This window comes from Erpetoichthys calabaricus, chromosome 3, assembly GCF_900747795.2.
Source record: "Erpetoichthys calabaricus chromosome 3, fErpCal1.3, whole genome shotgun sequence".
NCBI classification, from domain to species: domain Eukaryota; kingdom Metazoa; phylum Chordata; class Cladistia; order Polypteriformes; family Polypteridae; genus Erpetoichthys; species Erpetoichthys calabaricus.
In genome coordinates this window covers 311,143,068-311,431,425 of record NC_041396.2, presented here as the reverse complement: position 1 = coordinate 311,431,425, position 288,358 = coordinate 311,143,068, and the positions used below count along the sequence as shown (strand labels likewise).

Here is a 288,358-nt window from a genome sequence, read left to right as displayed (position 1 = left end):
TGATTCCCTAAAAATTCTGGAGTCATGTACAGACCTTGTCCATCTAGCCTCCATGTTTGAAATGAGGTAAGATGACGCACAGATCACCTGAGAATGTATTCGTGGCATGTATGGTAGACAGATGTGTTCACTATCTCAACAGGCCTATCGGCTATTTCCAGCTGTAATGTTAAAGGTTACACTACCTGTACATTAATACTGTGAAGCCTTTTCTATTCATGTAATCTCCTTCATTTGCACCTGATAGGGCCTTGATTTGGATCTGAGTACAGTCCAATGCTCCAATCACATTAGGGAATCCTGGGAAATGAGGATATAAGTCTGATTTTAAAGTGTCCAGGAAGAACAATAAGAACTCTGAGGAAGTGTTTCAGGGCCAAGTGGACTTTGTGAATTACAGCTCTCTTTGACAGATTTTACACATCGCATACTGTATACAATAAAGTGCTGCTGGCAATAAATCTGAGAGCAATGCACACAATCTGTGTGGTCATGAGAGCACTGATATAAGGAGATAATAAATATATGATGTACAAAATTCCCTCTCGGCTGAAGCGATATTATTTAAAAAGATGATCATCCGGACAGGCTAAAGCATCTTGACGATTATGCAAAACTCACTTGACTTGAAAGTTTTTTATTATCTGCACACCGATTGCAACTAAACACTCATCTATGAATGGCGAGGCCATGGCTGAATGGATTTCCATGGATGGAAACTAGTTAAGTGTGCCAGCTAATCCTTGTCTACATAGAACAAACCTGCCTTCGAGTAGGTTTGAGGTTTATGATTTGTTGCTACGACGATACATCCAACAAGAGTTTTGAAGAACCGACAGATCTAGGATACTGCTAAGTCATCAACAGTTTAATCCTGCTAAACTGGTAATCCACATACAGAGAATAACCCCAGGAGTCAGCAAATGCACCACAGAAGATGGATGAATGTTTACCTGCTCTTGGCTGGAAGGCAAAGAACTGACCACACTGGGAAGATTTTGTTGTGCAGGCAACGATGCTGCTTTTGCCTCAGTATGATTTTAATATTTTTCTGGCCGAGAAGATTAAGAGGACCCAGTTGGTGAGTGAAGTCGATACTCAGCAACTGAATCCAGAAGTTGTCTAACTTGAAGAAGATAAGCAGAAGTTAACTTTATTATAGTTTTTATGGGCAAATAAAATAGCTTTATGCATGACTAATTCATCCACCCAAGGTAAATCTTTAAGTATGGTGTGCTCTTAGTATGGCAACAAGACTTTCAATCCATTGTTGTGTGTTATCTTTGATCCTGTTAAAAATTTGAGGATTCGGGGACAAAGGTTTAAGAAAAGATGTTAAGCATGTAATTTGATTCACTATACATTTTTCAGTGTCTTTCAGTTCCTGTGTCTCGTCTACTGCTCCTGTTAAATGTGATGTTCTTCAGGGATCCATTTTGGTTCCTATTTTATTTTCTATTTATCTTCATCCTATAAGAGCTATTTTCAGGAAATTTAATATTAATTTTCACTGTTATGCTGATGATACACAGATTTATATTCCTGTTTGTAACTCTACAATTAATCACCTGCACAACTGTCTTTTTAAATTAAGATTCTGGATTTCTGGCAATTTTCTTGATCTCAATCAGAATAAACTGGAAGTGCTGATCGCTGGTCCCCCCTGCCAAACCTCAAATTGGTTTTGATGTTCTCAGCTTTTTCACTGACTTTTGCAAACCTCAAGTCCGTAATCTTGGTGTCATTTTTGACAGTAGCCGCTCTTTAGAGAAACAGATTAACGCTGTAGTCAAGAGATGCTTTTTCCAGCTTTGTCTTTTAACTAAGGTCAAATGTTTATTTATCTCCTAGGGATCTTGAGAAAGCTACACCTGATTTTATCTTTTCTCAGCTTCATTACTGTTACTTGTTGTATTATGGGATGAGCAAATCCCCGATACGCAGGCTGCAGTTATTTCAGAATGCTGCTGCCCGTTTTTTTTGTTGGGGCAGGAAAGTTTGATTCTGTTTCTCCAACATTAGCTTCTTTACACTGGCTACCCGTTAGTTTTAGAATTGACTTTAAAATTTTGTTGCTACTTTTTAAATCATTACATTGGTCTGCTCCTGCCTATTTATCTGAATCGTGTGTTTTACACCAGCTGTCCAGAGAGCTGAGATCTGCCGGTCAGTCGTCTCTTATGGTCCCTCACCTCGTCTGTGGAACTCTTTACCTAATGACACTCAGGAGTCCCCTTCAGTTGAACTGTTTGACACGAGAGTGAAGACCCATTTCTATTCTCTTGCTTTCAGTGACCTTCAATGATATTGATGGTTGCCCTAATCTTAGTCATCTTTCTCTTATTTAACTCACCTCTGGATGTATTTCATTTTATTGTACTTTATTTCTATTTATTTATGTTCATTGAATGTTTTAATATAAAGCACTTTGACTACAGCATTGCTGATATTGTTTTAAATGTGCTCTATAAATAAAGTGACATTGACATTTGGACAGTTGTTCTTTTTGGACCACCTCAAGGTGTTGAAGTGTCTGTATGAGTTTGAAATAAGTGTTTTCCAAGCGCCCTGACGATAACATCCTAAATTTAAAAAAAAATTGTAAAATATCAATAAAAAAAGTAAAAAAGTAGTTCAATATCCACAGAAGAAGATTAATGTTTTAAATGGTTAAAGACAGACCAAGAAAATAGGACAAAGTAAAAGAAGAAAGGACTCAGTAGACGTCAAGGAACCACAATGAAAACGGGAAGTCCAGGACTGGTAAGTATGAAAATTGGGGGTGGATTCTTTTGAAAAAAATAAATGAAAAAGTGGAAATAATGTAAAAAAGTGAAAAAGTGATATAAATACTGTTAAAAAGTGCATTTTTGAAGAAAGTGGAAGAAATAAGGGAATTAAGGTGCCTAAAAAGTCTTTAAAAAGTCATTAAAAACAAGAACTTTACTTGAAAGTTTTAAAACCCAAGAGAAATTAACAGGTAAGCAAAAAAAGATTGCAAACTTATCTGTTCTCTTTTGCAAAAGAAGAAAAAAGAAACAAGAAGAAGCTAGAGGAGTCTCCTAACGTTTCGACTGTTAAATCCTTCATCTGAGGAGGGAATGCCCAGCTCTGAACTAAGGGTTTTGATGTGGTCTGTCTGCACACACAGGTGTAATTAGCCATAGGGCTGGGGGTAAGGCAACATTCAGTCATAGACAGAAAAAAATGCCCACCTAATAAAAATACTAAATAGCAAATAAAGAACCTCTTTTCATTAAAACTAAAACTATTTAAAAGTACCTTATATACTGTAAATCATTATAAACACTAAGTAAAACAAATTTCCATAAATAGTGCAAAATAAATATCCTATCCTTACCTAAAACCTGGCAGATGTTTTGATGTAAAAAGTCTAAGACTAAAGAGGTTATGATCCTAAAGAAGTCTAAACTAAGTCTACTAATAGCCCACAGGTAGATCAGGGTTAAAAGTAGAATTGTATAACAGAACTAGAAGAAAAAGAATCCATATTACTAACCGAAGGTTGTAAACCGGATGGGCACAGGGCGCAGGGCTCACCAGATGTACGGAATCCCCAAAGGTCCATGCTGTGATAACATGCGCGTGCCTACAACGCGCTTGCGAAAGGAGTCACGGCTCAAAAATGAAAGGACTCACGGCTCAAACCAACTGTGACAACACGCGCGCCTATAACGCGCTTGCGAAAGGAGTCACAGCTCAAACCAAAGGTCCATGCTGTGACAACGCGCGTGCCTACAACGCGCTTGCGAAAGGAGTCACAGGTCAAAAACGAAACAAAACCGAGCCCATAGCTAACGACACAGCTGTGACAACGCGCTTGCGAAAGGTCCACACTACACAGCATATGTACGCAGGCACCTACCAATGCATATGGACTTCACCCAGATATTATTCAAATCCCTCAAGCCTTTATGTGCGACAACTTAGTGACAGAGGTGTTTGGGGACGCAATCTCATTAGACCAGATACCGCTTTTAACGCACCGGGCTATATTATGTCCAAAGAATATTGACGTTGATCCTATAAAAAACCAAGTGATTGCACTGCTTCCTGGAGAAAGCCGCCTCTTCCTAAGTACTGACAGTGTTGATTCTGAAGACGAAACTGAGCATTTTCATTTCCCATTACAATATCTAAACACTATTAACCCAGCCGGATTACCACAACACAATCTTAACTTTATAGTGGGGACAATAATCATTCTATTAAGAAACCTTAATACTAAACAACGTTTATGCAACGGTACACGGTTAGTCGTCAACACCATGACAGACAATGTTATTCAAGCAACAATACTTACGGGATCGCATACTACCAATACTGTTTTGCTTTCCAGAATTGACCTTACCAGTTCTGACCTGGAATTACCTTTTAAGCTTAAACGCCGCCACTTTCCCATTAAGGCTGCATTTGCCATGACAATCAACAAATCCCAAGGACAGACCATGGACAAGGTGGGCATTTATCTCTCTGAACCTGTATTTAGACATGAACAAATGTATGTGGCCTTTTCAAGAGTTCGACGTTCATGTGACGTTAAAGTTAAGATTTTAAATACACCATTCCAAGGACAACTCATTCAAGGACAAGACACCATCTTCACTACAAATGTTGTATATAAAGAAATATTTGATTAACTATCTGTAATCTAACATTTCATTACTTCTTTAGTCCCTACGTACTTCATTTACACCTTTACACTTAAATATATTTCATTCATATATGTGCGGCAACTCAACAACATTAATAACAATTACAGTTCTATTGTAATTTAAATATATTAATTAATATACATACATATATATGTCTTACATTAAATCCATAACCTCCCAGAACACTCCCTCCCTCCATCGTGTGTCATCCCTCCAACGATTATATGACACACAGACTGATTGCCATGCGTACATTTGCGATTCGTTTCAGAATCGGGAGTTTACTGGCAGGGCTAAGATTGAAAGGTAGGATTTTTTGTCATTGGTATAGATTGTAAAGTTTGTTTTCTGTGTAGTGATTATGCATTTTCTTTGTTGGTGAGAAGACACTGAGGCTTGTGCTTCTTGTTAGAAGACGCAGCAGGAATCGGAGATGACGTCAGCAGAGGCTGTCAGGTGTTTCTGTGTTAATTCTAATCAACAAAGTGAGTGACAGTGGAATGTAAAGGTTATCTAACAGTTTACATAGATCGGAAAAATGAAGAGAAGTTTAACTGTAGCAGCCCTTGCGGAATTAGTATGTACGGAAGTTGGTTCGAACCAAATGGGGATTGTTTAAAATAAAAACTTCAAACACTTAGGTCTTAATGCGTAGCGCAGATGCACAAGTGAGAGACCGAGAGTCAATAAGAGGGGTCGAGAGGGCGTATGAAAGGTGAAAGATGAGGCTTTAGTTATAAAATGTTGCAAATGATCAGAACGTCTTGAAGGAATGCTCCATATGTTTGAGGATGCTGTTCTATGACTATGAATGGTGTGTGAATGGGACGTCTTTGTATGAAAATCCTTTGGTATTAAATTGAGTGTTCAGAGTGTCTGCTAAAAATATATTGTGCACACAAATTTTGAAAAATGTGAATTTCCAAAACTCTGTGTAAATTTGGGCTAAAATGTGAGTTTTGAAAATGTGTAATATTTGATAAAATGAAAATGTCTCCATTTTGCTTATAAAAATATTTATATGTTGTCACACACATGCGCATGGGGAACAGTTTACAGGCTCAAATAGTGGTATCTGTCAGCCAGACCGGGGGTTGGTTCTCTCACCTGACTCTCCTCTTATTTCCCTGCAGTCCAGCCGAGGACGCTGACTCAAAGTGACATCACCAGTGATCCACCTCCTGCTGACATCACTTTCACTACCCAGAATTCCTTTTTCTGCCACATCAGTTTCCAGTTGTCCTGACTCCACCTCTTCCTCCTACCCACCATATTTATACAGCAGTCTCAGTTTGTTAGCTAGTTCGATTGTGAACTCTGCTTTGTAAAACGTTTTTTTTTTTTCTTCCTCTTCTCTGCTGATTTTTCAGTATATGGGGTGGCCATCACCAAACCTTTTTCAGTCTGCTGCCTGACATTTTATCAGAATGTATGAAAAAATCTTTCCTTCAGACCCTGATCAAGTCTTAGGGAAAAATGTTTTTTGATAATTATAAAATACTAGCTGTGTATGCCCGTGCTGTGTAGCCACCGAAGTATAAGACGAGATCAAGCATGGGTAAAACGTGTGCTGAAAGAAATCTCTCAGTCCAAAAGTTTGTTTTAAAAATATTTAGAGAAAGTTAAAAGCAAATCATCCACACAAGAATAAAAGAAAAAAGTAGTTACACACGTAGAATAAAAGGCAAAAAAAAGGAAAAATGTATCTTCTCTAAACTTAGCTTTTCTTGAGAAACTAGTTATTTCTATACTTGAAAATTCTTAACTTCTTATATACTTAAAGATTCTTAACTTCGTCTTCTGTACGCATTAAATGTACAGCGCAGCACTTAAATAAATGCTGTCTTACGAGTTACTTCACACTCAAAAGGCTTGTGGGCACGGGCACAAGTACGGTTTAAAACCTTATGCCTCTACACCTTACACATGGCAAGGCTGGTCACTAACTGAAGAATAATATTTAGTCAGAGCTGTTAGAAATGGCAAGAATATACCAATACAATTCTAGTTATGGGGGTTTTAGGAACCTCCCATAGATTATGCATTGTCATCTTAGTAAAATATTTATGAATCTAGGAAATGGCTCTTACACACGGGGTTCCTGGAAACTACTGAAATCATCAGACAAAAAATTGAAATGTAGAGATGTCCGGTAATTGAAAGGAACTACTCTGGATGTCTCTCTCCTAGGAGGTTGCGTTTTGCTGACGTGCTCACATCACTTGTGTATCCTCGGAGGTGGAGCCCTCAGCCCGACAACACCTCTCACTGCCGGGCCAGACAGACACACCTAGACGTTCATGTATAAGATAAAGGAGACTCTCTCTTTAAAGAATTTGCAGATTTAATATAAAGGTGTGTGCCTTTCTCCATTAAGTATTGGCCATACTCAAATGGAACAAAGTTCTTTTAGTAATTTTAAATTAAATTTAAAGAAAAAAAGAAGGGTTATTCTCTAGGATAACAAGAAAGCAGGTGATGAGCACAGGCTTCCAGTGCAGGAAGTGTTCTCTACTAAGATATGCTGGGTTTACTAATACTAAGGGTAGACTGTGCCTTTACTGTAGACTCAACACTTTGGAAAAAGCTGTAAGAAACAACAAAAAAAAGACTCATTGATGAACAACTAGCTTTAACAAGAGTTTATGGGTAAAAGTAATCAATATTATTAAACATTGCAAAATTTTATATATTTATTAAAATATTTTCCTTAAAGCACCTTATGCCATAGTGTAATGCATGTAACTACCCTGAGAGCATTTTCAAATAAAAAATAGATTTTAAATGATAAGGCATTTGATACAGTATGAGATGTTTTCCCATCACTCCTTGTTCACAAATAATTTGCATATCTTAAGTGTTGTGACAGATAGAGGGTGCTGTCGTCCTCTTGAACCCTCTGACTTGACTCCAGACACCAGAAAAAAGTCCAATAATTATATTTATAATTGACAACATATTTATATATTTATAAATACAATTACAAATAATCAATCAATACAATCCTCCACACTCCCAGACACATTGCCACCCTTCCACCCAGCTCAGCTCGATGTCTGGGATTTCCCAGAGTCCTTTTATAGTCCTTGACCCAGAAGTGTTTCGCCTTCTCTGTCCACGTGACTAGGAACACTTCCAGGTTATATAAAAACTCTTCTTCTTCACCCCCGGAAGCACATCATTCTCCCTGTCGCTATGACTACGACGTACTTCCGGGTTATAGGGCACATAATAGTCTCTGGGCCTTCCTGCAGCGTCCCCTGGAGGTTCCCCTGGTATCCAGCAGGGCTGTGATGAAAAACTCCACTGTCCATGATGCCCTGCTGGAACTCGGGGCACCTCTGTGTTGCATGAAGCGCTCCACCTGGCGGCCTGAGGGTATTGGCCGGGATAAAAGGCCGGCCATATCCCATAGTGTGAAGTAGAATGTCGTTGTTTGAATGACTACATAGCTGATAATTGGGTTTAGCTTTATTTTCTATAATTTGACGCTGTAATGAAACATTCCGGATACTTGTTAAATTCTGAAGCCAGAGGAAGAAATGTGTGAGTCAATTTAATTAGTAAAATATTAGGTTAAAGAAAAATAGCTGGGATATGAATATAGAAACTGTTGAACTTTAAGATTATACATGCTGAGGTAATAACATATAATATATTATAATTCCAGGAGCTAAACTTAAAAGAAGTGGTGAGGCAGCCTTCTGCTGTTATGCACCTCAAATCTGGAATACGAGTTTACTGATAGAAATTCGCCAGGCTAATACGGTGGAGCACTTTAAAAAAACTGCTGAAAACACATTAATTTAACATGGCTTTCTCAGAGCTGCATTTTAGTGTAACTCTGATATTCTGTATATACATCTACAGTAATTATCATTATCATTCATGGTGGCTCCAAAATCCATACTAACCCCTACTTTCTCTGCTCTTCTTTTTCCAGTTTTCTGTTGTGGCGATCTGATCAAAGCACCGTGATGTCCCCACATTGATGGATTGAAGGCCAGAGGTCCACAAGACCATCATTGTCCAATTCTTCCACATGAACTCTGAAACCCATAACGACTGATTGAGGTCATTGATGTTAGGTAGAATGCCTAGAGGGGGCTGGCCAGGTGGTCTTGTGGCCTCGGAACCCCAGCAGATTTTCATTTTTCTCTCCAGCCGTCTGGAGTTGTGTTTTGTTTTTTTCTGTCCACCCTGGCCATCGGACCTTACTTTTATTAGTGTTGCCTAATTTAATTTTTTTATTATGTCCTTTTTCCATTTCTTCATCATGTAAAGCACTTTGAGCTACACCATTTGTATGAAAATGTGCTATAGAAATAAATGTTGTTGCTGTAATAGATGTATTTTTGGAAGATAATTGTAACTTTTAAAAATAGCCTGTTTGCCTGTTTCTTCTCTAAATAATTTAAATCCCAAGACTGCAGATATTTGAACAATATTCTGTAATTAGAGCAATTGGGAAAGGGAATGTGGAGCTGAACTGTTCAGTTTATTGTGATCTCATTTCTAACAATAATTAGGAATCTGCTTGCTATGTTGACTGAGCGATCTTCTCTGGAGGACACTGATGTTACGTTACCATCCATTGTTCTATGAAAACGGGGAAACAGAAAATGCCGACCCAGACTCCAGTTGAAGGGTGAGGATTGAAATCATTTCCAAAGTTTCCTAATTTCTACAGGAACCTCCACAGAACACAACTCTTTAACTAATAACCTGCACAGCACTCCACTTTCTCCTTTCCTTTATTTTGTTTGCCACTTCTGGACGTGTGTCTTCTCTGTAGAAGAATTATGACATTTGGCTCTTATGAACTTGTAATATTAATGGGATTGGTGTCAGGGTTCTTACTAACCGATACCATCCTGTTCCACATTCACTCTAAGGGGGGATAGGTTGATATTTAGTTTGCAAAGTTATTTGTATAACAGCAATGGTTATGTGCCAATAGTTTGAATATTTTGAGACAATTGAATGCTTTTCCTTAGGTGTATATATAAGATTGGCTTTATTTTATATGGTGATGATTTACTTGTTATGATGAATATGCTTTTAATTGAGTGGAGTCCACAAGAATGGCCAAACTAGATAGAACTATACAGGATTTTGTTTTTCTGTTGAGGTATCTGTTACAATGGCTGCAGTGGGTGGAAACCTCTGCGTTGTGCTTACCAGCTGCAGAATTCACTTTTGACCATTATAAACAAATTGGCTAACAGACGAGCAGAGATTGGATAAAATGACCATCTGTTTTACCACTAGAATTAGTTTTGATAAGGGGTACCCCCAACAATATGGGCCTAACACCTCATGAGACACTATTTTTGGGGATCCATAAGTAACTTTTAAAAATGACAGATGAAGTACTGCAATGCTGACTAATGTGAAACAAAACTTTTAAATCTTTACATCTGCTGTGTTGTTTCTGACAGCACATGAATTTGAACCTGGAGACTGAGTTGTGCTAAAGGTCTGCAGACAAACAAATCATCCGACTCCCAAGTGGAAACAAGCCATACCAGGGAGGGAATCAAGCCGTGGTCCAGGCCAACTGACTACTGGAGAAGGTCCCCATTCCACTTTAAGGGATCACAGTTTCCTGCTGCTAACAACTCAACCGCGCAGGTGACACCTGATGATGAAAGATCATTGTGGGTCAGGAATCATAGATGGTGGTGTGCATGGCATTCAGACCACAGTCTCATTCATCAGATCAGGAGTTCCAGATATTGATATCCTATCTTTGTTATGTTGAAAAGGAGGGAGGTAGAGGGAGAAAAAGCAAACTGCAGACAGCCAGCAGCAGGACCATGGTTCAAATCCAATTCTGTGGATCTGTGAGGAGTGACCACTGCAGCCCTGAATGGCTCCTGACATTCACAATAATATAAAGTCATTGGTGATTTGTTAAACTCATTAAGGAACAGCAACTGAAATCAATAAATAAACGTCCTGAGAGAATTTGTGAAACAAACACTGCAGAGAGACACCTCATGTGAATTACGTCAGCAGAGAGAATATGGCAGTCGCAGGGCCTCAGTGTATAAACATCTTAGTGTGCAGGCAGGACGGCTCTTCTCATGATGACATCACTGCAGTGACAGACATGGAGTTCAATCAAATGAAACTTGGGCGCTGCTTTCGTCACAGTAATGCATCTTGTCGTAAACTGATTTATGAAACTGAAGTCTACAGACTGTTTTATGTTTTTGCATTTATGTCGCTTTTATCCACAGTCTTTGGAAATCTTCTTGTCATCATTTCTATTTCTCATTTTGTTCAGCTGCACATGCCGACTAATCTTCTGATCCTTTCACTCACAGCGGCCGATTTCTTAAATGGTTTCTTTGTGTTGCCCATCAGTTTGATTGTTATGATAGAACATTTCTGGTTCTTTGGAGTTATTTATTGTTATTTGTATCAGGCACTTGCAAATATTCTTAGTTTAGCAGTTGAATGTAATGTGGTTTTAATATCCATTGATCGCTACATTGCTGTCTGCCATCCTTTCTTTTACAGCTCAAAAATAACTTTAACTGTGGTAAAGGTCAGCATTGCTGTAGTGTGGCTGTTTGCACTTTTAATTGTAGTCATACTTTTATATTTTAGTTATATTGAAACAGAGGTATGTTAAGCAGCTTGTGCAGTATACACTTACGATGAAATGGCCATTTTTATTTTACTCATGACTTTTTTTATACTTTATTTACTAATGATTGTTTTTTATATAAGAATATTTGTAGTTGCAAGAACCCATTCAAAAGCCATCAACTGTATGATAGAAAAGAGGCAAACTGAGGAGGTGAGTGACAGTAAAATATCAAAACCGTCTGAAAGAAAAGCCACAAAAACATTAGGAGTAGTCGTGGGGGCTTTTATTATCTGTTGGCTTCCTATCAATATATTCAATCTGAGTGCTGACAGGAGATATCTAATCACACGTATCATCAGGGATGTCTTTGTGTTACTAAGTGAAGTGACCTTTGGAGTTAATCCAATTCTTTATGCTTTTTTTCATTCCTGGTTCTGAAAAGCACTGAAAATCATCGTGATGTTTAAAATATTTTGACCAGTTTCTTCACTGCACAGTTTAATGTAAATGTTAAAACCTAAAATAAACAATGTAAAAGTAATTTTCTGTGTTTAGATATATTGAAACTTTTGTGCATTATACCTTTCCTCATTTTTTAAATTAGCAGTACAATTCCTGATCATATTTATTAACAATAACATCTATGTATTACTGTTGATGTTTGATTTTGTCGAAATTGTACTGTGTTCGGGTAAAGTATTAATATTGCTTATTTCACCACAGTTACTTTCATACAGTATTAAATAAAGAGCTCTGCAAATGTAGAAGACTTCTGGCAACTGATTTCAGTACTTCAGGGTTTCTTGGTGATGTTATTTCTTTTTATTGAGTAACATGATTATTGTATTTTTCATTACTTTGGGACGCAATCATTATCTGTTTATAAATTGTTAAGTAATGTCTTGAATTTTAACCAAAATCTAGAAATGTAAAAATCTGTTAATATCTGCAGTTACCGTTTGTGCACAGCAGAGCTCAGGTGATGACCGAAATTCTGTTCAGTGACAAAGCTTTGGTCAGGCAGGTGGGGAGTAGATAGATAGATAGATAGATAGATAGATAGATAGATAGATAGATAGATAGATAGATAGATAGATACTTTATCAATCCCCAAAGATTAATTAAGATTAACAAAGAATCAAATCACACAGCATACTGCTTCCTTTATTATTCTAATTGTATATCAAAATAAAGTTTTCATTTTAATCTTGATGCTGAAGTTTCCTATTTCTGCATCTGAATCTGCACTCCTATATAACGTAGCAGATAATGGACGAGTGCAGATGGAGCAGTCGGATTTCACTCCTCACACTGCTGGCTCACAAAATGACAGTGAGGTGACTGTGAGAAACTGAATCTGACGACTGAAAATGTAAAATGATGTTTGATGTCTACAATTAAACGTATGATTTACTCCATAAGACCGAAATTTGTTAATATTTGTGAAACCTCATTAACCGCAATTGCACACCTCATACTGAATACAATTAATACTTCAAAGAACAGCATTGTGCTCATCCACATTGGGTGCATAGATATTTATCAAAATTGCTTTACAATTAAATAAATTACACATAATCATCACATATCGCCCTTCAGGATCTGATACTATAAATGAAATTATTTTGTGAATTAAGATTCCCACACCTCTAGTTTTCCCTTGTATAGCTGGAGTGGAATATTTGGCCAGTCCAATCTCTTTGATTAAATGAGTCTCCTGTTAAAATACTATTTTGGGGTTTAGACCTGTTAGGTGAGAGAATACTTTCTTCCTCTTTAATTCATGATTGAGATCTTTTGACATTCCAGCTCACAAAGTTCACTGTTTGGTTATGGAGACATTGCTTCTGAACTTTTTTTGTCATTTTATAATCTTAAATTAAGGTTGTATATTATTGCATGTGATAGCTTTAACCTTAATTTCCAATGTTGCAAGGAGTTACGGCTATGAATCCTATTGTGTTGGCACTTACAATTTTGGTAATGAAAAGGATAGTTCAGAAATAGCTTGCTCTCTTCTCTCTCCCAAACTCCCCACCCCCCATTTAGCATCCGCAAGTGAGGCAAGACCACACTTCAAGAAGTCCCAGATCTCCGACATGCCTAGAGACAGAGCATGAGGGTATGATGTTAACACTAGAATTACCAGAGCCTACGAAAAAACTCGTAGATCGGTCCCACCTTAAATCGCTTCTCACCTCTCCATCAGTGTCTTTTGTCCTGTAAATATGTGGATAAGCAGCAAAGAGCAAGCAGCCTGCTATCACATCCCCCCACCCCCACAGTTTTCTCAGCTCAAGTCTGTTTACCTGCAGAGTTGTATAGAGTGAGAAGTCAAGCAAAATGACACCTTTTATAAATACTATATTGTTATTTGGAACACTTGCATTTCATGTGTGTTCCGTGTCTACAACGATCTATGTAAACACAGAAATGTTTTTCATGTTTTAGTAATAATTGACAAAATGTAGACATGAAGTGTATAATGTGTGAAGCCTGAATTCCAAATATCAAAGAAACACTTTCACAAAAGGTACAAATATAACAGAACAAGTGCGCTTCTATTCTGCGGTGGGTTAGCACCCTGCCCGGGATTGGTTCCTGCCTTGTGCCCAGTGTTGGCTGGGATTGGCTCCAGTGACCCTGTGTTCGGATTCAGCGGATTGGAAAATGGATGGATGGATGGATGGATGTGCTTCTATTCAAGAATATAACTGAAGAAAAAGAACCCACTTTAGGGTGCGACATTGACACCCGTTTACTACGACCGCTTCCGTGGTGCAACTGTTGACTGGTAATCAATGCTGTTTCTTTGAAGGACAGGTGATTAGCAAAATGATGCCGGACTTCGTCCTATATTCAAATGGTGCCATCTTTCACCTTTATGCCTGGTATAGCTGTGTTGTTCTTATATGTGAGTGGTCGTTTCTTGCGGGAAGGGCTTCTGTTCTCTTTCTCCAATCTGAGTTCACCTCTGTTATAGCGCATCTTTATTTGAATGCAGCAGTGTCAGATCGGGGTGAGCGTGAACGCGACTGAGAGAATAAAACTGAATAAAAAAAACCACTAACCTTTATAAGTACCATACATTTACACCGTCTGTTACAGACTCAAATCAAATGTATGCTTTTGAAAAAAAAGCACATTTGTTCTGTTATATTTGTATCTTTTGTGAAAGTGCTTATTTATTTGATATTTGGAATTCAGGCTTCACACATTATACACTTCATGTCTACATTTTGTCAATTATTACTAAAACATGAAAAAGTTTCTGTTTTAACGACATGTTTACATAGATCTTTTTAGACACGGAGCACACATGAAATGCAAGTGTTCCAAATAATGATATAGTATTTATAAAAGGTGTCATTTTGCTTGACTTCTCACTCTATACAACTCTAAGCAACTGACACGCAGGTAAACAGACTTGAGCTGAGAAAACTGTGCGGGGTGGGTGGATGTGATAGCAGGCTGCTTGCTGTTTGCTGCTTATCCACACATTTACAGGAAAAAGGACGCTGATGGAGAGGTGAGAAGCGATTTAAGGTGGGACGGATCTACGAGTTTTTTCGTAGGCTCTGGTAATTCTAGTGTTAAACAGCACCCATGGAGATGCAGATAACATATGATAGTGCACTCCTAATACAATAAACCAAAGGTGTTATGTTAAAGAGTCCCGTTTGGAAAAAAGAAAAATATATATATATAAAATGTATACACATACACACACACATACATATACATGTACAAGTATAATTATAATTGTAATTAAAATGTTTATGTAGCAGGGAAGGAAATAAAATGAATAATTACAGCTCACTGCAAATAGCCCAAATTGCAGGTAAAGTCTTTTTTGCCTTGACAGGACACGATGTGACTCATGATTGTATTTCAAAAAGTGTCGGGGTCAGTGTTTTAACTCTTTTTCAGCTTCATTTGGAGAACTAAAAATGTAAAATTTGCCTTAAATATCCACTCTCAGTTTAGCAGGGTACAAGAGGCTGTTTTTTTTATTTCGGCTTTGTGTAAACACTGCTTAATGCTGTTAAATGCATCACGTTTAGCAGCTGTTGAATGTGAAAAATCAGGGAAAATGCAAATATGGTTATTTTCAAATATAATCTCTTGTTTCAGTCTGAGAACGGACATCAGATTTATCTTAGATTGTAATTCATTGAAACGTACAATAAGGCCTCTAGGTTTTGAGACTTTCGATCCATGTATGTGGTAAGCTGCTGATATCCCGGTGTCTGATTTGAAGTCCTCTCCAATTATTTTAGAGAATAGTTCAGCGATGAACTTAACTGGGTTTGGGCTTTCACTGTTTTCAGGGAGATCTTCAGTTCTGTTATTATTTCTTCAATATCTGTCTTCCAGCACTGCTAATCTGTCTCCAATCACTTTGCCTTTGGATTTATTAGCTGCTACTTTTTCGTCAGCAGCAGAAGCCATTTTTTCAACTATTTCAATATGTGTTGTGAACATTTGCTTAATGTCTTCAAGCTGAGTTTCAAGGGCTCTAAATTTATTTTCAGACTTTCTCACATTTTCCTCTGTTTTTCCTTTATTTTTTCTAGCATAGCTTTAAAGGTTGCCTCAAAGTGATTACTTAAACAGTTCTCTGAGTTTTGAATATCCTGAAACAGCTTCTCATTTGTCATGTTTATGTACTTTACATCTTTCATTATCCTTTAATTATCTTTTCTAAATTCTTTTGTGTTCTTCTTTATATTTCTCATTATCTCATTTATGACCCCCCTGAGAGCGGTAGTTATTGTAGTAATCATTGCTGTGACCGTTACCTTCTGCTCGGACTGTTTGTTTCAGTCTTCTCTGAGCTCTGTGGGTGCGAAATAACAAGCCCAGTCGGAGTTGATGCCGGCTCATGGTGAATAATTGACAGTGCAGAAAGTAAGGCCATTTTCAGTTTCAATGAATCATCTGGAATTGACGAGGTCTCCTGGCCTGACTCAGTTGCACCTTTGTTCCCACTTTCGCTCTCGGCTGGAGGCAATGCTGTGGGTGACAGGCCCCAGGAGATCCATTCTTACGCCCATCTTTTCCAGGTGAGTCTCTGCCAGGCCATATCTTGAACTTGAGCTTGAGGCCTGTTTAGAATTAGATAAAGCTGTTATCTGTCTTTTCCGTTTCTTTCTGAGCCTTTTTTCTGTTGGTCATACTTATATATACAGTACTTGCATATGCTGTAGCCCCTCAGGTTCAGTAAATACAGGATACCTTGGGATGAAAGAAAAAAGGAAAACTAACACTGCTGCTAACGGAGTTCCGTCTCAGAAGTCCGTTAGGTTAGGCTTAGGTATTTTATGTGGAGTAACTTGGCAACTTCCCTGAACATGTTCATGGTGAAAGGTTTCCCTTGGTTGGTAAGGACTTCTTTAGGGATGCCTACACATTTAAATACCCCTACTAACTACCAGGTGGTAGTTTTTGAATTGGCTTGTTTCAAGGGGATAGCCTATAGGATATTGTGTAGCATAATCCATGAGGACCAGAATGTACTTATGTCCTCAGGCTGAGGTTTCGAGCGGACCTACAATGTTTATACCTATCTGCTCAAAAGTTTTGCCTATTAGAAGCACGAGAAGAGCTTGGTCCTTTTTTAGGAATTTATCGTAATTGGCACTTGGGACATGAAACTCAAAAATGACGAACCTCTTTATTTATCCTAAGCCAAAACAACAGAGTTTAATTTTCTCTAATGTTTTGTTGGCCCCAAGACGGGCAGCTTAGAGGTGGGTGTGAGCTGGCTCATAGATCTGCCGCTGGTAGGTCTTTGGAACTAGCAACAACAGCCTTACACCTCTCTCATGTTCTGATACACAACATAACAAATCATTTTTCAAAATGAAATGTAGGCCCTGGGGCAGGGGATGAGCATTATGTTGCCATCTACCATAACAACTCCATTATTTGCAAATTTCAGGGAAGCATCATTCCACTGTTCCCATTTAAATGAATTTGGAAAATGCCTAAACTAAAATTTAATTCTGGCAGAGGATCCGTAGTGACCTTCTAGGATGGGCATTGGGTTGCGGTGCTGTTGCCAATTCATCTGTATGCAAAATTATTGCATCCTCTGCAACCCTTTGGGTGGACACCTCTGTACCTGTTTGAGCTGGGATAATACATACTATGGAGACAACTTGGGGAAAGCCCATTCACGTCAAGGCCCATTTTCACCAGAAGTGGGTGTAGTGCATGTCCTCTTTTGCTGTGGGATCAAGTCCAACCTGAGTATGACAGGGAAGGGAGGATTCTGCATCACAGCAACCTTGAGGAAGCAGGTTTCCCACTGAAATGTAATCACACAATGGCAGATTTTTACCAAAGGGTTTCTCCATGTATACGCATCAGACCGATCCTTCCGGAGCTCCACTGTTGTGGAAGCACACACTGGTGAGCAACAATAGAAATGTTACTCCCTGAATCAATTAGAACAAACACCTTATAACCATTGATCACCACCACACCTGTACATGGAGAGGTGAGAGGGTTGACTAAAGCACAATACCTTCCACCCAGGGCCCAACTATAGTCCTTGGGCTTGTGCAACCTCTCCTTAGGCCAGGTGTCAGGTTCCGTGCTGCACTGGCTGGGCTTGTTCCTTTGGCCATGATCCCTTCTAGGTTTCCGGTGGTCATGTGGTGGTTCTGAACTCTCAGTAAGCAAGGGCATTTGGAGATGCTCGATGGACTCAATCAGAGAAACCATGGTCTTCCACGCTTGCCTGCAGACATGTTGTCTGAGACTCAAGGAGAGAATTTAAGTAATAACCACAGGCGACCAACTCTACGATTTGCTTGGATGAATTGGTACCTGGTTTCAGCTAGCGACCGAACTTACACCATAAAACATATGCCTGTGAGCACGTAGGTCGCTCCAGACCAAAACACCATTTGTGGCACTGTTTGGCCTGCAGGTCCATATGCAAGGATCTACAACTTCAACCAATTGTACTTCCCAGTGACCAGCTCATCAAGGTCATAGTCATCTTTCTGCACCTCACTCATGAGTCAGGTCAAGTCAAGTCAATTTAATTTACAGAGCGCTTTTAAAAACAAATGAAGTCGACCAAACTGCAATACAGCTTCCATAAATACACAATAAATACAACATACAGTATCTATCTATCTATCTATCTATCTATCTATCTATCTATCTATCTATCTATCTATCTATCTATCTATCTATCTATCTATCTATCTATCTATCTATCGTGAATATATATAGTAGCCTGCAGGGGGACCCTGCACTGTCTGCACCCTCTTGGATTTGCATGTAACTGCTGCCATCCTGTTGAGGGGCTGGGGAGCCCAGATGCTGGCACTAATCAGCTGCTACGTCTTTTCGAGCCCACACTCTTTCTCACCCAGCACCAGTGGTCGGACATCATTCCCATGTCCACTGAAGGGGTTACAGCTACTTGGCACCCAGTATTGTTGGCTTTTTACATTTTACCCTTTGCTCTGCACCCCTCTTTCCTGTATGGTACTGGTATCACTCACCTGTACCACCGCATTTACGTGGGTGGAGAGTCCTACGTCGAGCTTCCTTAAACAGTCCTGCACCATCTTCAGGGATTCCTCGGCCTTCCTGTCCAAGCCTTCCATTGTCTTATTCCGCACGGGTTAGAGTACCCTCTCCAGCTTACGTACAGCTGACACCAGGTTATTTATTTTGGTTGTTGTGGACTCAGGCTTTGCTTGTCCTTGTCCACTGGCTGAGAGCCCCCTGCCTTTGTCCTTTGGGCTCGTGGTGGACGTTCGCTGACCCCACCTTCACCAAATAACCGGTGGGATTCCAGCACATACCTTCCATCGCAATTCCTGCTATGGGGAGATTTTCACATGATTTTTTTCTTTATTAAACACTTTTATTGTTCTTATAGTATTATTGGCTAACAGACTAATGCAGCACGGAGCTTCTTGGTGGGTCAAAACCTGATGGAAGCAGTCATTTATTTATTTTTTTCTAACAAACCTGCAAATCAGTTCCAGAGTAAATGTCTTCTAAACTTAAAAGCATATTGGCTATCGCTACTGCATTTTAATTCAGAGTCTAACAGCCACTGCCATAACAAAGGACCTTTTATTAAGGTGGAGATATACATGAATGTGTTTCTTTTACTGGATTTTCTGTTTTGGCCTCTCATAAGCGCAGGGTGATCCAGCACACTCCATGCAGGTTCAGCTCACAGGCGTCAGAGGGGCTCTGAGCAGCACAGCACAGGATGGAGTGTCAGACCACCACTGGGCACAACCTCAGCTCATCTGAACCTGCTGATTTAATGTGCTGCTCGCTGTGATGAGGAAAGAAAGTCAAAGTGTCTGAGAACAAAAAAACAAAAACAGCAGACAGAGGAGAAGAAGGAAACTGCAGAGAGCCAGCAGCTGGACCACTGTGGAGCTGTGAGGAGAGACCACCGCAGCCCTGAGCGGCTCCTGACAAACAAATATAATGAAGACGTCTGAGATTTGATGAACTCATTAGTGAGTAAGAACTGAAATGAACAAACAAACATCCTGAGAGAATTTGTGAAGCAAACACAGCAGAGAGACGCCTCATGTGAATTACGTCAGCAGAGAGAATATGGCAGTCGCAGGGCCTCAGTGTATAAACATCTCAGTGTGCAGGCAGGACGGCTCAGTCAAATGACAGACAAGGGCTTGAATCAAATGAAAATCGGGTTTTGCTTTCCTCACAGTAATGCATCCTGTTACTTGTATAAACTGATTTATGAAACTGAAGTGTATGTACTTTTTTATATTTTTGGATTTCTTTTGCTTTTCTCGACAGTCTGTGGAAATCTTCTTGTCATCATTTCTATTTCTCATTTTGTTCAGCTGCACACGCCGACTAATCTTCTGATCCTTTCACTCGCAGCAACTGATTTCTTGGTGGGTTTCTTAGTGTTGCCCTTTTCTTTGAGTCTCCTGATTGACGCTTGCTGGTACTTTGGAGTTGTCTATTGTTATTTGTATGTCATACTAGCAAACGTTCTCAGTGTTGTTGTGATATATAATGTGGTTTTAATATCCATTGATCGCTACATTGCTGTCTGCCATCCTTTCTTTTACAGCTCAAAAGTAACTTTGACTGCTGCAAAGATCAGCATTGCTGTAGTGCGGCTGATTGCACTTTTATTTACGGGGATATTTTTATATTTTAGTTATTTTGTAACAGAGCTATGTGAAAAAACTTGTACACTCTTTACTTCAGATGCTATGTCCATTTATTTTTTACTCATAACTTTTTTTATTCCTTATTCACTAATGATTGGTTTTTATATCAGAATATTTGTAGTGGCAAGAAGCCATTCAAGAGCCATCAACTGTATGATGGAAAAGAGGAAAACTGTGGAGTTGAGTGACAATAAAATATCAAAACCGTCTGAAAGAAAAGCCGCAAAAACATTAGGAGTAGTCGTGGGGGCTTTTATTATGTGCTGGCTGCCTATTCAGATATTCAATCTGAGTGTTTATGGTAGTAATCCAATCACAACTACCATCAGGAATGTCTTTGTGTTGGTCAGTGAACTGAACTTTGGAGTTAATCCAATTCTTTATGCTTTTTTTTATTCCTGGTTCCGAAAAGCACTTAAAATCATCCTGATGTGTAAAATATTTAGCCCAGCTTCTTCTGTGGTCAATTTACTGTAAATCTGAAAACTTAAAAACAATAAAAAAATGTAATTTTCTATGTTTAGAGATTTAGAATCCTGCATGCATTATACCTTTGCTCATTTTTCATATTATCAGTACAATTCTATTCCACACTTATTAACAATACAGTCTTGTCATACTTGCTATTTTGCTATAGGTGGATGTTTTTGTCAAAATCTTACTGTTTTAGTGTAGTGAATAAGGTGTTAATGGGCATTAGAATTATTTTTATAAAATGAATCATTATTAGAATATTTAATAAACAGTGTGAGAGTCCTAGAATTTGACGTAAATACTTCAGGGTTTATTTCTTTTATGTTGTAAAATGATTACTGTAATGTGTATTATTTTGAGACAGAATTATCTGATTGTAAATTGTTAAGTAATAAGTTGAATTTGACCCGAAATCTGTAAAAATTAAATGTTTTAATATTTGCAGTTAAGTTTACACACACTTTCAGATTTCACAGCTAAAATAATCCACAGCAGAGCTCAGACGATGGCTGACATTCTGTTCAGCGACACAGCTTTGGTCAGGCCAGGGGGGGATTTGTTTAAAAATTAAATTCTAGAAAATGTTTGTTATTTTAGGTTTGTATCAAACTAATATTTTAATTTTAATTGTGAAGCTAATGTTTCCTATGTCTGCACTTTAATCTGCACTCCTCCTCACTAAGGCAGCAGATGACAGACGAGTGCAGACGGAGCAGTCGGCCTTCACTCCTCACATTGCTGAATCACTAAATGACACTGAGGTGACTGTGAGGAGCTGAAATGGACGACTGAGAAGGTCAAATGAGGTTTGATGTCCACAATTAAACTGATTTCAACAGCAAGCTACTGAAATGTTTGTGAAATAACACAATATGGTTTGTAAAATAAAACAATCATTTCATGAAATAATGAGTTTATTTCTTTATTTTTTATTCTGAGGTATTACTTCACCAGTAAACGTGACCCATAAATTGTGTTTTAAGGTATTATGATCTGCACTGTATAAGACGATTCCTGATGGATTTTCAGCTCCTTTATTTCTGCTCTGCTCAGCTGATGCTTTACTTGTTCCACTTTAAGAGTTGCCCCCTCATTTCAGACCCCCTTGTGTGTTTATTCAGGAGGTATTATGATGTGGTGGTCTGTACTTCTGCCCTTTTGATTTAGTGTTCTTGTTCCAGTCCTTCGCCCGGTCACTGCCGGTGTTGAATCTCCATGTTCTCTCTTTGCATGTGTGGCTTTTACTCTTCAGGACGGCAGAAGACTTTTATTATCCCAGAGGGAAATTTGATGGCAGCAGAAATGTGTGACACGTAGGACATTGTTAACATTAGAGCCTACGAAAAAGCTCAACAATCCGTCCCACCTTAAATTGCTTTTCACCTCTCCATCAGCGTCCTTTGTCCTGTAAACGTGTGGATAAGCATCAAACAGCAAGCAGCCTACTGTCACACCTGCACAGTTTTCTCAGCTCAAGTCTGTTTACCTGTGTGTCAGTTGCTTAGAGTTGTATAGAGTGAGAAGTCAAGCAAAACGACACCTTTTATAAATACTGTATCATTATTTGGAACACTTGCATTTCATGTGTGTTCCGTGTCTACAACGATCTATGTAAACACATCGTTAAAACAGAAACATTTTTCATGTTTTATTAATAATTGACAAAATGTAGACATGAAGTGTATAATGTGTGAAGCCTGAATTCCAAATATCAAAGAAACACTTTCACAAAAGGTACAAATATAACAGAACAAATGTGCTTTTATTCAAAAATATAACTGCGGAAAAACAACCGATGTTTACCTGCGACATTGACATGTATTTGTTATGATAGCTTCGGTGGCACAACGGTATCAGCTGTTGACCCTGTTGTCACAGGGTAGCTGGATTCAATTCTGTTAGCAATCACAGGGCAAACACACACACACACTCATCACACACACACATCCACAGGTGGTTCAGCGTGTAGTTTGTTTTGATGGTGCAGTTTGCTTCCCTTTTATTATAAACTTCTTCATGCCATATTCGCTCACCACTGCATTATATGTCATTTTTTCAACAATTAGACACCTGCCACTCCAACGTCTCATGTGAAGAGCTCACAGAAAATGAGTTTGAAGTTGGCTTCCTCTTCGGATTTTCCGTTCCACCATAAAATCTGCTATATTGTGCATATTTAGTCAGTAGCTGTTGTTAAAAAGCCTATTCTTTAATGTATATTATTTATAAAAATTACAAATTGCCATATCTGCATCAATTGCTCTCACCTCATCTCTTCTTTTCTTCTATTTCAAAACAACAACACTGGTGTTTGACAACACGTTTGCTCCACTACTTACAGGACATTTTACTGTGGAATGTTTCATGTGTGGCGTTTGTGAACAAACGGTCAGCTAACGCCTCACATTCTGCTATATTGCTATTGATTTCTTTTCATTTGAAAGCTGTCTCACAGTACTGACACTGGAATATGAAGTGACATGACTTCCATAACATTCAAGGTACAACCCTAAACGTTTTTAGACCAGTTGTTTTAAAAGAGTACTGTGCGTTATATCTAGCAGCCAACACCATAACTACGTAGTGCTACGCTTCATGTACCGTCGTACCACTTTCTAAATGATTGCTGATCATCTTAATGTTGGTAAGGAGACAGTTCGCCGGACTGTAACCGAAGACTTGAGAAAAAGAAAGATCTGTGTGAGATTTGTTTCTCACACCTTGACCACAGAGCAGAAACAAGAACGTGTTGTTTACTGCCAGGATCTTCTTCTATTGGGACAATATCATTAACAGTGACAAAACATGGTGTTTCTCCTATGATCTGGCTACCAGACGACAGGCATTATCAAACAGTGAAAGAAATTAAGTATGCAGTGACAAAGGAGCTTAATAACATTTCAAAAACTGCTTTCCTGGAGGGTGTGAAGAAGTTGAAGGAACGTGCAAACAAGTGTATTGTTCAAGGAGGAATGTATTTTGAAGAGTAAAAATAAATGATGTCCATATAAGAAGTTATATGTGTTTTATAACAGTTGTCTAAAAACTTTTGGGCCTCGCCTTGTATGTGTTGAATTACAAGACACTTCACTGTGGAGTTTGTAATCTGTGGGTCTCTGAATGCGATACTTGACAACACTTTCTGTGAACCATTCTTCCCATTTTGAACCTTAAAACATCTCACAATTTCTAAAGAATATCATTGTTTTGACTTGCAGGAGTTTTATTGAGGATTTCTTTCTTTTCTTTTTGTTTTTTGTTTTTTTATGCCTTTGATTATTAGAGAATAGCACTTTATCAGTTACCCCTTATGTTATTGCAAGCATTTTATTTTCTCGATGTCTCACAATAATGTAATGAAACACATTATACTATTCAATCTTTTATAATCTGTTATTTTCAGCCTCTTAACACAGCACACCCTATCAGTGTTGGGATCCTGCAGTGATGCAATCCATGCCATGGTGGACACAACAATAAGACATCAGTTAATATGTGATGAGAACTGCAGCCGAGCACGGCACGAAGGTAAGAAGTCCATAAAGCAGCAGTGTAGTGAGGTCTGTCATGCCAAGAAATTATGGCCGTACTAAGAAGTCTTCATTTTTGTTTCCAAGTTGACTCGTCCTTCTGTTTAAGTGTGTGCAGACCCAGACTTACACCAAGATGGTGGCCATCATTATAAGAATTCGACTGATGACTGTTAAGTTAATCACTTCCCCTTCCTTCCTTTTTCACAAAGTACCGGATGGATTTTCCAAGGGGAATTGTAGAATCTACACTATTATTTCCTTATTCAGCCCCCCATGGTCCTGCATTGTGAAATCACCTGAAAACAATCGCTTCCCTCACTTTTCATTGAAAATGGCATACAAAGAGTCCACTTTTAAAACCAACTTTGACGGAAGTGCTGTCTGTTGATGCCAGACATGCCAAACCTGAGGACCAAGCAGGAGGGGACCAAGCGCTTTTTTATGTGTTTTCTGCTTCATTAGTAATTTGTATTTTTCCCTGTGAATTGCTGTCTGTGTTCTGCAGAGATCAAGAAAATGATCAAAGGAAAAACATCACACAGATAATCACGGTATTACAATAAGAGTGATGAAGAAAAAGACAAATCAGAAAACTGTCGGCATTCCAGATAGTTCAGTGCAGTAGAAAATGAGTATAAACTCACATGAAATGGCATCACAATGTTTTTCACACATCTTGGAGTCTGAAGTACACAACCAGCATCGATCTGATGTGGGAAAAGGGATAACATTTAAAATTGTGAAGAGTGAAGTGCAGCGCAGCAGTGACTGGAGACACACTCACAAAGTTCTGATTGACATGGCAGATCTGACAATGACTGCAAACACAAGAAGAAATGGGGGACTTTCTTTGTGAAAATGGAAAGATCAGAGCAACGTGGCACCTTTTTACGAGTCAAAAAATGTGATTTGAATACAATTGCACACTTAAAATTAATCCAGAGTGGCTCTTCATTGCGATGTCATAGTTAAAACGTTTTTGGCTCCCTAAGGAAACATCCACATGAAGGATCCAGAAAGAACCTCATGTATTTAGACTGTTAATAGGCCCCATACATAATAAGGAAGAGATGATAACAGATTTGTGAAATACAGAGGGCTCCTGAATTGAAAAGGCTTCTTGCTGCACACAATCACTCAGGCTAAGCATCAGTGAGGGATGGGATAGCAGGCTGCCTTCTGCCAGTGCCAACTAACACATTTAAAAAACAACGACGCTGATGAGGAGGGGAGAAGGAATTTAAGGTGGCCCGATATTACGGCTTTTTTTGTAGGCCTTAGGGATTCTAGTGTTAAGTACAAAATCTGATCTGTCTTCTCACTGGAACCTGGTTTGGTAAATCTGACACTGTTCCCCTACCTGAGGCGGCACCAAACGGATACTCATTCCTTAATAAGTGTAGAGATTCTGGTTGAGGAGGAGGACTTATTGTGACAAAATGCAAATTGCCTTTAAACATTTCGGTGACTTCTCATCCTTTTAGGAATTCACCTTATATATTAAAACAGATTCCAAAACAGTTAAAGTGCTAGTCTACAGACCACCAGGACCATATTCATTGTTTATGACTGAATTTAGCAACCTTTTATCTGATTTGGCTATAAATTATGATCACATAGTATTGATGGGGGATTTTAATGTACACATTGATGTGGAAACTGACACTTTTAGCAAATGTTTTACTTATTTGTTAAGTTCAGTAGAATTTTGTCAGATTGTCAAAGGTCCAACTCATAATCATCACCACACATTAGATTTAACTATAACTTACAAAGTTGAAATTCAAATTAAAACATTACTCCATTAAATTAAGTTTTATCTGATCACTACTTAATTACATTTGATTGTGTTCTGCCCTTACCAAGACATTCACAGATTAAAACAAAGACGGTGAGACATTGAGACTGTAATTGTGCTTCAAAATGTGTAGATACTGTGAGTAAGTCAAATGTAATTGTGTAAAACCATTGTGAAGAAATAAGAGGACAAACAAACAGATTAAGGGTTGGGGATCTGTCCCTGTATAATGTCAGTGGTCCAGGTAATCAACTGCGACTGATAATGTGGTCAAAATATTTTTAAATCAAAACAGTTGACATCAAAACAATGTTCACATGAGCTTTTATGTAGCTGTGGCCGGAAGTATAACAAACGGAGGAAATGGGGTGACGTGAAGAGTAAGTGACGGGGGTGACGTCAACATCATCAGTAGCCAGAGATGAGGACTTTGGAAAGGGACCGCAAGTGAAGTCACAACATGGAGGACGGAGGAGACATCAGACAGACTGCATGCGGAAGTGGAGTCATCTCTGGGCGTCGGGACGGTGTTTACGGGCATGATGTGGGCTTTTGATCTGCTTGTTTTCTGGTGGGGAAGAGAGAAAGGAATTAATACTTCATCTTATATCCCCATCTTGGGTTCTTTCGCACTTCATCAGGCACATTGGCTGCCCTCTAATCGCGCTTGTGTGACACCATTTAGATCAGTTAACATCAAATGAAAACATGGACAATTTAGATCAGCTAACATCACATTATAATGTGACCTTGAGAGATGCTCTAGACGCAGTGGTGGCCCCTTAAAACAAAAGTGATCAAAGCACATAGAAACTCTCCCTGCTTTAATGAAAACACTCGAGCTCTTAAATTAGAGTGTCGAAAACTGGAGCGCAGATGGAGAACAACAAAGCTGCAGGTCTTTCAAACTGCATGGACAAAGAGTGTTAAAAACATATAAAAAGCTCTCTTTTTTGTCTTTCAGTTCTGCCAATCATCAGGTTAAGACTCTTTATACATTGACAAATGTTTAGGTGATCCATTGAGGAGACATCTCTGGGAGTCACTTTGTCTGGGTATGATCATTTTATCAGGCCCAGAGGTTTCATTCCAAAGACGACCTGTGAGGAGAACTGAACTGGCAGTTTGCTTTTTCATCTTTCATGTCAAAGTATAGCAAATCCTATGGGTGATGCCAGTCTACCCTACATTAACATACGTAGCTCAGCACTTTGAAGTAAAGAAGAAAAATATCTTAGAAAAGTAATTTTGGAAAGCAAACGTCAGACTGATGAGAAAACAAAAGTGCCAGCTCTGGTGTGGACATTGAATTTATGTTGTTAGAACTTACATGAGGAATGAATAGTGCAGTCAGATTTCTGCTGGGGAGGATGATACAGTGTATGGTATAATATGTCAGTCATTTTCTAACCTGTCCTGAACAGGGTCTTGGAAGTCTGCTGGAGCCTATCCCAGCAAGCATAGGGTGCAAGGCAGGAACAATTACTGGACAGGACGCCAGTACATCGCAGGGCAAACACACTCACATCCACCACGACCACACACTAGGGCCAATTTAGGATCACCAATTCAACTAACCTGCATGTCTTTGGACTATGGGAGGAAACCAGAGCACCCGGAGGAAACCCACACAGACCCGGGGAGAACATACACCCGGAACACAAACCCTGGTCTCCTTACTGAGAGGCAGCAGGTCTACCACTGCGCCACCTTGATATCCTGTTCTAATTATGTCACTCATTTATTAGAGTCTTATATTAATTTTGGAATTATTACATAAAATATGGGTGGAAGGGAAACTCCCTTTATTAGGGAACGAAGTGGTTGTCATCCCTTTATCAAAACCTAAGAAGAACCAATCAAACCCTTCCGGTTATAGACCTGTGTCATTGACGTCAAACATGTCTAAGATAATGGAGCTATGAGAGTTTCAAGATTATTTTATGTCTTGGAGGCTTATGGACAATTAGCTTTATGTCAAGCTCGATTTTGAAAAGGGAGAATGACAGTGGACTCTGTGTTAAATTTGGAATTAATACGGCTCAACTTATCAAAGAGTCCATTGTAACAGTTTTCTTTGATGTAGAGGAACCATATGACATGTTATGGACAAAAGGGTCATCAATTAATCTTGAAAAAACAGTGAACTGTTTCTAAATTAAAGGAAGAGAAAAACCAGGGTGGGATCAGTAATGTCCTAAGACTAGGTTATAGAGAATCAGACACCACAGACGAGTGTATGCAGCCCGCAAAGTTCAGTATCATGGTTAATGATAGCTTTGGTAAGGTTAGCTTAGATATTTCAAAATCTTTATATGCAGATGAAGATTGCAATGTATTTCTTTAAATGATCAGTTGAGCTCCAAAGTGCCTGACACAACCAAACTCAAAGAAGAAAGCAGGCGTTGTAACCAGCAAGTCCTAAATGTTCCTTCACGGAGACGCCTGTCAGTCTGCATATCGACGGTGATGGAGAAGCTTGCATAACTGAGGCTGGACAAGGCCTTTGAAAATCGTGTGTGTCTGAGCACATCCACAGGAGCTGCCAGTGGTCAATGGCTACTCTCAGCTCACAGGGAGACGTACACAGAAATGGAGTTCAGGTTGAGAGAGCTGGCTGAGTGTTAGACTTTGAAACGCTGCCTCATGTTTGAGTTCGGCTGGGCACAGACTGTAAAATGACTTCAGGTCACAGACACACAATGCACGCTTATCATCACACCTACTGAGTCCTGACACTTTTATTAAACATGAGCTATTGGCCATAAAGAAGAAATTAGTAAAATTGAGGCAGCATGCTGATGCCAATATGTACCAAATATATCTTCTTTCGGCTACTCCCGTTAGGGGTTGCCACAGCAGATCATCTTCTTTCATATCTTCCTGTCCTCTCCATCTTGCTCTGTCATACCCATCACCTGCATGTCCTCTCTCAACACATCCATAAACCTTCTCTTAGGCCTTCCTCTGTTCCTCTTCCCTGTCAGCTCTATTTTTAACATCCTTCTCCCTATGTATTCAGCATTTCTCCTCTGCACATGTCCAAACCAACGCAATCTCGCCTCTCTGACTTTGTCTCCCAAACATCCAACTTGGGCTGACCCTCTAATGTCCTCATTTCTAATCCTGTCCATCCTTGTCATACCCAATGCAAATCTTAAAATCTTTAATTCTGCCACCTCCAGCTCTGTCTCCTGTGCCACCATCTCCAGCCCATATAACATAGCTGGTCTCACTACCGTCCTGTAGACCTTCCCTTTCACTCTTGCTGATACCCGTCTGTCACAAATCACTCCTGACACTCTTCTCCACCCTCCATGCACTCTCTTCTTCACTTCTCCTCTACAATCCTCATTACTCTGTACTGTTGATCCCAAGTATTTAAACTCATCCACCTTCTCTACTCCACTCCCCTCATCCTCACCATTCCACTGACCTCCCTCTCATTTACACACATGTATTCTGTCTTGTTCCTACTGACCTTCATTCGTCTCCTCTCTTATCCTGCTCCCTACTATCGCTAATGATCACAATATCATCAGCAAACATCACAGTCCACGGGGACTCCTGTCTAATCTCGTCTGTCCGCCTGTCCATCACCATTGCAAATAAGAAAGGGCTCAGAGCCGATCCCTGATGTAATCCAGCTGCAGGAGATGCGCAAACCACTGTGTTTCTTCATGCCAGTCCTTAGCCCAGATAAATGGAGAGGGTTACATCAGGAAAAGCATCCGATATAAAATTTCACCAGATCAATATGCAGACAACAATACAAATGTACCAAATATACACTGAAATACAAAAATTACAGCAGTCCTTTCACTGGCCATTACAGGTCAGACTGTAAAACTAACAGCAGTGCTGAAGATCACAAATAACAGCAGCTTGGGCCTCACTGAGGACTTTCTGTGTGTGTCTGTGGTACTCGGTTCTTTGTTTAAAAATACACAACGATGATTAAAGAGTTCCCTGGGGTTCATTAGCACTGAAAAAGGACGTTTGATGATAACAAGATGTCAGAGAGGCTGCTGTAATCCCTTTAGAGACTGTATAAATATCACCTGCAGACGCCTGCTACGACAGTCTTCAGCATGTTTGTGGGCAAGCATGGAATTACTGAGGGAATTAAAATGGAATTTATGATTTGTTACTGCTGTCATAATAAATTAATTTATGAAACAGATGTCTGTGTATGTCTTTATATTTTCACTGTTGTTTTGATCTCGTCACTACCTGTGGAAATCATTTTGTCGTCATTTCTATCTCTCATTTCTTGCAGCTCCAAACGCCGACTGATTTTCTGCTCCTTTCACTTGCAGCAGCTGATTTCTTGGTGGGTTTGTTTGTGTTGCCCGTTACTTTGACTATACAGATTGAAACCTGCTAGTTTTTTGGGGTGATTTACTGTTACGTCTATCAGACACTTGCTAATTTCTTTGATGTGGCCATTGTTACTCATTTGGTGTTAATATCAATCGATCGCTACATTGCTGTTTGTAATCCATTTTTTATAGCTCAGAAATAACTCTGAATATCACAAAGGTCAGTATTGTAGTGTTGTGATAGTATTCATTTATATTTGCATTCCTTTTTGTATATTTTAGTTATATCTAAACAGGGGAATGTGAACAAATATGTTCATTTTATGGATATGACAATTCAACTTTTGTATTTTTAATATTTATTGTTATTATTCCATATTTACTAATGATATGCTCATATACAAGAATATTTATAGTTGCCAAAAGGCATTGTAAAGCCATTAAATGTTTGATTGAAAAGACGTAGTTGGTGGAGAGCAGCAATTGTTACTCATTTGGTGTTAATATCAATTGATTGTTAAATTGCTGTTGGCAATCCATCCTTTTATAGCTCAAAAATTACTGTGAATATCACAGAGATCAGCATTGTAGTGATGTGGCTGTATTCATTTAAATGTACATTTACTCTTTTATATTATAGTTATATTGACACAGGATTATGTGAGCAAAGCTGTATGCTATATGGATATGACTTTTCAAGTGCTATTGTTTCAATAAGATCTTTTATTGTGCCATATTGATCTATTTTTGTAAAGCACTTTGGTCACAGCATTACTATGTTGTTTTAAATGTGCTATATCAATAAATTGACATTGACATTGACATATTCAGTAATGATATATTCATATACAAGAATATTTATAGTTGCCCTAAGGCATTCTAAAGCCATTAAATGTTTGATTGAAAAGCAGCAATTCAAACACACCTAAAGCGTCTGAAACAAAAGCTGCAAAGACCCTCGGACTGGTGGTGGGGGGCATCTTCATCATCTGCTGGTTACCTGTCACTTTGTTTGATTTTTCTGTTAATGTTACTTCACTTACCTTGAATGATATAAGGAACTTCTTAATAGTGGTAAGTGAGATCAGCTTTAGAAGTAACCCATTTATTTATACTTTTTTTATCCCTGATTCAGAAAAGCACTTAAAAAAATACTGAGTTTTAAAATATTTAGCCCTGCTTCTTCAGTGATTAATTTATTGGAAGTTTTAAAATTGGATAGAAGTGCACGTCAATATTCAGTGCTGACTTATTCATATTAATTTGTTTTGTGAATTACACATTCTGGATATTAATACTCAGCACTGAGTTGCTTCTTCAAATTCTAGAAGTGTCATCCATTTTCTTAACGACTCCTGTATGCCAGTTTGTAGCAGTGCTACTTTATAAGAACTGCATCTCCCAGCAGTCCTTGTTGGGGCTGCTGGGGTCAAAGGTGGCCACAGGTAGTTAAAAGGAGGGCAGAGGGCAAAGAGGAGAAAAGTTTGTTTTGTTTGGTGCGGTGTGTGTTGCGGTTATCTGTCATCTGTGCCTGCTGTTATTGGAACTCTAATCTTTGTGTCCTGGACTGTATTCGTTTGTTGGAGTCTGGATCGTCTGTCTACCTGTGCACTGAGAACTGTGTTGGATTCTTTGGTTTTCCGGAAGAGTGGAGCGCTCCTGAATCAACCATCTGATTTCATCCTCATCATCAGTAACTACCGGTAGGACTGTGTTTTTCCTTCTCCCTTTCAACATACAGATCGCTGGACTTAACTTGGTCACTTTTCATCTTCATCCGGTTTGGTTTATATGGACTTTGCTGTGTGGTGTTTGTGTTTATATGTAATATCGCCGAAGGGGTCAGGGGTGGTATTACTGTTTTCATTAATTATTTTGGATCATTATATTTGTAATTGTTTGCCTTTCCCAGTGTGCTTTATTGTCTCAGTTGTGAGTGTGTGTGGGTCGATCCAAGGCTGGGGACGTTCCTGGGATCTCTTTTATTAAAATAAATAAATCACCGTCATCTTTGACGGTGTGAATCTTAGCGGCCCCTGACTGCTACAAGTTTCACGTTTGGTTGTTGCTGTGGCATCAGGACAGGAGCTCATCAAAGATGGGATGTCACCGTAGGCCAGTTCAAGAGTCACTTGTGTGCTTACCCGGCGTCAATCCCACTGTCCAATAAACCTAAAGATGTCAAATCCTCCCAGACGTGGTGATGACACCCTGAGTTCAGGTCCTGCTATGTGTGACGTTGTGGCAAAAGTCATTCCAGCCAAGTGTACAAAACAGTGCAGTGCATTAAGAAAGTATTCACAGCACTTCATCACTTTTTCCACATTTTGTTATGTTACAGCCTTATTCCAAAATGGATTAAATTCATTTTTTTCCTCAGAATTCTACACACAACACCCCATAATGACAACGTGAAAAAAGTTTACTTGAGGTTTTTGCAAATTTATTAAAAATAAAAAAACAGAAATCCCATGTCTATAAGTATTCACAGCCTTTGCTCAATACTTTGTCGATGCACCTTTGGCAGCAATTCCAGCCTCAAGTCTTTTTAAATATGATGCCACAAGCTTGGCACACCTATCCTTGGCAAGTTTGGCCCATTCCTCTTTGCAGCACCTCTCAAGCTCCATCAGGTTGGATGGGAAGCGTCGGTGCACAGCCATTTTAAGATCTCTCCAGAGATGTTCAATCAGATTCAAGTCTGGGCTCTGGCTGGGCCACTCAAGGACATTCACAGAGTTGTCCTGAAGCCACTCCTTTGATATCTTGGCTGTGTGCTTAGGGTTGTTGTCCTGCTGAAAGATGAACCGTCGCTCCAGTCTGAGGTCAAGAGCGCTCTGGAGCAGGTTTTCATCCAAGATGTCTCTGTACATTGCTGCAGTCATCTTTCCCTTTATCCTGACTAGTCTCCCAATTCCCCACAGCATGATGCTGCCACCACTATGCTTCACTGTAGGGATGGTGCCAGGTTTCCTCCAAACGTGACGCCTGGCATTCACACCAAAGAGTTCAATCTTTTTCTCATCAGACCAGAGAATTTTCTTTCTCATGGTCTGAGAGTCCTTCAGGTGCCTTTTGGCAAACTCCAGGCGGGCTGCCATGTGCCTTTTACTAAGGAGTGGCTTCCGTCTGGCCACTCTACCATGCAGGCCTGATTGGTGGATTGCTGCAGAGATGGTTGACCTTCTGGAAGGTTCTCCTCTCTCCACAGAGGACCTCTGGAGCTCTGACAGAGTGACCATTGGGTTCTTGGTCACCTCCCTGACTAACGCCTTTCTCCCCCGATCGCTCAGTTTAGATGGCCGGCCAGCTCTAGGAAGATTCCTGGTGGTTTTGAACTTCTTCCACTTACGGATGATGGAGGCCACTGTGCTCATGGGGACCTTCAAAGCAGCAGAAATTTTTCTGTAACCTTGCCCAGATTTGTGCCTCGAGACAATCCTGTCTCGGAGGTCTACAGACAATTCCTTTGACTTCACACTTGGTTTGTGCTCTGACATGAACTGTCAACTGTGGGACCTTCTATAGACAGGTGTGTGCCTTTCCAAATCATGTCCAGTCACCTGAATTTACCACAGGTGAACTCCAATGAAGCTGCAGAAACATCTCAAGGATGATCAGGGGAAAACAGGATGCACCTGAGTTCAATTTGAGCTTCATGGCCAAGGCTGTGAATACTTATGTACATGTGCTTTCTCAATTATTTTATTTTTAATAAATTTGCAAAAACCTCAAGTAAACCTTTTTCACGTTGTCATTATGGGGTGTTGTGTGTAGAATTCTGAGGAAAAAAATTAATTTAATCCATTTTGGAATAAGGCTGTAACATAACAAAATGTGGACAAAGTGATGTGCTGTGAATACTTTCCGGATGCACTGTATGTCGAAAAATGTGCAGCTCACTTTACCAAACACGCTTTTCAATGCTACAGTTTTCATTTTTTAGATTAAATTAAATTACAGGGAATTGAAAACACTTCTGGCTCAAAGTACCTTAAAAGTAATTTTAAATATCTCAAACAAATTCCAGGATCTTTTCAAATGACATGTTAGGAATTTTCAATTATCATAAATGTTTTTTAAGACACTTTTTGGTCCAAGCTGTTGTGCACTTTGAAATTCCTCAGATAAACTTTAAAATAGTGATGAAGTCTCATTCAAACAACAAGACATTTTACATTATGTGATCTTGAGAAGCCCTGAGATGTGCTGCAGATACCTTCAGGTGCCTTTGGGGTCCCATTGAGACATCTCAAAATGTATTGCAGACATTTAAACATGGAACAGAACTTCATGTGAAGTATCTTGAAATGAGTTTCAGGTACCTGAAAAAAGTGTTTTAAGATGAAGATATCACTAAATATGAATTCTGCTTGCCATAATTCACATGGATTTTCAGTTCCTTGGTCTCTGTAATTGGTTGTCCAGGTCAACTCATGCACATGGCAAGTACGTGATACATGAAATACGCTCGGTGAAACAACAATTTCTGTAACATTCTCATTAATCCTGAAAACCCAGCACACTTTCTAACCCCTTGTGTACAGGAAGAAGGTGGTCTGTTACGTCACTCCAGGCTAACTGATTTTTGTTAAATATGCTGTGTGTGTAACGCTGTACGTGAATTCATTGTGTTTATTCATATATTACTAAAGTCACTTGATTGTGTTCACTTATCAAAGGTCACTATATAAAATAAAGAATGTTGTCAATTTCAGAAACAATGTCATGGTTCTTATCTCTGTTACCAACTGAATAGAGGGATAAAGGGGGTCTACAACCATGTCGTTCTACGTAGATAAAGTCCTCCATGCCAGCGGAGTTCAGGGACTCACAGTAAACCCCATCATGCAGCACTGCTATGCTGTTCAAATTATTGTGATTTTCAGATCCGCATTTCCGAGACCACTATGACAGTCGGTCATGAATGAGACCCCTGTCAGTGTGCTAAAGGTCAAGTGAGAACACGATATGTCGTTGCTTCTTCATTCCTTTTCACTTTGCTGCACTTACTTGTTTGACTTTTCCTGTTTTTACCCCTCATTGTTGCCCACCCAGACTCAGTTGTACTCATCCTTTATATCTTACGATGCCACATTTGAACACAAGTTTATCTGAAGTGCCGTCTCTAATATTTACTCTTCACAGCCCGTCGTATAAACTGCAGACCTTCCGTCTACAGCCATGGCTCACCTGCACTGTTCTCTTCTCGAAGCTCACAGTTCCAGAAAATGAAGGACGTCTGCGTGTTATGATGTGCTGACAATTTCATTTTTATTCTGCTCTAATCTATTTTTGGAATGATTTTGATTTTCTTAACCATTTCCTTTAAATTTAATTAAATTTGTTTTTTGTACTTTTTTTAATGCCTTCTTTTTTTAATGTATGTGCCCAGTCTTGGAGTGCCATGCAGGTCCCTGTAGGGCACCAGATTTTCACCAGACAATAGGGCTGGACCATGGGCTCTGGCTTACTTCAATCACACTTCATTTCTAGCTCTACTTCTCAGGAAGTCGATAAGGACATTCCTGAAGGCTTCCTGGGATTGGAATCAGCTACCCTGTGACCAGTGCCAAAGCCAAAAAATTAAAAAGTGAGGGGCTTGGTAACAATTGGGTGGGCAACCCCAAAGCATTTTTTAAATTGCAAAATGTTTTGTTTTCTGGAGGCAAGTTACATGCTGCTTTCCTCTTGATGTTTAGGGAGGCTCAATTCATTGATGATCGATGTAAGCTTCAGGGTACATGGACCACTTGGAGGTGAGCAGCACAAATAATTAACAATTGATGATTAAAAGAAATTAATTGGAAGTGTCTGAGGGTCCCTGGCTTCTAAATGGGGTCCTCCTACATTGACCACTGCCTTTGACCCTGCTCTGGATAAACAAGTTAAAAAGATGGATGGATGGTTGTTGTTTTGTGAATCTCAGTATAAAGAACAAAAGCTGTGTGACTAACAACATTAAAATGAACAGTAAAAGTGGGGGTCCGCAGCAGCCTTCTCTCACTGACCGCCAACACAAACAAGTGCTAAAGAAGGTCAACTCGATTCTGTCACACAGCAGCCATCCACTGTCTCCAAAGTGGTCGCTGTGAGGCTAAGGATCTGCGATGGTGTCTGGAAGGTTAGAAGGGATTCTAGTCTACTGGGCTTTGAGAAAGACCCATAAGCTCCAGTTGCTCCAGGGGTGCTAAACAGTAGCTGACTGTGTGCTCTGACCACAAGGGGTACAAGACAACTATATTTCATGGTACCTGTACAGTAACAATAAAGTTGAATCATTCATAGTGACATTTGTGGCCATCAAGCTGCTGATATAGGGTCTCGAAGGTGAAGACCCCCAGACTGAAGTCCTCTTTTATCTCAGAGCTATCAGCCTTCTGAATTCTAGTAGCTGCAGGAGTCCTGTGGAGTTCTGAGTTATTGTTGTGTGCTCTTCGTTATTATTGTTCATGAATCGTTATTCTGATTTGTAGAAGTCTTTGATTACCACAATGGCTGTCACGTGTGGTCTCTTTTATTATTTTCTTGTCCCTATTTAACAATGTCCTACGTGTCACACATTCCTGCTGGTCACAAATTTCCCTCTGGGATAATAAAAGTCTTCTGCTGTCCTGAAGAGTAAAAGCCACAAATGCAAAGAGAGAACATGGAGACTCAACACCGGCAGTGACCGGGCGAAGGACTGGAACAAGAACACTAAATCAAAAGGGCAGAAGTGCGGACCACCACATCATAATACCTCTTGAATAAACACACAAGGGGGTCTGAAATGAGGGGGCAACTCTTAAAGTGGAACAAGTAAAGCATCGGCTGAGCAGAGCAGAAATAAAGGAGCTGAGAGTCCGTCAGGAATCGTCTTATACTGTGCAGACCATAATACTTTAAAACACAATTTATGTGTCAGGTTTACTTGTGTACTCATACCTTACATGCAAAAATAAAGAAATAAACTCATCTTTACATAAAATAGTTGTTTTTATTTTACAAATATTTCAGTTACTTGCTGTTCACATCACCACAGAGAACCATTTTGTCTCCTCAGGTCCACCATAAAGAGATGAAGGAGACATGGAGTGGACAATCCAGAGCCCCAAACCTCCACCAAAGCACTGGGTGCTTGTCCATCACAGGCCATGGGGAGAACACGAGAACTGCAGACATTTATCAGGCTGCTTTGGGACGGAGAGGCGGCCGTGAAGGCTCTGCATGGACACATTGAATGGGCAGTCGCTCAGCGCTGGCTTTATGTCTTCATGGATTATTGATGTGTTTTATTGTGTGCTGTGGATTGTTATATTGTAGGAGTTGAACTTGAACCCTGATTTGAGGTGCTATGTGGAAGAATAAATTTAGGGTAGAATAGCACTCATTTTAAAGAAATAGCATAAAGGGTTAATAAATGTCAGAAACCTTGGCTGGCATATCAGGAAACCAGATAAAGGAGAAGTGAACAACAAAAATGTACTGAAAGATGACAAAGAAGTGACAGCGAAATCAGCAGATGTCCTGTAAAACAATCAGAATGGACAGTTGTGATCTGCACTGACATTTTCAGGGTGGTGGCTCAACTCAAAGTTATAAGAAGAACCAGAATATAATATAATAGACATTTATTTTATATAAACCATTAGGGTGTAAACCAAAGAACCAATCAGAGTAAATATATGCATTGATTGACAGTGTATGTAAATTCAACAGTTTATAAAATGAACTTCTATTCTTTGTTTCTCTGACTATTCTGACCAGGCTGCTTTTGAAGAACACTCCGTCTAAGGCATTTGGCCGAGGAGTAAGTAAAAGATAACGTGAACAGCTTTTCTTCTGCTTGATAACTGATTGGTTCTGTTATGAGAGGTTTCTTTAATTTATTAAGATGTTACATTTCTACCACACTTAGCATGTAATGGAGGTTCACAGTTTAAAGGAACTCAGCTTCATGATTTGCTGGGTCTGTGCTGAGTCTCATATTCTTCTGAGCTTATGCTTAAAGGCTGAAGGTGTTATTTTGATTTTCTCTGTGATAAAGGTTTGAATTATTAAGAACGGGCATTTTAAGTGACTTTAGAGACTGAGATAATAAAGAAGACTGACTGACTAAACGGGACACCCAGTGTGGGGTGCTTGTAAATCTCTTAAACAATAAATCACAATAGTTTTTATTATTCACTGATAATAACAGACAATCTCACATCGACCCTTGTAGAAACACTAAAAACTGCTAAAGAGACAACATGAACCACATTATTGAAATAAAAAAAAATTCTGCATGAATATTTTATGCTAAATGTGTCGTAAACTTACAAATGTCAGTCTAAAGAAGCAAATCCTACGTTTAATTGTGGACATCAAACCTCATTTGACCTTCTCAGTCGTCCATTTCAGTCACCTCAGTGTCATTTAGTGAGCCAGCAGTGTGAGGAGTGAAGGCCGACTGCTCCATCTGCACTCGTCTCTCATCTGCTGCCTTATTGAGGAGGAGTGCGGATTAAAGTGCAGGAATAAGAAACATTAACTTCACAATAAAATGAAGAGTTTTGTTTGATACAAAAGTAAAACAATAAAGGAATATTTTGTAGAATTTGATTCAAAAACAAATCCCCACCATCTGACCAAAGCTGAACAGAAATTCAGCCGTCGTCTGAGCTCTGCTGTGGAAATTTTACAAATCTGAAAGTCGGTGGAAATTGTAACTCCAGATGATAAAAGTTATTTATGTTTCCAGATTTTAGGTAAAAGTCAGCACATTACTAAACAATTTATGATCAAATAAAGAATTCTGCCCCAAAATAATGGAAATAACAATAATCATTTTACACTGTATAAAAAAAAAATAAAGTCACCAAAAAACACTGAAGTGAAGTGAAGTGAAGTGAGTCATTTTCAGTTCTGTTTCTTACACATTCAAATAAGAAATTTTATGGTGAAATAAGTAATATTCATAAACAGTGTGCACTCCACATGAATCGAGTACAATTTTAAGAAAAACAAATAATGTACAAATAATTTAAAATATATAAGCACAGAAAATTACTTTTGCATTTTGTATTTTCTTAAACATTTACAATAAATTGAGCACTGAAGAAGCTGGACTAAATATTTTACACGTCAGGATTATTTTAAGTGCTTTTCTGAACCAGGAATAAAAAAAGCGTAAAGAATTGGATTAACACCAAAGTTCAGTTCACTGACCAACACAAAGACATTCGTGATGGCTTGTGTGATGATGTTATTATCACCAACAAAAAAACTGTATATACTAATAGGCAGCCAGCACATAATAAAAGCCCCCACGACTACTCCTAATGTTTTTGCGGCTTTTGTTTCAGACGGTTTTGATATTTTTCTGTCACTCACCTCCATAGTTTGTCTCTTTTCTATCATACAGTTGATGGCTCTTGAATGGCTTCTTGCAACTACAAATATTCTAATATAAAAAACAATCATCAGTGAATAAGGAATAAAAAAAGTTAAGAGTAAAAAGATAATGCTTATTTCATAAGAAGTGAATACTGCACAAGCTACTTCACATATATCTGTTGCAATATAACTAAAACCTAAAAGTATGAATGTAATGAAAAGTGCAAGCAGCCACACTCCAGCAATGCTGATATTTGCGACAGTCAAAGTTATTTTTGAGCTGTAAAAGAAAGGATGGCAGACAGCAATGTAGCGATCAATGGATATTAAAACCACATTATATATCACAAGTAAACTTAAATAATTTGCAAGTACAGAATACAAATAACAATAAATAACTCCAAAGTACCAGCAACCACCAACCAGGACAACCAAAGTAAAGGGCATCACAAAGAAACCCACTAAGAAATCGGCCGCTGCGAGTGAAAGGATCAGAAGATTAGTCGGCGTGTGCAGCTGAACAAAATGAGAAATAGAAATGATGACAAGAAGATTTCCAAAGACTGTCGATAAAACCAAAAGACACGAGAAAGTGTAATAAAGTCCATAAACTTCAGTTTCAAAAATCAGTTTATAACAAGATGCATTACTGTGAGGAAAGCAACGGCCAACTTTCACTTGTTTAAACTCCATGTGTGTCCCCTGACTGAGCCATCCTGCCTGCACACTGAGATGTTTATACACTGAGGCCCTGCGACTGCCATATTCTCTCTGCTGACGTAATTCACATGAGGCGTCTCTCTGCTGTGTGTGCTTCACAAATTCTCTCAGGATGTTTGTTTGTTCATTTCAGTTCTTACTCACTAATGAGTTCATCAAATCTCAGATGTCTTCATTATATTTGTTTGTCAGGAGCCGCTCAGGGCTGCGGTGGTCTCTCCTCACAGCTCCACAGTGGTCCAGCTGCTGGCTCTCTGCAGTTTCCTTCTTCTCCCTCTGTCTGCTGTTTTTGTTTTTTTGTGCACAGGCACTGTGATGACATTATTTCATCATTACGGCAAGCAGCACATTAAATCAGCAGGTTCAGATGAGCTGAGGTTGTGCCCAGTGGTGGTCTGACACTCCATGCTGTCCTGTGCTGCTCAGAGCCCCTCTGACATCTGTGAGCTGACCCTGCATGGAGTGTGCTGGAACAGAAACAGCAAACCGTACAATAAACAATACGAGAGGACCACCATCTCCTACATACAAGTTCAGTTTTGATTAAATTAGCAGCAGCTGCTCACTGATGGCAGACGTACGTCTTTACAGAAGTTTCTGTGTGTCGTGTTGTTGTCATTCCCTCCTCATTGACACAGACAGAGAAGTGGTCCTCACCACACAAGAGTTCATACGTGACACACTGGTGGTCTGTTACTACAAACTTCATGTGAGGCCCCCTCGTCTCTCCTTGTGTCAATGAAGCACATTGTAGGGTCACATGTCACATATTTATGTCAGTAGTCCGCATAGTGCAATGCATTTTGGTGGACAGCAGGTCAGCAGACTTTATGTTGTAAGCCGGCTCTGTTCAGGGAGCCCACCCATCGTCTGACACTTGCAGGTCTTCACAAGAAGTAAAATGTTTGATCTGAATACACAATGGCAGGTCTTAAACATGAAAGTACTGCTTATGAGAAAGACTTGGGTGTTATAATGGACTCATCACTATCAACTTCCAGACAGTGTTCAGAAGCTACTAAGACAGTAAAGAGAATGTCAGGTTATATAGCGCCCTGATGTGTAGAGAATATTTTCCCACTGTCTGTCCACAAATCAGCACCAGTCCATATTAAATTATGTCCACAAAATAGCAGGCCCGGCCAATGTATCCACCTTAATAAAAGTTGCTGCATGTTCTGTTCATCCAGTTGTTTTGTAAACATTTTTAGTGTTAAAATTCACTGTATTTGTCATTCCAATAGATGGCATATAATAAACATTAACACTGCTTGTACGAATCCTGTACTAAATGGCGTATCACAGAGACATAGCAACGGGACGGTCACACTGCACTACAAATGTTAACAATGAATACATCCAACAGAGTAACTGCCAGATGGACAGAAATCAGCTCATCCACCTTAATAAAATGACAACAGTCTTTGCCTGTTTATCTCTATGTCTATCCACTAGCCATGTCTCTGTCATTCCAACATATGGTGCTCCACAAGCACTTGTAGTAATACAATGCATTTATCTTTCCAAGAGATGGTTGTACCAAATGGCATATAACAAAGACATATGAAGTGCCTTTCTGTGTTTCTGTGTGTCTCTGTGTATGTCAGATTGCTGTATCTCTGTTATAAGATATTTGATATGTGATTTGTAAAAGTAGTGCTAATGTTTGTGATGCACCATTTGTTGAAATGACAAATGCAGTGCATTTTCTTGCTACTTGAATTAGAAAAACACAGCAAATGTTATCACCAGTTATTTCAAATAGAGAATAACTGCCAGACGGATAAAAACGTGCAGTTGTATCTGAATTGCAATAAGCTTCCATGGGGGAAAAAGATCAAATGCATAAACATATAATGAGACATATGAAGCTAAGGAAGTCTGGCATAAAAGAAATCAAGATGTGATGCACCAGACCAGAGATGATGAATTGCCTGAGGATATGGATGTGTAAATTATTAAAGATGTCCGTGCACACGCAATGCTCCGACAACAGAAACTCCAGAGGAACATGGAGAGTGAAATCATAAGAATACGACGGCCATTGCAGCAGGGTGGGTCCAGGAGACACCAAAACTAACCAGAGCCAGAGTAGAGTGTGATGTTCAGCATCAGAGAGTGAGGAGGGACAGGGGATCCCCAAATTGTACTACAACTCACGTGATTGATTGAAATTACAATGTAGGGATTGGAGGGGAGCATTATAGTGGTAGTCTGGGTGGTGAGTGCAGATATTATAGGTAAAGATTTACTGAGTGGGAGCAGATTAGCAAAGGGATATACATTAGGTGTTGTAATGAAGGGAGACTTGGCTTACCTCCATTTCCAGTTCCAGACAAGTTAAGGTGCAGATTCTGTGAATTTCATGGAAAACAGAAGGTATCCTAATTGTTCTTTCTGTGAATATTATCTCCTGGTAGCGGATCCTATTGTTTCCAGATAAATGATGACTGTTACCATTGGGCAGGTGTGTTACACCCAGAATTTGATGAGCAGAGGCAATACGCTCAACTGTATATCCTCAATGCGGACAAGATCATCAACAGGAGAATGTGTCGTGTGGAAAATTCAACGTGCCACCCTGCACTGATGAATTGGTTAAGATGACGAATGAGAGAAATTAATCTTTTCACTCGAGCGTGTAGAATGATGTTTGAAATCGAACAGGACACATGGAGGAGCAGGTGCTCGACCAGCCACTGTTACAATGGTGATTGCACTGGACAGGAATAGTCAACCACAGAGATATAATACTGCATGGACAAAAGAGGTAGCCATCATGTTTGAGCATCCAGATAGAGAACCACCTCTGGAGCGGGACGTCCTGATCTATTTTGGACCAGATTCAGGGAATGCAAAATGGGACACCCAGAAGGTTAGTTTCCTGATTCAAACTTGGATGTAAAGATATATTCATTACTATTTCCATACCGGTATCAGAGTTGGAGACCAAATATGAGGTTAGAACCTCCAAGGGCTCTATGTGGAGAACTAAGAAGAACAACTGTGGCAAACCCCAAGGTTCCAGTTAACACAAACACAGTATTACTGTTAATGGCTGGGAATAAGGGACAATACCTTCAACCAGGTTTTGAGTGTGGAGAGGCTGAGCCAACAATAATGAGCTGATTCTTTTGTGAGGACAGAAGGAAATCGAATGAACTGTGTTGCCAAATCCAAGCATGATTGAGTATTGAAATGTACAATGGGTGGATGGACCACCTAAACACAACTGCACATGTGCACACATTAGCTCTGGGGAGGGTTTATATACTTCCTTCAACATTCCAAGGAGGTCCATGGTTATATGATGCAAAACCATTAGGACACAATTTCATTAGTGTGTAGATACTGGCCAACTGAACTTTTTCCTACAATGATGTGTAATCTGCGGAGCCAGGAGATTACTAAAGTATAGGGCAGGCCAGAGTCAAGGCCTGATATCATTGCAGGAGTGTTTCATCTTAAGCTATAAGAGCTTATCAATGATATCAGGCAGAAGCAAATGTTAGGAGTGACTGTGACAAGAGTCCACGTTATTGCATTTCAGAAGAGAGGTCTGCCTCACTCACACATCCTTCTATTTCTCAGGAGCAAAGATATGGATGATGTCAACAGGCTGGTTAGTGTGGAGCTGCTAGACCCTGCACCAGACCCCACATCCATGAACTCATATTTAAAAATGTGAGCCACAGTCCATGTATTCATTTCAATCTGTAACATCCATGTCAATAAGGGTCAATGTTCAAAAAATTTCCCAAATGAATAATAGGAGGAGACATCAGCCCATGAGGATGGATAACTGAAAAAAAGTCAGTATTGAAAAATTGTGATTGGTGGGAGGACAGTAAAGAATGCATGAGTAGTAAATTATAAACTGCATCTGAGTCACAAGTTCAACTACAAATATCAAAGTAGAGATCTGTGCTACAGTGAAGCGTGTGAAGCACCTCTTTAAATACGTATATAAGGGACATGAGTGTGTGAACATTGTCATTAGAGATGGTAATACTCTTCAACATAATGAAATTAGACGATATGTGAACTCTCGGTATATCAGCACTCCCTGAGGCGGTGTGGCGGAGGTTTTGATTTGATGTTTGTGAACATTCACATACAATTATGTAGTTAGCAGATGACTTGTCCTGGGTGCACTGCATTGTATTTACAGAGGAAAACAAAGTATGTGTATTGATTTGGGGTAGGGATAGGGATACCACCCTAACAGCTTGGTTTAAGATGAAGAAGAACATACCAGGAGTGAGGGATTATTTTACTGGTATTGCCTGAGCATTGCTGGTTTGAAGGTACAAGGCAGAGATGGACAGTGAGAAGGTAGATAAAAAAGATACCGATATTACCTAAGACTGCTTTTACTACATTAAAGGGGTTTGAGACCCTTACATCAATGAAAGAGGTGGTCCATGGATCATTAATGGAGGTTTCAAGAGCGAGGGTCCTTGTCAATGATGATTGATTATGGAACAGGTCCTTGGAGGAGGCTGTAATATTTGGGATTCTGTAGCTGCTGCTTAGACTCTTTGCCTTCATTTGTTTCTTTGATACACCAATTAACTCAGAAGAATTGTTTGTGAAATATAAGAGAAGGTTGTGTGAGATGGTTGGACATCCATATTAAGAGCATGCAGACACTTGTGCTTTGTGTGTAAACTGAGTGTTGCTTGACGCAGACAGAACTCTAATGTACCATGGAAAATGATGCAGGAATTTCTACCTCCCTGTAACACGGGCTGTCATGGGATATACAAATCCTGAGGACTATTTTGAGGTGGTTCATGAACACCACTTAGCAATGGTATTGGTTATGACTCTGAATAACCTTCAGTGGGATACATATGACCTCTCCTTACTTCCTTAGAAGGCTGGCGTCCTTCAACATCTGCAATAAGATGCTGCAGATGTTCTATCAGATGGTTGTTGCGAGCACCCTCTTCTACGCAGTAGTGTGCTGGGAAGACAGCATAAAGAAGAAGGACGCCTCACGCCTGGACAAACTGGTGAGGAATGCAGGCTCTATTGTAGGCACGGAGCTGGACAGTCTGACATCTGTGGCAGAGCGACGGGCGCTGAGCAGACTCCTGTCAATCATGGAGAATCCACTGCATCCACTGAACAGGATCATCTCCAGACAGAGGAGCAGCTTCAGCGACAGACTGCTGTCACCGTCCTGCTCCACTGACAGACTGAGGAGATCGTTCCTCCCTCACACTATGCGACTCTTCAATTCCACCGGGGGGGTAAACGTTAACATTATATAAAGTTATTGTATGTCTGCATACGTGCATTGTTATCACTCTTTAATTTAATATTGTCTTTATCAGTATGCTGCTGCTGGAGTATGGGAATTTTCCCTTTGGGAATTAATAAAGTATCTATCTATCTATCTATCTATCTATCTATCTATCTATCTATCTATCTATCTATCTATCTATCTATCTATCTATCTATCTATCTATCTATCTATCTATCTATCTATCTATCTATCTATCTATCTATCTATCTATCTATCTATCTATCTATCTATCTATCTACTATCTATCTATCTATTCCAGCACGTGGGAGGATCATGTGCAGTATGTTCTGGTGGTGCTCTTGGCACTACGTGATGCTGGTCTGCATATCAATCCAAAGAAATGTTATTTTGGGTTAATGGAGGCCAAGTATTTAGGCTACATTGTGAGTAGGGCACTGGCCATCCACAGTATACCAAATTTCATACCATACTATGCTGGCCCATCCACAAACTAAGAAGTAATTACAGGTTTTTTTAGGTTTATTGGGGTACTACTTCCAGTGTATGCCTCGGTTCTCCGAATTAGTCATACCCTTAAAAACTTGCCAAAGAAGTGGGCTCCCAATTTGGTGGTTTGGGAAGACAAAGCAGAGGCTCATTTAGTGACCTAAACAATTCCCTTACTTTGTCAAAATTATTAATGGCTCCTGACTTTTCTTTGCCTTTCACGTTCCGGACCAACACTTTGCCTCAGCCTGACACAAAGACCCGTTGGTGTCGAACATCTAGTCTTGTTTATGAGCCGAAAACTGTTGGATCACAAGACAAGGTAAGTGGCAGCTGAGACACTATCTCTGGAGCTGCGTGTTCACTATACAGTCATCCCTCACCTATAGCGGGGGTTACGTTCCAGAGCCCCCCGCGATAGATGAAAATCCGCGAAGTAGCGACCTATATTTATTTTATTATTTATACATATTTTAAGGCTTTATAAACCCTTCCCACACTCTTATAAACCTTTCTCGCTCTCTTGTTAACCTTTCCCACACTCTTATAAACACTTCCTATGCTCTTAAACACTTTCTACATTCTTAAACACCGCGGACCAACACTGCACGCAGCGATCAGACGTTGATGTGTCTGCACTCGCTTTGTGAAGGGGGGCAGCTGAACTCACGCTGAGCAGAAATGGACTTTGTACTGCTTCTGCCAAAATGACTGCTTGTCGCTCTGCGCATTTGAAAGGAGGAGGAGGAGGAGTGTGTGTGTGTGTGTGTGTGTGTGTGTGTGTGTGTGTGTGTGAGAGCTGAACACACCTTCGCTCAAACCCTCCTTCCCAGAGGCGCAGTACGCTCCTGCCACTTCGCATTGCCAAGGGGGTGGGGAGCAGAATGAATGCTAAGGAGAAGTGGACTTTGTGATGGCTTTGTGCTGCTTGTCGCTCTGCCTGTCAATAATTTAAAAGCCTGTACATCACCTATTTTCCTGTCTCACTGTCTTGTCTTGCGTGAAGTTAAAATGTTTTATAATAGTGAGATGTTACTCATATCCTTAGCCCGACATCCACATATCATATGTGTTAACAAAGTGTGTTTTATAAGTTTACATGTGTTTAAAGCATGTGGGATGAGTATTTTAAGGCTTAAACTATAAAAATGTTTATTTATATGGTCTTTCTATATCGCAGATTTTCTCCTGTTGCTGATGGGTCTGGAACATAACTTCCGCGATAGGCGGGCAATCACTTGTATTTAAAAACCCGCGAAGTCGTGAATCCGCGAAAAGTGAAGCGCGAAGTAGCGAGGGATTACTGTAGTTAATGACAATGCACCCCACCCGTGGATGGCATTGCACAGAGTGGAATCTGTGAGTCAATAGGAGGTTCTTGGACCTTCAGAGACAAGAACAACAACACTGTTTTTGAAATTAACCCCATTGTTTATTTTATATAGTGATCTTTGATAATTGAAGAGAATCAAGTGACTTTAGTAATATATGAATAAACACAATGGCTTACATTTACAGCATTAAACACACAGCATATTTAACAAATGTCACTCATCTTGGAGTGACGTTAACAGACCACCTGCCTGTACCTCCGAGGGGTTGGCCAGTGCACTGCATTTTCAGGTTTAAATAAAAGCGACATAAATTATCATTTCACAGAAAAACAAGTTTCATATATTTGTGATGTGTCCTACAGCACTGCATCTAAATAATCCATTAAGAATATCTTTAGAAAATGAAACACAGTGTGAAACTCTCATTCAACATGCCAACATCTAATCAACATGGCGAGGTTTATCTAAACACACAACTATCAAGCATCAGGTCTTTGTTAATGATCACTTAAAAAGACACTTGTGTTGATATCCTCAGTAAAGCATACATTATAAAGAAATAACATATCAGAACACACGAATGAGTGGACACCTCTGTATTGTGTCGTTAGATTTTTAAATGTCTTACAAGATAACTGAACACTTCATGTGTATAAAGCATCATACAAAAGATAACGATAACAGCAGTCAAATAAAAAGAATATCATGAAATAAAGGATCAAGTTACTCAGATGCTTCATGACTTCATCAGTTTTAATTTTGTGTTTTTTCCCCTCATTGTTTCAAATAAACATTTGTTTTGAGTCTGACTCTGTCCTGGCAGCACCGGGCACCTCACAGTAACACACAATGAGCGGCTTGTGCCAGGAGCACATTGGCTGGGATTATGACATCATTTATAACAAATCAACCCACCGACATGTCGCATGTTTAAAAGACACAATCTGACAGAGCACAGCAAAAGTCACAGCAGTACATTAGCAGTCCTGCTAGTTTATTATGGGACTGATTATCAGACTTTTTAATAATCAAACTCAAATCATATAAAGTATATTGATGTGCAGTAAGAAACATAAGCAGAATACACAATATGAGAAACAAAATAAGAAACTTCTAGAATTTGAAGAAGCTGCTCATTACTTATTATTAACACACAGAATGCATAATAACATACAACACAAATAAATGCAAATTGTCAGTAGTGCACTGTCATCAAGATATAAAACTTACATTAAATTAATCACTGAAGACGCATGGCTAAATATTTTAAAACTTCATGTTATTTTAAAGGCTTTCCTGAACCAGGGATAAAAAAAGCATAAAGAATTGGATTAACTCCAAAGATCACCTCACTGACCAGAACTAAGAAGTTCCTTATATCAGGTAAGGAAAATGAAGTAACAGCAAAAATCAAAGAAAGTGACAGGCAACCAGCAGACCATAAAGACGCCCACCACCAGTCCGAGGGTCTTTGCTGCTTTTGTTTCTGACGTTTTAGGTGTGTTTGAATTGCTGCTCTCCACCGACTGCGTCTTTTCAATCAAACATTTAATGGCTTTACAATGTCTTTTGGCAACCATAAATATTCTTGCATATGAGCATATCATTAGTAAATATGGAATAATACAAATAAATATTAAAAAAACAAAAGTTGAATTGTCATATCCATAAAATGAACATATTTGTTCACATTCCCCTGTTTCTATATAACTAAAATATACAAAAAGGAATGTGAATATAAATGAATACAACCACAACACTACACTACTGACCTTAGTGATATTCAGAGTTATTTCTGAGCTGTAAAAGAATGGATTACAAACAGCAATGTAACGATCAATGGATATTAACATCAAATGAGTAACAATGGCCACACTGAACAAGTTAGCAAGTGACTGATAGACGTAACAGTAAATGACCCCAAAATACCAGCAGGTTTCAATCTGAATAATCAAAGAAAAGGGCAACACAAACAAACCCACCAAGAAATCAGCTGCTGCAAGTGAAAGGATCAGAAAATTAGTCTGTGTGTGGAGCTGCAAGAAATGAGAGATAGAAATAACGACAAAAAGGTTTCCACAGATAGTGACTGAGATCAAAAGAACAGAGAAAATATAAAAACATACATAGCCTTCTGTTTCATAAATTAATTTATAGCAAGATGCATTACTATTAGGAAAGCAGTAACCAACGTGTGGCTTCTTAAATTCCATTTTATTTCCCTCAGCAGTTCCACGTTTACCCACAGACATGCTAAGATTGCTGTACCTGACCGCAGGCGTCTGCAGGTGATATTTAAACAGTCTCTAGACGAATTATAGCAGCCTCTCTGCCATAACCGTCAAATATCTTAAACACTCCTAATGAACCCCAGGGGACTCTTTAATCCTCATTGTGCGTTTCTAAACAGATAATTGGCTACCACCGACACACAGACAGTCTGCAGTGCGGCCCAAGCTGCTGTTATTAGTGATCTTCAGCACTGCTGTTAGTTTTTACACTCATTCTCGTAATGCCCAGTGAAAGGCCTGATGTCATTCTTATATTCAGTTTAGATTTTTTACTTAGCTGATCATATTTAGAAATACATTGAAATCATTAAAGAAATGTCAAACTCACTTGAAATTATCTTTGAAACATTTTTAGAACTAATTATTTTAAGATGTCATTAATTGATTTAGACTTCATTCAGCTCACTAGGACGTGATACCTTTGGGACTGGGGTGATGCAAGATGTTTTCCAAAGCCTCGGGACTCTCCCCCGTTCCAGGCTCAGGTTGAAGATGCGCTGTAGAGGTGGCATCATATTCAAAAAGACTTGAGGCTGGAATTGCTGCCAAAGGTGCATCGACAAAGTATTGAGCCAAGGCTGTGAATACTTATGGACATGGGATTTCTCAGTTTTTTCAAGTAAACTTTTTCACGTTGTCATTATGGGGTGTTGTGTGTAGAATTCAGAGGAAAAAAATGAATTTAATCCATTTTGGAATAAGGTTGTAACATAACAAAATGTGGAAAAAGTGATGCGCTGTGAATACTTTCTGGATGCACTGTATATTGAAATCCCTCAGAAGTATTATGTTTGGTGAAACAGTATATAAGTGTGTAAGGAAAACAGCAAAGTCATTCAGAAAGTCATTATTTGGTTTAGGGGTCCGGTAAACAGTTGCAATAATAGTAGGAATAGGCCCATTTAATTGACACACAAGAGACTGACATGAACTGAAGGCAGGAACAGATAATGGCAGGACTTTTCATTTCTCACGATACATTAACGCGAGACCTCCTCCCAGGCCAGAGCCAAGGGGTTGAGAGATGTAAAAAAAGACCTCAGAGGAGTGGATTTGTTAAGTTGGGAGAATACTCACTTCCGATGATAATATATGAGTCAATAATCAGTTTCACTAATTGATAAATGAATCCATGTTAATTAAGAAATGAAATTTTCATATGAAGAATAGTTCAAGATTTCACCAATATATGGCGCTAGTAATGGATAGAAATATTAAATGAAGTGTTAAAATATTGATTACAAAAATATTCTAAAACAAACCCAATACTAAAAACTTGAAAATAATATATTTATAAAAAATACTTACGCTTATATTAAATTAAAAAGTGTACTAAAAAGTAGAAAATAAATCTCTCATACATCCCTCGTAAAATAAAAGTGTGGGCGCTTTTCATTAATCAACATTTTTTTTTACGAGTGATGTATGAGAGACTTATTTTTTACTTTTTAGTACACTTTTTAACTTAATATAAGCATGGTTTTTAAAAAGTCTTTTTTTATATATATATATTTAACTATGATCCCATGGAGGTGACGGTCCTGTGCCATCCTTACCAGCCCGTTGATGACATCCATATCTTGTGGCTTATCTTTGCTCCTGAGAAACAGAAGGATGTGTGTGTTAGGCAGACCTCTCTTGTGAAACAAAATGATATGGACTCTTGTTTCAATCACTCCTAATATCTACTTCTCCATGATATTCTCCATAAACTCTTAGCTTAAGCTGAAATACTCCTAAAACGATATTGGGTCTTGACTCTGGCCTCTGACATGGCCCTAAATGTTTTGTAATCTCCTGATCCGCAGATTACGCATGATTGCAAATAAAAGGTCAGGTGGCCTGTATCTGCACAACAATGAAATTGCATCCTGATAGTTTTGCATCATATATGTTAGACTTCATTGTAGTGTTGAGGGAATTGTATAAACGCTCCCCAGTAATAATGTGTGTTTAAAGTGCAGTTGTTTTTAGGTAATCCATCAACCCATTGTATATTTCAATCCTCAATTGTGCTTGGGTTTGGCAACACAGTTCATTTGATTTCCTTCTGTCTTTACATAAAAATCAACACATTATTGTTGGCTCAGCCTCCTCAAACTCATAAACAGATACTGTCCCTTATTCCCAGCCATCAAAGTAATAATGAATTTGTGTTACCTTGAAACCAAATATTTGCCACAGTTGTTCTTCTTTGTACTCCATGTAGAGCCCTTAATAATATTTTCTCTCCAGCTCTGATACCATTATGGAAATAGTATTGAATATACCTTTGCATTCAATTTTGGATCAAGGAAACTAACCTTCTAGGTGTCTCTATTTGCATCCCTTGCATCTACCCTAGAACAGATCAGGATGTCCCACTCCAGAGGTGGTTTTCTTTCTGGGAGCTCCAAAATGATGGAAACCTAATTTGTCCTTGCAGCATTACATCTCTGTGGTTCATAAGTAATATGTTAGTTATAATTTGTTGCTAACCCTCACCTATTCTGTTTCTCTTCTCGGTTCTCATATGTGGCACTGGGTGCCACGGCCCACCTGCCAAGTTGTCTTCCTACCTAAGGAAAAATCATCTCTGATGGTGGAGCACTGGAATTGTCGCGTAGATGGTTCCTTTCATCAGATTGGCTGGCCCACCACTGACTCCGCTGTGGAATGGCCAGTGGGGCTAGGCAGCGTGATGGCTAAGGTCTCCAAGACTCTGAACACATCTGAATTGTATTACTTCATATCAGCTATTCTTGTATTTTGCTCTGTACTTGTAATATTTCTATTGCATTATTATATCACATTGAGGATTACTTGTGCTCTGTTCTGTGTATTGTATTGTATTGACCTCCTTATTTTTGACACTTGTGAGTTGTGGTAAGATTTGGGGCTCCCTTGACCCTATGCTTCTGTGCCCTCTGACTCTGAACATCACACTGTCACTGATTTGGTTTTGGTGTCTCCTGGACCCGCACTGCTGCAATAGCCGTGGTATTCTTATGATTTCACTCCACATGTTCTTATGGGTTTTCTACTGCATTGCGTGTGCATGGACATCCTTAATAATTTACACATCCATATCCTTAGGAAATTCATCATCCTAGGTCTGATGCATCACATCTTGATTTGTTTTATGCCAGACTTCCTTAGGTGTGGGTGTTTTGCTCTGTCTCATCATACGTTTATGCATTTGATGTCTTTTCCTCATGGAAGCTCATTCCTCTTCAGATACAATTGCCTGATTTTATCCATCCGGCAGTTATTCTCTGTTTGACATATTTGATGTTAACATTTTCAGTGCACCATCTAATGGAATACATTTTTGTAATTCAGGAAGCAACAAAGTACACTGCATTTGTCATTTCAACAGATGGTGCATCACAACCATTAGCCCTACTTTTGTAAGTCCCATACCTGACAGACACGCAGATACACAGAAACACAGAAAGATTCTTCATACAGTATGTCTTTCTTATATGCCATATGGTGTTGGAATGACAAATGTGATGCATTGTATTTCTATAAATGCTTGTGAAGCACCATATGTTGGAATAACAGAGAAATAGCAACTGGGTAAATAGAACAGACAGAAAGTTTTATTAAGGTTGATTTAATGGTCTGTGCTGTTCTGAGCACAGAAACAATTTCATATGGACTGGTGCTGATCTGTGAACCAACAGTTTGGAAATCTGCTCTACACATCAAGGCGCTATATAACATCACATTCCCTTAACCATCTTAATGGCTTCTGAACACTGTCTGGAATTTGATAATGATGAGTCCATTATAACACCAAAGTCTTTCTCATATGCAGAACTTTCACGTTTCAGACCTGATGTTGTGTATTCAAACCTAACATGTTCAGTTCTTGTGAAGACGTGTGAGTGTTTGACAATGGGTGGGTTCCCTGGACAAAGATCGTTTATGATCTAAAGCCTGCTCACCGGCTTTCCCCCATAATACATTGTAATATGCATACAACATAAAAAAGTGACTAGTGACACTACAGGGTGCTTCATTGACACAAGGAGAGACAAGGGGACCTCATGTGAAGTTTGTATTAACAGACCACCACTGTGTCACGTATGAACTCTTGTTCTTTATTTCGCCTTATACAATTTCTTGTATTAGGAATTTGGTAGTTTTCGCATACCCCTTGGGGTCAGAGCGCAGGGTCAGCCATTGTACAGCGCCCCTGGAGCAATTACAGGTTAAGGGCCTTGCTCAAGGGCCCAGCAGAGCAGTGGCCTTTTTGGCAGTGATGGGGATTCGAACCGGCAACCTTCAGGATACCAGCGCAGCTCCTTAGCCGCAGAGCCACCACTCCACCCTTGTGTGGTGAGGACCACTTCACTGTCTGTGTCGATGAGGAGGGGAATGACAACAACACGACACGCAAACTCTTGCAAAGTTGTATGTTTGTCATCATCGAACAGCTGCTGCCAATTCAATCAAAATTGAACTTGTATGTTGGAGATGGTGGTCCTCTTGTGTTTTTTATTGTACGGCTTTTCTGTGCTGACACTACACCATGATACTACAAAAATACAAAGTGTCCCGTTTATACCTCAGTGTAAATAAATGTAAATTATGACATAATAAATTAAGGCTAATTTCTGTCATGTTAAATATTACAATTAAATAGCACATTAAGTATTTCAGAACTACAATTATGGGTGGTCTTCAGATTTTGCGAGAGATAGATAGATAGATAGATAGATAGATAGATAGATAGATAGATAGATAGATAGATAGATAGATAGATAGATAGATAGATAGATAGATAGATAGATAGATAGATAGATAGATAGATACTTTATTAATCCCAAGGGGAAATTCACATTCTCCAGCAGCAGCATACTGATACAATAAATAATATTAAATTAAAGATTGATAATAATGCAGGTAAAAACAGACAATAACTTTGTATAATGTTAAATGTTAACGTTTACCCCCCCGGGTGGAATTAAAGAATCGCATAGTTTGGGGGAGGAACGATCTCCTCAATCTATCAGTGGAGCAGGACAGTGACAGCAGTCTGTCGCTGAAGCTGCTCCTCTGTCTGGAGATGACACTGTTTAGTGGATGCAGTGGATTCGCCATAATTGATTGGAGCCTGCTGAGCGCCCATCGCTCTGCCACAGATGTCAAACTGTCCAGCTCCATGCCAACAATAGAGCCTTCCTCACCAGTTTGTCTTTCTTCTTAATGATGCCTCCCCAGCACAACACCGTGTAGAAGAGGGCACTCGCCACAACCGTCTGATAGAACATCTGCAGCATCTTATTGCAGATGTTGAAGGACGCCAGCCTTCTCAGGAAGTATAACCAGCTCTGTCCTCTCTTGCACAGAGCATCAGTATTGGCAGTCTAGTCTAATTTATCATCCAGCTGCACTCCCAGGTATTTATAGTTCTGCACCATCTTCACACAGTCACCTCTGATGATCACGGGATCCATGAGGGGTCTGCTCCTCCTAAAATCCACCACCAGCTCATTGGTTTTGCTGGTGTTCAGGTGTAGGTGGTTTGAGTCGCACCATTTAACAAAGTCCTTGATTAGGTCCCTGTACTCCTCCTCCTGCCCACTCCTGATGCAGCCCATGATAGCAGTGTCATCAGCGAACTTTTGCATGTGGCAGGACTCCGAGTTGTATTGGAAGTCCGATGTATATAGGCTGAACAGGACCGGAGAAAGTACAGTCCCCTGTGGCGCTCCTGTGTTGCTGACCACAATGTCAGACGTGCAGTTCCCAAGACGCACATACTGAGGTCTGTCTGTAAGATAGTCCACGATCCATGCCACTAGGTATGAATCTACTCCCATCTCTGTCAGCTTGTCCCTAAGGAGCAGAGGTTGGATTGTGTTGAAGGTGCTAGAGAAGTCTAGAAACATAATTCTTACAGCACCACTGCCTCTGTCCAAGTGGGAGAGGGATCTGTGTAGCATATAGATGATGGCATCTTCCACTCCCACCTTCTCCTGATATGCAAACTGCAGAGGGTCGAGGGCGTGTTGAACCTGTGGCCTAAGGTGGTGAAGGAGCAGCCTCTCCATGGTCTTCATCACATGTGATGTCAGAGCAACAGGCCGGAAGTCATTCAGCTCACCAGGACGTGATACCTTTGGGACTGGGGTGATGCAAGATGTTTTCCAAAGCCTTGGGACTCTCCCCTGTTCCAGGCTCAGGTTGAAGATGCGCTGTAGAGTGTTTCTCTTTGAAGCTCACAGTATGGTGGTGAAAAGATCAAAATCATGTCAATTAAACATATTCGAAGTAAGGAGTAATCTATCAATCAAAGGGGTTCTATAGCAACGAAGGACAAAGAATCATGGGAAATCGAGGTGCAAAGCCCCGCCCATGGATGCCCATTGAGAACTTGAAAACGAAAATTTAAGATGGAAATGCGTTTTACTTTTCATTTTTGCAGTTTCATTGCCGTCCAGGCTGAAAATTAAATTGCCAAAGGGGGGTATTTCATTTTCATTTTTATTTGGCAACATTTTTGGGTGCAGACTTTGAAAATGAAATTGCAAAACAGACACTGTATTTTCATTTTAGAATTTTCATTTTAATTTTTGCAGAAAATACCTCCCAATGTCTTCAAAATAAAAAAGCACATCGGGTATCACTGCTGCTCTTGAATTCAGAGAGTTTACCTGCCATTGCCACAGAGAAATGCATGTTGTGTGTTTGATGATTTAGGAAAAGAAAGACGTCCAGTAAATCAGACAAAGACAATCAGCACAACGTCAGACTGACAGAGAGCAACTGGGGGAATACCGTTTGGAATTTAATGTGAGGGTCCGGAAAAGAGAAAAACACACAGCTGTTACTGTACACTGTATGTGTGTGTGTGTGTGTGTGTGAGGGCCTCTCATGAGCACAGGGTGGTCCAGCACACTCCATGGAGGAGTCTGAGGGGCTCTGAGCAGCACAGGACAGCATGGAGTGTCAGACCACCACTGGGCACAACCTCAGCTCATCTGAACCTGCTGATTTAATGTGCTGCTCGCTGTGATGAGGAAAGAAAGTCAAAGTGACTGAGAACAAAAAAACAAAAACAGCAGACAGAGGAGAAGAAGGAAACTGCAGAGAGCCAGCAGCTGGACCACTGTGGAGCTGTGAGGAGAGACCACCGCAGCCCTGAGCGGCTCCTGACAAACAAATATAATGAAGATGAATGAGATTTGATGAACTCATTAGTGAGTAAGAACTGAAATGAACAAACAAACATCCTGAGAGAATTTGTGAAGCACACACAGCAGAGAGACGCCTCATGTGAATTACGTCAGTATAGAGAATATGGCAGTCGCAGGGCCTCAGTGTATAAACATCTCAGTGTGCAGGCAGGACGGCTCAGTCAGGAGACAGACATGGAGTGGAATGGAATGAAACTTGGCCGTTGCTTTCCTCAAAGTAATACATCTTGTCGTAAACTGATTTATGGAACTGAAGTTTATGGACTTTGTTACACTTTCTTATGTCTTTTATTTTTGTCGACAGTCTTTGGAAATCTTCTTGTCATCATTTCTATTTCTCATTTTGTTCAGCTGCGCACACCGACTAATCTTCTGATCCTTTCACTCGCAGCGGCCGATTTCTTAATGGGTTTGTTTGAGTTGCCAGTCAGTTTGAATCACATGATAGAAACTTGCTGGTACTTTGGAGTTCTTTATTGTTATTTACATCAGGCACTTGCGAATATTCTTAGCATATCTGTGATATATAATGTGGTTTTAATATCCATTGATCGCTACATTGCTGTCTGCCATCCTTTCTTTTACAGCTCAAAAATAACTTTGACTGTTGCAAATATCAGCATTGCTGTAGTGTGGCTGTTTGCTCTTTTCATTACACTCGTACTTTTATGTATTAGTTATATTGATGTGGAGCATTGTGAAGGAGCTTGTGCAGTATACATTTATGATGAAATGGGCATTTTTCTCTTACTCATAACTTTTTTTATTCCTTATTCACTGATGATTGGTTTTTATATCAGAATATTTGTAGTTGCAAGAAGCCATTCAAGAGCCATCAACTGTATGATAGAAAAGAGGCAAACTGTGGAGTTGAGTGACAGAAAAATATCAAAACCGTCTGAAAGAAAAGCCGTAAAAACATTAGGAGTAGTCGTGGGGGCTTTTATTATCTGCTGGCTGCCTATCAATGTATACAATCTATTTATTGATAGTAGTAAAATAATCACATATATCATCAGGAATGTCTTTGTGTTTGTAAGTGAAGTGAACTTTGGTGTTAATCCAATTCTTTACGCTTTTCTTTATTCCTGGTTCAGAAAAGCACTTAAAATAATCCTGACGTTTAAAATATTTAGCCCAGCTTCTTCAGTGCTCAATTTACTGTAAATGTTGAAGAAAAAAAATGCAAAAGTATCTCTGTTTATATATTTTAAACTATTTGTACAATATTCCTTTGCTCATTTTTCTTAATAGCAATGCAATACTCGGACATATTTCTTAACAATACAATCATTTCATATTCACTGTATTGTTTCTAAGGCTGTTTTTCTTAAAATTGTACTCTATTCATGTAGAGTGTGGACTGTTTTTGAATATTGCTTATTTCACCACAATCATTTCTATAAAACATCTTATTTGAATGTGTAATAAACAGAACTGAAAATTTAAGAGACTCCTGGAAATTCATATAAACACTTCAGGGTTTCTTGGTGACTTGTAAAATAATTATTGTATTTTCCATAATTTTGGGACAGAATTATTTATTTTACCATAAATTCTTAAGTAATGTGTTGAATTTTACCTAATATCTGGAAATATATAAAAATCTGTTAACATCTGGAGTTACAATTTTCAGAGACGTTCAGATTTCACAACTAAAAGCTCCACAGCAGAACTCAGACGATGGCCGACATTCTGTTCAGCGACACGGCTGTGATTTGTTTAATAATCAAATCCTACAAAATACTTGTTCCTTTATTATTTTAGTTAAACTTTTCATTTAAACTTTTTAAACTTTTCATTTAAATTGTGAAGTTAATGTTTCTATTTCTACACTTTAATCCACACTCCTCCTCACTAAGGCAGCAGATGACAGACGAGTGCAGACGGAGCAGTCGGCCTTCACTCCTCACACTGCTGGCTCACTAAATGACACTGAGGTGACTGTGAGGAACTGAAATGGACGACTGAGAAGGTCAAATGAGGTTTGATGTCCACAATTAAATGTATGATTTGCTCCTTTAGACTGACATTTGTTAATATTTGTGAAGTCTCATTAGCTACAGCTCCTCACCTCATAGAGAATACAATTAATACTTCAGAGAACAGCATTGTGCTCAATTCTAGAAAAACAGAGAAACTTAAACCTTTAATAAAAGAATTACAGTTGGATCGGAAGAATTCTGTGTCTCATCACTGTTTAATATTTTAAATAATTGTTAAAAAGTTCTTACTTCTTTTTAAAACCACCTTTATAATCCCCACTGCTCTTCTGTCTAGTAAGGTTGCTGCAGTAAAGTATTTGTGAACAAATTTAGCACAAAATATTAATGCAGATATTTTTTTCTTTATTTTATTAACGTTGTTTACGTTGTCTCTTTAGCAATTTTTAGTGATTCTAAAAGGGTGGATGTGAGATTCTCTGTTATTACATTGTCATTATCAGTAAATAATAAAAACTATTGTGATTTATTGTTTAAGATATTTACCAGCACCCCACTCTGAGTGTCCAGTTTAGTCAATAAAACGCAGGCAGGAGAAAAGCGTCAGTCAGTCTTGTTTATTATCTCCGTCTCTCAGTAGGAGCACAAGCACCTTATTAGCGAGTGTTACACAGGAGAGGCGCCTGTCTCACTCTATTTATACTCTTCATTGATTAGATCACAATGTCAAGGAGTTCATTACATAATCAGAAATCCTTTAACCTGATTGGATTATCCAGTTGCTAACAGGACGTCACCAAACATCGAGACCTTAGATGGTCACGCGGCCCACTCGGCTGATTGACCGTCCTGTTAACTCAGGAGTCTGTGACTGTTTAGGTGTTTTTAAAAGTTCACTCCGCACATGACAGGCACGTCCATGTCGTTCTCAGCCCTTTGGGTGACTTTATGTTTCCTTCTGTTCAGGCGGGTCTGTCAACAGGAAACTTAGTCTGAGCAGAACAACAGAGCAAGCAGCACACCTTAAAGATGACTTTTACTTCTTATACCAAGGTTTCCTTTTTGCTTTCCTTGCTATAATGTCACTTAAAATGCCTTTTCTTAATAATTCAAACCTTTATCATAGCGAATATCAAAATAACACCTTCAGCCTGTAAGCATAAGCTCAGCAGAATATGAGACTCAGCACAGACCCAGCAAATCATGAAGCTGAGTTCCTTTAAACAGTTCAACTGCATCACATGCTAGGAGCCCATTGAACCAGGGTTTAAATTCAACTCCTACAATGTAACAATCCACAGCACACAATAAAACATATCAATAATCCATGAAGTCGTAAAGCCAGCACTGAGAATCAAAAGGCTGCTGAGCGACTGCCCATTCAATGTGTCCATGCAGAGCCTTCACGGCGGCCTGTCCGTTCCAAAGTAGCCTGATAAATGTCTGCAGTTCTCGTGTTCTCCCCGTGGCCTGTGATGGACGAGCACCCAGTGCTTTGGTGGAGGTTTGGGGCTCTGGATTGTCCACTCCATGTCTGCTTCATCCCTTCATGCTGGACCTGAGGAGACAAAATGGTCCTCTGGGATGATGGAAGCAGCAAGTAACTGAAATGTAATACAGTATGTTTATGACATGGCGCCGCACTAGGGTGCAGCAGCTACTCCGGATCCAAAAAAGGTGCATTTTAGCTGTTTTCAACTATTTATTTTGTTCACACAGTCAATTAATCATGTGTGTGAAAGATATACAAAGACGTTCATACAACCGCGTCACTCTTCTGGAAATCAATACAAGATTTAACACCAACAACTTACTCGAAGACGCTCTAACAAAAGAGCTCCGCGAACTAGGCCTGCTCCGTGAACCCACCTCCGAATCATCTACAGGTACCATCCCAGCGAGGAGACGTCGCAAGCGGTGTGAGCGTACCAGGAAGCGCGGTAAACGAGGAGGTGTCTGAGCTAAGCTAAAGGCTAATCCAACCAGACTGGCTGTTCCGTCCATCATTTTGGCAAATGTTCCTTCATTGGGCAACAAACTCGACCATATCCAACTTCTAAGAGCAAAACGTCGCGAAGTAAGAGACTGCTGTGTTTTTATCTTCACGGAAACCTGGCTGAATGATAATATCTCCGATGCGGCTATACAGCTAACAGGGCTACATGCTATCCGTGCAGATAGAGACGCCAGCAGATCCAGAAAAACACGTGGCGGCTGCCTGTGTGTATATACATCAACACAGAATGGTGTGGAAACACAGGTATGATCACGAAGCACTGGTCATCGCTGGTGGAATTTGTGGCAGTTAAGTGCAGACCTTATTATTTGCCGCGAGAATTCAGTATTATTGTCATTGTGGCAGTGTATATTCCTCCCGATGCAAATGCTAAGCAGGCACTATGCGAGCTGTATGAGACCATCGGTGACCTGCAATCTCGCCACCCTGAGGGATTTTTTATTATCGCTGGTGACTTCAATCAAGCGAATTTAAAGACTGTTCTGCCTAAACTCCACCAGCATGTTAAATTTCCAACTAGAAGAGACAATATATTGGACTTGGTATACACTAACATCAGGTCTGCGTATAGAGCAACTCCCCACCCTCACATTGGACTGTCTGATCACATTACAGTAATGCTCACTCCAGCATATATGCCATTGCTGAAGAGAACAAAGCCGGTAATAAAGCAGGTCAGAACATGGCCAGATGGGGCTATTGAAGCCCTGCAGGACTGTTTTGAGTGCACAGAATGGAGTGTCTTCAGAGAAGCGGCGACCACTGATCAACACATTGACATTAATGAGTATGCCGAAGCAGTGACGGGATACATCGACAAATGCATTGGAGATGTCACCGTCATCAAATCTATCTCAACACGCACTAACCAGAAGCCATGGTTCACAGCAGATGTTCACGAGCTGCTGAAAACAAGGGATGCTGCCTACAAAGCCAACGACGAAGTGGCACTCAGAGCAGCCAGAACCAACCTGTCCCGAGGCATCAAGCTAGCAAAGCGGGAGTACTTCAAGAAAATCAGTGTTCACTTCGCCTGCTCAAGAGATTCTCGGCGAATGTGGCAGGGCATCCAAACCATCACGGATTATAAGGCCCCCCCACGTATGTGTGTTAACGACACCTCTCTTCCAGACGCTCTTAACACCTTCTATGCCAGATTTGAGACACAGAACAACAAACCAGCATGGAAAACCACCCCCTCGCCAGACAATCAAGTTCTGCCAATGTCTGAAGCTAGTGTGAGAAGGACTCTCACCAGGGTCAACCCACACAAAGCTGCTGGACCAGATAATATACCTGGACGAGTGCTCAGAGCTTGTGCTTACCAGCTGAACGATGTCCTAGTAGACATCTTCAACATCTCCCTGAGCCAAGCTGTTGTGCCACAATGTTTTAAAAATACCACCATCAGACCTGTCCCAAAGACAGCCACAGCCTCGGAACTCAATGACTACCGCCCAGTGGCACTTACTCCAATTATTATGAAGTGCTTTGAACGGTTAGTTTTGAGTCACATAAAGAACCAGCTGTCCCCCAAACTGGACCCTCTACAGTTTGCATATCAATCAAACCGATCAACTGACAATGCAATTTCAATGGCACTCCACCTGACCCTGTCACACCTGGATCACCGCACTGCACATGTAAGATTGTGTGGCACGCGGCTGGGGATGGTGCCCAGCCGGGACTCCCAGGAGGACAGGAGGAGGGCTCATTCCTCCTCCGGACCACGAGGGGGCGGCCGCCCTGGTTCCTTTAAGGGCCACGGGTGCAGGGCTTGGAAGCCCAACCCTGTAGGGGCCCGTGGTCTCCGCCAGGGGGCGCCCCCATGCCTGAAGGACCCGGAACCCCAACACTTCTGCCACACCAGGAAGTACTGGGGGGAAGAAGTTTGGGAACACCTGGAGGGCTTCCGGGAACACAGCCGGCACTTCCGCCACACAAGGGAGTGTCTAGGGAGTGTCGGGGATCACCTGGAGCCCATCCGGGCACTTATAAAAAGGGCAGCCTCCCTGCAAAGAAGGACTGGAGTCGGGTGAGGAGTGGACAAGGTTTTGGAGGCAGGAGAGAGGAGGCGGCCTGACGAGCAGGCAGAGAGAGTGTGAGAGCCTGAACTTTGGGGGAGATTGGTGCTGGAGGCACTGGGTTTGTGCACTTTATTGAACTGTATATACTGTAAATAAACGTGTGGTGGACTTGAATATGGTGTCCGTCTGTCTGTGTCCGGGCAGCTTATCACAAATGCTGTTCATTGACTTTAGCTCAGCATTCAATACTATCATCACCAGGCAGCTGATCAGTAAGCTGGATCTGCTCGGACTCAACACCTCCACCTGCAACTGGATTCTGGACTTTCTCACTGAAAGACCCCAAACAGTACAGATTGGTAATATAAGATCTAACACCATCACACTGAGCACAGGTGCCCCCCATGGTTGTGTGCTGAGCCCACTACTCTTCACGCTGCTGACCCATGATTGCATCTCCAACTCTGACACAAACCACATTATCAAGTTCACCGATGATACTACAGTAGTGGGACTCATCGAGAACGACGATGATGTGGCGTACAGAGAAGAGCTGGAACGGCTGGCACTTTGGTGCAAAGACAATAATCTGTCTCTTAATGTTGAAAAGACAAAAGAGTTGATTGTTGATTTCAGGAAGACAAAGGCTGTCCATCTCCCACTCAGCATTGATGGCGTCACAGTAGAGAGAGTGAAGAGCACCAAGTTCCTCGGTGTTCATATCACAGAGGACCTGTCCTGGACCAAAAGCACCAACTATCTTACAAAAAGAGCCCAGCAGCGTCTTTACTTCCTGCGACGACTGAAGAAAGTGCACCTCCCCAAATCCATACTTACCACCTTCTACAGAGGCACCATAGAGAGTGCCCTGACCAGCTGTATCACAGTCTGGTATGGAAACTGCCCTGCCTCCGACCACAAAGCTCTTCAGAGGATTGTGCGGACCGCTGAGTGCATCATTGGCAGCTCTCTACCTAGTCTGCAGGAGATCTACACCTCACGCTGCCTTCATAAAGCCACTAGCATCATGGCTGACCCCCACCACCCCTCCCACCAACTACTCCTCTTCCATCTGGAAGACGACTCTGCAGCATCAGGAGCAGGTCTGCGAGATTGTGCAATAGTTTTTTCCCCAAGCAGTCCGGCTCCTGAACACCATGCTGCCCTCCTCCACACTGGAATCTCTACTCCACACACTCTCTGGATTACATAACACTACATAATATTCTACTTTTTTATCATAGTTATATATATATATATATATCTTGTGTATTGCACCTTTTGACTCTGGAGGACGATATTTCGTCCCACTGTGTACTGTAAGTATATTGTTAGGATGACAATAAAGCTCTACTTGACTTGACTTGATTTGAAAAACAGCTATTTTATTTCTTTATTTTTTCATGTGAGGTATGAGTACATCAGTAAACATGACCCATAAATTGTGTTTTAAGATATTATGGTCTGCACTGTATAAGACGATTCCTGACAGACTCTCAGCTCCTTTATTTCTGCTCTGCTCAGCTGATGCTTTACTTGTTCCACTTTAAGAGTTGCCCCCTCATTTCAGACCCCCTTGTGTGTTTATTCAGGAGGTATTATGATGTGGTGGTCCGCACTTCTGCCCTTTTGATTTAGTGTTCTTGTTCCAGTCCTTCGCCCGGTCACTGCCGGTGTTGAATCTCCATGTTCTTTCTTTGCATGTGTGGCTTTTACTCTGCAGGACGGCAGAAGACTTTTATTATCCCAGAGGGAAATTTGTCATCAGCAGGAATGTGTGACACGTAAGACATTGTTAAATAGAGAGAAGAAAATAATAAAAGAGACCACACATGACAGGCATTGTAATCAGCACACACACCATAAGACTTCTACAAATCAGAATAACGATTCTTGAACAATAATAACGAAGAGCACACAATCAGAATTCAGAACTCCACAGGACTCCTGCAGCTACTAGATTAACTGGAGGCTGTAAAGAGAACAGTTTGAACATCCAGTGAACACCACATTGCAGTAGTCAATCCTACTAGAGATAAATGCATGAATTAATTTCTCAGAATCCTGTTTAATTAGAAAGCGCCTTAATTTCTTAACATTTTTAAGATGGAAGAAACACGTTTTGGACAACATTGTAATATGAGCTTTAAATGACATGCTAGAGTCAAAGATAACTCCCAGATTGTGGGCTGATTCAGTAAAATTAATGGTGATTCCAACTGAGTTAAATGATGACAAAATATTGTTGTGATCAGCGTCATTCCCTCCAACAATTATCATCTCTGTCTTGTCGGTGTATAAAGACAAGTAGTTCTCATTCATCCACTCCTTTAATTCGCTAACTCAACTAATTAAAGACAATATTGGAGAAACTTCATTTGATTTAAATGAAAGGTATAACTGGGTGTCATCTGCATACAAGTGAAAATTAACATTATGTTTCCTAATGAGAGAGCCCAGTGGAAGCATGTACAGTGAAAACAGTAAAGGTCTGAGTACTGAGTCCTGCGGGACACCATATTGAACTTCTGTGTATAATGATGGAGTACTGTCAGCACATTTCTGTACATGTTTGAATCGATTTGATAAATAAGAACTAAACCAAGTGAGTACGGTGCCTGTAAGCCCAACGTCATTTTCTAGTCTGTGCAGTAAAATAGAATGGTCAGTGGTGTCAAACGCTGCACTTAAGTCTAACAACATAATTACAGTGGAGTTTCCTTCATCAGAGGATATCAGAATGTCGTTTACTAGTCTTTGGACTGTGAGAGAAAACCGGAGCACCCTGTGGAAATCCCTGAGGACACGACGAGAACATGCAGACTCCATGTAGGGAGGACCTGTAATGAGCACCCTAACCTCTTTGTAGTGAGGCAGCAGCGTTACCACTACACCACCATGCTGCTTAATAACACAACCTATAAAATGAAATGTCACAGCTGATTCAATAATAGACTTATTAAAAGTAGCTTTATAGTTTTTTCTTTTTTAAAACAATCAGCTTCCTTAGAAAAAAGTACCCACTTTTTTTCCTTCTTAGTGACTTTTTTGTCATTCTAATTGAAGGTATGATTCTCCTAAGTATTTGTGGTGCTTGTTATGAGAGGTGGACCAAGAGAACATCTAAGGGGTCTCCTCCATGTCCTTCAGACATATATGACACGTTAATTGTCAGCTCTCTATTGGCCTACTGTGGGTGGTGATGAAGGTGCAGTCCATCCAGACTGGTTTCATGCCTCGTGCCAAATGCTGCCAGGAGAGGCCTAACTGGACTAAGCATTATAATAAGACACAGGAACTTGTCAGGAAGAGCTGGGGCAGATAAGTGAACCCCATATATTGTGATGGCCAAAAACAGATTTAAGAAATCAGAAAAACAGAAATAAACAAGATAATCACACACAAGCCTTCTTCAGACTGCACAGGATGGCAACAATGCCTGTTATCATGACTGCCAACTGGATGGGTCAGGTTCAGGAGGCTGGAAACCTAAAGTGATATCAGGGATGGAAGAGCCGTCAGTCACCTTTTCTACAGAAGAAGGAAGAGAGAAGGTGTTAGGCAACAGCGCCACCCCCTGGTTCAGAGTGTAACAGCCATTAAAGGAGCCTTGAGGTTGTCCCTTAGAAGCACATGTGTGACAGTGTACACTAACAGTTTCCATCCTTGTGACCAAATCTGCTGTGACTGTGAAAGGCTGCATATATTTAGTTTCTTATGTAAAGACCATCACAAAACATAATCACAAACAGGAGTTTGCACAATACGTTGGCAAGGTTTGTAAGCCGTGCTGTTTCGTTGAAGTACACACATGTTGTAGATTGACTGGCAGGATGATGGCCAATCTGTTGCTGCATTTAAACTGTGCCATCTTTCACCTTTACGCTTGGTGCAGCTGCGTTGTTCTTATGTGTGAGTGGACGTTTCTTGCAGGGAGGGCTTCTATTCTCTTTCTCCAATGTAGAACCCTCATCCTCATGTGAGTTCACCTCTGTTATAGCATGTCTTTATTTTAAAACAGCAGTGTCAGATCGAGCAGAGCGTGAATGCGACTGAAAGAATAAAACTAAATTAAAAAAATGCTAACCTTTCCAAGCACCATACAATTACACCGGCTGTTACAAACTGAAATCAAATGTAAGTTTTTATTGTATAATAGTAACAATAAGAGCAGCTCACTACTCAAAATGTTTATTCTGGGACACGTGAAGACTCAAACCAGCGACCTTTTGAATAGAAGTCAGCAGCTCTAACCGCTGTACTATCAAAGCAATCACTACAAGGATGTACACTAACGCGATTTCCTTTTCTTCGGTTATAGTCTTGAATAAATGCGCAGTTGTTCTGTTATATTTGTACCTTTTGTGAAAGTGTTTATTTGATATTTGGACTTCAGTCTTCACACATTATACTCTTCATGTCAAACTTTTGTCGTTAGTACTATAACATGAAAAAAGTTGGTCTTTTAGGTATGTGTTCAACATTTCTGTCATCCTCCACTTACATAAATCTTTGTAGACACGGAACACACCTGAAATGCATGTGTTCCAAATAACGATATATTTTCTAGCCTATACAGATCGAGGTACCTGACTCCCTGATAAACAAGGCTTGAGCTGGGAGAGGTTTTTGCAGTTTCTGCAGCAGTGGGAGGATGGGATAGCAGGCTGCTTGGGTTTATGAACACATTTACAAGACAAAAGCTGCTGAATGGAGAGGTGCGAACGGATTTAAGGTAGGCCGGGTTTACAAGTTTTTTCATAAGGTTTGGTAAATCTAGTGATAAACCTGCAGTGAACATTTGAAATGGCGTGTGGAGCGTTTGAGGTTCTACCAGGACAACGATGTGTTTGCATCTCCGTCAAGGATTGCCGATAAAATTTAAAATTTAATTTGGGCACTGTTTTGCCTTTTATTGATTTTGAACTGTTTCTATACAGCTGTTTGTAAATGCAATGTGTGCAAAGTGTGCTTTTTACAACATAACTCCAAAGTACATTATAGCAGTAAAAAATTAAAAAAACAATACTAATAAAATGTATTTAATTGATCTTTACGAGACACTCAGGAACACATTTCAAAACTAAACCATAAAGTACATCACTACAGATGGCAGCTATACTGCTGAATGTACACAGTGCTATTCAATTCTGTTTATTGGTATTTTATGTCACAAATTTTTCAAGGAGTAGTGTGCTCTTTCATATTGGCCCTTTATTGACCTAAAAAAAAATTCCCTTTTATCGAGGAATTCTTAAACTTGTGCGACTTTCTCATCCTGAATTTGGGAGTGTCTTTCCCACGTTGTGCCACTCCATCAATTTCCATTTGATGTTTAATACCAAGCCATCCAATCATACATTCCTCCTTGCCTTCACTTCACTGAGCAGGACCTCTATTTCACATTTGCTGAAACTCTTTTTTATATGTGCTTTTGCCATTTGTCCTAGGTATAATGTTAAACTGCATCCAGCCCTGCAAGTGGTCCTCCAACTTTTAGGAAAAACTTAGGAGTTGGTAGCAGGACTGGCACTCCAGCCACCATAAAAAAAAAATTCACACAGCTCCGAAATGGCAGATAGGACTCCTTTCTGCTCTCCGCGGGAGTAGCTTTACTGCAGCCACCCTAAGGAAGGCTGCTCGCCTTCCTATGAAGCCATTGGGAGCCCAATCCTTGGAAGAGTCAAAACTGCCGGAGAGCCAATGAGATCAGGCTTTTGTAGGTGATTGGAACTGGTGTGGTGCTCAGGCGTCATCTGCTGCTGCACTTGGGTCTCAATTTGAGACGGCCCGTCTGGGTAGGCACGTGGAATGTCTTCTCTCTGATGATCATCTTTCTCTGTTGTCAGAGGAGCTTCATAAATTCTGAATTCTGAACTCTGAGGTGTGAAGACCTAGGACTGGCCAGATCTCTGCAGGTGGGTACACCTTTTATTGTTGCACTGAAGGCTGTCATACTCAGGGAGTAGCTATTGCTGTGCTGGATCGGCTCCTTTCGATGGAGTCCGATGTCACTCCTTTCAATGAGCGTAATATGAGATTCAGATTAAGGCACGCTCTGGGTGCCTGGCCTGTTGTCTCAGTGTCTGCTCCGACTGCAGTGACTGATGTCTCGGTGAGGGAGACATTCTACTCGCAACTTCACTCAGTAGTTGATGGATGCCCGAGAGGTGACACTCATGGTCATTTGTGACTTCGGTGCCATCACTGGCACTGACAAGGGTGGTTATGAGGATTGTGTCTGTCAACATGGGTGAGGCAACTGTGAAGAAAGTGGCTCCATGTTCCTTGACTTTGCAAAAGGTCAGGGGTTGTGGATCACTGGATCCTGGTTCTTGCACCCTGAGCCACATCGTTGGACTTCGTACTTCAATACTGGTGGTGCGGTGAAGGAGGTCAATCACATCCTCGTGGGCAGACACTGGACAGTCCTAGAGAACTGCAGGGTCTACATAAGTGGTCAGTTTGTGAATCTGTGAACAAATGGCACACCATCTGTTGTCTAGTGACCCATGTCCTACTTACAAAGGAATTGAAGCATTAAGCACATCCAAATCTAATTCTTGGAGAGTCGCAGTCAGGGCAGGTGATGGATAATGTTGCAGTTGTGACCTGCTGGGCTGGACATTGGACATCTCTGGGTCCACTGTTCTTTACGTTTATCCTCCACTTAGCTGTGAACCACCCAGTCTCACTGAGATTGCACAAGTAGTGAACCAGCTGAGAGTAGGGAAGGCTGCAGGGTTCTGTGGTATCCAGGGTGAACTTCTTCAGGGAGGTGGTAAAGGCTGTCCACCTGGCATTGCAAGCAATCTTTGCTTCCATTTGGGAGACTGGCATCATCCCAGCTGAATGGAAAATGGGCTTTGTTCTCCCTATCTGGAAAATGGAAGGGTGATCACCTGGATTGTGGCATCTACAGGGTGATAACACTGCTCTCGGTGCCAGGTAAAGTCCTCTCTAGGCTCAGCCTTTATTGGATCCATGATCATTTTCTTACCTACTGGTGACCAGAGTAGTGTAGTTTCACACCTAAGAAGTCTAGCATTGATTGAATTCTAGTACTGAGGGTTCTCATCAAGTGTAAAACACGAATATCGGCAGAGTTTCTTTGCAGCAATTCACAATATTCTTAAAGCGTTCAGCTGAGTTGATTAAGTTGCCTTGTGGGAAATCCTGAGACTTTGTTGGGATCCCCCCAAAGGTGCTGGATGTCGTGGCCAGTCTGTTCACTGGTACTGTGAGTGCTGTGATGAGTGGAGGCAGAACCTCTGCTTTTTTCCCAGTTGATTCTGGAGTTTGTCAGAGATATGTTCTACTTTGTTCAATACTTGCATGGACTGGGTGTTAGGCAGGGTCATGGGGTCCAGTGGCTGTGGGGCATCTGTTGGTGAAGAAAGATTAACTGTCTTGCCTTTGCTGTGATCTTAGCAGAATAAATCAAGGCTCTGATCAGGACTCTGGATGACTGAACATCTGGGCTTGCGAGTGTCCTGGATAAAAACCAAAGATCCGTGCCTTTATTGACATCTTGGGCACAACCGTCAGCAGTGTGTCTGTCTCCGGAGTGTGTTGACCTCATCAAGTACCTCAGCAGCGATATTCATGTCTCTAATGACTTTTCCTATTTAGACAGTAGATGGATTGGGAGAGAATGGGGGGTCATGAGGTCTCTGGAAAAGGGTGTGTGGCGCTCCAGATATATCTGCAAAAGGATGAAGCTCCAAGTCTTTAGAGTCCTGGTGCTTTCTGTATTGCTATATAGTTGTGAGACATGAATGCTATCCAGTGACGTGACACAAAGACTGGACTCCTTTGGTACTGTGTCTCTTCAGAGAATCCTTGGGTAATGCTTTCTTGACTTTGTGTCAAACAACCAGTTGCTTACAGAGTCCAACATGAGACATATTACCTGCTTTGTGAGGGATCATCAGTTATAGCACTACGACCATGTGGTGTGATTCCCTAAGGGCTACCATTGTTGACAACCCAAGTGGCTGGACTAGGCCAAGGGGACACCCATGTAACACCTGGCTGGACCATGTGTCTGCCTTGGGGGTTGCCAACCGGGATCCCGAGCTGTTTCATTGTGTGGTGGGAGTGGCAATGCACTGTACCAGTGAATGCTCCCTAACCTGATCATTATCTTTTAACAAAGCACAAAGTGGAAAGAGTTATTTATATTAATTTGCATCTTCAAACGGGTGAAATTCTGGGGGGAGTCAGGGTGGGACTGTAGGCACATGCATGTGCGTTATAATTCATGTTGATTAGGATTTATAAATGAAAAGTGATAATATATGTATATATATATATATATATATATATATATATATATATATATATATATATATATATTATAAAAAAAAAAAACTTGCAACGAGACAAGACTTTCTCCCGGGGATGAGACATGATGTTTCGAAGAGACATAGAGACACTTGTACTTCCCACAAGATGGACAAGTCACATAATACATACAACCTTCACACGCAAGTCCCGTGATACACATGCAGAGCAGGTTAGAGATAATGGAAGTAAGAAAATTCGAAAGTCTCAAAAAATGAGAGTGAAGATCGCATTAGTGCAAACAATCTGACAATAGTACTCGGGGAAATAATGCAACAGTGAAAAGAGATTGAATACTCAGGTGCTGTACAGGCTTTTAAACGTTCGAAGCTCTGCACGAAATGCAGATTACGTGGCACACAGCAGCAGCAAGCCAACAGCTGCTCGAGCAAAGAGGAGTTAATAAAAAAATATATTTGTTTCCCATTGTATCACCATTTAAGAGGAGTTTTGGAGAAGCAGCCGCTGGCGGGGTGGAAAGGGGTTGGCGAGCAAAGCAAGCAGGGGGCAAAGCCCCCTAGTACAACCCCAATTCCAATGAGGTTGGGACGTTGTGTAAAACATAAATAAAAACAGAATACAATGATTTGCAAATCCTTTTCAACCTATATTCAATTGAATACACTACAAAGACAAGATATCGAATGTTCAAACTAATAAACTTTATTGTTGTTTTGCAAATCTTCACTCATTTTGAATTTGATGCCTGCAACATGTTCCAAAAAAGCTGGGACATGAACATGAAGTTGTGCATCAAGCAAGAATGGGAAAGAATTCCACCTACACAGCTTCAGCAATTTGTGTCCTCAGTTCCCAAACGCTTATTGAGTGTTGTTAAAAGGACAGGTGATATAACACAGTGGTAAACATGCCCCTGTCCCAGCTTTTTTGGAACATGTTGCAGGCATCAAATTCAAAATGAGTGAAGATTTGCAAAACAACAATAAAGTTTATTAGTTTGAACATTCGATATCTTGTCTTTGTAGTGTATTCAATTGAATATAGGTTGAAAAGGATTTGCAAATCATTGTATTCTGTTTTTAGTTATGTTTTACACAACGTCCCAACTTCATTGGAATTGGGGTTGTATATATATATATATATATATATATATATATATATATATATATATATATATATATATATAAATAAATATATATCCATCCATTATCCAACCCGCTATATCCCAACTACAGGGTCACGGGGCCAATCCCAGCCAACACAGGGTGCAAGGCAGGAAACAAACCCTGGGCAGGGCGCCAGCCAACCGCAGTGCACAATATTTATTTACTTATTTATTTATTTATCATATGATTGATTGGGTGTGCAAATCAAAGATACAAGCTGGCTATTTGAGGAGCTATCGCAGATGATGCAGGTCATGACACTTGAATGTCAGTGGCTTTTCAGTCTCTTAATGGCTGTGTGGTTGTGTTCATTGTGCTTCTTTTCTTTTCTGGTTCTTCTCTTTAATTCAGCCAATGATTGAATGAATATTTTCACATTAATCTGATGATTTTTTAAAGATTGTGAGGGCCAAGTTGAACACCCCTATCACCCTCTGTCTAATGTCATTTTCACAGACCGTATCAATACCCGTCCATGAGGTGAGCCTGAACAAACATAGCCAGTGGTTCAATAGCTTTGCTTTTATGCTTGTGGAAAATTCAAAAAATGGCGATTCAAACTTGACCCTTCTTAAAAATATAATTGTGCTGCTTAAATTTTTTTTTTTTTTTTTAATATTTTTATTTTATTAATTTTCATTGTAATCATTCCATACAAACAGATCAATTTATAACCAAACAAAATTGAAGACAAATCAAACCCCACCCCTGAAAAGGAGAGCTTAGCTAAAGGAAAATTGCTTAAGGCTTTTTAATAAGGCAACATTAAACAAAAGAAAGGGAGAAGTAAATATATATGTAGATAAGAGATGGAGAAGGGAGTTAAATGCGGTAATAGTTATTTGTCTTATTCTAAAATAATATTGATTAAATCCTGCCAGGTTTTGAAAAAATTTTGTACAGATCCTCTAACTGAGAATTTGATTTTTTCCAGTTTCAAATAATATAAAACATCGGTTTCCCACTGACTTATCAGAGGAGAGTTAGGATTCTTCCAATTTAACGAAATCAGTCTGCGTGCCAAAAGTGTAGTGAATGCAATCACCGTTTGCTTGTCCTTCTCCGCTTCAAGTCCATCTGGAAGAACACCGAACACAGCTGTTAATGGGTTAGGAGGGATTGTGACCCCAAGGCTGTCTGAAAGGCACTTAAAAATTTTGGTCCAAAATGATGTTAATTTGGTGCAGGCCCAGAACATGTGACCCAGTGAGGCAGGAGCTTGGTTGCAGTGTTCACAGGTTGGATCTTGCCCTGGAAACATTTTGGACAGTTTTAAGCGAGACAGATGAGCTCGATATATGATTTTTAGTTGAATAATTCTATGCTTTGTGCATATGGAGCTCGTGAATTCTCTGCAATGCTACCTTCCACTCCTTTTCTGATATATTGATTAAGAGATCTTCTTCCCAATGTCCTCTTGGATCTTTGAAAGGTAGGGACTCTAATAAGATTTTATATAATGCGGAAATGGTGTTTAATTCCTTGAAATTGAGCAGTATTTTTTTCCAGCATTGTGGAGGGTGCGAGGTGAGGAAAATCGGGCAGTTTCTGTTTGACAAAGTTTCTAATTTGAAGATATTGAAAGAAATGTGTAGCTGGGAGGTTGAATTTGGAATGTAATTGTTCAAAAGATGCAAAGATATTGTCTATATAAAGATCTCTGAGCATTTTAATCCCAAATTTTTTCCAGGTATTAAAAACTGGATATACTTGCGAAGGTTGAAAGAGGTGGTTCTCTTGCAGAGGTGCCACCGATAAAAGATTTTCCATCTTAAAATGCTTTCTAAATTGGTTCCATATTCTGAGTGAGTAAAGCACAATTGGGTTATTAGTATATTTGCGATAACTTGCATTTATTGGAGCACAGAGCAGGGAGTATAAAGAAGTACTACAGGATTTTACTTCTATTGCAGACCAGGCCTGTGTATGTTCATTTATTTGTGTCCAGGTTTTTATGGCTTGTATGTTTGCTGCCCAGTAATAAAACTGAAAATTAGGTAAAGCCATGCCACCTTCTGCCTGAGGTCTTTGTAGGGTCGCTCTTCGGATACGTGGGTGTTTTGAGTTCCAAATGAATGAGGTTATTGTTGAATCTAACTGTTTAAAAAACAATTTATTGATATATATTGGAATGTTTTGAAATAAAAAGAGAAGTTTAGGAAGGATATTCATCTTAACAATGTTAATTCTTCCAGCTAGAGTGAGATGAAGGGTTGACCATCTATGCAAGTCTTGCTTAATTTTTTCCATACAGACGGCAAAATTTTGCTGATAAAGAGCTTTATGTTTACTTGTGATATTTACCCCTAGGTATTTAAACTGATCTGCTATGGTAAAAGGTAGGGTGTCCAATCTGATATTATATGCTTGTGAATTCACTGGATAGAGTATACTTTTATTCAGATTAATTCTAAGTCCAGATATCTGCTGTTAAAACTGCAGGCACAGTGTTTTCTGGGTCTGATAAATATAAAACCATATCATTGTTGTAACAACACTACAAATACAAATTCCTCATCCACATTAGTGCACCCAGCAAATAAAAAGAATTCTGGGTAAGGAGACACTTTCAACAACTTCACCAGCAGAGCGGATTGTGTAACCTGCAACTCGTCAGCCTGTGGTTATGGGAAAAGAAGAGACGTCAAGGGAACAAATTAAATGAAGCTCAGTGCAAAAAGGAGAAACCTGAGACAAGAACTGACATCAGAGAGCAAAGTCAAGGAATTTAACACAAAATGACTTCAGCTTGTTTATATAATGGCACTTCACCTGAACAGATATCACAATCAGGAAATACGATGAGCTGAATCAAATTTAGGATCTGAGTGGACAGTCACAGCATTGTCTGGGATTAGTGACACGACTTCACACAAAGAACTTTCACGTGTTTGAAATCAACATGCTGAGGTTTATCTAAACACATGGATATCAAGCATCAGGTCTTTGTTAATGATCACTGAAAGAGAAATTTGTGTTGAAATCCTCACTAAAGCATTCATTACAAAGAAATAAAATATCAAAACACATGAATGAGCTCACACCTCTGTATTGTGTTGTTATAAACTGCTCAAGTAAATTAAAGGAACACTTTGAAAACACATCAGATCTCCATGGGAAAAACAATCCTGCTGGCTCTCTCTGCTGCTATGGACTGGTATGGTAATGTGTTAGGAAAGAAAGGATGGCAGCCACATCGTTTGATGGAAGTGAAAATGATCAACCTACGAAAATCAAAGTGAAAAAATGAGGCAGCGGCAGGCAGGCAAATCCATTTTGCTAAAATTTCATTGCAGCAACTCCAAATTGTACTCAGTAGTTTGTATGTACACCCCAAAGTGCTTGTATGTGTGTCTGACAACATCCTAATGAGACGATGGATGGTGTCCTGGGAGATCTTCTCACAGTTCTGGACTAAGGCATCACTGAGCTCCTGCACAGTTTGAGGTACAACCTGGTGGCAACCTGGTGGCATCGGATTGACCGAAACATAATTTCCCACCCAAAGGTGTTCTATTGGATTTAGGTTAGGCGAGCGTGGGGGCCAGTCAATGGTATCAATTCCTTCATCCTCTTGCCACATGAGGCTGGGCATTGTCGTGCACCAGGAGGAACCAGCATAGGGTCTGATAATGGGTCCAAGGATTTCATCTCAATACCTAATAGAGGTCAAGGTGCCGTTGTCTAGCCTGTAAAGGTCTGTGCGTCCCTCAATGGATATGCCTCCCCAGATAGACCATCACTGACACTCCACCAAACCGGTCATGCTGAATGATGTTACAAACAGCATAACGTTCTTCACTGCTTCTTCAGACACTTTCATGTCTGTCACATATACTCAGAATTAGCCTGCTCTCATCTGTGAAAAGCACAAGGTGCCAGTGGTGGTCCTGCCAATTCTGGTATTCTATGGAAAATGCCAATCGAGCTCCATGGTGTCGGGCGGGTAGTGAGCACAGGGCCCACTAGAAGTCTGTTTCTGATTGTTTGGTCTGAGACATTCACACCAGTGGCCTGCCTGCTGGAGGTCATTTTGTAGACTCTGCCAGTGCTCATCCTGTTCCTCTTTGCCCAAAGGAGCAGATAACGGTGGGTTCTGCTGATGGGTTAAGGACCTTCTACAAGGAGCCCTGTCCAGCTTTCCTAGGGTAACTGCCTGTCTCCTGGAATCTCCTCCATGCCCTTGAGACTGCACTGAGGGTGTTGATGGAGAAGTTTAGAGAAGGCCAGAAGGAGTTGCATTGTATCTTTGTGGACCTGGAAAAAGCATATGACAGGGTGACTGAGAGGAGCTGTGGTATTGTATGAGGAAGTCAGGAATGGCAGAGAAGTATGTAAGAGTTGTACAGGATATGTACGAGGGAAGTGTGACAGTGGTGAGGTCTGTGGTAGGAGTGACGGATGCATTCAACGTGGAGCTGGGATTACATCAGGGATCGGCTCTGAGTCCTTTCTTATTTTCACAGGTTGACAGATGAGACTAGACAGGAGTCCCTGTGGACTATGATGTTTGCTGATCACATTGTGATCTGTAGCAAGAGTAGGGAGCAGGTTGTGGAGACCCTGGAGAGGTGGAGATATGCTCTAGAGAGGAGAGGAATGAAGGTCAGTAGGAACAAGAAAGGATACATGTGTGTGAATGACAGGGAGGTCAGTGGAGTGTTGAGGATGCAAGGAGTAGAGTTGGCGAAGGTGGATGAGTTTAAATACTTGGGATCAACAATTCAGAGTAATGGGGATTGTGGAGGAGAGGTGAAGAAGAGAGTGCAGGCAGGGTGGAATGGGTGGTTTAAGAGTGTCAGGAGTGATTTGTGACAGACGGGTATCAGCAAGAGTGAAAGGGAAGGTCTACAGGATGGTAGTTAGACCAGCTATGTTATATGGGTTGGAGACAGTGGCACTGACCAGAAAGCAGGAGACAGAGCTGGAGGTGGCAGAGTTAAAGATGCTAAGATTTGCATTGGGTGTGACGAGGATGGACAGGATTAGAAATGAGGACATTAGAGGGTCAACTCAAGTTGGACGGTTTGGGAGACAAAGTCAGAGAGGCGAGATTGCATTGGTTTGGACATGTGCAGAGGAGAGATGCTGGGTATATTGGAAGAAGGATGCTAAGGATAGAGCTGCCAGGTAAGAGGAACAGATGAACGCCTAAGTGAAGGTTTATGGATGTGGTGAGAGAGGACATGCAGGTGATGAGTGTAGCAGAACAAGGTGATGAGGACAGGAAGATATGGAAAAAGATGAAGAAGAAGATGGATGAGAATTATTTGTCTTTAAACACAGATAAAACAGATGTTAATTATTGGAGGGAATGATGCTGATCACAATATTTTGTAATCATTTAACTCAGTTGGAATCACCATTAATTTTACTGAATCAGCCCTCAATCTAGGAGTTATCTTTGACTCTAGCATGTCATTTAAAGCACACATTATGAAGTTGTCCAAATCATGTTTCTTCTATCTTAAAAATGTTTGGAAATTAAAGTGTTTTATAAATATGTGGAATACTGAGAAATTAATTCATGTGCTGCAATGCGCTGTTCACTGGATGTTCAAATTATTCTTTATGCAGATTCCAGTTAATCCAAAATGCTCCTGCAATAATTATTAGAAGAAAAAGAAAATATGAACACATAACTCCAGTTCTTAAATCCTTTCACTAAGTTTAGGGCCGATTTCAAAATCTCCCTTTTAACATATAAAGCCTTAAATGGCCAAAGACCAGCTTACTTATCTGAACTTATCATGACTAACCAACCAGAATGCACATTATGATCTCAAGATGCTGGTCTGCTTATGACTCCAAGGATTAATAAAATAACAGTGGGAGGTCGAGCCTTTAGTTACAGGACCCTCCTAAACTGTGGATTGGTCTGCCTGCTACTATAAGAGATGCCCCTTCAGTTTCAGCTTTCAGATCCCGACTGAAGACTCACTACTTCAGTTTAGCACACCCCGACTAGAGCGGCTGATTAAATGTAAAGACTACATCTCTGTTGTTAGTTATTAGCACTGTGAAATAGACGCTTCACCAGAGCTAACCTGACACAGACTGACACCAGAGGCACGGGTAAAAATAAAAGAAACGGTTTATTTTTCTTCACCTGTGGTTGCACGTCTTCCCCGTGTCCCACAGGCAATACACAGTCCCAAGCACAGCACACACCAAAACACCAATAAACTAAAGTATTATCCTCCACTCCTCCTAGGCAGCTTCCTCATCCTCATCCTGACTCTGGCTCCTGAGTGATGGTCGCTGACTCCTTTTATTAGGCACCCAGGAGTGCTCCAGGTGCTTGATTGCCGACACCCGGCTGCACTTCCAGGTGTGGCGGCACTTGGGGAACCCAACAGGGCTGCACCAAACTCGAACTCCCATGAAGCCCTGTGGTGTCCGAGGCACCGCTGCAACCCAGGGAGCCTGCCATCTAGCGTCCAGGGGGAGATATTGGGTCTTCCTTGCTTTCTCCCCCGGAACATATGCTGCAGGGGCGTCCCGGCCGGGCATGGGCCCCGGCCGTCTGCCACAGCACTAAAACATAAGTAATATGTTAGTTATAATTTGTTGCTAACCCTCACCTATTCTGTTTCTCTTCTCTGTACTCATATGCGGCACCTGCCACCTGCCAAGCTTGTCTGCCTACCAAAGGAAAAATCAGCTCTGATGGTAGAGCACTGGAATTGTCACATAGATGGGTCCTTTCATTGGATTGGCCAGCCCACCACTGACTCCGCTGTGGAATGGCCAGTGGGGTTAGGCAGCTTGATGGCTGAGGTCTCCAAGACTCTGAACAAATCTGAATTGTATTACATCATATCAGCTATTCTTGCATTTTGCTCTGTACTTGTAATATTTCTATTGCAGTATTATATCACATTGAGGATTACTTGTGTTCTGTTCTGTGTGTTGTATTGTATTGACCTCCTTCTTTTTGACACTTGTGAGTTGTGGTAAGATTTGGGGCTCCCTTGACCCTATGCCTCTGTGCCCTCCGACCCTGAACATCATACTGTTGTGTGGCTCTGGTTTGGTTTTGGTGTCTCCTGGACCCGCACTGCTGTAATGGCTGCGGTATTCTTATGATTTTACTCCACATGTTCTTCTGGGTTTTCTACTGCATTGCGTGTGCACGGACATCCTTAATAAGTTGCACATCCATATCCTTAGGAAGATCATCATCTCAGGTCTGATGCATCACATCTTGATTTGTTTTATGCCAGACGTACTTAGCTGTGGGTGTTTTGCCCTGTCTCCTCATATGTTTATGCATTTAATCTCTTTCCCTCATGGAAGCTCATTCCTCTTCAGATACAGCTGCCTGTTTTTGTTCGTCCGGCAGTTACTCTCTGTTTGACATATTTAGTGTTTCAGTGCACCATCCATTGGAATGAGATTTTGTAACTCAGGAAGCAAGAAAGTACACTGCATTTGTCATTTTAACAGATGGTGCATCACAAACATTAGCACTACTTTTATGAGTCCCATACCAAATATCTTATAGCAGAGTTATAGCAACCTGACAGACACACAGATACACAGAAACACAGACAGACACTTCATATGTCTCTCTTATATGCCATATGGTACAATTATCTCTTGGAATGACAAATGTGATGCATTGTATTTCTTTAAATCCTTGTGAAGTACCATATGTTGGAATGACAGAGAAATAGCAACTGGATAAATAGAACAGACAGTAAGTTTTATTAAGGTGGATACAATGATTTGTGCTGTTCTGTTCACAGAAAAAATTTCGTATGGACTGATAGTGATCTGTGGAACGACAGTTTGGAAATTTGCTCTACACATCAGGGCACTATATAACCCCACATTCCCTTAGACTTCTTAATGGCTTCTGAACACTGTCTGGAATTTGATAATGATGAGTCCATTATAACACCAAAGTCTTTCTGATATGCAGTACTTTCAAGTTTCAGACCTGCCGTTGTGTATTTGAACCTAAAATGTTTAGTTCTTGTGAAGACGTACGAGTGTATGACGATGGGTGGGCTCCCTGTACAGAGCTGGTTTATGATCTAAAGCCTGCTCACCAGCTTTCCCCCAAAATGCATTGCACTATGCGGACAAATAACATAAATATGTGACTAGTGACACTACAAGGTGCTTCATTGACACAAGGAGAGACGAGGGGACCTCATGTGAAGTTTGCATTAACAGACCACCTGTGTGTCACGTATGAACTCGTGTGGTGAGGACCACTTCACTGTCTGTGTTGATGACGAGAAGAATGACAACAACACGACACAACGCAACACAAACTCCTGCAAAGCCGTACGTCTGTCATCATCGAACAGCTACTGCCAATTCAATCAAAATTGAACTTGTATGTTGGAGATGGCGGTGCTCTCGTATTTTTTATTGTATAGTTTCTGTAAAACACATCACTTGTTGTTACTGAATAAAAGAGCAGATTTAATACAACTGTAATATAAATGTAGAATAGTATATCTAAGCATTAAAATCTAATAGAAGATTGTTTCGGAGAGATCTTGACATCATTTCTATCTTTATTAAGAGCTTTAATTGTCCTAATAGTGATGATGGCTAACAGTCTCATGCAGTGTGGTGCTCCTCGGTGCTTCAAAACCGACAGAAGCTGTAAATTTCTTCTAAATAAAAAAGCATATTGTTTAGTGCTGCTGTATTTGAATTCCCAAAATTTACTTATGAGAGGAATTTTCTGGAAAAATGAAAATGAAAATTATAAAATGCAATCTCTCTTTTGCAATTTAATTTTCAGCCGGAACTGCAATGAAGCTGCAAAAATGAAAAGTAAAACCCAAATAAGCACTGGTGCCACCTAAGGCTCCTTGAGTTTTCTTCTCCCACATTGCATTTTTATTCTCAAGTTCTCAACATGCAAATAGCAAGGGTCAGTAGGTGGAGCTTTGCACCTCGATTTCCCACAATTCTTTGTTGTTCGATGCTGTAGAGCCACTTCGATCGAGAGAATATGTCTCACTGCAACTGCATTTAATTCACGTGATTTGGATCTTTTCACACCCGTACTGCAAGCTTCACAGCAATAGCACATTAATTATTCCAGAACTACAATTATGGGTGGTCTTCAGACTTTGTGAGAGGGTTTCACTTTGAAGCTTGCAGTACGGAGGTGAAAAGATCAAAATCACGTGAATTAAACACATTTGAAGTGAGGAGTCTTCTATCGATCAGAGGGGCTCTACAGCCACGAATGAACAAAGAATTGTAGGAAATCGAGGTGCAAAGCCCCGCTCACTGACCCCAACTAATTGCATGTTGAGAACTTGAAAATAAAAATGGAAAGTGTAAATGTGTTTTACTTGTCATTTTTGTAGCTTCATTGCTTCATTCCAGGCTGAAACTGAAATTGCAAATGGGGGTATTTCATTTTTATTTTAATTATGGCAACATTTTTGGGTGCAGACTTTGAAAATGAAGTTGCAAAACAGAGACTGCATTTCATTTTAGAATTTACCTCCCAATGTCTTCAAAATAAAAAAGCACATCAGTGAGCGCTGCTGCATTACAATTCTGGGAGTTTAGCTGCCACTGCCACAGAGAAATGCATGTTGTGTGTTTGATGATTGAAGAAAAGAAAGACGTCCAGAAAATCAGACAAAGACAATTGACACAACGTCAGACTGACAGAGAGCAACGGGGGGAATACTGTCTGGAATTTAATGTGAGGGTCCGGAAAAGACAAAAACACACAACTGTTACTGTACACTGTATGTGTGTGTGTGTGTGGGCCTCTCATGAGCACAGGGTGGTCCAGCACACTCCATACAGGGTCAGCTCACAGGTGTCAGAGGGGCTCTGAGCAGCACAGGACAGCATGGAGTGTCAGACCACCACTGGGCACAACCTCAGCTCATCTGAACCTCCTGATTTAATGTGCTGCTCGCTGTGATGAGGAAAGAAAGTCAAAGTGACTGAGAACAAAAAAACAAAAACAGCAGACAGAGGAGAAGAAGGAAACTGCAGAGAGCCAGCAGCTGGACCACTGTGGAGCTGTGAGGAGAGACCACCGCAGCCCTGAGCGGCTCCTGACAAACAAATATAATGAAGGCATCTGAGATATGATGAACTCATTAGTGAGTAAGAACTGAAATGAACAAACAAACATCCTGAGAGAATTTGTGAAGCACACACAGCAGAGAGACGCCTCATGTGAATTACGTCAGCAGAGAGAATATGGCAGTCGCAGGGCCTCAGTGTATAAACATCTCAGTGTGTAGGCAGGACGGCTCAGTCAGGGGACAGACATGGAGTTTAAACAACTGAGATTTGGCCGTTGTTATCCTCAAAGTAATACATCTTGTCTTAAACTGATTTTTGAAACTGAAGTTTATGGACTTTATTACACTTTCTCGTGTCTTTTGCTTTCATCAACAGTCTTTGGAAATCTTCTTGTCATCATTTCTATTTCTCATTTTCTGCAGCTGCACACGCCGACTAATCTTCTGATCCTTTCACTCGCAGCGGCCGATTTCTTAGTGGGTTTCTTTGTGTTGCCCATGACTTTGATTGGCATGATTGAAACTTGCTGGTACTTTGGAGTTATTTATTGTTATTTGTATCAGGCACTTGCAAATATTCTTAATACTGTAGTTGTATATAATGTTGCTTTAATATCCATTGATCGTTACGTTGCTGTCTGCCATCCTTTCTTTTACAGCTCAAAAGTAACTTTGACTGTCGCAAATATCAGCATTGCTGTAGTGTGGCTGTTTGCACTCTTAATTACACTTATACTATTATGTCTTAGTGATATTGTAACAGAGCGTTGTGAACAAGCTTGTGCAGTATACACGTATTATGATGAAATGGACATTTTTCTTTTACTCATAAATTTTTTTATCCCTTATTCACTAATGATTGGTTTTTATATCAGAATATTTGTAGTTGCAAGAAGCCATTCAAGAGCCATCAACTGTATGATAGAAAAGAGACAAACTGAGGAGTCGATTGACAGAAAAATATCAAAACCGTCTGAAAGAAAAGCCGCAAAAACATTAGGAGTAGTCGTGGGGGCTTTTATTATCTGCTGGCTGCCTATCAATGTATACAATTTTTATAATGATAGAAATAACCTAATCACAGGTATCATCAGGAATGTCTTTGTGTTGGTAAGTGAAGTGAACTTCGGTGTTAATCCAATTCTTTACGCTTTTCTTTATTCCTGGTTCCGAAAAGCACTTAAAATAATCCTGACATTTAAAATATTTAGCTCAGCTTCTTCAGTGCTCAATTTATTGTAAATGTTAAAGAAAAAAATGCAAAAGTATCTGTTTTAGATATTTTAAACTATTTTTACAATATTCCTTTTTCTCATTTTTCATAGTAGCAGTGTAATACTCAGACATATTTCTTAAGAATACAATCATTTTATATTCTCTGTATTTTTTTTAAGGCTGTTTTTGTTAAAATTGTACTCTATTCATGTAGAGTGTGGACTGTTTGTTAATGTTGCTTACTTCAACACAATAATTTTGATGAAAAATCTTATTTGAATGTGTAATAAACAGAACTGAAAATGTAGGAGACTCCTGGAAATTCATAGAAACACTTCAGGGTTTCTTGGTGACTTGTAAAATAATTATTGTATTTTCCATTATTTTGGGACAGAATTATTTATTTTATCATAACTTCCTAAGTATTTTATTGAATGTTACCTAAAATCTGTAAATATAAATATCTTTTAACATGTGGAGTTATAATTTTCAGAGTCTTTCAGATTTCACAGCTCAATATTCCACAGCAGAGCTCAGACGACGGCCGACATTCTGTTCAGTGACATGGCTGTGATTTGTTTAATAATCAAATCCTACACAATACTTGATCCTTTATTATTTTAGTTTTCATTTAAGCTTTCATTCATTTATTTAAGCTTTTCATTTAAATTATGAAGCTAAAGTTTCCTATTCCTGCACTTTAATCTGCACTCCTCCTCACTAAGGCAGCAGATGACAGACGAGTGCAGACGGAGCAGTCGGCCTTCACACCTCACACTGCTGGCTCACTAAATGACACTGAGGTGACTGTGAGGAACTGAAATGGGCGACTGAGAAGGTCAAATGAGGTTTGATGTCCACAATTAAACATGTAATTTGCTGCTTTAGACTGACGTTTGTTAATATTTGTGAAGTCTCATTAGCCGCAGCTGCTCACCTCATAGAGAACACAATTAATACTTTAAAGAACAGCATTGTGCTCAATTCTATAAAAACAGAGAAACTTAAACCTTTAATAAATTTAAATTTAATACCTTTAATAACTCTCTGCCTGCCATTACTATTTAGTAATATTTTAAATGATTTTGAATCATCTTAATAATCTTCACTGCTCTGCCATATAGTAGTAGGGTTGGTGCAGTAAAGTATTTGTGTACAAATTTGGCACAAATTATTCATACACAAATTTTTTTCTTTATTTCAAACATTGTTCAAGTTGTCTGTTTAGCAGTTTTTAGTGATTCTATAAGGGTGGATGTGAGATTCTCTGTTATCACATTGGCATTATCAGTAAATGATAAAAACTATTGTGATTTATTGTTTAAGATTTTTACCAGCACCCCACTCTGAGTGTCCAGTTTAGTCAATAAAATGCAGGCAGGAGCACAGCGTCAGTCAGTCTTGTTTATTATCTCCGTCTCTCAGTAGGAGCACAAGCACCTTATTAGCGAGTGTTACAAAGGAGAGGCGCCTGTCTCACTCTATTTATACTCTTCATTGATTAGATCACAATGCCAATGAGTTCATTACATAATCAGAAATCCTCTAACCTGATTGGTTTATCCAGCTGCTAACAGGACGTCACCAAAACATCGAGAACTTAGATGGTCACGCGGCCCACTCGGCTGATTGACCGTCCTGTTAACTCAGGAGTCTGTGACTGTTTAGGTGTTTTTAAAAGTTCACTCCACACATGACAGGCACGTCCATGTCGTTCTCAGCCCTTTGGGTGACTTTATGTTTTCTTCTGTTCAGGCGGGTCTGTCAACAGGAAACTTAGTCTGAGCAGAACAACAGAGCAAGCAGCGCACTTTAAAGATGACTTTTTCTTCTTCTACCAAGATTTCCTTTTTGCTTTCCTTGCTATAATGTCACCTAAAATGTCCTTTGTTTAAATAATTCAAACCTTTATCATAGCGAATATCAAAATAACACCTTCAGCCTTTAAGCATAAGCTCAGCAGAATATGAAACTCAGCACAGACCCATCAAATCATGAAGCTGAGTTCCTTTAAACAGTTCAACTGTATCACATGCTATGAGCCCATCAAACCAGGGTTTAAGTTCAACTCCTACAATATAACAATCAACATCACACCATAAAACACATCAATAATCCATGAAGACGTAAAGCCAGCACTGAGAATCAAAAGGCTGCTGAGCGACTGCCCATTCAATGTGTCCATGCAGAGCCTTCACGGCGGCCTCTCCGTTCCAAAGCAGCCTGATAAATGTCTGCAGTTCTCGTGTTCTCCCCGTGGCCTGTGATGGACGAGCACCCAGTGCTTTGGTGGAGGTTTGGGGCTCTGGATTGTCCACTCCATGTCTGCTTCATCCCTTTATGGCGGACCTGGGGAGACAGAATGGTCCTCTGGGATGATGGAAGCAGCAAGCAACTGAAATGTAATACAGTATGTTTTTTAAAATAAAAACAGCTATTTTATTTCTTTACTTTTTAATCTGAGGTATGAGTACACCAGTAAACGTGACACATAAATTGTGTTTGAAGGTATTATGATCTGCACTGTATAAGACGATTCCTGACGGACTCTCAGCTCCTTTATTTCTGCTCTGCTCAGCTGATGCTTTACTTGTTCCACTTTAAGAGTTGCCCCCTCATTTCAGACCCCCTTGTGTGTTTATTCAGGAGGTATTATGATGTGGTGGTCCGCACTTCTGCCCTTTTGATTTAGTGTTGTTGTTCCAGTCCTTCGCCCGGTCACTGCCGGTGTGGAATCTCCATGTTCTCTCTTTGCATGTGTGGCTTTTACTCTTCAGGACAGCAGAAGACTTTTATTATCTCAGAGGAAAATTTATGAGAAGCAGGAATGTGTGACACGTAGGACATTGTTAAATAGGGACAAGAAAATAATAAAAGAGACCTCACATGACAGCCATTGTTGTAATCAGTACACACACCATAAGACTTCTACAAATCAGAATAACGATTCTTGATCAATAATAATGAAGAGCACACAATAATAATTCAGAACTCCACAGGACTCCTGCAGCTACTAGAATTCAGAAGGCTGATATCTCTGAGATAAAAGAGGACTTCAGTCTGGGGGTCTTCACCCTCAAGACCCTAAATCAGCAGCTTGATGACCACAAGTGACACTTTGGTGACAGAGGACAGGTGCTGTGTGACACAGTTGAGTTGGCCTTCTTCACCACTTGTTTGTGATGGTGGTCAGTGAGAGAAGGCTGCTGCGGCCCCCCACTTTCACTGCTCATGTTAATGTTGTTAGTCACACAGTTTTTGTTTTTTATCTTAAGATTCACTAAACCACATTCATCATCCATTTTCTTATTCCACTTATCCAGAGCAGGTCACAGGGTAGCTGGAGCCAATCATAGTAAGCACTGGGCACAAAGCAGGAACAATCACTGGAGAGGACGTCACTCCATCACAGGGTGAACACACACACACAGACCAGTTTCCCATTGCCAATCTTCTGCTGTACTCCTCCATATTTTTCAGTGAAAGGTAAAAAGTGTGACATTCTGTTGGTTAAAGCTTTCAAATATTCACATGAATCCACTTTAGCATCCACAATCCGCCTAACCTGCATGTCTTTGGACTGTGGGAGGAAACCCACGCAGACATGGGGAGAACATGCAAACTCCACACAGGAAGGACCTGGGAAGTGAACCCGGGTCACCTAACTGCGAGGCAGCAGCGCTACCACTGCACCAAAAATGTATTTAATTGATGTTTTTGAGACACTCAGGAACACACTTCAAAACTAAACCATAAAGTACATCACTACACATGGCAGCCATACTGCTGAATGTGTGCAGTGCTATTCCATTCTATTTATTGGTATTTTATGTCACAAATATTTTAAGGAGTATAGTTTTCTTTCATATTGACCCTTTATTGAACTAAAAACATGGTCTTTTATTGAGGAATTCTCAAACTTGTGCAACTTTCTGATCCTGAATTTGGGAGTGTCTTTCCCATGTTGTGCCACTCCATCAATTTCCTTTTGCTGTTTAATACCAAGCCACCAAATAGTACATTCTCCCTTGCCTTCACTTCACTGAGCAGGACTTCCGTTTCACATTCACTTGCTTTTGCATTTGTCCTAGGTATGATGTTAAACTGCATCCAGCCCAGCAAGTGGTCCTCCAACTTGCAGGAAAAACTTAAGAGTTGGTGGCAGGATTGGCACTCCTGCTACCATTAAAAAAACCTTCACACAGATTTGAAACGGCAGACAGGACTCCTTTCTGCTCTCTGTGGGAGCAGCTCTACTGCAGCCACTCTAAGGAAGGAAGGCTGCTCGCATTATGAAGCCATTGGAAGTCTCATCCCCGCAATAGTCAAAACCGCCCGAGGCTTGTCGGGGATTGGAACTGGTGTGGTGCTGTCATACTCAGGGAGTAGCTATATCTGTGGCGATGTCACTCCTTTCAATGAGCGCATTATATGACTCAGATTAAGGGACACTCTGGATGTCTTGTCTGTTGTCTCAGTGTCTCGGTGAGAGAGACATTCTGCTCGCAACTTCACTCTGTGCTTGATGGGTACCCGCGAGGTGACACTCATGGTCATGGGTGACTTCGGTGCCATCACTGGCACTGACAGGGTGGCTATGAGGATTGTGTCGGTCCCCATTGGTGTGGCAACTGTGGTGAAAGTGGCTCCGTGTTCCTTGACTTTGCAAAAGGTCAGTGGCTGCAGACCACTGGTTCCTGGTTCCAGCATCCTGAGCCGCATCGTTGGACTTGGTACTTCAATACTGATGGTGCAGTGAAAGAGGTCAATCACTTCCTTGTGGGCAGACACTGGTTGGTCCTACAGAACTGCAGGTTCTACATAAGTGCTCAGTTTGTGAATCTGTGAACAAGTGGCACACCATCTGTGTTCTAGTGACCCATGTCCTGCTTACAGAGGAATTGAAGCATTAAGCACATCAAAATCTGATTCTCAGAGAGTCGTAGTCAGGGTAGGTAATGGATGACACTGCAGTTATGACCCACTGGGCTGGCTACTTTGAGCAATTGCTCAAAGCTGATCCTCCAGCTAGGACATTGTACATCTCTGGGTCCGTGGTTCTTGAGGATGATCCTCCAATTAGCTGTGAACCACCCAGTCCCACTGAGATTGCACAAGTAGTGAACCAGCTGAGAGTAGGGAAGGCTGCAGGGATCTGTGGTATCTGGGGTTAACTTCTCCAGGCTGGTGGTAAAGGCTGTCCACCTGGCATTGCAAGCAATCATTGCTTCCATTTGGGAGACTGGCATCATCCCAGCTGAATGGAAAATGGGCTTTGTTGTCCATATCTGGAAAGGGAAGGGTGATCACCTGGATTGTGGCAACTACAGGGGAATAACACTGCTCTCGGTGCCAGGTAAGGTCCTCCCTAGGGTCAGCCTTTATCGGATCCATGATCATTTGCTCACCTACCAGTGATCAGAGCAGTGTAGTTTTACACCTAAGAAGTCTAGCATCGAATTCTAGCACTGTGGGTTCTCATCTAGTGCAAAACATGAATATCGGCAGAGTTTATTTGCAGCTGTTGACAATATTCTTAAAGCGTTCAGTTGAGTTGATCGAGTTGATCGAGTTGCCTTGTGGGAATCCTGAGACTTTGCAGGATCCCCACAAAGTTACTGTATGTCATGGCCAGTCTGTTCACTGGTACTGTGAGTACTCTGCAGAGTGAGGGCAGAACCTCTGCATTTTAACCAGTTGATTCTGAAGTTTGTCAGGGGTATGTTCTACTTTGTTCAATACTTGCATGGACTGGGTGTTAGGCAGGGTCATGGGGTGCAGTGGCTGTGGGGCATCTGTTGGTGAAGAAAGATTAACTTATCTTGCCTTTGCTGTGATATTTGCGTAATGAATCAAGGCTCTGATCAGGACTCTACAAGACTGAGTGTCTGGGCTTGTGAGTGTCCTGGATAAAAACCAAAGATCCAGACCTTTATTGACCTCTTGGGCACAGCCGTCAGCAGTGTGTCTGTCTGTGGAGACAATGTCGACCACATCGAGTACCTCAGCAGTGACATTCATGTCTCTCATGACCTTTCCTATGAAGTCAGTAGACAAATTGGGAGAGCATGGGGGGTCATGAGCTCGCTGGAAAGGGGTGTGTAGCACTCCCGATATATGTGCAAAAGGACGAAGGTCCAAGTCTTTAGAGTCCTGGTGCTTCCTGTCTTGCTATATGGTTGTAAGACATGAATGCTATCCAGTGACCTGAGATGACGACTGAATTGCTTCGGTACTGTGTCTCTTCAGAGAATCCTTGGGTAACGCTGGCTTGACTTTCTGTCAAACAAGCAGCTTCTTACAGAGTCCAAAATGAGACACATTACCTGCTTTGTGAGGGATCATCAGTTACAGCACTACAGCCATGTGGTGTGATTCCCGAAGGGTTACCATTTTGATGACCCAAGTGGCTGGACCAGGCCAAGAGGACATCCATGTAACACCTGGCTGGACCACGTGTCTGCCTGGGAGGTTGCCAACTGGGATCCTGAGCTGTTTCATTGTGTGGTGAGAGTGGCAATGCACTGTAGCAGTGAATGCTCCCTAACCTGATCTGACCTTATGCCATTATCTTTTAACAAAACGTGAAATGGAAGGAGTTATTTATATTGATTTGCATCTTCAAAGAGGTGAAATTCTGGGGGGAGTCAGGGTGGGACTGTAGGTGCGTGCATGTGTGTATATATATATATATATGGCGGCACGGTGGCGCAGTGGATAGCGCTGCTGCTTCGCAGTTGGGAGACCTGGGGACCTGGGTTCACTTCCCGGGTCCTCCCTGCGTGGAGTTTGCATGTTCTCCCCGTGTCTGCGTGGGTTTCCTCCGGGTGCTCCGGTTTCCTCCCACAGTCCAAAGACATGCAGGTTAGGTGGACTGGCGATTCTAATTTGGCCCTAGTGTGTGCTTGTTGTGTGGGTGTGTTTGTGTGTGTCCTGCGGTGGGTTGGGACCCTGCCCAGGATTGGTTCCTGCCTTGTGCCCTGTGTTGGCTGTGATTGGCTCCAGCAGACCCCCGTGACCCTGTGTTTGGATTCAGCGGGTTGGATATATATATATTGTCACACACATGCAAGTAGGCGGCAGGTAAAGGGCTTAGAGAATAGTACTGACTCATCCGACCAGGGGCAGCGGGGTGTATTAACTTTCTTTCTGAGTTCTCTGCAGACCTTTCCCGGGAAATCCTGCCAAGTTCCGGTGCCTCAGCTCTGAACACGTCCCTTCCTGTCCCAGCCCTCAGGAAAACGTCACTAACTGTCCCGGCCCTGAGGACAACATCAGTTCCCCAAGACTCCCTATAAAACCTCACACCCATCCACAGGAGGGCAGTTCTGTTTTGGACGCTGATCTGTGCACACCAGTGCTATCCCTTGTTTTTTCTATTTTGCAGCCAGGTTACACCATATATGGGTGGCTGCCCCAAACCTTGCTATGGCTCTTGTTCGAGTTTGTGACAACATATATACATATACAGTGCATCCGGAAAGTATTCACAGCGCATCACTTTTTCCAGATTTTGTTATGTTACAGCCTTATTCCAAAATGGATTAAATTCATTTTTTTCATCAGAATTCTACACACAACACCCCATAATGACAACATGAAAAAAGTTTACTTGAGGTTTTTGCAAATTTATTAAAAATAAAAAAACTGAGAAATCCCATGTCCATAAGTATTCACAGCCTTTGCTCAATACTTTGTCGATGCACCTTTGGCAGCAATTCCAGCCTCAAGTCTTGTTGAATATGATGCCACAAGCTTGGCACACCTATCCTTGGCCAGTTTCGCCCATTCCTCTTTGCAGCACCTCTCAAGCTCCATCAGGTTGGATGGGAAGCGTCGGTGCACAGCCATTTTAAGATCTCTCCAGAGATGTTCAATCGGATTCAAGTCTGGGCTCTGGCTGGGCTACTCAAGGACATTCACAGAGTTGTCCTGAAGACACTCCTTTGATATGTTCGCTGTGTGCTTAGGGTCGTTGTCCTGCTGAAAGATGAACCGTCGCCCCAGTCTGAGGTCAAGAGCGCTCTGGAGCAGGTTTTCATCCAGGATGTCTCTGTACATTACTGCAGTCATCTTTCCCTTTATCCTGACTAGTCTCCCAGTCCCTGCCGCTGAAAAACATCCCCACAGCATGATGCTGCCACCACCATGCTTCACTGTAGGGATGGTATTGGCCTGGTGATGAGTGGTGCCTGGTTTCCTCCAAACGTGACGCCTGGCATTCACATCCAAGAGTACAATCTTTGTCTCATCAGACCAGAGAATTTTCTTTCTCATGGTCTGAGAGTCCTTCAGGTGCCTTTTGGCAAACTCCAGGTGGGCTGCCATGTACCTTACGCTAAGGAGTGGCTACTGTCTGGCCACTCTGCCATACAGGCCTGATTGGTGGATTGCTGCAGAGATGGTTGTCCTTCTGGAAGGTTCTCCTCTCTCCACAGAGGACCTCTGGAGCTCTGACAGAGTGACCATCGAGTTCTTGGTCACCTCCTTGACTAAGGCCCTTCTCCCCCGATCACTCAGTTTAGATGGCCGGCCAGCTCTAGGAAGAGTCCTGGTGGTTTCGAACTTCTTCCACTTACGGATGATGGAGGCCACTGTGCTCATTGGGACCTTCAAAGCAGCAGAAATTTTTCTGTAACCTTCCCCAGATTTGTGCCTCGAGACAATCCTGTCTCAGAGGTCTACAGACAATTCCTTTGACTTCATGCTTGGTGTGTGCTCTGACACAAACTGTCAACCATGGGACCTTATATACCTGTAGACAGGTGTGAGCCTTTCCAAATCATGTCCAATCAACTGAATTTACCACAGGTAGACTCCAATTAAGCTGCAGAAACATCTCAAGGATGATCAGGGGAAACAGGATGCACCTGAGCTCAATTTCGAGCTTCATGGCAAAGGCTGTGAATACTTATGTACATGTGCTTTCTCAATTTTTTTATTTTTAATAAATTTGCAAAAACCTCAAGTAAACTTTTTTCACGTTGTCATTATGGGGTGTTGTGTGTAGAATTCTGAGGAAAAAAATGAATTGAATCCATTTTGGAATAAGGCTGTAACATAACAAAATGTGGAAAAAGTGATGTGCTGTGAATACTTTCTGGATGCAATGTATATCTCTGTATTAGAGAAAAAACTTGCAACGAGACGAGACAAGACTTTTTCCCGGGGGTGAGACATGATGTTTTGAAGAGAGACAGAGAGGCAGAGACACTTTCACTTCCCATGAGACGGACAAGTCACATCATACTTACAACCTTCATACGCAAGTCCCGTGATACACATGCAGAGTAGGTTTGAGATAATGGAAGTAGGAAAATGTGAAAGTCTCAAAAAATGAGAGTAAAGATCGCATTAGTGCAAACAATCTGACAATGTAACTGGGGGAAATAACGGAACAGCGAATAGACATCGAATATTCAGGTGCTGTGCAGGCTTTTAAATGTTCGAAGCTCTGCATGAAATGCAGATCATGCAGCATGCAGCAGCAGCAAGCCAACAGCTTCTTGAGCAAAGAGGAGGTGAAAAAAACACAGTGATGCTAATACACTACAATACAGATAGATACTGGGGCAAGACTCTCAATAAGTTTTAGGTATGAACTGCAATGAGCAATATACCAGCGAGTTTACAATGGAAAAAAAGAAAAACATTTTTTACTTTAACGAGGTTTTTGGACTTACCCTCAGGTCGTTTGTTTCGTTTTTTTTTTTTTTTGGATGTTCCACTGTTTGTTTTGGGTGCAAACCACGTAACATACCACTTTTACTGACCGGTGTTTTAAAGGTGCTGTCGAAGCTAAACGCAGTCATGGGTGCCTGGGAAAGTCAAAAGACAGCTATAGGAGGAGTCCAAGTTGGATTAGTAATGTACGTGTGCCATAATGTTTCCATTTGTATCTTAGTAACATCAAGGTTAGGTATAACTGTTTTTGTTGTGCTGTTGTTTATTGTTTTATTATGTATATTTTGTTGTTGGAGATTTTGATCTATTCTTGAAGTGTAGGATTTCCCTGGCAGGCCTGAAATGGTATCTCCCTATGTTTAGACAAGCCGACCCTGGTAATGGTAAAGGCTTTATAATTACAGTTGACAGTTGTGGAGAGAATTAAGAAGGGTTAGGTTAGGTAGTGCCAGACTTAATAGGTGCCTGGTGGTTGAGCTGCTGGTTGACGTAAAGGAGTGGGTTAGGCTCCTGAGGACCAAAAACGGCACCTGAGTTTTTTTTTGAGGAGTTGTACTTTTGACCTTTACTGAAACAGAGTCCAGTTTGTTTTATTTTAAGGCTCCTGATGCCCTTACATGGACTGGAATTGACTGTTTATTGTGAGCTGGGGGGCTGATCGCACCCTCAGAGAATACAGACGTTCCTGGGAAAACCCCTGAAAAACGTTGACAGACCACCTTCACATTGCTTCTTACCTTATTTGCGCTCTGTCACGTGATGAACCTCTTGCACGGTACTCCGCATACTTAAAAGCCTGTACAGCACCTGTCAGTATTGGAATTGATTGTTTGCTTCTTTCTCTCTCTCTCTCTGTCACCTCTGTCTTGTCATGGAGAGTATGTTTAAACTTTTGAGAAAGAGACAAATGTTCATTTGCAGTGTTTGAATAAAGTTCCTGTCTCCAACCTCCTGTGTTTCTGTGCAAATCTGTCACCCAAGCGTGACAATATATATTAGGGTAAGAGCCTCTGTGTTTTCCAATTTCTATTTTATGTCTTTCCTTTTTTTTCTCCATAATTACATTTTGTCTTGTTTTAGGATTATTTATACTTTTTTTGTGCATCCTTTTACATCAGCAACTGTTTTTTTTTTTCTCCCACTCTATCATGGAATAATAAAATTACCTTTATTTTTAACATCTGCCTCTCTCGTGCCTCTCTTATTACCCCCTCAGTCCTGGTCAGTCCCAAATTACTAGCAGGCCATCTGCTTTAGTAGAAGGCTTGTGACATTTTTGGTGGCAGCAGTGGGATTGACTGGGGGACTTGGAAGATCTTAGAGAGAGCAGAGATGGCACCCAAAAAGTTTTCCGCATCCATTCCATCTTCATTGTCGGGTGAAGAACCAAAGACACAGTCCCCAGAGTCATCTGAAGCAATGTTTAAAGAGGCACAGACATTGGAAAGAATGTTCCAGCAGTTTCTACAAGCACAGGAACACAAGGAGAAACAACAAGAGCTGAGGTGGAAGTCATTACAGCATCAGTTTATGTTACTGCAGGCTGAGGTGCAGCGAGGATGTGAGGGAAGTCCTTCAAAGAACCCTGGAGTGGTTCGTTCAACACCTGTAAGTCCCAATCTAATATACACGGAGGATGCGGAGGCTGCAGGGTCTACCAGGTGGGTGGAAGGTCCAAAGCTCCTCCCCTGTAAGGAAGAGGAGGATGTAGAGATATTCCTTGCCACTTTTGAAAGAATGGCTGTTGTTTTCTCATGGCCTAAAAGTGAATGGGCAATAAGATTAGTGCCCCTATTAATGGTTCAAGCTCCAGCATATTTGTGGGCACAAAATAAAAATGAGAATCTGAGAACATAAGAAATGTGACAAACGTGAGGAGACCATTCAGTCCATTAGCGAATGGCTAAACTATCCCAGTGTCTCCTTTAGATCATGGCTCACCTTGCAGAGGAACTTCGGCGTCGCATCTTACTAGAAAAGGCGATGGAAAAAGAAAAGGAGGATGCAATATCGACAAGCTTCTGTTCCAAGACAGCCGCTTTCCCCAGGAAAGTAAACTGAGTCAGCGTCAGGTGTCCTTTCAATGTAATAGGAACCACAGCATAGAGAGAAGTGTGCTAATTGCAACAGGTATACACATTGTAAATGTAGAAAGGATGGTTCTTGCGTGTGTGTGAACTGTTAAGATTTTAATTAGATGATTGCATATAGCACTGAACTGACCTCTCTGTACTATTGGTGCCTCTGCATGTCCTGGAGTACAAAAGAAAGAGCAACATGTGGGGACTGGCAAGAACAGGGAAAAAAACAAGCGGTCACTGATTACAACCACAAGATGTTATGCGAATGAATATGACTAATATGAATAATGCTGCATTCGTGCCACAAAGTTTTCCGAAATGTACTATACAGGTCATAAAACGAATAATTCCAAATATCATATATGCCTATGTCTCCGGTTTTTTTTTGACATCATACACCATAAGGTGCATACTAACTGTGCATGAGCAGGAACACTCAATAAAACTGAATAAAAAAAATCAAGTGATGGTGAAATACGAAGAAGGCAGATTCACCAGCGTTTGTGTGTCAGCTTTTATCCCTACAGATCAGAGAATGTCCAGTTCCATTGCCTCAAAATACCACTCACATCTCCAGTTATTCCCAGTTTCAAATAAAAACTAACAGCGTCAGATCCCTGGGTGGGGGGGAGGTAGTATGTATCGTGATCGTGACTGAGAGAAGAAAAGTGAAAAAAAAAAAAAACGGTAACTTTTACAAGTCCTATAAATGTACACCGTGTGTTACAGACACAAACCAAATGTATGTGTGTACTGTATAATATTAACAATAAGAGCAGCTCACTACTAAAATTGGCAAATACAGGAGACAGTTGGAATCAAACCGGGGACTCTCGATTACAAGTCAGCAAATCTTACCGCTATGCACATTATATAGTTTATGCCAACATTTTGTCATTTACTACTAAAATATGAAAAGCGTTTCTGTTTTAACAATGTGTTTACACAGATTATTGTAGAAACAGAACACACAAGAAATGCATGTGTTCCAAATAATAATCTATTATTTCTACTCTAAAACTGCAGCACTTCACTCCAAGATAATCAATCAAGGCATGAGCTGGGAGAACTTTGTGCACGTTCTAAATCGGTGGGGCAATGCAATAGCAGGCTGCTTGCTGCTTGTCTTAATTGGCATTTTACAGGACAAAAGACGCTGACTTAGAGGTGCGAACGGATTTAAGGTGGGCCGGATCTACGAGTTTTTTCGTAGGCTCTGGTAATTCTAGTGTTAAAGGTTTTCCAGGATTCTGCTTCAACTCCATGACTCGGTAGTTTGTTTCAGAGTCCCACAACTCTTTGTGCACTTGGCTTTAATGATTTTGTGTGTCCTTGAGCACGTGATTCCCCTTAAACTGAACAAATTTAGCGATTTTGAAGACCTGGATTAGGTCTCCACATTCTCTTCCCTGCTCAGAATAAGTAACAGGTGTAAGTCTCTGAGTCTGTCACAATCTGTCACAGTATGACATGTCCTTCAGTCCCATGATGCTCCTGGTTCCTCTCCCCTGCAGAGCTTCAAGTGCTACTCTGTCTTTTTTGTAGCGTGCTGCCCAGAACTGCACACATTTCTCCAGATGCCGTCTCACTAGTAAGTTATAAAGTCCAACCATAACATCCCTCGATCGATACTCAAAAGTTTTATGATAAAACATAATATTTTATTTGCTTTTTTAATTGCTTCTGCACATTGCTTAAGCAAGGAAAATGTGTCAAAAGTGAGTTGCTGTCTGTGGACCCTGTCCATATTACAGCGTGGTCTTATAAAGCCCCTCCTCGTGTCCCCTAATATCCTCTGAAACCTGACCAAATAGAGGACATGAGTCCTGTGATAACGGCACTGATTAAGAAAGAATTATAATTTCATATACAAGTCGCTGCAACACTCCATTTTCCCTGTTCAGAAAGCACAGACAGGCACATGGAGGTTTATACAAGATTTGCAAGCAATTAATGCCTGTGTTATTCTGTGGTTCCCAGAAGCCTCCGATCCATCCACTATTTCTGGAGGGAATGCAAATTAATAATTAAGTCGAAGAACGCAGAGACAACCAGATATTCAAATGTTTATCATTTACTGTTATGTGTTTCATTTTGGTTCATTCATGTGAATATTGGAAGATTTCATCAACAGAATGTCACACTTTTTACCTTTCACTGAAAAATATGGAGGAGTACAGCAGAGGATTGACAATGTGAGTATGTGTGCGTGTGTCTGTGTTCACCCTGCGATGGAGTGGCATCCTGTACAGAATTCTACCCGTCTTGTGCCCAATGCTTGCTGTCCCTAACTACCCTGTGACCCTGTTCTGTATAAGCAGTTTAAGAAGATGGATGATGAATGTTGTTTAGTGAATCTCAGTATAAAGAACAAAAACTGTGTGACTAACAACATTAACATGAGCCGTGAAAGTGGGGGTCCGCAGCAGGCTTCTCTCACAAACAAGTGGTGAAGAAGGCCAACTCGATTCTGACACAGCAGCCATCCTGTATCCAAAGTGTCACTTGTGGCCATTAAGCTGCTGATTTAGGGTCTCAAAGGTGAATAGCCCCAGATTGAAGTCCTCTTTAATCTCAGAGGTATCAGCCTTCTGAATTCTTGTAGCTGCAGGAGTCCTGCGGAGTTCTGAATTGTTATTGTTTGCTCTTCGTTATTGGGGTGGAGTGGTGGCTGTGAGTCTAGTGATCTGCACTTCAAATCCCATAAACCCCAGAGGTGACTCAACTCCGCTGGGCCCCTGAGAAAGGCCCGTAACCTACAATTTCTCTGTCCTGGGTATGACGTTAATCTGCATCCTGCACTGTAAGCAGGTCCTCAGGGGTTGGTGGCAGGATTGGCATTCCAGCCACCGTAAAAACTGTTCAGTGTGGTGCTGAGGTGTCACCCGTTGCATGGCTGCATTCAGATCCCGATCCAGGTGGTTCATTGTGTGGTGGGTGCAGCAATACACTGTAATCAGCACAGGCTCCCAACCTCACTCTCTCTATTCATTATTATTGATCAAGAATCGTTATTCTGATTTGTAGAAGTCTTATGATGTGTGTGCTGATTACAACAATGGCTGTCATGTGTGGTCTCTTTTATTATTTTCTTGTCCCTATTTAACAATGTCCTACGTGTCACACATTCCTGCTGCTCACAAGTTTTCCTCTGAGATAATAAAAGTCTTCTGCCGTCCTGCCGAGTAAAAGCCACACATGCAAAGAGAGAACATGGAGATTCAACACCGGCAGTGACCGGGCGAACGACTGGAACAAGAACACTAAATCAAAAGGGCAGAAGTGCGGACCACCACATCATAATACCTTCTGAATAAACACACAAGGGGGTCTGAAATGAGGGGGCAACTCTTAAAGTGGAACAAGTAAAGCATCAGCTGAGCAGAGCAGAAATAAAGGAGCTGAGAGTCCGTCAGGAATCGTCTTATACAGTGCAGACCATAATACCTTAACACACAATTTATGGGTCACGTTTACTGGTGTACTCATACCTCAGATGAACAAATAAAGAAATAAACTCAGTTTTCCGCAAACATTTTTTTATTTGTACTTAATGACAATTACATAATAACAGAGAATCTCACATCCACCATTGTAGAGTCCTGAAAAGGAATTTTCTTAATAAAAAAAGACACTAAAACTACAACTTGAACTGCGTTAAAAAATTCACCAAAAAATTGTCTTGATGTTTATTTTGTGTTAAATTTGTACAAAAATACTTTACTGCTGCAACCCTACTAGATGGGATATCAAGGAGGATTATAAAATGATTCAAAATAATTCAAGAGTGCTTTGAAAAACAAGAAAAAAAGTTTATAAAAATTACAAAAGATATTTTTAAACAATAATGACAGACAGAGAGTTTGTCAGACCCAAATGTAATCCCTTTATTAAAGGTTTAAGTTTCACTCTTTTCTAGAATTGAGCACAATGCTGTTCTCTGAAGTATTAATGGTGTTCTGTATGAGGTGAGCAGCTGCGGCTAATGAGACTTCACAAATATTAACAAACGTCAGTCTAAAGAGCAAATCACACGTTTAATTGTGGACATCAAACCTCATTTGACCTTCTCAGTCGTCCATTTCAGTTCCTCACAGTCACCTCAGTGTCATTTAGTGAGCCAGCAGTGTAAGGAGTGAAGGCCGACTGCTCCGTCTGCACTCGTCTGTCATCTGCTGTCTTAGTGAGGAGGAGTGCGGATTAAAGTGCAGAAACAGAAACATTAGGTTCAAGATTAAAATTAAACATTTAGTTTGATACAAAATGAAAATAATAAAGCAATAAGTATTTTGTAGGATTTGATTATTAAACAAACACCCATCAGGCTGACCAAAGTCGTGCAATTTTAAGAAAAATGTATTCAAATACAGCATAATAAAGCATAAAGAATCAAACAGAGGATGTCTGGGGGAAGAGAGACAAGGTAGTGAGAGCAAAGGACAGCTGCGGTGCGGAGTTTTAAATGTTCAAATTCCCATGCGAGATGCAGAGCACATGGCATGGCAACAGCAGGCTCGGCAGCTGATGCAGCAAAGAGGAGATGAAAAACTGTTTCCCATTGAATCACTGTTAAATAGGGGGTTTCAGAGGAGTAGCCACGTTCAGTATGTTCACAATACGCGCTTTCTCTTCAATTGAATTGAAATCAATTCCTTTACTGTTATTGTATGATACAATGAGATTCAATATGCAAATCTTTCATAAACTTATTTTCCTATAAAATAATAAAATAACAGTAATAATATGATAGAAAACAATGAAAAATATACAATATGAAAGCATGAATATGAAAGTTCAATATACATGTACATATTGTGCAGATAGTGCAGATGGTTCCTAAAGTGGCTCAGGTTGTGTAATATTACAGCTTTACAGTGAGGTGATTGTAATTCTAAGTACCAACAGTTCTACCAGGAGCACTTGATGGACTGATTGAGTGCATTTGTAGCTCTTGGGATGAAATTGTTTCTGAACCTCGAGGTCCGTGCAGGGAAAGCTCTGAAGTGTTTGCTGGATGGGAGAAGTTCGAATAGACTGTGTGCATGACTGACTGAAATCCATGCAGATTCTGGTGTCTTTCCTGAGGCAGCGTGTCCTTTAAATGTTTTGCAGAGATGGAAGGTGTAACCCGACAAACCTCTGCACTCTCGACACAACCTGCCATAGAGCTTTCCAACAGCTGCTGTATAGATGTAATACCACACTCAGATATAATGGGTTAAAATACTCTGAGTGGTGCACTAAGAGTAACAGCGCTAAAGCAGCCATGGTATTTGGAATAGTTTGGCCATTCCGTGTATTGTTAGAGGTTCATTACAATCAGATGCCTTAAATTTGTAAACGATATGAGGTTTACTTCAGTGTATTTGATAAAGCGCACGTCATGGATGTGAATCTAAAACAAAGGGAAACCACACAAGAACAGCAGCACTGCTTTGGCGCTCGGTGCCTCCAGTTCATAAAACTGAGCAGAAAAGGGGGTTGCTGAAGTGAGAATGTGTGTGGCTTTACTCCAAGTTTAGTTTTTATACATCGCGATGTGAGCGTGGAAACGGCGTACGCAACATATATACATGAGGCCATAGATATTAAAAGATAATGATATTTCCAGATTTTATGTAAAATTCAGCAGATCACTTAACAATTTATGATCCAACAAATATTTCTGTCCCAAAATAATGTAATTAGCAAAAATCATTATACAATGTAAAAAAAAAAAGTCACCAAGAAGCCCTGAAGTGTTTATATGAATTTCCCAGAGTCTTCAAAATTTTGAGTACTGTTTATTACACATTCAAATAAGAAGGAGATTTACAAAAAATAATTGTTGTGAAATAAGCAATATTCATAAACAGTGTACAGTCTACACCGATAGAGTACAATTTTAACAAAACAGCCTTCAAAGCAATACAGCAAATATGAAATGATTGTATTTTTAAGAAATATGTCCAAGTACTGCACTGCTAATATAAAAAATAATTTAAAATATGTAAGCACAGAAAATTAATTTTGCATTTTTATTTTCTTTACCATTTACAATAAATTGAGCACTGAAGAAGCTGGGGTAAATATTTTACACATCAGGATGATTTTAAGTGCTTTTTGGAACCAGGAATAAAGAAAAGCGTAAAGAATTGGATTAACACCAAAGCTCACCTCACTTAGCAATACTACCAGTATCAAAATTGCTGATATTGATAGGCAGCCAGCAGATAATAAAAGCCCCCACGACTACTCCTAATGTTTTTGCGGCTTTTCTTTCAGACGGTTTTGATATTTTACTGTCGCTCACCTCCACAGTTTGTCTCTTTTCTATCATACAGTTGATGGCTCTTGAATGGCTTCTTGCAACTACAAATATTCTGATATAAAAACCAATCATCAGTGAATAAGGAAAAAAAAAGTTATGAGTAAAAAGAAAAAGATCATTTCATTATAAGTGAATATTGCACAAAAAATAATATTTACAAAAAATAATTGTTGTGAAATAAGCAATATTCATAAACAGTCTACACTGATAGAGTACAATATGAAACTAATATGAAACATAATTTAAAATATGTAAGCACAGAAAATTTATTTTGCATTTTTTATTTTCTTTACCATTTACATTAAATTGAGCACTGAAGAAGATGGACTAAATATTTTACCTGTCAGGATGATTTTAAGTGCTTTTCGGAACCAGGAATAAAGAAAAGCGTAAAGAATTGGATTAATACCAAAGCTCACTTCACTTAGCAACACAAAGACATTCTTGATAATATGTGTGATTAGTTTATTACTACCAGTAAAAAAATTGTATATATTACCAGGAAGGAAGCAGATCATAAAAGCCCCCACGACTACTCCTAATGATTTTGCAGCTTTTCTTTCAGACGGTTTTGATATTTTTCTGTCACTCAACTCCACAGTTTGTCTCTTTTCTATCATACAGTTGATGGCTCTTGAATGGCTTATTGCAACTACAAATATTCTGATATAAAAACCAATCATCAGTGAATAAGGAATAAAAAAAGTTATGAGTAAAAAAAAAAAGATCATTTCAGTATAAGTGAATACTCCACAAGTTAATTCACATGACTCTACATCAAAATAACTCACACTTAAACCTATGATTGTAATGAAAAGTGCAGACAGCCACACTCCAGCAATGCTGATCTTTGCGACAGTCAAAGTTATTTTTGAGCTGTAAAAGAAAGGATGGCAGACAGCAATGTAGCGATCAATGGATATTAAAACCACATTATATATCACAGATATACTAAGAATATTTGCAAGTGCCTGATACAAATAACAATAAATAACTCCAAAATACCAGCAGCTGTCAAACAGGAGAACCAAAGAGAAGGGCATGACAAAGAAACCTGTTAAGAAATCGGCCGCTGCAAGTGAAAGGATCAGAAGATTAGTCGGCGTGTGCAGCTGAACAAAATGAGAAATAGAAATGATGACAAGAAGATTTCCACAGAATGTCAATAAAAGCAAAAGACACGAGAAAGTGTAACAAAGTCCATAAACGTCAGTTTCATAAATCAGTTTATAACAAGATGCATTACTGTGAGGAAAGCAACGTCCAACGTTCAGTTGATTCAAGTCCATGTCTGTCACTGGAGTGCTGCCATCATAAGAAGAGCCGTCCTGCCTGCACACTGAGATGTTTATACACTGAGGCCCTGCGACTGCCATGTTCTCTCTGCTGACGTAATTCACATGAGGCAACTCTCTGCTGTGTGTGCTTCACAAATTCTCTCAGGATGTTTGTTTGTTCATTTCAGTTCTTACTCACTAATGAGTTCATCAAGTCACAGATGTCTTCATTATATTTGTTTGTCAGGAGCCGCTCAGGGCTGCGGTGGTCTCTCCTCACAGCTCCACAGTGGTCCAGCTGCTGGCTCTCTGCAGTTTCCTTCTTCTCCTTTGTCTGCTGTTTTTGTTTTTTTGTTCTCAGTCACTTTGACTTTCTTTCCTCATCACAGCGAGCAGCACATTAAATCAGGAGGTTCAGATGAGCTGAGGTTGTGCCCAGTGGTGGTCTGACACTCCATCCTGTCCTGTGCTGCTCAGAGCCCCTCTGACACCTGTGAGCTGAACCTGCATGGAGTGTGATGGACCACCCTGTGCTCATGAGAGGACCACACAGACACACACACACACACACACACACATACAGTGTACAGTAACAGCTGTGTATTTTTGTCTTTTCCAGACCCTCACATTAAATTCCAAACAGGATTCCATCCTGGGTATGACGTTAATCTGCATCCAGCCCTGCATGTCGGCCTTCCAACGTGCAGGTAAACACTTGAGGGTTGGTGGCAGAATTAGCACTCCAGCCACCATAAAAAAAACTCACACTGGTTCCATTCCATCTAGTGTGGTGCTGAGGTGTCACCCATTGTACGGCTGCACTCGGGTCCTAATCTGGGATCCTGAGTTGATTTGTCATGTGTTGGGTGCTGCAATGCGATGTATCAGTGTGTGCTCCTAAACTCTCCTCTCTTTTCTCCATGTTGCTCTTTGTGAGTCTGACGTTGTGCTGATTGTCTTTGCCTGATTTTCTGGATGTCTTCCTTTCATAAATCATCAAACACACAACATGCATTTCTCTGTGTCAGGTAAACTCTCAGAGTTCAAATACAGCAGCACTAACTGATGTGTGTTTATTTAGAAGACATTTGCTGTTTAACCGATTTGTAACTTTCTATCAAACTAAACGACTGTCTTCTGTCAGATTTTGGAGCACCGCACTGCATAAGTCTGTTAGCCGTTATCACTATAAGGACAATGAAAGTTCTTAATCAATATAGAAATGATGTCAAGATCTCTGCAGCACAATCTTCTGTGATATTTTAGTGCTTAGATTCAATATTCTCTATTTATATTAGAGTTGTATTAAATCCACACTTTTTAACAATAACAGCAAGTGATGTTTTTTACAGAAATGCTGAACCGTACAATAAAACATATGAGAGGACCGCCATCTCCAACCTATGAGTTCAGTTTTGATGAAACAATTAGCAGCAGCTGCTCACTGATGACAGACGTACTTATGTGTGTCGTGTTGTTGTCATTCCCCTCCTCATCGACACAGGCAGTGAAGTGGTCCTCACCTCACAAGTTCATACGTGACACACAGGTGGTCTGTTAATACAAACTTCATGTGAGGCCCCCTCGTCTGTCTTTGAGTCACTGAAGCACCTTGTAGTGTCACTTGTCACATATTTATGTCATTAGTCCACAAAGTGCAATGCATTTTGGGGGAGAGCAAGTCAGCATGCTTTAGGTTCTAAATCAGCTCTGTACAAGGAACCCACCCATCATACAAATGTTAGGTCTGAATACACAATGGCAGGTCTGAAAAGTGAAGTACTGCTTATGAGAAAGACGTCAGTGTTATAGTGGAGTCATCACTATCAACTTCCAGGCAGTGTTCAGAAGCCATTAAGAAGGGTAACAGTGTAGTGGTGCTATGTGATTAATGTTGTTGTAAAGGTATTTTGTGCTGAGTCCCGTCTTTCGTTTTGTTGTCCTCTCTACACGGTCTGTGTGTATGGAAATATGCTCTCCTGGAAACAATGGGAGGAAGGATAACACTGTGGAACTGTGGCCCATCACAATAATTGGTTCTGTCAATTCCATCACCTGCATCTGATCATTTGCTATTTAAACGGAAGGACAGCAAGGAAGAAAGAAACATCTTGTTCTACTAGACCGCCATTCCGCTACAGAGCCAGGAGAAAGCAGCGATCCAAATCATTCACACATTTGTCTACCTGCCGCTTTCAACGCCTGACAACAATAGGTTTGCACCGCAAAACCCCGGGGTTCTGGATCTTGTCACGTACTGAGGATAAACTCAGTGAGTCTGTTTCCTCTTGTTTGGGGAGAGGATCGAACCATCATTTTCATCTGTGTACTTTCTGTAGGACAATTTTTCCAGCTTTTCACAAACATTGTCCATTTTCTGTTAAATCTTCTGGACGTTTATATTGCGTTTCGTATTTTCTGTGTGTCTTATTGAGTTCTTGTTCAGTGTGTGGTCAATGGAGTGTTTGTATTGTACTTTTTCTTATTACTTTCCGACAGACACTTTTGGAGTTGTATGTTTTGTCAGGGTTGGCTGGGGTAAGATATATATACAGTATTGTTTAGAGTTTTTTCATTTCTTTCTTTATAAATATATAATCACTTTATTATTTTACATACTGTTTGTTTTCTGCCTTATTTTTGATCGTTGATTGAGGGAAGTTTATTTGGAAGAAGTACAGCTTGTCGGGTCTAATGTCTTAAGCTTGCCAGACCACTTGTCTTGGTGGTGTAGCTGCCGGTTTGGGAGAGTGAGTCGGCCGTTACAACAGGATGTCAGGTTATATAACATCCTTATACGTAGAGCAGATTTCCCAACTGTCGGACCACAGATCAGCACTGGTCCATATGAAATTTTTCCTGCCCACTAAACAGCAGACCAGGCCATCATATCCACCTTAATAAAATGATACGTTTCTGTGAGTTCTGTTCATCCAGTTGCTATGAATTACAAATCACATTCCAATAGATGAGACACTGCAAATGTTAACACCAAATATGTCAAACAGAGAGTTACTGCCAGATGGACAAAACTGGACAGCTGTAATTGAAGATGAATATGCTTCCATGATGGAAAGGGATCAAATACATAAACATTATGATGAGACTGCGCGAAGCACACAAAGCTGAGGAAGTCTGGCATAAAGAATTGAAGATGAGATGCACCAGACGAGAGATGATGAATTGCCTGAAGATATGAATGTGCAAATTATTAAGGATGTCTGTGCACACACAATGTTCAGGCTGTAGAAACCCCAGGTGAACATTAGGAGCGAAATCATAAGAATACCACGGCTATTGCAGTAGAGTGGGTCCAGGATACACCAAAAACGACCAGACCCAGACGATACTGTGATGTTCAGCATTAGACGGTACGGAGTCAGAGGGACAAGGGACCCCCAAATCTTACTACAACTCCATTATTTTCTTAAATTATGACATAGCAGTAATCTGGGAGGTCAGTGCAAATTTTGCAGTTAAAGATTTATTGATACACAGTAGGTGTTGTAATGAAGGGAGACTTGTCTTACCTCCAGTTCTGGTTACAGAGAAGTCAAGGTGCAAATTCTCTGAATTTCATGGATAACATCAGGTATCCTAATTGTTCTTTCTGTGAACATTATCCCCCATCTGGTAGAGGCCCTATTGTTTCTAGATAAGCGATGACTGCTACTATAGGGCAGATGTGTTACACCCAGAAAATGATGACCAGATACAATATGCTGAACTGTACATACTCGATCTGGACAAGAGGCATCATGTATAACGCTGTATTAAAACATATGGACAAAAATAGAAAATCCAGATGCATGAAACTTTGTGTGGCCAAGTTCCACGAACTTCCCCTTTATAAATCCCAATGAACATGAAATGTAATGCACATGCAACACGCCTACAGCCACACCCCAACTCCTCCCAGAATTTAGCATATTTGAATATGCAAATTAATATAAATAGCTTCTTCAGTTTGGTGTTTTGTTGAAAGACAATAGCAAAAGCATGTGGATAAGAGAAGAATTTCACTAAATGTGAAGTGGAAGTTCTGGTCAGTGAATTGGAGGTAAGGAAAAATGTACTTTTTGGTGTCTTTCGCAGTGGGATGAGCAACAAAAGGAAATTGATGGAATGACACTCAGAAGTTCAAGTGCAGAAATTTGCACAGTGCCTGAAATAAAAAAGAAGCAGTCAGAAACCAAAGTTGCTGTTAAAAGGCAAGTTGTGGCCCACCATCTGAGTGTCATGTGGAAATGTATTAGGGTACACAGAAAAAAAAATAAGGACACAGTGAAGAAAATAGGGTCAAAATGTCAACTTTAATCTCAAAATGAAATGAAATCTCATGCACTGAGTGAAATTTAGGATCTCTGAGGACAGTCACAGCATTGTTTGGGATTTGTGACAAAACTTGACACATGCTGAGGTTTATCTAAATGCCCAGATATCAAGCATCTGGGCCCTCATGTATAATGCCGTGCATAGAATTCACTCTAAAACATGGCGTACAGACAAAAGTAGAAATGTGTGTGCGGACAAAAAAAATTCAGATGAACAAAACCTTACGTAAGTCAACTTCCACACTTCATTAACCCCAGTCATGTGTAAGCACCTGCCACCCCACCCAGACTCCTCCCATAATTTTGTGTATTTTAATATGCAAATCAATATAAATAGCACCTTCCGTTCATCGTATTTCCTGATTGTGGTGTCTGTTCAAGTGAAATGCCATTATATAAATACACACAGCTGAAGTCATTTTGTGGTTAAATTCCTTGACTTTGCTCTCTGGTGTCAGTTCTCGTCTCAGGTTTCTCCATTTTGCACTGAGCTTTATTTAATTTATTCCCTTGATGGCTCTTCTTTTCCCTAACCACAGGCAGGTGAGTTGCAGGTTACACAATCCATTATGCTGGAGAAGTTGTTTAAAGCATCTTCATTCCTGGAGTTCTTTTTATTTGCTGGGTGCACTAATGTGAACTAGGAATTTGTCTTTATGATGTTGTTGCAACAATCAAGGAGAGAAAAAAACTTAACATATTTAACTTGTTCAAAGAATTATGGACAATTTTATTTTTTATGTGAATTATTGCTGCATGTTTTAACTGTAAGTGCGCTTTCCATGGATAATGTCATCTACACATAGAAATTAGGAGGATGTGCTGCTGCAGACAGAGGGCCGTTTTGATACAGAGGGGATTTATTTTTCTGCCGTCAGAACAGTAGACGGACACATTTTACTAATGAGTGGGATTTAGTAGGTCAAAACTTTAAACAGCACAATTCTATTTTTAAGAAGGGTCAAGTTCAAATCACCATTTTTTGAACTGTCAACGTGCATAAAAGTGAAGCTGGCAGATGAATTTTAATGTAAGTAAATATAAAATATTACATTGTTGTAGACAACATGGTGTTGCTGGCATCCTAGTTGAGGAAAATGGTTTTTACCTGACCAGCAAACCTTTATAAAGAAAGGAGATGGATGGATGGATGTATGGATGTCCTAACTGAGTTGTAAAGTGGCACCTTTCTAGGTCGGATGGCCATTATAAGGGAAGGCCAGAATGAAACAGCCTCCTGATACCATGTGTACCCTAGCACACTGGGTGGTGGTATCCTTTTGCTATGGCTACCATTTGGACCTCCACAAGAATGCATTGGAGCACACTGGGTACTGTAGTCCCATTGGCCAGCCCTACTGGGCTCCATGGGTGCTGCTCAATTCTCATTTTACTTTTCTTAAGTCTTAGTCCAGAATCTTCCCTGCCATGGAAATCAGTCAACATTTCTACCCTGTTGCCTGCATGCCAGCTGTAATTACAACATGCTGACTAGTGTTTAAAGAAGTCTCTTTATGATGACCTAAGTGTTTCTACTATAGTCCTTTCAATTTCAAGTTTACTATTATTCTTCTCATTTATAAGGTTCCTTAACACTAGAATTACCAGAGCCTACGAAAAAACTCGTAAATCCGTCCCACCTTAAATCGCGTCTTAAATCCGTTTGCACCTCTCCGCCACAGTCCTTTGTCATCTAAATGTGCTGATAAACAAAAACTACTAGCAGCCAGCTATTCCATCCCCCCACCGACTTAGAATGAACTTCTCTCCTAGCTCAAGCCTTGCCTTGATTTGATTACCTGGGATTGAAGTGGAGTTTTACAGTGGAAATAATTCTAGCGTTATTTGGAATACACGCATTTCATGTGTGTTCCATTTCTATAGTAGGCTGTGCAAAGACATTTTTAAAACAGAAACGTTTTTCATATTCTAATAGTAAATGACAAAATGTAGGCATAAACTATATAACGTATGAAGCCTGAAGTCCATATATCAAAGAAACACTTTCACAAAAGGTACAAATAAGAGAACACGTGTGCTTTTCTTCAAAAAAAATATAACTACACAAAAAAAAAGCCGCGTTAGCATGCCACATTGATACTCTTACTACAACCGCCGCGGTGGCGTAATGGTATCAGCTCCTGACTGGGGATCGGAGGGTGGCGAGTTCGATCCCGCACGGCTCCACTTCGAGAAATAAACTGCTCTCATTCATACAATTTTAGAATAACAACATAAATTTGATTTCAGTCTGTAACAGCCGGTGTAACTTATGATACTGGTAAAGGTTAGCTTTTTTTTTTTTTTTTTTAATTCACTTTTCATTCTCGCGCTATAGGTCTGCAGTGTATCACGATGCATACTACCCCCCCCCCCCCCCCAAAAGGGTTCTGACACACAAACGCTGGCGAAGCTGCCTTCTTCGTATCTCACCGTCACTTGAAATCAGCAGTTCTTAGCTGCTTATCAATCCATACAACCCCATCTGACACAGCTGTTTTCACATAAATAAAAGTGTACTTTTATTCAAGACTATAATCGAAGAATAAAGAAAGCAAGTTACAGTTGGTGGTTGATACGACAGCGTGCGTGGTGCAATGCTAAGAACTGCTGATTTCTGATCCGTGGTATATAAAATCATCACATTCAAATATTAACAATATTATTTGAAAACGAACAGCGTCAGATCAGGTGTGAATTTATGCTGGAAGTGGAAATTCTCTGATGTGGAATGTGGGCGTGGGTGCGAGTGGTGGACATAACTGGGAATAAGTACACTTTTATTTATGTGAAAACAGCTGTGTCAGATGGGGTTGTATGGATTGATAAGCAGCTAAGAACTGCTGATTTCAAGTGACGGTGAGATACGAAGAAGGCAGCTTCGCCAGCGTTTGTGTATCAGAACCGTTGGGGGGGGGGATGGGGGGGGCGGTAGTATGCAGCGTGATACACTGCAGACCTATAGCGCGAGAATGAAAAGTGAATTAAAAAAAAAAAAAAAAAAAGCTAACCTTTACCAGTATCATAAGTTACACCGGCTGTTACAGACTGAAATCAAATTTATGTTGTTATTCTAAAATTGTAAGAATGAGAGCAGTTTATTTCTCGAAGTGGAGCCGTGCGGGATCGAACTCGCCACCCTCTGATCCCCAGTCAGGAGCTGATACCATTACGCCACCGTGGCAGTTGTAGTAAGAGTGTCAATGTGGCATGCTAACGTGGCTTTTTTTTTTGTGCAGTTATATTTTTTTTGAAGAAAAGTGCACGTGTTCTCTTATTTGTACCTTTTGTGAAAGTGTTTCTTTGATATATGGACTTCAGGCTTCATACGTTATATAGTTTATGCCTACATTTTGTCATTTACTATTAGAATATGAAAAACGTTTCTGTTTTAAAAATGTCGTTGCACAGCCTACTATAGAAATGGAACACACATGAAATGCGTGTATTCCAAATAACGCTAGAATTATTTCCACTGTAAAACTCCACTTCAATCCCAGGTAATCAAATCAAGGCAAGGCTTGAGCTAGGAGAGAAGTTCATTCTAAGTCGGTGGGGGGATGGAATAGCTGGCTGCTAGTAGTTTTTGTTTATCAGCACATTTAGATGACAAAGGACTGTGGCGGAGAGGTGCAAACGGATTTAAGACGCGATTTAAGGTGGGACGGATTTACGAGTTTTTTCGTAGGCTCTGGTAATTCTAGTGTTAAATGTTATACTATATACTATTTGTTATAATATTAAAATCAGCCATCTGGACTGGCTTTAACTAGTAATGCTGGAAAGCTACTGTGATGATAAGTCACTTAACGTAACAAAATCCCACATAAACATTTTGTACTGTGTTAGATTTAACTCTAAATAACATAAAGATTTATCCTTAGAAGTAATTTACCCTATCAATGCCCTATTAAAATTATTTATCTAAAAATATTTACTCTTACCCAATATTCATATACTAAATCCAACCCATGTTATGCTAATCATGATTGCCAAACTATTTGCTATTATTCCCTATGCTGTTCAGGGCCAACCTAAAATGAATTAAATTCATAGTAATAATCCTGCATTATTTCCATTAATAAAACAATAGCTAATAAATATTCAATAAATGCATGTTGCTCATGAAAGAGTTCATTTGCTTTGTTGTGCCTACAGATACTTCACCTCTCCCCCTTTATCATCAATTATGGTTTAAATCCTCTTTGAAAGTCGTTACCAAAGCAAAGGATATCAAAATCTGGAACTCTTGATTTGATGAATGGGACTCTGGTCTGCATGCCATGCTGCCTGCCCTCTATGATTCAGAACCCACAATAATCTTTTAGGGATGAACGGTCACCAGGGCTTGTTTGCTGTAGGGACTCGTGATCCATTTACTTGGAACTTAAATAGGCTGCAACAAGCAGAGGTCCTGCGGTCAACTGGTCGATGGCCTGGTTCACAGCTTGATTCCCCTCTCTGGCTTGGCTTGTCTCCTCTTGGAGTCAGAAGGCTCTCTGCAGACCTTTATCACAGCCCCATCTCCAGGTTCACATTCTTCAAGTGCTGTTATTTCTGATGTATTAGGAAGAGCAGTTTCTAACTGCAGGTAGAAGGACTCAAAAGGTTTTGCTCAATATTACCAATGCAATTCTTCTTCTGTAGTTACTTATGGATCGCAAGAAATAATGTCTCATGAGGCCTGCTGTGTAGACAGTACTCCTTATTAACGATAATGCTAGCAGTAAAACAGATGGTCATTTCAATCTAGTCTGTGCTTGAGGTGAGGTGCCTGGAGTTGTATAGGGTAAATAATATATCGTTATTTGGAATACATACATTTCATGTGTGTTCTTCCACTCTTCCAGTCAGGCAGGTTAAAAGAGATCACTCCAGCCTTTGTTGCAGCCCCACACCCTAGACAATGGAGTCTCTGCTATGGAGCAGACGTTATGACCAGTAGACAGAGCACAGATCTGATGTTTGCGACAGGCTTTAAAAGAAGCAGTAGACATTTTCCCTTTGGTTTCTCAGGTGCACATAAATTCATCTTTTTATTTCACAATTGGTGCAAAGTTTTGTCCATCATTGCTGGCAATCATCATGTTAAGACTCTTTATACACTGAGAAGTGTTAGGTGGTCCATCGAGGAGACACCTCTGGGTGTCACTTTGTCTGTGATTGATCATTTTATCAGATCAGGCCCAGAGGTTTCATTCCAAAGAGGACCTGTGTGGAAAACTGAACTGGCAGTTTCCTTTTTCATCTTTCATGCCAAAGTATAGCAAATGCTATGTGTAATGGCAGTCTATCCTACATGAAGATACGTACCTCAGCACGTTGAAGTAAAGAAGAAAAATATCATAATAAAGCCATTTTGAAATTGATGAGAAAACAAAAGTGCCAGCTCTGGTGTGGGCATTGAATTTACATTGTTATATGAGGAATGAATAGTGCAGTCCGGCTTCAGCTGTGGAGGATGATACAGTGTATGGTATAATATGTCAGTTATTTTCTAACCTGTTTAGTCCTGAACAGGGTCACGGGGGTCTGCTGGAGCCTATCCCAGCAAACATAGGGTGCAAGGCAGGAACAAATACTGGATAGGACACCAGAACATCACAAGAAAAACACACTCATATCCACCCCAACTACACATTAGGGCCAATTTGGGATGTCTTTGGACAATTTCAAGATTATTTTATTTCTTGGTGGCTCATGGACAATTAGCTTTATGTCCATCGGCTCATTCAACTGAGGTCAGGCAGAGATGGTATGCCCAACCTCCCCACACTTGATATAGGAGGGAAGGCTTTGTTGTTTTTCCCGAGGCCTTGTTACTTGCTCTGCAGTGTGGCAGACAAGCTCAGAAGTGGCTACTCATCCCTGTCAGGGTAAGTAAGTGGAGTTTTCTGCCTTCTATGATTCGCAGACCGCTCGGTGGTGTTCAGACACCTCAATCAAGGCCTCCAATATGTTGTGTGTAGGGGCATCCCTAAGGAAGTCCTTACGGACCAAGGGACGCCTTTCACCTCTGAGACATTCAAGGATATGGTCAAGTTACGTAAAATAAAGCATTTAAAGACCGTGGTGTATCATCCTCAAATCGATGGTCTAGTAGAAAGATTTAATCAGACTCTCAAATAAATGCTCCGCAAGGTGCTCAGAGGGGACAGGAGAAACTGAGATCAGCTCCTCCCCCTCTTACTCTTTGCCTATAGGGAAGTCCCTCAAGCCTCTATGGGGTTCTCGCCTTTTGAATTATTATATGGATGACAACCTCTGGGAATATTGGATATTTTAAAAGAAGGATGGGAAGAAGAGGCTCTTCCCTCTACCAATATATTACAGTATATTACACAGTTATGCAATTGATTTAGGAAAATGTAACGATATTAAAAAGTCACATGGAAGTGGTGCAAGCAGCACAGGCCCATTATTATGACCATGGTACGACTCTCTGAGAATTCATTCTGAGGGACTGTGTGTCTTGGTGTTAGTTCCTACCTCCCATTCTAAATTGCTACCCCATTGGCAAGGCCCTTATGAAGTTAAGGAGAGGAAAGGGCTCATTGATTATGTGGTGAAACAAGCCATTCGCCGACCAAGCAAGCAGGTTTATCATGCAAACTTGCTGAAACCGTGGAAGGAAAGGGATCCTGATCCCCCCTCAGCTCAGCACTGCTCCTTCTTTGCTCAGAACGATATCCTTAACTTTGACACTGAATTAAATTCTAGACAGAAATGGGAGCTCAAAGTAGCCATCCCGTCCATGCCGGAGGTAGTGAGAGTTAAACCTGGAAAGACCTCCCTAATTGCACACAACATCGTAACAGAACCAGGGGTTATCGTTCAAGAATGCCCTTATTAACTTTCTGAGGCAAAGAAAGCAGAGGTGGAGCTTGAAATCAAATGCATGCTGGAACTAGGAGTGATAGAGGAGAGTTATAGTTCCTCGTCCAGTCCAAAATTATTGGTTAGTAAGCCCGACAGGAGTTGGAAATTTTGCAATGAATTCCATCGACTTAGTCAAGTCTCCCAATTTGACGCTTATCCAATGCCTTGAGTGAACGACCTACTTGAGAGGCTTGGACAGGCAAGATTTTTATCCACTATTGACATGACAAAGTGGTACTGGCAGGTTCCTCTAATGGACTCCATGAAGGTCAAGACCGCGTTCACCACCCCTTGTGGACACTGGCCATATTGTGTTCTTCCATTCGGGTTACATGGGGCTCCTGCAACTTTCCAGCATCTGGTGGATAAAGTGCTCCGCTCTCATAACGCATATAGTGCTGCCTACTTAGATAACATTGTCATTTATTCCAGCGCATGGAATGAACACGTACATCAGGTTAAAGCTGTCATCTTAACTGAGCTATTCAGTTCTGTTTTGGACTCGTGTCGGTGAACATCTCTGTTCAAACCTAACCATTTTACAGCCAAGGAACAATATATGGGTGGCTGCCCCAAACCTTTATGATGACTTTGTGTCATTCTTGTGACAATATATATATATATATATATATATATATATATATATATATATATATATATATATATATATATATATATATATTTATATATATATATGCATGCGTATTTTTAATTTTTCCTTTTTTTTCCCAAAAGTGACTGTTTAACATTTAACCCTTGTTTTATTGTATTAGGATTGAACTATCATAAGTTATCTGCTTCTCCAAGGGTACTGTTTAACATCATTCCCTGCGTTTATTCTTTTGGGAATATTCAAGATTGTATTCATGGTTCATAGCATTTAGATTGTATTGCTAATAGATACCTCTACTCTAATCTTTCTACGCCGCTGCTTGGGGGCTTATTTAGTTCTGGACGTGCTCTGTCTCTGGGCATGTCAGAGGACTGGGACTTCATCATCTAGCCTCACTTGGGGAGGCAAAATGGGGGGGGGGGGGAGAAAGCAAGTTATTAGTTATTACTAGCTATCCTTTTTACCCCCACAATTGAAAGTGTCAACACAAAAAACAGGCTTCATAGCCATAACTTCTGGCAAAATTGGAAATTAAGTTTAAACCTATCATATGTAATAATGTACTTAATTTAAGACTGTAAAATGACAACAAAAGTTCAAAAGCAATGTACCTGTGGCCAAACAATGAACATTGTAAGCTGAAGTGTGAAAGGTCTAAATCACAAATTAAAGAGGAAGAAAGTATTCTCTCACCAAACAGGTCTAAAATCCAAGATAGTAATTTTAAAGGAGCCTCACTTAATTAGCAAGTATCAGTTTTGGTTGCAAACAGATAGTACTGGCCAAATATTCCACTCCAGCTGTACAAAGAAAACTAGAGGTGTGGGATTCTTAATTCATAGAACAATTTCATTTGTAGTATCAGATGTAGTATCAGATCCCAAAGGGCAATATGTGATGGTGATGAGTAATTTATTTAATTGTAAAATGATTTTGAAAAATATGTACACCCAATGTGGATGATAGAGACTTCATCCAAAACGTTTGTGCATGCTTTCTTAATGTGAACACTCATATAATTATAATGGCCGGAGACTTTAATTGTATCAATGTAATTTTAAATTTGGACCTAGATAGGTCTTCAGTTACAGGGGCAATAACAGTTTATAATTGATCATAACTTATCAGACCCATGGAAACTTCTAAATCCATACTTAAAAGCATATTCCCTCTTTTCTCCAGTACATCATCGTCACTCAGGAATTGATTATTCCTTTATAGATAAAAATGTTGTGCCCACAATCAAATCTTGCAAGTGTGACAATATTGTTATCTCTGACGATTCCCTCTGATCATGGAGCTCAAACCATTATGCCCCACATACTCATCTCACAGATTAACCCCCTGCTATTAGCTGATGAGAATTGTACAGAATTTATATCCAAGCAAATTCATTTTTTAGAGACAAATGCATCCTCAGAGGTCTCTGCAGGAATACTCTGGGAAACTCTGAAAGCATTTTTAAGAGGACAGATTACTTCATATCTTTCTCACAAAAATTATTCAGAAACCAAGAAGGCATCAGAGTTAATGAGTGAAATTACGAGAATAGATCAAGAACACGCAAGGTTTCCAAATTAGGCACTTTATAAGAAAAGACGGGCTTTGCAATCAGAACTCAACCTCTTAACAACAAAAGAAATGAAACAACTAATTTTTAAATCACAGCATCATTACTATGAACATGGAGAAAAGGCTAATAAGATTTTAGCTCAACAATTCCACAAGTAGGAAGTTCACAATGTAATATCAGTAATTACCAACATAGATGGAGGTAAAATCATTGACCACAAAAATATAATGCACACATTTAAAGACTGCTATAAGTCTATATTTACTTAGTTTATAGAGGACAAGACACAATTTAATGTATTTTTTGATACATTATGGGTACCATGGATAGACACCCTCAGTGCAGAGGAATTAGATAAATATTTGACACTATCAGAATTATTTGACGCTAAAATCTCACTTCAGAGAGGGAAAGCAGCAGGTCCTCATGGCTACCCAGTGGAATTTTATTAAAAATAAATTAGCTCCAATATTATTAACAACGTTTATAGAAGCTAAAGACAAAAATATTGTACCTCAAACCCTTTGCCAAACATGAATTACCATCTTTCATAAGAAGAACGAGGGCCTACTACAATGTGCATCATACAGACCAGTCTCTCTTCTGAATAATGATGTTAAGATACTCTCCAAATTTGTAGCTAGAAGGATTGAGAAAGTGCTTCTTTTGGTAATGTCATAAGACCAAACCGGATTTATTAAAGGTAGACATTTAGCTTCCAATCTTCGACACCTGTTTAATGTCAAAGTCTAACTCTCCAGATATTACAAATTTTGGATGCAGAAAAAGCATTTGATATGGTTAAATGGGATTACGTATTCACTACATTGCATAAATTTGTGTTTGGCCCGAACATTTGTGCATGGATCAAACTACTGTATACCACTCCAGAAGCTTCAGTTTGCATTGATAACATTATTTCATACTACTTCAAACTAGAACGTGGTACTAGACAAGGATGCCCCCTATCACCATTGCTATTTGCATTGCCACTGAGCCATTGGCTGTTCAATTTCAAAATGCATAAAGGAGATTATCAGTGAAGGACTTGAACAGATAATATCACTATATGCAGATTATATGGTACTGTATACATCAGACCCACAAAATTCTGTGCCTGCATCCTTAATCACACTAGCAGAATGTCAAAAGGTAACAATTCATATGAACAAAAGTGTGCTTTTTCCAGTTAACTCTCTAGCAAACAACATTAGATTGGACATCTTCCCTTTTACCATTGCAGATCAGTTTAAATACATAGGAATAAACATCACAAGTAAATATAAAGCTCATTTTCAACAAAATTTTGCTGTTTGCATAGGCAAAATTAAACAACACGTGCATAGATGGTCTACCCTACATCTTACTTTAGCCGGAAGAATTAACATTACAATGACCTAAATAAGAAGGTGGCACGGCTCTACCTAACTTTCAGTTTTATTATGAGGTGGCAAACATATATGTTTGGTATGCAATTGAAATGAAATCCTGCAGTACTTCTTTACATTCCTTGCTTTGTACTCTAGTAAACACAAGGTATCATCAATATACTAACCACCCAATTGTCCTTCATTCACTCAGAATAGACTTTCTCTGATCCTGACGTAGGGGGATTGAGCAGGGGGGCTGTTCGCACACCTAGACGATACGGACGCTCATCTAAAAATGCTGAAAGATTATCTTCACGTTGCTACCTTCTGTGCAGCTGCTTCGTGAAGCGACATGCTGCACGGTGCTTCGCATACTTAAAAGCACGAAGGGCACATATTGATTTTCGATTGTTTGTTTTTCTCTGTCTCTCTCTATCTCTCTCTCTCTCTCTTTCTCTGTTCCTGATGGAGGGGGTGTGAGCTGCCGCCCTCAACAGCTTTGTGCCGCGGTGCTTCGCATACTTAAAAGCCAAACAGCCCTATTGATTTGTTTGCTTTTCTCTATCTCTCTGACATTATCTGCTCCTGACGCGCACTCCTTTGAAGAGGAAGATATGTTTGCATTCTTTTAATTGTGAGACGGAACTGTCATCTCTGTCTTGTCATGGAGCACAGTTTAAACTTTTGAAAAAGAGACAAATGTTTGTTTGCAGTGTTTGAATAACATTCCTGTCTCTCTACAACCTCCTGTGTTTCTGTGCAAATCTGTGACCCAAGCATGAGAATATAAAAATAACCATATAAACATATGGTTTCTACTTCGCGGATTTTCTTATTTCGCGGGTGGCTCTGGAACGCAACCCCCGCAATGGAGGAGGGATTACTGTAATTCTTTTCTTAATTTTAAACACTTCCTTCATGTCACCTATTAATCTTCTTTTGGTTAACTGTAAATGTTTAACTCCTTTAGTCTTTCCTCGTAACTTATACCCTGCAGTCCTGTTATGTATATATATTACAGTATATATAGTAGTAGTCATGTGGGTGTAAACCACCGAACTAACCAGAGTAGATGTATGCACTGATTGACACTGTATGTAAAATCAACAGTTTGTAAAATGAGCCTCTATTCTTTGTTTCTCTGATCATTCTGGCCAGGCTGTAACAGACTGCTTATCATTAATGCTCCCTCCAAGGCATTTGGCTGAGGAGTAATTCAATGATACCATGAAGAGCTTTTCACCTGCCTAATTACTGAATTGTCCTGTTAGAGGACGTTTCTTTCTTTAATAAGATGTTAACTTTCTACCACATTAAAGCATTACGTACCCCAGAAAGAACTACCAGTGAAATCTCAAAAGATGTGAAGCTGACGATGCGAAACAGGAATCGACTTGTTCCCGTCTGCATGGGATTCCCCTCTGGAGGATGCAATCATCAGACCTGAAATGGAAGGAGGAGGCCTGTTCATTTGTTCTTTCGGGGATATGGCGCTGGGTTAGATCCCCAGCCGTTAGAATGGGAGTGTTCTCTGTCTATAGTTAGGATAGTTTTGTGTGTAGTTAGGTTAAGAGAGAGTAACGAGATATCTCTGACAGACTTTTGTCTGATAGAGAAAGCTTAATCCTAATAAGAAAAATAATTGGCCATTAAAGTAGGGTTAGGATTAACTCTCATAGACTTCTTGTCTTTGGTTCAAGTGGCTCTTGGAGTCAATTCAAGTAGTTTTAAGTGAAGGACGCTTCACGCACATCATGGGATGTTAGATAACACATTATATGCGTTAAGAACTTGGAACCCTTTGAGCGGCGAAGCCCACTGGTAGAATAGAGTTAAAAGTAGAATAAGACAATTGTACAATAGAACTAATAAGAAAAAGAATAGGGCTAAGATTTTTTGATTGTATTGTTTATTTTCTGTGTAGCTGTGTGTTTTCTTTGTTGGTGAGTAGACATTGCGGCTTGTGGTTCTTGTTAGAAGTCGCAGCAGGAATCGGAGATGACGTCAGCAGAGGCTGTCAGGTGTTTCTGTGTTTATTCTAATCAGCAAAGTGAGTGACAGTGGAATGTAAAGGTTCTCTAATAGTTTACATAGATCAGAAAAATGAAGAGAAGTTTAACTGTAGCAGACCTTGCAAAATCGGTACGTACAGAAGTTGGTTGCAACCAAAGGGGGATTGCTTAAAATAAAATCTTAAAATACTTAGATCTTAACACGCAGAGAAGATGCACAAGTGATGAAAGAGCACAAGCGGGAGACAGAGAGTTGTCAATAAGACAGATCGAGAAGGTGTATGAAACGTGAAAAATGAGGCTTTAGTTATCATCTGTTGGGGAAAAATATTGCAAGTGAACAGAACCTCTTGAAGGAATGCTCCATGCGCTTGAAAATGCTCCGTGTAAATCTGGACTAAAGTGTGAGTTTTGATAATGTGTAATATTGGATAAAATGAAAACGTCTCCACTTTGCTTATAAAAATCTTTATATGTATAAAATATCTTTCCTTCAGACCCTGATCAAGTATTGGGGAAAAATGTTCTTTGATAATTATAAAATATAAAGGAGACAATTTCTTTCAAGAATAAAATGCTTTTGGTATGTGTGTGTGTGTGTGCTGCCTTATTAAAAAGGTTCCAAATGTGAAGGTTCATATATATGTATTACGAATATTGTTTTAAATGCTTTCCATGAGCTGTTAGATGATTGAAGTATTGGTGATATGGTGGCGCAGTGGTTGGCACTGTTGCTCTGCAACAGGAAATGAAGGATCAAACTGGAGTGGAGTAAAATACATATAAGCAATGAGAGGAAAAGAGTGTGTAAATGCTTTAAATAGAAGATGCTAAATAATAGTTATAAAACTTGAGTAACTCGTTTAAATGTGTTAAAGGCAGATGAAGTGACTTTTGAGTATATTTTACAATACATGAAAGATCTCTGTGACTGAAGTGCATTTGAAGCAATTTAAGTGAATCTGGAAATATGTTTGGTTAAAGACAACGTGAGAACCTCTGCTTTTTCCCAGTTGATTCTGGGGTTCCTCAGGGGTGTGTTCTGCTTCTACTTTGTTCAATGCTTGTATGGACCGGGTGTTGGGGGGGTTGTGGGGTCCAGTGGCCGTGGGGCATCTGTGGGTGAAGAAAGATTCACTGATCTTGACTTTGCTGACAATGCTGTGATCTTTGCGAAGTCAATGGAGGCTCTGATCGGGGCGCTTGAGAGATTGAGCGAGGAGTCTGAGTGTCTCGGCTTATGAGGGTCCTGAAAGCACCAACAGCCAGGCCTTTAATGACCTCTTGGGCACAGCCATCAGCAATGTGTCTGTCTACGTAGAGAGTGTTGACCTCATCGAGAGGTTTACTTACCTTGGCAGTGACATTCATATCTCTGGTAACTCTTCCGATGAAGTCAGTAGATGGATTGGGAGAGCATGGAGGGTTCATGAGGTCACTGGAAAGGGGTGTGTGGTGCTCCTGATATCTATGCAAAAGGACAAAGGTCCAAGTCATTAGGGTCCTGGTGCTTCCTGTCTTGCTATATGGTTGCAAGACATGGACGCTAACCAGTGACCTGAGATGAAGACTGGACTCCTTCAGTACTGTGTCTCTTCAAAGAATCCTTGGGTACCGCTAGTTTGACTTTATGTTGCTCATGGAGTCCCAAATGAGGCACATGACCTACATTGAAAGGGAGCATCAGTTACAGCACAATGGCTATGTGACGCGATTACTGATTACCTCATTGTTGAGGAGCTGAGCTGCTGGACCAGGAAAAGGGGACTCCAACGTAACACCTGGCCGTGGCAGATAGAGGGTCATTTCCAGACTGTGGGACTGGACCACATGTCTGCCAGGGGGGTTGCCAACCGGGATCCTGAGTTGTTTCGGTGTGTGGTGGGTATGGCAATGCGCTGTACCAGTGTATGCTCCCCAACCTGACCTGTAATATTATAGAATAGTGAATCTTCTTCTTTTTTTGGCTGCTCCCGTTAAGGGTTGTCACAGCGGATCATCTTCTTCCATATCTTCCTGTCCTCTGCATCTTGCTCTGTTACACCTATCACCTGCATGTCCTCTCTCACCACATCCATAAACCTTCTCTTAGGCCTTCTTCTTTTCCTCTTGCCTGGCAGCTCTATCCTTAGCGTCCTTTTCCCAATATACCCAGCATCTCTCCTCTGCACATGTCCAAACCAACACAATCTCGCCTCTCTGACTTTTACTCCCAACCATCCAACTTGAGCTAATCCTCTAATGTCCTCATTTCTAATCCTATCCATCCTCGTCACACCCAATGCAAATCTTAGCATCTTTAACTCTGCCACCTCCAGCTCTGTCTCCTGCTTTCTGGTCTGTGCCACCGTCTCCAACCCATATAACATAGCTGGTCTCACTACCGTCCTGTAGACCTTCCCTTTCACTCTTGCTGATACCCGTCTGTCACAAATTACTCCTGACACTCTTTCCCGCCCATTCCACCCTGCCTGCACTCTCTTTTTCACCTCTCTTCCACAATCCCCATTATTCTGTACTGTTGATCCCAAGTATTTAAACTCATCCACCTTCGCCAGCTCTACTCCCTGCATCCTCACCATTCCACTGACCTCCCTCTCATTTACACACATGTACTCGGTCTTGTTCTTACTTACCTTTATTCCTCTCCTCTCCAGAGCATATCTCCACCTTTCCAGGGTCTCCTCAACCTGCTCCCTACTATCTCTACAGATCACAATGTCATCAGCAAACATCACAGTCCACGGGGACTCCTGTCTAATCTCGTCTGTCAACCTCTCCATCACCATTGCAAATAAGAAAGGGCTCAGAGCTGATCCCTGATGTAATCCCACCTCCAACTTGAATGCATCCGTCACTCCTACCGCAGACCTCACCACTGTCACACTTCCCTCGTACATATCCTGTACAACTCTTACATACTTCTCTGCCACTCCCTACTTCCTCATACAATACCACAGCTCCTCTTGAGTCACCTTGTCATATGCTTTCTCCAGGTCCACAAAGACGCAATGCATCTTCTTCTGGCCTTCTCTAAACTTCTCCATAAACACCCTCAGAGCAAACAGTGCATCTGTGGTGGTCTTTCTTGGCATGAAACCATACTGCTGCTCACTAATCATCACCTCACTTCTTAACCTAGTTTCCACTACTCTTTCCCATAACTTCAAGTTGTGGCACATCAATTTTATCCCCCTGTAGTTACTACAGTCCTGCACATCCCCCTTATTCTTAAATATTGGCACCAGTACACTTCTTCTCCACTCCTCACGCATCCTCTCACTTTCCAAGATTCCATTAAACAATCTGGTTAAAAACTCCACTGCCATCTCTCCTAAACACCTCCATGCTTCCATAGGTATGTCATCTGGACCAACGGCCTTTCCATTTTTCATCCTCTTCATAGCTGTCCTTACTTCCTCCTTGCTAATGCGTTGCATTTCCTGATTCACTGTCTCCACATCATCCAACCTTCTCTCTCTCTCATTGTCTTCATTCATCAGCCTCTCAAAGTACTCTTTCCATCTGCTCAACACACTCTCCTCGCTTGTGAGTACGTTTCGATCTTCATCCTTTATCACCCTAACCTGCTGCACATCTTTCCCAGCTTGGTCCTCAAGTCTAGCCCACCGGCACTTTTCTCCCTCCTTAGTGTCCAACCTCTCATACAACTCATCATACGCCTTTCTTTAGCCTTTGCCACCTCTTTCTTCACCTTGAGCCTTATCTCCTTGTACTCGTCTACTCTCTGCATCTCTCTGACTATCCCACTTCTTCTTTGCCATCCTCTTCCTCTGTATGCTCTCCTGTATTTCCCCATTCCACCACCAGGTTTCCTTTTCCTCCTTCCTGATGTCACACCAAGCACCCTTCTTCCTGTCACCCTTACTACATCTGCTGTAGTTTCCCAACTGTCTGGTAATTCTTCACTGCCACCTAGTGCCTGTCTCACCTCCTCCCTAAACTCAACCTTGCAGTCTTCCTTTTCAACTTCCACCATTTGATCCTTGGCTCTGCCCTCACTCTCTTCCTCTTCTTGATCTCCAATGTCATCCTACAGACCACCATCCTATGCTGCTTAACTACACTTTCCCCTACAACCACTTTGCAGTCTTCAATCTCCTTCAAATCAACTCTTCTGCATAGTATGTAATCCACCTGTGTTCATCTTCTTCCACTCTTGTACGTAACCCTATGTTCCTCCCCCTTCTTAAAATACATATTCACCACAGCCATGTCCATCCTTTTGGCAAAATCCACTATCTTCTGACCTTCTTCATTCCTCTCCTTGACATCATACCTACCCATCACCTCCTCGTCTCCACTGTTACCTTCACCAACATGCCCATTGAAATCCACTCCCATCACCACTTCCTGTCCCTTGGGTACACTGATCATCACTTCCTCCAACTCACTCCAGAAATCTTCTTTCTCACCCATTGCACACCCAACTTGCTGTGCATATGCACTAACAACATTCATTATCACACCTCCAATTTCCAGATTCATAATCATTACTCTGCCTGACACTCTTTTCACCTCCAAAACATTCTTGACATACTGTTCCTTCAGAATTAACCCTACCCCATTTCTCCTCCCATCCACACCATGATAGAACAATTTGAATCCACCTCCGATCCACCTGGCCTTACTCCCTTTCCATTTAGTCTCTTGCAAGCACAATATTTCAGCCTTCCTTCTCTCCATCATATCTTCTAACTCTCTCCCCTTACCAGTCATGCTTCCAACATTCAAAGTTCCTACCCTCAGTTCCACTCTCATTACCTTCTTCCTCTCCTCCTGCCTCTGGACACGTCTCACCCCTCTTCTTCTTCTTCTTAGGCCAACAGTAGCCCAATTTCCGCCAGCAACCTGTTCGACCAATCCGGTGTGGACATTTGTATTGTTGTCCGCATATTGATTTGGCAAAATTTTAAACCGGATGCCCTTCCTGACGTAAACCTCCCCATTTATCCGGGCTTGGGACTGGCATGAAGAAACACATGAACTTCTGCATCCTATACTTTTTCTTAACATAACAACACTAAAACTAACCACAACTCTAAACGCAAAACACTCCGTTTCTAGCGGCATGACATCTAACTGAGCACCTTATCCCCAATAGAACGAATGAACAGGCCTCCTCCTACTGTTTCAGGTCCAACGATCGTGTCCTCTGGAGGGGAGTCCCATGCAGATGGGAACAAGTTTCTCCTAATTCCGGACACTCCATAATTACTTTGTCAGCTTCACATCTTTCAAGATTCAGCTGGGAGTTCCTTCCAGGGTATAGAATGCTTAATGTTGGGTGCCAAAAACTGTGAAAGAAAGAAACAAAGAACCATCCTGTAACAGGACAATTCAGGAATCAGGCAGGTGAAAAACTGTTCATGGTATCTTAATTACTCCTCAGCCAATTGCCTTAGAGGGAGCATTCAGCAAAAGTGGTCTGATACAGCCTGGTCAGAATGGTCAGAAGGGTCACAGAAACAAACAATAGAGGTTCATTTAATTAACTATTGAATTTACATACAGTGTCAATCAATGCATACATTTTACTTTGGTTGGTTCATTGGTTTACACCTAAATGATTTATATAAAATAAAAGCCTGTTATATTATATTCTGGTTCTTCTTATACCTTTGAGTCAAGCCACCACCCTTGAAATTTATGTGCATATAACAATTGTCCATTCTTATTTATACAACATCTGCTTAGTCATCTCTTAGTCATCCTTCAGTTCATTTTATATATTACATCAACCTTACTTCTGGTACATTCTTTATTTACTTGATCATCTCAGTATTTTTCCTAAACCAATTCTTCCATTTCAGTGTACATTTTGTTGTTCACTTGACATTTATCTTGTTTTCTGGGGCCTCATGCATAATGCCATGCATAAAATTCATGTGCATCAAATTTGTGCCTCCAAATATTGGAGGGTGCTAGGATTTGGAGAACCTGGGAGTCAGGGACCAGCTGAGGGGTGGGAAGTGTATGGGGTAGAACTGTGATGGTGTGGGTTTGATCCACTCTCCATGAAGACACACACGTGCGGCAAGGGACAGAAGCATAAAATGTTAAGTGCTTTACTTACAATCCATCAAATCAACAACCAAAGAAATGGAGCAGCAAAAATGTTCTTCAATAAATCATCCATAAAAAACTAGTCAGAATGTGTGGAGGTTAAAACCAATTCAATAAATACTGGTAGTCCAATAAATAAGGTTAAAATAAAATCCAGAGACAGAACTTTTCCTGCTAAAACACGAGCCCTGATGCTTCCCTCTAAAATCTGGTGTCTCCTGCACTTTCCCTGTCAGGACCTTGCAGTAAAAGTAGACACTCACTGACAGGTGCAGTCAACCTTCATGTCTGGGCTTGGGTCCCCATTACCAGGCAATCCACAACCATGGGGCGCTGCACTAAGTCGCACACATCTCCCACCGCCAGCCCCTTGAGATATTGGCCGGCTCCTAATCCCTGGCCATCGCTCAATAGGCGCACTCCTTCTTCATCCCCAGGCTCCTCGCCCTGAGCCTCGCTCCTGACCACCTTACATCCGTTCTGCTCTTTCATGGGATCCCTAAATCCTTCCTCTCTTTACTTCTTCCTTCATTAACCTCCATTCCCTCCTCTGCCTCTTTTCCGTTTCTGTTGTTTTTTCTTATCCCCCTCTTCTGCCATGCAGGCTCCTCTTATATTGCCTTGCCAAACTGGGCACAGGTGTAAGACGTCACTCCCTCTGAGGTAAGAATGAGGCAGTTGACTGAGGCTCAGATTTGTATGTGTATGCGCGGTCAGCCAGGCACCCCAACAATCCGTGGAGCGGAGTATGCAGTGTACACCTGTCCCCAACTGGACCCTGCACTTCACGGGTCAGAGTTTATTTATTTAACACTAGAATTACCAGAGCCTACAAGAAAACTTGTAAATCCGACCCACCTTAAATTCGTTCGCACCTCTCCATGAGCGTCTTTTGTCCTGTTAATGTGCTGATTAAGACAAGCAGCAAGCAGCATTCCATCACCCACCGTCACAGAACGTTCACTAAGTTCTCCCAGCTTGATTCTCTGGGAGTGAACTGCTGAAGTTTTAGAGTGGAAATAATAGATTGTTATTTGGAACACATGCATTTCATGTGTGTTCCATTTCTTCAATAATCTGTGTAAACACATTGTTAAAACAGAAACTTTTTCATATTTTAGTAATAAATGTTACAAAATGTAGGTATAAACTATAGAATGTGTGAAGCCTGAAGTCCAAAGATCAAATAAACACTTTCACAAAAGGTTCAAGGATGATAGAACAGCTTCTGTGGTGTAGCGGTAAGATTTGCTGACTTGTAATCAACAGTCCCCGGTTTGATCCCGACTGCCTCCTATATTTACTGTTTTCAGTAGTGTTAATATTATACAGTACACACATACATTTGGTTTGTGTCTATAACAGACCGTGTATATTTATAGTACTGTACTCGTAAAAGTTACCCTTTTTTTCACTTTTATTCTCTCAGTCACGATCACGATACATACACCGCCCTAGGGATCTGATGCTGTTAGTTTTTATTTGAAACTGGGAATAACTGGAGATGTGAGTGGTGTTTTGAGAAAATGGAACTGGACATTCTCTGATCTGGAGGGATAAAAACTGACACACAAACGCTGGTGAATCTGCCTTCTTCGTATCTCACCATCACTTGATTTTTTTTTATTGTTTTATTGAATATTCCTGCTGCACTGAATAAGCTCACTCCTTCTGTAACAGCACCAGCGTATATTCAAACCCAATCTGACGCTGTTCGTTTTCAAATAATATTGCATGTACTGTGTGTTGATCCTGCTGCACTGAATAAGCTCACACCTTCTGTAACATGGCCAGCGTATATTCAAACCAGATCTGTCAAGTCACAAGTACACTGCAGAGCTTCTTGTGTTTGAGCAACACGGCATGCTCAAAAAATACACGTGTAATGCCACGAAAACTGCACGCAGACACTTCAGTTCGCAAGAATTGGTACGAGAATGCAGTCACAAGTACACTGCAGAGCTATAGCGCATCTTTATTGCAACTACAAATATTCTGATATAAAAACCAATCATCAGTGAATAAGGAATAAAAAAAGTTATGAGTAAAATAAAAATGATCATTTCATAACAAGTTAGTGCTGCACAAGCTTGTTCACATACCTCTATCTCCAGGACCTGGATACCATCTTTCATTGTCTCCAGCAAGCACACCTCACCCTGAACACAAAAAAGTGTACCTTCATTCAGCCCCAAATCCATTTCCTCGGGCATATCGTGTCTGCAGAGGGGGTCGCTGTAGACCCAGAAACAATCTCAGCCATCCAGGACTACCCCACGCCAAAAGACTAAAAATATTTGCAGCTTTTCTTGGGGCTAGTGGGGTGGTGCCATAAATACAACCCTCGGTTGGCTTCCCTTAAACCACTTAAGAAAAAGGGATGTCCTGCAGGAATTGACTAAAGAATGCCAGGACGCCGTCAAGCAACTGAAAGAACATCTGCAGAAGCCACCCGTCCAGGCCCAGCACCGATCCACGGCTCACTTTTCAAGTACAAACTGACACCAGCAACCTGGGGCTCGGTGCCGTGTTCATCCAAAAGAAGGACATGGAAGAGCCCATCATTGCATATGCTTCACGAGCGCTGCACGCCGCTGAGCTCAATTACTCAACAGCAGAAAAGGAGTGCCTGGCGGTAGTGTGGGCCATGGAAAAATGGAAGCATTTTCTTGAAGGGGTTGATTTTGAAGTGTACACAGACCATCATGCTCTGACCTGGGTGTTCAATCACCCGAAGACATCGTCCCGGCTGACCAGGTGGGTGCTGCGCCTCCAGAATTTCACCTTCAAGGTGACGTACCAGAAGGGCTGTAGCAACATCGTGTCTGACACTCTGTCTAGGGCATCAGAGCCCTCGGGGATAGTGTGCTTGACAGAAGCAAAAAAGGTCATTCCATCTCTACCTAGTACACTCTATGGTTTAGATATATTTTATATCGCAAATTTGTATTCTTGCATCTGTCACTGTATTGTATTTAATTTATTCCCACACTTATTTTACATATTTGCTTCCGTTTGCTAGTCTTTAACTGTCAATTGGGGATGAGGAAAAATTATTATTTGTTATAGGTACAGCTTGGTATTGATAGGTTTTCTCAGTAATTCATCCAGGCCACAGGTCCTGGTAGTGTGGCTGCCAGCTGGGTAAGGGGGATACTGAATAAACCCAGGCAGCAGATGACACGATTTGTTTAGTCAGCAGTAGCCGACTGTCCCACTGTCACCTACCCTGTACCTTTCACTGTTTCTGTTCTCTCTTCCTAGTGACCTACATTCTAAAAACTCTTAAAGCAGTCTGCTCACTTTTATTGGTGAAACATTTTTACACTTAAAATACTAAGTTACTATCGCGAATACAAGCGGCTGAAATGAGTTTCCTCCGCAGGGTGTCTGGGCTTTCCCTTAAAGATAGGATGAGAAGCTCAGTCATCCGGGAGGGGCTCAGAGTAGAGCCGCTGGTGCTTCGCATCGAGAGGAGTCAGATGAGGTGGCTCGGGCATCTGATCAGGATGCCTCCTGGACGCCTCCCTGGTGAGGTGTTCCGGGCACGTCTAACCGGGAGGAGGCCCTGGGGAAGACCCAGGACACGCTGGAGGGACTATGTCTCTCGACTGGCCTGGGAACGCCTTGGGATTCTCCCGGAAGAGCTAGAAGAAGTGGCCGGGGAGAGGGAAGTCTGGGCATCTCTGCTCAAGCTGCTGCCCCCGCGACCCGACCTCGGATAAGCGGGAGACAATGGATGGATGGATACTAAGTTACTGTTTAATGTTGTGGAAAAATATTTCCAAACTTATGTAAATGTCAGTAATAATTTAAATGGGTTTTTAATAAGTACATTTAGTGCTATGACCAAGCAAGTGAAATCTGTGAGTAGAACCTTAGGAATATCTGATTAGGAGTCACGGAAAAAATGAAGTAAATATCACTGCGATCTTACGGTAAGGGGACACACGCGTACCTGCACACACGCACGTGCTCGCCCGCCCTGCTGTCCTCCTTCACGTGCACGCGCCTGCGGGTGAAGCCTTCCGAGCAGCGCGGCGCTCTCACCTTGTGAAGATTACAAAGTCCGCTTATTATCACAGTTGGGCTCTGCTGATCACCACGAGTTTCACCTGCTGAGGTAATGCAGCGAGCCGCGCTTATCTGAGGTCACCTCGTTCACGATGAGAAGAAAGGGCCGATCAGCAGAGGGGGGGCTTTAATCTGAGCAGACGACAAGCAACCCACCGCCGCGGCTTTCCGTGTCAGAGCCGAGCTTAACGTCTCCCGGTGTGCGTCTGCTTTTCTCAGAATGTACGCCATTTAACAGCTCAACTCCACTGACAGACAGACAGACAGGCTGTGTTTATACAAATGGCTTCATGCACATCAAGCAAACACGCTGAAGTAAAATAATAAAAAACGATAAACATCCTTATGGAGTTCGATGAATGCTCCACACTCCACATCTCCATCTCCACTCTGGAGGCTTCGGTTCACACTGGGATGACGTTCTGTGCTCGCACTACGTGATGATTTTGATGGTGGTCTCTTTCTGCTGTCTGTATCGACACAAGTGTGGATTACCTTTCTTCAAACAGCAGGATGAACGTCAAGGTGAAAAGAAATAAACTTTACCTCGATGTGGTGTACAAAATGGGGCCAATTTAGTGGCGTTCATTACCAGATCTGCGGAGGCGAGCAGCTGATCTCTCTGTCTCACCCTTTTACTCCTCTCTCAGCCCCCTTAAGACCACCTAGTCAAGTGTATGAGACGTGTTACCGTTCGTGTCGGCGGCGCTGGTCCTGTTTTTGTGCTGCAGCAGTCCGGGAAGAAGATGAGCAGAAAGGGCGGCTAACATGAACAGCGGGGCTCTTCAGAGAGGGATTGGGGTGCTGGACGAGAAGAAGAAGAAATCCAAACCATCCACCCGCGTTTCCTTTATAGCTCCACCAACAAGCCACGACAAACCACGAGAGCCCAAACACGGACGATGGTCAGCGGCGCACAAACAATAAAGAAAGGCGCCGCTTCACGAGCACATCAGCCCACCTGGCAGCTCGCAGGTTTGTCCTTTTTAAAAAGACGCAGGTGGATGAAAATGAACGAGGCAAACCACTCGCGCTGTGTACGGTTATAATAATATTGATAATAATAATACATTTTGTTTATATAGCAGATCCGTCCTGCTCATTGTCCCATTTCAAATGAAATCCAGGAGGAAATCCATCAAAATTGGTTATAACATCCTTGGGTTATTTACATTTTTTGAGATTCTCAACAAGCCCAATAAACTCCCGTTTGTTTCTCTTTCAGCTCTTCAGTCGCCTTTACACTGGCAGTAATCCAAAACCAAAATCTCTGGCAATAAATGCGCGCACGCGTGTGTGTGTGTGTGTGTGGAAACGACCACTGGAGTGCCAGGAGTATCCCACGTAGATTTCACCCAAAGAAGCAAAGAGCCATCTGACCATTATCTTTTGTTTTAAGAGCGGCAGCTCACTGGCAAAGTGACAGACTGTCGTCGATGCAATCTTTGTAAGGCAACTTTATAAATAAATATATAGATACTCCTCAAATAAGTTAATACATTTTTTTTCTTTATCCCTTGGAGATTCCAATTAGATGCATGCTGATGAAATGAATATTTCTAAATCCACAATCAGGAACTGCCCGCCTTCCTGATTGCTGAAGCAGCTTAACCAAGTCCTTCTCATCAGTCTGTGGCTTAAAAAAAGAAGTTAGCTGACATTCAGTGACTGGCTGCCAGTTTCATAGCAGTTGTGTGACTGGTAAGTCGGGTATTCACAAACGGCATCGCCTGAAATTAAAATGAAATACTTGATGACAAGATGGCCTTTTTAGAGAAAAGTGTGGCCAATCTTTGAATAATGAGAACTGAATTTTTAAAAGAGACATATATGGAGCTCTTCTCTGGGAAAAAAAAGTCCCATAAATCAGTTTTACTGAATGATATGTCTCAAGTTAATTTGTATACAATCATCTGCATAAATAATTTTAATACTTTAAATTCTGCAAATTAAGGAGTTCATAATAAGTAATTAAATATTATAGGTAATGGCAAAGTAATTTTCCTCCGTTTTTGAATATGTAAATTGCAGTATAATAATAATAATAGTAATAATAATGATAAAATAATAATACTAATACTACTACTATCAATAATAATCCTACATATACGGTGAAGTAAAAATGCCAGTGAGCAAAGCTTTCTAATTTATCAATTTCATTTTAATACTGAAAAAAAAATATTCTAAACTAAAGTAAATTCAAGAACAAATATTTATCCCACCACATTTCCATGCTGACAAAGAAAAAAGAAAAATCCACGAAGTCTTCTCCTTCATTGTTTCTGCACAGAACTCCTTTCAGTAATCCATTTCGGACGGCTCTCCATTTTCAGCAGACCCTGCAAAGCGCCATGAAAGAAGCCGCTGCCGCCGCCGTCTCCTCATCCTTCCTCACCTGTCACGCCATCAGTCCCATCATAAAGGAGTCTCTCCCTCAGCACTGAGTGACCCTGCGCGCCGCCGCCTCTTCGAACTCCTCGACTGGCTCTCACTTTCCAAGAGAAGGGTCTTATATCGGAGGGGCGGCCGGTTAGCAAGGGCGGGTTTACACGTTTAGCTAAATGCCTCGCAGGCACCAATCACAAGCCGGGAATCGAATCGGAGAAATGCGACGTGACGCACGGGGTCTGTGGTGTGTATTACCGCGGGGGTCCGGAGGCTGCTGCTTGTTAAATTACACTTACAGATGTCTGTACCTGCATCATGACCTGCTGGTGCGGCCGAGACAGTGTGCTAGTTACTGTGGAGGGGGGCGCTTTCACCTCCTGACTTTATGGAGCATTTATTTAACTGTAGCCCAGAGTCACAAGAGAGGGTCTGAAAAGAGGGGCTGACATACAAATGAGATAGATAGATAGATGAGATAGATAGATAGATAGACTAGATAGATAGATATATAGATAGATAGATAGATAAATAGATAGATAGATAGATAGATAGATAGATAGATAGATAGATAGATACTACCGTACTTAATAGGGAAATATAAAAATAGCCAGGTGGATGGATGTGAAAGGCACTAAATAACATAATGGAAAACAATACATAAATAGATTGTGAAAGGAACTACATAATAGGTAGAGTGTAGTAGGCAATTTTTAATAGAGATTTATAAAGTTAACCAGGTAGGTGGATGAAATTGAAAGTCATGACATAACACAGACACAGAAATACACAGATGTGAAAGGCACTACATTTACTTTTATTTATCTGGCTGACGCTTTTTTATCCAAAGCAACTTACAACATTTCAGACACAATGGGTTACATTTCTTTTGTTTTTCCATTTGAAGCACAGGTGGGTGAAGTGACTTGCTGAGGGTCACACAGTGTCAGTGGAAAATAAAAAGATAGCCAGGTAATTGGATGGGAATGACACACGTTACATAACATGCAGATAGATAGTCAGAAATAGACACATGTGAAAGGCACTATATAATAGACAGTGAAAGGTGCGATAGATAGATAGATAGATAGATAGATAGATAGATAGATAGATAGATAGATAGATAGATAGATAGATAGATAGATAGATAGATAGATAGATAGATAGATAGAATCTATCTATCTATCTATCTATCTATCTATCTATCTATCTATCTATCTATCTATCTATCTATCTATCTATCTGTCTGTCTGTCTGTCTGTCTGTCTGTCTGTCTGTCTGTCTGTCTGTCTATGTAGATCTCCAGAATTCCTTTCCCTCTTTTCCTTCTCTTTTCTTCTCAGACTGAGAGCCCCTCTCTTTGGTGGCTGAGGGTGTTTTGTATATTTTAAGACCCCAAAGTGAGTTTCTTTATCTCATCACAGCTCTGTACCTGCTGTCCACCTCCAACCATCCATTAAATGCATTCTCTGTTTGTCTTTTTCACGAGTGCAGCGTTTTCTTCTTTCAAAATCTTTTCTTCCAGAGTTAGTGACAGCCTTGCCATGTGTAAGGTGTAGAGGCATACAGTTTTTAACCATGCACATGACCGTGCTTGATGGCCTACGGGCTCTTTGAATATGTGAAGTAACACGTAAAGAAAACTTGTTTATTTAAGTATCATACTGTACGCTTAAGGCACACAGAAGAAGAAATTAAGAACCTTTAAGTATAGAAATAACTAAAGTTTTTCAAGAAAAGCTAAGTTTATAGAAGATACATTTTTCCTTTTTTTTGCCTTTTATTCTACGTGTATAACTATTTTCTTCTTTATTCTTGTGTGCATTATTTGCCTTTAACTTTTACTAAATATTTTTAAAACAAACTTTTGGACTGTGACACTAGTCAAGTCTACTTTAAAAAAAAAATAAAAATCTTTTCTTCCAGTTCAATCAATTAATCCTCTTCATCCCTTGTGGGACATAAGGCTTCAGTGAGCTCCCTCCATCTCCTGCGGTCCTTTGCAGCATGTTGTGCTTCTCCCCATGACAGGTTCATCTTCTGAAGCTCTTGTACCACGTTCTACGCCAGGTGTTTTTGGGTCTTCCAGTTTTTCTTTTTCCAGGTGGTGTCCATCTTATGGCAACTCTTGGGATGCGGTTTTGCTCCATCCTTAACACAGGTACAAGCCATCTTAAGTGTCTTAATGTAATGTCCTTGGTGATGTATTTACTGTTTGTTTTCTTATATAATTGTTGGTTTGGTATTTTGTTGGGCCAAAAGATCTGGCAGATTCGTCTGAGACATCTGTTGTAGAAGACCTCAATTCTCCTCATGTCTGTACTGACCACACGCCAACACTCTGAACCATACAGGAGGACAGCCTTTACGTTGCTGTTGTACAGGAGCATCTTTTTTTAGGCTGTATTGTTTAGACCTCCAGATGGAACAGAGTTGGGAAAAGGCGCCCTGAGCCTTGCCCAGCCTTGCTCTAATGTCTTTATGGACAGCGCTATCCTTGTTGATAAGGCTGCCAAGGTAGGTAAAGTCCTCCACAAACTTGAGTTGTGCTCCATTTACTTGGATGAGTGCTGTGGGGATGGAGTTTATGCACATCACTTGTGGTTTTGGAGGTGTTGATGTTAAGTCCGGCCTGTCTGGCATATTTATGAAAACTGTCAGTTTTCGATTGCATGTTGGAGTGGTTTGTTGGAAGAAGAGCAACGTCGTATGCAAAGTCCAGGTCTTCCAGTTGAGAAGACAGGGTCCATTGGATGCCTCTGGGTTTGTCTGCTATTGTATTGGTTGTGATCCAGTCTATTGCAAGTAGGAAGAGGATGGGAGAGATGATGCACCCTTGTCTCACTCCAGACTGTACAGGGAACCATTCAGTGAGAGTGTTGCACATAAGGACACTACACTCAAATTTTTCATAGAAGATTTTTATGATTGTAATTATCTTATTTGGGATTCCATAGTACTGGAGTATCTTCCAAAGAGCGTTACGATGGACACTATCAAATGCTTTCTTGAAATCAACAAAGTTGATGTACAGAGGTGTGTTCCATTCTAAGCACTGCTCTAAGATGTTTCACAATGCAAAGATCTGGTCTATACATCCTCTTCTTTTCCTAAAGCCTGCTTGTTCTTGTCTTAGCTTGGAGGCAATAGCTGGCTCCATTCTGTTAAGGAGGACTCTGCAGAACACTTTGCTTGGGAAGGACAGAAGGCTGATTCCTCTCCAGTTGTCACAGTTTTTGGTGTCGCCTTTCTTTGGGATTTTGACAATGAGGCCCTTAGACCAGTCTTCAGGGATAGTATCGCTGTTCCAGATGTTTAGGAAGAGATCGGTAAGGACTTTAATTGATGTTAAAATATCGGCCTTCAGCATTTCCGCATGGATTGCATCCAGGCCACATGCCTTGCCACTCTTTAGGGATAGAATGGCAGTTTTAACCTCGGAAAGGTCAGGGGGATTGATGTTGATATCCAGGATGTAGTCTGTTGTTGTGATGTTGGCAGGTTGTTCTGGCTCAGGGTGATTGAGCACTTCCTGGAAATGCTGTACCCATCTGGCTGCTTGCTCTCGCTCTGATGAGCAAATATTGCCGTTATTATCCCTAATGTGGGTACTTTGGTTTGTGTGATTTCCACAGAGACGTTTGGTGATCCTATATACAGACCCCAGATTCCCCAAGGCTGCGGCCTTCTCTGCTTCCTTTGACAGGCTTTCTGTAAAGGTCCTCTTACCTCTCCTTGCACACCTCTTCAATTCTTTGTTCTTGTTTTTATAGGACAGCTTGGCTTTTTCAATGAGTCGTTGGGACTTAAGACTCAATAGCTTTGCTTTTATTTGTTTTCCCTCCTCAATTTTCTGCCATGTCTTAGTGGATGTCCATTCTTTGACTCCTCTCTGTTTATAGCCTAAGACTTTTTCTGCTGTTTCAAAGTATATGTTTTTAAAGATGTTCCATTTGTGATTTACAGAGGGCTCTTCTGTTGCAAGGGTATCATCTAATGTGCTAAAACGGTTCCTCAGTTCCAGCACGAATTCCTTATTTTCCTTTGGATAATGGATCTTTACAATATCTAACACCTTGTGCCGTTGGCCTTGTGGTGTCGACCTCTTCAGCTTGAGCTTGATGGTGGCAATGAGCAGGTAGTGATAACTGTAGGCACCTGCACCTCGATATGCTCTCACTTCTTGTAATGACCTGCGCCACTTTCCATTGATTATAATGTGGTCAATCTGGTTGGTAGTTCATCCATTAGGTGACTTCCATGTGAGCTTATGGATGTTCTTGTGTGGAAAAATAGTTCCACCAATAACAAGGTTGTTGTTCAAACAGAAATCAACAAGGCGTTCGCCATTGTTGTTTCTAGTGCCATGCCCATATTCCCCCATTGCCCTCTGATAGTTGGAGTTCCCATTTTGGCATTCATGTCGCCAGTTATCAAGAGTATGTCATGTTGGGGTACCTTAGAGACCACCATTTGGAACTATTCATTCCAGTCCTCTTTGGCCTCCTCCTCCGCCTCATTTGTTGGTGAGTAGCACTGCAAGATGGTGAATTTGCAGAACTTGGAGTTGAGGTGCACTCTGATCAGCCTTTCACTTACTGGTTCCCATCTCCAGCAGGGTTTTAGCTTTCTCTTTGGAGATTATGATGGTTACTCCATGTGTATGTGTGCTCTCATGGCCTGAGTGGAGAATGATGGATCCATCTTGTAGAGCTTGGCGTTTGGAGCCCTTCCAATGACTTTTACTAATCCCCAGGATGTCCAGGTGGTATCTCTTCATTTCATTGAGGACTTGTGCTGTCTTGGAGGTCTCGAACACGGTTCGGACAGTCCATGCTCCCAGGCGGATCTTGGTCTTCGGCCCAAGCAGTCCCCCATTGCACCCCAGACTTCCTTTCAGCTTTCATCAGGGGTGGTCATACTGCCATAGTGGCGGAGAACTGTTATGGGCCTGCTGTCGATGGATTTGCTCTTTGTAGTTTCTGTAACGGTAACTATTTTACAGGGTGGCGTTGTTAGCGCCACGCCCAACCCCCAACCTGGAGGACCAGTGTGCTGTCTTTCATCTGGCTACTCGCCTAAGACCAGTCTGGTAAGGTTGGACCTACTAGGAGCCAAGGCTCCTCCCAGCATAGCTCTTAGGGTCTTTGAAGCACTCAAGCCTCTCCACCACGACAAGGTTACAGCAAAAGGAGAAGTTTTTTTTTCTTTCCAGTTGACTTGACCTTTTTTCCTGAACAGACCCTAATTGTGTTTGCCTTCTTCTTCTTCTTCTTCTTTGTTTTTTTGCAAGTCCTTCCCAGTTCTCTTATCTAAATGTGCTGCACCAACTCTCCATAAGGTTGTGTCTACAGAAGCATTAAAAAGGTTCCCTTCTGGGAGACACACGGAGATTCTTTGTGATGATTCCTGAGCTGCTCCAAAGGGATCATCAAGGATTTCCAGCACTTTTATTGCAGAAGATAAAACCAGCAGACCTGTGAGTGCCATCTCATCATCAAGTAAATACCGAGATTGATCCCAGCTCTTTTAATTATTAAATCAATTTATTATGTTCATATAAATAGTTAAATTGGGGGAACTCTGAACCTGGGGATTCAAGAATGAATTCCAAAGCCATTCTTAGCATTGACAGCCGATTATATTCAAAGCACATTTGTCTGTAATTTCAATGAACGCGGCCACCTCACATCAAGTAACCTTTGAGTTCCAGACTAGATAATCGTTAATTATGTTGTGGGTTTTCAAATTAAAGTCAATCCCACCATACTTTTCCTTCATTGTTCAAAAGCTGAAATAAATTGATAAGTAATAGAGCAAAAATCAGCATGTGACAAGAATATTTCACTATCATTCTGTCCTATGAAGGTAACACTCTGGAGATTAAAAGATAAAAACAATCAGTTACTGAGCCCACTGGCAGAACGCTGTGATGAACTGGAGATGAAGGAGACTCGACGTGGCTAATGGCTCTCATTAAAGACCTCATTCTGCTGTGTCCTCCTTTCATTGGGTGTAAAAATGCAGAGAGACACTCGGTAAGGAGAACAAGCCATTTAGGGAACACGAGATATGGAGAAGGGAGATTGAAATGAACAATGATCAGACTGTCCATCTTAAAACTAAACTGCCATATCACTTTAATTTAGTAGGAAAAAAGTCTGAATCAGCATAAGCCAACCTAATCCGGGGTGTTCACATGTAATGACTTACTTCATGAGGTAGAAGTATATAATGGATAAGAATATTTACATTCGTTATTTTAAAAATTCAAATATTTGCTTCAATTTAAATGTTGAAAGTTTAAATATTTACGGTTGTAATAGAAATTTGTCATTTTCACCCTCTAATGGAGGTCCGTAGATGGCCAGTTCCCTAGTAAAGGGTCAAGAAATCAAAAATGGTATCATACTCATAATCTCCAACCTTGAAATTGTCTAAATCCTATTTTATCAACCAGTGGACTGAATCACGTTTGCCACCGGTGGGTCAAAACTCTTTTAAATCGAAGTGGATAACAGGTTGTGATTGCTATTAATGCTCACACTTGAATCTTCAAGGGGGACCGCCCTTCCACTCTAACAATCACACTTTAACCTCCATGGAGGAGCCTGATGGTTGTTTTTGAGTCAGCAAGGAGAACTGCACCGTCCTGCTCTGATGATCACCCTTGAATATCCATGGTGGAACATGACGATTGCACTTGAATCACCAAAGGGGAAACCCCTCCGATCTGACAGTCACACTAGAATCTCCATGGTGGAATCTGGCGGTGGTTTCAGAATCACCAAGGGGATTGCCCTCCACTCTAATGACTGTGCTGGAATCTCCATGGTGGAATCCTGATGATCACACTTGAATCAAAAGATGGATCCCTCCTCTGTTCTGATGATTACGCTCGAATCACTAAAGGATACCTCATTGAGTCACAAAAAACATACATGGGAAAGCGTGGGGCACAACTCCAAAAAGGATGAGAAAAGCTGGTCTAAAAATGATAGATAGATAGATAGATAGATAGATAGATAGATAGATAGATAGATAGATAGATAGATAGATAGATAGATAGATAGATAGATAGATAGATAGATAGATAGATAGATACTTTATTAATACCAATATAATTAAACATAAGATTATTAACTAAATCATTCAGTTTCCAGTTCTGCTTTGATTATTGATTATTTATTACTAATTGATTCATTATTATTATTACAAGGTAGTGGATGCTGGACCCTACATGGGCACCATGAAGAATCATAAGAAACCTCAAATGGGCAGTGCCCAAGCTGGGCCCTCATGTACAAAATGTGGTTACGCTTAGAAACAGGAAAGTAGGGTGGAGTGGTGGCTCTGGAAGGTTTGCTGGTTCAAATCCAGTTACTGCCAGAAAGGACCCTACTCTGTTGGGCCCTTGAGCAAGGCCCATCACCTGAGAATTGCTCCATGGGTGTTGTACAATGACAAATCAAAAGAAATCAAAAACATTAAATTAAGCAAAAATTAGCATTTTAAGAAAATAAGATAGGTCAAGCAAATAGTTAACTAAACAATCAGTTGTTTTGCATTATATTTTAAGCTTACAGCAAAATTGCTAGTGTGGGAAAGAACAGATAAAGAAAGAACAGGATAAGAAGATTGAGAACACCTGTGTCCAAGGATAAGAAGCTAAAAGAACGATACCACAGAGAAAAGATGGCTCTGAGAGGCACGTACGAAGCCAGCTGAAATATTGAATCAGCAAAGACGGCAAGAAGGCATTGCTGCCAAGGTCGGGTGATGTAATGCAAGGAAAATGACAAAATATGTTCTAACATAAATAAGTTAGTAGAAAATTAGAAATACTAGCATTTAACCTAAGTACAGAAATTAAATGTAAACCAAACATGCCAAGCAGATCATTAAAATAAAGGCACGTGCCATAGTTCACTTTTTAAAAGCTTAAGCTCAGGCCACCATTGTAAAAAAGTTTGGAAGGCTTAGAAAAGGAAATGACGACAGGAAACCCATATATGGAATTAAGGCCTTGGCCAGTTAAAGAAATAAAAAAAAACAAACTAGAAGTGAACAGTAGACTGAAATACCAGGGGGTCAGCTGCAGGAAAGTGAGGAGATAATAAGGGTTCCCATGGGAACTCAAGGTATCGGCCGGACAGAAGTAGAGGGGAGTAAGAGGACATGAGCAAATGAGCTAATCTGAGCGAGGTCAGAGAAGATAGGAAATGACATAAGAAAAGCCCAAAGATGGTAAGAGGAAGCCATCTGCCCAGCCTTAGACCAATCCAAAAAAAGCAAAACAGAAACCAAGAGAGAAACAATGGACAGTAAAGCCAGGTGTAGAATGAGCTAATTGAGCAAGGACAAAGTGATAAGAAATGATATAAAAGTTTTGGGTTTGGAACTGTACAGGGTTCAACTCAATTTGGCCGTATTGGGTTGAGTCCTTGTTATTTTTATGCTTATTTTATTGCAATAAAACGGTAATTTCTGTTTGCCTATCCTGAGACTCCTAATAGCCTTTATTTCGGGTAAAAAGCCTTCTGGTGACGATTTTTTGGCCACGACAATCACTGCCAATTTTCCAGTTATCCATCTTCATTGGCTGATATCTCCTCCTGTTATTCCTTTGGAAATTTTTTTGAGCATTGATCCTCTACCATACTTAGAGCTGATGGATTCGAATGACCACATGGACTGTAGATCACATTTTTAAATATGCAGCCTATTGATAACATCCATATCTTGTGGCTTATCTTTCCTCCTGAGAAACATCGGTGTGCATGAGGCAGACCTCTCATCTGAAACACAATGATGTGGACTCTTGTCACAACCACTCCTAATATCTGCTTCTGCATGACATCATCCATAAACTTTTAGCTTAAGCTGAAACACTCCTACAACAATATCAGGTCTTGACTCTGGCCTCTGACCTGCACGAAATTTTTTGTAATCTCCTGCCATCGCAGATTACACATCATTGTAGGTAAAAGGTCAGATAGCCCATATCTACACACTAATGAAATCGTGTCCTAATGGTTTTGCATCATATACCTTAGACCTCCTTGGAATGTTGAAGGAAGTATATAAACCCTCCCCAGAGCTAATGGGTGTACTTGTGCAGTTGTGTTTAGGTGATCCATCAACCCATTGTACATTTCAATACTCAATCATGCTTGGGTTTGGCAACACAGTTCATTCGAATTCCTTCTGTCCTCACATAAGTATCAACACATTATTGTTGGCTCAGCCTCCCCACACTCAAAAACTAGTTGAAGGTATCGTCCCTTACTCCCAGCATTAACAGTAATACTGTGTTTATGTTACCTTGATCCTCAGATTTGTCACAGTTGTTCTTCATTGTCCTCCATGTAGAGCCTTTGGAGGTTCTAACCCTAATATTTGGTCTCCAACTCTGATACCTGTATGGAAATAGTAGTGAATATACCTTTACATCCAAGTTTGGATCAAGGAAACAAATCCTCTGGTTGTCCAAATTTGCATTACTGCATGTTAAAGAATAGATCAGGAGGTCCCGCTTCAGAGGTGTCTCTCTGTCTGGGTGCTTAAGCACGATGGCTACCTCATCTGTCCTTGCAGCATTATATCTCTGTGGTTCACTATTCCTGTCCAGTGCAATTGCTATTGTAACAGTGTTTGGTCAAGCAGCTGCTCTTCTGTGCATTCCTATTCAATTTCAAAGATTATTCTACAGGCTCATGTGAAAAGGTTAATTTCACTCATCAATCAACTTAACTAATTCATCAGTTTGGAATGGCATCTTGAATTTTCCACAGGACACATTCTCCTGTTGGTGATCTTGTCTGGATTGAGGATATACAGTTGAGCCTATTGCCTCTGCTCCTCATTTCCTGGGTGTAACACACCTGCCTGATGGTAACAGTCATCATTTATCTGGAATCAATAGGATCCTCTACCAGGAGATAATACTCACAGAAAGAACTATTAGGATACCTGCTGTTTTCCATGAAATTCACAGAATCTGCATCTTCACCTTTCTGGAACCAGAGGTAAGCCAAGTCTCCCTTCATTACAACACCTACTGTATATCCCTTTTCTAGTCTGCTCACACTCAATAAATCTTTAACCATAATATTTGCACTCACCACCCAGACTACCACTAAAATGCTCCCCTACACTCCCTACCTCATAATTTCAGTCAATCTCTTGAGCTGTAGTAAGATTTGGGGCTCCCCTGTCCCAACGCCTCCACGCCCTCTGATGCTGAACATCACACTCCAGTCTGGCTGTGGTTGTTTTTGGTGTCTCCTGGGCCCGCACTGCTGCAATGGCCTTGGTATTCTTATGAATTTACTTTCCATATTCCTCTGGGGTCCTCTGAGCATTGTGTGCATGGACATCCTTAATAATTTACACATCCATATCCTCAGGCAATTCATCATCCCTGCTCTGGTGCATCACATCTTGAATTCTTTTCTGCCAGACTTCCTTAGCTTCACGTGTCTCATCATATGTTTATGTATTTGATCTCTTTTACCCATGGAAGCTTATTGCTCTTCAGATACAGCTGCACGTTTTTGTCCATCTGGTAGTAAGTCTCTGTTTGACGTAACTAGTGTTAACATTTGCTGTGTATCATATATTGAAATGTGTTTTTCTAATTCAGGAAGCAAGAAAGTGCACTGCATTTGTTATTTTAACAGATGGTGCATCACGAACATTGGCACTACTTTTATGAATCCACACCAAATCTCTTATAACAGAGACATAGCAACCTGACAGACACGAAGATACACAGAAACATAAACACTTCAAACATCTCTGTTATATGCCATTTGGAACAACCATCTGTTGGAATGACAAATGTGACACATTGTATTACTACAACTGCTTCAGAAGCACCATATGCTAGAATGACAGAGACACGGACACACAGATACGCAGACACACAGACTCTTGTGCTTTTATTAAAGTGGATAAGATGATTTCTGTCCATGTGGCAGTTACTCTCTGTTGGATGTGTTCAGCATCCAGCTACCATTAAAAAAACCTTCACACAGATTTGAAACGGCAGACAGGACTCCTTTCTGCTCTCTGTGGGAGCAGCTCTACTGCAGCCACTCTAAGGAAGGAAGGCTGCTCGCATTATGAAGCCATTGGGAGCTTCATCCCCGCAATAGTCAAAACCGCCCGAGGCTTGTCGGGGATTGGAACTGGTGTGGTGCTGTCATACTCAGGGAGTAGCTATATCTGTGGCGATGTCACTCCTTTCAATGAGCGCATTATAAGACTCAGATTAAGGGACACTCTGGATGTCTTGTCTCTTGTCTCAGTGTCTCGGTGAGAGAGACATTCTGCTCGCAACTTCACTCTGTGGTTGATGGGTGTCCGTGAGGTGATACTCATGGTCATGGGTGACTTCGGTGCCATCACTGGCACTGACAGGGCAGCTATGAGGATTGTGTCGGTCCCCATTGGTGTGACAACTGTGGTGAAAGTGGCTTTGTGTTCCTTGATTTTGCAAAAGGTCAGTGGTTGCAGATCACTGGATACTGGTTCCAGCACCCTGAGCCACATCGTTGGACTTGGTACTTCAATACTGATGGTGCAGTGAAAGAGGTCAATCACATCCTCGTGGGCAGACACTGGTTGGTCCTACAGAACTGCAGGGTCTGCATAAGTGCTCAGTTTGTGAATCTGTGAACAAGTGGCACACCATCTGTGTTCTAGTGACCCATGTCCTGCTTACAGAGGAATTGAAGCATTAAGCACATCCAAATCTGATTCTCGGTGAGTCATAGTCAGGGCAGGTAATGGATGACACTGTAGTTGTGACCCGCTGGTCTGGCTACTTTGAGCAGTTGTTCAAAGCTGATCCTGCAGCTAGGACATTGGACATCTCTGAGTCCATGGTTCTTGAGGCTGATCCTCCAATTAGCTGTGAACCACCCAGTCTCACTGAGATTGCACAAGTAGTGAACCAGCTGAGAGTAGGGAAGGCTGCAGGGATCTGTGGTATCCGGGGTGAACTTCTCCAGGCTGGTGGTAAAGGCAGTCCACCTGGCATTGCAAGCAATCTTTGCATCCATTTGGGAGACTGGCATCATCCCAGCTGAATGGAAAATGGGCTTTGTTGTCCCTGTCTGGAAAGGGAAGGGTGATCACCTGGATTGTGGCATCTACAGGGGGATAACACTGCTCTCGGTGCCAGGTAAGGTCCTCCCTAGGGTCAGCCTTTATCAGATCCATGATCATTTGCTCACTTACCAGTGATCAGAGCAGTGTAGTTTCACACCTAAGAAGTCTATCATTGAATTCTAGCACTGTGGGTTCTCATCAAGTGCAAAACATGAATATCGGCAGAGTTTATTTGCAGCTGTTGACAATATTATTAATGCGTTCAGTTGAGTTGATCGAGTTGCCTTGTGGAAAATCCTGAGACTTTGCAGGATCCCCACAAAGTTGCTGGATGTCATGGCCAGTCTGTTCACTGGTACTGTGAATCCTCTGCAAAGTGAGGGCAGAACCTCTGCATTTTAACCAGTTGATTCTGGAGTTTGTCAGGGGTATGTTCTACTTTGTTCAATACTTGCATGGACTGGGTGTTAGGCAGGGTCATGGGGTGCAGTGGCTGTGGGGCATCTGTTGGTGAAGAAAGATTAACTTATCTTGACTTTGCTGTGATCTTTGCATAATGAATTAAGGCTCTGATCAGGACTCTAGAAGACTGAGTGTCTGGGCTTGCAAGTGTCCTGGATAAAAACCAAAGATCCAGGCCTTTATTGACCTCTTGGGCACAGCCGTCAGCAGTGTGTCTGTCTGCGGAGGGTGTGGACCTCATCGAGTACCTCAGCAGTGACATTCATGTCTCTCGTGACTTTTCCTATGAAGTCAGTAGACAAATTGGGAGAGCATGGGGGGTCATGAGGTCACTGGAAAGGGGTGTGTGGTGCTCCCGATATATGTGCAAAACGACGAAGGTCCAAGTCTTTAGAGTCCTGGTGCTTCCTGTCTTGCTATATGGTTGTGAGACATGGACGCTATCTAGTGACCTGAGATGACAACTGGACTCCTTCGGTACTGTGTCTCTTCAGAGAATCCTTGGGTAACGCTGGCTTGATTTTGTGTCAAACAAGCAGCTTCTTACAGAGTCCAAAATGAGACACATTACCTGCTTTGTGAGGGATCATCAGTTACAGCACTACAGCCATGTGGTGTGATTCCCCAAGGGTTACCATTGCTGATGACCCAAGTGGTTGGACCAGGCCAAGGGGACACCCATGTAACACCTGGCTGGACCACGTGTCTGCCTGGGGGGTTGCCAACCGGGATCCTGAGCTGTTTCATTGTGTGGTGAGAGTGGCAATGCACTGTAGCAGTGAATGCTCCCTAACCTGACCTGACCTTATGCCATTATCTTTTAACAAAACGCGAAATGGAAGGAGTTATTTATATTGATTTGCATATTCAAAGAGGTGAAATTCTGGGGGGAGTCAGGGTGGGACTGTAGGCGCGTGCATGTGTGTTATAATTCATGTTGATTAGGATTTGTAAATGAAAAGTGATTATATATATACAGTGATCCCTCGCTATATCGCGCTTCGACTTTCGCGGCTTCACTCCATCGTGGATTTTATATGTAAGCATATCTAAATATATATCACGTATTTTTCGGTAGTTCACGGATTTCTGTGGACAATGGGTCTTTTAATTTATGGTACATGCTTCCTTGGTTGGTTTGCCCAGTTGATTTCATACAAGGGACGCTATTGGCGGAAGGCTGAGAAGCTACCCAATCAGAGCATGTATTATGTATTAAATAAAACTCCTCAATGATATACTATATGCTTCCCGCGTGGTGCTTCGCATACTTAAAAGTCAAACAGCACCTATTGATTTTTGATTGTTTGCTTTTCTCTCTCTCTCTCTGACATTCTCTACTCCTGACGGAGAGGGTGTGAGCAGAGGGGCTGTTCGCACAATGGCCTAGAGGATACGGACGCTCCTGTAAAAAATGCTCAAAGACTACCTTCACATTGCTCCCTTCCTTATGGCTGCTTTGTCCGGCGGTGCTTCGCATACTTAAAAGCCAAACAGCATCTATTGAATTTTGATTGTTTGCTTTTCTCTCTCTCTGTCTCTATCTCTCTCTGACATTATCTGCTCCTGACGGGCACTCCTTTGAAGAGGAAGATATGTTTGCATTCTTTTAATTGAGAGACGGAACTGTCACCTCTGTCTTGTCATGGAGCACAGTTTAAACTTTTGAAAAAGAGACAAATGTTTGTTTGCAGTGTTTAAAAGTCCCTGTCTCTACAAGGGTGTTATCTCATGTCTAGAGGGCTCTAATAATGTTAAAAAATGTATTTAGAAGGTCGTAAACAGGTTTTCTATGTTCTAACTGCAAAAATATTTGATTTATAAATAAAGAATCCTACTTTGCGGAAATTCATTTATCGCGGTAGAGTCTGGAACCTATTAACCGCGATAAACGACGGTTGACTGTATATATATATATATATATATATATATATATATATATATATATATATTGTCACACAAATGCAAGTAGGCGGCAGGTAAAGGGCTTAGAGAATAGTACTGACTCATCCGACCAGGGGGTTTCGGAGTGCACTAACTTTTTTTCTGAGTTCTCTGCAGACCTTTCCCGGGAATTCTCGCCAAGTTCCGGTGCCTCTACTCTGAACACGTCCCCTCCTGTCCCAGCCCTAAGGAAAACATTACTAACTGTCTCAGCCCCGAGGACGACATCACTTCCCCAAGACTCCCTATAAAACCTCACTCCCCTCTGCAGGAGGGCAGTTCTGTTTTGGATTCTGATCTGTGCACACCAATGCTATCCCTTGTTTTTTCTATTTTGCAGCCAGGTTACACCATATATGGGTGGCCGCCCCAAACCTTGCTATGGCTCTTGTTTGAGTTTGTGACAACATATATATCTCTCTATTATAAAAAAAAACTTGTGACGAGACAAGACTTTTTCCCGGGGATGAGACATGATCTTTTGAAGAGAGACAGAGAGGCAGAGACACTTTCACTTCCCATGAGACGGACAAGTCACATCATACTTACAACCTTCACGCGCAAGTCCCATGATACACAGACAGTGCAGGTTAGAGATAATGGAAGTAGGAAAATTTGAAAGTCTCAAAAATTGAGAGTGAAGATCGCATTAGTGCAAACAATCTGACAATATAACTCGGGGAAATAACAGAATAGCAAATAGAGATCGAATATTCAGGTGCTGTACAGGCTTTTAAACGTTCGAAGCTCTGCGTGAAATGCAGATCATGCAGCATGCAGCAGCAGCGAGCCAACAACTTCTCGAGCAAAGAGGAGGCGAAAAAATACTGTGACGCTAATACACTATAGTACAGATAGATACCGGGGTAAGACTCTCAATAAGTTTCAGGTATGAACTGCAATGAGCAATATACCAGCGAGTTTACAATGGAAAAAAAAGAAAAACATTTTTTACTTTAACAAGGTTTTTGGACTTACCCTCAGGTCGTTTGTTTCGTTGTTTTTTTTTTCGGATGTTCCACTGTTTGTTTTGGGTGCAAACCACGTAACATACCACATTTACTGACCGGTGTTTTAAAGGTGGCGTCAAAGCTAAATGCAGTCACGGGTGCCTGGGAAGGTCAAAAGACAGCTATAGGAGGAGTCCAAGTTGGATTAGTAATGTACGTGTACCGTAATGTTTCCATTTGTATCTTAGTAACCTCAAGGTTAAGTATAAATGTTTTTGTTGTTTTGTTGTTTATTGTTTTATTATGTATATTTTGTTGTCGGATATTTTGATCTATACTTGAAGTGTAGGATTTCCCTGGCAGGCCTGAAATGGTATCTCCCTATGTTTAGGCAAGCCGACCCTGGTAATGGAAAAGGCTTTATAAGTACAGCTGACAGTTGTGGCCACAATAGGGGGAACGATCGTTCGGAGAGAATTAAGAAGGGTTAGGTAGTGCCAGACTTAATAGGTGCCTGGTGCTTGAGCTGCTGGTTGATGTAAAGGAGTGGGTTAGGCTCCTGAAGACCAAAAACGGCTCCTGAGAATTTTTTTGTGGAGTTGTACTTTTGACCTGGAATGAAACAGAGTCTAGTTTGTTTTATTTTAAGGCTACTGATGCCCTTACATGGACTGGAATTGACTGTATATATATTAGGGTAAGAGCCTCTGTGTTTTCCAATTTTTATTTTATGTCTTTCCTTTTTTTTCTTCATAATTAGATTTGTCTTGTCACAGGATTATTTATACTTTTTTTGTGCATCCTTTTACATCAGCAACTGTTTTTTTTTCTCCCACTCTATCGTGGAATAATACATTTTTTTTTTAACATCTGCCTCTCTCGTGCCTCTCTTATAACCTTCTCAGTTCTGGTCGGTCCCAAACTACTAGCAGGCCATCTGCTTTAGTAGAAGGCTTGTGACATTTTTAGTGGCAGCGGTGGGATTGACTGGGGGACTTGGAAGATCTTAGAGAGAGCAGAGATGGCACCCAAAAAGTTTTCCGCATCCATTCCAGCTTCATTGTCGGGTGAAGAACCAAAGACACAGTCCCCAGAGTCATCGGAAGCAACGTCTAAAGAGGCACAGAAATTGGAAAGAATGTTCCAGCAGTTTCTACAAGCACAGGAGCACAAGGAGAAACAACAAGAGCTGAGGTGGAAGTCATTGCAGCATCAGTTTACGTTACTGCAGGCTGAGGTACAGCGAGGATGCAAGGGAAGTCCTTCAAAAAACCCTGGAGTGGTTCGTTCACCACCTGTAAGTCCCAATCTAATGTACACGGAGGGTGCGGAGGCTAACACCAGTAACTCTGCTGCAGGATCTACCAGGTGGGTGGAAGGTCCAAAGCTACTCCCCTATAAGGAAGAGGAGGATGTAGAGATATTCCTTGCCACTTTTGAAAGAATGGCTGTTGCTTTGTCATGGCCTAAAACTGAATGGGCAATAAGATTAGTGCCCCTATTAATGGTTCAAGCTCCAGCACATTTGTTGGCACAAAATAAAAATGAGAATCTGAGAACATAATAAATGTGACAAACGTGAGGAGACCATTCAGTCCATTAGCGAATGGCTAAGCTATCCCAGTGTCTCCTTTAGATCATGGCTCACCTTGCAGAGCAACTTTGTCATCGCATCTTACTAGAAAAGGCGATGGAAAAAGAAAAGGAGGATGCAACATCGACAAGCTTCTGTTCCAAGACAGCCGCTTTCCCCAGGAAAGTAAACCGAGTCAGCATCAGGTGTCCTTTCAATGTAATAGGAACCACAGCATAGACAGAAGTGTGCGCATTGTAACAGGTACACACGTCTTAAATGTAGGAGTGGTGGCTCTGAGGCTAGGGATCTGCGCTGGCAATCAGAAGGTTGCTGGTTCGAATCCCATAAATGCTAAAAGGGACTCTGCTCTGCTGGGGCCTTGCGCAAGGCCCTTAACTTGCAATTGCTGAGCGCTTTGAGTAGTGAGAAAAGTGCTATATAAATGCAAAGAAAAAGACTTATTAGGAAGGATGTGTCCTTGCGTGTGTGTGAACTGTGAGCATTTGAATTTTAATGATTGCATATAGCCTACGGTGGGTTGGCGCCCTTCCCAGGGGTTTATTTCCTGCCTTGTGCCCTGTGTTGGCTGGGATTGGCTCCAGCAGAACCCCGTGACCCTGTAGTTAGGATATACTGGGTTTGATAATGGATGGATGGATGGATTGCATATAGCGCTGAACTGACCTCTCTGTACTATTCTTGCCTCTGCATGTCCTGGAGTACAAAAGAAACAGCAACATGTGGGGACTGGCAAGATCGGGGATAAAAAAACACGTGGTCACTGATTACAACCACAAGATGTTATGCGAATGAATATGAATAATATGAATAATGTTGCATCCATGCCACAATGTTTTCCGAAATGTACTATACAGGTCATAAAATGAATAATTCCAAATATCATAGATACCTATGTCTCTGTTTTTTTTTTTTGTTTTTATTAGACATCATAGACCATAAGGTGCATACTAATTCAGCGTGAGCAGGAACACTCAATAAAAGTGAATAAAAAAAAAATCAAGTGACGGTGAGATACGAAGAAGGCAGATTCACCAGCGTTTGTGTGTCAGCTTTTATTCATCTAGATCAGAGAATGTCCAGTTCCATTGCCTCAAAACGCCACTCACATCTATCGTGACTGAGAGAATAAAAGTAAAAAAAAATCACTTTTACAAGTCCTATTAATGTACACCGTGTGTTACGCAAACCAAATGTATGTGTACTGTATAATATTAACAATAAGAGCAGCTCACTACTGAAAACAGCAAATATAGGAGTGAGTCGGGATCGAACCGGGGACTCTTGATTACAAGTCAACAAATCTTACTGCTACGCCACGGAAGCTGTTTTGTCATCCTTGAACCTTTCGTGAAAGTGTTTCTTTGATCTTTGGAATTCAGGCTTCATACATTTTATAGTTTATGCCTACATTTTGTGATTCACTACTAAAATATGAAAAGCGTTTCTGTTTTAACAATGTGTTTACACAGATTATTGTAGAAATGGAACACACATGAAATGCATGTGTTCCAAATAACAATCTGTTATTTCCATTCTAAAACTCCCGCACTTCACTGCTAGATAATCAATCAAGGCATGAGCTGAGAGAACTTTGTGCACGTTCTAAGTCAGTGGGGGGATGGAATAGCAGGCTGCTTGCTGCTTGTCTTTATTCGCACATTTAGAGGACAAAAGACGCTGTCGGAGAGGTGCGAACGGATTTAAGGTGGGCCGGATCTACGAGTTTTTTCGTAGGCTCTGGTGATTCTAGTGTTAAAGGTTTTCCAGGATTCTGCTTCAACTCCATGTCACGGAAGTTTGTTTCAGAGTCCCACAACTCTTTGTGCACTTGGCCTTAATCATTTTGTGTGTCCTTGAGCACATGGTCCCCCTTAAACTGAACAAATTTAGTGATTTTGAACGACCTGGATTAGGTCTCCACATTGTTTTCCCTGCTCAGAATAAGTGACAAGTGTAAGTCTCTGAGTCTGTCACAATCTGTCACAGAACGACATGTCCTTCAGTCCCATGATGCTCCTGGCTCCTCTCCTCTGCAGAGCTTCAAGTGCTGCTATGTCTTTTTTGTAGTGTGCTGCCCTAGAACTGCACACGTTTCTCCAGATGCCGTCTCACTAGTAAGTTATACAGTCCAACCATAACATCCCTCGATCGATACTCAAAAGTTTTATGATAAAACATAATATTTTATTTGCTTTTTTAATTGCTTCTGTACATTGCTTAACTCTTTTAGGGCGGATGTCGACTTTTGTCGACAGGAGGGGTTGAGGGCGAATGTCGACAAAAGTCGACATAGAGGGATAGAGGGCGACAATCAGCTGTTAATGGCGACAAAACTCACTGTCACGTCGCAGGCATTCCCTCTGTGCTTGGAGGAATGCTAGACTCGTTGACTCGGCAACTAATCCTTGCGTGTGCGTGAGTTGCGAAATGTAAACAAAGGCAAGATGGCATCGACATGTCACAAGGGAGCGAAGCGAGTGCAGAAAAGAAAACACTCGGCAGACCATGTTTTGCGCATTATCGCGGAGTCGGACTCTGATTTTTCAGAATTGGATTTTATTGACAGCGATCAGGAGATCGAACAAGAGAGTGAGAAGCCGGCATCAGCTGATCGGACACCAGCCGATGCCACGCCAGCTGATCCGCTGCCAGCTGAACAATTCGTGCAGCCGATGCATCTACGGCAAAGTTCGCGTGGGAGGAATACAGAGACATTGATTCGTGGGCTACCAGACTTCACAAGACGGCATGGCTTGCTGTTGGACACGACAGATCACCAGCTGCTGAACTACTTCAGGCTGCTCTCTCCTGATGCTGCTTTTCAGCTACTGTCAGATGAGACAAACAGGTAGGCAGAGAAATTTTTTGAATCGCGGGCTGCGCTTGCATCGCATTCTCATTTTTCAAAGTGGAAACCCACAACAAAAGACAAGATGAAGCGCGCTGTGGCATTACAAATAGAGATGGGACAGAACTGGTGATATAACTTCAGAGAGCATTGGTCCAAACGTGCTTTGTCCCCTGGTGGCTTTGGACAGGTTATGCCGCGTGATGATAGGTACATGCTGCTGCAAAGTTTTATTCAGAAAACTTGGTGGCAGTGGCATGGCACGATGGCAAACGGGTGACTTGTCTCTCTACAGTAAACACTAACAATATATGTGAGAAAGTACAGCAACAGACAATTGAAAAGTAGGCACCAAAGCAACACATATTGTAAGCAGTGCAATGTGGCAATGACTGAAATTGGCTGCTTTGAGCGAGATCAGGCTTTGCAGGACTTTGCTGTGTAAAATGTATGTGATATGTATGTGAAATCATAGAGTATGCAGGCTCATACAACATGCAAGACAGTAACATTTGTCAAAAGTAAATATTTTTTGTTGATTTCAATTGCTTTGTGTTTTTTTTTTTAAAAAAGTTAGTTTTTGGAAAAATATTCAGCCCTGGGCGAAAAGAAACAAAAAAAAATTAGCCCTAAAAGAGTTAAGCAAGGAAAATGTGTCAAAAGTGAGTTGCTGTCTGTGGACCCTGTCCATATTACAGCGTGGTCTTATAAACCCCGTCCTCGTGTCCCCTAATATCCTCTGAAACCTGACCAAATAGAGGACATAAGTCCTGTGATAACACCCCTAATTAAGAAAGAATTATAATTTCATATACAAGTCGCTGCAACACCCCATCTTCCCTGTTCAGAAAGCACAGACAGGCACATGGAGGTTTATACAAGATTTACAAGCAATTAATGCCTGTGTTATTCTGTGGTTGCCAGAAGCCTCCGATCCATCCACAATTTCTGGAGGAAATGCAAATTAATAATTCATTCGAAGAATGTAGAGACAACCAGACATTCAAATGTTTCTCATTTACTGTTCTGTGTTTCATTTTGGTTCATTCATGTGAATATTGGAAGATTTCACCAACAGAATCTCACAATTTTTACCTTTCACTGAAAAATAGGGAGGACTACAGCAGAGGATTGACAATGTGAGTATGTGTGCATGTGTGTGAGTATGTGTGTGTGTGTGTGTGTGTGTGTGCGTGTGTCTGTGTGTGAGTGAGTGTGAGTGTGTCTGTCTGTGTTCACCCTACGATGGAGTGCCATCCTCTGCAGTGATTGTTCCCACCTTGTGCCCAATGCTTGCTGTCCCTAACTACCCTGTGACCCTGTTCTGGATAAGCAGTTTAAGAAGATGGACGGATGAATGTTGTTTAGTGAATCTCAGTATAAAGAACAAAAACTGTGTGACTAACAACATTAAAATGAGCAGTGAAGGTGAGGGTCTGCAGCAGCCTTCTCTCACTGACCACCATCACAAACAAGTGGTAAAGAAGGCCAACTTGATTCTGTCACACAGCAGCCATCCCCAGTCTCCAAAGTGTCACTTGTGTCCATCAAGCTACTGATTTAGGGTCTCAAGGGTGAAGACCCCCCAGACTGAAGTCCTCTTTAATATCAGAGGTATCAGCCTTCTGAATTCTTGTAGCTGCAGGAGTCCTGTGGAGTTCTGAATTATTATTGTGTGCTCTTCATTATTGTGGTGGACTGGTGGCTGTGAGTCTAGTGATCTGCAAATCCCATAAACCCCAGAGGTGACACAACTCTGCTGGACCCCTGAGTAAGGCCCTTTAACCTGCAATTTCTCTGTCCTGGGTATAACGTTAACCTGCATCCTGCACTGCAAGCAGGTCCTCAGGGGTTGGTGGCAGGATTGGCACTCCAGCCACCGTAAAAACTGTTCAGTGTGGTGCTGAGGTGTCACCCGTTCCACGGCTGCACTCAGATCCCAATCCAGGTGGTTCATCGAGTGGTGGGTGAAGCAATACACTGTAATCAGCACACTCTCTATTCATTATTATTGTTCAAGAATCGTTATTCTGATTTGTAGAAGTCTTATGGTGTGTGTGCTGATTACAACAATGGCTGTCATGTGTGGTCTCTTTTATTATTTTCTTGTCCCTATTTAACAATGTCCTACGTGTCACACATTCCTGCTGCTCACAAATTTCTCTCTGGGATAATAAAAGTCTTCTGTCATCCTGAAGAGTAAAAGCCACAAATGCAAAGAGAGAACATGGAGATTCAACACCGGCAGTGACCAGGCGAAGGACTGGAACAAGAACATTAAATCAAAAGGGCAGAATGTGCGGACCACCACATCATAATACCTCCTGAATAAACACACAAGGGGGTCTGAAATGAGGGGGCAACTCTTAAAGTGGAACAAGTAAAGCATCAGCTGAGCAGAGCAGAAATAAAGGAGCTGAGAGTCCGTCAGGAATCGTCTTATACAGTGCAGACCATAATACCTTAACACACAATTTATGGGTCACGTTTACCGGTGTACTCATACCTCAGATGAACAAATAAAGAAATAAACTCAGTTTTCAACAAAAAACATTTTTTTATTTGTACATAATGACAATTACATAACAACAGTGAATCTTACATCCAACTATTGTAAAGTCCTGAAAAGGAATTTTCTTAATAAAAAAGACACTAAAACAACAACTTGAACTGCATTAAAAAATTCACCAAAAAATTGTCTTGCTGTTTATTTTGTGTTAAATTTGTACAAAAATACTTTACTGCTGCAACCCTACTAGATGGGATAATAAGGAGGATTATAAAAATGATTCAAAATCATTCAAGATTGCTTTGAAAAACAAGAAAAAAGTTTCTAAAAATTACAAAAGATATTTTTAAACAATAACAACAGACAGAGAGTTCTTCAGATCCAAATGTAATTCCTTTATTAAAGGTTTAAATTTCACTGTTTTTATAGAATTGAGCACAATGCTGTTCTCTGAAGTATTAATTGTGTTCTCTATGAGGTGAGCAGCTGCGGCTAATGAGACTTCACAAATATTAACAAATGTCAGTCTAAAGGAGCAAATCCTACGTCTAATTGTGGACATCAAACCTCATTTGATCTTCTCAGTCATCCATTTCAGTTCCTCACAGTCACCTCAGTGTCATTTAGTGAGCCAGAAGTGTGAGGAGTGAAGGCCGACTGCTCCGTCTGCACTCGTCTATCATCTGCTGCCTTATTGAGGAGGAGTGCAGATTAAAGTGCAGAAATAGAAACATTAGGTTTAAGATTAAAATTAAACATTTAGTTTGATACAAAACTAAAATGATAAAGCAGTAAGTATTCTGTAGGATTTGATTATTAAACAAACACCCATCAGGCTGACCAAAGTCGTGCAATTTTCAGAAAAATGTATTCAAATACAGCATAATAAAGCATAAAGAATCAAGCAGAGGATGTCTGGGGGAAGAGAGACAAGGTAGTGAGAGCAAAGGACAGCTGCGGTGCGGAGTTTTAAATGTTCAAATTCCCATGCGAGATGCAGAGCACATGACACGGCAACAGCAGGCTCGGCAGCTGATGCAGCAAAGAGGAGATGAAAAACTGTTTCCCATTGAATCACTGTTAAATAGGGGGTTTCAGAGGAGTAGCCACGTTCAGCGTGTTCACAATATGCGCTTTCTCATCAATTGAACTGAAATCAATTCCTTTATTGTTATTGTATGATACAATGATATTCAATATGCAAATCCTTAATTAATTTATTTTCCTCTAAAGTGATAAAATAAAAGTAATAATATGATAAAAAACAATGAAAAATATACAATATGAAAGCATGAATATGAAAGTTCAATATACATGTACATATTGTGCAGATAGTGCAAATGGTTCCTAAAGTGGCTCAGGTTGTGTAATATTACAGCTGTAGTGCAGCTTTACAGTGAGGTGATTGTAATTCTAAGTACCAACAGTTCTACCAGGAGCACTTGATGGACTGATTGAGTGCATTTGTAGCTCATGGGATTAAACTGTTTCTGAACCTCAAGGTCCGTGCAGGGAAAGCTCTGAAGTGTTTGCTGGATGGGCGAAGTTCAAATAGACTGTGTGCATGACTGACTGAAATCCAGGCAGATTCTGCTGGCTTTCCTGAGGCAGCGTGTCCTTTAAATGTCTTGCAGAGATGGAAGGTGCATCCCGACAAACCTCTGCACTCTCGACACAACCTGCCATAGAGCTTTCCGATCAGCTGCTGTATAGATGTAATACCACACTCAGATATAATGGTTTAAAATACTCTGAGTGGTGCACTAAGAGTAACAGTGCTAAAGCAGATACTGTATGGTATTTGGAATAGTTTGGTCATTCCGTGGACCATTATATTGTTAGAGGTTCATTACAATCAGATGCCTTAAACTAATAAACAATATGCAGTTAATTTCAGTGTATTTTTAAAGCCGCATCAGGGATGTGAATCTAAAAAAATGGGAAACCACACAAGAACAGCAGCACTGCTTTGACGCTCGGTGCCTGCAGTTCACAAAACTGAACAGCCTTCAAAGCAATACAGCAAATATGAAATTATCATATTGTTAAGAAATATGTCCAAGTACTGCACTGCTAATATGAAAAATAATTTAAAATATGTAAGCATAGAAAATTAATTTTGCATTTTTTATTTTCTTTACCATTTACAATAAATTGAGCACTGAAGAAGCTGGGCTAAATATTTTACACGTCAGGATGATTTTAAGTGCTTTTTGGAACCAGGAATAAAGAAAAGCGTAAAGAATTGGATTAATACCAAAGCTCACTTCACTTAGCAACACAAACACATTCTTGATGATGCATATGATTAGGCTGACACTACCAGTATAAAAATTGCATATATCACCAGGCAGCAAGCAGATCATAAAAGCCCCCACGACTACTCCTAATGTTTTTGCGGCTTTTCTTTCAGACGGTTTTGATATTTTGTTGTCACTCACCTCCATAGTTTGCCTCTTCTCTATCATACAGTTGATGGCTTTTGAATGGCTTCTTGCAACTACAAATATTCTGATATAAAAACCAATCATTAGTGAATAAGGAATAAAAAAAGTTATGAGTAAAAAAAAAAAGATCATTTCAGTATAAGTGAATACTCCACAAGTTCCTTCACATCGCTCAACGTCAATATGACTAAAACAAAAAGCTACGACTGTAATTAAAAGTACAAGCAGCCACACTACAGCAATGCTGACCTTTACAACATTCAAAGTTATTTTTGAGCTGTAAAAGAAAGGATGGCAGACAGCAATGTAGCGATCAATCGATATTAAAACCACATTATATATCACAGATATGCCAAGAATATTTGCAAGTACCTGATACAAAAAACAATAAAGAACTCCAAAGTACCAGCAAGTTTCAATCAGGCCAATCAAAGAAAAGGGCATCACAAAGAAACCTGCTAAGAAATCGGCCACTGCAAGTGAAAGGATCAGAAGATTAGTCGGCGTGTGCAGCTGAACAAAATGAGAAATAGAAATGATGACAAGAAGATTTCCAAAGACTGTCGATAAAAGCAAAAGACACGAGAAAGTGTAATAAAGTCCATAAATGTCAGTTTCATAAATCAGTTTAAGACAAGATGTATTGCTGTGAGGATAACAACGGCCAAGTTTCAGTCCATTCCACTCCATGTCTGTCCCCTGACTGAGCCGTCCTGCCTGCTCACTGAGATATTTATACACTGAGGCCCTGCGACTGCCAGATTCTCTCTGCTGACGTAATTCACATGAGGCGTCTCTCTGCTGTGTGTGCTTCACAAATTCTCTCAGGATGTTTGTTTGTTCATTTCAGTTCTTACTCACTAATGAGTTCATCAAATCACAGATGTCTTCATTATATTTGTTTATCAGGAGCCGCTCAGGGCTGCGGTGGTCTCTCCTCACAGCTCCACAGTGGTCCAGCTGCTGGCTCTCTGCAGTTTCCTTCTTCTCCTCTGTCTGCTGTTTTTGTTTTTTTGTTCTCAGTCACTTTGACTTTCTTTCCTCATCACAGCGAGCAGCACATTAAATCAGCAGGTTCAGATGAGCTGAGGTTGTGCCCAGTGGTGGTCTGACACTCCATGCTGTCCTGTGCTGCTCAGAGCCCCTCTGACACCTGTGAGCTGACCCTGCATGGAGTGTGCAGGACCACCCTGTGCTCATGAGAGGACCACACACACACACACACACACAGACACACACATACAGAGTACAGTAACAGCTGTGTGATTTTGTCTTTTCCAGACCCTCACATTAAATTCCAAACAGAATTCCTTAGTTCTTTAATCCTTACACTGGCTCCCGGTTAAGTTTAGGGCAGATTTCAAAATCCTCCTTTCAACATATAAAGCATTAAATGGCCGAGGTCCGGCTTACTTGTCTGAACCTATCATGACTTACAAACCAGAGCGCACATTAAGATCTCAAGATGCTGGTCTGCTTAGGATTCCAGGGATTAATAAAATAACAGCGGAAGGTCAAGCTTTTAGTTACAGGGCCCCTAAACTGTGGAATGGTCTGCCTGCTACTATAAGAGATGCCCCTTCAGTCTCAGCTTTTAAATACCAGCTGAAGACTCACTACTTCAGTTTAGCACACCCTGACTAGAGCTGCTGATTAACTGTACAGACTGCATCTCTGTTGTTAGTCATTAGCACTGAAACATAAGTAACATGATAGTTAGAATTGGATACTAACCCTCACCTATTCTGTTTCTGTTCTCGGTACTCAAATGTGGCGCTTGGTCCCACCTGCCAAGCTGTTTTGCCTGCCTAAGATAAAGTCATCCCAGATGGAGGATCGCAGGAATCGTGGGAAAGAGGGATCCTTTCATCGGATTGGCTGGCCCAGCACCGTTTCAGCTGTGGAATGGCCAAATGGGGGAGGCAGCTTGATGGATGAGGTCTCCAGGACTTTAAACACATCCAAATCATATTATGTGATATCATCTACTGTTAAATTCTGCTACGTACTTCTAAAATTTTTACTTGTATACTGTATTGAGGATTTGTTCTGTGTATTGTATTGTATTGTATTGACCCCCTTCTTTTTGACACCCACTGCACGCCCAACCTACCTGGAAAGGGGTCTCTCTTTGAACTGCCTTTCCCAAGGTTTCTTCCATTTTTTCTTGTCTTCTTAGAGAGTCAAGGCTGGGGGGCTGTCAAGAGGCAGTGCCTGTTAAAGCCCATAGTGGCACTTCTTTTGTGATTTTGGGCTATACAAAAATAAACTGTATTGTATTGTATTGTATTCCGTCCTGGGTATAACGTTAATCTGCATCCAGCCCTACATGTCTGCCTTCCAACGTGCAGGGAATCACTTGGGGGTTGGTGGCAGAATTGGCACTCCAGCCACAATAAAAAAACTCACACTGGTTCCATTCCATCTAGTGTGGTGCTGAGGTGTCACCCATTGTATGGCTGCACTCGTGTCCTAATCTGGGATCCTGAGTTGGTTTGTCATGTGGTGGGTGCGGCAATGCAATGTATCAGTGTGTGCTCCTAAACTCTTCTCTCTCTTCTCCATGTTGCTCTCTGTCAGTCTGATGTTGTGCTGATTGTCTCTGCCTGATTTTCTGGGCATCTTCCTTTTCATAAATCATCAAACACACAACATGTATTTCTTTGTTGCAGTGGCAGGTAAACTCTCAGAATTGCAATGCAGTATTGCTAACTGATGCACATTAATTTAGAAGACATTTGCTGTTTAACCGATTTGTAACTTTCTATCAAACTAAACGACTGAGTCTGTCAGGTTTGAAGCACCGAGGAGCACCACACTGCATGAGTCTGTTAGCCGTTATCAGTATAAGGACAATGAAAGTTCTTAATAAAGATGGAAATGATGTCAAGACCTCTGCAGCACAATCTCCTGTGATAATTTAGTGCTTCGATTCACTATTCTCTATTTATATTAGAGTTGTATTAAATCCACACTTTTTAACAATAACAGCAAGTGATGTTTTTTACAGAAATGCTGAACCGTACAATAAAACATATGAGAGGATCGCCATCTCCAACCTATGAGTTCAGTTTTGATGAAACAATTAGCAGCAGCTGCTCACTGATGAGAGACGTACTTATGTGTGTCGTGTCGTTGTCATTCCCCTCCTGATCGACACAGGCAGTGAAGTGGTCCTCACCTCACGAGTTCATACATGATACACAGGTGGTCTGTTAATACAAACTTCATGTGAAGTCCCCTCATCTCCACTTGTGTCAATGATGTACCTTTTATTGTCACTAGTCACATATTTATGTCATTAGTCCGCAAAGTGCAATGCATTTTGGGGGACAGCAAGTCGGCAGGCTTTAGGTCCTAAATCAGCTCTGTACAAGGATCCCACCCATCGTTGGACACTCGCATGTCTTCACAAGAAGTACAAATGTTAGGATTGAATACACAGTGGGAGTTCCGAAACGTGAAAGTACTTCTTAAGAGAAAGACGTCAGTGTTATAGTGGACTCATCACTATCAACTTCCAGGCAGTGTTCAGAAGCCATTAAGAAGGCTAACCGTATAGCGATGCTACATGATTAATGTTGTTGTAAATGTATTTTGTGCTGAGTCCCGTCTTTCGTTTTGTTGTGAGGTCTACACAGTCTGTGTGTATGTAAATATGCTCCCCTGGAAACAATGGATAACACTGTTGAATCATGGCCCATCACGATAATTGGTTCTGTCAATTCCATCACCTGCATCTGATCATTTGCTATTTAAACATAAGGACAGCAAGGAAAAAAAAACAATCTCGTTCTACTAGACGGCCATTCCGCTACAGAGCCAGCAGAAAGCAGAGATCCAAATCATTCACACATTTGTCTACCTGTCACTTTTAACGTCCGACAACAACAGCTTTGCACCGCAAAACCCCGGGGTTCTGGATCTTGTCACGTACCGAGGATAAACTCGGTGAGACTGTTTCTTGTTGTTTGGGGAGAAGATTGAACCATCATTTTCATCTGTGTACTTTCCGTAGCACAATTTTTCCAGCTGTTCACAAACATTGTCCATTTTCTGTTAAATCTTCTGGACTTTTATATGCGTTTTGTACTTTCTGTGTGTCTTATTGAGTTCTTGTTCAGTGTGGGGTCAAGGGAGTGTTTGTATTGTATTTTAACTTTGTGTTGCACTTTTTCTTTTTCTTATTAATTTCCAACAGACACTTTTGGGGTTGTATGTTATGTCAGGGTTGGTAGGGGTATGATATATATATTGTTTCGAGTTTTTTCATTTCTTTCTTTATCAATATATACTCACTTTATTATTTTACATACTGTTTGTTTTCTGCCTTATTTTTGATCGTTGATTGAAGGAAGTTTATTTGGAAGAAGTATGGCTTGTCGGGTCTAATGTCTTAAGCTTGCCAGGCCACAAGTCTTGGTGGTGTAGCTGCCAGTTTGGGAGAGTAAGTCGGCCATTACAACAGGATGAAGGTTATATAGCGTCCTTATGCCTAGAGCAGATTTCCAGCTGTCGGACCACAGATCAGCACCGCTCCATATGAAATTTTTCCTGCCCACAAAACAGCAGACCAGGGGCCTCATATATAAACGGTGCGTGCGCACAGAAATCTTACGTACAAACGTTTCCACACTCAGATCACGATGTATAAAACCTAAACTTGGTGTAAAGCCAGGCACATTTCCACAGGACCTCATACCCTGGCGTACTCAAATTCTCCGCTCGGTTTTGCAGACTGGCAGGCACCCAGCATCAAAGCAGTGATACTGTTCCTGTGTGGTCACCCTTTCTTTCTTAGACCCACATTCCTGACGCGGCTTTATAAATACACCGAAATTAACTCTATATTGTTTATTAGTGTAATGCATCTGATTGTAATTAACCTGCAGCAATATAATGGTCCAGGGAATAGCCATAGTATTCCAAATACCATAACTGCTTTAGCGTTGTTACTCTCACTGCATCTTGTTCTTCTTTCAGCTGCTCCCGTTAAGGGTTGCCACAGCGGATCATCTTTTTCCATATTACTCTCACTGCTCCACTCAGAGTATTTATATCACTGTATCTGAGTGGGGAATCACAGCAGCAGCTGATCAGAAAGAGAATTATCGGTATACAGTTTCAAGCACGCTGCCTCAGCCACGGCAAAACAGTTCAAAGCCTTTCCTGTACGGAACTCGTGGTTCAGAAGCAGTTTCATCCCAAGAACTATAAACGCACTCAATCAAGTGCTCCTTGTAGAACTGTTTGTACTTATAAGTACAATCACCTCACTGTAAACTTGCACTACAGTTATAAAATTGCACAACCAGCGCCACTTTATAAAGCGCGTATGATGACGATATCATTTTTAAGATGAAATGCAGCAAAATATGTTGCTTATAGTATACAGATAAAACTTTAACTTCATTTAAATAATCTGTGTCGTTAATAATTAAACATGTGAGGACACGGTGCCGCAGCACTAGCTAGTTCACGGATTGCTCCTGCATTGCGTTGTATTATTGCTGGTGCTGACGCGACACTGGAAGGATAGACGGACAGAATAATTAAACATGTACTGCGAAGATATTTCAATGTTCCTTAAAAGTTTTGAAGAATCTGCGTTCTAAGCTTACAGATGGCTTAACGTCTATTACAGAGCTGATTGTGTGGCGATTGGGTATTTGGAGAAAGAAAAGTAAGGACAGGAATTGGAGGTTAGTACGTTTGAAAGAGACAGTACTGCTGTAATAAATTATTTCATTGAAGGTTGCGCATGGCGCAGCAAGCCTCTTGCATGAGACATGAACAAGCACTGCGCCACCGTGTTCCCATGTTTAATAACATGCTTTCATTCCGATCATCATGAAAAAGATATCACGTATACATCTCAGTATTTTAATTATTCAGAGAGCTGTAATATCACGAATGTAATGGATTCAATGTCCTGTAGGAGAAAGAGAAAGAACGGAAGCACGTAGTGATTCACACACATAGAGCACATAGAAGATCAAACATAGAACAAAGCATTTAACGTGCTACTTTAGTTACGATGGGATTTGAGAAACTTGTAAAATAAACAATTTTAAAATGAAGTTTATGATGTTCTACAGTACTTTCATGACAAAATAAACTATGTGATTAAAGTGGACATTTCAAGCTTTTTTCCCACTGTGTGCCTATTTATTTTCTCTGTACCCTAATAAGCTTTCATATAACACTCAGACGGTCCGCTATGAGTCGCCTTTTCACGTCATCTTTGATATGTGACAAATTTTTTATTTCAGGCACTGTGTGACTTTGTGAACTTGAGCTTTCGAGTTTCTCTGACACGCTATGTCACTCAATCAACTTCCTTTTGTTGTTTATATCACTGTTTAAACCAACATATAGTACGTTTTTCTTTGCCTCTACTTGGTATTTGCTGAAATTCTTATATTTTCCCTCGTGCTTTTCCCATTGTCTTTGCACAGAAGGCTGAGCTTAAGGGCTATTTATATTGATTTGCATATTCAAAGAGGCGTAATTCTGGGAGGAGTTGAGGTGGGACAGAAGGCGCGTGCACGTGCGTTACTTTTCACATTGATTGGGATTTATGTAGCGGAAGAACGTAGAAGTTTGCGTACGCACAGATTCCTGCATCTTGATTTTTCTGTGCATACGCACATTCCCGCTTTTTTGCTTACGCCATGTTATAGTGTGAGATCTACGCACGGCGTTATACATGAGGCCCCAGGCCATCATATCCACCTTAACAAAAGGATATGTTTCTGTGAGTTTTGTTCATCCAGTTGCTGTGAATTACAAATCACATTTCAATAAATGGTGCACTTCAAATGTTAACACCAAATATGTCAAACAGAGAGTTACTGCCAGATGGACAAAACTGGACAGCTGTAATTGAAGAGGAATATGCTTCCATGATGGAAAGGGATCAAATGCATAAACGTTATGATGAGACTGCGCGAAACATGCAAAGCTGAGGAAGTCTGGCATAAAAGAAATGAGGATGAGATGCACCAGACGAGAGATGATGAATTGCCTGAAGATAGGAATGTGCAAATTACTAAGGATGTCTGTGCACACACAATGTTCAGGCTGTAGAAACCCCAGAGGAACATTGGGAGTGAAATCATAAGAATGCCACGGTGATTACAGTAAATAACCAGAGTCAGACTACACTATGATGTTCAGCATTAGACAGTGCAGAGGGAGAGAAACAAGGGACCACCAAACCTTACTACAACTCCATTATTTTCTTAAATTATGACATAGCAGTAATCTAGGTGGTCAGTACAAATATTGCAGTTAAAGATTTATTGAGGGGGAGTGGACTAGCAAAGGGATACACCGTAGGTGTTGTAATGAAGGGAAACTTGGCTTAACTCCAGTTCTGGTTACAGAGAGGTCAAGGTGCAATTTCTCTGAATTTCATGGAATCCTAATTGTTCTTTCTGTGAACATTATCCCCTTCTGGTAGAGGGCCCTATTGTTTCTAGATAAGCGATGACTGCTACTATAGGGCAGGTGTGTTACACCCAGAAAATGATGACCAGATACAATATGCTCAACTGTACATACTCGATCTGGACAAGGGGCCTCATGTATAACGCAATCCGTAGAATTCATATTAAAACATATGGACAAAAACAGAAAATCCAGATGCATGAAACTTTGTGTGGGCCAAGTTCCACGCACTTCCCCTTTATAAATCCCAATGAACATGAAATGTAATGCACATGCAACACGCCTACAGCCACACGCCAACTCCTCCCAGAATTTTGCATATTTGAATATGCAAATGAATATAAATAGCTCCTTCAGTTTGGTGTTTTTTTGAAAGACAATAGCAAAAGCACGTGAAAAAGAGAAGAATTTCACTAAATGTGAAGTAGAAGTTCTGCTCAGTGAATTGGAGGTAAGGAAAAATGTACTTTTTGGTGTCTTAGGCAGTGGAATGAGCAACAAATGGAAATTGATGGAATGACACTCAAAAGTTCAAGTTCAGAAATTCACACAGTGCCTGAAATAAAAAAGAAAGCAGTCAGAAACTAAAGTCGCTGTTAAAAGGCAAATCGTGGCCCACCGTCTGAGTGTCATGCGGAAACGTATTAGGGTACACAGTGAAGAAAAAAAGAGTCAAAATGCTGACTTTAATCTTGAAATGAAATACCATGCACTGAGTCAAATTTAGGATCTGTGAGGACAGTCACATCATTGTTTTGGATTTGTGACAAAACTTGACACATGCTGAGGTTTATCTAAATGCCCAGATATCAAGCATCTGGGCCCTCATGTATAATGCCGTGTAAAGAAACAAAACAAAAGTAGAAATGTGTGTGCGGACAAAAAAATTCAGATGCATAAAACCTTACGTAAGTCAACTTCCACGCACTTGAGCTTCATAAACCCCAGTCATGTGTAAGCGCCTGCCACCCCACCCAGACTCCTCCCATAATTCTGTATATTTTAATATGCAAATCAATATAAATATCACCTTCCGTTCATCGTATTTCCTGATTGTGATGTCTGTTCAAGTGAAATGCCATTATATGAATACACACAGCTGAAGTCAATTTGTGGTTAAATTCCTTGACTTTGCTCTCTGGTGTCAGTTCTCATCTCAGGTTTCTCCAGTTTGCACTGAGCTTTATTTAATTTATTCCCTTGATGGCTCTTCTTTTTCCCTAACCACAGGCTGATGAGTTGCAGATTACACAATCCATTACACTGGTGAAGTTGTTTAAAGCGTCTTCATTCCGGGAGTTCTTTTTATTTGCTGGGTGCACTAATGTGGACTAGGAATTTGTCTTTGTAATGTTGTTGCAACAATCAAGGAGAGAAAAAAACATAACATATTTAACTTGTTCAAAAGGATTATGGACAATTTTATTTTTATGGGAATTACTGCTGTATGTTTTGACTGTAAGTGCGCTTTCCATGGATCCTGTCATCTACAAATAGAAATTAGGAGGACGTGCTGCTGCAGACAGGGGGCCGTTTTGACACAGAGGAGATTTTTTTTTCTGCCGTCAGAACAGTAGACGGACACATTTTACTAACGAGTGGGATTTAGTAGGTTAAAACTTTAAACAGCACAATTCTATTTTTAAGAAGGGTCGAGTTCAAATCACCATTTTTTGAACTGTTAACGTGCGTAAAAGTGAGGCTGGCAGATGAAATTTAATGTAAGTAAATGAAGATTATTACATTGTTGTAGACAACATGGTTTTGCTGGTATCCTAGTTGAGGGAAATGATTTTTATCTGACCAGTAAACCTTTATAAAGAAAGGAGATGGATGGATGGATGTCCTAACTGAGTTGTAAAGTGAAACCTTTCTAGGTCAGGTGGCCATTATAAGGGAAGGCCGTAAAGAAACAGCCTCCTGATACCATGTGTACACTAGCACAGTGGGTGGTGGTATCCTTCTGCTATGGCTACTATTTGGACCCCCACAGAGAAGCAGGGGAGCACACTGAGTACTGTAGTCCCATTGGGTATCCCTACTGGGTTCCATGGGTGCCGCTCACTTCTCATGTTACTTTTCTTAAGTCTTAGTCCAGAATCTTTCCTGCCATGGAAATTGGTCAACATTTCTACCCTATTGCCTGCATGCCAGCTGTAATTACAACTTGCTGACTAGTGTTTAAAGAAGTCTCTTTATGATGACCTAAGTGTTTCTACTATAGTCCTTTTAATTTCTAATATTGATCTACGTATATCACATCCCATAAGTTTACTATTATTCTTCTCATTAATAAAGTTCCTTAAATGTTATGCTCTACACTATTTGTTATAATATTAATCAGTCATCTGGACTGGCTTTAACTAGTAATGCTGGAAAACTACTGTGATGATAGTCACTTAACATAACGTAATCCCACATAGACATTTCATACTGTGTTAGATTTAACTCTGATTAACCCCAAATAACATAAAGATTTATCCTTAGAAGTAATTTACCCTATCAATGCCCTATTAAAATTATTTATCTAAAAATATTTACTCTTACCCAATATCCGTATACTAAATCAAACCCATGTTATACTAATCATGATTGCCAAACTAGTTGCTATTATTCCCTTTGCTGTTCAGGGCCAACCTAAAATGAATTAAATTCATAGTAATAATCCTGCATTATTTCCATTAATAAAACAATAGTTAATAAATATTCAATAAATGCATGTTGCTCATGAAAGAGTTAATTTTCTTTGTTGTGCCTACGGATTCTTCACCTCTCCCCCTTTATCATCAATTATGGTTTAAATCCTCTTTGAAAGTTGTTACCAAAGCAAAGGATATCAAAATCTGGAACTCTTGATTTGATAAATGGGACTCTGGTCTGCATGCCATGCTGCCTGCCCTCTATGATTCAGAACCCACAATAATCTTTTAGGGATCAACGGTCACCAGGACTTGTTTGCTGTAGGGACTTGTGATCCCTTTACTTGGAACTTGAATAGGCTGCAACAAGCAGAGGTCCTGCGGTCAACTGGTCGATGGCCTGGTTCACAGCTTGATTCAACTCTCTGGCATGGCTTGTCTCCTTTTGGAGTCATAAGGTTCTCTGCAGACCTTTATCACAGCCCAATCTCCAGGTTCACATTCTTCAAGTGCTGTTATTTCTGACGTGTTAGGAAGAGCAGTTTCTACCAGCAGGTACAAGGACTCAAAAGGTTTTGCTCAATATTAGCAATGCAATTCTTCTTCTGTAGTTACTTATGGATCCCAAAAAATAATGTTTCATGAGACCTGCTTTGTAGGCAGTACTCCTTATTAACGATAATGCTAGCAGTAAAACAGATGGTGCTTGAGGTACCTGGAGTTGTATAGGGTAAATAATGTATCATTATTTGGAATACATACATTTCATGTGTGTTCTTCCACCCCTCCAGTCCAGCACCAGGTTAAAAGAGATCACTCCAGCCATTGTTGCAGCCCCCCACCCTAGACAATGGAGTCTCTGTTATGGAGCAGACGTTATGACCAAAAGACAGAGCACAGATCTGGTGTTTGCGACAGGCTTTAAAAGAAGCTGTAGACGTTTTCCTTTTAGTTTCTTGGGTGCACATAAATTCATCTTTTTATTTGACAATTGGTGCAGAGTTTTGTCCATCATTGCTGCCAATCATCAAGTTAAGACTCTTTATACACTGACAAATGTTTAGGTGGTCCATCGAGAAGACACCTCTGGGTGTCACTTTGTCTGTGATTGATCATTTTATCAGATCAGGCCGAGAGGTTTCATTCCAAAGAGGGCCTGTGTGAAAAACTGAACCGGCAGTTTGCTTTTTCATCTTCCATGCCAAAGTATAGCAAATGATATGGGTAATGCCAGTCTATCCTACATGAAGATATGTAGCCCAGCACTTTGAAGTAAAGAAGAAACATATCTTAATAAAGCAATTTTGGAAAGCAAACATCAGACTGATGACAAAACAAAAGTGCCAGCTCTGGTGTGGACATTGAATTTATGTTGTTATATGAGGAATGAATAGTGCAGGTCCGGCTTCAGCTGTGGAGGATGATATATGGTATAATATGTCAATGTTTTCTAACCCGTTTAGTCCTGAACAGGCTCACGGGGTCTGCTGGAGCCTATCCCAGCAAGCATAGGGTGCAAGGCAGGAACAAATACTGGACAGGACACCAGTACATCGCAGGGCAAACACACTCACATCCACCCCAACCACACACTAGGGCCAATTTAGGATCGCCAATTCACCTAACCAGCATGTCTTTGGACAATTTCAAGATTATTTTATTTCTTGGTGGCTCATGGACAATTAGCTTTATGTCCATCGGCTAACTCAGCTGGGGGCAGGCAAAGATGGTATGCCCAACCTCCCCACACTTGATATAGGAGGGAAGGCTTTGTTGTTTTTCCCCCGAGGCCTTGTTACTTGCTCTGCAGTGTGGCAGACAGGCTCAGAAGTGGCTACTCATCCCTGTCAGGGTAAGTGAGTGGACTCCTCTGCCTTCTACGATTCGCAGACCTCTCGGTGGTGTTCAAACACCTTAATCAAGGCCTCCATATTTTTATATGATTGTATATGGACCTGCCGGGTGTGGTAGTCAGGCTAATTGCTTGACTACTTGCCTGGAGTCATTAATGCCCAGCTGTAGCCAACATCCCATCTTCCCCCAGATTTCAAAACGCTTGAGCCCTGGTCGGCTGCTCTTGGTCAAATTTCCAGTGGCACCAGTCTCTTGCCTGCTGGTCTGCTGTGTTACCATAGTGCTCTAGCACTTCAGCCTTAAGGGTATTGTAGTCAGTGGCCTGCTCCTCAGGGAGGTCATGATAGGCGCACTGCGTGTCCCGTTTCAGATACGGCTCCCATATGTTGTGCGTAGGGGAATCCCTAAGGAAGTCCTTACGGACCAAGGGATGCCTTTCACCTCTGAGACATTCAAGGAAATGGTCAAGTTACTTAAAATAAAGCATTTAAAGATCGTGGTGTATCATCCTCAAATCGATGGTCTGGTAGAAAGATTTAATTAGACCCTCAAATAAATGATCTGCATGGTGCTCAGAGGGGACAGGAGAAACTGGGATCAGCTCCTCCCCCTCTTACTCTTTGCCTATAGGGAAGTCCCTCAAGCCTCTATGGGGTTTTCGCCTTTTGAATTATTATATGGATGACAACCTCTGGGAATACTAGATATTTTAAAAGAAGGATGGGAAGGATGGGCTCTTCCCTCTACCAATATATTACAGTATATTGCGCAGTTATGCAATTGATTTAGTAAACTTTGACAATATTAAAAAGTCACATGGAAGAGGCGCAAGCAGCAGAGGCCCATTATTATGACCGTGGTACGACTCTCAGAGAATTCATTCTGAGGGGCCGTGTGTCTTGGTGTTAGTTCCTACCTCCCATTCTAAATTGCTAGTCCATTGGCAAGGCCCTTATGACTTTAAGGAGAGGAAAGGGCTCATCGATTATTTGGTGAAACAAGCCAATCGCCGACCAAGCAAGCAGGTTTATCATGTAAACTTGCTGAAACCGTGGAAGGAAAGGAATCCTGATCCCTCCTCAGCTCAGTACTGTTCCTTCTTTGCCCAGAACGATATCCTTAACTTTGACACTGAATTAAATTCTAGACAGAAATGGAAGCTCAAAGTAGCCATCCTGTCAATGTACGAGGTAGTGAGTGTTAAACATGGAAGGACCTCCCTAATTGCACACAACATCATGACAGAACCAGGGGTTATCGTTCAAGAACGCCCTTATTAACTTTCTGAGGCAAGGAAAACAGAGGTGGAGCTTGAAATCAAATGCATGCTGGAACTAGGAGTGATAGAGGAGAGTTATAGTTCCTCGTCCTGTCCAAAATCATTGGTTAGTAAGCCCGACGGGAGTTGGAGATTTTGCAATGAATTCCATCGACTTAGTCAAGTCTCCCAATTTGACGCTTATCCAATGCCTTTTGTGAACGACCTCCTTGAGAGGCTTGGACAGGCAAGATTTTTAACCACTATTGATATGACAAAGGGGTACTGGCAGGTTCCTCTAATGGACACCATGAAGGTCAAAACCGCGTTCAGCACCCCTTGCGGACACTGGTCATATCGTGTTCTTCCATTCGGGCTACATGGGGCTCCTGCAACTTTCCAGCATCTGGTGGATAAAGTGCTCCGCCCTCATAACGCATATAGTGCTGCCTACTTAGATGACATTGTCATTTATTCCAGCACATGGAAGGAACACATACAGCAGGTTAAAGCTGTCATCTTAACTCAGCCATTCAGTTCTGTTTTGGACTCGTGTCGGTGAACATCTCTGTTCAAACCTAACCATTTTACAGCCAAGGAGAAATATATGGGTGGCTGCCCCAAACCTTTATGATGACTTTGTGTCATTCTTGTGACAATATATATATATACTGTGAGATTTGCCTGGACACCACCAGTCGGAAACCACATCTTTATCAATTCCATACGTTTGTTAATCATAAATAAATCCAGTCCCAACACTACACACAATGCACACAGCAATAATCACCCCAATATCTCTCTGTCTCAGTCTCAGTCTCAGTCCTTAGCCATGTCTATTCTCCTCCTGGGAGCTTTGTCCTGCTCCCACTCCCGACTCTGGCTCTCAGACTGTAGGAAGGCAGTGCCTTTTATCTCTGCCCGGATGTGCTCCAGGTGTCTGATGACGTCCGTCCAGCAGCACTTCCTGGTGTGGCGGAAGTGCTGCCCTTTGCCCTGGAAGCACTCCGGGCGTCCCTGGCAGGTTCCTCCGCCATCTTGCCGAGTGTGGCGGAAGTAACTATTTTCGAGTCCTACGAGGCTTGAGGCGCCCCCTGGCGGTGGCCACAGGTCCAAACAGGCCAGAAGGTTTTTGTTCTTCTCCCGTGGTCCTCTCCTGCTCCAGGGCGGTTGCCCCCTCGTGGCCCGGAAGCTATTCCTGCCACCTTCCGGTCCTTTTAGGCATCCCGTCCAGGTAATGACCCCGGCAATCTGACACAATATATATATATATGCATGTGTGTTTTTAATTTTTCCTTTTTTTTCCCAAAAGTGACTGTTTAACATCTCACCCTTGTTTTATTGTATTAGGATTAAACTATCATAAGTTATCTGCTTCTCCAAGGGTACTGTTTAACAACATTCCCTGAGTTTATTCTATTGGGAATATTCAAGGTTGTATTTGTGGTTTATAGCATTTAGACTGTATTGCTAATAGATACCTCTACTCTAGTCTTTCTACACTGCTGCTTGGAGGCTTGTTTAGTTATGGACGTGCTCTGTCTCTGGGCATGTCAGAGGAGTGGGACTTCCTCGTCTAGCCTCACTTGGGGAGGCAAAATGGGGGGGGAGGAAGTTATTAGCTATTATTATCTATCTTTTTTACCCCCACAATTGAAAGTGCCAACACAACAACAGGCTTCATAGCCATAACTACTGGCAAAATTTGAAATTAAGTTTAAAGCTATCATATGTAATAATGTACTACCTTAATTTAAGACTGTAAAATGACAACAAAAGTTCAGAAGCAATGTACCTATGGCCAAACAGTGAACATTGTAAGCTGAAATGTGAAAGGTCTAAATCACAAATTAAAGAGGAAAAAAGTATTCTCTCACCAAACAGGTCTAAAATCCAAAATAGTAATTTTAAAGGAGCCTCACTTAATTAGCAAGTATCAGCTTTGGTTGCAAAGAGATAGTACTGGCCAAATATTCCACTCCAGCTGTACAAAGAAAACTAGAGGTGTGGGATTCTTAATTCATAGAAAAAATTCATTTGTAGTATCAGATGTAGTATCAGATCCCGAAGGGCAATATGTGATGGTGATGAGTAATTTATTAAATTGTAAAATGATTTTGAAAAATATGTACACCCAATGTGGATGATAGAGACTTCATCCAAAACGTTTGTGCATCCTTTCTTAATGTGAACACTCATATAATTATAATGGTTGGAGACTTTAATTGTATCAATGTCATTTTAAATTTGGACCTAGATAGGTCTTCAGTTACAGGGGCAATAACAGTTTATAATTGATCATAACTTATCAGACCCATGGATATTTCTAAATCCATACTTAAAAGCATATTCCCTCTTTTCTCCAGTACATCATCGTCACTCAGGAATTGATTATTCCTTTATAGATAAAAATGTCTTGCCCACAATCAAATCTTGCAAGTGTGACAATATTGTTATCTCTGACGATTCCCTCTGATCATGGAGCTTAAACCACTATGCCCCACATACTCATCTCACAGATGGCATCTTAACCCCCTGCTATTAGCTGATGAGAACTGTACAGAATTTATATCCAAGCAAATTGATTTTTTACAGACAAATGCATCCTCAGAGGTCTCTGCAGGAATACTCTGGGAAACTCTGAAAGCATTTTTAAGAGGACATATTATTTCATATCTTTCTCACAAAAATAATCAGAAACCAAGAAGGCATCAGAGTTAATGAGTGAAATTACCAGAATAGATCAAGAACACTCAAGGTTTCCAAATTAGGCACTTTATAGGAAAAGATGGGCTTTGCAATCAGAACTCAACCTCTTAACAACAAAGGAAATGAAACAACTAATTTTTAAATCACAGCATCATTACTATGAACATGGAGAAAAGGCTCATAAGATTTTAGCTCAACAATTCCACAAGTAGGAAGTTCACAATGTAATACCAGTAATTACCAACATAGACGGAGGTAAAATCATTGACCATAAAAATATAATGCACACATTTAAAGACTGCTATAAGTCTATATTTACTTAGTTTATAGAGGACAAGACACAATTTAATGTATTTTTTGATACATTACGGGTACCATGGCTAGACACCCTCAGTGCAGAGGAATTAGATAAACCTTTGACACTATCAAAATTATTTGACGCTAAAAACTCACTTCAGAATGGGAAAGCACAGGTCCTCATGGCTACCCAGTGGAATTTTATTAAAAATAAGTTAGCTCCAATATTATTAGCAACGTTTATAGAAGCTAAAGACAAAAATATTCTACCTCAAACCCTTTGCCAAACATGAATTACCATCTTTCCTAAGAAGAACGAGGGCCTAGTACAATCTGCATCATACAGACCAGTCTCTCTTCTGAATAATGATGTTAAGATACTCTCCAAATTTCGTAGCTAGAATGATTGAGAAAGTGCTTCCTTTGGTAATGTCACAAGACCAAACCGGATTTATTAAAGGTACACATTTAGCATCCAATCTTCAACACCTGTTTAATGTCAAAGTCTAACACTCTAGAGATATTACAAATTTTGGATGCAGAAAAAGCATTTGATATGGTTAAATGGGATTACGTATTCACTACATTGCATAAATTTGTGTTTGGCCCGAACATTTGTGCATGAATCAAACTACTGTATACCAGTCCAGAAGCTTCAGTTTGTATTAACAACATTATTTCACACTACTTCAAACTAGAACGTGGTACTAGACAAGGATGCCCCCTGTTACCACTGCTCTTTGCATCGCCACTGTGCCATTGGCTGTTCACATTCAAAATGCATCTGAAATAAAGGAGATTATCAGAGAAGGACTTGAACAGATAATATCACTATATGCAGATTATATGGTACTGTATACATCAGACCCACAAAATTCTGTGCCTGCATCCTTAACCACACTAGCAGAAATGTCAAAAGATAACAATTCATTTGAACAAAAGTGTGCTTTTTCCAGTTAACTCTCTAGTAAACAACATTAGATTGGACATCTTTCCTTTTACCATTGCAGATCAGTTTAAATACACATCACAAGTAAATATAAAGCTTATTTTGAACAAATTTTGCTGTTTGCATGGGCAAAATTAAACAAGACGTACATAGATGGTCTACCCTACATCTTACTTTAGCCGGGAGAATTAACATTACAATGACCTAAATAAGAAGGTGGCACGGCTCTACCTAACTTTCACTTTTATTACGAGGTGGCAAACATATATGTTTGGTCTGCAATTGAAATGAAATTCTGCAGTACTTCTTTATATTCCTTGCTTTGTACTCGAGTAAACACAAGGTATCATCAATATACTAACCACCCAATTGTCCTTCATTCACTCAGAATATGGAGCCAATGAAGGAGGCACTTCAAGTTAGAGAATATTTTATCTGTGGCACCTCTACATAATAATCACGTCTTTCCACCCTCTCAGACTTACACAGTTTTTAATGTTTGGAAAATGTATGGGATTAAATCATTTTGAGATCTGTAAATAAATAATGTCTTTGCATCCTATGAACAATTACACTCCAACTTTTCAACTGTGTCCAAATTAGAAACTTTTTTAAACAAAATATGCCCAATTTTCCTCACCTCCCACCTATTTCCATTCCAGAATAGATAATGATCAGTCTTTAGGACTTAGACAGCATTTCTATAATATATAAAACCATTTTAAAGTCCCTTCCTTTTAATGATCCCAGAGTACAGTGGGAAAAGGATCTTTTACTTGACATTTCAGAAACGGAGTGGAAGGCAGCCATGCACAGAATTCACTTTCGCTTCATATGTGCAAAACATTCAATTATTCAACTTTAAATCTTTAATTGAGCACATCTGTCTCGTTTGAAATTGCCCAAGATGTTTCCAGGGCAAAATCCAACCTGCAAACGTTGTAATTGAGCTCCAGCTTCAATAGGCCACATGTTTTGGGCCTGCACCAAATTAACATCATTCTGGAGAAATAATCTTAACTGCCGTATCAGACGGCCTTGGTGTTACAATCACTCTGAGCCAATTAACAGCTGTGTGTGGTGGGCTCACAGAGGGGCATAAAGTGGAGAAAGACAAACAAACTGGAATGGCCTTAACTTCACTGTTAGCATGCAGACTTGTCTTGCTTAACTGGAAGACTCCTAACTCTCCTCTTTTAAGTTTGTGGGTAACATATTATATATTATTTGAAAATAGAAAAAATCAAAATCTCACTTAGAGGGTCTGTGAAAAACATTTTTAAAACCTGGCAGAATCTAATCAGTAAAATTTTAGAATAAGCATTTATATGGAGGAGAAAGACTCCTTTCTCTCTTTACAACTCTCAATATTTTTACTCTGGTTGTTGGCCTTCCTCTCTTTCTCATAGGTGGGGGTTGATTTGAATTTAGTTTTGTTAAATTTGACTTGATTGTAACTAATGTTATATAGTTTTAATAAATTCAATAAATGATCAAAAAAATAAATAAATAAATAAATAAAGTCACAGTTTTGATCCATTGGACTAATTCTTTTCATAATTTTAAACACTTCCTTCATGTCACCTATTATTCTCCTATTGCTTAACTGTAAATGTTTAACTCCTTTAGTCTTTCCTTGTAACTTATACCCTGCAGTCCTGTTTTATATATATATATATATATATATATATATATATATATATATATATATATATATATATATATATATATATACAGTAATCCCTCCTCCATCGCGGGGGTTGCGTTCCAGAGCCACCCGCGAAATAACAAAATCTGCGAAGTAGAAACCATATGTTTATATGGTTATTTTTATATTGTCATACTTGGGTCACAGATTTGCGCAGAAACAAAGGAGGTTGTAGAGAGACAGGAACGTTATTCAAACACTGCAAACAAACATTTGTCTCTTTTTCAAAAGTTTAAACTGTGCTCCATGACAAGACAGAGATAACAGTTCAGTCTCACAATTAAAAGAATGCAAACATATCTTCCTCTTCAAAGGAGCAAACAAATCAATAGGGCTGTTTGGCTTTTAAGTATGCGAAGCACCGCGGCACAAAGCTGTTGAAGGCGGCAGCTCACACCCGCTCTGTCAGGAGCAGAGAGAGAGAGAGAGAGAGAGAGACAGATAAAAAAATCAGTACGTGCCCTTCATGCTTTTAAGTATGCGAAGCACTGTGCAGCATGTCTTTTCAGGAAGCAGCTGCACAAAAGATAGCAACGTGGAGATAATCTTTCAGCATTTTTAGACGAGCGTCCGTATCGTCTAGGTGTGCGAACAGCCCCCTGCTCAATCCCCCTACGTCAGGATCAGAGAAAGTCACCGCAAGAGACAGAGAAAAGTAAGCTGGGTAGCTTCTCAGCCATCTGCCAATAGCGTCCCTTGTATGAAATCAACTGGGCAAACCAACTGAGGAAGCATGTACCAGAAATTAAAAGACCCATTGTCCTCAGAAACCCGCGAATCTGCGATATATATTTAAATATGCTTACATATAAAATCCGCGATGGAGTGAAGCCGCGAAAGGCGAAGCGCGATATAGCGAGGGATTACTGTATATATATATATATGTTGCAAAGTTTTACTGTCAAATAATGCAAAGAGTATGCGACACGTGTTTCGCCCTAATTCTGGGCACATCAGGCGTACACACAAACTGCAGCCCCCCTTGGGAATCAAACCTCGGATGTCAGTGTCAGAGGCGAAACCTCTTACATTGTGCCACGGCATGTGGTTCGTTTATTTGACAGTATGAAGATTGGGGTAATTACATTCATGGCATTCGTAGTCTGAATCACAATCTGATTGTATGGGTAGTTACCTACCAAGTAACGCTTGTGGTTGGTCTGCAAGTCGGCAAAAATCCTGGTAGGTAACCACCCATACAATCAAATTGTGATTCAGACTACAAATGCCATGAATATATATATATATATATATATATATATATATATATATATATATATATATATATATATATATATATAAAGTCATTTGGGTGTAAACCAACTAACTAACCAGAGTAGATGTATGCACTGATTGACACTGTATGTAAATTCAATAGTTTATAGAATGAGCCTCTATTCTTTGTTTCTCTGATCATTCTGGCCAGGCTGTAACAGACTGCTTTTCATTAATGCTCCCTCCAAGGCATTTGGCTGAGGAGTAATTAAAAGATACCATGAAGAGCTTTTCACCTGCCTAATTACTGAATTGTCCTGTTAGAGGACTTTTCTTTCTTTAATAAGATGTTAATGTTCTACCGCATTAAGGCATTCCGTACCCCAGAAAGAACTACCAGCAGAATCTCAAAAGATGTGAAGCTGACGAAATAGGAACCGATTTGTTCCCGTCTGTATGGGATTCCCTTCTGGAGGACGCAATCATCAGACCTGAAATGGAAGGAGGAGGCCTGTTCATTTGTTCTTTTGGGGATATGGCGCTGGGTTACATCCCAAGCCATTAGAATGGGAGTGTTCTCTGTCTATAGTTAGGATAGTTTTGTGTGTAGTTAGGTTAAGAGAGAGTAACGAGATTTCTCTGACAGACTTTTGTCTGATAGAGAGAGCTTAATCCTAATAAGAAAAAGAATTGGCCATTAAAATAGGGTTAGGGTTAACTCTCAGAGACTTCTTGTCTTTGATTCAAGTGGCTCTTGGAGTCAATTCAAGTACTTTTAAGTGAAGGACGCTTCACGCACATCATGGGATGTTAGATAACACATTATATGTGTTAAGAGGTTGCAACACTTTGAGCGGCGAAGCCCACTGGTAGAATAGAGTTAAAAGTAGAATAAGACAATTGTACAATAGAACTAGTAAGAATAGGGCTAAGATTGAAAGGTAAGATTTTTCGTTATTGGTATAGATTGTAAGGTTTATTTTCTGTTTAGCTGTGTGTTTTCTTTGTTGGTGAGTAGACATTGCGGCTTGTGGTTCTTGTTAGAAGTCGCAGCAGGAATCGGAGATGACGTCAGCAGAGGCTGTCAGGTGTTTCTGTGTTTATTCTAATCAACAAAGTGAGTGACAGTGGAATGTAAAGGTTCTCTAATAGTTTACATAGATCAGAAAAATGAAGAGAAGTTCAACTGTACCAGACCTTGCAAAATCAGTACATACAGAAGTTGGTTGCAACCAAAGGGGGATTGCTTAAAATAAAAACTTAAAATACTTAGATCTTAACATGCAGAGACGATGCACAAGTGATGAAAGACCGCAAGCGGGAGACTGAGAGTTGTCAATAAGACAGATCGAGAAGGTGTATGAAACGTGAAAAATGAGGCTTTAGTTATGATATGTTGGGGAAAAATATTGCAAGTGAACAGAACCTCTTGAAGGAATGCTCCATGTGCTTGAAAATGCTCCGTGTAAATCTGGACTAAAGTGTGAGTTTTGATAATGTGTAATATTGGATAAAATGAAAACATCTCCACTTTGCTTATAAAAATGTTTATATGTTTAAAATATCTTTCCTTCAGACCCTGATCATATATTGGGGAAAAATGTTCTTTGATCATTATAAAATATAAAGGAGACAATTTCTTTCAAGAATAAAATGCTTTTGGTATGTGTGTGTGTGTGTGTGCTGACTTATTAAAAAGGTTCCAAATGTGAAGGTTCATATATATGTATTACAAATATTGTTTTAAATGCTTTCCATGAGCTGTTAGATGATTGAAGTATTGGTGATATGTTGGCGCAGTGGTTGGTACTGTTGACCTGCAATAGGAAAAGAAGGTTCAAACTGGAGTGGAGTAAAATACATGTAAGCAATGAGAGGAAAAGAGTGTGTAAATGCTTTACATAGAAGATGCTAAATAATAATAATTATAAAACTTGAGTAACTCGTTTAAATGTGTTAAAGGCAGATGAAGTGACTTTTGAGTATGTTTTACATTACATGAAAGATCTCTGTGACTGAAGTGCATTTGAAGCAATTTAAGTGAATCTGGGAATATGTTTGGTTAAAGACAATGTGAGAACCTCTGCGTTTTTTTCCCAGTTGATTTTGGGGTTCTTCAGGGGTGTGTTCTGCTTCTACTTTGTTCAATGCTTGTATGGACCAGGTGCTGGGGAGGCTGTGGGGTCCAGTGGCCGTGGGGCATCTGTGGGTGAAGAAAGATTCACTGATCTTGACTTTGCTGACAATGCTGTGATCTTCACAGAGTCAATGGAGGCTCTGATCGAGGCGCTCGAGAGATTGAGCGAGGAGTCTGAGTGTCTCGGCTTGCGAGTGTCCTGATAAAAACCAACAGCCAGGCCTTTAATGACCTCTTGGGCACAGCCATCAGCAGTGTGTCTGTCTGCAGAGAGAGTGTTGAACTCGTTGAGAGGCTTACTTACCTTGGCAGTGAAATTCATATCTCTGGTGACTCTTCCTATGAAGTCAGTAGATGGATTGGGATAGCATGGAGGGGTCATGAGGTCGCTGGAAAGGCATGTGTGACGCTCCCGATATCTATGCAAAAGGACGAAGGTCCAAGTCTTTAGAGTTCTGCTACTTCCTGTCTTGCTATATGGTTGTGAGACATGGACGCTATCCAGTCACCTGAGACGAAGACTGTGTCTCTTCAGAGAATCCTTGGGTACCGCTAGTTCGACTTTGTGTTGCTCATGGAGTCCCAAATGAGGCACATGACCTGCATTGAAAGGGAGCATCAGTTACAGCACAATGGCTATGTGACGCAATTACTGATTACTTCACTGTTGAGGAGCTGAGCTACTGGACCAGGAAAAGGGGACTCCAATGTAACACCTGGCCGTGGCAGATAGAGGGACATTTCCAGAGTGTGGGACTGGACCGCATGTCTGCCAGGGGGGTTGCCAACCGATATCCTGAGTTGTTTCTGTGAGTGGTGGTTGTGGCAATGCGCTGTACCAATGCATGCTCCCCAACCTGACCTGTGATATTATAGAATAGTGAATGTACTTCTTCTTCTTTCGGCTGCTCCTGTTAGGGGTTGCCACAGCGGATCATCTTCTTCTATACCTTCCTGTCCTTGTCACCTTGCTCTGTTACACCTGCATGTCCTCTCTCACCACATCCATAAATCTCCTCTTAGGCCTTCCTCTTTTCCTCTTCCTTGGCAGCTCTATCCTTAGCATCCTTCTCTCAATAAACCCAGCATCTCTCCTCTGCACATGTCCAAACCAAAGCAATCTCGCCTCTCTGACTTTGTCTCCCAACCGCCCAACTTGAGCTGACACTCTAATGTCCTCATTCCAAATCCTATCCATCCCTCGTCACACCCAATGCAAATCTTAGCATCTTTAACTCTGCCACCTCCAGCTCTGTCTCCTGCTTTCTGGTCAGTGCCACCGTCTCCAGCCCATATAACAGAGCTGGTCTCATTACCGTCCTGTAGACCTTCTCTTTCACTCTTTCTGATACCCGTCTGTCACAAATTACTCCTGACACTCTTCTCCACCCATTCCACCCTGCCTGCGCCCTCTTCTTCACTTCTCTTCTACAATCCCCATTACTCTGTACCGTTGATCCCAAGTATTTAAACTCATCCGCCTTCACCGACTCTACTCCCTGCATCCTCACCATTCCGCTGACCTCCCTCTCATTTACACACATGTTTTCTGTCTTGTTCCTCCTGACCTTCATTCCTCTCCTTTCTAGAGAATATCTCCACCTTTCCAGGGTCTCCTCAACCTACTCCCTACTATCGCTACACATCACATTGAAATCAGCAAACATCTTAATCCACGGGGACTCCTGTCTAATCTCGTCTGTCAACCTGTCCATCACCATTGCAAATAGGAAGGGGCTCATAGCTGATCCCTGATGTAATCCCACCTCAACGTTGAATGCATCCGTTGCTCCTACCGCAGATTTCACCACTGTCACACTTCCCTCGTACATATCCTGTACAACTCTTACGAACTTCTCTGCCACTCCCGGCTTCCTCATACAATACCACAGCTCCTCTTGAGTCACCCTGTCATATGCTTTCTCCAGGTCTACAAAGACACAATGCAACTCCTTCTGCCCTTCTCTATACTTCTCCATCAACACCCTCAGAGCAAACATTGCATCTGTGGTGCTCTTTCCTGGCATGAAACCACACTGCTGCTCACTAATCATCACCTCACTTCTTAATTGAGCTTCCACTACTCTTTCCCAAAACTTCATGCTGTGGCTCATCAATTTTATTCCCCTGTAGTTACTGCAGTCCTGCACATCCCCCTTATTCTTAAATATCGGAACCAGTACACTTCTTCTCCACTCCTCAAGCATCCTCTCACTTTCCAAGATTCCATTAAACAATCTGGTTAAAAACTCCACTGCCATCTCTCCTAAACACTTCCATGCTTCCACAGGTATGTCATCTGGACCAACGGCTTTTCTATTTTTCATTCTCTTCATAGCTGTCCTTACTTTCTCCTTGCTAATCCATTGCACATCCAGATTCACTATCTCCACATCATCCAGCCTCTTGTGTCTCTTGTTCTCTTCATTCATCAGCCTCTCAAAGTACTCTTTCCATCTGCTCAACACACTCTCCTCACTTGTGAACCCTAATCTTTATCCTTTATCACCCTAACCTGCTGCACATCTTTCCCAGCTCGGTCCCTCTGTTTAGCCCATCGGTCCTTTTCTTAGTGCCCAACCTCTCATACAACTCATCATACACCTTTTCTTTAGCCTTCGCCACTTCTCTCTTCATTGTGTGCCTTATCTCCTTGTACTCTTGTCAACTTTCTGCATCTCTCTGACTATCCCACTTCTTCTTCGCCATCCTCTTCCTCTGTATACTCTCCTGTATTTCCTCATTCCACCACCAGGTTTCCTTTTCCTCCTTCCTCTTTCCTGATGACATGCCAAGCACCCTTCTTGCTGTCACCCTTACTACATCTGCTGTAGTTTCCCAACTGTCTGGTAATTCTTCACCACCACCGAGTGCCTGTCTCACCTTCTACCTAAACTCAACCTTGCATTCTTCCTTTCTCAACTTCCACCATTTGATTTTTGGCTCTGCCCTCACTCTCTTCCTCTTCTTGATCTCCAACGTCATCCTACAGACCACCATCCTATGCTGCTTAACTACACTTTCCCCTGCCACCACTTTGCAGTCTTCAATCTCCTTCAGATCAACTCTTCTGCATACGATGTAATCTACCTGTGTGCATCTTTCTCCACTCTTGTACGCAACCCTATGTTCCTCCCTCTTCTTAAAATACGTATTCACCACAGCCATGTCCATCCTTTTGGCAAAATCCACTATCATCTGACCTTCTTCATTCCTCTCCTTGACACCATACCTACCCATCACCTCCTCGTCTCCAATGTTCCCTTCACCAACATGCCCATTGAAATCTGCTCCAATCACCACTTTCTGTCTCTTGGCTACACTGTTCATCACTTCATCCAACTCACTCCAGAAATCTTCTTTCTCACCCATCGCACACCCAACTTGCTGTGCATATACACTAACAACATTTATTATCACACCTCCAATTTCCAGATTCATAATCATCACTCTGTCTGACACTGTTTTCACCTCCAGAACACTCTTGACGTACTGTTCCTTCAGAATAACTCCTACTCCATTTCTCCTCCCATCCACACCAGGATAGAACAATTTGAAACCACCTCTGATCCACCAGGCCTTACTCCCCTTCCATTTAGTCTCAATATATCAACTTTCCTTCTATCCATCATATCTGCTCACTCTCTCCCCTTGCCAATCATACTGCCAACATTCAAAGTTCCTACACTCAGTTCCACTCTCTTTATCTTCCTCCTCTCCTCATGCCTCTGGACAAGTCTACCCCCTCTTCTTCTCCTTCTTCTTCTTTGGCCAACAGTAGCCCAATTTCCGCCAGCACCCTGTTGGCTAACAGTACTGGTGGCGGTCATTGTTAACCCGGGGTTCGATTGATCCGGTATGGAAATTTGTATTGTTGTCCGCATATGATTTGGCAAAATTTTACACCGGATGCCCTTCTTGATGTAACCCTCCCCATTTATCCGGACTTGGGATGAAGAAACACACTGGTTTGTGCATCCCCTGTGGCTGGGTTAGTTAGAATAGAGAATCTAAGCACTAACAAATAGCAGGAGAATGTTTTGGAGATATTCTGACATCATTTCAATCTTTATTTAGATCTTTTAAAGTCCTTACAGTGATAACGGCTAACACGCTAATGCAGCGCGGTGCTCCTCGGTGCTTCAAAACTTGGCAGAAGCAGTTGTTTAGTTTTGTTTCACACAAAGCTGAACATCAGATATACAGCAAAACCCTTCTAAAGTTAAAAGCATTAGCGGTTAGTGCTGCTGCATTGGAATTCGAAGAGTTTACCTACCACTGCTATAAAGAAATGCATTTTGGGTGTTTGATGGATTATGTAAATAAAGCTGTCAAGTAAATCAGAAAATGTCAGACTCAGAGAGAGCAAAGTGGAGAATACTGTTTGAAATTTAATGTGAGGGTCTAGAAAAGACAAAAACACACAGCTGTTAATGTACACTGTATGTGTGTGTGTGTGTGTGTGTGTGTTCACCCTGCTATGGAGTGGCGTCCTGTGCAGTGATTGCTCCCGCCTTGTGCCCAGTGCTTGCTGTCCCTAACTGTCCTGTGACCCTGTTCTGGATAAACAGTTTAAGAAGATGGACGGATGAATGTTGTTTAGTGAATCTTAGTATAAAGAACAAAAACTGTGTGACTAACAACATTAAAATGAGCAGTGAAAGCGGGGGTCCGCAGCAGGCTTCTCTCACTGACCGCCATCATAAACAAATGATAAAGAAGGCCAACTTGATTCTGTCACACAGCAGCCATCCTGCATAGTTCAGTGTGGTGCTGAGGTGTCACCCATTGCACGGCTGCACTCAGATCCCGATCCAGGTGGTTCATCGAGTGGTGGGTGCAGCAATACACTGTTTAATCAGCACAGGCTCCCAACCTCACTCTCTCTATTCATTATTATTGATCAAGAATCGTTATTCTGATTTGTAGAAGTCTTATGGTGTGAGTGCCGATTACAACAATGGCTATCATGTGTGGTCTCTTTTATTATTTTCTTGTCCCTATTTAACAAATGTCCTACGTGTCACACATTCCTGCTGCTCACAAATTTCCCTCTGGGATAATAAAAGTCTTCTGCTGTCCTGCCGAGTAAAAGCCACACATGCAGAGAGAACATGGAGATTCATCACCGGCAATGACCGGGAGAAGGTCTGGAACAAGAACACTAAATCAAAAGGGCAAATGTGCGGACCACCACATCATAATACCTCCTGAATAAACACAAAAAGGGGGTCTGAAATGAGGGGGCAACTCTTAAAGTGGAACAAGTAAAGCATCAGCTGAGCAGAGCAGAAATAAAGGAGCTGAGAGTCCGTCAGGAATCGTCCTATACAGTGCAGACCATAATACCTTCAAACACAATGTATGGGTCACGTTTACAGGTGTACTCATACCTCAGATGAACAAATAAAGAAATAAACTCAGTTTTCCACAAACATTTTTTTATTTGTACATAATGACAATTACATAACAACAGTGAATCTCACATCCAACTATTGTAAAGTCCTGAAAAGGAATTTTCTTAATAAAAAAAGTCACTAAAACAACAACTTGAACTGCGATAAAAAATTCACCAAAAAATTGTCTTGATGTTTATTTTGTGTTAAATTTGTACAAAAATACTTTACTGCTGCAACCCTACTAGATGGGATAACAAGGAGGATTATAAAAATGATTCAAAATCATTCAAGAGTGATTTGAAAAACAAGAAAAAAGTTTCTAAAAATTACTAAAGATATTTTTAAACAATAATGACAGACAGAGAGTTCTTCACATTCAACTGTAATTCCTTTATTAAAGGTTTAAGTTTCTCAGTTTTTCTAGAATTGAGCACAATGCTGTTCTCTGAAGTATTAATTGTGTTCTGTATGAGGTGTGCAGCTGCGGCTAATGAGACTTCACAAATATTAACAAATGTCAGTCTAAAGGAGCAAATCCTACGTTTAATTGTGGACATCAAACCTCATTTGACCTTCTCAGTCGTCCATTTCAGTTCCTCACAGTCACCTCAGTGTCATTTAGTGAGCCAGCAGTGTGAGGAGTGAAGGCCGACTGCTCCGTCTGCACTCGTTTGTCATCTGCTGTCTTAGTGAGGAGGAGTGCAGATTAAAGTGCAGGAATAGGAAATATTAGGTTCAAGATTAAAATTAAACATTTAGTTTGATACAAAACTAAAATAATAAAGCATAAGTATTTTGTAGGATTTGATAAACAAACACCCATCAGGCTGACCGAAGTCGTGCAATATTCAGAATAATGTATTCAAATACAACATAATAAAGCATAAAGAACCAAGCAGAGGATGTCTGGGGAAGAGAGAAGGTAGTGAGACCAAAGGACAGCTGTGGTGCGGAGTTTTAAATGTTCAAATTCCCATGCGAGATGCAGAGCACATGGCACGGCAACAGCAGGCTCGGCAGCTGATGCAGCAAAGAGGAGATGAAAAACTGTTTCCCATTGAATCACTGTTAAATAGGGGGTTTCAGAGGAGTGGCCACGTTCAGCGTGTTCACAATACGCGCTTTCTCTTCAATTGAACTGAAATCAATTCCTTTATTGTTATTGTATGATACAATGAGATTCAATATGCCAATCCTTAATTAACTTATTTTCCTCTAAAATGATAAAATAACAGTAATAATATGATAGAAAACAATGAAAAATATACAATATGAAAGAATGAATATGAAAGTTCAATATACATGTACATATTGTGCAGATAATGCAAATGTTTCCTGAAGTGGCTCAATTTGTGTAATATTACAGCATTACAGTGAGGTGATTGTAATTCTAAGTACCAACAGTTCGTTCTACCAGGAGCACTTGATGGACTGATTGAGTGCATTTGTAGCTCATGGGATGAAACTTTTTTCTGATCCTCGACATCCATGCAGGGAAAGCTCTGAAGTGTTTGCTGGGTGGGCGAAGTTCAAATAGACTGTGTGCATGACTGACTGAAATCCAGGCAGATTCTGATGGCTTTCCTGAGGCAGCGTGTCCTTTAAATGTCTTGCAGAGATGGAAGGTGCATCCCGACAAACCTCTGCACTCTCGACACAACCTGCCATAGAGCTTTCCGATCAGCTGCTGTATAGATGTTATACCACACTCAGATATAATGGGTTAAAATACTCCGAGTGGTGCACTAAGAGTAACAGCGCTAAAGCACCTATGGTATTTGGAATAGTTTGGCCATTCCGTGGACCATTATATTGTTAGAGGTTCATTACAATCAGATGCCTTAAATATGTAAACGATATGATGTTTATTTCAGTGTATTTGATAAAGCCCACGTCATGGATGTGAATCTAAAAAAAAGGGAAACCACACAAGAACAGCAGCACTGCTTTGACGCTCGGTGCCTCCAGTTCACAAAACTGAGCAGAAAAGGAGGGTGCTGAAGTGAGAATGTGTGAGGCTTTACTCCAAGTTTAGTTTTTATACATCGTGATGTGAGCGTGGAAACGGCGTACGCAACATTTATACATGAGGCCCCAGATATTAAAAGATAATGAAATTTCCAGATTTTATGTAAAATTCAGCAGATCACTTAACAATTTATGATCCAATAAATATTTCTGTCCCAAAATAATATCATTAACAAAAATCATTATACAATGTCAAAAAAAGTCACCAAGAAGCCCTGAAGTGTTTATATGAATTTCCCAGAGTCTTCAAAATTTTGAGTACTGTTTATTACACATTCAAATAAGAAGGAGATTTACAAAAAAATAATTGTTGTGAAATAAGCAATATTCATAAACAGTGTACAGTCTACACCGACAGAGTACAATTTTAACAAAACAGCCTTCAAAGCAATACAGCAAATATGAAATGATTATATTGTTAAGAAATATGTCCAAGTACTGTATTTTTACAAGTATGAAAAATAATTTAAAATATGTAAGCACAGAAAATTTATTTTGCATTTTTATTTTCTTTACCATTTACAATAAATTGAGCACTGAAGAAGCTGGGCTAAATATTTTACACATCAGGATGATTTTCAGTGCTTTTCGGAACCAGGAATAAAGAAAAGCGTAAAGAATTGGATTAATACCAAAGCTCACTTCACTTAGCAACACAAAGACATTCGTTATGATACGTATGATTAGGCTAACAGTACCAGTACCAGTAAAAAAATTGAATATATTGATAGGCAGCCAGCAGATCATAAAAGCCCCCACGACTATTCCTAATGTTTTTGCGGCTTTTCTTTCAGACGGTTTTGATATTTTTCTGTCACTCACCTCCACAGTTTCCCTCTTTTCTATCATACAGTTGATGGCTCTTGAATGGCTTCTCGCAACTACAAATATTCTGATATAAAAACCAATCATTAGTGAATAAGGAATAAAAAAAGTTATGAGTAAAATAAAAATGATCATTTCAGTATAAGTGAATGCTTCACAAGATCCTTCACATACCTCTGTTACAATATTACTAAAACATAAAGCTATGACTGTAATTAAAAGTACAAACAGCCACACTCCAGCAATGCTGACCTTTACAACAGTCAAAGTTATTTTTGAGCTGTAAAAGAAAGGATGGCAGACAGCAATGTAGCGATCAATGGATATTAAAACCACATTATATATCACAGATATGCTAAGAATATTTGCAAGTCCCTGATACAAATAACAATAAAGAACTCCAAAGTACCAGCAAGTTTCAATCAGGCCAACCAAAGAAAAAGGCATCAGAAAGAAACCTGTTAAGAAATCGGCCGCTGCAAGTGAAAGGATCAGAAGATTAGTCGGCGTGTGCAGCTGAACAAAATGAGAAATAGAAATGATGACAAGAAGATTTCCAAAGACTGTCGATAAAAGCAAAAGACACGAGAAAGTATAATAAAGTCCATAAATGTCAGTTTCATAAATCAGTTTATAACAAGATACATTACTGTGAGGAAAGCAACGTCCAAGTTTCATTCCATTCCACTCCATGTCTGTCCCTGACTGAGCCGTCCTGCCTGCACACTCAGATGTTTATACACTGAGGCCCTGCGACTGCCATATTCTCTCTGCTGACGTAATTCACATGAGGCGTCTCTCTGCTGTGTGTGCTTCACAAATTCTCTCAGGATGTTTGTTTGTTTATTTCAGTTCTCACTCACTAATGAGTTCATCAAATCTCAGATGTCTTCATTATATTTGTTTGTCAGGAGCCGCTCAGGGCTGCGGTGGTCTCTCCTCACAGCTCCACAGTGGTCCAGCTGCTGGCTCTCTGCAGTTTCCTTCTTCTCCTCTGTCTTCTGTTTTTGTTTTTTTGTTCTCAGTCACTTTGACTTTCTTTCCTCATCACAGCGAGCAGCACATTAAATCAGCAGGTTCAGATAAGCTGAGGTTGTGCCCAGTGGTGGTCTGACACTCCATCCTGTCCTGTGCTGCTCAGAGCCCCTCTGATGCCTGCGAGCTGAACATGCATGGAGTGTGCTGGACCACCCTGTGCTCATGAGAGGACCACACACACACACACACACACACACACACACAGTGTACAGTAACAGCTCTGTGTCTTTGTCTTTTCCGGACCCTCACATTAAATTCCAAATAGTATTCTATCCTGGGTATGACGTTAATCTGCATCCAGCCCTGCATGTCGGCCTTCCAACGTGCAGGGAAATACTTGGAGGTTGGTGGCAGAATTGTCACTCCAGCCACCATAAAAAACCTCACACTGGTTCCATTCCATCTAGTGTGGTGCTGAGGTGTCACCCATTGTACGGCTGCACTCGGGTCCTAATCTGGGATCCTGAGTTGGTTTGTCATTTGGTGGGTGCGGCAATGCGATATATCGACGTGTGCTCCTAAACTCTCCTCTCTCTTCCCCATGTTGCTCTCTGTGAGTCTGACGTTGTGCTGATTGTCTTTGCCTGATTTTCTGGATGTCTTCCTTTCATAAATCATCAAACACACAACATGCATTTCTCTGTGGCAGTGGCAGGTAAACTCTCAGAGTTCAAATACAGCAGCGCTAACTGATGTGCGTTTATTTAGAAGACATTTGCTGTTTAACTGATTTGTAACTTTCTATCAAACTAAACGACTGCGTCCGTCAGATTTGAAGCACCGAGGAGCACCGCACTGCATAAGTCTGTTAGCCGTTATCACTATAATGACAATGAAAGTTCTTAATAAAGATAGAAATGATGTCAAGATCTCTGCAGCACAATCTCCTGTGATATTTTAGTGCTTCGATTCACTATTCTCTATTTATATTAGAGTTGTATTAAATCCACACTTTTTAACAATAACAGCAAGTGATGTTTTTTACAGAAATGCTGAACCGTACAATAAAACATATGAGAGGATCGCCAACTCCAACCTATGAGTTCAGTTTTGATGAAACAATTAGCAGCAGCTGCTCACTGATGACAGACGTACTTATGTGTGTCGTGTTGTTGTCATTCCCCTCCTCATCGACACAGGCAGTGAAGTGGTCCTCACCTCACAAGTTCATACGTTATACACAGGTGGTCTGTTAATACAAACTTCACGTGAAGTCCCCTCATCTCCACTTGTGTCAGTGATGTACCTTGTAGTGTCACTAGTCACAAATTTATGTCATTAGTCCGCAAAGTGCAATGCATTTTGGGGGACAGCAAGTCAGCAGGCTTTAGGTCCTAAATCAGCTCTGTACAAGGATCCCACCCATCGTCGGACACTCGCAGGTCTTCACAAGAAGTACAAATGTTAGGCTTGAATACACAATGGCAGGTCTGAAATGTGAAAGTACTGCTTATGAGAGAGACGTCAGTGTTATAGTGGAGTCATCACTATCAACTTCCAGGCAGTGTTCAGAAGCCATTAAGAAGGCTAACAGTGTAGTGGTGCTACATGATTAATGATTAATGTTGTTGCAAATGTATTTTGTGCTGAGTTCCGTCTTTCGTTTTGTTGTCCTCTCTACACGGTCTGTGTATGTAAATATGCTCCCCTGGAAACAATGGATAAAACTGTGGAACCGTGGCCCATCACGATAATTGGTTCTGTCAATTCCATCACCTGCATTTGATCATTTGCTATTTAAACGGAAGAACAGCAAGAGAGAAACATCTTGTTCTACTGGACCGCCATTCCGCTACAGAGCCAGGAGAAAGCAGCGATCCAAATCGAGCCATCATTTTCATCTGTGTACTTTCTGTAGCACAATTTTTCCAGTTGTTCACAAACATTGTCCATTTTCTGTTAAATCTTCTGGACTTTTATATGCGTTTCATACTTTCTGTGTGTCTTATTGAGTTCTTGTTCAGTGTGGGGTCAAGGGAGTGTTTGTATTGTATTTTAACTTTGTGTTGCACTTTTTCTTTTCCTTATTTCTTTCCGACGGACACTTTTGGGGTTGTATGTTGTGTCAGGGTTGGTTGGGGTATAATATATATATTATTTGGAGTTTTTTCATTTCTTTCTTTATAAATATAGTTCTCACTTGATTATTTTACATACTGTTTGTTTTCTGCCTTATTTTTGATCGTTGATTGAGGGAAGTTTATTTGGAAGAAGTACGACTTGTCGGGTCTAATGTCTTAAGCTTGCCAGGTCATGGGTCTTGATGGTGTTGTTGCCGGTTTGGGAGAGTGAGTCGGCCGTTACAACAGAATGTCAGATTATATAACATCCTTATGCCATAGAGCAGATTTCACAACTGTCGGACCACAGATCAGCCCCGCTCCATATGAAATTTTTCCTGCCCACAAAACAGTAGACCAGGCCATCATATCCACCTTAATAAAAGGATAAGTTTCTGTAAGTTCTGTTCATCCAGTTGCTATGAATTACAAATCACAGTCCAATAGATGAGGCACTGCAAATGTTAACACCAAACATGTCAAACAGAGAGTTACTGCCAGATGGACAAAACTGGACAGCTGTAATTGAAGAGGAATATGCTTCCATGATGGAAAGGGATCAAATGCATAAACATTATGATGAGACTACGCGAAACACGCAAAGCTGAGGAAGTCTGGCATAAAGAATTGAAGATGAGATGCACCAGACGAGAGATGATGAATTGCCTGAAGATATGAATGTGCAAATTACTAAGGATGTCTGTGCACACACAATGTTCAGGCTGTAGAAACCCCAGAGGAACATTAGGGGTGAAATCATAAGAATACCACGGCCATTGCAGTAGAGCGGGCCCAGGAGACACCAAAAACAACCAGACCAGACGACACTGTGATGTTCAGCATTAGACGGTGCGTAGTCAGAGGGACAAGGGTCCCCCAAATCTTACTACAACTCCATTATTTTCTTAAATTATGACATAGCAGTAATCTGGGCAGTCAGTGCAAATATTGCAGTTAAAGACTTATTGAGGGGGAGTAGACTAGCAAAGGGATACACAGTAGGTGTTGTAATGAAGGGAGACTTGTCTTACCCCCAGTTCTGGTTACAGAGAGATCAAGGTGCAAATTCTCTGAATTTCATGGAAAACATCAGGTATCCTAATTGTTCTTTCTGTGAACATTATCCCCCTTCTGGTAGACGGCCCTATTGTTTCTAGATAAGCGATGACTGCTACTATAGGGCAGGTGTGTTACACCCAGAAAATGATGACCAGATACAATATGCTCAACTGTACATACTCGATCTGGACAAGGGGCATCATGTATAACGCTGTCCATAGAATTCATATTAAAACATATGGACAAAAACAGAAAATCCAGATGCATGAAACTTTGTGTGGGCCAAGTTCCACGCACTTCCCCTTTATAAATCCCAATGAACATGAAATGTAATCCACATGCAACACGCCTACAGCCACACGCCAACTCCTCCCAGAATTTTGCATATTTGAATATGCAAACGAACATAAATTACTCCTTCAGTTTGGTGTTTTGTTGAAAGACAATAGCAAAAGCACGTGGAAAAGAGAAGAATTTCACTAAATGTGAAGTGGAAGTTCTGCTCAGTGAATTGGAGGTAAGGAAAAATGTACTTTTTGGTGTCTTAGGCAGAGGGATGAGCAACAAAAGGAAATTGATGGAATGACACTCAAAAGTTCAAGTTCAGAAAGTCACACAGTGCCTGAAATAAAAAAGAAGCAGTCAGAAACCAAAGTCGCTGTTAAAAGGCAAGTCGTGGCCCACCGTGTGAGTGTCATGCGGAAACTTATTAGGGTACAGAGAAAAAAAAATAAGGACACAGTGAAGAAAAAAGGGTCAAAATATCAACTTTAATCTCGAAATGCAATGAAATACTATGCACTGAGTCAAATTTAGGATCTGTGAGGACAGTCACTGCATTGTCTGGGATTTGTGACAAAACTTGACACATGCTGAGATATATCTAAATGCCCAGATATCAAGCATCTGGGCCCTCATGTATAATGCCGTGCATAGAATTTACTCTAAAACATGGCGTACGGACAAAAGTAGAAATGTGTGCGGACAAAAAAATACGTAAGTCAACTTCCACACTTCACAAACCCCGGTCATGTGTAAGCGCCTGCCACCCCACCCAGACTCCTCCCATAATTTTGTGTATTTTAATATGCAAATCAATATAAATATCACCATCCGTTCATCGTATTTCCTGATTGTGATGTCTGTTCAAGTGAAATGCCATTATATGAATACACACAGCTGAAGTCATTTTGTGGTTAAATTCTTTGACTTTGCTCTCTGGTGTCAGTTCTCGTCTCAGGTTTCTCCAGTTTGTACTGAGCTTTATTTAATTTATTCCCTTGACGGCTCCTCTTTTCCCCTAACCACAGGCTGATGAGTTGCAGGTTTCACAATCCATTATGCTGGTGAAGTTGTTTAAAGTGTCTCCATTCCTAGAGTTCTTTTTATTTGCAGTAATGAGGAGTAGGAATTTGTCTTTGTAATGTTGTTGCAACAATCAAGGAGAGAAAAAAAATAACATATTTAACTTGTTCAAAAGGATTATGGACAATTTTGTTTTTTATGTGAATTATTGCTGCATATTTTAACTGTAAGTGCACTTTCCATGGATAATGTCTTCTACACATAGAAATTAAGAAGCCATGCTGCTGCAGACAGGGGGCCGTTTTGACGCAGAGGGGATTTTTTTTCTGCCATCAGAACAGTAGACGGACACATTTTACTAACGAGTGGGATTTAGTAGGTCAAAACTTTAAACAGCACAATTCTATTTTTAAGAAGGGTCGAGTTCAAATAACCATTTTTTGAACTGTCAACGTGCGTAAAAGTGAGGCTGGCAGATGAAATTTAATGTAAGTAAATGAAGATTATTACATTGTTGTAGACAACATGGCTTTGCTGGTATCCTAGTTGAGGGAAATGATTTTTATCTGACCAGTAAACCTTTATAAAGAAAGGAGATGGATGGATGGATGGATGTCCTAACTGAGTTGTAAAGTGACACCTTTCTAGGTCAGGTGGCCATTATAAGGGAAGGCCGTAAAGAAACAGCCTCCTGATACCATGTGTACACTAGCACAGTGGGTGGTGGTATCCTTCTGCTATGGCTACTATTTGGACCCCCACAGAGAAGCAGGGGAGCACAATGGGTACTGTAGTCCCATTGGGTATCCCTACTGGGTTCCATGGGTGCCGCTCACTTCTCATGTTACTTTTCTTAAGTCTTAGTCCAGAATCTTTCCTGCCATGGAAATTGGTCAACATTTCTACCCTATTGCCTGCATGCCTGCTGTAATTACAACTTGCTGACTAGTGTTTAAAGAAGTCTCTTTATGGTGACCTAAGTGTTTCTACTATAGTCCTTTTAATTTCTAATATTGATCTACGTATATCACATCCCATAAGTTTACTATTATTCTTCTCATTAATAAAGTTCCTTAAATGTTATGCTCTACACTATTTGTTATAATATTATAATCAGTCATCTGGACTGGCTTTAACTAGTAATTCTGGAAAGCTACTGTGACGATAGTTACTTAACATAACGTAATCCCACATAGACATTTCATACTGTGTTAGATTTAACTCTGATTAACTCCAAATAACATAAAGATTTATCCTTAGAAGTAATTTACCCTATCAATGCCCTATTAAAATTATTTATCTAAAAATATTTACTCTTACCCAATATCTGTATACTAAATCCAACCCATGTTATGCTAATCATGATTGCCAAACTATTTGCTATTATTCGCTGTGCTGTTCAGGGCCAACCTAAAATGAATTCATTTCATAGTAATAATCCTGCATTATTTCCATTAATAAAACAATAGTTAATAAATATTCAATAAATGCATGATGCTCATGAAAGAGTTCATTTGCTTTGTTGTGCCTACAAACTGAACTGGCTTCACCTCTCCCCCTTTATCATCAATTATGGTTTAAATCCTCTTTGAAAGTCGTTACCAAAGCAAAGGATATCAAAATCTGGAACTCTTGATTTGATGAATGGGACTCTGGTCTGCATGCCATGCGCTCTGCCCTCTATGATTCAGAACCCACAATAATCTTTTAGGGATCAACGGTCACCAGGACTTGTTTGCTGTAGGGACTTGTGATCCCTTTACTTGGAACTTGAATAGGCTGCAACAAGCAGAGGTCCTGCGGTCAACTGGTCGATGGCCTGGTTCACAGCTTGATTCCCTTCTTTGCCATGGCTTGTCTCCTCTTGGAGTCGAAGGCTCTCTGCAGACCTTTATCACAACCCCATCTCCAGGTTCACATTCTTCAAGTGCTGTTATTTCTGATGTGTTAGGAAGAGCAGTTTCTACCTGCAGGTACAAGGACTCAAAAGGTTTTGCTCAATATTAGCAATGCAATTCTTCTTCTGTAGTTACTTATGGATCCCAAAAATTAATGTCTCATGAGGCTTGCTTTGTAGGCAGTACTCCTTATTAACAATAATGCTAGCAGTAAAACAGATGGTTATTTCAATCTAGTCTGTGCTTGAGGTGAGGTGCCTAGAGTTGTATAGGGTAAATAATATATTGTTATTTGGAATACATACATTTCATGTGTGTTCTTTCACTCTTCCAGTCCAGCAGGTTAAAAGAGATCACTCCAGCCTTTGTTGCAGCCCCACACCCTAGACAATGGAGTCTCTGCTATGGAGCAGACGTTATGACCAGTAGACAGAGCACAGATCTGGTGTTTGTGACAGGCTTTAAAAAAAGCAGTAGACGTTTTTCCTTTGGTTTCTTGGGTGCACATAAATTCATTTTTTTATTTGACAATTGGTGCAAAGATTTGTCCTTCATTGCTGCCAATCATCAAGTTAGGACTCTTTATACACTGACAAGTGTTTAGGTGGTCCATCGAGGAGACACCTCTGGGTGTCACTTTGTCTGTGATTGATCATTTTATCAGATCAGGCCCAGAGGTTTCATTCCAAAGAGGACCTGTGTGGAAAACTGAACTGGCAGTTTGCTTTTTCATCTTTCATGCTAAAGTATAGCAAATGATATGGGTAATGCCAGTCTATCCTACATGAAGATACGTAGCTCAGCACTTTGAAGTAAAGAAGAAATATATCTTAATAAAGCAATTTTGGAAAGCAAACATCAGATTGATGAGAAAACAAAAGTGTCAGCTCTGGTGTGGACATTGAATTTACTTTGTTATATGAGGAATGAATAGTGCAGTCCGGCTTCAGCTGTGGAGGTTGATACAGTGTATGGTATAATCCATCCATCCATTTTCCAACCCGCTGAATCCGAACACAGGGTCATGGGGGTCTGCTGGAGCCAACCCCAGCCAACACAGGGCACAAGGCAGGGAACCAATCCCGGGCAGGGTGCTAACCCACTGCAGTGTATGGTATAATATATCAGTTATTTTCTAACCTGTTTAGTCCTGAACAGGGTCACGGGGGTCTGCTGGAGCCTATCCCAACAGGTATAGGGTGCAAGGCAGGAACAAATACTGGACAGATCACCAGTACATCACAAGAAAAACACACTCACATCCACCCAACCACACACTAGGGCCAATTTGGGATGTCTTTGGACAATTTCAAGATTATTTTATTTCTTGGTGGCTCATGGACAATTAGCTTTATGTCCATCGGCTCACTCAGCTGAGGGCAGGCAGAGATGGTATGCCCAACCTCCCCACACTTGATATAGGAGGGAAGGCTTTGTTGTTTTTCCCGTGGCCTTGTTACTTGCTCTGCAGTGTGGCAGATAAGCTCAGAAGTGGCTACTCATCCCTGTCAGGGTAAGTGAGTGGACTTTTCTGCCTTCTACGATTCGCAGACCACTCGGTGGTGTTCAAACACCTCAATCAAGGCCTCCACATTTATATATGATTGTATGCAGACCTGCTGGGTGTGGTGGTCAGGGAGGACATTCATGAGAGTCTCACAGGCTAACTGCTCGACTACTTGCCTGGAGTCATTAATGCCCAGCTGTAGCCAACATCCCATCTTCCCCCAGATTTCAAATGCTTGAGCCCTGGTCGGCTGCTCTTAGTCGAATTTCCAGAGGTTGCACTCTCTCACCTGCTGGTCTGCTGTGATACCATAGTGCTCTAGCACTTCGGCCTTAAGGGTATTGTAGTCAATGGCCTGCTCCGCATGGAGGTCATAATAGGCGCGCTGCGTGTCCCCTTTCAGATCCCCTTTGGCCAATTTGTTGGCCAAATCTACATGCATTCAGTGGTGTCTAATTATGTTACTCGATATCCAGAGGCTGTTCCCTTGTGTTCAGCCACGTCTATCGTTTAGGAATTTGTATGGGTCTTTGCACGTAGGGGCATCCCTAAGGAAGTCTTTACGGACCAAGGGACGCCTTTCACCTCAGAGACGTTCAAGGAAACGGCCAAGTTACTTAAGATAAAGCATTTAAAGACTGTGGTGTATCATCCTCAAACCGATGGTCTAGTAGAAAGATTTAATCAGACTCTCAAATAAATGCTCCTCAAGGTGCTCAGAGGGGACAGGCAAAAAAGGGATCAGCTCCTCCCCCTTATACTCTTTGCCTATAGGGAAGTCCCACAAGCCTCTACGGGGTTCTCACCTTTTGAATTACTATAAGGACGACAACCTCTGGGAATATTGGATATTTAAAAAAAAGGATGGGAAGGAGAGGCTCTTCCCTCTACCAATATATTACAGTATATTGCGCAGTTACGCGATTGATTTGGGAAAATTTGACCGATATTAAAAAGTCAAATGGAAGAGGCACAAGCAGCACATGCCCATTATTATGACCATGGTACGACTCTCCGAGAATTCATTCAGAGGAACCGTGTGTCTTGTTGTTAGTTCCTACCTCCTATTCTAAATTGCTACCCCATTGGCAAGGCCCTTATGAAGTTAAGGAGAGGAAAGGGCTCATTGATTATTTGGTGAAACAACCCAATCGTCGACCAAGCGAGCAGGTTTATCATGTAAACTTGCTGAAGCCGTGGCAGGAAAGGGATCCTAATCCCTACTCCGCTCAGCACTGCTCCTTCTTTGCTCAGAACGATATCCCTAACTTTGACACTGAATTAAATTCTAGACAGAAATGGGAGCTCAAAGTAGCCATCCTGTCCATGCACGAGGAAGTGAGTGTTAAACCTGGAAGGACCTCCCTAATTGCACACAAGATTGTGACAGAACCAGGGGTTATCGTTTGAGAACACCCTTATCAACTTCCCGAGGCAAAGAAAGCAGAGGTGGAGCTTGAAATCAAATGCATGCTGGAACTAGGAGTGATAGAGGAGAGTTATAGTTCCTCGTCCAGTCCAATATTATTGGTTAGTAAGCCCGACGGGAGTTGGATTTTTTACAATGAATTCCATCAACTTAATCAAGTCTCCCAATTTGACGCTTATCCAATGCCTTGAATGAACGACCTCCTTGAGAGGCTTGGACAGGCAAGATTTTTAACCACTACTGATATGACAAAGTGGTACTGGCAGGTTCCTCTAATGGACTCCACGAAGGTCAAGACCGCATTCAGCACCCCTTGTGGACACTGGCAGTATCATGTTCTTCCATTTGGGTTACATGGAGCTCCTGCAACTTTCCAGCGTCTGGTGGATAAAGCGATCCGCCCTCATAACACATATAGTGCTGCCTACTTAGATGACGTTGTCATTTATTCCAGCACATGGAAGGAACATGTACAGCAGGTTAAAGCTGCCATCTTAAATCAGCCATTCAGTTCTGTTTTGGACTTGTGTCTGTGAACATCTCTGTTCAAACCTAACCATTTTGCAGCCAAGGAGCAATATATGGGTGGCTTCCCCAAACCTTTATGATGACTTTGTTTTATTGTATTAGGATTGAACTATCATACGTTATATGCTTCTCCAAGGGTACTGTTTAACAACATTACCTGAGTTTATTCTTTCGGGAAAATTCAAGATTATATTCGAGGTTTATAGCATTTAGACTGTATTGCTAATAGATATCTCTACTCTAATCTTTCTACTCCGCTGCTTGGGGGCTTGTTCAGTTCTGGACGTGCTCTGTCTCTGGGCATGTCACAGGACTGGGACTTTGTGGTCTAGCCTCAATTGGGGAGGCAAAATGGTGGGGGGGGGGGCAAGTTATTAGTTATTATCTATCCTTTTTACCCCCACAATTGAAAGTGCCAACACAACAACAGGCTTCATAGCCATAACTACTGGCAAAATTGGAAATTAAGTTTAAACCTATCATATGTAATAATATACTACCTTAATTTAAGACTGTAAAATGACAACAAAAGTTCAGAAGCAATGTACCTATGACCAAACAGTGAACTTTTTGAGCTGAAATGTGAAAGGTCTAAATCACAAATTAAAGAGAAAGAAAGTATTCTCTCACCCATCCATCCATCCATTATCTAACCTGCTATATCCTAACTACAGGGTCATGGGGGTCTGCTGGAGCCAATCCCAACCAACACAGGGCAGAAGGCAAGAAACAAACCCCGGGCAGATAGTAGTAATTTTAAGATAGGAATTTTAAAGGACTCTCACTTAATTAGCAAGGATCAGTTTTGGTTGCAAAGAGGTGTAGGATTCTTAATTCATAGAACAATTTCATTTGTAGTATCAGATGTAGTATCAGATCCTGAAGGGCAATATGTGATGGTGGTGGGTAATTTATTTAAATGTAAAATGATTTTGAAAAATATCTACACCCAATGTGGATGATAGAGACTTCATCCAAAACGTTTACGTATCCTTTCTTAATGTGAACACTCATACAATTATAATGGCTTTAATTGTACCAATGTAATTTTAAATCTGGACCTAGATAGGTCTTCAGTTACAGGGGCAATAACAGTTTATAATTGATCATAACTTATCAGACCCATGGAAATTTCTAAATCCATACTTAAAAGCATATTCCCTCTTTTCTCCAGTACATCATCGTCACTCAGGAATTGATTATTCCTTTATAGATAAAAATTTGTTGCCCACAACAAGTGTGACAATATTCTTATCTCTGACGATTCCCCTCTGATCATGGAGCTCAAACCACTATGCCCCACATACTCATCTCACAGATGGCATCTTAACCCCTTGTTATTAGCTGATGAGAATTGTACAGAATTTATATCCAAGCAAATTGATTTTTTAGAGACAAATGCATCCTCAGAGGTCCTTGTGTTTGGCCCGAACATTTGTGCATGGATCAAACTACTGTATACCAGTCCAGAAGCTTCAGTTTGTATTAACAACATTATTTCAGACTACTTCAAACTAGAACATGGTACTAGACAAGGATGTCCCCTGTCACCACTGCTGTTTGCATCGCCACTGAGCCATTGGCTGTTCACTTTCAAAATGCATCTGAGATAAAGGAGATCATCAGAGAAGGACTTGAACAGATAATATCACTATATGCAGATTATATGGTACTGTATACATCAGACCCACAAAATTCTGTGCCTGCATCCTTAACCACACTTGCAGAATGTCAAAAGATAACAATTAATTTGAACAAAAGTGTGTTTTTTCCAGTTAATTCTCTAGCAAACAACATTAGATTGGACATCTTCCCTTTTACCATTGCAGATCAGTTTAAATACACATCACAAGTAAATATAAAGCTCATTTTAAACAAAATTTTGCTGATTGCATGGGACGTGCATAGATGGTCTACCCTACATTTTACTTTAGCATGGGGAATTAACATTATGATTCAAAAGGCAACCCTACAACGACCTAAATAAGAAGGTGGCACGGCTCTACCTAACTTTTAGTTTTATTACGAGGTGGCAAACATATATGTTTGGTCTGCAACTGAAATGAAATCCTGCAGTACTTCTTTATATTTCTTGCTTTGTACTCCAGTAAACACAAGGTATCATCAGTATACTAACCACCCAATTGTTCTTCATTTACTCAGAATAAGGAGCCAATGTAGGAAGCACTTCAAGTTAGTCAAAGTCAAAGTGAACTTTATTGTCATCTCAGCCATATACAAGTATACAGATAGACGAAATTGCGAAGCTCAGGGTCCACAGTGTAACAACATGACGTGCAAATAATAAATTAAAAATAGAATTAAAATTTAAATTTAAAAATAAAACACAAACAAGACAAGACCTTGTGCAAAGACAAGACAAAGAAGTAGCAGCAATATTGATGTGTAAGATATGTAATATAATAAATTAAATAATAAATAATAGATATAGATAATACAGAAATGATCTGAGTATGATAATAGTTGTTTAAGACATGTGTAAACAATGACAGGTCAGAAGGATATCAAGAATGTCAAAATACTTAAGGGTCAGTATGAGATTTTCAGTTCTTCTCTACCTGCACACTCGTCTGTGCAGGGCAGTGGCTCGCATGTATAAAAGTTCTGTTTCTAGAGGTGGATGAGGCCGTGTGGAAGATCCCAGGGGCAGCCTGGTGTTAAGGAGTCTAACAGCTTGGGGTAAAAACTCTCTTGCAGCCTGGCAGATCTGGCTTTGATGCTGCAGTATCTTCTCTTGGATGGCAGAAGTGTGAAAAGTCCATGTGAGGGGTGTAAGGGGTCCTGCACAATGCTGCAGGCCTTGCGGACCCTGAGTTTGTAAAATATGTCCTGTAGTGAAGGGAGAGGCACCCCAATAATGTTCTCTGCTGTCTTCACTATCCGTTGCAGGCGCTTGCGGTCGGATATGTTGCAGTTGCCATACCAGGCCGTGATGCAGCTGGTCAGAACACTCTCAATGGTGCCTCTGTAGAACATGGTGAGGATGGAAGGGGGAAGACGTGCTCGCTTCAGTCGCCTCAGGAAGTGTAGTCTCTGCTGGGCTTTCTTGATTAGTGATGAGGTGCTATGTGTCCACGTAAGTTCCTCAGTTATGTGCACACCGGTACTCCTAACAGTCTCCACATCTAAACCATTGATGCTGAGTGGGATGTGGCAGGACATGATTTTCTCACGATTATCTCTTTTGTCTTGTCGACATTGAGAGATAGATTATTGTCTTCACACCTTGCAGGCAGCCGTTCCACCTCATCTCTGTATGCTGTTTCATCATCCCTTCTTATCAGTCCCAGCACCGTCGTATCATCCGCAAACTTGATGATGTGGTTGGTGTTGTGCGCGGCTGTGCAGTCTTGAGTCAGCAGGGTGAACAGCAGTGGACTAAGCACACAGCCCTGCGGTGCTCCAGTGCTCAGTGTGATGATGCTGGAAGTGTTGTAGCCCATCCAAACTGACTGGGGCCTCTCTGTCAAGAAATCCAGGAACCAATTGCAGAGGTTGGTGTTCAGGCCCAACCTGCTCAGTTTTACAACCAGATTTGGAGGGAAGAGCTAAAGTCTATGAATAGCATCCTGACATGTGTGTCTTTTTTATCCAGATGTGTCAGGGAGACGTGAAGGGCAGAGCATATGGCATCCTCAGTTGACCTGTTTGAGCGGTATGCAAACTGAAGAGGGTCAAGGGAGGCAGGGAGATTAGTCTTTATGTGTGACATGACTACCTTTTCGAAGCACTTCATTATGATTGCCGTGAGTGCAACTGGTCGGTAGTCATTCAGGCATGTCACTGATGACTTCTTCGGTACTGGTATAATGGTGGTTGACTTGAAGCATGCTGGGATTGATGACTGGCTCAGAGATGTGTTGAAGATGTCTGTGAGGACACCAGCCAGTTGACTGGCACATTCTTTGAGCACACGACCAGGTATGTTGTCAGGTCCTGCAGCCTTGCGTAGATTGACTCTGGATCGAGTCCTCTTCACGTCATTTATGGAGACACAGAGTGCCTGGTCAGTGGAGGGAGGTGTTGCTTTTCTCGCAGACTCTTTGTTCTGAGCCTCAAACCATGCAAAGAAGTTGTTCAGCTCACCCGGAAGGGAGGCATCACCATCGCTGCTGTGTGGGTTGGGCTTGTAGTTTGTAATTTGTCTGAACACCCTGCCACATACGACATGTGTCTCTGGTGCCACTGAATTGTTTGTTGATCCTCTGTGCGTATGCCCACTTAGCTCTCCTTATAGCGCGAGACAGGTTGACTCTGGTCATCCTGAAGGTGGCCTTGTCTCCAGATCTGAAGGCTGCATATCTGATCTTGAGCAGCTTGTGCACTTCTCTTGTCATCCAGGGCTTTTGGTTGGCTCTTGTGGTAACATCCTTGGTAACAGTAACATCCTCTATGCATTTGGAGATGTAGCCAGTCACAGAGTCTCTGTACTCCTCCAGATTGATGGAGTCACCATTCATAGCAGCCTCTCTGAAAATGTTCCAGTCTGTCAATTCGAAGCAGTCTTGGAGAGCTGAAACAGCAACAACCTGGCACACTCTGATGCTCTTGTGGGCTGGTTTAGTGCACTTCAGCAGGAACTTGTATGCAGGGACCATAAAAATGCTGATATGATCTGAATAGCCAAGGTGGGGGTGGGGTAGGGCCTTGTAGGTGTCAGGAGCGCTCGTGTAAACATTGTCCAGACAGCTTCCCCCTCTAGTAGCAAAGTTCACATTCTGGAAGAATTTTAGGAGAAATGACTTCAAGTTGGCATGATTGAAGTCTCCAGCAATAATGAAGAATGCCTCTGGGTGCATCGTTTGCAGTTTGCTGATGATCTTGTAGAGTTCCGCTAGTGCCTGGTTAGCATTTGCGCTAAGCGGGAGGTAGACGGCAACCACCAGCACGCAACTGTATTCCCTCAGCAGGTAGAAAGGCCGACACCTTACTGATAAAACCTCTATCAGCGGGGAACAGTGTCACGCAACTGAGGCAGCGTTCGTACACCACTCTCTGTTCACATAAACACACAGTCCGCCCCCGCGGGTCTTACCGGACAAAGAGGCATCTCTGTCCGCTCGGAAGATGGTCAGTCCATCTAGCTGGATGGCCGAGTCTGCAATGTTGTCCTAGAGCCATGTCTCAGTGAAAATAAAGATGCGTCAGTCTCTCATTTCCCACTGCTTGGCCCGCTGCAGCTTTATATAATCCAGCTTGTTGTCCAGCGATCGGATGTTCGCAAGCAGAATAGACGGTATCGCAGGTCTGGTTGGGTTAGTTTTTAGCCTTGTGCTAACACCTCCGCGTTTAACTTGTTTCTGCTTCCAATCGCTGCGCTTGCGTTTTCGCCAGCTCAGCTTCTCAGGCTGCCGAAGTAAGCAAAGGCTGCGGAGCGTTTCTGTCACCTCACTGGATATTTCAGCGCAGTTTCTTCAGAAATTGAGCAGGATTTGCCACTCGTAAATGTATGTCTGTGTACTACTATCACTTAAATCTACTTTTTTACTTATACTAGTTGACAAAGACAAACAAAGATTAACACTAAACACCGCAGACTCGGGAGCTCTGTAAGCCACAGCCTGCACAGGCGCCGCCATATCTAGAGAATATCTGTGGCACCTCTACATAATAATCACGTCTTTCCACCCTCTACAGTTTTTAATGTTTGAAAAAAGTATGGGATTAAATCATTTTGAGATTTGTAAATAAGTAATGTCTTTGCAGCCTATGAACAATTACATTCCAAATTTAAAATCCCTTCAACACAACTTTTCCACTATCTCCAAATTAGAAACTTTGCTAAACAAAATATGCCCAATTTTCCTCACCTCCCACCTATTTCCATTCCAGAAGAGATATTGATCAGTCTTTTAGACTCAGACAGCACTTCTATAATATATAAAACCATTTTAAAGTCCCTTCCTTTTAAAGATCCCAGAGTACAGTGGGAAAAGGATCTCTCACTCAACATTTCAGAAACGGAGTGGAAGGCAGTCAGCTATGCGGTCATATGCAGTGGTTATAAGACCCTGGTTTCAAGTATATATTAAAAGTGCTGAGCCTCGTTAAAACATTCCACCCCGTGTGCACAAAAGCCAATCAGTGGTCCCTGCACTTTACCAACGTACGCGAGCGGTGATCAAACGCTAGTTGTCCACTGCACCCGCTGTAGCATTAACAACTGATGGATGTACTTATCATGCTCCCGAAAACTATCTCACTGTGACCTCCCCATTTTATCAAATTTGAGTGGGAAATGTAACATCCAGTTCTTCAACCCCGTCCTGTGTATTAGCAGTACGCTACCACTCACCTAGCTGTGAATCTTCAAGAGGCAGAAACTAGAAAGGTCTAGAGCCTCAATCACAGTAACCACAGACAATGCAAGAAACACAGTCAATGCTGCCAGCGAAGCAATACTGGGTCCACATATAGGATGCTTAGTCCATACTTTAAAAAAACAATGGAAATCGACCAGGTATCTTGACTTCTGGGAAAAATCTGAAGACATAATTCTTTTTTCCATCGAAGCACGACAGCATCTCAAATTTTACAATTCAAGCAGGAGATGCTTCACTTGCCAAAACACATTCTCATCCACTGTGGTTGAGCGGTATCTAGAACAGCAAGCTGCTGTTTACTCCACGTTAACAGAGCGGACCCTCAAGAACAAGGAGATTGCCATTCTGTCTGACCAAGAGGTCAGTGTTTTAGAGAAGGTGATCGAGATTATGAAGCCTTTGAAGACTGTCACTACAATACTGAGCCATGAAACGGTGCCATTGATTTCAATGATCCTCAGAACAATGATTCTGAAATCAATGGAACAGAATAATGACGACACTCCTACTGCCAGGGAAATCAAGCATGTTGTCAGTGAAAACCTGTAAAACAGATGCCCTGACCCTGGTCTTCAGGACTTTCTTCACAAGTGCACTGCCCTTGATCTAAGGTTCAAGACTCTTCCTCACTTGGATCCTGCCTGTCATCACAGGAATTCTGAGAAGCACAGAGCATGTACGTTACATTAAGGTTGATATTTTATATTAAAAGACTTGTGTCTTAATTGACCCCTATAATTTTGAACTCTTTTTTTTAAATGTCATTTAAAATTCCAGGGTGAGAGTAGAGATGTGACAAAGGCCAGTCTATCAACTTCTCAGGCCAATTCAATGCCAGTGACGGCCTCCTTCAAAGAGGTCAGCCATGGCTGAACTTTTTGGCCCACACTTTGAAACTGGCCAAAGCCTGATTTGAAGCAGCAGTTGAGGGAGGAAGTGTATGAATACAACCGCCTTGTCTGGTTGAAGGCTCCTGAGCCAGTGTTAACCTAATCTAGCCATGATGACAAAATGCTTTCTGGCTATACCTGCCAACTTGGTCCCCAGCAAGAGGATTTTCTTGACGGCCAGTGACGTAGCTACTGCCAACCGATCTGCCCTCTCTTCTGACAATGTGGACAAACTAATAGTTTTGAATAAAAACTTAAAAACAGAATGAAGCTTGAGCACCGTTCAGAGGTGTACATTGGACTGATACAGTCATCGATCACAAACTTAATCACAAATATGATTCATTGCTCTTAAAGGCACAGGTATTTAATTTTGTTATTCAGCTCTGTATTGCTATTTATTTTGTAATATTTTCATAGCATAAGAAATGCTTATCAATGTATGTGTATGTTCAGTGTGAGTTTATTTGCTGTTTACACTGTGTAATACATGACAACGTCTTAGTTCCTTATTCTTAGAAAGAATGCCTGATTGTACCTGCTGTCTCAGTTACTCTGTACTCTTTTAATAACACAAGAGATGTTTCAGTTTATAACATATTACCTTTGTTTTTAATTAGCCATACTTCTTCATATATACAAAAAAATCTGTATGTCTGTCCGCTTTTCACGAGAGAATTATTTAACGGATTTAGATCAGGTTTTTTTCTATCATTTGCTTGAACATTCTGGTTGAGTATCATAGTTTGCTTGCAGTACCGATTTATTTCCACGAATTCAAGAGAGACACTGTGGGTCGAGGGGAGCCAGGCGGGTCCCTCGTCACTCACGCACCGGTCTCCGTTCAAGTCGCTGTACCTCTCACCACGTGTTGGAGAGCACTTTGCCTCCGCTTAGATAGCGATACCTGTTTGGTCAGCAGACATTATCATCTACAGATTGTTAAGGAGTAATGTTTGACGTTTCTGAGAGAGAAATCAGAGCTACGTGTATTTTAGAGGGTAGCTGCTGATTGCCGGAGAAAACAGTGCCTTTCTCCTCAATTGAGGGATACTCTCCTGTCAGTGCGGAACACGATCAGATACAGTGCCAAAGTTTGACGTTGGAGCGTACCTACCTTTCGCTTGGCCAGAATTACATTTTTTATTTTATTATTGATTTTTAAAGTTTGCCACAGGGGACAGCTAGTAAAAAATATATGCAAAAGTGTGTGTTACGCATTTACTGCTTAATACAGTACAAGTTGCAGAGTATCAAATAGACTACCTCAGGGGTTGGTGGATGGTGAACTTTTACAGCTGTCTGTTCAAAATAAATGAAAAGAAACCTAGCTTTATGCTTTTGAATTTGACTAGCCTCAAAGTAAAAGTGGAAGTAAATGTAAAAGCAAACACACCAGGTGATTCGATGGGCCTAGCAATAGATGGTGAACCAACATCTCAAGTTGTCTCTATCCTGCATAGAGTGATGGCTCGAGAACAGGATCACGTGAGTACCCAGTATGACGTGAGTGACGTCACGCCAATTTCTTCAGATGCGTCAATCAAGGCCGTAAACGAATGGGCGTTGATAATAACTTTACCCAGGGAGGTCATGCCTGATCCCCACTTGGAACTTCAATTTCAATTTCAGGTAACATTGGCCTCTTTAAAAAGAGAATAGTGGAATTATGACTCACTGAAGTTGGCCAAAAATGCACTAGTTCTAGTTCTAGGATAGTGTACCACCCACTCCATTCCACCAGGACTCCACTTTGTACTTGAACATCATTTTTTTATCGTTTGTCATAACACAAGGGTGAGGTGATGTCATTCTTGCTGGTACCAAAACCTTACCGGCGGCAACTTTGTGAGTAAACACACCGACCTCCTGGGTGGCAAACCTGGCACTGACAAAACACTGAAAAGGATAAAACTTCAGGTTTTAATGGCCAGGAATTAATGAAGAGGTCTGTCGTTTTTGCGTTTCATGTCAGCAATATCAAATGCTCCTCTCATCCCATTCCTCTGATAGATATACCTTCTGAGTGTATCAGGATGGACATAGTAGGTCCTCTTGAACCCTCAGCCAGAGGACATAAATACATTCTGGTCTTCGTGGATTATGCCACATGGTAACATTCTACTTCACATTTAAGACATTCAGATTACTTGTGAACACAAGGAGTGATGGGAAAAGAAATCCACATCTCACAGTGTGTCAAATGTGTGCAGATGGTGCAGACCTATAAATACCTGGGAGTGCAGCTGGATGATATATTAGACTGGACTGCCAATACTGATGCTCTGTGTAAGAAAGGACAGAGCTGGTTATACTTCCTTAGAAGGCTGGCGTCCTTCAACATCTGCAATAAGATGCTGCAGATGTTCTATCAGACGGTTGTGGCGAGCGCCCTCTTCTACGCAGTGGTGTGCTGGGGAGGCAGCATAAAGAAGAGAGACGCCTCACGCCTGGACAAACTGGTGAGGAAGGCAGGCTCTATTGTTGGCATGGAGCTGGACAGTTTAACATCTGTGGCAGAGCGAAGGGCGCTGAGCAGACTCCTGTCAATCATGGAGAATCCACTGCATCCACTAAACAGGATCATCTCCAGACAGAGGAGCAGCTTCAGCGACAGACTGCTGTCACCGTCCTGCTCCACTGACAGACTGAGGAGATCGTTCCTCCCCCAAACTATGTGACTGTTCAATTCCACCCGGGGGGGTAAATGTTAACATTTAACATTATACAAAGTTATTGTCTGTTTTTACCTGCATTGTTATCACTCTTTAATTTAATATTGTTTTTTGTATCAGTATGCTGCTGCTGGAGAATGTGAATGTCCCCTTGGGATTAATAAAGTATCTATCTATCTATCTATCTATCTATCTATCTATCTATCTATCTATCTATCTATCTATCTATCTATCTATCTATCTATCTATCTAAATGTCTTATAACAAAATAATCTAAAATCTTATTTTATTTAAAAACGCTCTCATGGTAGTTAGTCCATCGCATAATTGCATACAATACTTAAAAGAAAATATTCTGATATATGAAATTTAGCTATGCTTAATATATTGATTTCTTTTACCAAAGCACCAGCACCAGCACCAATGCTTCCTACCACTTTGGAGGGAGGGCAGGGGTTGGTGGCCGACAGAGTTGACCAGGCAACTGGGCCGGAATGGCTGCAGGTTTTCATTCAAACCTTTTTCATAGTAAGTGACCAGTTTTCACTGCTAATTAATTTCTTTTCTTTATCCCAGTTTTTAAAGATTCGGTCCCCTGAATTGATTCTTTTCTTCATTAAATGACAGCCAAACAGAAATTAGACATGAAACGAGCCAACAGATTATCAATTAAACTGGGGATTCAAACTCCAACCAATTTAATTCCAACCACTTTCTTAATGAGATGCTGATTCTTGCTGTTAATTGAACCCGTCATTTAATTCTATGGCTTGTTCCTACTCTCATTCTGCCACAGCAGACGTTTCCAAAACTTTGATTTTCTGTTTTACTGACACCTTCACCTCACTATTTTCAGCTATTGTGTGATGGGCACAGGTTAGCTGGTCATGTGGCTGCTTGTTTTGCGTCTCATTATTGTTCAGCTGCTAATTAAGGACAAAGAAACAACTAAGGGGTCTGAGTCACGTCAATTAAAACAAAGGCAAAAGAAGTTAATTAGCAGCAAAAATTGATCAATAATTAAGGAGATGGTTAGAATGAAATCCTGCACCCACTGCGGCCCTCCAGGACTGGAGTTCGACACCCCTGTTGTAAAGTACTTTGAGCTGCACCATCTGTATGAAAATGTGCTATAGAAAAAAATGTTGTTGTTGTTGAAAACCCAGCTGATGTGCTCCTGGCACAAGTCATTCATGGTGGCTTACTGCCCACTGCCCGCTGCTGCCAGGACAGACTCTGACTCAATGTTTATATGAAACATGGGGTTTGAAAATGGACGGAAGAAAAACACAAAAAGAAAAATCAATGAAATGATGACGCATTTAGTTTTGTAAAATTACTGAACAGGAAAAGCCAATATTAGAATTTATCATTTTTAAGTTAGCGTCCATATGCTTTAATTAATTCTTTGCTGTATTTTATTATTCTTAGAAAAAGCTTTGTTTATGACTGAACATTCTAATTTTGGACATTAGGTACATAAATTTGATTTAGTACATCTTCTACAGCATATCGATTATGGCATATTGACATGTGCTATAGTGAAATGCCATTACAGACATCACGTCTATTGTCACACTTAACTTTCCTTTTCTCTCTGATTTCAAGTTTTCCTCTCAGGATTCTGCAACTTTTTCTGAACTTCTTAATTTTTCAGCCCGGCAGTTTCTCTCAGGGATTTATTCTTCTTATTTATGCTCAGATAAATATTGTGTACATTTATATTTATTCATTTTGAGAGACACATCACAAATTGTTTAGGCTTTCTCTTTCATTTTTCCAGTGGCTGCAGGGTTGTTGTAGAGCACAATGGCTCCAGCTGCTTAATACGCAGAAAGTGTTCAGTTATCTTGGTAAGATGTTTCAAAATATAATGACACAATACAGTTGTGTGTGCTCATTCCTGTGTTTTGATATTTTATTTCTTTATTTGACCACAAGTGTCTTTCAGTGATCATTAACAAAGACCTGATGGTTTATATCTGTGCGTTTAGATAAACCTCAGCTTGTTGATTTCAAACACGTGAAAGTTCTTTGTGCCAAGTTTTGTCACTAATCCCAAACAATGCTGTGACTGTCCACTCAGGTCCTAAATTTGATTCAGCTCATCGTATTTCCTGATTGTGACGTCTGTTCAAGTGAAATGCCATTAAATAAACACACACAGCTGAAGTCATTTTGTGGTTAAATTCCTTGACTTTGCTCTCTGGTGTCAGCTTCTTGTCTCAGGTTTCTCCAGTTTGCACTGAGCTCTATTTGATTTATTCCCTTGACGGCTCTTCTTTTCCCCTAACCACAGGCTGCCGAGTTGCAGGTTACACAATCTGCTGCACTGATGAAGTTGTTGGAAGTGTCTCCCTTCCCAGAATTCTCTTTAGATAGATAGATAGATAGATAGATAGATAGATAGATAGATAGATAGATAGATAGATAGATAGATAGATAGATAGATAGATACTTTATTAATCCCCAAGAGGAAATTCACATACTCCAGCAGCAGCATACTGGCTGGGTGCACTAATGTGGACGTGGAATTGATGCAACATACAAGAAGAGCACAAATTATAAAAAATATCAAGTCTGACACAGTTTAGGGGAAAGTGATTTTACTATGTTTTATATCATATTATTTAAATTGTTCATAGGATTGTAGACAATTTTATTTGTTATGTTATTATTGTGTATGTTTTAACTGTAAGCACATTATCCGTGAAGCAGCTTCAGACAGAGAGCCGTTTCACACCAGAAGGGATTTTCTTCTGCGTTCAGAAGGGAGGGTACACACCTTTTGCAGACCAGTAGGATTTAGAAGCTGAAACCTTTAAACAGCACAAATATATTTTTAATAAAGGTCAATTTCGACTTGTCATTTTCTGGACTTTCCGCATGTGTAAAAATTATGCTGTTGAACCATTGGTCATCTTTGTTCATGCTCACCTCATGGACATGTACTGATATGGTCTTTCAAAATGACATTAGACAGAGAGGGGCTACGAATGTTCACCTTGGCCCTGACTGGCTTTAAAAAATCATCAGCTTAAAATGAAAGCATTCATTCTGTCATCTGCTGAATTGAAGAACCAGGAAGGAAGAGAAGCAGAATGAACACAGCCACACGGCCATTAAGGGACTGAAAAGCCTCACACATTCAAATGTGTCAGTCTGCATCATCCATGACAGCTCCTCAAACACCCAGCTTGTATCTCTGATTTGCACACCCAATGACCTTTTTAATTGCTGCACTTTTTTGGCAGATTAAGAACATTTCAGGATGTTAAAATCTATAATGATGGAATAAAAATTTATTGCCTGTTTCCTTTGCTTGCATTATTCTTTGCTCTCTGTTGACGTCTTGGGAAACGGAGAACAGAGGAGACGTCTTCTAATAGGTGAAGTGTAGTACAGTAGCAGTCAGTCCTGGGTGAAGACACAATCTGTAGTTCCGTAGGATTGTGTCTGCAGGCTGCATGTCCTTCCAGGCCAGGTGATTGGAAGAATAAGAGAACCAGAACAGAGGAGGGGGACGTGTGAGTGTCCACATACCAAAGTAACTGGGCATAGGAATAAAAATATTTCATATTGATGGAAAGAGTGGAACCCTCCAATGATAAAATATGCAGCATACAAGGGCAGCCCAAAATATAATAAGTTAGACAATGCATGACATGTTTTAGTGTGGAGTACATCACATCCTGCACATGCTGACACCAATAAATTGGATTCTTTGGGAAGCCTCTGTTTATTTTTTTCCAAGCAAATACAAAAGCCACACATGATCTTTTAGAAACACAAAACCAAGCACAATAAGACAAAAGACAACCCTAAGAGATTTTTTCAATATTGTAGAAGTAAAAGAACAGTCAAGGAGGAGGTGAAGTGCATCAGAAATAGTAAAGGGGAGTTAAAAGAGGCAGTGAAATAGCGAATCCTGTAAATTTGCATTTTTCTGAGGTTCTTACAAGTGAGGAAGTAGGTAACCTCCCAATGGTAAATGCGACTACTAAGGAGGTACTGAGTGATTTACAAATTGTAGAGGGAGAAGTGCTGCTCAGATTTAAAAGGCTTAAATCAAACAAATCTCCAGGACCAGATAATATTTACCCTTGAGTCCTTTATGAGGTTAGTGTGGAAATATGTAAAACCATGATGCATATTTTTAGGAAGTCGCTGTGCCCTGGGAAATTCTGAAGGACTGGAAAATGGCAAATATGATCCCATTATACTGTATAAAAAGTGTGGCAGGGCAAATTCAAGCAACTATAGGCCAGTAAGCTTAACCTTAGAACTTCCACAAAACATTCTGATTTACTGGGTCACATTTAACACCAGAATTGCCAAAGCCTACGAAACATCTCGCAAGCCCGGCCCACCTTAAATCTGCTCACACCTCTCCATTCAGTGTCTTTTGTCTTGTAAATGTGTCAATAAGCCCAAGAAGTAAGCAGCCTGCTATCCAATCCTCCCACCGCCCCAAAAACGCCAAAAACATCTCCCATCTCAAGCTTTGTTTATCAGGGAGTGAGATACCTCAAGCTGTATAGGCTAAAAAATATATTGTTGTTTGGAACACATGCATTTCATGTGTGTTTCGTGTCTACAAGGATCTATGTAAGTGTAGGGTGACAGGAAATGTGAGAAATGTTGAACACATGGACGTTTCTTGTGGGGAGAGCTTCTGTTCTCTTTCTCCGATGTAGAACCCTCATCCTCATCTGAGTTCATCTCTGTTATAGCAAGTCTTTATGTGAAAACACCTGTGTCAGATCGGAGGGAGCATGAACGCGACTGAGAGAATAAAAGTGAATAAAAAAAACACTAACCTTTACAAGTACAATACATTTACAGTGGCTGTTACAGACTCAAATCAAATGTATGTTTTTATTGTATAATAGTAACAATAAGAGCAGGTCACTACTCAAAACGTTTATTTTGTGACACTGGAAGGCTTGAACCAGCGACATTTTGAATAGGAGTCAGCAGTTCTTACCGCTGTACTACCAAAGAACTCCCAACAACAAACCACACCATCCCGATTTCTTTTTCTTTAGTTATAGTCTTGAATAAAAACTCACTTGTTCGGTTATACTTGTACCTTTTGTGAAAGTGTTTATTTGATATTTGGACTTCAGTCTTCACACATTATACACTTTAAGTCAAAATGTTGTTATTAGTAATAAAACACGAAAAAAGTTTGTCTTTTAGGTATGTATTCAACATTTCTGTTATGCTACACTTATGTGTAGACACGGAACGCACATGAAATGCATGTGTTCCAAATAACAATATATTATTTAGCATATACGGCTCAAGGTATCTCACTTCCTGATAAACAAAGCTTGAGCTGGGAGAACGATTTTTGCCGTTTCTGCGTCGGTGGAAGGATAGGATAGCAGGCTGCTTGCACTTATCGACACATTTACAAAACAAAAGACGCTGATGGAGAGGTGCGAACAGATTTAAGGTGGGACGAGTTTACAAGTTTTTTCACAAACTTTGGTAATTCTAGAGTTAACAGGCACTGGGCCAACCTGGAAAACAGCTGACTACGGCAGTATTTCTTCAGGCCAAAGAGTGGGGCAGTGAGCGGGGGATGGGGGTTGATTTCAGTCCCTTAGTGCTTCCAATAAGTGTCACTTTAGAGAAGAGATTATTAATTTTGACACCTGGCTCGACAAGGAAAACAGCTGACCTCCCCAATGCTCGACCAGGCATAAAGGGGTCGATGTCAGTTACTTAGCATCTCCAAAGAAGTGCCACATGACTAGACCAGCATTCAAAAATGCATTCTAGAGTGATACCAAGGATCCTCATAATAGTAAAGGGACCTCAGTTCCCCACCCAGTATATATAAATTCCAAGTCCCATTTTCTGCTAGAGCCAATGTTTCAGGAAGGTCTCTAGGGTGGCCTGGGATTTGCCCAGGCTTCTTGGTTAATCACCTTGTTCATCACCTTGAATAAGGTGTCTCCATTCAACCCTTTAAAACTTAATTATTTACAATGTGTTGAAAATGTCCATCAACAATAATATACTGAAACCTTCCAGCTTGGACCTGACTTCCATGAAGGGTACCAATAGATCCGAGAGACTTAGCAGAGAAAGGTGAGGGGATGCTTGGCTGAAAGGGCCTGATTTCTTTGCCTTAGAGGAACTGGATGCAGAGGCCTTTAGACCGAAGTTCTTACAGCTGGTATATCTGACTGCCACTGGCTTTTCTGCGGGACCATCACTGTACCCATCAGGTCTTCCCTGGGTGCCCCTCCGCCCAGGGCAAAGGCTCATACAGCTGGATTTTCCCACACTTTGGTTGCTTTTGCCTACATGTCCAGAGGCTTTTCGGGGATGTTGTCATTGTTTTTGACCTTTTGTTGACATGACAGTAGACTCCTGGGGAGGGGGGCTTTGACATTTTGGACACCTTTGTGTCTAAAGCTAGGGCATATGAAAGGTATTTTTTTGATGTGAAGACCCCTTATTAGCACAGAGCCTAGGGATCTGCAGTACCGGGGTAGGGGGGATTTGCCCCATCCCCAGTATAGGACTAGTGTTATGGTTGGGAGAAGGGAAAGGGCAACAACAGGGCAAGGGGTAGGTAGGGTTCGGGCTGAAACCTGCTTCAGCCAATCAGGGTTCAAGGGTTAGTTCATATTCAGCTGCGGTACAGGGAAACAGTTCAGGGTAAGGTCCCAGTGATGGGTGCATCTGGTAGAGGGGGCCAAGCCATGTCATTTGATACCTCACTTGGACCCCCTTCCACACATTCCTAAGGGTCAAAAACATCCTTGAAGGGTCCGGCTGAGGTTAGGGAAACCATGAGGGTTAGGCTGCATTCCGAGGGGTGGGTTGCCTTTGGGGTTGGGTCAGGCACTCTGTGCACCACACACCTGCACCACTCAACCCTGGCAACAAAGGCAAAAATGCCCCCGAATATTGGAGGGTGCTAGGGTTTGGAGAACCTGGGGGTCAGGGACCAGCTGGGAGGTGGGAAGTGTAGAACTGTGACGGTGTGGGTTTGCTCCACACTCCCTAAGAACACACATGTGCAGCCATCAAATCAACAGCCAAAGAAATGGGGACCAAAATGCAGCACAGTAAAAATGTTCTTCAATAAAAAAATAAATTAGTAATCCATAAAAACCTAGTGAGAATGTGTGAAGGTTAAAACCAAGTCAATAGATACTCCAATAAACGAGGTTAAAATAAAATCCAGAGACAGACCTTTTCCAGCTAAAATACAAGCCAGGATGCTTCCCTCTAAAATCTGGAGACTCCTGCACTTTCCCTTTCAGGACCTTGCAGTAAAAAGAGAGACTCGCCAACAGGTGATGTCAACCTTCATGTCCAGGCTTGGGTCCCCATTGTAAGGCCATCCACAACCATGGGGCGCTGCAGTAAGTCGCACACGTCTCCACCGCCAGCCCCTTGAGATATGGGCCTGCTCCTACTCCCTGGCCATCGTTCAATAGGAGCGCCCCTTCTCCTGCTCCAGGCTCCTCGCTCCTGACCACCTGCCTCCATTCTGCTCTTTCATGGGATCCCTAAATCCTTCCTCACTTTCCTTCTTCCTTCATTAACCACCATTCCCTCCTCTGCCTCTTTTCCATTTCTGTTCTTTTTTCTTATCCCCCCTTCTGCTGTGCAGGCTCCTCTTATACTGCCTTGCCAAACTGGGTGCAGGTGTGACATGTCGCTCCTTCCAAGGTAAGATTGAGGCATTTGACTGAGGCTCAAATTTGTATGTGTATGTGTGGTCAGCCAGGCACCCCAACAATCCGTGGAGTGGAGTACGCAGTGTACACCTGTCCGCGACTGGACCCTGCACTTCATGGGTCAGAGTTTATTTATTAAAAACTTGCACAGCAGCATGAACCACTTATCACAAGAGCCCAGCACTCTATGGCACTTACTCACAACCCATCCTACCACACCTTACCAAACCCCACTCTGACGTATTTGGGGGGACATGGCCTTGAACATTTTAGGGGGCTAGGGTTAGGTAAACCATGGGGGATAGACACCCAGCAAAGGATAGGCTGCATTGACGAGAAAATGTCCTGTTCTTTGACACCCCATTCACACTCACTACAACTTGGCATCGGGGGAAAGGCCCTCCAAAGGGTCAGAGTGCATTGCAGGCACTTAAACATTTTGGCACTTTACTCTCTCTATGACCCTCTGTATCTGGGGGGACTTAGAAATTTTCAAGTCTCGAGCCCCGTGTCCCTATGGTCTATGGGCAGAATAAAAATATCATTTTGGTGCCCTTTGGAACTTCCAGAACATGACAATCTGGTGCCCGACAGGGACATGTGTGCCACCCCAAGGCACTAAAGAAATCTCAAAATCACTTGAAGGTACCCTTGAAGCATTTTAAAGAAAGCTGAAATGCTGCACCACTTTAGAAATTTTAATCTTGTAACAGAGCAGGAAGTCTTGACTTTAATTTCTAAAATTAAACCTACTATTTGTTCCCTAGAGCCACTGCCAACAAAAGTAGTAAAAAGCAAAGTAGATGTTTTTGCAGTTGTTATAGAAAAAACAGTTTAAGCTCTTATTCAAAAGTACAATGAAATATATCTCGTTCCTCCTATCAACATACAATAATCAAGAAGAAAGAAAAATGATGATATACAAAAAAAAATGTCTTTCCTTCGCCTCTTTACATTAAAGAACAGAAAAAAAAATGAACACTATTTAAGTCCCCCTATCTGTATGCATGGCCTTTAAGTCACTCGCCACTCTACCTTCACTCTGTAATTTGGTCTGAAGGTTTGCCTGCCACTCCATCCAGTCAAAAGACGACCTCTTGTGTCCATTCCTTGGTTTTATAGGTCGAAGGGGGGTTGTGGCACCCAGTCCCAACTGACGTCCTCTCGTTCCCCAGTGAAGGAGCACATAATGACCCTCCCCTCACTGTGCTGACGCCTCCTTCAGGAACTGTCCTATCTATCTGTGACAACTGCTGGCGTGAGCTCAGTAAGGAGCTGCCTCTCTCTTCCACTCTCCCACATGCCATAAGTACTACTGTCTTTCATTGTAAACGTTTGGCCAGGACTTTGCTAAACCTGAACAATCGCCTTCCTTTTAACAAGGCAATGCACCACTTGCATTCCCTAATTTATCTTGTCCGTCAGCGGCAAGCGTGACGAGCGGCAGACCTCGCCTGATCAGATGCCATCTAATTCCCACAACACTTCACTAATCAGGCATGCGTGCCACGGACATGCAAGACCTGAAGGGCTGAGAAGCCACGCCTCCTCCGGAGATATGACACACCTCCTCCCCCCATGATCTCAATAGCTATAGCTCTTCATGCCAGAGCTGTAAAGCAGTATTGACCCCAAGATGTGGTCACACAAGATACTGAAGACCTGCAGGACGACTGTTGTGACATGTAGGTGCTGTTTATGTGGCGTCATAAATCAATTGCTTCTCTCCCCCAGTCTCAGACAGATGCTGGAGTAAAGTCCCTCTGGTGTAATTGAGTTGATACGTCCATCTCTCAAGAGGCTGTGCATTGTTACAAGCAGTGCTCGACGTTAACGGTTACCATATCTCTATTGCCCACCATTTTCAGGGACTTGATGTAATCATTTTAGTGATGCACCAGTTTATTTGGATAGTAATGAAATTGGACAGTTACATATTTTTAAAGTAATAGCTGTAATACAAAATTAACATTTGCGTAATTCTTTTGCTGCTGTATTATTTTGACAAACTATAATATATCGGGCTGTTACACATGTTATGAAATTGGATCTGCCTCACTGTACTGTAGGGGCTGCACACCCCTTTCTTTGTAATACTATAAATAAAATACTTTGATTCCTCAGCTGCAATGCTAGAAGATGACCACTTCAGGCGTGGCAGTGGAATTGTCATGTGCACAGAGCACAGCAGCTTTAGTACACACACTCAAAGCTATGGATGCCGTTTGTCGCTAAATACACAATCCATCAGCAGGCCAGAAGAGCAAAACAGTTCATGAATATTGGCATGCAGTTTTCTGACCGTTTTACTAGAAACCTTTGAAATTGTGACTGCAAGACCAAGTTTAGAGTCAAATGGTACAAGATATAAAAGCCTTAAATAGAGTTTTCTTTAAACAAGAACTTTTGTTTTCTTTGTAATATCGATTTTTCTCGATTTTTCTGTGAACTGTTTAGCTTCAGATTTTACTAAAACTTTTAAAACAAAGATATTTTGTGCATTGCTCTTGTGAAAAGAATGGAGATAAATGCCATCAACTCAGAGAGGGACAGGCAAGTTCATTGTACCACGTGAACATCACAGAGAATAAAAATGAATAATAACAAAACAAGCACTAACTTTTACAAGCAGCTAAAATTTACACCGGGTGTTACAGACTCAAATGAAATGTATGTTTATATTATATTATAGAAATAATAATAACAATGATAATAATAGTAGCAGCTCACTACTACAAAATGCAGAGCACTCATACTCAAACCTGGGACCTTCGGGTTAGACATGGAACACACATGAAATATATGTATTCCAAATAACGATATACTGTATTTTTTACCCTATATAACTCCATATCTCACACACAGATAAGGAGCCATGGCTCCTTTTTGCCTGAGATGAGCTCCGTCAAGGTGGGGGATGGGACAGCAGGCTGCTTGCTGCTTGTGCTGATCGACGCATTTACAAAACATAAGACGCTGATGGTAAAGATGTGAAGGGATTTAAGGTGGGCCGGGATTACAAGTTTTTTTTTTAGGCTTCAGGAATAATAGTGTTAAAAGATTAATATTGAAAACCTGCATGGGTTTCCGTCTGAATTTATAATTCACAGGACCCCCCCATGGGTTCTTCTACCACTGCCGGACCCAGCCACTTCACCTGAAATTTATGTAGGTCTGATGGGATCAACACCAGCACCCAATCGCCCTTCTTAAACTCACAGAGTTTGCTTTTCTTCTCATAATTATGTTTTTGCTCAATTTCTAAATCTGTTCATGGAGTGAAATGACTCGATTGTCAAATCTCCCCCTGTGAGATCCCTCACGAACCCCCATCCATTCCTCCTGGAAAATGTCTAACACCTGGCGTGGTCAGTGGCCAAATAGCAGTTTGAACAGGAGGAAAGGCAACACGGTATTCCAGGATGTTGTGTTGGCATGGGCCACCTGGTGAATCATCTGCTTCTTGTGTGATTTTGGGCTATAAAAAATAAACTGTATTGTATTGTATTTAGAGTTTTATTAAATTGTTCAGTCAGGCCATTCTTCTGTGGATGATAAACAGTGGTGCTCAATTGCTTAATTGCAAAGCTCTCACACTGCTGCTTCATGTTGCGAGAGATGAAGGGATACCCTGGCCAGTTAAAATCTCATGAAGGATGACAATATCTGTGAACATTTCTGAGACACCCATAGCAACAGTCTGCATTCACCGTCTGCAGAGCAGTCACCTTGGGGTATCTGGTTGGATAATCAACCAACACGAGCATGCACTGAAAACCATTTTTACTCTTGGGAAACAGGCCAAAAGTATCTAGCCCCACCCTCTCAAAGGGGACATCCAAAATAGGCATCGGTGAGAGGGGAGCCCAAGTGGGTGTATGAGCATCTTGTTGGCCTAGTTTGTGCCCTCTCCCTCCATACAGTATGAGTCATCCACGACATGTGTTTGTTTAAATTCAAGGTCTAAGCTGCTGTGGGCTTGTTGTAAGCATGCAAACTCTGTCAGAGTGTCAGTCTCTGCTTCTCCTTATCCTGACACAGTAGCCCGCTCTTCCCCCACCGCTGTTTTGTCAGGGTCTGTAGTGATTGTAAACTCCTCCATTTGTCCCGGGTCCTTACGTGAGGATCCATCTCCCACCTCATTGGACAACTCAGGTCCAATTTCAAACCTGGCTCCTTGACTGACATTGTCAGTGGCAAGCCCCTCTCAATCTACTACAGGGGGAGGTTCTCTGCAAGTGGTCAACATACGTGGAAAATGGGCATTCCTCTTCACGATTAAAAGAGGCCAGGGGGAAGTGTCTGATATGGCAGTCCAAGCCTTAAAGTTCTTCCCATTAAATTTCAGATGGAGTAAGATAATCACAAACATTTTAGCCATGGACACAGCGGATGTTCACCCGATCTGTGGTTATGTAAGGGGTCTGTGCCAGTACAAGTAACGGCGGACTACGTAGAGGTCGCTACCAGCGTCCAGCACCACTGATATTATACATCCGGCCAATTTAATAGAGACCTTAAAATCATCTTTCTTTAACATCTTTGGGGAAACCTGTAAAATGCATACCTGGGCCAGACCGATGTCCATAGACTGTGCAGGTGAGAGTTGGCATTCCCAATCCAGATGTCCCAGTTGATCATGGTGAAATAACCTGCCCTCAGACCCCGCCATGGTGTCCTTACGATAGCATCTTCCACCTGTGGCATTAGGTTGTGTGGCCCCGCCCGTGGTTTCTGCAACTTTAGGAGCCTGGTCTGTAACAGAAGGAGTTACAGCAGGGAGTGGAAGCAGGTGTTGTTCTGAGGAAAGGCAGGGCCGGGTTGGTGGTGCAAGCTGGGCCCCATAGCTGCAGCAATTGCGCATCTGGTGGGATGTGCTTTTTGGGTCCTTTTTAACACTAGAATTACCAGAGCCTACGAAAAAACTCGTAGATCTGGCCCACCTTAAATTCCATCGCACCTCTCCGTCAGCGCCTTTTGTCCTGTAAATGTGCCGATAAAGACAAGCGGCAAGCTCCCTGCTATTCCATCCCCCCACCGCAGCAGAACGTGCACAAAGTTCTCCCAGCTCATGTCTTGATTATCTGGGAGTGAAGTGCCGGAGTTTAAGAGTGGAAATAATAGATTGTTATTTGGAACACATGCATTTCATGTGTGTTCCGATTCTACAATCATCTGTGTAAACACATTGTTAAAACAGAAATGTTTTTCATATTTTAGTAGTAAATGACAAAATGTTGGCATAAACTACATAATGTGTGAAGCCTGAAGTCCAAAGATCAAATAAACACTTTCACAAAAGGTTCAAGGATGATACAGCAGTTTCCGTGGCGTAGCGGTAAGATTTGCTGACTTGTAATCATGAGTTCCTGGTTCGATCCCGACTGCCTCTTATATTTGCCATTTTCAGTAGTGAGCTGCTCTTATTGTTAATATTATACAGTACACACATACATTTTGTTTGCGTCTGTAACAGATGGTGTACATTTATAGTACTTGTAAAAGTTACCATTTTTTTCCACTTTTGTTCTCTCAGTCATGATCACAATACATACTACCACCCTAGGGATCTGATGCTGTTAGTTTTTATTTGAAACTGGGAATAACTGTAGATATGAGTGGTGTTTTGAGGCAATGGAACTGGACATTCTCCCATCTGGAGGGATAAAAGCTGACAACACTGGCGAATCTGCCTTATTCGTATCTGACCGTCATTTGATTTTTTTTTTTATTCAGTTTTATTGAGTGTTCCTGCTCACGCTGAAATAGTATGCACCTTATGGTCTATGATGTCAAAAAAAAAAAAACAGAGACACAGTTATATACGATATTTGGAATTATGACCTGTATAGTACATTTCGGAAAACATTGTGGGGCACGGATGCAACATTATTCATATTCATTCGCATAACATCGTTTTTTTTCCCCGATCTTGCCAGTCTCCACATGTTGTTGTTTCTTTTGTACTCCAGGACATGCAGAGGCAACAATAGTACAGAGAGGTCAGTTTAGCGCTACATGCAATCATCACATTCAATGTTAACAGTTCACACACATGCAAGGACCGTCCTTCCTACATTTACGATATGTGTACCTGTTGCAATGCGCACACTTCCCTCTATACTGTGGTTTCTATTACACAACTGAAAGAGAGACAATATATGTGACATTTTGAAGAAATCGTGTTATGACCTGAGTATTACCAATCAGAAAACATCATCGCACTAATACAATATTATTTGAATAAATATGAAAAACGTTTCTGTTTTTACAATGTGTTTACACAGGTTATTGTAGAAATGGAACACACATGAAATGCATGTGTTCCAAATAACAATCTATTATTTCCACTCTAAAACTCCAGCACTTCTCTTCCAGATAATCAAGCAAGGCATGAGCTGGGAGAACTTTATGCACGTTCTGCGACGGTGGGGGATGGAATAGTAGGCTGCTTGTTGCTTGTCTTAATCAGCACATTTACAGGACAAAAGACGCTGAGGGAGAGGTGCGAACAGATTTAAGGTGGGCCGGATCTACGAGTTTTTTCGTAGGCTCTGGTAATTCTAATGTTAATTGGAATCATAGATCATCTGAGAGCGGAAACCTGCTTGGAGGATCCAGAACAGAACCCGTGTGCGTCCCTGCCTCGAAGTCCCAGTCTCACATTGTGGAGCTAGCTCCGGAAAAACCTGGTGCACAGCAGCGGGTTCCGTGAGGAGACACGGAGGAGGGGACAGTGTGCTTTTGCTAGTCCTCTGGCCTTTTCACATACGGGACTAGTGATGGTAAACGGTCACAAGGTTACCTCTTTATTTGATTCTGGCAGTAACATTTCCATTGTTGCTCGCCATTTAGTGTTGCCGCAACAATGGCTTAAGACCTGTCTAACCTGCGTTCACGGGGATGTCCGATCGTACGAGTCTGCTGCCTGCTACATCTGCCAGAACGGAGTTGTAAGAAAAATGGTGGTGGTAGTCCTCAAGGATCCTCCCTTCCCCATGATTTTAGGTAGAGATTGGGCCTACAAAAAGCACAGCATAACAGTGGCTGATCCCCCAAAAACACTAGGTCTTGTCATGGACGCTGATACCACATCCTCAGCTACTTCCATACCATGTTTACAGCCAGAGGAGGATCAGAATTCAGTCTCTGACAGTGACGTGGAAACAGCTGGGCCATCGCAGTACGACACGTCATCTTCAAGCGATGTGCTAGGTCGGATCGAGACCACGCCCCTTGAGGTCGGATCTGATCCTCTCAGCCATCTGCAGTTTCAATTTAGACAGACCCCGGCTTCATTTAAAAGGGAACAGTGGAACGATGACTCCCTTAAATTTGCAAAAAATGCAGTGGTCTTAATAGATGGCCAACTCACAGTAAATCCCATGCCACAAGGTCCTCACTTTGTGTTAAAGAATGACCTTTTGTATCGGGTGGCAGAACACGAGGGAGAGATAAGGAACCCTTCTGTTAGTTCCACGGACTTACCGGCGACAAGTCTGTGAACTGGCTCATACCCATCTCCTGGGAGCACTTTCTGGGTCCCGAAAAAACTTTAAAGCAGATCAAGGTCCGATTTTTTGGCCTGGGATTGATGAGGAGGTCCGCCGTTTTTGCACATCCTGCCCGGAATGTCAATTTTGGCAGATTCCTAGGAGGGACCATGCTCTTTTAATCCCTTTACCCTTAATAGATGTCCCCTTTGAGTGAATTGGGAATGACCTGGTGAGACCCCTAGAACCCTCGGCCAGAGGTCATAAATAAATAATGGTCCTGGTAGATTATGCCACCCTATATCCTGAAGTTGTTCCCTTGCACTCAGCTACATCTAAGGCAATCACACGGGAGTTGGTAGGGGTCTTTGCGTGAGTCGGGATCCCTAAAGAAATCCTGACGGATCAAGGGATGCATTTTACCTCGGAGATGTTCAGGGAAACAGCTAAGTTGCTAAAAATAAAACATTTAAGGTCCTTGGTATATCATCCTCAAACCGATTGTCTGGTCGAGAGGTTTAATCAAACTCTCAAACAGATGCTACGCAAGGTAATCAATAAGGACAGAAGGAACTGGGATCAGCTCCTCCCCCTCGTCCTTTTTGCACATCAGGAAGTCCCACAAGCCTCCACGGGGTTCTCACCATTTGAACTATTGTATGGACAACAACCCCAAGGTTTATTGGATATACTAAATGAGGGCTGTGAGGAGGAGACCATTCCCTCTGTAAATATACTTGAATATATAGCACAGTTACGTAATAGATTGGCTAAGATTAGGCCCATTTTAAAATCTCACATGGAAAAGGTGCCAGCAGCCCAGGCTCGTTGTTACAACCATGGTACGTCCCTTCGGGAGTTCCGCCTAGGGGGGTTGAGTCATGGTATTGGTTCCTACCTCACACTCCAAATTACTGGCACGTTGGCAAGGCCCATATGAAGTTAAGGAGAGGAAGGGTGTGGTCGGTTATTTGGTTATCCAACCTAATCGTCGACCTAAAGAGCGGATTTATCATGTCAATTTGCTGAAACCGTGGAAGGAAAGGGATGCTGATCCTTTCTCCGGACAGCCCTGCTCCCTCTTTACTCATAAATTGAACCTTAACTTCGGTGATAATTTGACTCGCCTACAGTGTCAGGAGCTCGAAGTAGCTATCCTGTCTGTTCCAGAGGTAGTGAAAGAAAAGCCCGGACAAACCTCCCTGGTTGCGAATGATATCATGACGAAACCTGGGGTTATAGTCAGAGAATGCTCATATCAGATTCCCGAAGCAAAAAAGCCAGAAGTGGAGTTAGAGATCAAATGAATGCTGGATCTAGGTGTGATAGAGGAGAGTTATAGTCCCTGGTCCAGTCCCATCGTGTTGGTCAAAAAGCTCGATGGAAGTTGGAGGTTTTGCAATGACTTCCGTCGGCTTAACCAAGTCTCCCAATTTGATGCCTATACAATGCCGCAAGTGGATGACCTCCTTGAGCGGCTAGGACATGCCAAATTTTTGACTACCCTTGATATGATGACAGGGTACTAGCAGATTCCCTTAATGGACTTAGAACCCCTAGCAGACATTGGTAGTATCGTGTACCTCCATTCGGATTACATGGGGCTCCCGCTACCTTCCAACGTCTGGTGGACAAAGTGCTCCGACCCCATAATTCGTAGTGTTGCCTACTTGGATGATTCATCCATCCATTCATTTTCCAACCCGCTGAATCTGAACACAGGGTCACGGGTGTCTGCTGGAGCCAATCCCAGCCAACACAGGGCACAAGGCAGAAACCAATCCAGGGCAGGGTGCCAACCCACCGCGGTACTTGGATGATGTTGTCATCTATTCCAGCACCTGGGAGGAACACATACAACAGGTTAAGGCTGTATTACAGATGCAAATGAATGCTTGTCTTCGTATTAATCCAAAGAAATGTTATTTTGGATTGGTGGAAGCCAAATATTTGGGTTACCTAGTGGGCCAGGGGTATAGCCAAACCACAATGTTCCAAAATAGATGCCATAGTGAATTGGCCCCGTCCAATAACCAAGAGGCAGGTACAGGCATTTCTCAGCTTAGCTTGCTACTATCGCCGGTTTGTACCCTGATTTTCTGAGAGACCTACACCCTTGACAAATCTTACAAGGAAGAGGAAACTTAATCATGTGGTATGGGATGATGTTACAGACATTGCATTTTGTGACCTTAAGCAGGCCCTTACGTTAGCTCCTATTTTGAAAGCACCTGATTTTTCTTTGCCTTTCATTCTCCAGATGGATGCTTGGGACACAGGTCTTGGTGCTGTGCTGAGCCAGAGTGTCGATGGAACAGAACACCCTGTTATGTACCTGAGCTGGAAACTCTTGGACCGGAAGACCAGGTATGCGGCAGTGGAGCGGGAAGCTTTGACGATTAAATGGGCGATTACTCAGCTGAGGTACTACCTTCTTGGTCATGAGTTCACCGTGGTGACTGACCATGCACCATTACAGTGGGTGGCGTTACACAGGGATTTTAATTCGCAGGTCACGAGGTGGTTTTTAGACCTATAGCCTTACAAGTTTTCGGTTTATTGTTGTGCTGTACTGCAGGCCAATGCTGATGCCCTTTCCCAAAGCCACGACCTCATGGCCAGGTATGCCTGACCCGATGGGTCTGGGCTGAGGTGGGGGGGGGGTGGGGGGGGGCCATGTCACACAAGTGCGACTAGGAGCGAGTTGAGTGGACCAAGTGGATGTGAATTTCCCATTGGGATTAATAAAGTATCTATCTATCTATCTATCTATCTATCTATCTATCTATCTATCTATCTATCTATCTATCTATCTATCTATCTATCTATCTAATCATCCGCCAGAGCCAGTGTGTGCAAGGGTGCACTAAACCTACCTCTGTTATCTCTACAGGCCAAATATGGGAAAACCTGCCTGATTCAACGTCACTTCCGGTTCCCGCCCCCAGACTAAAGTCACTTCTGGTACCGGCCAGATGACATCACTTCTGTCTTTCGGCTTATAAAGCTGCCATCCTTTCTCCAGTAGTCAGTTCAGTAGAGAACTCAAATCAGTGCACATGAGTGCTGTATCAAAACCTTTTTGCAGACAGGGACAATATATGGGTGGCTGCCCCAAACCTTTTTGTGTGTGTCAAGGCTGTTCATTTTACAGTATATACTCACCTTTAAGTTTTCCTGCGGATAAGTCGGGGCTTGATTTTACCGTATAATTTCCTGCATTTTATAATGTCGGTCGTATAAGTTGAAAGTGGAAAACTCACACTATTGATCTAATGCCCACCTGAGAGAGTAACCATGGAGCACACTACCTTTTTTTTCTATGTATTTTAGAAACGTCCAGTCACATATAAGAACAATGCAGCTGCACCAGGCGTAACGGTGATAGATGGCACCGTTTGGATGCAGCAACATGTCGGCCGTCATCCTGCCAGTCAGTCTGCCCCACACCTGTTCTTCAACGAAACAGCACGGCTTACAGAGCTCGCCAACGTATTGTGCAAAGTTCTGTTTCTGATTATGTTTTGTGATGGTGTTTACATGAAAAACATTTATATGTTACTTATATAAAAATCAGATCGAATGTCATTTTCCTTGATTTATTTACTTATCTTCCTACAGCGTAAAGTCACAAGTAAACTGAAGAGCTTCCTGTGTTTGATCAACAAGGGCAGACTCACAAAGTACATGAGTACTGAAGTGACTTTAGCTGCAGGTGAAAGCTCCTGTTGTACTTTACACAACTGTTGTTATAATTCTGCCTTTGTCCAGAAAAGGCTCCATAAGTTTATGACCACAGTCTCGGAAAGTCTTTCTCCCATGGGACAACTGGGATCTTTTCCTAAATAAGGAGTGGCATTGCACATGTACGGTGTCAGCAGGCCCATGTCGATGAAACACAGGGAGTTCTGCAGTCTACTTGTGACTTTACACTGTAGGAAGATAAGTAAATATCCATCCATTATCCAACCCGCTATATCCTAACTAGAGGGTCATGGGGGGTCTGCTGGAGCCAATCCCAGCCAACACAGGGCACAAGCCCACCGCATACACACCCACCAAGCACACACTAGGGACAATTTAGAATTGCCAATGAACCTAACCTGCATGTCTTTGAACTGTGGGAGGAAACCCACGCAGACACGGGGAGAACATGCAAACTCCACGCAGGGAGGACCCTGGAAGCGAAGGCAGGTCTCCTAACGCACTACCCACTGTGCCACCGTGCTGCCCGATAAGTAAATAAATCAAGGTAAATAACATTCAATCTGACTTTTATATAAGTAACATATAAATGTTTTTTATATAAAGACCACCACAAAACATAATGGTGCCATCTTTCACCACTCTTTCTCCAATGTAGAACTCTTGTCCTCATCTGAGTTCACCTCTGCTATAGCACGTCTTTATTTGAAAACTAGCAGTATCAGATCAGGGGGAGCATGAATATGGCTGGGAGAATAAAAATGAATAATGAAACAGAATGCTAACTTTTACAAGTACCCATAAATTTACACTGGCTGTTACACACGCAAAAAAATTAAATATATGTTTTTATTCAATAATAGTAACAATAATAGCCACTCCATACTCAAACCAGTTAATGCATGAAAGACCCAGAATCATACCTGCCACCTCTGGACTTGGAGACAGAAGTTCTTACCACTACACAGGCCAAGCAGACGTATGTGTGTGTGTGTGTGTGTGTGTGTGTGTGTGTGCGCGTGTGTGTCTGCGTGTGTTTGTGTGTGTGTCGTACCCTATCCCAGTTTTCAGTTATATTCTTGAATAACTGTGCACTTGTTCTGTTATATTTGTACCTTTTCTGAAAGTGTTTATTTGATATTAGGACTTCAGTTTTCACACATTATACACTTCATGTCTACATGTTGCCAGTTATTAGCAGAACATCACAAACGTTTCTGTTCTAGTTATGTGTTCAGCATTCCTTTTTCTTTTTTTGATTTTATTGTAATCATTCCATACAAATAGATCAATTTTTACAAAAAATAGGATTGAAAACAAATCAACCCCCACCCCAAAGATAGAGAGCTTGGCTAATGGAGTAAAACTTAAAGCTTGTAAAAATAAATAAATTAATGAGTTTAATAGGCAGATAAAGATAAATGGAAAAGAAAAAGAAATGGGAAGAGAATCTGCTTCCTCAGTGCTTTAAGAGCTTATTCTTCAATGTTATTGATTAGATTCTGCCAGGTTTTGAAAAAGTTCTGCACAGATCCTCTAAGTGAGAATTTGATTTTTTCCAATTTCAAATAATTTAAACCATCAGTTACTCACTGACTTAAAAGAGGAGAGTTAGGATTCTTCCAGTTTAACAAATAAGTCTGTGTGCCAATAGTGTAGTAAAGGCAATTACAGTTTGTTCAGCATTTCTTGCCTTGCATTTCCTGTCATCCTACATTTACAAAGATCTTTGTAGACACGGAACACACATGAAATGCATGTGCTCCAAATAACAATATATTATTTACCCAATACAACTCCAGGCACCTCACACCCAGATGAACTTTGTGACCGACTTGAGCTGTGGTGACGGTGGGGGTGATGGGATAGCAGGCTGTCTGCTGCCAGTGCTGAGCGGCACATTTACAACACAAAAGATGCTGATGAGGAGGTGCGAAGGAATTTAACATGGACTGGGATTGTGAGATTTTTCGTAGGCTTCAGGGATTTTAGTGTTAATCTGCCTGGCAGTGCCAACCTTTAATTTTTTTTCTTTTTTTGGCTACACAGATGTAGTGGGGCCACATAGGTATTATTGTTTATTGTGTTGCACCCAGTCACGTCTTGTCTCAGCACCCTGTTTAAACTAATGTGTGTCTGTTTAAATGTCGTCCCTGTAATAAGAAATGGGGAAGGGTGTTGCAGGGAGGCAGTGACCCTCTGGACATGTCACGACTGGGATTTTAACAGTTACATCCTGCTAATCATTGTTTAAACTATCAAGTTTAAATCAATATTATTCTGCTTTTATTTACCTCGCGCCTGGTTCCAGTTTGATTCTCATTCCGCCGAAATCATGACAACACCATCATCGCCAGAAACCCTGGAGTTGGACATTATAATCCACCATTTCCGAGGAAGCACGGTGAAGTCGTTCTGTTTTATTCGGGAGATTCAAACACATCCATTTTGATCAGTCATTCATATTCTGGACAGTGATGTACCCGGACTCAATTTCATGTTCATTGTCATTTAGTACTCATACATTGCTATTATTTGTGTTTGTTATTATTTTGCAGGAGCAACAGAGGTTTTGTTATTGTACAGGTGGTGTTTTCACTTAGCTGCTTTGGTGGAGGGATACATATATATATATATATCTCTATTATAAAAAAAATCCTGGAGAGAAACAGTAGGGCGTCAAGACGTGATCTTCACGTTAAGATCACGAAGACAGTTAAAAGACCCACGAGGACCTTAAACATGAGACTTTGTGCCTAGAGATTGACCCAGGATCATCTTGCGATGACATAGAACATGAGATTCTTGCAAGACATGCCCTACTTACGATCAATATCAAATAAGACAATGGGGCAGCAAAACATTCAGTCTTATGAAGGATTTGAGCACACACAGATCCAGGGTCTCAGAGCATATAAAGCATATAAGGACAATACATTATAAATGAAAAGTCGACGACTAAGCGAAGAAGAAAGCAGTGCGGAGAAAAGAGACTCAAAAGTGTTGGAGAGAAAAAAGAGCAAAAAAGAAAAAATAATCTAGATGCAAATTCAGAAAATAAGGAAAGTAATTATCAGCCTGTAACAAGTGGAATTGAAACAAAGCATATCCAATTGGGCTCAGAATTAAGAGACAGAGTAAAAGACAAAGTAGGACTTCATAAACACGTTCACAAACATTGGCGCTAAACACATGAAGAGCAGGTTAGAGATTATGAAAGCAGTGGAATTCGAAATGCTTAAAAAAAAAAAACTTATGCGCAATACAAATGTGGAGAAAGTTAAAGAATATGAAAGTAGAAAAATTAGAAAGTATAAAAAAAAGTAAAGATCGCAGCAGCGCAAACAAACGGAAATTATTAGTCGAAAAAGGGAAAATAATCACCACAGACCAGGTGTCATTGAAAAAAAAAAGCAGGACAAAACGAGGTCAGAAATAAAAGACAGAGAGTAGAAAACAAAGTAAAACGTCATAAAGAGGTTAAAAAACAAGGGGGCCAAACACATGCAGAGCAGGTTAGAGAGAATGAAAACCGGAATTCAAAAGACTAAAAAAAAAACGTAGGCACAATACCCATGAAGAGCAAGATAAAGAACATGAAAACAGAAAAAAATGACAGTGTCAAAAAAAGAAAGCAAACATCGCATTAGCGCAAAAAAAAGATAAATTATTACTCAGAGAAATAACAAAAAGGCGAATAGAGATCGAATATATGGACACAGGTGATATGTCAGAAGTATGTAAATATTGTAAGGCTTTGAAGTTTAAGTCAGAGAATTTCAAAAACGGGGTTTATCTCACATGCATTTATTGGTTACTTTGCACAAAAAATTATTAACTGCTGATGATGAAGATCGTTTTGTCTGTGCTGAAATTCCAAACAGAGAGACCTATCCTGAATTATGGTACAAAGTCATTAAACACACGTCTCACTGACCTCATTAAAAAGATTCGGCATGTTGGGACTCGAAAGATTACAAATATTGTTTTTACAGAAGTTCTGAAATAAAAGTGAAACTAATGAAATCGCAACAATTCAAAGAAAAAAAAATCTGGAAAATCAAACATGGGGGTCGGCGAGCAAAGCAAGCAGGGGGGCGAAGCCCCCTAGTATACATATAGATATATTTTACATCGCGGATTTGTATTCTTGTATCTGTCATGGTATTGTATTTAATATATTCCCACACTTATTTTACATATTTGCTTTCATTTGCTAGTCTTTAACCGTCGCTTGGGGATGACGCAAAATTATTATCTGTTAGAGGTACAGCTTGGTATTGATAGGTTTTCTCAGTAATTCATCCAGGCCACAGGTCCTGGTAGTGTGGGTGCCGGCTGAGTAAGGGGGATACTGAACAAACCCAGGCAGCAGAGGATACACGACACGATTTGTTTAGTCAGCAGTAGCCGACTGTCCCTCTGTCACCTACCCTGTACCTTTCACTGTTTCTGTTCTTCTCCTCGTAGTGACCGACATTCTAAAAACTCTTCAAGCAGTCTGCTCACTTTTATTGATGAAACATTTTTACACTTAAAATACTGAGTTACTGTTTAATGCTGTGCAAAAATGTTTTCAAACTTATGTAAATGTCAGTAATAAATTAAATGGATTTTGAATAAGTACATTTAGTGCTTTGACCAAGCAAGCCGAATCTGTGAGTAGAACCTTAGGAATATCTGATTAGGAATCATAGAAAAAACGAAGTAAATATCACTGCGATCTCACGGTAAGGGGACACACGTCCTCACGCGCTCGCGCTCGCCCGCCCTGCTGTCCTCCTTCACGTGCACGCGCCTGCGGGTGAAGCCTTCCGAGCAGCACGGCGCTCTCACCTTGTGAAGATTACAAAGTCCTCTTATTATCACAGTTGGGCTCTGCTGATCACGACGAGTTTCACATACTGAGGTAATGCAGTGAGCCGTGCTTACCTGAGGTCACCTCGTTCAAGATGAGAAGAAAGGGCCGATCAGCAGAGGGGGGGCTTTAATCTGAGCAGGCGACAAGCAACCCACCACTGCGGCTTTCCATGTCAGGGCCGAGCTTAACGTCTCCCGGTGTGCGTCTGCTCTTCTCACAATGTACGCCATTAACAGCTCAACTCCCCTGACAGACAGACAGGCTGTGTTTATACAAATGGCTTCGTGCACATCAAGCAAACACGCTGAAGTAAAATAATAAAAAACGATAAACATCCTTATGGAGTTCGATGAATGCTCCACACTCCACATCTCCATCTCCACACTGGAGGCTTCAGTTCACACTGGGATGACGTTCTGTGCAAGCACTACATGATGGTTTTGATGGTGGCCACTTTCTGCAGTCTGTATCGACACAGGTGTGGATTACCTTTCTACAAACAGCAAGATGAACGTCAAAGTGAAAAGAAATAAACTTTACCTCGAAGTGGTGTACAAAATGGGGCCAATTTAGCGGTGTTTATTACCAGATCTGCGGAGGGGAGCAGCTGATCTCTCACTCTTTTACTCCTCTCTAAGCCCCCCTATTCAAGTGTATGAGACGTGTTACCGTTCATGTCGGCGGCGCTGGTCTTGTTGTCTGCAGCAGTCCGGGAAGAAGATGAGCAGACAGGGCGGCTTACGTGAAACAGCGGGGCTCTTCAGAGAGGGATTGGGGTGCTGGACGAGAAGAAGAAGAAATCCAAACCATTTGCTCGCGTTCCCTTTATAGCTCCACCAGCAAGCTACAACAAGCCACGAGAGCCCAAACACGGACGATGGTCAACGGCTCACAAACAATAAAGAAAGGCGCCGCTTCACGAGCACATCAGCCCACCTGGAAGCTCGCAGGTTTCTCCTTTTTTAAAAGATGCAGATGGATGAAAATGAATGAGGCAAAACTCTTGCGCAGTGTACGGTAATCATAATAATAATAATAATAATAATAATACATTGTGTCTATATAGCAGATCCGTCCTGCTCATTGCCCCATTCAAATGAAATCCAGGAGGAGATCCATCAAAATTGGTTATAACATCCTCGGGTTATTTTAATTTTTTGCGATTCTCAACAAGCCCAATAAACTCCCGTTTGTTTCTCTTTCAGCGCTTCAGTCGTCCTTACACTGGCAGTAATCCGAAATCTCTGGCAAAAAATGTGTGTGTGTGTGTGTGTGTGGAAACGACCACTGGAGTGCCAGGAATAGTCCACGTAGATTTCACCCAAAGAAGAACAGAGCTGTCAGACATTTTCTTATGTTTTAAGAGCTGCAGCTCACTTGCAAAGTAACAGACTGTTGTCGATACAATCTTTGTAAGGCAACTTTATATATAAATATATAGATACTCCTCAGATAAGTTAATACATTTTTTTCTTTATCCCTCAGAGGTTCCAATTAGAGGCATGCTGATGAAATGAATATTTCTAAATCCATAATTACGAACTCTCCGCCTTCCTGATTGCTGAAACAGCTTAACCAAGTCCTTCTCATCAGTCTGTGGCTCAGAAAAATAAGTTAACTGAAATTCAGTGACTGGCTGCCAGTTTCATAGCAGTTGTGTGACTGGCAAGTCAGGTATTCACAAACGGCATCGCCTAAAATTAAAATGAAATACGTGATGACTTGATGGCCTTTTTAGAGAAAAGTGTGGCCAATTGAATAACGAGAACTGAATTTTTAAAAGAGACATAAAACTACTGCGGTGGGTTGGCACCCTGCCCGGGATTGGTTCCCTGCCTTGTGCCCTGTGTTGGCTGGGATTGGCTCCAGCAGACCCCCGTGACCCTGTGTTCGGATTCAACGGGTTGGATGATGGATGGATGGACATAAAACTATGGAGCTCTTCTCAGGGAAAAAAGTCCCATAAATCAGTTTTACTGAATGATATGTCTCAAGTTAATTTGTATACAATCATCTGCATAAATAATTTTAATACTTTAAATTCTGCAAATTAAGGAGTTTATAATAAGTAATTAAATACTGTAGGTAATGGCAAAGTAATTTTCCTCTGTTTTTGAATATGTAAATTGCAGTATAATAGTAATAATAATAGTAATAATAATAATAAAATAATTATTACTACGACTACTACTATTACTACTAATAATAATAATAATCCTACATATACGGTGAAGTAAAAATGCCAGTGAGCAAAGCTTTCTAATATATCGATTTCATTTGAATACTGAAAGAAATCAATTCTAAACTAAAGTATATTCAAGAGCAAATATTTATCCCTCCACATTTCTATGTTGACAAAGGAAAAAAAGAAAAAGAAAAATCCACGAAGTCTTCTCCTTGATTGTTTCTGCACAGAACTCCTTTCAGTAATCCATTTTGGACGGCTCTCCATTTTCAGCAGCCCCTGCAAAGCGCCATGAAAGAAGCCGCTGCCGCCGCCGTCTCCTCATCCTTCCTCACCTGTCACGCCATCAGTCCCATCATGAAGGAGTCTCTCCGGCACAGGGTCGCTCAGTGCTGAGGGTCGTGCATCTTCTGCGCCGCCACCTCTTCGAACTCCTCGACTGGCTCTCACTTTTCTAGAGAAGGGTCTTATCTCGGAGGGGCTGCCGGTTAGCAAGGGCGGGTTTAAACGTTTCGCTGAATGCCTCGCAGGCACCAATCACAAGCCGGGAATCGAATCGGAGAAATGCGACGTGATGCACGGGGTCTGTGGTGTGTATTACCGCGGGGGTCCGGAGGCTGCTGCTTGTTAAATTACACTTACAGATGTCTGTACCTGCATCATGACCTGCTGGTGCGGCCGAGACAGTGTACTAGTTACTGTGGAGGGGGGCGCTTTCTTCTCCTGACTTTATGGAGCATTTATTTAACTGTAGCCCTGAGTCACAAGACAGCGTCTGAAAAGAGGGGGGGGGGGGGGGGGGGGGTTACAGGCAAAGAGAAAGGCTGATGTACAAATGAGATAGATAGATAGATAGATAGATAGATAGATAGATAGATAGATAGATAGATAGATAGATAGATAGATAGATAGATAGATAGATAGACACAGGTGTCAGAGGGGCTCTGAGCAGCACAGGACAGAATGGAGTGTCAGACCATCACTGGGCACAACCTCAGCTCATTTGAACTCATCAAAGAATAAGAACTGAAATGAACAAACAAACATCCTGAGAGAATTTGTGAAGCAGACACAGCAGAGAGACGCCTCATGTGAATTACGTCAGCTGAGAGAATATGGCAGTCGCAGGGCCTCAGTGTATAAACATCTCAGTGTGCAGGCAGGACGGCTCAGTCAGGGGACAGACATGGAGTTTAAACAACTGATGGAGTGTCAGACCACCACTGGGCACAACCTCAGCTCATCTGAACCTGCTGATTTAATGTGCTGCTCGCTGTGATGAGGAAAGAAAGTCAAAGTGACTGAGAACAAAAAAACAAAAACAGCAGACAGAGGAGAAGAAGGAAACTGCAGAGAGCCAGCAGCTAGACCACTGTGGAGCTGTGAGGAGAGACCACCGCAGCCCTGAGCGGCTCCTGACAAACAAATATAATGAAGACATCTGAGATTTGATGAACTCATTAGTGAGTAAGAACTGAAATGAACAAACAAACATCCTGAGAGAATTTGTGAAGCACACACAGCAGAGAGACGCCTCATGTGAATTACGTCAGCAGAGAGAATATGGCAGTCGCAGGGCCTCAGTGTATAAACATCTCAGTGTGCAGGCAGGATGGCTCAGTCAGGGGACACACATGGAGTGGAATGGAATGAAACTTGGCCGTTGTTTTCCTCATAGTAATGCATCTTGTTGTAAACTGATTTATGGAACTGAAGTTTATGGACTTTATTACACTTTCTCGTGTCTTTTGCTTTTCTCGACGGTCTTTGGAAATCTTCTTGTCATCATTTCTATTTCTCATTTTGTTCAGCTGCACACGCCGACTAATCTTCTGATCCTTTCACTTGCAGCGGCCGATTTCTTAGTGGGTTTCTTTGTGATGCCCTTTTCTTTGGTTCAGCTGATTGAAACTTGCTGGTACTTTGGAGTTCTTTATTGTTATTTGTATCAGGCACTTGTAAATTTTCTTAGCATATCTGTGATATATAATGTGGTTTTAATATCCATTGATCGCTACATTGCTGTCTGCCATCCTTTCTTTTACAGCTCAAAAATAACTTTGACTGTCGCAAAGGTCAGCATTGTTGCAGTGTGGCTGTTTGCAGTTTTCATTACAGTCGTATTTTTATATTTTAGTTTTATTGAAACAAAGGAATGTGAAAGCTTGTGCAGTATACACGTATTATGATGAAATAAGCATTTTGTTTACTTATCAATTTTTTTTATCCCTTATTCACTAATGATTGGTTTTTATATCAGAATATTTGTAGTTGCAAGAAGCCATTCAAGAGTCATCAACTGTATGATAGAAAAGAGACAAACTGTGAAGGTGAGTGACAGTAAAATATCAAAACCGTCTGAAAGAAAAGCCGCAAAAACATTAGGAATAGTCGTGGGGGCTTTTATTATCTGCTGGCTGCCTATCAATGAATGCAATATTTGTAATGATAGTAATAACTCAATCACATATATCATCAGGAATTTCTTAGCGATGCTAAGTGAAGTGAACTTTGGAGTTAATCCAATTCTTTACGCTTTTCTATATTCCTGGTTTCATAAAGCACTGAAAATAATCTTCACATTTAAAATATTTAGCCCAACTTCTCCAGTGGTCAATTTACTGTAAAGGGTAAAGAAAACCAAAAACATAATTTTCTGTAATTAGATATTTTAAATAATTTGTACAATATTCCTTTGCTCCATTTTTCATATTGGCAGTGCAATACTTGGATATGTTTCTTAACAATGCAATCATTTCATATTTGCTGTATTGTTTTCAAAGCTGTTTTTGTTTTAATTGTATTCTGTTCATGTAGAGTGTACACTGTTTATGAATATTGCTTATTTCACCACAATTAAATTAATAAATTAAATCCTCCGCATCGAGAGGAGTCAGATGAGGTGGCTCGGGCATGTGATCAGGATGCCTCCTGGACGCCTCCCTGGTGAGGTGTTCCGGGCACGTCTAACCGGGAGGAGGCCCCGGGGAAGACCCAGGACACGCTGGAGGGACTATGTCTCTCGACTGGCCTGGGAACGCCTTGGGATTCTCCCGGAAGAGATAGAAGAAGTGGCCGGGGAGAGGGAAGTCTGGGCATCTCTGCTCAAGCTGCTGCCCCCGCGACCCGACCTCGGATAAGCGGGAGACAATGGATGGATAAATTCATAAAACATCTTATTTGAATGTGTAATAAACAGAACTGAAAATGTAGGAGACTCCTGGAAATTCCTAGAAGCACTTCAGGGTTTCTTGTTGACTTGATGTTTTTTTACATTGTAAAGTAATTATTGTATTTTGCATTATTTTGGGATATAATTATTTATTTCATCATAAATTGTTAAGTAATGTGTAGAATTTTACCTAAAATCTTAAAATATAAAAATCTTTTAACCTGTGCAGTTACAATTTACACCGACTTTCAGATTTCACTACTAAAAACTCCACAGCAGAGCTCAGACGATGGCCGACATTCTGTTCAGCTTTGGTCAGGCGGGTGGGGATTTGTTTAAGAATCAAATCCTATAAGATACTTGTTCCTTTTACTATTTTAGTTTTGTATCCAATTAAACATTTCATTTTAATATTGAAGTTAATGTTTCCTATTCCTGCACTTTAATCTGCACTCCTCCTCAATAAGGCAGCAGATGACAGACGAGTGCAGACGGAGCAGTCGGCCTTCACTCCTCACACTGCTGGCTCACTAAATGACACTGAGGTGACTGTGAGGAACTGAAATGGACGACTGAGAAGGTCAAATGTGGTTTGATGTCCACAATTAAACGTAGGATTTGCTGCTTTAGACTGACATTTCTTAATATTTGTGAAGTCTCATTAGCCGCAGCTGCTCACCTCATAGAGAACACAATTAATACTTCAGAGAACAGCATTGTGCTCAATTCTGTAAAAACAGAGAAACTTAAACCTTTAATAAAATAATTACATTTGGATCTGAATAACATCCAGCCTATGCACACTGTTTAACAATATTTTAAATAATTGTTAAAAAGTCCTTATTTCTTTTTAAAACCACCTTTATTTACCTCACTGCTCTTCTGTCTAGTAATGTTGCTGCAGTAAAGTATTTGTGCACTAAATTAGCACAAAATATTCATGCAGACATTTTTTTTCCTTATTTCATTAACATTGTTCAAGTGTTCTTGTTAACAGTTTTTAATTATTGTCCAACAGTGGATGTAAGATTCTTTGTTATTACATTATCATTATCAGTAAATAATAAAACTATTGTGATTTATTGTTTATTGAAATTTACCAGCACCCCACTCTGGGTGTCCAGTTTAGTCAATAAAACTCAGGCAGGAGCACAGCGTCAGTCAGTCTTCTTTCTTATCTCCGTCTCTCAGGAGGAGCACAAGCACCTTATTAGCGAGTGTTACAAAGGAGAGGCGCCTGTCTCACTCTATTTATATTCTTCATTGATTAGATCACAATTCCAAGGAGTTCATGACATAATCAGAAATCCTCTAACCTGATTGGTTTATCCAGTTGCTAACAGGACGTCAACAAACATCGAGACCTTAGATGGTCACGCGGCCCACTCGGCTGATTGACCGTCCTGTTAACTCAGGAGTCTGTGACTGTTTAGGTGTTTTTACAAGTTCACTCCTCACATGACAGGCACGTCCATGTCGTTCTCAGCCCTTTGGGTGACTTTATGTTTCCTTCTGTTCAGGTGGGTCTGTCAACAGCAAACTTAGCCTGAGCAGAACAACACAGCAAGCAGCGCACTTTAAAGATGACTTTTACTTCTTCTACCAAGACTTGCTTTTTCATTTCTTGCTATAAAGTCACTTAGAATGCCTTTTCTTAATAATTCAAACCTTTATCATAGTGAATATCAAAATAACACCTTCAGCCTTTACGTATAAGGTCAGCAGAATATGAGACTCAGCACAGACCCAGCAAATCATGAAGCTGAGTTCCTTTAAAAAACACATACTAGGAGCCCATTGAACCAGGGTTCAAGTTCAACTCCTACAATATAACAATAAAACACCTCAATAAAACACATCAATAATCCATGAAGACGTAAAGCCAGCGCTGAGAATCCAAAGGCCGCTGAGCGACTGTCTATTCAATGTGTCCATGCAGAGCCTTCACGGCGGCCTTTCCGTTCCAAAGCAGCCTGATAAATGTCTGCAGTTCTCGTGTTCTCCCCGTGGCCTGTGATGGACGAGCACCCAGTGCTTTGGTGGAGGTTTAGGGCTCTGGATTGTCCCTGGATTGTCCCTTTATGGTGCACCTGAGGAGACAAAATGGTCCTCTATGGCGATGTGAACAGTAAGCAGCTGAAATATACTTTATGCAAAAACAAAATGAATAACCACTAAAAAACATGATTTTATTTCTTTATTTTTCACATGAGATATGAGTACACCAGTAAACGTGACCTATAAATTGTGTGTTAAGGTATTATGGTCTACACTGTATAAGACGATTCCTGACGGACTCTCAGCTCCTTTATTTCTGCTCTGCACAGCTGATGCTTTACTTGTTCCACTTTAAGAGTTATTCCCTCATTTCAGACCCCCTTGTGTGTTTATGCATGAGGTATTATGATGTGGTGGTCCGCACTTCTGCCCTTTTGATTTAGTGTTCTTGTTCCAGTCCTTCGCCCGGTCACTGCCGGTGTTGAATCTCCATGTTCTCTCTTTGCAGGTGTGGCTTTTATTCAGCAGGACGGCAGAAGACTTTTGTTATCCCAGAGAGAAATTTGTCTTCAGCAGGAATGTGTGATACATAGGACATTGTTAAATAGCGAGAAGAAAATAATAAAAGAGACCACACATGACAGCCATTGTTGTAATCAGCACACACATCATAAGACTTCTGCAAATCAGAATAACAATTCATGATCAATAATAACGAAGAGCACACAATAATAATTCAGAACTCTGCAGGACTCCTGAAGCTACTAGAATTCAGAAGTGTGACAGCTCTGAGATAAAAGAGGACTTCAGTCTGGGGGTCTTCAAACTTGAGACCCTGAATCAGCATTTTGATGGCCACAAGTGACACTTTGGGAACAGAGGATGGCTTATGTGTGACAAAATTGAATTGGCCTTCTTCACAACTTGTTTGTGATGGTAGTCAGCGAGAGAAGGCTGCTGCAGAACCTGACTTTCACTGCTGTTTTTAATGTTGTTAGTCACACAGTTTTTATTTTTTATACTAAGATTTACAAAACAACACTCATCCTTCCATCTTCTTAAACTGCTTATCCAGAGCAGGGTCATGGAATAGCAGGAGCCATTCCTAGCACGCATTGGGTACAAACCCTCGACAAGACGCCACTCCATCGCAGGGTGAACACACACACAGAGGCCAGTTTACCATTCACAATCCTCTGCTGCACTTCTACATATTTTTCAATGAAAGGTAAAAAGTGTGACATTCTGTCGGTGAAATCTTCCAATATTCACTTGAATGATGTATGTATGTTCCCAAAAAGAAGAAGTCTTTGACTTCAGTCTGTAACAGTTGATGTAAATTTTGGGGGCATACACAGTCATCATGGCACTGCCAGATCTAAACATTAGCATGGCGAATTGCTCATGTACTGAAGTGACTTTAGCTGCAGGTGGAAGTCCCATTTTAGTTATCGTGCCAAGCAGAGTTGTGTTGCAGTGCAGCAGTCTATAGGCCAGTGAAAGTGCTGTGAAGAAGCTGTCTGTTGTGACGGTTCTGACTTTGTCCAGTCTGATAGCAGTCACGGGACATCGTATCTTTCATTACTGTACAGCAAATAGATCTGAGCAGGCGTCAGCCACAGCACTACTCTTGTGAAAAGAATGGAGATAAACGCCATCAACTCAGAGAAGGAGAGGCAAGTTTGTTGTGCCACATAAACATCACTGAGAGAATAAAACTGAATAATAAAAAAAACAAGCCCTAAATTTACACCAGGTGTCACAGACTCAAATCAAATGTATATTTTTATTATATTATAGTAATAATAATAATAGCAGCTCACTACTTCAAACGCAGGGTGCCTGGTCTCGAACCCGGCCCCTTCGGTCTATAAGGCAGCACTCAAGAATACGCATAAACTCCCTGTCAATTGACATTTGAGCTTGAGTTTTTAACTCATTGACATTATATTCTTAAATAAAAGCGTACGTGTTTATTTGATATTTGGACTAAAGTCTTCACACATTATACACTTCACGTCATTATTAGTATAACATGGAAAAAGTTTCTGCTTTAGGTATGTGTTCAGCATTTCTTGCATTTCTCGCATTTCCTTTCATCCTACACTTACCCAGATCTTTGTAGACATGGAACACTCATGAAATACATGGATTCCAAATAACGATATACTGTATTATTTACCTTCTACAACTCCAGGCACCTCACACCGAGATAAACAAGACTTGAGTCTGGGAGAACTTTTTTGCCCGAGTTGAGCTCTGTCAAGGGAGGGGATGGGATAGCAGGCTGCTTGCTGCTTGTGCTGATCGACACATTTACAAAACAAAAGACGCTGATGGAGAGGTGTGAAGGAATTTAAGGTGGGCCTGGATTACGAGTTTTTCCGTAGACTTCAGGAAAGTTAGTGTTAAACTCCGCTTTTATTGCCCTGGAATTAATGAGGAGGTTTGTCGGTTTTGTAGCTCCTGCCTGGAGTTTATACTGTGACAGATTCCTTGGAGGGACCGTGCTCTTATTGTTCCCGTTCCCTTAATAGACATTCCCTTTGAGAGAACTGGGGTAGACAATGTGAGACCCCTGGAACTCTCGGCCTGAGGGATAAGTATATCTTAGTCCTCGTAGATTATGCTACCCATTTCCAGGAGGCTGTTCCTTTGCGCTCAGCCAATTCCAAGTCAATCGCATGGAAATTTGTAGTGGTCTTTGCGTTAATCCACATCCCTAAGGAAGTCCTAATGGACCAAGGGACACCTTTTACTTCAGAAATGTTCAAGGAGATGGCTAAGTTACTGAAAATAAACCATCTGAAGACCTCGGTGTATCACCCACAAACCTATGGCTTAGTGGAGAGGTATAATCAAACTCTTAAATACTTGCTACGCAAGGTGGTCAGCAAGGATTGGAGAATCTGGGACTATTTACTCCCACTTGTATTGTTTGCCTACTGGGAAGTACCACAAGCTTCCATGGGCTTCTCCCCCTTTGAATTATTATACAGACGGCAACCCCAAGACATATTGGACATTCTAAAGGAAGATTGGGAGGAGTTGGCCCTCCCTTTCATAAACATACTTGAATATATTGTACAGTTATGGAATAGATTAGACAAAATCCAACCTGTACTAAAAGAACATATGTCAAAAGCTAAAGCAGCACAGGCTCGCTGTTATGACCAGGGACAAACCTCCGTGAATTTAACCATGGAGATCATGTCATGGCCATCATTCCCACTTCTCACTCCAAATTACTGGCTCATTGGAAAGGCACCTACAAGGTTAAGGAGAGGAAGGAGCTCATCGACTCTGTGGTGAAACGACCAAATTGTCGAACAAGCGAGCGGATATATCACATCCATCTGCTGAAGCTGTGGAAGGAATGAGACCCTGGGCTTCCCTCCGGCCAACACCGCTCACTCTTCACTCAGAAAATCAACCTTAGCTTAGCCCAGATCTGACACCTGCTCAGCAATAGGAGCCCAAGGTAGCAATCCTGTCGATATCGAGTGAAACACCTGGGAGAACCTATCTGGTTGAGCATGACATAGTGACAGAGCCCGGGGTAGTCGTCAGGGAGCGGCACTACCGCCTCCTGGAAGCCAAACACGCCGAAGTTGAGCTTGAGATCCGACAGGTGCTCGACCTAAGGCTGTTCGAAGAGATCCATACCCCAAGGTCCAGTCCGATGATTCTTGTCCCTAAACCGGATAGCTCCTAGAGGTTCTGTAACAACTTCCACTGGCCTAATCAGGTTTCACAATTTGATGCCTATCCGATGCCCCGAGTAGACAATCTCCTTGAGCGGTTAGGAAAGGGACAATACTTGGCCACCCTTGGCATGACAAAGGGATACTGGCAAATTACTTTAACGTTGTCTGCAAAAGTAAAGACCGCGTTTAGCACCCCCTTCGTTTAGCACCCCTAGTGGGCACTGGCAGTACTGTGTCCTTCCTTTTGGCTTGCAGCGTTTGGTGGATAAAGTTCTCCAATCCCACAATGCCTATAGTGCAGTCTACCTGGATGACATAGTCATTTATAGTATTCCGGCATATGAGAAGAATATGTATAGCAGGTCAAAGCAGTGGTCCGAACACTAGCAGAAGCTCGACTCCATATCAGCCCAAACAAATGTTTCTTGGGTTAACCAAAACCAAATATTTGTACTATCTAGTTGGCAGGGGTACTGTCAAACCTCAGTGCTCCAAAATCCATTCCATACTAAACTGGCCCCATCTGAAGGGCAGCCAACATAGAGTACTTCCTGCTTCCCTTGCCGAACCACATCTCCTTCCAAGGTCACTTCTGGCCTCAATTATTGGACCCCACCTCTTCCTCCCTGGCCACTGTAAAAGCCCAACTCCTTTTGTGTTTGGTTGTCCCTGTTTTGGACATGGAACCAAACATTGCTCTGGAGCCATTTGTTGAATTTCTCTTTTGCTGTGCATTGTATGCTGTACAATATAGGAGATGGTTCCCCAAACCTTTTTCTGCCTTTTTGTGTACCTTTACAACAGATACAAGTCACACTTCAACACAGCTAGCAATTTAGTCCTGTTAGATCAACTGCAGGTAGCTGCAGGTTGGAACACAAATCTGAGAGTCTCGTGCAGTGTCTCATGCTAGCAGAAACCTATAAAGCTCTAAAACTAACTGTATACTGGACTCACTGCTGGCTGAGATTCTGTCCTGTAGATTTTTCACAGAGCTCGATTGTGCCGATGAAGTTGCCTGTCCATTATTTGCATTTCCAGGCAGAGATGCCTGTAGTTAAATGAGTGAAATTTATCACATTTGCAGTGTTAAAAAAAAACTCTAATATTGTTCTTTCAAATTCAAGAACAAAGGGAGTTTAAAAGGACTTTCTGTGCAACAATTGATGCAAAATTTGAAAAGTGGTAGCAGATGTGGGGCTGCCAGGAATGGAACAAAATCAAATCCCCAATATCCCCAATAACATGAAATATGTTTATTCTCACACCCAGATTCTTTGTTACGTAGACCCTCACACATGTTCCCCTCCTCTGCTCTGGTTCTCTTATTCTTGCATTCACCTGGCCTGGAAGGAGACACAGTCCACAGACACAATACATTTCACTGGGGACTATGGATTCTGACCTCACCCAAGACTGACTGCTACTGTGTTACACTTCACCTATTAGAAGACATCTCCTCTGTTCTCTGTAAACCCTGATTGCAAGACAGAGCAAATACTAATGCAAGCAACGTGAGCAGGCAATACACTTTTATTCCATCATTAGATATTATGACATTCTTAAATGTTTTTAATATACCAAAAAAAGTGAAAGCAAATAAAAAGGTAATTGAGTGTGTAAATCAGACATACAAGATGGCTATTTGAGGAGTTGTCACAGATGATGCAGTCCAACACACCTGAAGGTGCAAGGCCTTTTATTCTCTTTATGGTTGTGTGGCTGTGTTTGCTCTGCTTCTCTTCTTTTCTGGTTCTTCTATTCAATTCAGCAGATGATAGAATTAATATTTTAACATTAACCTGATGACTTTTTGAAGTTTGTGAGGGCCAAGTTGAACTCCCCTAGACCCTCTCTATCTAATGTGACAAACTGGCTGTGCACAAATGTGGGTCCCCTTGTCATTGTGCTGATTTGAATGCCTGTCACTGCTCAATGCTGATTGGTTGGATGAGCGGGATTAAGCCTTGAAATTCACAGACAGGTGTGTCCAATCATGAGATATAAAGGTATTTAAGGTGGTCAATTGCAAGTTGTCCTTCCTTCCCTTTGACGCTCCTCTGAAGAGTGACAGACAGCATGGGATCCTCAAAGCAACTCTCCAAAGATCTGAAAACAAAGATTGTTGAGTCTCCTGGTTTAGGGGAAGGCTACAAAAAGCCATCTCAGAGGTTTAAACTGTCAGTTTCAACTGCAAGGACTGGAATCAGGAAATGGAAGGCCACAGGCACAGTTACTGTTAAACCCAGAAGGTCTGGCAGGCCAAGAAAAATACAGGATTGTGAGAATGGTGACAGACAACCCACAGATCACCTCCAAAGATCTGCAAGAACATCTCGCTGCAGATGGTGTATCTGTACATCGTTCTACAATTCAGCGCAATTTGCACAAAGAACATCTGTATGGTAGGGTGATGAGAAAGAAGCCCTTTCTGCACTCACGCCACAAACAGAGTCGCTTGTTGTATGCAAATGCTCATTTAGACAAGCCAGATTAATTTTGGAACAAACACTCATCAACGGCTATAGGAGGCGTCTAGAGGCTGTTATATTTGCAAAAGGAGGCTCAACTAAGTATTGATGTCATATCTCTGTTGGGGTGCCCAAATTTATGCACCTGTCTAATTTTGTTATGATGCATATTGCATATTTCCTGTTAATCCAATAAACTTAATGTCACTGCACAAATACTACTGTTTCCATATATTAAATGGAAGCTGCTACATTGAAAGCTCAGCCAATGATAAAAAAATATCCAAAGAATTAAGAGGGGTTCCCAAACCTTTTCATATGACTGTATTTTGATGCCACAGAAGCTGATAGGTTGGCCAATAATAATAATAATAATAATCTTCTTCTTCTTCTTTTGGCTGCTCCCGTTAGGGGTTGCCACAGTGGATCATCTTCTTCCATATCTTTTTGTCTTCTGCATCTTGTTCTGTTACACCCATCACCTGCATGTCCTCTCTCAGCACATCCATAAACCTTCACTTAGGCCTTCCTCTTTTACTCTTCCCTGGCAGCTCTATCCTTAGCATCCTTCTCCCAATATACCCACCACCTCTCCTCTGCACATGTCCAAAACCAACACAATCTCGCCTTTCTGACTTTGTCTCCCAACCATCCAACTTGAGCTGACCCTCTAATGTCCTCATTTCTAATCCTGTCCATCCTCGTCACACCCAATGCACACCCAGCTCTGTCTCCTGCTTTCTGGTCAGTGCCACCGTCTCCAGCCCATATAACATAGCTGGTCTCACTACCGTCCAGTAGACTTTTCCTTTCACTCTTCCTGATACCAGTGTGTCACAAATTGCTCCTGACACTCTTCTCCACCCTGCCTGCACTCTGTTTTTCACCTCTCTTTCACAATCCCAGTTACTCTGAATTGTTGATCCCAAGAATTTAAACTCATCCACCTTTAACAACTCTACTCCCTGCATCCTCACCATTCCACTGACCTTCTTTCCTGTCCTCTCCACCTCTCCAGGATCTCCTCAAATTGCCCTCTACTCTCACTACAGATCACAATGTCATCAGCAAACATCATAGTCCACGGGAACTCCTGTCTAACCTCGTCTGTCAACCTGTCCATCACCATTGTAAATAAGAAAGGGCTCAGAGCCGAACCCTGATGTAATCCCACCTCCATGTTGAATGCATCCGTCACTCCTACTGCAGTTGTCACCACTGTCACACTTTCCTCGTACATATCCTATACAACTCTTACATACTTCTCTGCCACTCCCGACTTCTTCATACAATACCACAATTCCTCTCGAGGCACCCTATCATAGGCTTTCTCTAGGTCCACAAAGATAAAATACAACTCCTTCTGGGCTTCTCTATACTCCATCAACATCCTCAGAGTAAACATCACATCTGTGGTGCTCTTTCCTAGCATGAAACCATACTGCTGCTCACCTCACTTCTTAATCGAACTTCCACTACCCTTTCCCATAACTTCATACTGTGGCTCATCAATTTTATTCCCTGTAGTTACTACAGCTCTGCACATCCCCCTTATTCTTAAAAATTAGCACCAGTACACTTCTTCTCCACTCCTCAGGTATCCTCTCACTTTCCAAGATTCCATTAAACAATCTGGTTAAAAACTCCACTGCCATCTCTCCTAAACACCTGCATGCTTCCACAGGTATATCATCTGGACCAACAGTAATAATAGACTGAATTTAGTGTCGCTCCAGTAAAATATCTTAGAAATAGACATTGTAGAATAAATAAATACAACAGCCAGTCGCACAAACTTTTGGAGAACCGTCCCGTATAATGTACAGAGGACAGGTCAAAATAATATCACAAAATAGGGATCAACCAAACAATTGACAAAAAATCAGTGCAAACATACAGTAGGGGTATTTATACAGAACTAAATATGGCTACAGGAAATTAAGAAAGGGAAGTGACATCATGGCCTCGACTCGTATGTGATGTCATTAAGGAGGGACGGAAGGGCAAGTCAGCCATTTTGGCTCTGCGGTACGGACGTTTACTTCTCGTCTTTGTTTCTGGAGGAAAAGAGAGAAAGAGAGACTAGTACCCTTCTGTAGCCCTTCATCTCAAGATCTTTTACTCACCTGCAGGTCTGTTGACTGCCTCCAAAACGCATGTGCATGACATGACCCCTTCCTTAGCCCAGATCTGCTGGGCCGGGCAATCTACACCGAGAAGTCGTGAACGCAAGAGAGGGCATCAGCGTTGGCCTGTAAAGTACCTTGATGGTAAACAACGGTGAACCAATAGGGTTGAAGGTCCAAAAACCACCTGGTAACATGGGGGTTGGACTCCCGATGCACCGCCATCCACTGCAAGGCGGCATGGTTCCTAACCAGGGTAAACTCCCGTCCCAATAGATAGTACCTCAAGTGGGTCACCACCCATTTAATCGCCAAGGCTTCGCGTTCCACTGCTGCATACCTCCTCTCGCGGTCCAACAGTTTCCAACTCACAGGGTGTTCAACTTTGGCACACTGTGGCTTCACGGAATCCCCGCCCACCAGGTAGCCCAAATATCTGACTTCCCTCAACCCAAAATAACATTTTCTTGGGTTGATGCAAAGTCCGGCTTGCACTAGTGTCGAGAGCATCGCCTAGGTAGGAGGCACTGTAGGCTTAGTGGGGCCGTAACAAGGTATACACCAGATACTGGAAAGTCGCTGGCACCCCGTGCAAGCTAAATGGGAGTACCGTATACTGCCAGTGCCTGCTAGGGTTGCTAAAGGCGTTTTTTTCTCTGACGGAGGCCGTTAAGGGAATTTGCCAGTACTCCTTTGTCATGTCAAGAATAGTTAAATATTGTGCGTTACCGAGCCTCTCCAATAAATCATCCACTCGAGGCATCGGATAGGCATCAAATTTGGAGACCTGATTGAGTCACCAGAGGTCATAGCAAAACCTCCAGGAACTCGTCAGGTTTTGGAATAGAATAATCCGACTGGACAATGGACTGTGACTCAGCTCAATCATGCCCATCTCAAGCATTCTTCTGATTTCCAGCTCTACTTCTGCCTGTTTCACCTTGGGAAGCCTATAGGGTCTCTCTCGGACAACCACACCTGGGTCTGTGATAATGTCGTGTTCAACCAGGGCAGTGCGACCGGGCTGCTCATTAATTATCCCTGTCATGGACAAGATTGCTGTTTCCAGCTTTTGCCTTTGTTTCCAAGTTATGTCAGATCCAAAGATAAGGTTTGGATGGTCTGAGAAAAAGGAGCAGGGCTGGATGGAGAAAGGGTTTACGTCCCTGTCCTTCCACGGTTTCTGCAAATTTATGTGGTACACCCACTTGCTCGGCCGACGATTGGGCTGCCCCACTTCATAGGGCCCTTGCAAATGAGCCAGTAATTTGGAATGTGACGAAGGGATGAGCACAATAACGCAATCGCCAGGTGGAATTCCCAGAGGTTCGTGTTCCTATTGTAATACCGCAACCTGCTCTGTTTGAGCACGCTCTAAATGTTCTTTGAGTACCGGTCTGATTTTAGACAATCTATCGCGTAACTGTGCAATATACTCCAATATATCAGAGGAGGGAAGGACCTCTTCCTCCCAGCCTTCTTTTAGCATGTCCAGGAGACCCCGTGGCTGCCTTCTGTACAGCAACTCAAAGGGAGAGAACCTTAGAGGTCTGTGGGACTTCCTGATAGACGAACAGGACAAGGGGGAGTAACTGATCCCAGTTTCTTCCATCCTCGCTAATTACCTTGCGTAACAACTGTTTCAGGGTCTGATTAAATCGTTCTACCAGCCGGTCCATTTTGGGGATGATAGACCGATGTCTTCAGCCGCTTAATTTTAAGTAACTTGGCGACTCTCCTGAATGTCTCCGAGGTGAAGGGAGTCCCTTGGTCCGTTAAGACCTCCTTGGGGATTCCAACCCTAGCGAATAACCCTATAAGTTCCCGTGCGACATTCTTTGATGTTGCTGAATGCAAGGGGACAGCCTCTGGATACCAGGTGGCATAGTCCACGATGACGAGAATGTATTTATGGCCACTAGCAGATGGTTCAAGGGGTCCCACAAGATCGACTCCGATCCTTTTGAAGGGTATGTCAATCAGGGGCAGGGGAATAAGAGGAGCACGGTCCCTGCGGGGAATCTGACGCAGCTGACACACCTGGTAGGAAGTGCAGAAGTGGCAGACCTCCGCGTTTATCCCCAGCCAGTAGAAGCGAAGCTTAATTCGCTCAAGGGATTTGTAGCGGTCAGGGGCCGCTAAGATTCACACCGTCAAAGATGATGGTGATTTATTTATTTTAATTGAAGAGATCCCAGGAACGTCCCCAGCCTTGGATCGACCCACACACACTCACAACAGAGACAATAAAGCACACTGGGAAAGGCAAACAATTACAAATATAATGACCTGAAATAATTAATGAAAACAGTAATACCACCCCTGACCCCTTCGGCGATATTACATATAAACACAAACACCACACAGCAAAGTCCATATATACCAAACAGGATGAAGATGAAATGTGACCAAGTTAAGTCCAGCGATCTGTATGTTGAAATGGAGAAGGAAAAATACTGTCCTACCAGTAGTTACTGATGATGTTGATGGTTGATTCAGGAGCGCTCCAATCTTCCGGAAAACCAAATAATCCAACACAGTTCTCAGTGCACAGGTAGACAGACAATCCAGACTCCCAACAAACGAATACAGTCCAGGACAAAAAGATTAGAGAACCAATAACAGCAGGCAGAGACGACAGATAACCGCAACACACACCGCACCAAAACAAAACAAACTTTTTTTTTCCTCTTTGCCCTCTGCCCTCCTTTTAACTGCCTGAGGCTACCTTTCACCCCAGCAGCCCCAGCAGGGACTGCTGGGAGATGCAGTTCTTAAGTAGCACTGCTACAGATTTTTCAGCTCCCAAGTGGGCTCCTAGTAGATGGGAATGAGTTAATTCACATACCTGCCACCGGTACGCACGCAGAATCAGCAATAATGCTCTTACTTCACTGCTCGTGCTCGTACAAGTGATCGTTCTCGATGACGAAGTAGGGCGCGTCATAGAGCCGTCTACCGTAACAACACGAGGCAGATTTATAGAAATGGGTATCCCTGTGTATGCATCTTAGACTGGTCTTGAGCTGGAGCCACTGTTGCGGTAGAACAAAAGGGTGAGCAACAATGGAGATGTTACTCCCCGAGTCAAACTTCAAAGTTGCTCAGTGACCATTTATCAATATGACACCTGTATGAGGGAAAGACAAAGGGTTTGTCAGGGCACAGTACCTTTCTCCTCTGCAGTGGGAGAAGTCCATCGGCTTGATCAGGCGCAACTGAAACATATATCCAATCCCCCACATTTGAAACAGCGCGGGGCATGGGGGTGTGGAGGACCTGTATGCCTTTTCCTTTCTCCGAAGAAGCTGTCGTTACGGCCCTGCCTTTGTCCAGCTGTATGCCTTTTTACTCCGCAAGCTTTATGACCACAGACTCGGAAAGTCTTTTTCCTGGGTCATAACTCAAAACACAGTTCTTAACAAAACGTTGCCAGATGTCAGAAATTACAGCAAATCTGTCGTTTTTCACATGTTCTGCATGGGTGTCTTTGTTGTCAAAGCACAAATGCCACATGATAGTCTGATAGCGGTCACAGGACATCATATCATTGATTGCCGGCACAGCAAATAGTTCTGAGAAGGCATCAGCCATGACACCAACTTTGGTCATTGCATCAATTCAGAGAGGGAGAGGCAAGTTCGTTGTACCACATGAATGTCACTGACAGAGTAAAACTGAATAATAAAAAAAAACAAGCAGGGAGTGTTTGGCTCCTCCCTAGTATAGGACTAGCGTTATGGTTGGGAGAAGGGGAAGGGTAGCACCCAGGTGAAAGGTGGGTTGGGTTCAGGTTGAAACCTGCTTCAGCCCATCGGAATTCAAGGGGCAGTCAGCTGCGGTACAGGGAAACAATTCAGGCTAGGGATGCATCTGGTAAAGGGGCCGAGCCACAACATCTGATACCCCACTTGGACCCCCTTCCACTCCATCATCAGGGTCAAAAACATCCCTGAAGGGTCAGGCTAAGGTTAGGGAAACCATGTGGATTAGGCCCCATTCTGAGGAGTGAGTTGTTTTGGGGGTTGGGTTGGGCACTCTGTGCACCTCACACCTGCACCAACAGGGGCAAAAATAGTTCCAAAAAGTGGAGGGTCATAGGGTTATGAGAACCTTGGGAGTCAGGTCCCAGCTGAGGAATGGAAACTGTAGGGGGCAGAGCCGTGATGGTGTGGGATGGCTTCCTGTTGTATTGGGAGCCCTTTGAACCTGTGACCTTTGTTAGTCATAACCAAGATAAGCAAATGAGAACACAAACGTGCAGCAAGGGGTAGGTACATAAAGTGTTAAGTGCTTTTATTTCAATTCATCAAATCAACAGCCAAAGAAATGGGGTCTGAGGTGAAGTGCAGCAAAATATTCTTCAATAAATAAACAAATAATCCATAAAAACTACTGAGAATGTGTGGAGGTTAACACCAAGTCAATAGATACTCCAATAAAACAAGGTCAAAATAAAACCCAGAGACAGGCCTTTTCCTGCTAAAAACACGAGTCCTGATACTTCTGTCTAAAATCTGACATCTCCTCCACTTATCCTGTTCAGACCGTGCAGTAAGAGGAGACGCTCGCCGACAGGTGCAGTCAACCTTTCTGTCCAGACTCGTGTGCCCATTGCCAGGCCTACTGCAACCGTGGGGTGCCACACCAAGTCGCACACATCTCCTGTCACTAATCCCTCGGCATCTGCTGAGACCCCGCATATCGGGCCTCTACTACTCCTTGGCGATCACTAAAATAGGATCCCCCCTTTTTCAGCCCCAGGCTCTTCATCCTGACCACCTGCCTCCATTCTGCTCTTTCATGGCCTTCCTTGATCCTGCCTCTCTTTCCTTCTTCCTTCATTAACCTCCATTGTCTCCTGTGCCTCTTTTCCATTTCTATTCTTTTTCCTTATGCTCTCTGTCTGCTGTGGAAGTTCCTCTTATAGTGCCTTGCCTAATTCAGTGTGGGTGTGAGACACTGCTCCCTCCAAGTTACGAATGAGCCACCTGACTCAGGCTCACATTCACATATTAATGTGTGCTCAGCCAGGCACCCCAACCACCCCTGGAGCGGAGTGCGCTCCCGATTGGAGCCTGCACTTCACGGGTCATAGACTATTTATTTAAAGCTTGCACAATGGCACAGACCATTTATCACAAATGCCCAGCACTCTGTGACCCTTACTCCCGGCCATCCTGCCTCCCCTCACCATGGGGGCTAGACACCCGGCAAGGGTAGGGTTGCATTGTGGGGAAGATGTCCTGTACTTCGACACCCCATTTACACAAATTGCACCTGGGCATCATGGGGAAGCCCATCCAAAGTGTTACAGTGTGTTGCAGGCACTTAAACATTTTGGTGCTCTACTCTGTCTATGACCTTCTGCTCGAGGGGGAGACTTAGAAACTTTTCAAGTCTTGAGTCCTGTTCCCCTAAGGTCTTGGGCACTTATAGACAAAAAATATCATTCTGGTACCCTTTGAAATTCCAGAACATGATAATCTGGTGCCCAACCTGAACTTACTATATGTGGAGCCCCGGGGCTGGACACATATGTCAAAAATAACTGACATTTAAAAAAATATTTCAACAAATTTAAATAAAACTTAAGCAACAAACCATTCAGAAAATCAATCTCTACATACTCCAAAACCCAATAGAGGAGAGCAGAATAAAACTGACATTCTCAGCTCATCATAACACACCGACGTCCAGCATCTTCTGGAAATCTGAGCTTTGAGAGAAGGACAGTGCAGGTGAGCCATGGCTGTGCATGGAGCATCTGCAGCTTATACAACAGGCTGGGAAGAGAAAATATTACAGACGGCATTTCAGATAAACTTGTGTTCAAATGTGGCACAGTGAGATATAAAGGATGAGTACAACTGAGTCAGGGTGGGCAACGATGATGAAGGAAAAAAAAGAGTGTAGCAAAGTGAAAAGGAATGAAGAAGCGGCGACACATCGTGTGCACACTTGATATTTAGCAGCACTGGCAGGGGTCTTATTCATGACCAACTGTCATAGTGGACTCGAAAATGAGGATCGGAAAGTCACCAAAATGTGGATACCACAGCAGTGCTGCATGATGGGGTTTACTGTGAACTCCTGAACTCTGTCAGCATGGAGGACTGTGAGGTTTGGTGCAGTTTCTCTAAGTACAGCGACACTGTCGTAGACCCCCTTTATCACTCTTTGTAGATGGTAACGGAGACAAGAACAACAACTTTGTTTAAGAAATCGACAACATTCTTTATTTTATACAGTGAGCTTCGATAAGTGAACACAACAGAGTGACTTTATGACTTACATTCACAGCATTACACACACAGTATATTTAACAAATGTCAGTCAGCTCTGAGTGACATTCACAGACCACCGGCCTCCTGTACACGAGGGGTTAGCCAGTGCGCTGGGCTATCAGGTTTAAATAAATGTGACATAAATTGTCATTTCACAGAAAACCAAGTGTCATAAATTTGTGAAGTGACCAGCAGAATGGAGTCGAAATAATCCATCAAGAATATCATTTGAACAATCAAACACAGGGAGAAACAAGATACTCCTCGGGAATAAGTGCTTTACAGAGAGTTTAGATTTTAAATATTTACTATATTACATTTATTTTTTAAAGGTGTGTATGAGTGGACATGGGCCACCAAAAACAGAGATGAAGGAACGGAAAATCCACAAATATAACAGCAAACTGAATTCACGTTTACAGATATCTTCATCTTCAAATACATCTGGCTGACCATGGAGTACACTTGTCTGCTGTCACACAGGCTGCTCGCCGCTCACTCACTGACATTCCTCTTTGCGTCTCACAGTTTACTGTTTTATTCATCTATGCATTGTCTGAGACTTAAGAATAGAAGTAAAACAATGACAAACAAATTTAAATAATGAAAACTGCTATATTTGAAAAGTATTTTTGGTAAACTGACCTGCATATTTTTCGACATACTGTATTGTATGCCTGGCTGGAATGACTTTTGTCACAACGTCGCACGTCGAAGGACCTGCACTCAGAGTGTCATCACCATGTCTGGGAGGATTTGAGGTTTTCTCTGTTTCAACACCTTTAGGTTTTGTCCCCCACATCACTTTAGTGGACAGTGGCAGTGACAGTGGGTGAGCACATAAGTGACTCTTGGACTGGTCGACAGTGACATCCCATCTTTGAGGAGCTCCTGCCCTGACGCCACACCAACAACCAAAACTGGTATGCAGGAGTCGTTAAGAAAATGGATGACACTTCTAGAATTTGAAGAAGCTGCTCAGTGCTGATTATTAATACACAGAATGCAAAATATACAACATAAATAAATGTAAATTGTCAGCACTGAGTATTAGTGTGCACTGTCATCAAGTTTTAAGACTTACAATAAATTAATCACTGAAGACGCAGGTCTAAATATTTTAAAACTTGAGATTATTTTAAGGGCTTTTCTGAACCAGGGATAAAAAAAAGCATAAAGAATTGGATTAACTCCAAAGCTCACCTCACTGATCAGAACTAAGAGGTCCCTTATTTCGACGAAGAGAATTGAATAATCATAGACAGAAAAATCAAACAAAGTGAGAGGTAACCAGCAGATCATAAAGACACCCACCACCAGTCCGAGGGTCTTTGCTGCTTTTGTTTCAGATGCTTTAGGTGTGTTTGAATTGCTGCTTTCCACTGACTGCGTCTTTTCAATCAAACATTTAATGGCTTTAGAATGTGTTTTGGCAACTATAAATATTCTTGTATAAGAACATATCATTACTGAATATGGGATAATAAAAATAAATATTAAAAAAACATAAGGTCCAAAGTCGTATCCATTAACTAAACATGTTTGTTCACATCCCTCTGTTTCTACATAACCAAAATATAGAAAAGTGAATGTAAATACAAATGAATACAACCACATCACTACAATACTGACCTTTGTGACATTCAGAGTTATTTCTGAGCTGTAAAAGAATGGATTACAAACAGCAATGTAGCGATCAATGGATATTAATGCCATATGAGTAACAATGGCCACATCAAACAAATTAGCAAGTGTCTGATAGACGTAACAGTAAATCGCCCCAAAGTACCAGCAGAATTCTATCTGAAAAATGAAAGAAAAGGGCAACACAAACAAACCCACCAAGAAATCGGCCACTGCAAGTGAAAGGAGCAGAAAATTAGTCGGCGTGTGAAGCTGCAAGAAATGAGAAATAGAAATGATGACCAGAAGATTCCCACAGATAGTGACTGGGATCAAAATAATCCAGAAAATACAAAGACCTACATAGACTTCTGTTTCATAAATTAATTTGTGGCAAGATGCATTATTATTAGGAAAACAGTAATCAATCTTTGGCTCCTTAAATTCCATTTTTATTTCCCTCAGCAATGCCACGTTTACCCACAAACATGCTAAGACTGTTGTGTCTGACCACAGGCATCTGCAGGTGATATTTATACAGTCTCTAAAGGGCTTACAGCAGCCTCTCTGCCATCTCATTACTGTCAAACGTTGTTTTTCATTCCTAATGAGCCCCAGGGGACTCATTAATCCTCATTGTGTGTTTTTAAACAGATAATTGGCTACCACAACAAGCACAGACAGTCTGCAGTGCGGCCCAAGATGCTGTTATTTGTGATCTTCAGCACTGCTGTTAATTTTTACATTCTGAACTGTAATGCCCAGTGAAAGGCCTGCTGAGTTTTTTATATTCAGTAAATATTTGTTACATATTGGCATCTTTATGCTGCCTCGACTTTAATAATTTATTATGTATGGCCCACAGCTCAAGTCTAATAAAAGTGACAGGACACAGCAGGTGTGATGATAAGCGTCCATTGCCTGTCTGTGAACTGAAGTCATTTTACAGTCTGTGCCCAGCCGAATTCAAACATGGGGCAGCGTTTCAAGGCCAACACTCAGCCAGCTCTCTTAACATGAACTCCATTTCTGTGTACGTCTCCCAGTGAGCTGAGAGCAGCCATTGACCGCTGGCAGCTCCTGTGGATGTGCTCAGACACACACGATTTTCAAAGGCCTTGTCCAGACTCAGACATGTGAGCTTCTCCATCGTCTGCTTTCTTTTCTAAGCTTTTGTTTCTGTCAGGCACTTTATCGACCATTAATAAATTAACATTGAAATCATTAAAGAAATCTTGAAATCACTTGAAGGTTTCCTTAAATCTTTATAGGAAGTCACTAATTATTTTAAGGTCTGTTTAAATGATTTAGAGATATTTTTAATTAAATTACAAATATCTATTAATGAATTACAGACATATTTCAACCAGTTCTTCTTTTTTTAATCATATCTTTAAAGAACTAACAGATATGTTTAAACAAATCACAACTGTCTTTTTACAAATTCCTCTTTATTTAAATAAAGATAGGTGAAGGCTCTACTCCATAACTGAAAAGGTGCTATTTAAGTATTTTTTGCATCTGAAGTATGCGATTAACTGTTGTGTGTTTGTTGATTATGTCAATTGTATTTACAGATTCACCAAAACCGGAGTCAAATTCTTTGTATGTTGCATACTTGTTTCATATTCTGATTCTTATTAAAAATCAATTTTGGGTGACAGATATATCATTTATTTGTTTACATGACAAACAGCATTCACAGTCATCAGTTCACAGAGTTTTCATCCACAAATCATCAGGTTACCCATCAGCCCCTCTTGCTGACAAATAAATGCCGTCTGATAATATATCATACTGACAGAAAGAAGACACTCGGCATTTCTTGTAATGACAAAGTATAGCCAGTGTACTTTACATCAGTCCACACAGCACACTGCTGGAGCAGATCACCTTTACAAAGGTCTGAATTCAAAGCTTAGGTCACAGCAAGACAAAAGCCTCACTTAATCCCTTGGACATAACGCCTCAAATGTAACCAGAAGCCAGAGATCATTCAGCAGGAATGGAACAATGGATTAATGACCTGACGATTAAGCTACTACGAGGTGTCCTGACTAAAGGGAAGGCTTAAGCAGACTGTCGAGGCAGATGACCATCCACTAACCACTCCATAGCAGCAAAGCCACATAGGACAAGTCCACCTGTTTCAGATCTGTCATTCAGACTGCTGCTGTAACTGCTGGCAGACACAACGTCAATGTCAGTAACAGGACAGTACAGGCTACATGCAATTGTCTTTAGAGTAAGGCAACATTTCACAGGCCTTCTGCTCACACCTTCATGACATTTGACTCTACAGCTGGACGGTGTCAGGCTACACACACAGCTGCTGCATTCCCTACTTTCCTGATGAATTCTGGGGCACAGCTGATACCTTCACCTTCTCTTCATGTTGTGAGATTGCTGATCTCTTTTGAGACCATCTCTAATACAGAAGAATAACACACAGAAGAGTGACTACAGTGTCTGTAGAGGGCTGCTTGTCAGTCACCCAGGTAACCACAGGTTCGCAGTGCAACAGAAACAATAGTAAGCTGACCGATGATGCGCGCAAAGCGCCTGTCGACCAATCGGTCAGCTGCTGACCTGGTCCTGAGCCTGCCATTTGCTGTGTTTGTGTATAGTAGATCCCGCTACAATAAATGACCTTGCTGTTCCTGTTTTGAGTTGAATAAAGCTGGTTTTGCTAAAGAACTTAGCCTCATCTTTAAGGTGCAAGACAGTGACTCATGCGTCACATGGTACCAGGAGTGGGGTCTTGCACCAATGGACCTGCAAAAGGCACATAACATCCCAATACAGCAAAATGAGGCTCATGCGGGTGCTCCTGTCTTCTTACTGCCCAGGGATGTGGTAGTGAAAATGGCTCCCTCGGAAGACCCAGAGTGTATCCTAGTCTGCTTCGAGTGCACGGCAACATTGATGCACTGGGACAGGGGAGCCTGGTCAATTATCATGGCCCTGTTCTTAAACAGGGAGGCCCTACAGGTCATGCAAAACCTCCCTCCTGAATGGCTCAATGGTTATGACTTCCAGAAGCAACAGATCCTCCTCTGTACGGCTATCGGTGGTCAAGGGGTTCCAGTTTTGTCTGTCAAACATTGAGACAGACTGCCCTATATGAGGATAGATCCAGGACTTAGTGGATCTGATTCAAAGCAGCACCTGCAGGGAGACTTTCAAGTGCATTGTGGAGAAGCCCACTATTGATGCAGTCCTGTCGAGGATAGACAATATAATACAATAAAATTTATTTTTGTATAGCCCAAAATCACACAAGGAAGTCTGTAATAGGCCTTAACAGGGCCTGCCTTTTGACAGCCCCCCACCATTGACTCTCTAAGAAGATAAGGAAAAACTCCCCCCCAAAAAAAACCCTAGTAGGAAAAAAATGGAAGAAACCTTGGGAAAGGCAGTTAAAAAGAGACCCCTTTCCAGGTAATTTGAGTGTGCAGTGAATGTCAAAAAAGGGGGGCAATATAATATATCGAACAGAACACAAGTAATTCTCAATACAATATAACAGTACAATAAAAATAATCTATTACAAGTACAGAGCAGAATTAAACACTAGATGATATCACATAATATGATTTGGATTTGCTTAGAGACCTGGAGACCTCGGCCATCAAGCTGCCTGTCCCTATTGGCCATTCAACAGCTGAGTTGGTGCTGGGCCAGCCAATCCAATGTATATAAAGGTAAAGAATTATTATCATTATTAAGGACCTCTCTACCTGATGATTCCTGAGATCAGAGATGACTTTTTCTTGGCCATGCAAAACAACTTGGCAGTGGGGCAAGAAACAGAATAGGTGGGGGTTAGTAACAAATTATAATTATCATGTTACTTATGTTTTAGTGCTAATGACTAACAACAGAGATGCAGTCAGTACAGTTAATCAGCAGCTCTAGTCGGGGTGTGCTAAACTGAAGTAGTGAGTCTTCAGCCGGGATTTAAAAGCTGAGACCGAAGGGGCATCTCTTATAGTAGCAGGCAGACCACTCCACAGTTTAGGGGCCCTGTAACTAAAAGCTCGACCTCCCACTGTTATTTTATTAATCCTTGGACTCATAAGCAGACCAGCATCTTGAGATCTTAATGTGCTCTCAGGTTTGTAAGTCATGATAAGTTCAGACAAGTAAGACAGACCTTGGCCATTTAATGCTTTATATGTTAAAAGGAGGATTTTGAAATCTGCCCTAAACTTTACCGGGAGCCAGTGTAAGGATTTAAGAACTAGAGTTATGTGTTTGTATTTTCTTGTTTTTGTAATAATTCTTGCAGCAGCATTTTGATTAACTGGAGGCTGTATAAAGAACAGTTTGAACATCCAGTGAACACCGCATTGCAGTAGTCAATCCTACTAGAGATAAATGCATGAATTAATTGATCAGAATCCTATTTATTTAGAAAGCGCCTTAACTTCCTAACATTTTTAAGATGGAAGAAACCTGATTTGGACAACTTTGTAATATGCGCTTTAAATGACATGCTAGAGTCAAAGATAACTTCTAGATTGCAGGTTGATTCAGTGAAATTAATGGGGATTCCAACTGAGTTAAATGATGTCAATTTTTTTTTATTTTAATTTTATTGAATTTTTAAAAATCAACACTCCATACACATAAATCGAGTTTTAAAAAAGGTTCAAAACAAATCAACCCCCATTCCTGAAAAAGAGAGCTAGGCCAGCAGAGATTAATGGAGTAAAAGACGGGAGGGAACCTGCTTCCTCAATTTAAATGCTTATTCTAAAATGTTACTGATTAGATCCTGACAGGTTTTGAAAAAGTTTTGCACAGATCCTCTAAGTGAGAATTTGATTTTTTCCATTTTCAAATAATATAAAACATCAGTTACCCACTGACTTAAACAGGAGAGTTAGGATTCTTCCAGTTGAGCAAGATAAGTCTGCGTGCCAATAGTGTAGTAAAGGCAATTCCAGTTTGTTTGTCCTTCTCCACTTTAAGCCCCTCTGTGAGCCCACCAAACACAGCTGTTAATGGGTTAGGAGGGATTGTGACACCAAGGCTGTCTGAAAGGCATTTAAAGATTTTGGTCCAAAGTGATGTTAATTGGGTGCAGGCCCAAAACATCTGACCCTGTGAGGCTGGAGCTTGATTGCAGCGTTCGCAGGATGGATCTTGCCCTGGAAACATTTTGGACAATTTTAAATGAGAGATGTGCTTGATATATAATTTGAAGTTGAATAATTCTATGCTTTGCGCATATGGAGGATGAGTTAAGAAAAATAATCTAATAATAAAAATAATCTCTATTTAAGAAAAATAATCTCGACCCCTCTGCTCTTGAAAATATTAGACCCATCTCTAACCTGCCTTTCTTAAGTAAAATTCTAGAGAAGGCAGTCATTATGCAGTTAAATGATCACCTCAATAAACCTACTATTCTTGATAAATTTCTGTCAGGATTTAGAACAAATCACAGCACAGAAACTGCACTTGTTAAAGTAGTAAATGATTTGCGAGTAAATGCAGACAGAGGCCATTTATCTGTTCTCATCCTCTTAGATCTGAGTGCTGCATTTGACACCATTGATCATAATATTCTTAGAAATCGCCTTAGTCAATGGGTGGGCATCTCTGGAAGCATCTTAAATTGGTTTGAATCCTACCTGGCAGGGAGAAAATTCTTTGTTAGTTGTGGTAATTACAACTCAAAGACACATGATATCCTATATGGTGTTCCACAAGGTTCTATCCTGGATCCGCTGCTCTTTTTGATGTACATGCTTCCATTATGCCAGATTATCTCAGGGCACAACGTGAGCTACCACAGCTATGCTTATGACATGCAACTGTATTTATCAATAGCACCTGATGACCCCGACTCTCTTGATTCACTAACACAATGTCTAACTTGTGTTTCTGAATGGATGAGTAGTACTAGGGTGTTGTACCGTGTCAGCCATTATGAATGTAGAGAAAAGCCAAGCACAATGACACCTTTTATTGGCTAACTAAAAAGATTACAATATGCAAGCTTTCGAGGCAACTCAGGCCCCTTCTTCAGGCAAGATGTAATACAGAAACTGGAGTTCCCTGTGTTTATATGCACACTCTAGGACAAGAAACAACATTGGTAAATCTTTAAATGAGAAATTTTAAATGTAAAAAATTAATAGATTCATTCAGGCTAGGGTTAATTTAACAAGAGAGAAAAGAACACTGTATTGTCAAGGTCTCTGGATAAGATAACTATCCAACAAAGTCTTTTAAAGTTTGTAATGAGTTTTTTCAAAACTATGTGGGTCTGTAGACAGGTTGTCTGTCATTCTGAGAGATGTAAATAATCTCCTGGGACTTGTGGGTGCCAACCATCCTGCCGACTACACCAATGTCACACCAATAAAGACAAAAAGAAGCCAAAAATTGTTTGGGGTAGCTGCCCCATGTATTGTAGGTAGCCGTTGAAGCAAAGAAAAACAAATCTTCTGGAGGTCAAAAAGGAATTGTCTTTCATAATGCAAAAATGGCGGTTTTATAGTGAGGCAGGGGAACTGACGTCAACAGGGCCAGAACCAGGGGTGATGTCAATGGGGCTGGAACCGGAAGTGATGTCATTGGAGTCAGGTAGAATTTCCCGTAGTGGGTCTGCAGAGAAAAGGGAAAAAGGGTTAGTACACTTCACAACCCCTGGTCTGGCGTGGAATTACCCTCCTTTAGGCTGTTCAGCTGCCTCCCATGTGCACGTACGTGTGTGACAACTGTTTGAGTATTGCTTATTTCACCACACTTACCTTCAATAAACTTCTGTTTATTAGAATCTGAAATGAACAGCACTGTAAATGTAGGAGACTCCAGCAGCTGATGTAAAAACTTTGGGATTTCTTGGATGCAGAACATAATTAATACTTCAGAGAACAGCATTGTGCTCAATTCTATAAAAGCAACAAAACTTAAACCTTTAATAAAAGAAGCACATTTGGATCTGAAGAACTTTCTGCCTGCCATCACAGTTTAATAATATTTTCAATAATCTTAAGTTCTTACTTCTTTTTAAAGCCACCTGTGATCCTCACTGCTGTCCCATCTAGTAAGGTTGCTGCAGTAAAGTATTTTTATTCAAATTTAGCCCAAAATATACATTCTTTATATTTTATAAAGTATAATTTTTAACATGGGTGGCACGGTGGCGCAGTGGTAGTGCTGCTGCCTCGCAGTTAGGAGACCCGGGTTCGCTTCCTGGGTCCTCCCTGCGTGGAGTTTGCCTGTTCTCCCCGTGTTTGAGTGGGTTTCCTCCGGGCGCTCCAGTTTCCTCCCACAGTCCAAAGACATGCAGGTTAGGTGGACTGGTGATTATAAATTGTCCCTAGTGTGTGTGTGACCTGAGCTGGGCTAGCACCCTGCCTGGGGTTTGTTTCCTGCCTTGCGCCCTGTGTTGGCTGGGATTGGCTCCAGCAGACCCCCGTGACCGTGTAGTTAGGATATAGCGGGTTGGATAATGGATGAATGGATGAATTTATTTAATGCACTTCAAGTTGTCTCTTTAGCAACTGTTATTTTATTTCTTAGATAATCAGACTTTTTGTGACTTTACAATGACTGCATGTAAGATTCCCTGTTATTACATTCTCATTATGTGCAAATAAAAAAAATGCTTGTTGAAAACTGAATTTGTTTCATTATTTGTTTTTCTGAGGTATGAGTAACCAGTAAACGTGACCCATAAATTGTGTTTTAAAGTATTATGGTCTGCACTGTATAAGACGATTCCTGACGGACTCTCAGCTCCTTTATTTCTGCTCTGCTCAGCCATTGTTGACACTACTAGAATTCAGAAGGCTGATAGCTCTGAGATAAAAGACGACTTCAGTCTGGGGGTCTTCACACTTGAGACCCTGAATCAGCATTTTGATGGCCACAAGTAACACTTTGGGGACAGAGGATGGCTGCTGCGTGACAGAATCGAATTGGCCTTCTTCACCACTTGTTTGTGATGGTGGTCAGTGACAGAAGGCTGCTGCGGACCCCCACTTTCACAGCTCATTTTAATGTTATTAGTCACATAGTTTTTGTTTTTTATACTAAGATTCACAAAACAACATTCATCCTTCTATCTTCTTAAACTATGTATCTAGAGCAGGGTCATGGGGTAGCAGGAGCCATTCCTAGCACACATTGGGTACACACACAGGCCAGTTTATCATTCACAATCCTCTGCTGCACTTCTCCATATTTTTCAATGAAAGTTAAAAAGTGTGACATTTTGTTGGTGAAATCTTCCAATATTCACATGAATGATGTACAGTATGTGCCAAAAAACAAGAAGTCTTTGACTTCAGTCTGTAACAGTTGGTGTAAAGTTTGGGGGCATACACCGTCATCATGGCACTGCCAGATCTAAATAGCAGCATGGCAAATTGCTCATGTACTGACGTGACTTTAGCTGCAGGTGGAAGTCCCATTTGATTTATCGTGCCAAGCAGAGTTGTGTTGTGTTGCGGTGCAGCAGTCTGTTAGCCAGTGAAAGTGCTGTGAAGAAGCTGTCTGTTGTTATGGTCCTGCCTTTGTCCAGTCTGATAGTCATCACGGGAAATCGTATCTTTGTTAAATGGTGCGACTTAAACCACCTACAACTGAACACCAGCAAAACCAAGGAACTGGTGGTGGATTTTAGGAGACCCAGGCCCCTCATGGACCCCATGATCATCAGAGGTGACTGTGTGCAGAGGGTGCAGACCTATAAATACTGGGAGTGCAGCTGGACGATAAATTGGACTGGACTGCCAATACTGATTCTCTGTGCAAGAAAGGACAGAGCCGCCTGTACTTCCTTAGAAGACTGGCATCCTTCAACATCTGCAGTAAGATGCTGCAGATGTTCTATCAGATGGTTGTGGCGAGTGCCCTCTTCTACGCAGTGGTGTGCTGGGGAGGCAGCATTAAGAAGAAGGATGCCTCACGCCTGGACAAACTGGTGAGGAAGGCAGGCTCTATTGTTGGCATAGAGCTGGACGGTTTGACATCCGTAGCAGAGCAACGGGCACTCAGCAGGCTCCTATCAATTATGGAGAATCCACTACATCCATTAAACAGTGTCATCTCCAGACAGAGAAGCAGATTGCGACAGACTGCTGTCACTGTCCTGCTCCACTGACAGACTGAGAAGATCATTCCTCCCCCAAACTATGCGACTCTTCAATTCCACCAGAGGGGGTAAACGTTGAACATTATTCAAGTTATTGTCTGTTTTTTACCTGCATTTTTTCTTACTCTTTAATTTAATATTTTTTGCTGCTGGAGTATGTGAATTTCCCCCTGGGATTAATAAAGTATCTATCTATCCATCTATCTATCTATCTATCTATCTATCTATCTATCTATCTATCTATCTATCTATCTATCTATCTATCTATCTATCTATCTTTGATTGCCGGTACAACAAACAGTTCTGAGCAGGCATCAGGCACAGCGCTGCTCTTGTGAGAAGAATGGAAATAAATGCCATCAACTCAGAGAGGGAGAGGCAAGTTTGTTGTACCACATGAACATCACTGAGAGAATAAAACTGAACAATAAAAAAACAAGCCCTAACTTTTACAAGTAGCCAAAATTTACACTGGTGTTACAGACTCAAACCAAATGTATGTTTGTATTATTGCATAGTAATAATAATAATAGCAGCTCACTACTCAAAACAGGGAGTGCCCAGTCTCAAACCCAGCCTTCAGTTTATAAGGCAGCAGATCTTACCTCTGCACCATTCAAGAATACGCGTAAACTTCCTGTCAATTCACATTTGAGCTTGAGTTTTAAACTCATTGACAGCCCCATGTGAATTGAATGATTTATTTTTTCTTGGTTATATTCTTGAATAAAAGCACACATGTTTATATGATATTTGGACAAAAGTCTTCACACATTATACACTTCACGTCATTATTAGCATAACATGGAAAAAGTTTCTGCTCTAGGTATGTGTTCATCATTTCTTGCATTTCTCGCATTTCCTTTCATCCTAAACTTACCCAGATCTTTGCAGACATGAAACAAACATGAAATGTGTCTACATTCTGTTCTCTGTAAAATGGATTCCAAATAATGATATAATGTATTATTTACCCTTTACAACTCCAGCACCTCACACCAAGATAAAAAAGACTTGAGTCTGGGAGAACGTTTTTGCCGGAGAGTTTTTCCGTTGGCTTCAGGAAATCTAGTGTTAAGTTCCGCTTTTATTGCCATAGAATCAATGAGAAGGTCTGTCGCTATTGTAGCTCCTGTCTAGAGTTTCAACTGTGACAGATTCCTTGGAGGGACTGTGCTCTTTTGTTCCCCTTCCCTTAATAGACATTCCCTTTGAGAGAACAGGGTAGACAATGTGAGACCCCTGGAACCCTCAGCCTGAGGATATGTATATCTTAGTCCTTGTAGATTATGCTACCCATTTCCTGGAGGCTGTTCCTTTGCACTCAGCCAATTCCAAGTCAATCTATTGGAAACTTGTAGGGGTCTTTGCGTTATGCAGCATCCCTAAGGAAGTCTTAAAGGACCAAGGGATGCCTTTTACTTCAGAAATGTTCAAGGAGATGGCCAAATTAATGAAAATAAACCATCTGAAGACTTCAGTGCGCCACCCACAAACCGATGGCTTAGTGGAGAGGTATAATCAAACTCTCAAAGACTTGCTACACAAGCGAGGAAGGGAAAAACTGGGACCATTTACTCCCACTTGTATTGTTTGCCTACTGGGAAGTACCACAAGCCTCCACTGGCTTCTCCCCCTTTGAATTATTATACGGACAGCAACCCCAAGGCATATTGGGCATTCTAAAGGAAGGTTGGGAGGAGTTGGCCCTCCCTTCCACAAACATGCTTGAATGTATTGTACAATTATGACATAGATTAGACAAAATCCGACCCAAACTAAGAAAATATATGGCAAAAGCTCAAGCAGCACAGGCTCACTGTTATGACCAGGGCACGAACCTCCGTGAATTTAACCATGCAGATCGTGTCACGGTCATCATTCCCACTTCTCACTCCAAATTACTGGCCCATTGGCAAGGCACCTACAAGGCTAAGAAGAGGAAGGAGCACATTGACTATCGAGTGAAACAACTGGGTGGACCTCTCTGGTTGAGCATGACATAGTGACAGAGCCCGGGGTAGTCGTCAGGGAGCGCCACTACCGCCTCCTGGAAGCCAAATGCGCCAAAGTTGAGCTTGGGATCTCACAGATGCTTGACCTAAGGGTGTTCGAAGAGAGCCATACCACCTGATCCAGTCTGATTTTTCTCGTCACTAAACTGGATGGCTCCTGGAGGTTCTGTAACGACTTCCACTGGCTTAATCAAGTTTCAAAATTTGATGCCTATCCGATGCCCCGAGCAGACAATCTCCTTGAGTGGTTAGGAAAGGGACAATACTGGACCACCCTTGACATGACAAAGGGAAACTGGCAAATTACTTTAACAGTGTCCACAAAAGTAAAGACCGCGTTTAGCACTCCTGCGTTTAGCACCCCTAGTGGGCACTGGCAGCACCGTGTTGTTCCTTTTGGAGTTCAGCATCTGGTGGATAAAGTGCTCCGGCCTCACAACACCTATAGTGCTGTCTACCTGGATGACGTATTCATTTTTTCCAGCACATGGGTGTACAGCAGGTCTAAGCAGTGGTCCGAACACTAGCAGAAGCTTGACTCCAAATCAACCCAAACAAATGTTTCTTTGGGATGACCAAAGCCAAATATTTGTACTATCTAGTTGGCAGGGGTACTGTCAAACCTCAGTGCTCCAAAGTCCATTCCATACTAAACTGGCCCTGTCTGAAGATGGAAGGTTCAAGCCTTCCTCGGTTTAGCAGGGTACTATGGTCAATTCATGCCTTGTTTCTCAGAAATGGCCAAGCCATTAACAAATCTCATGAAGAAGCATGCTCCTAATCTAGTGGTATGGGATGATAAGACAGATATTGCATTCAGCGACCTCAAGCAGGCCCTTACGTCAGCACCCATACTAGAAGTGCCAGATTTCTCTTTGCCTTTTATTCTCCAGATGGATGCAGGACTAGAAGTCGTATTGAGCCAAACCATCAATGGTGCTGAACACCACATAATGTACCTTAGCTGGAAACTGCTGGATCAGGAGACCAGGTATGCCACAGTCGAGAGAGAAGCTCTAGCGAACAAATGGGCAGTGACACAGTTGAAATACTACCTTCTGGGACATGACTTTACCCTTGTCACTGACCCTGCCACTCTTCAGTGGATGGCTCAACGTAAAGAAACGAATCCGCGAGTCACAAGGTGGTTTTTGGATCTACAGACATATTGCTTCACAGTTGTTTATTGCAAGGGTTCTCTTCAGGCCAATGCTGATGCCCTATCTAGCATTCACAACCTCTCAGTTTGGGGCACCCAACCCAATGGGTCTGGGCTGAGGGAGAGGCCATGTCACACACGTGTGCTTGGGAGGCAGACTAAGGGCTTAACCGAGGGTGGAATGCACTAACCTTTCCTCTTCTTCTATCCCTCGAAGGGAAGCCAACATAGAGTACTTTCTGCTTCCTTTGCCGAACCATGTCTCCTACCAAGGTCACTTCCAGCTTCAATTATTGGACCCCACCTCTTCCTCCCTGGCTACTATAAAAGCCCAAGTCCTTTTGTGTTTAGTTGTCCTTGTTTTGGACATGCAATACAATACAATACAATTTATTTTTGTATAGCCCAAAATCATACAATAAGTGCTGCAATGGGCTTTAACAAGCCCTGTCTCTTGACAGCCCCCTAGCCTTGACTCTCTAAGAAGACAAGGAAAAATAGAAGAAACCTTGGGAAAGGCAGTTCAAAAAGAGACCCCTTTCCAGGTAAGTTGGGCGTGCAGTGGATGTCAAAAAGAAGGGGGTCAATACAATGCAATATACAAAACAGAACAAATCCTCAATACAGTATAAAAATAAAAATGTTATAAATACGGAGCAGAATTTAACAGTAGATGATATCACATAATATGATTTGGATTTGTTTAGAGTCCTGGGGACCTCAGCCATCAAGCTGCCTCCCCCATTTGGCCATTCCACAACTGAAAAAGCGCTGGGCCAGCCAATCCGATGAAAGGACCCCTCTAACCCACAATTTCTGTGATCCTTCATCAGGGATGACTTACCTTAGGCAGGCAAAACAACTTGACAGGTGGGCCGTGGCACCAAGTGCCACATTTAAGTACCGAGAAGAGAAACAGAACAGGTGAGGGTTAGTAACAAATTCTAATGATCATGTTACTTATGTTTTAGTGCTAATGACTACCAACAGAGATGCAGTCTGTACAGTTAATCAGCAGCTCTAGTCAGGGTGTGCTAAACTGAAGTAGTGAGTCTTCAGCTGGAATTTAACACTAGAATTACCAGAGCCTACGAAAAAACTTGTATATCCGGCCCACCTTAAATCGCTTCTTAAATCCGTTCACACCTCTCCACCAGCATCCTTTGTCCTCTAAATGTGCTGATAAAAGACAAGCTGCCAGCAGCTGGCTATTCCATCCCCCCACCGACTTAGAACGTGAGCGAACTTTTCCCAGCTCATGCCTTGATTGTTTACCTGGGAGTGAAGTGGAGTTTTACAGTGGAAATGATAGATCGTTATTTGGATTCCGTTTCTAAAGTAATCTGTGTAAACACATTGTAAAAACAGAAACTTTTTCATATTTTAGTAATAAATGTTACAAAATGTAGTAGGCATAAACTATAGAATATGTAACGCCCGAGTTCCAAAGATCAAATAAACACTTTCACAAAAGCTTCAAGAATGATTCAACAGCTACTGTGGCGTAGAGCGCTAAGATTTGCCTCTTAGCGCAGAGCAGCTTTTCCTTGCCTCACAGACCTGAGTTCGATTCCCCGGCAAAAATAAAAAACGGCAAAATATAGGAGTGAGTGGGGATCGAACCAGGACTCTTGATTACACTTGGTTTGCGTCGTTACTTGCGCTGTTACTTAGAGAGCCAGATCGGGGGAGGGGTGATGTTAGAGCGGGTGAGCTCATTCAGTGCTGCAGAAACAACGCACATGTTGATTTTGTTTTCTTTCAGTACATGTGCCTTCCCTGTTTGTTTGTATATCTCTGCCTGTCTGTCTCTGTATTACGCAGTGCTCTGTCTGTCTGTGTGTTATGGATCTTGAAAAAAATAAGTTATAAGGACAGTTGTTCATGTTAATTGCAGTCTCAATTGTTAAAAAAATATTTTAAAAGGAGCATCCCACATGAAAATATAACGATCTCATTAACTGACAGTGCATACCAATTTACAAATTTTATGTCCGTTTGAGGTTAAAAAGAAAAAAAAGAAGTAACACTTTATCCCCAGTGGGGAATTGAACTCATGTTTGTGAGGCAGAGAAAAGCTACTCGGTGTGTGAGAGGCAAATCTTAGCGCGCTACGCCACGGAAGTTGTTGTATGGTGTGTGAAGCTTTTGTGGAAGTGTTTATTTGATCTTAGGAACTCGGGCTTTATACATTCTATAGTTTATGCCTACATTTTGTAACATTTATTACTAAAATATGAAAAAGTTTCTGTTTTAGCAATGTGTTTACATAGATTACTGTAGAAACGGAACACGCATGAAATGCATGTATTCCAAATAGCGATGTATTATTTCTATTCTAAAACTCCAGCAGTTCAGTCACTCCCAGGTAATCAAACAAGGCATGAGCTGGGAAAACTTAGTGAACATTCTGCGACGGTGGGGATGGAATAGCCGGCGGCTCGCTGCTCCTCTTAATCGGCAAATTTAGAAGACAAAAGAGAGGTGAGAACGGTTTTAAGGTGGGCCGGATCTACGAGTTTTTTCGTAGACTCTGGTAATTCTAGTGTTAAAAGCTGAGACCGAAGGGGCATCTCTTATATGGAACCAGACGTTGTTCTGGAGCCATTTATTGAATTTCTCTGTTGCTTTGTATTGTATGCTGTACAATATAGGAGATGGTTCCCTAAACCTTTTTCTGCCTTTTTGTATATCTTTACAATAGATAAGTCACACTTCAAGACAGCTAACAATTTAGTCCCGTTAGATCAACTGCAGGTAGCTGCAGGTTGGAGCACAAATCTGAGTGTCTCATGCAGCGTCTCATGCTAACTGAAACCTATAAAGCTCTGCAACTTACTGTATACTGGACTCACTGCTGGCTGAGATTCTGTCCTGTAGATTTTTAACAGAGCTCGATTGTGTTAAATGAGACACTTGTGCATTATTTGCATTTCCAGGAATGAGATGCCTGTAGTTAAATGAGTGAAATTTATCACATTTGCAGGGTTTTTATAAAACTCTAATATTGTTCTTTCAAGTTCAAGAACAAAAGGAGTTTAAAAGGACTTTTTATGAAACACTGGAAGCAAAATTCAGCAGGTGGTAGCAGAAGTGGGGCTGCAAGGAATGGAACAAAATCAAAATGTTGAGGAGAGGACCCCTATCCCCAATAACATCCCCATAACATGAAATATGTTTATTTCCACACCCGGATTCTTTGTTACATAGACCCTTACACATGTCCCCTACCTTTGCTCTGGTTCTCTTATTCTTGCATTCACCTGGCCTGGAATGAGACGCAGCCCGCAGACACAATGCAGTTCACCAAGGACTATGGATTCCGACTTCACGCAGGACTGACTGCTACTGCGCTACACTTCACCTATTAGAAGACATCTCCTCTGTTCTCTGTAAACCCTGATCGCAAGATCAAAATACTAATGCATGCAAGGGGAGCAGGCAATACACTTTTATTGCATCATTAGTGATTTTAACATTCTTAAATGTTTTTAATATACCAAAAAAGTGAAAGCAAATAAAGAGGTAATTGGGTGTGTAAATCAGACATGCAAGCTGGCTATTCAAGGAGTTGTCACAGATGATGCAGGCCGACACACCTGAAGGTGTGAGGCCTTTTAGTCTCTTAATGGTTGTGTTGCTGTATTTGCTCTGCTTGTCTTCTTTCCTGGTTTTTCTCTTCAGTTCAACAGATGATAGAATTAATATTTTCTGATGATTTTTTAAAGTTTGTGAGGGCCAGGTTGAACTCCCCTTGCCCCCTCTATCTAATATAATTTTCACAGACCATATCAGTATCCATTCATGAGATGAACATGCACAAAGATAACCAATGGTTCACGAGCTTCACTTTTATGCAAGTGGAAAGTTAAAATAATGGTGATTCGAACTTGATCCTTCTTAAAAATAGTGTAAGGGCCAATCTTAGAAAGTCAATGCTTTAAGTTAAATTTATATTAGTGTTTGCTTAAGCAGAAAAGAATATCATTTTCTTTCATAGCTATGGAATATGGTATAGCCTGTACCCCAATAGTTAATATGAGACAGAACTTTTTTAGCTATATCTGTAATAGAGTGTGTTAATTAAGTCAGTGTTTTTGGAATAGACTGAATGCCAGTATGGACTGATAGACCCATTTGCAGTATGTAAATGGTATAAGCATACAGTTTTCTGACCATTAAGAAATGGTTCAACTGTATGAGAAAACTTAAAGAAACAAACAGGATATATAAGTTTTAAACAGAACTTTTCTTAAACAACAACTTTTCTTTTCTTAGCTCTATTGATTTTTATCTCTATTTTTGTGTGAACATTTTTTTACCTTTCAATTTTTACTAAAGCTTTTAAAAATAAATATATTTTGTCTGTGGAATGATTTCAACGTGTCACACAATTGCCAGAATCCCATGAAGCATACTAAAGCTGCAGAACTTTGGTATTTTTGAGTAAACACAACTACAAATAAAATTATGCTATTTAAAGTCTTGACCTTCTAAACCCCACTTGTCTGCAAAAGGTGTCTGTCTTCTCTTCTGACTGCAGAAAAAATACCCTCTTTGTGAAATGGACGTCTGTCTGTAGCAGCACATACTTCATAAGAGGAATGGATTGTGTAACCTGCAACTTATCGGCCTGTGGTTAGGGGAAAAGAAGAGACGTCAAGGGAATAAATAAAAAAAAATCTCAGTGCAAACTGGAGAAACTTGAGATGAGTACTGACACAAGACAGCAAAGTCAAGGAATTTAACCTGAAAATGACTTCAGCTGTGTGTATTTATATAATGGCATTACACTTGAACAGCACAGCATTGTTTGAGATTTGTGAGAAGACTTGACACAAAGAATTTTCACGTGTTTGAAATCAACATGCTGAGGTGTATCTAAAATCATAAAGCATCAGGTCTTTGTTAATAATCACTTGTGTTCAAATCCTTGCTAACTCATTCATTACAAAGAAATAAAATATCAAAACACATGAAAAAGCACACACCTCTGTATTGTGCTGTTATAATTTTAAAAGTTTTACCAAGATAAATGAACACTTTCTGTGCATTAAGTCATAGGATTCATTGTGCTTTACAGGAACCCTGCAGCCATTTGAAAAACTAAAGAGAAAGAAAGCCTTAACAACTTTTGATGTGTCCAACAAAAGGAATACATGTGAACTTATGCAATATTTATCTGAGCATAAATAACAAGAATGAAAGGCTGAGCAAAACAGCAGGGCTGAAAAGTGAACGTGTTTGATGGAAACTGCAGAATTCGAATGCAGATCTTGACATAAGACAGGAAATGAAAGGTCATAAGCATCCCACTGAAGAGTATTCAGAGTCATAACCAATACCATCACTCAGCTGAGTTCATGAACTGCATTAAAATAGTCCTCAGGATTTGTATATCACATGACAGCTCATGTTACAGGTAGGTAGAAATCCCTGCATTGTTTTCCATGGTACATTAGAGTTCTCTCTGTGTCAAACAGCACTCAGTTTTCATACAAAGCACAGCCATCTGCATGCTCTTGATATGGACGTGCAACCATCTCACGCAACCTATTTCACAAACAATTCTTCTGAGCTAATTGGTGTATCAAAGACACAAATGAAGGTAAAGAGTTTAAGCAGCTGCTGCAGAATCCCAAATAGTATGGACTCTTCCAAGGACCTGTTCCATACCTAATCATCGTTAACAAGGCCTCTCGCTCTTGCAACCTCATGAATGATCTATAGACTACCCCTTTCATTTTCCTAAGATTCTCAAGCCCCTTTGATATATAGGAAAAGCAATCTTAGACAATATCGGTATCTTTGTTATCTGCCTTCTCACTGTTCATCTCTGCTTTGTATCTTCACACCTGCAATGCTCATGCAATTCCCAGGAAAAAGAATCCCTCACTCCGGGTATGTCCTTGTTCAGCTTAAACCAGGCTCTTAGGGTGGTATCCCTATCCCTGCCCATATCCAATGCACATACTTAATTTTTCTCCCAGGCAAGTCACTGCTAGCCACATCAATACGATCACCACACTGCCTCGTGGGTGCTGATATACTGAGAGTTCACAAATTGCCTAATTTCAATATGTTTAAGAGTCGTACACTCTCTAATGACAACGTTCACACACTCATGTCTTTTATATACATATTTGAAAAGGTACTTCACATTCTTCACTGTAGCTCAGGTCTCTTCATTGATATGGCAGTTGAACAGATACAAATACGGGATGTAATTTACTAACCATTCACTCGTTGCTGTCCTACCACCAATTCTTCGACACTGACCATTTTTTCACCTATCCAGCCTTATTGGCTGATGTCTCTTCCTAGTATTCCTTTGGGAAATTTTTTTGAGCATATCTAATTTTTTTCCTATACAGTATATTTTAGGAGCTTATCTTTGCTCCTGAGAAACAGAAGGATGTGTGCGTGAAGCAGACTTCTCTTCTGAAACACAATAATGTGGACTCTTGTCACAACCACTCCTAGTATCTGCTTCTACATGATATCCTCCATAAACTCTTTTAGCTTAAGCTGAAACACTCCTTAAACGATATTGGGTCTTGACTCTGGCCTCTGACTTAGCCCTAAATTTTTTATAATCTCCTGTTCCGCAGATTACACACGATTGTAAGTAAAAGGTCAGGAGGCCTTTTTCTGCACACTAATGAAATTGCATCCTGATAGTTTTGCATCATATACGTTAGACTTCATTGTAGTGTTGCGGTAATTGTATAAACCCTTCCCAGTGCTAATGTGTGTAAAAGTGCAGTTGTTTTTAGGTGATCCATCAACCCATTGTACACTTCAATTCTCAATTGTACTTGGGTTTGGCAACATAGTTCATTTGATTTCCTTTTGTCCTCATATAAGAATCAACCCATTATTGTTGGCTCAGCCTCTCCACACTCATAAACTGGTTGAAGGCATCATCCCTTATTCCTAGCCATCAAAGTAATACTGTGTTTGTGTTACCTTGAAACCTCGAATTTGCCACAGTTGATCTTCTTGGTACTCTCCAGCTCTGATACCACTATGGAAATAGTGTTGAATATACCTTTGCATCCAATTTTGGATTAAAGGAACTAACCTTCTGGACATCCCCATTTGCATTCCCTGTATCTACACTAGAATAGATCAGGAGGTCCCACCCCAGAGGTGGTTTTCTTTCTGGGAGCTGCAACACGATGGCTGCCTCATTTATCTTTGCAGCATTACATCTCTGTGGTTCACTATTCCTATCCTGTGAATTTTCCATTGTAACAGTGATTGGTTGAGCACCTGCTCCTCCATGCATTCCTGTTCAATTTCAAACATCATTCTACATGCTTGAGAGAAAGGATTATTTTAACTCATCCATTATCTTAACCAGTTCATCAGTGCAGGACAGCACTTTGAATTTTTCACCCAACACATTCTCCTGTTGGTGACCTTGTATGGATTAAGTGTGTACAGTTGAGCCTATTGCCTCTGCTCTTCATTTTCTGGGTGTAACACACTTGCACTATGGTGACAGTCATCATTTATCTGGAAACAATAGGGTCCTCTACCAGGAGAAGGGATAATAGAGAAAACACAGAGAAAACAATTAGAACACCTGATGTTTTCCATGAAATTTACAGAATGTGCATCTTGACCTGACTGGTTCCAGAACTGGAGGTAAGACAAGTCTCCCTTCTTTTCAACACCAAATGTATATCCCTTTGCTAGTCTGCTCCACCTCAAAAAATCTTTAACTACAATATTTGAAATGCTTTGTAATTTAAATTGTAAACATTAGTCCATTAAATGAACTGCCCTTACAAATACACTCACAGATTAAAACAAAGACAGTGTGATATCTAGATTGTAATTCTGCTTCAAATTTATAGATACTTTGAGTAAGTCGAGTGTGTGGAAAACCATTTAGATCAGTAACATCAAATGTAAACGTGGAAAACAATTTAGATCAGCTAGCATCACAATATAATATGACCTTGAGAGATGCTGGGACACAGTAGCTCCCCTTAAAACAAAAAGTGATCAAAGCACATGGAAACTCTCTCTTGGTTTAATGAGAACACTTAAGTTCTTAAATTAAAGTATTGAAAACTGGAGAGCAAAAGAGTCTTAAAAAATATAAAAAAGCTCTCTTTAAAGCTCGCTCAGATTACTATTCTAAAATAATAGATAACAATAATAAAAATCCTCATGAACTGTTTAGAGTATCTGCTAAATTAACAAATAGGAATTCAGACCTACAGTGCAAAATACCAACAGACATTAGCAGTACAAACTAGATATCATCACAGTGCAAGCCACATACTAGCTTGGCAGACCGTGTCACACCTTGCATTCAATAGTTTAGAAATTTGAATCTTGTAGTAGGAAGTCTTAACTTTAATTTCTAAAATGAAACCCACTACTTGTTCCCTAGATCTGGTGCCAACAATATTAGTTAAAAGCACAATGGATGTTCTTGCAGCGCCTCTTCTAAACATTATTAATAGTTCATTATTGCATGGCACTGTACCTGATGCACTTAAATTGTCAGTCATCAAACCATTACTTAAGAGTAAGACCTAGTCCCACACATACTTAATAATTATAGACCCATATCAAATTTACCCTTTCACTCTAAAATACTTGAAATAGTAGTCGCTAATCAGCTTCAGTCACACCTTACGCATCACAGTTTATTTGGGAAATTTGAGTCTGGTTTCCACACTGGTTATAGTACAGAAACAGGACTAACGCGGGTTGTAAATGACATTCTGAGATCCTCTGATGAAGGAAACTCCACTCTAATTATGTTGTTAGACTTAAGCACAGTGTTTGACACCATTGACCATTTTATTTTACTGCATAGGCTAGAAAATGATGTTGGGCTCACAGGCACTGTGCTCGCTTGGTTTAGTTCTTATTTATCAGATTGATTCCAATATGTACAGAAATGTGCTGACAGGACTCCATCATTATACACAGAAGTGAGATAGGTGTCCCGCAGGGCTCAGTACAGGAACCTTTACTGTTTTCACTTTACGTGCTTCCACTGGGATCTCTCATTAGGAAACATAATGTTAATTTTCACTCGTATGCAGATGACACCCAGTTATATCTTTCATTTAGATCAAATGAAGTTTCTCTGATGTTGTCTTTAGTTAGTTGTGTTAGTGAATTAAAGGAGTGGATGGATGAGAACTACTTGTCTTTAAACACCGATAAAACAGAGATGTTAATTGTTTTGGAGGAAATGACGCTGATCACAACAATATTTTATTATCATTTAACTCAGTTGGAATCCCCATTAATTTTACTGAATCAGCCCGCAATCTAGGAGTTATCTTTAACCCTAGCATGTCATTTAAAGCGCACATTACAAAATTGTCCAAATCAGATTTCTTCCATCTTAAAAATGTTGGGAAATTAATGCATTTTCTAAATATGCGGAATACTGAGAAATTAATTCATGCATTTATTTCTAGTAGGATTGACTACTGCAATGCGGTGTTCGCTGGATGTTCAAATTATTCTTTATGCAGAGTCCAGTTAATCCAAAATGCTGCTGCAACAATTATTACAAGAACAAGAAAATATGAACACATAACTCCAGTTCTTAAATCCCTACACTGGCTCTCGTTTAAGTTTAGGGCAAATTTCAAAATACTCCTTTTAACATATAAAGCCTTAAATGGCCAAGGTCTGGCTTACTTGTCTGAACTTAACATGACTTACAAACCAGAGCGCACATTAAGATCTCAAGATGCCAGTCTGCTTATGATTCCAGAGATTAATAAAATATCAGTGGGAGGTTGAGCTATTAGTTACAGGGCCCCTAAACTGTGGAATGGTCTGCCTGCTACTATAAGAGATGCCACTTCAGTTTCAGCTTTCAGATCCTGACTGAAAACTCACAACTTCAGTTTAGCACACCCTGACTAGAGCTGGTGATTAACTGTACAGACTGTATCTCTGTTAGTCTTTGGCACTAAAACATAAGTAATATGATAGAATTTGTTACTAACCCTCACCTATTCTGTTTCTCTATTCTGTTTCTATCCTTGGTATTCAAATGTGGCACTGGGTACTACTGCCCACCTGCGAAGTTGTCTGCCTACCTAAGGAAAAGTCATCTCTGATGCTGGAGCACTGGAATTGTCATGTAGATGGGTCCTTTCATTGGATTGGCCGGCCCACCACTGACTCCGCTGTGGAATGGCCAGTGGGGGGAGGCAACTTGATGGCTGAGGTCTCCAAGACTCTGAACAAATCTGAATCATATTACATGATATCCTATTCTTGCATTTTGCTCTGTACTTATAATATTACTATTGTACCATCACATTGTATTAAGGATTACTTGTGTTTTTCTGTGTATTGTATTGTATTGTATTTACCCCTCTTTTTGACACCCACTGCACGTCCATCCTACCTGGAAAGGGGTCTGTCTTCAAATTGCCTTTCCTGAGGTTTCTTCCATTTTTTTTCCTTTCAATGATTTTCTGGGAGTTTTTTCTTGTCTTCTTAGAGAGTCAAGGCTTGGGGGCTGTCAAAGCCCATTGCGGCACTCCTTGTGTGATTTTGGGCTATACAAAAATAAATTGTATCGTTTTGTATATTTGAACTAAATTCTCAGACTCCTGCTATATGCTTCCCTACCATCCCTATGTTGTAATTTAAGGCAATCTGTGAGTTGTGGTAAGATTTGGGGCTCCCTTGACCGTAAGCCTCTGTGACCTCCGACCCTGAACATCATACTGTTGTCTGGCTCTGGTTGGTTTTGGTGTCTCCTAGACCCGCACTGCTGCAATGGCCATGGTGTTCTTATGATTTCACTCCCCATGTTCTTCTGGGTTTTCTACTGCATTGCATGTGCACGGGCATCCTTAAATTTGCACATCCATATCCATAGGAAAATCATCATCCCAGGTCTGATGCATTACATCTTGATTTGTTTTATACCAGACTTCCTTAGCAGCGGGTATTTTGCTCTGGCTCATCATATGTTTATGCATTTAACCTCTTTCCTTCATGGAAGCTCATTCCTCTTCAGATACAGTTGTCTGATTTTGTCCGTCCGGCATTTACTCTCTGTTTGACATATTCTGTGTTAACATTTTCAATGCACCATCTATTGGAATGCTTTTTTGTAATTCAGGAAGCAAGAAAGTGCACTGCATTTGTCATTTCAAAAGATGGTGCATCATAAACAATAGCACTACTTTTATGAGTCCCTTACCAAAAGTTCTATAACATAGATAGAGCAACCTGACAGACACGCAGATACACAGAAACACAGACAGACACTTCATATGTCTCTCTTATATGCCATATATCTGTTGGAATGACAAATGTGATGCATTGTATTTCTTTAAATGCTTGTGAAGCACCAGATGTTGGAATGACAGAGAAATAGCAACTGGATAAAAAGAACAGACAAAAAATTATATTAAGGTGGATACAATGGTTTGGATATTTGCTGTATATATCAGGGCGCTATATAACCTGACATTCCATTAGCCTTCTTAATGGCTTCTGAACACTGTCTGGTATTTGATAGTGATGAGTCCATTATAACACCCAAGACTTTCTCATATGCAGTACTTTCAAGTTTCAGACCTGCCACTGTGTATTCAAACCTAACATTTAGTTCTTGTGAAGATGTGAGTGTCTGACAATGGGTGGGCTCCCTGGACAGAGCTGGTTTATGACCTAAAGCCTGCTGACCTGCTTTCCCCCAAAAGGCATTGCACTATGCAGATAAATAACATAAAAAAGTGACTACTGACACTACAAGGTGCTTCATTGACACAAAGAGAGATGAGGAGACCTCATGTGATGTTAGAATGAACAGACCACCTGTGTGTCACATAAAAACTCGTGCAGTGAGGACCACTTCACTGTCTGTGTCGATGAGGAGGGGAATGACAACAACACAACACACAAACTCCTGTAAAGTCGTACGTCTGTCATCATCAAACATCCATCCATCCATCCATTATCCAACCCGCTATATCCTAACTACAGGGTCATGGAGGTCTGCCGGAGCCAATCCCAGCCAACACAGGGCGCAAGGCAGGAAACAAACCCCGGGCAGGGCGCCAGCCCACCGCAGGGCATCATTGAACAGCTGCTGCCAATTCAATCAAAATTGAACTTGTATGTTGGAGATGGCGGTCCTCTCGTATTTTTTATTGTACAGCTTTTTTGTACTGATGCTACACCAAAAAATATTACAAAAATACAAAGTGTCCCGTTTATACCTCGGTGTAAATAAATGTAAATTATGACATAATAAACTAAGGCTAATTTCTGTCATGTTAAATATTGAAAATAAATAGCACATTAAGTATTTCAGAACTACAATTATGGGTGGTCTTCGGATTTTGTGAGAGGGTTTCTCTTTGAAGTGAGGAGTATTCTATCGATCAAAAGGGCTCTACAGCTATGAAGAGGGGACTGGGCGGTCTCGTGGCCTGGAACCCCTACAGATTTTATTTTTTTCTCCAGCCTTCTGGAGTTTTTTTTTGTTTTTTCTGTCCACCCTGGCCATCGGACCTTACTCCTTTCTATGTTAATTAATGTTGTCTTATTTTAATTTCTTATTTTGTCTTTTATTTTTCTTCTCTTCATTATGTAAAGCACTTTGAGCTACTTTTTGTATGAAAATGTGCTATATAAATAAATGTTGTTGTTGTTGTTGTTGAAGGACAAAGAATCATGGGAAATCGAGGTGCAAAGCCCTGCCCATGAACGCCCATTGAGAACTTGAAAATGAAAATGTAAAATGGAAATGCGTTTTACTTTTCATTTTTGGTGCTTCATTGCTGTCCAGGCTGAAAATGAAATTGCAAATGGGGGGCATTTCATTTTCATTTTTATTTTGGCAACATTTTTGGCTGCAGACTTTAAAAATGAAATTGCAAAACAGGCGCTACATTTTAATTTTAGAATTTTCATTTTCATTGTTGCAGAAAATACTTCCCAATGTCTTCAAAATAAAAATGCACATCAGTTAGTGCTGCTGTATTTGAATTCTGAGCGTTTACCTGCCACTGCCACAGAGAAATGCATGTTGTGTGTTTGATGATTTAAGAAAAGAAAGACGTCCAGTAAATCAGACAAAGACAATCAGCACAACGTCAGACTGACAGAGAGCAACGGGGGGAATACTGTCTGGAATTTAATGTGAGGGTCCGGAAAAGAGAAAAACACACAGCTGTTACTGTACACTGTATGTGTGTGTGTGTGTGTGTGTGTGTGTCTGTCTGTCTGTTTGGGCCACTCATGTGCACAGGGTGGTCCAGCACACTCCATGCAGGGTCACCTCACAAGTGTCAGAGGGGCTCTGAGCAGCACAGGACAGCATGGAGTGTCAGACCACCACTGGGCACAACCTCAGCTCATCTGAACCTGCTGATTTAATGTGCTGCTCGCTGTGATGAGGAAAGAAAGTCAAAGTGACTGAGAACAAAAAAACAAAAACAGCAGACAGAGGAGAAGAAGGAAACTGCAGAGAGCCAGCAGCTGGACCACTGTGGAGCTATGAGGAGAGACCACCGCAGCCCTGAGCGGCTCCTGACAAACAAATATAATGAAGACATCTGAGATATGATGAACTCATTAGTGAGTAAGAACTGAAATGAACAAACAAACATCCTGAGAGAATTTGTGAAGCAAACACAGCAGAGAGACGCCTCATGTGAATTACGTCAGCAGAGAGAATATGGCAGTCGCAGGGCCTCAGTGTATAAACATCTCAGTGTGCAGGCAGGACGGCTCAGTCAGGGGACAGACATGGAGTTTAAACAAGTGAAAGTTGGTCTTTGCTTTCCTCACAGTAATACATCTTGTCCTAAACTGATTTATGAAACTGACGTTTATGGACTTTGTTACACTTTCTTGTGTCTTTCATCGACAGTCTTTGGAAATCTTCTTGTCATCATTTCTATTTCTCATTTTGTTCAGCTGCACACGCCGACTAATCTTCTGATCCTTTCACTCGCAGCGGCCGATTTCTTAACAGGTTTCTTTGTGATGCCCTTCTTTTTGGTTCAGATGATTGAAACTTGCTGGTACTTTGGAGTTCTTTATTGTTATTTGTATCAGGCACTTGCAAATATTCTTAGCATATCTGTGATATATAATGTGGTTTTAATATCCATTGATCGCTACATTGCTGTCTGCCATCCTTTCTTTTACAGCTCAAAAATAACTTTAACTGTTGCAAAGATCAGCATTGCTGTAGTGTGGCTGTCTGCACTTTTCATTACAATCATAGCTTTATGTTTGAGTTATATTGACGTAGAGGAATGTGAAGGAGCTTGCGCAGTATTTTGTTTTAATGAAATGGCCATTTTTATTTTACTCATTACTTTTTTTATCCCTTATTCACTGATGATTGGTTTTTATATCAGAATATTTGTAGTTGCAAGAAGCCATTCAAGAGCCATCAACTGTATGATAGAAAAGAGACAAACTGTGGAGTTGAGTGACAGTAAAATATCAAAACCATCTGAAAGAAAAGCCGCAAAAACATTAGGAGTAGTCGTGGGGGCTTTTATTATCTGCTGGCTGCCTGTTAATATATACAATTTTTTTACTGATAGTAGTAACATCATCACATATATCATCAGGAATGTCTTAGTGTTGGTAAGTGAAGTGAACTTTGGTGTTAATCCAATTCTTTATGCTTTTCTTTATTCCTGGTTCAGAAAAGCACTTAAAATTATCCTGACGTGTAAAATATTTAGCCCAGCTTCTTCAGTGCTCAATTTACTATAAATGGTAAAGAAAAAAATGCAAAAGTATCTGTGTTTAGACATTTTAAACTATTTGTACAATATGCCTTTGCTCATTTTTCATATTAGCAGTGGAATACTTGGACATGTTTCTTTACAATGTAATCACTTCACATTTACTGTATTGTTTTGAAGGAAGTTTATGTTAAAATTGTACTTTATTCAAAGTGTAATAAACAGAACTGAAAATGTAGGAGACTCCTGGCAATTCATACAAACACTTCAGTGTTTATTGGTGACTTGTGAAATAATTATTGTATTTTCCATTATTTTGGGACAGAATTATTTATTTGATCATAAATTTTTAAGTAATGTGTTGAATTTTACCTAAAATCTGTAAACATAAAATTCTTTAAACATCTGGAGATACAGTTTTCAGATTTCACAACTAAAGACTCAGCAAATCATGAGCTGAGTTCATTTAAACAGTTCAACTGCATAACATGCTAGGAGCCCCTTGAACCAGGGTTCAAGTTCAACTCCCATTCAATGTGTCCATGCAGAGCCTTCACGGCGGCCTCTCCGTTCCAAAGCAGCCTGATAAATGTCTGCAGTTCTCGTGTTCTCCCCGTGGCCTGTGATGGACAAGCACCCAGTGCTTTGGTGGAGGTTTGGGGCTCTGGGTTGTCCACTCCATGTCTGCTTCATCCCTTTATGGTGGACCTAAGGAGACAAAATGGTCTTCTGTGGTGATGAGAACAACAAGAAACTGAAATGTTTGTGAAATAACACAGTATGTTTTGTAAAACAAAAACAACTATTTTATATAAAGATAAGTTTATTTCTATTTTCACGTGAGGTATGAGTACACCAGTAAACATGACCCATAAATTGTGTTTGAAGGTATTATGGTCTGCACTGTATAAGACGATTCCTGACGGACTCTCAGCTCCTTTATTTCTGCTCTGCTCAGCTGATGCTTTACTTGTTCCACTTTAAGAGTTGCCCCCTCATTTCAGACCCCCTTGTGTGTTTATTCAGGAGGTATTATGATGTGGTGGTCCGCACTTCTGCCCTTTTGATGTACTGTTCTTGTTCCAGTCCTTTGCCCGGTCACTGCCGGTGTTGAATGTCCATGTCCTCTCTTTGCATGTGTGGCTTTTACTCTTCAGGACAGCAGAAGACTTTTATTATCTCAGAGGGAAATTTGTGAGCAGCAGGAATGTGTGACACGTAGGACATTGTTAAATAAATAAAGGAGACCACACATGACAGCCATTGTTGTAATCAGCACACACACCATAAGACTTCTACAAATCAGAATAACGATTCATGATCAATAATAATGAAGAGCACACAGTAATAATTCAGAACTCCACAGGACTCCTGCAGCTACTAGAATTCAGAAGGCTGAGAGATCTGAGATAAAAGAGAACTTCAGTCTGGTGGGTCTTCACCCTTGAGACCCTAAATCAGCAGCTTGATGGCCACAAGTGACACTTTGGAGACAGAGGATGGCTGCTGTGTGACAGAATCAAATTGGCCTTCTTCACCACTTGTTTATGATGGCGGTCAGTGACAGAAGGCTGCTGCAGACCCCCACTTTCACTGCTCATGTTAATGTTGTTAGTCACACAGTTTTTGTTCTTTATACTGAGATTCACTAAACAACATTTAACCATCCATCTTTCTAACCTGTTATTAGATAGCAGGTGACAGGGTAACTGAAGCCAATCCCAACAAGTACTGGGCACAAGGCAGGAACAATCACTGGACAGGACACCACTGCATTGCATGGTGAACACACACATACACACACACACAAACACTTTAGCATCCACAATCCACCTAACCTGCATGTCTCTGGATTGTGAGAGAAAACCGGAGCCCCCTGAGGAAACCCCTGAGGACACGAGATGAACATGCAGAGTCCATGTAGGGAGGACCTGTGATGTGCACCCTGACCTCTTTGTAGTGAGGCAGCAGCGTTACCACTACACCACCGTGCTGCTTAATAACACAACTTATAATAGCAAATGTCACGGCTGATTCAAGAATAGACTTATTAAAAGCAAAAAAATTCAGTTGCCTTAGAAAAAATATCCACTTTTTTCTTTTTTACTGATTGTTTTGTCATTTTAATTGAAGGTAAGCCTCTTATGGATGATTCTCCTAAGTGATTGTGGTGCTTGTTATTAGAGGTGGACCAAGAGAACATCTAAGGGGTTTCCTCCATGTCCTTCAGACATGTGTGTCACGTTAATTGTCAGCTCTCTATTGGCCCGCTGTGGGTGTTGATGAAGGTGCAGTCCGTCCAGACTGGTTTCATGCCTTGTGCCAAATGCTGCTAGGAGAGTCCTAACTGGACTAAGCATTATAATAAGACACAGGAACACATCAGAAAAGGTTCGGGCAGTTAGGTGAACCCCATTTACTGTGTTGGTCAAAAACAGAATAAAGAAATCAGAAAAATAGAAAAAACGACCTAATCACACACAAACCTTCTTCAGATTGCACAGGATGGCGACAATGCCAGTTATTATGACTGCCAACTGGAAGGGTCGGGTTCAGGAGGCTGGAAATCTGAAGTGATATCAGGGATGGAAGAGCCGTCAGTCATCTTTTTTACTGAAGGAGGAAGAAATAAGACATTAGACAACAGCGCCACTGCCTGGGTCAGAGTGTAACAGCCATTAAACAAGCCCTCAGGTTGTCCCCCCAGAAGCACACGTGTGACAGCGTACACTGAAAGTTTCCAACCTGCTGTGACTCTGAAAGGCTGCATATATTTAGTTTTTATATTTTTAAATGATTCTAACATAATACTATGAGTTATTTTTACAGTATTGTTTCCTCTGTTTGCACATTTTAACAGCTTGTTAACAGCTTTAACAACAAATTAACACCAATAAAGAAGTAATCCATTTTTGAGTAAGTTTAGATTTAAAGAAGACGAAAAGATTTCTCTGAAAATGTTGTAGAAGCCACTGTGGATGTGATAGTTTATTACAAATTCTTGAGACACTTTCAGATAATATGACTGCAGTTGAAGATGAGTTGTTTGAAGTCGTGTCTAATGTACAATTCATATCTGCAGCCTGTAGAAGTTTGTGATTCTGCAGACTCGGCCATTGAAAAGGCACACAGAGTGCTGCTTCATTTTGTGGTGTGTGGGCTGCAGCAGACGTCACGATCTCATAAACCAGCAGTGAACATTTGAAATAGAGTGTGGAGCATTTGAGGTTCTACCAGGACAATGATGGGTTTGAACCTCTATCAAGGATCTCTGATAATCTTTAAAATTTAATTTGTGCACTGTTTCGACTTTTATTGATTTTGAACTGTTTCTATACAGCTGCTTTTAAATGCAATGTTTGCAAAGTGTGCATTTTACGATATGAACTCCAAAGCACATTATAGCAGTAAAAAATTAAAAGACCACTAATAATAAAATGTTTTTAATTGATCTTTTCGAAGTAGTCAGGAACAAATTTCAAAACTAAACCATAAAGTACATCACTACAGATGGCAGCCATACTGCTGAATGTGCGCAGAGCTATTCAATTCTGTTTATTGGTATTTTATGTTCCAAATTTTTTAAGGAGTATAGTATTCTTTCATATTGACCCTTTATTGACCTAAGAAAAAATATTCTTTTATCGAGGACATCTCAAACTTGTGTGACTTTATGATCCTGAATTTTTGAGTGTCTTTGCCACACTGTGCCACTAAATCAATTTCATTTTGTTGTTTAATACCAAGCCACGCAATAATACAGTCCTCCTTGCCTTCACTTCACTGAGCAGAACTTCCATTTCACATTTGCTGAAACTCTTTTTTCACGTGCTTTTGCCATTTGTCCTAGGTATAATGTTAAACTGCACTGCAGTGGTCCTCCAACTTGCAGGAAAATCTTAGGAGTTTGGTGGCAGGATTGGCACTCCAGCCACCATAAAAAACAATCTTCACACAGATCCAAAACAGCAGACAGGACTCCTTTCTGCTCTCCACAGGATTAGGTCTACTGCAACCACCCTAAGGAAAGTTGCTCAGCTTCCTATGAAGCCTTTGGGAGCCCAATCCCTGGAAGAGTCAAACCTGCCGGAGAACCAATGAGGTCAGGCTTTTGTAGGGGATTTGGTGTGGTGCTGAGGCATCGTCCACTGCTGTACTTCGGTCCCAATTTGAGGTGGCCCATCTGGGTAGGCATGTGGAATGTCTTCTCTCTGATGGTCATCTTTCTCTGTTGTCAGAGGAGCTTCATAAATTCTGCATTCCACTGGTGGCCCTGTCTGAGGTGTGTAGACCTGGGACTGGCCAGATCTCTGCAGGTGGGTACACCTTTTATTGTTGCACTGAAGGCTGTCATACTCTAACTGATGTCTCGGTGAGGGAGACATTCTACTTGCAACTTCACTCAGTGTTTGATGGATGCCCTAGAGGTGACACTTATGGTCATTCGTGACTTCAGTGCCATCACTGGCACTGACGAGGGTGGCTATGAGGATTGTGTCGGTGTCCATGGGTGTGGCAACTGTGGTGAAAGTGGCTCCAGGTTCCCTGACTTTACAAAAGGTCAGGGGGTTGTGGATCACTGGATCCTGGTTCTAGCACCCTGAGCCACACCGTTGGACTTTGTACTTCAATACTGGTGGTGCGGTAAAGGAGGTGAATCACATCCTCTTGGGCAGATACTGGATGGTCCTAGAGAACTGCAGGGTCTACAGAAGTTCCCAGTTTGTGAATCTGTGAACAAGTGACACACCATCTATAGTCTAATGACCCACATTCTGCTTACAGAGGAACTGAAGCATTAAGCACATCCAAATCTGATTCTCGGAGAGTCGCAGTCAGGGCAGGTGATGGATAATGCTACAGTTGTGACCTTCTGGGCTGGCTACTTTGAGCAGCTGTTTACAGCTGATCCTCCAGCTAGGATACTGGGCATCTCTGGGTCTACGGTTCTTGAGGCTGATCCTCCACTTAGCTGTGAACCACCCAGTCTCACTGAGATTGCACAAGTAGTGAACCAGCTGAGAGTAGAGAAGGCTGCAGGGTTCTGTGGTATCTGGGGTGAACTTCTCCAGGCTGGTGGTAAAGGCTGTCCACATGGTATTGCAAGCAATCTTTGCTTCCACTTGGGAGACTGGCATCATCCAAGCTGAATGGAAAATGGGCTTTGTTGTCCCTATCTGGAAAATGGAAGGGTAATCACCTGGATTGTGGCATCTACAGGGGGATAACATTGCTCTCTGTGCTAGGGTCATCCTTCCTAGGGTCATCCTTTATCAGA

General features: G+C 41.2%; 1 protein-coding gene across 3 annotated transcripts; it reads left to right on the top strand.

Moving 5' to 3' along the window:
* The first annotated feature begins 57,366 nt into the window (after nt 1-57,366).
* LOC127527252 (trace amine-associated receptor 13c-like) lies at nt 57,367-283,141 on the top strand. 3 transcript variants are annotated; one of them, XM_051925362.1, is made up of 2 exons: nt 57,367-57,672; nt 282,351-283,141. In XM_051925362.1, exons 1-2 carry the CDS (start codon nt 57,438-57,440, stop codon nt 283,106-283,108), a joined length of 993 nt encoding a protein of 330 aa, XP_051781322.1. In that variant the 5' UTR covers nt 57,367-57,437; the 3' UTR covers nt 283,109-283,141. The 3 variants fall into 3 exon arrangements, with proteins under 3 accessions (XP_051781322.1, XP_051781321.1, XP_051781320.1); XM_051925361.1 differs by lacking the exon at nt 57,367-57,672 and adding an exon at nt 82,820-83,232; XM_051925360.1 differs by lacking the exon at nt 57,367-57,672 and adding an exon at nt 236,309-236,544.
* The last annotated feature ends 5,217 nt before the right edge of the window (nt 283,142-288,358 follow it).

Bases quoted from the DNA above. Each gene is read 5' to 3' on its own strand.
- LOC127527252 (XM_051925362.1), top strand. From the start codon at position 57,438: ATGGAGTGGAATGGAATGAAACTTGGCCGTTGCTTTCCTCAAAGTAAT. The intron at 57,673-282,350 runs GTTTGTTTGAGT...ATTTCTTAACAG, and splicing joins AGCGGCCGATTTCTTAATGG to GTTTCTTTGTGATGCCCTTC.